At 46.1% G+C, this 284,556-nt stretch overlaps 5 protein-coding genes across 15 annotated transcripts; 2 read left to right on the top strand and 3 right to left on the bottom strand.

The window, feature by feature from the left end:
- Positions 1 to 48,686: 48,686 nt before the first annotated feature.
- LOC102462332 (transmembrane protein 14C-like) lies at positions 48,687 to 60,409 on the bottom strand. Its single transcript, XM_006138755.5, has 5 exons — positions 60,229 to 60,409; positions 58,631 to 58,707; positions 55,501 to 55,602; positions 50,028 to 50,115; positions 48,687 to 49,775 (listed from the first exon to the last, which is right to left on the bottom strand). The coding sequence occupies exons 2-5, from the start codon at positions 58,704 to 58,706 to the stop codon at positions 49,718 to 49,720; spliced, it is 324 nt and encodes a 107-aa protein (XP_006138817.1). The 5' UTR covers position 58,707; positions 60,229 to 60,409; the 3' UTR covers positions 48,687 to 49,717.
- A 1,236-nt stretch (positions 60,410 to 61,645) lies between these two features.
- Positions 61,646 to 81,479, bottom strand: PAK1IP1 (PAK1 interacting protein 1). Of its 3 annotated transcripts, none has more exons than XM_089776378.1 (10): positions 81,392 to 81,479; positions 77,438 to 77,600; positions 76,223 to 76,343; positions 76,061 to 76,135; positions 74,300 to 74,352; positions 72,926 to 73,071; positions 72,338 to 72,435; positions 70,257 to 70,356; positions 68,185 to 68,320; positions 61,646 to 65,752 (listed from the first exon to the last, which is right to left on the bottom strand). In XM_089776378.1, the coding sequence occupies exons 2-10, from the start codon at positions 77,478 to 77,480 to the stop codon at positions 65,592 to 65,594; spliced, it is 933 nt and encodes a 310-aa protein (XP_089632504.1). In that variant the 5' UTR covers positions 77,481 to 77,600; positions 81,392 to 81,479; the 3' UTR covers positions 61,646 to 65,591. The 3 variants fall into 3 exon arrangements, with proteins under 3 accessions (XP_089632504.1, XP_075777340.2, XP_075777341.2); XM_075921225.2 differs by lacking the exon at positions 81,392 to 81,479 and adding an exon at positions 80,692 to 80,849; XM_075921226.2 differs by lacking the exon at positions 81,392 to 81,479 and adding an exon at positions 80,692 to 80,849 and having other exon boundaries at positions 68,194 to 68,320.
- LOC102461292 (tRNA selenocysteine 1-associated protein 1-like) lies at positions 80,897 to 94,013 on the top strand. 7 transcript variants are annotated; one of them, XM_075921229.2, is made up of 11 exons: positions 80,897 to 81,053; positions 82,092 to 82,273; positions 83,956 to 84,023; positions 85,116 to 85,192; positions 85,285 to 85,421; positions 86,107 to 86,238; positions 87,209 to 87,328; positions 90,340 to 90,532; positions 91,461 to 91,499; positions 91,583 to 91,628; positions 92,890 to 94,013. In XM_075921229.2, the coding sequence occupies exons 4-11, from the start codon at positions 85,163 to 85,165 to the stop codon at positions 93,024 to 93,026; spliced, it is 834 nt and encodes a 277-aa protein (XP_075777344.1). In that variant the 5' UTR covers positions 80,897 to 81,053; positions 82,092 to 82,273; positions 83,956 to 84,023; positions 85,116 to 85,162; the 3' UTR covers positions 93,027 to 94,013. The 7 variants fall into 7 exon arrangements, with proteins under 7 accessions (XP_075777344.1, XP_075777342.1, XP_075777347.1 ...); XM_075921227.2 differs by having other exon boundaries at positions 85,282 to 85,421; XM_006138750.5 differs by lacking the exon at positions 80,897 to 81,053 and adding an exon at positions 81,405 to 81,569 and having other exon boundaries at positions 85,282 to 85,421.
- A 7,814-nt stretch (positions 94,014 to 101,827) lies between these two features.
- On the top strand, positions 101,828 to 183,375 carry NUP153 (nucleoporin 153). Of its 3 annotated transcripts, none has more exons than XM_075921223.2 (22): positions 101,828 to 102,149; positions 126,160 to 126,373; positions 128,516 to 128,764; positions 131,966 to 132,105; positions 132,189 to 132,317; positions 133,390 to 133,506; positions 133,636 to 133,680; positions 133,774 to 133,827; positions 136,174 to 136,320; positions 144,083 to 144,135; positions 145,223 to 145,355; positions 147,304 to 147,438; positions 148,676 to 148,768; positions 149,716 to 149,803; positions 154,076 to 154,195; positions 154,607 to 155,230; positions 168,249 to 168,440; positions 168,960 to 169,802; positions 172,619 to 172,987; positions 176,206 to 176,484; positions 179,504 to 179,663; positions 180,615 to 183,375. In XM_075921223.2, the coding sequence occupies exons 1-22, from the start codon at positions 102,054 to 102,056 to the stop codon at positions 180,697 to 180,699; spliced, it is 4,365 nt and encodes a 1,454-aa protein (XP_075777338.2). In that variant the 5' UTR covers positions 101,828 to 102,053; the 3' UTR covers positions 180,700 to 183,375. The 3 variants fall into 3 exon arrangements, with proteins under 3 accessions (XP_075777338.2, XP_089632503.1, XP_075777337.2); XM_089776377.1 differs by having other exon boundaries at positions 126,157 to 126,373; positions 145,247 to 145,355; XM_075921222.2 differs by having other exon boundaries at positions 126,157 to 126,373.
- A 1,702-nt stretch (positions 183,376 to 185,077) lies between these two features.
- On the bottom strand, positions 185,078 to 202,978 carry FAM8A1 (family with sequence similarity 8 member A1). The gene is made up of 5 exons (XM_089776379.1): positions 202,598 to 202,978; positions 196,390 to 196,510; positions 190,837 to 190,960; positions 189,617 to 189,756; positions 185,078 to 189,110 (listed from the first exon to the last, which is right to left on the bottom strand). The coding sequence occupies exons 1-5, from the start codon at positions 202,923 to 202,925 to the stop codon at positions 188,966 to 188,968; spliced, it is 858 nt and encodes a 285-aa protein (XP_089632505.1). The 5' UTR covers positions 202,926 to 202,978; the 3' UTR covers positions 185,078 to 188,965.
- Between the last annotated feature and the right edge of the window lie 81,578 nt (positions 202,979 to 284,556).

Genomic DNA, 284,556 nt, shown 5'->3' with positions numbered 1-284,556 from the left:
GGCTTCAAACAATAGAAACATGATCCATATCCATTTGTTAAATAACCGCAGCAGCATTACCCTAACTTTGAATGTCAAGGTTGTATTGGGTTCTCAGACAGATTCTCGACACTATTTATAGATTGTGTTCCTGAGATGAGTAATTTGGAAATTTTTCTTTGACTTATTGTCCTTGTCTGTGTATAATAATAAAACCAAGAATATAGCTAAAGCACGGGAATAGACTAATCAGGAATTGAGAGTGAACTATTATTTATTAATTATATATTTTATATTTCTTCAGTCCCTAACATAATCTAGGAACTCTGTAAAGATGTGGATAAGGTCTCTGTTCTTAAGAGTTTATAATCTCAACAGGCAACATATAAAGAGTGATGGGTAGGATGAAAGGGGCTGAGCAGTAAAGTTAGTACGCATCCTGCTCCTTACATGATTTTTATAAAAACAATGAGGAGTCCTTTGGCACTATAAAGACTAACAGATTTATTTGGGCATAAGTTTTGTGGATAAAAACCCAATCTGTTAGTCTTCAAGGTGCCACAGGACTCATCATCATTTTTGCAGCTACAGACTAACATGACCAGACTAACATGGCTATCCTTCTGAGACATGATTTTTATAGGGAATTTTCTTGCTTGTGTGTTGTTTATTTTATCAACAAGCTTTCCCTTGTGGTATGTCTCCACTGCAGAGTTACCCTAGTTCTGGTATAAGCAGCCACACCACAAAGCCGTATCTGAGCTACTGTGTCTTCATTGGTACCATCAAGGCTGTTCCCCACTCTGGCATGATAAATGCAGAAGTGGGGGCCCACAAAAGCACCCCAAAACCTGATCTCTACAGGCTTTGGTACTAGTACTTCTCCCCCCCCCCCCAAAATCCTAATACCTGGACTTTGGAGAATAAAAACTGCTGCCACCATCCAAGTAATTGTAAGAAAACCAGGGAAGAGATCACTTGTTTTCCTCAAAGAGCTTGAAAAAGAAAAGAGAAAATACAAGCTGCAGTTTGTGGTAGCTGCCCCCTAGTCAGAGGCATGCAGATACCCACAGACAGATTTTCCAGGACACAGAAATGAGCCAATACTTGTTAATAAAAAAAAGTTTATTATCAAAACCAAAATATAGTTGCAAGCATAGTGGCTAGATGGAAAAGAGCTACCAATTAATCTAGATACTCAGAGGGATTCCCTGGGCTCAGGACTTTAAGTACAAAAGGAAAACACTTTTAAAGGGAAAAGAAAAATATATACTTTGAACAGCTCAGACATCAATTCCACATTCCCAAACCAGAAAAATAATAAAACCTGACGAATTATGTTGACTTTGCCCCACTTACACATATAAGAAGTCCATTCTTGGGAGAGAGACAGACCTTCCTATCTCCCTGTTACATGGAAGAAACCGCTCTGACTCAGTTAAAAATTCCTTTGTCCCAGTTTGAAATCCCTACCTGCATTGTTACTGGCTGACCAAATACTTGGCTAGGTTAACCCCTTAGCCACCAGGCTGCTGGCCAGCCCTCATGGTTATGACAGGTACTGTGTTGGCTCCCCAGTGTGTGTTACTAGGCCTCTTGGGGACAAATCCATGTTTCTTTGTGCTGCAGTAAGTCAACCCACTCTATGAGTCTTCCCCAATGAATCATGGGAGAATTTGTCTGTCCTTCTAGGCACAGGGAGGGAATTGTAGGAAGTCAACTGGATGACTATCCGCAATCAAGTGATATAGCCTGTGACCTAACTGAAGTGGGCAGGTTACTAGCCTAAGTGACAAGGGAACTTTCCATATGGGAATGTACAATCAGAAATCCTTCCTACATCCTAATACGTATTATTCAAAGAGGTCTCTTGAAAGTGTTAGATTTATGGAGCATTCTATATAAAGGTTCTTTAAAGCATGCAGACCTTGCAGATAACTGTTATAGGCACCTGAATAATCAGCTACTGCAAGAGAAATGCAGGGATCTGGTGGTCTTTTGAAGTTAGTCTCCTCCTGGTAGGTAAAAGCTTTCAGTTGACCTTTAAGATGTAAAGTGCCTAAAATACAAGCATTCTGTTAGGCTTCTAACCAAAGAAAGCTCACTGAAATCAAATGAAAGATTTGCGTCAGGCTCAGGCTCTTAATGGTCTGAAGCAATTTCATTTGTGTCTCTCTACAAGTAAAAAACTCTGATCATTTTTAAGTCTATTTAAAAAACAATTATATTACCCTGCAACTGTGATTCTACAACTTTTTAATACACCTCTTGGAATAACAGTGAGCAAGGCTGAATAATATATCACTTCTGTGATATCAGGAAACTGTTTGCTATTTACCAGAATCATTTTCAAATCTCAGAATTTAAAACATGAATTGACTAATTTCCTTTTACAGAAATCTGGATCCTCAAGCATCAAAAAGTGGCAAATTTTCTTTAAGCCAGTTGATTCCTTTGGGATTTTACAATTTGTGATCATCATCACTGGGCTTCTGTAACTCTCAGAGCTACAATTATTTTACACAAAGATAACAGTAATTCATAGATAAGGAAACTTGGTGATTCAGACCTGTCTGCTTCTCCCATTCAAATGGTATTGAGTCACATATAGCCATGATGTGCTGTACTAGAAAGGGTACATGAGCTGAGCTGCTCAAGTTTATAAATATATGAGTTTCCAACGCAATTTGCAGCTTCTCCATCTCAGACTATTGGGAATTCGTTTGCAGGAATCTTACATTTTATTTCAAGGTCTCTTTTACTGCCTTTCCACTGAGACAGATCACAATGTTCTTGTACTTTTTATTAAAGGGAAGAGCTGTGTCAATATTTGTTGTATTAAACGGCCCAGTGTGCAAAAGGGAGTTCTACAGCAAAGTAGTCTGTATAAGCTAGTAGAGGACTCTGACAGGACCTGCTCCTGCCCCCACTAAAATCCATTGGAATTTCCTCCAGAAAACAGAGCCCTTTGGCTCTTATTCCCTGCGCCCATTCAATGTGCATTTGAAGTATACCGATTCCATTCATCTGAGGTAATTTTTTAGAAGATACGCATCTTAAGTGTATAACTCTATAGGGAAGCAGTGGTGATTTTGACATCCCCAGTCATTGACATAACCCTTGTACAGGCCTTGTATGCTGTGCAGCTAGAAGGCGTTCCTTAAAGTACTGAGAGTCCACAAAAAAGGGTTGAATAAAAACACTATTTAACATATAGAATGATGTTTTACACATAGATCTCACAATATTTACAAAGGTGGATAAGCATCATTACTCCCATTTTGCAGATGAGGAAACTGAGGGAGAGAAAGTAAGTGCACAATTTTAAAGAGTCTCTTCATTTTGGGGGCCTCCGTTCTTAAGTGCTTGTCCTCAGCTTGCCACCAGAAGTGAAGTATTCAAAATTAGTAGACATGTAAAAACGTTGGCCTATATGACTTACATGACAGCATGTGGGACCCAACTCAGCAAGGTATTTAAGCAGCTGCCTACCTTTAAGTATGTGAATAGTCCCATTTAGTTACTCCAAATACTCCATGTTGAATCAGGGCCATAGTAAATCAGTAGCATACAAGCCCTGAATTCTGAAATCTAGTTTTGGGCCTAAGCACTAGACTATGTCATGCATGATTTCTGGATGTATCCATGGGAGAGTCCTCTGTATTTGGGACTTTTAATTTATAGGATAGCCACCCAGAACATTGGATGGGCAACTAGATTTTGAAGAAATTGTTCTTGCTGAAGTGCCACGTGAAAAGAGAAGAAAATGGAAAATCAGTTCTGGTTAGATTGGCCAGATGAGGCAGCTATATACCAATAATCAGCATGTTAATATATGACTATCCCAGAGCAATTTTTTGTAATTTGCTTTTAAAGAATTAATCTCTGCATAGCGATGATCCAACAGTGCTATGTATTTCTATAGGACTATGTAGCACTTTAAAGACTAACAAAATGGGTTATTCGGTGATGAGTTTTTGTGGGCCGGACCACTTCCTCAGATCAAATAGTGGAAGAAAATTGGCATGACCATATATACCAAAGGATACAATCAAAAAAAGGAACACATATGATAAGGACAAATCAAATTTCAGAACAGAAGGAGGATGGGGGGGAGGTAAATGTCTGTGAGCTAATGATATTAGAGGTGATAATTGGGGAAGCTATCTTTGTAATGGGTAAGGTATTTAGTGTCTTTGTTAAGACCTAGGTGTAAAGTGTCAAATATAAGCATGAATGAACTGTCATTTAACTCTGCAACTCTATTACCTAACTCTGTCAAGCTTTTGGGGATAATAGTGTGCATGAAAGATAGTACTCAAAATAACAGTACAAGGACAGATCCAGATTCCACATGAGTACAACTCCAAAGAAGTCATCGCGTCTGGATCTGTATTGTTTGGCCTACGTTGTTTATTTGCTAAATTTACTACTCTAAATAATTTATTTGTTAAATTCATTGCTGGATTAAACCCTCTGAAGCAAATGTATTTTCATCAAGGATAAAATCTAGTCCATTATCTCAGTGCTTCACCATTATCTCCAGTAGTAGAACTACTGCTTTTTTAACTGAGGGTGCTTTGTTAGGGTACATCTACACTGCAGCTTTAGCTCGAAATAAGTTACGCAATTTGAGCTACCCAAATTGCATAGTTTATTTCAAGCTCATTTCAAAATAGACCGCTATTCCAACAAGTCCCATAATCCCCATGGAACAAGGTTTACCGGGACGTCGGAATAGCATGCCTGTTATTTTGATTCCATTTTGAAATAACAGGCACGCTGTCAATACATGGAAAATGCTATTTCGAGATACTGGAAGCATCCAGAAATAGCACCACAGTATAGACATACCCTCAGAGTCCAGGCAGAACTGATTCCTTATCACTCAGAAATTAAGTCATGCAAGTAATGGCCTCATTTTCAGGAAGGAAGTGTTTCCTAATGGTTAGAGCAAGAGGATGGATTCTACTTCCAACTCTGCCAATGACTCTCAAGGATCAAGGTGGATAGCATCTCATGAGAAGTGCTGAAAAGTTCAGCCCTTTGCAGCATCAATCTCTTAATGGTCCAGTGTCTTAGGAATTGTGGGTTGCACACCATTTGGTATGTGTAGACCAGTGATACTCAGACTGAGGCTTGGGAGCTGCTAATGGCTCTTTAATGTGTCTCCTGTGGCTCTTTGCAGCACATAATATTAAAATACTGTGTGATTGATTAATGATTAACCAATCTAAATTATTAACCAATCAGGATGCTTTTACCATGTTATTAACCAACTGTCGTTGATAAAATAATGATACCTGGTAAGGGGTGGGCAATAATTTTTGACGAGGGGGGCCATGCCAAGATTTTGGAAAGTGGTCGAGGGCTGCACTCTTCCATGATATTAATGGAGGAGATGTGGGGTCTGGGATAGAGGTTGGGTGCAGAAGGGAGCTTAGGGTTAGAGACTGGGGTGCAGGAGGGAGACTGGAGTCTGGGAGGGAATTGAGATGAAGCAGGCAGTTGTGATCTAGGGCAGGGGACTGGAGTGCAGGGGTTTGGGATGTGACCTAGGGTAGGAGGGAGTTGTGATCTGGGGCAGGAGGCTGTGGTGCCAGATCTGAGAGGGGGTATGTGTGTAAGAGGGGGACAGAGGGTTTGGGTATGTTGAGGGAGGGGTAGAGAGTCGGGGCAGGAAAGGGCTGGGGTGCAGGAGGCAGACTGTGGCCAAGAGACTTACTTGCTAGCTGCCACACTAGCCGGCCGCCTGCAGAGCTTAAAATGTTTCCCAGACTGCCTGCCTGCTTGCCTGGCCATGTGCTTCTTGAATAACTGAGCCCAGGAGATGGGGCGTGATTCTTCTTAGCTGCCTGTTATTTCAAAAAGCAGCTCTCATTGGCTGGTTTCTGCCAGAAACTGGCCAATTGAAATGTGCTGGGGGCAAGGTGGTTCTTAAAACTTTTCCCCGCCCCTCCAGTTTTAAAACAGAAATGGAGCTTTGCAGATCTGTTTCTGCTCATGTGCAAGGCTGCGGGGCAAGCTGGGGTGCCCGCCTGGGGCTCCCCGCTGCCTCCACAAGCCGGATCTGGTGGTTTGAGCAGATCTGGCCCGCAGGCCGTATTTTGCGCAGGGCTGTACTTGGTCATATATTTTACTGTCATACTATTTAAATATTAATGTATAATACTATAGTAAATGAAACAATGAAATCACACTGTTATGACTGTTTTTGGTAATTCTCATCATTAAATTGGTTCCTTAACCACTGAGATCTGAGTATCACTGGTGCTGCTGGTACATACTAAAAATTCACTTGTGCACTTTAACATAGTATTAAACAATACTACATTAAAGCATATTAGGGAACTTCCAGTGCTGACCACCAGCAACTACGGGAGCCAGTTTATGTGCAGCACATTAGTATGATTTAGAAATCACACCCTGTTGTGTGCTTTCCACACCATGTAGACAAGTCCTTATTTTATACATCTTTAAAATCATTGTTATATTAACTACTTACCCCACAAGGTTGACTTGAGGATTGATATAAATCACTTTCAGAGTCTTGATACAAGTGTTAGAGACACATATTAGTCATCATTGATATTATGTAAATGTTGTCAAGCCAGTTTGGTTTATTTTCACATGCTTCTCAATTAATCATATGTATATTTAGACTATTGTACATAATTCCTCCATGAACAATCAGTCCAAAGTCAAAATACAGATAAATCTTTTATTAAAAACGCCCCATCAGCAATTAAAAAAATTAAACACACTGAATTGTTAGAAGATAGCATCATTTAAGAATTAAAGTTTGACTTTGTAAAAAAAGAAGTGGAAGGTGTCTTTAGCAAATCTAGCATAAACACAATTTTTTTTTAATTCAGCCAAAATAAAAAAAAAAAATTTCAGTGTCCATTCTCCTGCAATGCTGTGAACCCCCACCCCCTAACCACATATTAACATTATACTAGAGAAAATGACCCAGAAAGTAAAACAGATTATTTGGACAAGGAAACTAGCCTTTTGTTTATAAAGGGAAATGTAAAAAATAAAAAAGCGCTGATATACTGAGAGTACATTCGATTTTAGTACATTCAATTTTTTTTTTAAATCATTCAGTTCAAAAGCAAAGATTCCGAAACCTTTCAAACCTGATTCCCCATTCAGGAAAAGTAAACTAATTATAAAATCATAGAATACTAGAACTGGAAGGAACCTCAAAAAGTCATTGAGTCCAGTCTCCCACAGAGATAGAATCCTCCAGGGATAGAATCACAACTCTGTTCTCTCCCTCCATTGTGGCCTTACAGGCCAATCCAAAATGAACTGTCACTCAGAGTTGATGGTATAGATTTCATAACATTATACCTCCTCTTCCTTCTTATGGTCTTTGATGAATAGTTTACAACATTGACATTTAAAGTGGTAGTGGAATCTGAGTTTGCACTCGTTCAAATGAACTCGGCAGAGTTATTGCTTCAGGCTCCCCACAACTCAGCCGGAAGACATGGACGTGTAACTAACACTGATGCCATATTTTCAAGCTTTCTTTGCAACCCTAACAGCTAGAGACTTACTTCAACCTCATATATTGGGGATCATTTGCTCCTTGGTAATTCCAGTTAATATTATGCAAGTTATGTGCCTAAATATCTCTGTCAACATAAGAAAACCCTTTTTAATAGGTACTTTTATAAGGGTAAAATTTTCCAGGAGAACTGGTTCAGTAGGCCAGAGAACTATATATAGTCGACCTTTAGATCTTTAATTAATAGGGATCCATTGATATTTATTATTATAGCAATGGATGAGCAACCTTGACTCACAAAAGTAATTCTCATGGAAGTATCTCTCTGACTTCAGTGGGACAGCTCACCTAACAAAGGGATGCCGGACTGGGCCTTTAATCACCACAAATCTAATTGAGCATTATAGTGTTCCAATTATACTCAAGTTTTAAGGGAGGCAAAAAACACACAGGTGTTTAATACAGCATAAGCAGCCAGAATTAGATGAGCAGCAAGTCCCCAGTAATGTGGGAGTGGCTTTTTTTCATGAAAGGTAATAAGGCTTCTGTTTCAGTGCTCAGCATAGCTAATCATACCCACAAAGAAAGTAGGGCAGCATTATTAAGGACAGTGTGGAATCATGAATCTAATACTGTACACAAGAGTTGTGTCTCATGTATTGCATGTGGGATGCTGAAAAACATATGACTGGGCATCCATTGTTCTCATAATGAAGCAGAAGGAAAGAGGAAACTGTGATACAGTAATGCAAGAAATGAGAGCATGGAATAACATATTTACATCAAATGCCCCATTTCTGCACTCTAAATCTCCGACCCACTAACACCAGTGGAAAGCTAGATCACTTATAATCACATTAGTTAAACCACATTAAAAACAGACTAATGCACCCATGCTCACCAATAGTTTTGGCATGATTCGTTCCCATTAAGGCAAAGATTACTGTTTCAGAGGTAGCTGTGTTAGTCTGTTTCAGCAAAAACAACAATCTGGTTGGTCCAATGTACATGGCAGAGGGGCACTGCTGGCACATGATGCATTAATCACATTCATAGATGTTCAGGTGAACAAGCCTTTAATGTTATGGCTGCTGTAGTTAGGTCCTATGAAGGTGTCAGTATGGTAGATGTGTGGACTGAGTTGGCAATGGGGTTTGTTGCAGGGATTGGTTCCTCGGTTAGTGTTTCTGTTGTGCGGTATGTGGTTGCAGGTAAGTATGTGTTTCAGACTATAGGGCTGTCTATAAGCAAGGATCAGAGGGATAGCCGTGTTAGTCTGAATCTGCAAAAGCGGCGAGGAGTCCTGTGGCACCTTATAGATTAACCAAAGTGTTGGAGCATAAGCTTTCGTGGGCAAAGACCCACTTTGTCAGATGCATCTCTTTGCCCATGAAAGCTTATGCTCCAACATTTCGGTTAGTCTATAAGGTGCCACAGGTCTCCTCACCGCTATAAGCAAGGAGTGGTCTACCTCCCAAGGTCTGTGAGAGCAAGAGATCATCGTCTAGGATAGGTAGTAGATGCTTGATGATGTGTTGAAGAGGTTTCAGCTGGGGGCTGTAGGTGATGGCCAGTGGTGTTATGTTGCTTTCTTTATTGGGTCTGTCTTGTAGTAGGTGATTTTTGGGTACCCACCTGGCTCTGTTGATCCGTTTTATCACAGAGGCTGAGCCTTGTTCAGTATATACCCCAGCAAGACCAAAGCATGGACTGGACAGGGCTGGGTGAAGTAATGCAGTGAATTTACATAAACCTTGAACAATGAGTTGTCCACCTTTGTTATTATTTGCTCTAGTTTCACACAGAAAAAAAATAAAATTTGAAAACAGAGTAATTTATAAGCAACATTCTCAAAGTTCTGACATTTGGAACATGATGTTTTGTTTTGACCAATAACCTTGAACATTTTGATCATTTAACATCTTTTAATGCAAAAACCACCTCAACATGAATTCAGAAACTGAAATGGCCTGCAATGAAATTGTGAATATTTGTCATGACAAGTAGTGAAAAAATACTAATTGTCATTTTTGTACCTGCTTAAAGCCTAATTTCAAAATAGCATCATGGTGATACAGATCCTGATGTATAAGTGTGTTAAATGCATTGAATTAGTGTGGACACAGGGAATAAAATTCTTAAATTATCCTTTTAATTTAACACAAACTTGCTTAGAGGTGGTTCCTCCACAAGTCAGATTTACACTATACCTAACCGGTGTCTAATGGGCTTTAGTTGTCACTGATTGCCATCTTTTATTTCCCTTTGTATCCCAAGCAACGCATCATGTAGTGGCATTTGATCTTACTGCATAGCATGCTTTATTTTTTACACAAAGGTACAAAAGCAATTATAAATGGTCTCCAAGTAATTAAGAAGCAATGGCTGGGATTACAGCGTTTAATAACCTACACATACACAGCAGCATCACAGTAGAAAATGCTAGACTGCCTGGTACATCTTGGAAATGGAAAAGTCTGACTCCTTCCTGTTCCTGACAGAAGAGCTAACTGTAAATACTGGGGCAGATTCTGAAGTCAATTATACAGCATAAAATCTGGAATCAGTCCATTGACTTGAATGGAGTTATCCTGGGTTCATGCCAATTTAATGCACAATTTCAAAATCTAGGCAATAAGCACTGAGCGAACTAGTTAAGAAAAATAAGGACCAAAGAGTCACACGGCTCTTTTACTGAATAAAAAACAAATGGAATCATTTATGGATATTCCAGTCTCAATCCTTATCCTCTAAAGCAAGGGTGGGGAACCTCAGGCTGGGGGCTGGATGCGGCCCCCTGAGGCTTAGGACTCCACCCTCCGCATTGGGGAGCCTGCTGCCTCACTGTGGGGCTGGAAGCACATAAAATCCACTAGGCTGGACCCTCCTAGGCTTTGGAGTGCAGGGGGAATGTGCGGAGTGTCTTTCTCCTTTTCAGATGCAGGCTACATCGGTGAGAGCTTTTTTGTTTTTGTTTTTTGTTTGTTGGTTGGTTTGATTTTTTGCTTTTCACTTGTATGTGGACCCAAGCTGATTTTTCTGTGGGTCAGCCTCCCCTGGCCCCAAAAAGGTTTCCCATCCCTCCTCTAAAGTCTAGTCCCAGACCCTACCTGTCTACTTTTCTCCCTATAAATTCCAATAGGCCCCAGCTCTTTTCTTTCCTGCAACTTCCAAAAGGCATTCTACAGAATTTGGAGAGTCTAATAACATGTCTGATAGGCCTTGAGCAGCTGCTGCTGCTGCTGCTGCTGCATTGAAACCTCAGGCTCTCTGGGTATGTCTACACTACCCCGCTAGTTCGAACTAGCAGGGTAATGTATGGATACCGAATGTGCAAATGAAGCCCGGGATTTGAATTTCCCGGGCTTCATTTGCATAAGCCGGCCGGCGCCATTTTTAAATGCCGACTTGTTCGAACCCCGTGCCGCACGCGTGGAACGAGGCATACAGATAGTTCGGAATGGCTTGCTAGTTCGAACTATCTAGCCCGTGCCGCGTGTAGCCGCGCGGCACGGGGTTCGAACAAGCCGGCATTTAAAAATGGCGCCGGCCGGCTTATGCAAATGAAGCCCGGGAAATTCAAATCCCAGGCTTCATTTGCACGTTCGGTATGCATACATTACCCCGCTAGTTCGAACTAGCGGGGTAGTGTAGACATACCCTCTGGGTCTCCCCAGGGCAGAGGTATACAATGCCTTTGTAGATGTCTTACTGAAGATGTCCTTGAAGGTGAGATCTGTTGGAGGTCATGAAAGGGAAACAGCAGGGATAATGAGACAGGGAGAGACTGGAGGGTGATGGGAAGGTGCAATGGAGGAAAAGATGAAGTAATTAGCTTGGTGGGAGAGAGAAAGAAGAAGGGAGACAAATGCTAAGGAAAGAGTACAGTTTGGATAAGCATCCAGGTTTTGGAGGGCTAATCTGAACTGAAAACACTCAAGGAAACAATACACAGAATGGCTCGCTCCATCATCTCTTTCATGAAAGAAATCACAATCCTGAATATGTGCATTTCCTACCTGATATCATGACACACAAGCCATTTAGACATGTACACAAGCAGTAGGATTATATGCAGGATATTCAAAATTCAAATTTGAGATTGGCCTCTTACCCCCCAACCAGCTGGATTTTGGAGAACAAGAAGATCCTCCAGGGATAGCAAATGTACCATTTTAATAGCAGTCCATCAAAGATTTCCTTTTCGCCAAGCACAGCACAAAGGGGAATACTATCTGATCACTGAACAAGCCCTTTGGTCAATTCACCTACATTTTTAAGAGCAAGGGAAGACCCTTGTTTAGATTTTTTTTTACACTAAGACAGAAGGGAAAACACTCACAGACAAGCACAAACGTGCTTAGAAGAGGGAGAGCTGGCTAGTAAAAGGATAACTATCCAGAAGAAACTACGAGGAGTCCTGTAGTACCTTAGGGTATGTCTACACTACCCCGCTAGTTCGAACTAGCGGGGTAATGTAGGCATACCGCACTTGCAAATGAAGCCCGGGATTTGAATTTCCCGGGCTTCATTTGCATAAGCGGAGAGCCGCCATTTTTAAAACCCCACTGGTTCGAACCCCGTGCAGCGCGGCTACACGGGGCTCGAACTAGGTAGTTCGGACTAGGATTCCTATTCCGAACTACCGGTACACCTCGTTCCACTGTATGCCTACATTACCCTCCTAGTTCGAACTAGGAGGGTAGTGTAGACATACCCTTAGAGACTATAGGTTTATTAGCAAAACCCACTTCATCAGATGAATTGGAGTGGAGTTTACTGAAGTATGTAGCTCTATACATTTTTACTGCCGGACGACAGAGTGACATCATCACGTTACTCTGCATCCCGCCGCCCCCTCTGCCCTCGGCCGCTGAAGTATCCTCATTACCTCCTTTATTAGAACACCTTTGATAAGCAGCCAGTTTTTGTCAATCCCTTGCATAGCTTCTTATGAGACATTTCCTTTTGTATCATTTATTCATTATAATCGTTCTGACTGCACCAGGATAAGTAAATTATAATGATTCATAATATGTACCTTCTTTTCAATCGTACCTCAGGTATATAGACCACTGCCCTCTAATGGAGGGAATCAAGTATTAATTCAGTCCTGTCTTTCCCATGGGATTCAAATCTGGGCAATGTTTAGTCCTTTGCATGATACATTCCTGCCAGACTAACTACAGCAAAAATAGAGTGAGTTGTGCAACTGAGAAACCATATGTGGAATATGGACATCAAAACACTTAACTTTCTGTTTCCCCATCAGTAAAAAGGGGCATTGTAGATCTCAAAGCACTTTACAAAGGAGATCAGATTAAAATGTAAACTATATAAAAGGTTGGTCATATTATCATACCAGAAAAATAATATGACCAACCTCTTATATAGCTTACATATGCCTGCAATCATCTGGCAAGTGAACCCTGCTGTTCCAGGTGAATATTTTCAGCCTCAGTGCTGGGCTTATTGACTTGACTGAATGTCAACAGAAACAGAATGAATGTCTATAAAACCATTGAGAGACGAGTACACCTCCAAGTTTTGAACACATTTTTGAAAAGTTTGTAAACCCCAAGATTGCCTAACTTCATATCAGTTCCATACAGCACAGGGACCTACATCTGGGCTTACATCTTTTTTCCCAATTCCCCACAGCAGTGTCCATTCTTCTTAGTCACACTTTTCTGCTGTGTGGGATCTCTCCAGGAGTCTAGCAATAACCACAGGACTACACAAAAATGCAATCTGTGAAGCAGGATTACCAAACTGTTCAATTTTAATCTTTTCAGCTTTTGTACCAATGGATGTTAGAGGCTGAGATGTCTGGATTGTGGTTTAAACTGAGAATTTGAAACTCCATACCTTTAGGAGACGGGGAAAGCTCTGCCATGCCCAGAGGTTAGCCATATATTAATGCAAATGTGACTTTCGAGGGGAAGGAGAGATCTTAAGAAGCTACACAGTCTGTGTAGTCATTAAGTTTTAATCACCATATACTGCTGGGTTATACAAGAAGAAACAGGCACTAGCCAGTCAGGATGGATACTGACCAATCAGTAGGTCTAGGAAAGTACTCATCCCCCCTATCCACAGACAGTGGGTAAGCCCATGGGAGCACTCTTATTGCAGGACTCAAGTGAGGGTGAGGCTGTGTGTAGTATTTCTTTAAAACTGGAGCAAGAACAGAAATGATGATCTGTCCCCTACAAGTCAAATGATTCAGGGAGACCTAGTTCTCTGTTTCCCCATTCCAGCAGCTTTCTTGCCTTTAGAGTATTTTAAACTGAAGGAATTTCTAGTGGTGACTTTCTCCCTCAGATGATCCAATTTTACCAGCTATGAGCATGCCCGAAAGTCCGTTGAAAGACTTGGATCAGACCCCATGTATACCTGTGCTTTGTGTACACCAAGTATAGTGCTGGGAGAAAAATTCCTTCCCATTTGTTTTCTGTTTGGATTCTGAACTGCCCATTTCCTGAAACTTCCATTGAAACCCACAGGCTGTCAGGATCACTGGTTCTGCACAGCCTTCTAGTTAGCACCACACAGATGATGACAATCTCACTTTTCTAATAAGGAACAATATTTGTGGGCTGCTTCCTCGCGCTCTCCTCCATAGGTACTCAGAAGCTAGAGTTCAGTGACAACAGTGAATCAATTTTCTCTACGGCTATGATCCAAGGGCCCTTTGGGGTGGAATAGCAACATTGGCCATGACTGGCTGAGGTGACAGTGACTCAGAATCAGCCCTGAGCTGAGACAAAAGATACAACCAGCATGGGGAATTCTGTTCACAAAAGCACTCCTTTGAATGGTATCAGTCACAGGAAGATGCAGAAACAGGAAAAAGGAGTGAGGAAAAGAGCAAAGCTGTGTTTGTTACCATGGTAAAAGCAGATGAAGACCTGCAGGAGAAACATCAAGAAATGAAGGAATAAATGGGTAACTTAGAAAACAAACCAACCCCACCATCCTTTATTCATAGACCCTATAGAGAGTAGCAGCATGACAAATTAAAAAAGGAAATCTCCAGAGTTCTTTGGGTGAAGGGTATTGCATGTGTTTGCTTTTTGGGGTAAAACTCAAAAGGCTGTGTCTAGACTGGCAAGTTTTTCTTTTCTTTTAATCAGAGCGTGTGTTAATTTTTCGGCATAATATGTTGAAACCTATTGGCTTTAGGAGGGCTGGCATTAGGGCATCACAAACAGGGCAACTGCATGAGGCTCCATGCAATAGGGGCCCTACGCAGTGAGACTCAGGCATCAACTTCAGCTAGGGTTGCCAGATGGTTGAACCAAAAATACCGAATACCCCTCCACCACCGGGAAAAAAATTCTGTTGAAGAAAAAAAAAGGGGGGGGAGACCAAAGTTGTTGAGCAAAAAAAAAATAAATTTTTGTCAATAATGAAACAACATTAAAACAGCATGTCCCCTTTAAGAGTGAGTGCAGGGATAGGAACAGGGGTGAGGTGAGCACTAAGACCCAGGGGGAAGCATTGCTTCCCCTTGGTCTTTTTGCTGGCAGCCATTTTGTGCTGGCAGCCTTGTGGAACCAGGTAAGCATGGGATCTGGGGTTTGGGGGTGTTGGAGGCCAGAAGGGTTCAGGGGGGAGAGGGAGACAGGCCAGGTGCTGAGTGTTTGTAGGGTTGCCAGGTGTCCGGTATTTTCTGAATTTTTTTACTGAACAGGAGGTGAAAATACTGGACTGTCCAGGTGAATACCAGACACCTGGCAACCCTAGCTTCAGGCCCAGGTGGTCAGGTTTGGGCACATGAATATTTGAATCAAATATGCCATGTTTTATGAGTGCATATATTATCCTTTTGCTTTTATACTTCATACCTTATATAACTATCTAGAGTAGCATTAAATCCACTGGATATGCAGAAACATGGCACAAGTGGGCCATACAGTTTTTATAGCATGTTAAGGGGGTCCCAGAAAGAAAAAGATTGCAAACGCCTGCTGCAGTTATTCAGGAGGGGTTAGGATTTACTGCCGAGGTGTCCTCACAGTCAATGATGATAACCAGAAGGCTGCTTGCCTCGGTGCTCAATGATGTGTGACATGTTGACTTGTGCACTTAGTCTCCACAGCAGACCCCAAGAGAGCTCCCAAAGACCACAAACCAGATAAAGATTGAAGGTGCCAGGCCAGGTTTATTGCTAAGCAAAGTACAGTAATAGTTGTTAATAGACTCTACTGAACCACTATGCACATGTACCCCGTAGCAATGGAATGACACAATCAATAGGAATTTTCCATTGCCCCCTTGGTCATCCAAAGACTGTCGCCCCTAGACACCAATTTATATATAGGTACAAACAAGTTACGCATCACTCTTGACATGTCAGTTTGCCACCCTCTGATGCTTCTTAGATACCACCCATCACTCTGTACCTCGTGGTTTGATTAGATCAGCAGTTCTCAAACTTTTTGGGCTCCAGAGCCCTTTACATGCGTAAAAATTTATGCGGAGCCCCAGTGGTCCACTGATTGTATGTGTTGTACCTATTGATGTTTCCAGTTTGTCAACCTCGCGGAGCCCCTGGAGATGTCTTGCAGAGCCCTGGGGCTCCGCAGAGCACAGTTTGGCTGTGTCCAGACTCAGGGGTTTTTTCGGGAAAAGTAGCCTTTTCCCGAAAAAACTTCCCCTGCGTCCAGACTCAAGCCGCGTTCTTTCGAAATTAATTCGAAAGAACGCGGCTTTTCTTTCGATGGCGGTAAACCTCAATTTACGAGGAAGAACACCTTCTTTCGAAAGTTCCTCTTTCGAAAGAAGGCGTTCTTCAATGTAAATAGGGCTTCTTCGAAAGAGAGCATCCAGACTCACTGGATGCTTTCTTTCGAAAAAGCAAGCCGCTTTTTCGAAATTTCTCCGTGCAGTCTAGACGCTCTCTTTCGAAAGAGGCTCTTTCGAAAGATGCTTTTGAAAGAGCCTCTTTCGAAAGAGGCTTGCAGTCTAGACATAGCCTTTGAGAAACACTGGATTAGATCATCTCTATCTATCATGCTGTCATTTTAGACCCTTTCCTGAATGTGGGTCTGTATCTGTGGGGAGTGTGTACCAAGGTCTTTTTTAATGAGCTGCTGGTACCATGTGTTTTCAACTTATGACCAGTACTAATTACTGTTCTACACCTGGGCCTGTTACCAATTAGTGTTTTGCACTCTCAGCCCTGTTCGTACCAAGATCTGTTAGGAGGGGCCTGCCTCTTGCTGACTTCTTTGCCTTGCTTTATGTTAGCCATGTTTTGTGTGTTGTTAGCTAGGCCTCAGGCCTCAAACCAGGCCTGTACTACATGCGCTTTTGTTTTAGGCCTTCATCTTACTACAGCTTCCATAGAACTTCCTCTAAACACCTGAAGAAGGGGAACAGGAAAATGAGCTGGAGTTAACTCCATGTTCACCAGATAGCAGAGATGGCCTTGTAACTGTTTCTCTTTTCATCTTCAATTCAAGTAAGTTGCTCCTTCTCCCTTGACAACCATTGAAGCTCCTGTTAGGATAACAGACCCTTAGGAACCTTGGGCTTCATAGAGCGCAGATGGCTCTTAATAAGCCATGCTGGTTTCTTCCACATTATCGATGAACAACTAGGACAGCATAATCCTTTTGAGGACTGGAGTTGGGTAGTTTCTCTTCAAATGATTTGCAGATCTTTGCAGACCTCATGATTTTCTACTCCAGAAGCCACCAGAACTCTTGCAGCTGTATGCCTGTGTATAGCTAGGTCGTGTGTGTTTGTATATAGTTAATAAACAAAGTTATTGTTTACTTCATGTTCCTGTAGTTTCCTTATATTAGTTATACTTTGTAAAGGACAAAGACAACACTGCCAGTAAAGGTTTTACTAAGAGCTAGGTGAATAAATTCCCAGATATCACATAAACATGGGTTCCAGTAGAGACGAGTGCGACACTTCCTTTAGATGCCCAGGACTGAGTTACCCACCTGCCTCCCATGTGCGGGTGTGTTTCTTGTGGGAGCTGGGTGCCAGCAGTTGGACAGCACCAACCTTTCAAACCCTCACCCCATCCCACTTTGCTTTGTAGGTTAGCAACAGGTGCACCTTGAGCCCTCTTGAGGCGTGTTTCTTCGAAACGTCCAGCCTGTCACTGGATGCTCACAATAATTATCAGGTTTGTTACTCCCTACTGAATATAACATATGCACAGCAGCTTGTGTGAATCAATTGTCAGTATTGGTGTAACAACACAACACTGTAATCTATTTATAGTAAAAACAAATAGAGTATATGTTTATTAACAAAGGTTAAGATTTAAGAGATAGTGAGCAAGAGTAAAAGGAACAACCAGTTACAAATAAAACAGAGCATAACAATTGCCCTAGAGATGAAAACTTAACAGGCTACAATCCATTTCTAAAGCACTCTTATCTCACTTAATCTTTTTCTGTGGAGCTTACTGGTTTACATGCCAGCATCCAGGACATTCACAAATAAGACCCCCATGCATACCCTGCCACACATGTTCTTCAATGATACCAAAATGTCCTGTTGCTTACTTCCCCAAATTCATTGGCTTTGTTCCCTAATCAGACTAATACAGACTTTGTTGTGATTTCCCCTCTTGAATTCAAATCCCCCTGTTGGTTTCCTGTGTAGATGGGTTGGCAGTGTATTGACCTACATTGTTAATTTACAATGAACATAGATAAATCAACAGTCCTTTATCTAGGAACAACTGGTTGGTCAAGCCCGACTGAGACACAGATCCTAAATTATATTTTCAGCACATACCTACAACGTCTTAAATATCACCTGCACGTAGATCACACTATGATTATGAGGATCAGTGTGACATCAGCTTTCATCAGACGTCCCACATGATCCTTCACAGGTAAGAACGGCAAATGCCATGTGCTAGATGTGATGAGTTTCTCAGGCCTGATTGGAGTGGCTGTAACAGAACAGGGAATCCTTTGCCATTTGGCACTAAGGGACTTGTAGGGTCACTGTGAGCAAAAATTTGTCATTAGCACACAGCAATAGCAATACCTTATCCACCATCTCCTACTGCCATGGAGTTAGACAGCACAATTAGTGCTATAAGCACCAACGTTTGCACTTCTAGAAGAATGAGCTGGAGAATAGTTTTTCAGCTAGAAATAAATGAAGTGTAGAAGGAGTTAAAGGTGCAATAACTGTATGAGAAGACCATCAACTGACCTTCTTATACAGTTCTCATAAAAATGATTAGGGGTTTGGAACAGATCCCATCTGAAGAGAGATTAGAAAGACTTGGACTTTTCAGCTTAGAAAAGAGGAGACTAAGAGGGAATATAATAGAGGTCTATAAAATCATGACTTGTGTGGAAAAATGAATAAGGAAAAGTTAATTACTTATTCCCATAATGTAAGAACTAGGAGTCGCCAAATGAAATTAATAGGGAGCAGGTTTAAATCAAACAAAAGGAAGTTTTTCTTCACTCAGTGCACAGTCAACTTCTGGAACTCCTTGCCAGAGGATGTGGTGAAGGCTAGGACTTTAACAGGGTTCAGAAAAGAGCTAGATAAATTCATGGAGGCTAGGTCCATCAATGGCAATTACCCAGGATGGATAGGAATGGTGTCCCTATCCTCTGTTTGTCTGTAAATGAATGACAGGAGAGGGATCACATGAGGATTACCTGTTGTGTTCCCTCACCCCTGGGGCATCTGGCATTGGCCACTGTTGGCAGACAGGACACTGGGTTAGAGGGACCTTTGGTCTGACCCAGTATAACCGTTCTTATGTGAGATAGGTCCACTGCTTGGTAATTCAACACTAGAGCAGTTTGGTTCCGTTAGATATATTTCCACCTGTGACAGGGCGCTTGCCCTGCACTGGCCCTTTAAGGGCAAAACCCCAGCCCGGAGCAGGGGCTGGGAGCCAAGCACCAGCTGAGGCAGTTCTAGTGATGAGGGCCCAGCTGGGAGCTATATAAGGGAGAAGGGTGGGCTGCTAAGGGGAGAGAACAGTTAGAGCCTAGGAAAGCAGGAGGCTCCCTGGAGCTAGGTGAGGCGAGTTCTGGCCGGACATGCTCCCAGGCTTTAGCTCCTAAGGAGGCAAACAGGGGCTCTGTGAAGGAGAGGACCCTGTAGGATGAGCTGAGTGGACAACAACCTCCTTTGGAAGGCGGGGGCTCAGACACTGGTGTGGGCACTGCTGGAGGGCAGTGTCTGGAAGAGAATGACGTGATCCAGGAGAAACGTGGGGAGATACCACATAGAGAAAGGCACCCAGCAAGGCAGAGAAGAGCTAGTTCCTTGGACAGCTGGCTGGTGGTGCTGTTGCGGTGAGCTGACCCCATGACAGCCATTGAATGGGTATGCACACTTCTCCTGCATATTGTCTCCCTGGTCTGCTGGGGGGGTGCAGATAGTGCCCCCCCCCAGCAGACCAGGCTTTTCTTGCCTACCCCTGGGGTAGAGCAGCTGGGGGCTGCCGGGTTGGTCCCGCAGCGCTGCTCCGGATCAACCCGGCAGCACCCCAGCTGCTCTGCCCCAGGCGTCCTGATTCAGCCGCTGATCAGTTTCAGCAGCGGCTGAATCTGGACGCCAGTTCCGACTTACATACAGATTCAACTTAAGAACAAACCTATCTTGTATGTAACCCGGGGACTGCCTGTACAAGGCTCATTGTTTTAAGATCCATCTAAAAACAAGAAAGCAGGGCCAACGCATAGGGGACACATGTCCCAAATGCAGTGGGTGGGAGGGACAAGGGGCCAACCAGCAGACCTAGAGCATCTAAGCAGCCTGGGAGCTAGGGGGGGGAGGACAGGGGGTGAGACTGGCACTCGCAGTAGGGTCCAGCCCCCCACATTCACCCACAGCAGCAGGGAGGTAAATTGGAGCAACAAGGCCCCAGATAGCTCTGGTTGTGTTGCCTGGGGAGTGGCCAGGAGTGCCCCCACACTCACCAGGAGTAGGGTTACCAGACAGGTTTCAAAAAAAATACCGGACACAGGTGATCTCAGAACGGGAGGAGGGAAGACCAGCCGGGAGGGGAGCGGGGCTGGCTGGGAGAGATCTGGGGGGGGAGGGGGAGCTGGTTGGGGGGAGCAGGGATAGCCAAGGGAGATCGGGGGAAGGAACCGGCTGGTTGGGAGGGGGAGGGGGGCTGTCCGGGAGGGGGAGCGGGGCTAGCTGGGGGAGATCAGCCGGGGGGGGGGGGGGAGAAATTGGCCTGCGGGAAGCAGGGCTGGCCAGAGCTGGCAGGAATGAGGTCGGGGGGAGCAGGGCTGGCCGGGGGGGGGGGGGGGGGAGAACCAGCTGGTGTGGAGCGGGGCTGACCCAGGCTCACACAGATCCCAGGGTGCTGCCCGTCCTGTGCACAGTCCCAGCGGGGCACATGGGTGAGTCCAGCCCTGGGGATTCCATCCCACCCTGGTCCTGCCCCCAGCCGCCTCCTCTCTACTGTGTAGCTGCGTACTGCCTGGTTGATAGACACACTCACACAGTGTGAGCATGTCTGCCAGCCAGGCAGTACGCAACTACATACTGATACTCCTGATAATAAAACGTACTGAATTAGAAAATATTGGACATTTATATGTCCAGTATTTTTCTTAATTTGTTTCCCACAGAAAGCTCAAATACCAGACTGTTTGGTTCAAAACTGGACACCTGGCAACCCTAACCAGGAGGAAGTGGATCTATGAGCCAGGGGGAGCAAAGCAAGCTGGGACTACTTTGCTCAGCTTCCCCCACTGCTGCTGGTGAGCATAGAAGGCTGGATTCCTGCTGCTGGCACTGGAGCCCAGGCCCTGCTGTTCCCCTGGGCCATATCAGTTGGGAGAAGAGGTGTGGGTAGAGTAAGGGCAGGGTAGAGGTGGGGTCTTGGTGGAGAGGGGTTGTCCCAGTCCTTCCCTGGACTGGAACTGGTATCCCTCAGGTACCCCCCACCCAAGTCGCCCCTGCAAGGAAGCTACTAAATTTCAGACACTATCTAACTCTTACCATCAGTTGATCTCTCAACACTTTACAAGAGTGAGCAGTATCATTAGTCCCATTTTACAGATAGGGAAACTGAAGCACAGAGACATGAAGTGGCTTTCCCAAGGTCACCCTTGCAGGCCAGGGTTGGAGCCAAGAATAGTTATAATCCATTGCTCACTCTACTAGGAGTCCCTAAGTATTCCTTATGTAGAACTACTAAACCTCCATTTCTTCCACTTTCATCTCTTCCCTCAGCCCCAGAGGTCCGATGTTGTAAACACTATTCTTCACTCCACAGAATGCACAGTACATGATTGCTAGGCTGGTCAGGTTAGCCAACAATGATCAGTTTTGTCTTTCCAAAACATATGTGATTTCTACACAGATCAAAAGCTGACACTTCTGTTAGGGTATGTCTACACTACCCTCCTAGTTCAAACTAGGAGGGTAATGTAGGCATACCACACTTGCAAATGTAGCCCGGGATTTGAATTTCCTGGGCTTCATTTGCATAAAGCGGGGCGCCGCCATTTTTAAAACCCTGCTGGTTCGAACCCCGTGCAGCGCAGCTACACGGGGCACGAACTAGGTAGTTCGAACTAGGCTTCCTAGTTCGAACTACCGTTACTCCTCATTCCACGAGGAGTAACGGTAGTTCAAACTAGGAAGCCTAGTTCGAACTACCTAGTTCGTGCCCTGTGTAGCCGCGCTGCACGGGGTTCGAACCAGCGGGGTTTTAAAAATGGCGGCGCCATGCATATGCAAATGAAGCCCGGGAAATTCAAATCCTGAGCTTCATTTGCAAGTGCGGTATGCCTACATTACCCCGCTAGTTCGAACTAGGAGGGTAGTGTAGACATACCCTTGGTCATTGCCCACGAAGGGAAAATAAGAGTGAAAAATATCCCTCCAATGAATAAGGGCCAATTTGAAGCTGTAACATTATTAGGTCTTTTTTGCTGTGAAACAAAAGCGCAAAAAGATTAAACAGCATTTTGTGGGCATCCTGCTCTTTCAGGGAAAGTCTAACAAGCTTTAGGAGGCTGCCTAAATATAGGAATTGCTGCATTTTTGAGTCAAGGCTATGCAGCAAGGGAAGTTCTGATAAAAGAAAATGTTCAAGAGAGAACAGAGTGGGAAGAGACATTTCAAAAGGCAGCCATTGAAAGCACAGAGGGCCCAATCCTGCAGGGCCTATGCTGACAAATCTTTACAATGGCAATTTGCCTATGTTAGGACTTCAAGATCTGTATTAAAAGCAGAAGGGGGAAGAGGGCATGTTTTCAGGAACATCCTTCATTTGTCCTCTGGATAATTGTCTCTGTCCATGGTGCAGCATTGCCACACACAAAGCCCAGGGATTTCTGATATAACTTACAAGGCTGCAAGGAGAGTTTCAATTATAAGGAGCCGAATGATGTATTTAATAACTATGTTAATGTCCAGTAGTCAAGTGGGTGACCAGAACGGCTACTCTTAGACTGCTGAAAATGTCTTCAGTTCTTTTTTGGTGTTTAGATTAGAGACTTACCTGAGAAACTGGGCTGATGTATTGAGTAAATGCCAATTTTATGTTCTTCTTGGAGTGAGTTGTTTGCTTAAATATCTTATAGATTCTTACATATCTATTAATAACTCTTTAAAGAGAAACAGATACAAACAAGCTGAAGTGGTGACATAAACCAATGGCCCAGATTTGTGCCTTCCTCTGTAAATCAGGCAGTTGGGCCTCTAATTTTTTCATTTGTTACCGCACAATTTCCTCACTGCAGTGCCACCGGCAAAAGTTAAAATGACAATCTCAGCCAAGATTAAAAATGTCCTGGTTTTGTCAGGTTGTATAACGCATTTTGTGTTGGTTACTGTGACGGGGTGAGGCAACTCCATCACTGTAACCAGCCAGAGGATAGCCAAGGGGGCAGGTGCGCCGAGAGCGCAAGCCCCTGGGGAAGCGGAGGGAGAAACACCGGGACTGGACATCCCGCCCGGTGCGGCGCGTGACGTCACATACGTGACGAGAGTTGCCAGGCGGGAAGAAGGTGAGTTGGCGTGGGGAGATGACATCACCCGCTGAGCCCAAGAGGGGGCAGAGTATAAAGCTCTGGGAAGGGGTGCACAAGGGGAGGAAGGTGGAGAGAGACAGGGAGAGGGGGGCCGTTGGAGGCACATTTGGCTGGCTGTCATGGGTGAGGGGAACAGGGAGAGGGGGGCTGTTTGGCTGGCTGTCGTGGGTGAGCCTCAGGCGGCAGAGTTAAATGGTGGCCCAGGGTGGGGTTGCGAAGCCCGCGAGCTGGTGCATTTAGGGGTAAACTCCCGCCAGCTACCGTAGGAACCCGGTTCCCTGCATTAGGGCCCTGGGTCAGAGCCCGGGAGAGTGGGTGGGCCCGGGCTTCCCACTCTGCTGCTGGCAGGTGATCTAGAGGCTGTGAGCGGGGGATTCTAACCCTGCCGCCCCACTTCGGGTTATGTGGCGCATGCATAAGGGGGCTGTGCGGGGTTCCATGAGTTGACACGGGCACATTTTAATAAAGTGACTAGTTAATCCAAATCAAGTGTGTAGACTCATGACAGTTACACTCTTCTGTTCTCAGGGTGTGTCTCCACTGCAGAATTAGCCTGGATAGCAGCACCCAGGTTAGCCTGGGTTGGCTACAAGCCACACTGCGAAGTCCTATCTGAGTTACTCAGCAGGGCTGACTGATGCTGTAGCCCCAGGGCAAGATATAGATTGGGGGGGGGGGCTCCATGCCAGAGGAGGCTGTGAAGGCTAGGACTATAACAGAGTTTAAAGAGAAGCTAGATAAATTCATGGAGGTTAGGTCCACAAAAGGCTATTAGCCAGGGGATAAAATGGTGTCCCTGGCCTCTGTTTGTCAGAGGCTGGAGAGGGATGGCAGGAGACAAATCGCTTGGTCATTGTCTTCAGTCCACCCTCTCTGGGGCACCTGGTGCTGGCCACTGTCGGCAGACAGGCTACTGGGCTAGATGGACCTTTGGCCTGACCCAGTACGGCCATTCTTATGTTATGTTCTTATGCCACAAAAGGGATGTGGCCTCAGATAGGGCTGGTTCTCAGCACTATGCTAGCTAGCCTGAGTATAAGGCAGTTCCATACTTCAGTGAGAGGGCTCAGTGTGTGAATGGGAGAGGAGTAGAGGAAACACCCAAGGAAGAGCCTGGACTGGCTTTGCAGTGAAGACAGGCCCTCAGTGTCATATAAGTGTCTGGGGCAATAAGCACCTGCCCCACTGGTCTCTGCCTTTGGATTTTATCCCATGGTCCTTTTTCCCCCTCCCTCCTGCTTCCTTTTTTTAACCTTTTTACATAGTACCTCCTGGAACAAACATCTGAGAAACACTTTAAAGCTAGAGAGTTTTAAAGGGTTCCGTTTACCATACTGAAAATGAGAGTGACGCCTTCAGGCTGCACAGGAAATGTAAACCGCCCTGGGCAGGAGCTGTACACTTGTGGTTGTTGAGGTCCATTTGCCATTTCATCAGTCAGCGTAAAAAACAAGCAGAGCCAGTCAAGAGGACATGACACACACACAGAGCAAGGGTTGGGCAATTCACTAGCCATTCTCGGTCTCTGCAAAATACCTCCCCACTTCACAAGGTTGCTGGGAGGCTTAACTCACTACTGTTTGTAAAGCACATTGAGAATCCTTGGCTGGAATGCAACTAGAGCAGAGGGAAGTCTGAATATTTTACACAGTGCAGGTATTAAAAAATGGCCATAACAGCTAACAATAATTAGCTTCCTGGTCATTTCCAGACGCAATTAAAAGTGTCCAGGACAGCTTTTGTGGCTGATGTCCTGGGTCTCCAGATACTCCATTTCTCTCTGGGGCAATTCCAGCCACCTCCTCCAGGGCTGTGTAGGATCTCTTGCCCCACCAGATATGCTGGCTCAGTTGCACCAGAAGGAAAAGAATTTGAGGTGTCAGATAAGAGGTGAAGCAAAATACAGGACTATGTAGCACTTTAAAGACTAACAAGATGGTTTATTAGATGATGAGCTTTCGTGGGCCAGACCCTGTTTGCTGCACAGCCTCCTGCATGGGATCTGTGTTCTGCACCTGACTGGGGGACTGGGGGAGGGGGAATGTTTGACATCAGGCCCAGGGAGTCCTGCCCCCCAGCATAGGTCCCCTTGTGCTTACTGTTGTGAAGGGTTTGGGGGAAGGTGAGCTAAAGAAGACTTCATGGCACAGAGAAAAAGATTTCCCCAACCCCACGTATCCTCCCATTATCCAGCCCGGCTTCTGTGGTTAGGCATTGGGCTGAGGATGTGATGTTTAGTGCCCTAAGTACCCAACAGCTGGGATTTATGGGGATGCTCGAGCTTAGAGCTCTGAGAGGTTTCCATGAGGGCTATGAGCTAGGGTATGTCTACACTACCCCGCTAGTTCGAACTAGCGGGGTAATGTATGCATACCGCACTTGCTAATGAAGCCCGGGATTTGAATTTCCCGGGCTTCATTAGCATAAGCGGGGAGCCGCCATTTTTAAATCCCCGCTGCTTCGAACCCCGTGTAGCGCGGCTACACGGGGCTCGAACTAGGTAGTTCGGACTAGGGTCCTATTCCGAACTACCGTTACTCCTCGTGAAACGAGGTGTACCGGTAGTTCGGAATAGGCACCCTAGTCCGAACTACCTAGTTCGAGCCCCGTGTAGCCGCGCTACACGGGGTTCGAAGCAGCGGGGATTTAAAAATGGCGGCTCCCCGCTTATGCTAATGAAGCCCGGGAAATTCAAATCCCGGGCTTCATTAGCAAGTGCGGTATGCATACATTACCCTCCTAGTTCGAACTAGGAGGGTAGTGTAGACATACCCCTAGAGAGTTCAGTGGAGGGCCCTTGACTCAGTAATTGGCTCTTCCATGTTGTCTGACAGAACCAGATTGTGGAACTCTGCAAGGCTGAGTGGAGCAGGTGGGTTTAGAAAAGGTGGGCTGGGCTGGTTAAGCTGGCACAGGGAATCTTTTCAGCGACTCTTTAGCACAATGTGGATTTGAATAGTGTATGCATGTGGGTTTTAAGTATGTGTAAGTGCCCAGAGATTTGCTGACAGGTGCAGCAAGCCAGCTGAGAGAATAAATAAGATTTGTATACAAAATGTGACAGGAATAGGTGCAACAAAGTCACATGTTGACTTTGAAACAAGGGTTTCCATATGATGCATTACACTAGGGTAGTCTGCAGACCACAGAGCAGTCTGGCTTACGGAAAGTTCACTCTTGCTCATGCTTCACAGGAGCATGTGCCTCAACTTCCTGTCTGAAAGCAGCTAGTTACTCACCAGGGCTCCTGTCATTCACTAGCTATGTGAGTAACTTTATACACATGCCTAAGTGGTTGAAGATCAGAGGCCATGTTTTGTGCAAGCAGCCGCTTTGCTGCTTCTTCAGGGCAGAGCAGTGTGGGTCGGGGGCTAGGCATGTAGCTGGCAAATAAAAAGGGGGAGACAGGAGAACTGCAGTGCCCTTTTATTAATTCAGTCTGAATAGTCCTTGGATCAGATCTACCCTTTGTTACCCATGGACAGTTTTGATGGGCCACCAGTCTCTTGGTAGACTAGGGATACAGTTACAGCAATTCATGCAAAAAGCACTGTGCTGAGACATTCATTACATTGTGATGGATCCCTGTTTACATGCTGCAGCCAAAAGAAGAAACACTTACTATTATGAGTCTAGTAGTGCAAGGTGCTGTACAAACATACTAAGGCACAGCCACTATGCTGAAGAGTTTAGAGACTAAACAAAGAGTGGGAGAAAGGAAAGCCTGTTTGCCCCTTTTTACAGAAGAGGCACTGTGGCACAAAAAGGCTGATTTGCCCAAGATCACACAGGAAGTCAGTGAGCTAGAATTGAACCCAGATCTTCTGTCGAGTGTTTTTATATCTCTGGACAGTGCTGGACAAACTGTCTCAGCACAGTTTTGTGATGTATTGAATAAATCTTTATGACACCATTATTATTGGGGGTGGGGAGGAATTGTTAGCTTGTGAACGACCTTATGGGTTAATTTGTAACACTTATAAAATAGTGAAGTTGACTATGGATCAGAGTTCCCATCTCAAGCCTGTTTGACTATAGAGAAAATCTAGAAAACCCAAGCTCATTGGTAACTGTACTATTACTTTTCTTTCCCCTGCTGTCTTGTCCTAAAGCCTATAGGGTATGTCTACACTACAGCGCTAATTCAAACTAAGCTAATTCGAACTAGTGCATCTAAACTTAAAAACTAGTTCGAATTAGCATTTTGCTAATTCAAACTAGCGCGTCCACACTGATTGGACGCAGGGGCACATTTAAGGGCAGCTGAAACGGGTTCTGGCAGGGCATCAGGTCAGTAGTTGCTTTGTGTGGCTGCTGTCTGAGGCTATCTGAGGACACCCCTGGACAGCCGGTTCTCAGCTTTTCCGCTTGCTTGCCAACCTCGCCAAGGGACAGCAAAGCGCTTTTCTCTGCGCCCGTCTGTGTCGGTGCTTCCCTTCGGGGACGCCGCCGCAGGTGGCAACATGGAGCCAGAGCTCGCCCTGCACTTTCTGGTGCAGTTTATGGACTTGCTGCTGCAAGCCTGCCACCAATGGCTGGAGGCTGCCTGGTTCCACCTGGTGCACGTCAGCCCCCTGCCTCTCCGCCTGGCCACCCTGGGGGTCATGGTGCAGCTGCCCTGCCTCATCTGGCGTGCCCTGCCGCATCTGGCGTCTGGACACCAGCAGCAACTCTCTTTATTTTACATAACTGGGGGAAACCTGGGAGGAGGGAGCTGGAAGGGGAGGAAGGGAAAGCTCAGGCTTGGGGGTCCGGCTGGCTCTCCCGTCTCGCAACACTGCGGATGCGGGGGCCTCAGGGGGAATGAGTGTGGAGCGTGGGGCAGGACGGACGGGGGTGCGGAGGAAGCGGGAGAGGGAGCAGGGGCAGCAGAGGGAGCAAGGGTGGGAGGAGGAGCGAGAGCTGGAGCAGGAGGAGGCAGGAACCGGTCCACCAGGGTCTGGAGGTGGCCTCTGAGGGCACGGCCCTACTCCTCCAGCGCATCCACACTCCGCTGGCGCAGCCAAAGGTCCTCCCGGACACAGTGCTCCTGGTTGCGGAGCAGCAGCTCCATGAACCGGAGGTCCCGCCGCTGGTAGTCCTCCTCATTCCTGGCACGCCTGCTGGCCCGGGCACGGGTGGCTGTTGCAGGCAGGGTGGTGCGCCCTGCAGTCCCAGGTGCTGCGGCTGTGGTGAAACGAGCAGTGGTCAGTTCTCCCTGGGGACAAGGTGGGTGAAACCCAGCCCCCCTCTGCAAGGCCAAGGCCCCTGCATGACACCAAGCTGCTGCTCCATGGTGGGCAAGGCCCAGGCACACGGTCCCTGGGCTCCCTCTAGCCCTCCCACCCCCCCGTACACATAAGGGGAGCATGATGGTACTCACAGGTGGAGGCCTCCCCGGCCTCGGACGACACAGGAGATGTGGTGTGTGGGGTTCCTCGGGGGTCCTGGGCAGGCTCCTGGCTCTCGGCGTCCTCCGGCTCCTCCTCCTCGGTGTCCAGGATGGGTCCCTCTGCCCCGGGGTCGATGACCACCCGGGGGGCATGGACGGCGTGAGCTCCCAGGATGCGGTCCAAGGCCTGAAAGTGGGGGCAGGCCTCCGGGTCGGCCCCTGGCAGGCAGGCCCGGGAGTAGGACTGCCACAGGACCTTTATTTTACAGCGGACCTGCTCCTGGGTCCACTGGTGGCATCTGGCGGCCAGGCTGTCAGCCATGCGGCTGTACACGGCCGCATTCCTGTGGCTAGTGCGGAGATCGTGGACATTGGAGGCTTCCCCCCAAACCTCGATGAGGTCCAGGATCTCTGCACTTGACCAAGCGGGCGCCCGCCTCTTGCGGCCCCGGGCAGGCTACTGGGAGCCGCCAGGCTGGTCCCGGGGAGAGGCGGAGGGGTGGGTGGCATCAGGTGGCTGGCTCATCTTGTGCCAGGTGCAGGGTCTGCTGGCTGGGTGCTGGCAGGCTTGCAACTGGCACAAACTGTGTAGCCAGCCCGTGGCCCTTTAAGGGCTCCGGGACCGGGAGAGGGGCAGACAAGTTTCCCTGGTGTTGGCCAGACTGGACACCAGGGCAAGCTGGGAAGGGTTAGCCTCCCACTAGTTCGAATTAAGTGGCTACACAGCCCTTAATTCGAACTAGCTAATTCGAACTAAGCGTTAGTCCTCATAGAATGAGGTTTACCTAGTTCGAATTAAGCGCTCCGCTAGTTCGAATTAAGTTCGAACTAGCGGAGCGCTAGTGTAGCGCCTATCAAAGTTAATTCGAACTAACGTCTGTTAGTTCAAATTAACTTTGTAGTGTAGATATACAGGCTGTCCTCGGGTTACGTACAAGATAGGGACTGTAGGTTTGTTCTTAAGTTGAATCTGTATGTAAGTTGGAACTGGCGTCCAGATTCAGCCGCTGCTGAAACTGATCAGTTTCAACAGCGGCTGAATCTGGATGCCAGTTCTGACTTACATACAGATTCAACTTAAGAACCCCAGGCATCCCCAAGTCAGCTGCTGCTGAAACTGATCAGCAGCTGATTCCAGGAAGCCCGGGGCAGGGGCTTCCTGTAGTCAGCCACTGGTCAGTTTCAGCAGCGGCTGACTTGGGGACGCCTGGGGCAGAGCAGCTGGGGTGCTGCCGGGTTGGTCCAGTAGCGCCCAGAGCGGCGCTACGGGACCAACCGGCAGCGCCCCAGCTGCTGTACCACAGGTGTCCGGAGCAAAGCCATGGAGCACGGGGGCAGCGGGACAGCCCAGACGCGTCGTGGCTGTCCTGCTGCCCTCGGGCTCTGCGGCTTTGCTCTGCTTTGCTCCCCCTCTCCCTGGTCTGCAGACCAGGGGGACGGGGAGCAAAGCCGCGAAGCACGCGGGCAGCGGACAGCCCAGACGCGTCTGGACTGTCCGCTGCCCGCGTGCTCCACCGCTTTGCTTCCTCTCCCTGGTCTGCTGGAGACCAGGGAGACAGGCCCCATTCGTAACTGCGGATCCGACATATGTCGGATCCGCGTAACTCGGGGACTGCCTGTACCCATAGTCTAATGTTATTTTCTGACGATTTCATGTTCTGATTCTGAGGAAAGAAATTAGATTAGGTTTTGTTACCTAAAGCTCATTCATAGGAGGAGGCAGGATGTTGGCATTCCTGTACTTTGTTCTAGGCTTACAGTATACTCTGGATTATCCAGATAGTATAGGGGCATGGATTTTATTCAGGTAATTGGGAGTTTGGCTCATTGAGAGGGCAGGATCCATTCAGCAGTGGGGTGGCTTGGAGATGGTGAGGACTGCAAGGGGAGAACAACTCCCCAAGGGCCTCTTCTCTGCTCTGCCAGGGATCTAGTATCACTGGGTCTATGGCAGCACAGGGAGCACTCTGCAGCCCTGCAGTCACAGCCTTACTCACTCACTCCTACAGGAGCCATGGGGTGGGAGCTTGTCCTCCTCCTCACAGTTCTCACAGGGTCTCTGCTCTATTGTCCGACCCTCTTCATTATCTGAATCTCTTCCTCTGTGCCCCCAGCGTGAGAGACCTTCCCTCTGCAGTATGTAGCTCATGCTGGGGGACAAGAGAAGAGATCTAGATATTCCCCTCTTGGTAGTAATTCAGTCTAGCCTAAGAACAGATTATTTTTATTTATTGACAGAATTTTTTAATTAGGAAAGTGTAAAGAAAATAACTCAGCGTGGGTGTCAGCTTATGCACATGAATAGCTAAGAAATGGACGAAAAGTCAGATTTCCAAACTCATTTCCTCACCTAAAGATGCAGGTAAGTTATGAATCATATGGAGAAAAGTGCCAGAAAGGCACCTAACTCCCACTGAGTTTCCTGGGAGCTTTCAAAATTAATTTTGCGGGTAATTGGTTCATTGTGAGCCATTATCAGACACTCCTTTTGTGGCATCTAATAAAGTGACTCCACATGACTTTGTGGTGTTATGTGCCACTGCACACTTAATAATACTAAGCATTTAATGCAAAACACTCCAGGAAGAAGTTGTATCTGAAAAATGGTCGCCTTACGTTTCTGAGTCATCATTTCACTGAAGGACAGAGTGACACAGCCTATGGGCACACTCACCAAAAATTACAGTGTGTAGATCAGAAGCAAAACCTGTCAGTTTACATCAGGGGTCTCCAACTTTTTTTAAGGACAAGATCATGTTTTGAATTTAAGTGCAATCCAGGATCTACCTCAGACCCAAATACCCTTGCCCTGCTTCCTTCATGCTCCTTCTCTGAGGCCTTATCCCTACTCATTCCATCCTCCCTCCCTTTCACCAGGCAGGGGCAGAGGGTTGAGGCACAGGATCTGGTTTTGGACTAAGAGATTTGGCATGTGAGAGGGGCTCTTAGCTGAGCCTCTGGCAGGGCGTTGGGGTAGGAGGAGGGGGTTCACAGGGTACAGGCTCTATAAGTTTGGATCCAGGGGGCTCAGGGTAGGGCAGGGGCTGGGGTATAGGAGGGAGTTCATGACTGGGGTAGGAGTTCAGGATGTGGGTTCCAGCTAGGCACTGCTTACCTCAGGTACCTCCTGGGTGGTGGTGCAGTGGGGCTAAGGCAGGCTCACCCCTGTCCTGGCCCTGCACCACTCCCAAAAGCAGCCAGCAAACTCCCTGAATCCCAAACCCTGTGCCCGCCAATCCATTCTGTGGAGATAGAACACAGGGTGAGGGGGGCATCCTGACATCAGTGCCCCCTACTCTACCTTCCCTGTTCTGCACAGCAAGCAGGAGGCTTCGGGGGGAGGGGAGGGCAGCTCCAAGGCAAAGGGCAGGAGATGCGCAGCAGTGAGGGAAGGGGCAGCTGAAGTGCAGGCTCTTGATATCCTCTTGGCCAAACCAGTCAGGATCATCTGTCAGAGGCTCCAAGATCTACCAGTAGATCCCGATCTACTGGTTGGTGACTACTGGTTTACATGTATCCCTTGCTTTCCTCTCTGAAAAATGAGGACGGTGATAATATTTAGCACTTGTATGGTACTTCTCATCCATAGATTCCAAAGCCTTTTACAAGGGATGGTAAATAGCATTTTCCCACTTTATAGAGAAACTGAGGCACAGAGATATTGGAAGGGCTGGATCAGTATAAAAGAAGGAATTGAGATAGGAAGGGAATGGACAGGCCCAGACTGAGTACAGATTGGGCCAATGGAGAAGAAATGTCCTTCCTTTGGGCTCTGTAAACATTTCTGGCAAAAGGCTGTGCAGTATTTTTCCTTTCCCAAGGAGCCTTTAGAGGAATCAGCCACAGTCAGGCTGGTCATTGAGGCTACATCTACACTGCAGTGCTATTTTGGGATACCGGAGGTATCCCAAAATAGCTATTCCATGTCTCGTGTGTGTGTCCGTTATTTCAAAATATAACAGGCTCACTGTTCCGATGTCCCAGTAAACCTCATTCTGTGAGGAGTAAGGGATGTTTTGGAATAGCAATTTATTTAGAAATAAATGCTGTGTAGACAGCACCAAATTTCAAAGTAAGCTATCTTGAAATTAACTCGAAATAAGCTAAGCAATTTGCATAGCTCACATTGTGTAGCTTATTTCAAGCAATCGGTGCAGTGTAGACGCACCCAGATAGTTCTTGAATATGAGCCACATTTTACAGAAAGTGGGATGGGCTTTAGAGCTGTCACTGTGGTCCAGAGCCTCTGTGCGGATAGCCCCCGTGCCCTCCCAATTCCTCAGATCCACGTGATTTGCCGGTGAGCCTTGCAGACTGTCAGGGATGCCACCCCACCAATTGAGAGAGAGGCCATGCCCATGGATATTTCACCCTTGGAACCGCCTCCCAGGGCTAGAAGGGAGCAATACAGCTTCCAGCAATTGAGTCTAATTCTCATGCTTACAGAATTTGTGAGGAGCCAGGAAGTGCACTGAAAGGCCCCTGTGTACAATTCTTCCTTGTCAGATTTCAAGCTGGTTCTTTCTCATCAGTGAGATTGCAAGGGCTCCCTCTAGTGTCTAATTCAGCACCTGGCTACTCTGCCTACTTGTTTCCTCCTCCAGGAGCCTGCACTCCTCACAGCGATGGGATTTACAGCAGGCAGACACCTGGAATGCTGTAAAGAAAGGGGGTCTCAAACCATATTGCACCACCTCCCCCTTCTGACAAGAATTACCACATGACCCCAAGAATGGGGACTGAAGCCTGACCCCACACAAACCCTGCCACACTGACTGCAGGGGCCAAAGCCCAAACTCCACTCCACCGAGTGGAGGAGAAGGATGCCAAAGCTGAAGCTCAAGGGCTTTAGACCCAAGCAAAGGGCATGTAACCTTTGGCCCTGGTGGTGGTGAAGCTCATACTTCAGCCACAGGCCTCACCAGCCCTGGCAGCTGCCACTCCCCTCCCTCCCATGGCTATGTGGTACGTAAATACTGTGTAAGCTACTTAAGACTTACACAAATAGTTCCCAAAGTATGGATCCAAGGATTCCCTCTGGACGAGCCCATTGCCTCAGCTCTCACTGAGGGCCCACTATGTGTAGCGTTGCCCCAAATATCACTCAAATCTTTCCTCATCTGGAAATAATGTTCTCCCAAGGGTGAAAGTAACTTACATTTCTTACAAGTACTGTTGTATTGCAACACCTCTCCATGGGGGGGCCTCAGGCCAGAATGCTGAGCATGGGGGGTGCAGGAGTCAGGGTTGAGGGTGTGAGGAGGCTCAGGGCAGTGGGTAGGGAGTGTGTGGACGGGTGCAGGAATCAGTGCAGAAGGCTGGGTTGAGGGTGTGTAGAAGGCACGGGTGGTGCAGGAGTCAGGGTTGAGGGTGTGAGGAGGCTCAGGGCAGTGGGTAGGGTGTGTGTGGATGGGTGCAGGAATCAGTGCAGTAGGCTGGGGGCATGGAGGGAGGGCAGAGGCACCGTTTAGGGAGGGTGGGGAGCACTGCTACCAGCACTGCTGCTTGTTTCCCTTCTGTCAATGTCTGGGAGTGCAAGGCAAGCTCACAGCCTGGGTCACTCACTCCTCTGTCCCTCTCCCAGGACCAGCCAGGAGGGAGAGGGATGTTGTGTGCTTTCCTCTCACTCCCAAACAGTAATGGAAGGGGAACAATAAGCAGCGTCTATAGGAATTGGAGGGATCGTCAGCCCTCCCTGCCCTGCCTGAAGGACACCCAGGGGTTGGGGACTCTGACAGTCCTGGACCGGTGTGGAGCACACTCCTAGCCAGCCCCTTTCAGCTGCCCATTGCTTAGTGCAGCAGCCTGCTGGAGAGCCCAACAATTCTGTCTGGGAGTCCACTACCCACCCTGCCTCTACCTGCAGCAGAACACCCCAACCGGATCTTACCAGAGCAGTGCCCCAGGTAAGACACACTGAAACACACTGTGAAACACACTGCCTGACTTTCACCTCTGCCTAATACCAATTTAAAAATAATATACTGTTACACATTAAAAACAAATCTCCCATTTCTTCTCCCATCTCTTCAGACTGTAAGATTGCTGGTGCAGGGACATCCTGTATTTGCAAAGTACCTAGCACAATGCAACCTCCATTTCTTTTGGGGCCTCCAGACACTATTGGAGTATATTAGTAAGTAAAGTGCTAGCTGAACATTATTGGGGATTGCAGTGCAAGTTTTAGTCATACACACTATTTATAAAGAGCTCAAAATCCATGTATAACTTTTTTCAGCTTGCCAACCCAAAAGGAGAAAAAAATAATTTTCAATTACTAACTAGACTGGACTAAACACCAGACAATAGAGGTTACAATCTTGTCATTGATCCAACCTCTTGGTAATCCTTTGGGCCACAAAGGGCTGGAAAACCCACAGATTTCCCCAGCTGGGAATTCTTCTGACATGGAAGTGGCCATAAGTGACACAGAACAAGTTTAATTAGCTCCTGTGCCACTCAGACTGTGGCCTGTGCCTTAGCTGGCATGGAGTTAACTGAAGTGCTACAGCACTCTGGCTATTCTCAGCTGGCATACTTGTCCCTGCAGAATACACACAACCAATATGCTTTAGAGTCCTGAGGCTGCTGTAACTCATGCTAGGGCCAGGACAGGTTTAGAAACACTTCCAGAGTGAGGGAGCCTCAAGTCACTTCTTTGTGGGCTCCTTTCCTCTTCAACAACCAGATGCAGCTGAAAATAAAGGATGTGGTGAAGAAGAGGATCTGTGGGGGGACTGAAGAGGTTGAAAGCAGGGGGGTGAGACTCAGAGTCCCTGTGTGTTACTGATGTAGCGAGGTGAGGGGAAAGGGAATTTGTTGTTATAGGGACCAACATGGAACAGGGACCAACATGGAACTTGGGACCCCAGCCAGTGACCTGGAGTTCAGAGATCCCAGCAACTGGTGACCAGGACACCCAGCTGGGATGCACAGCTAGCCCTGGCCAGTGAAAGGACACTGGGGTGCGGAGAGAAGACCCTGGTGACCTGACCAGCTGGTTCCAGCCAAGGGGGAACAAAGGACGGATGAGAGCATAGGTGAAGAGAGGAGCCCAGGCAATCCTGGACAAAAGACAAAGACCAAGGGAGGAGCTGCTGGAGAAGGATATTGGAAACTCAGCTGGAAGGAGAGAGCTTCTAGACTAGGCAGAAGGAGCAGGCAGAGCCCAGCTGGAGGCGGGTGTGCTGTGCTGAGAGGCCAGGCCTACAGACCCTGAGAATTCCTATGCTACATTCATATGCTCAGTAAACCCTCCCATTTTCTAGAGAAGGGGGTTGCACTATTCCCTCTGGGATGGTAGGCCCCGGGGGTTCAGAGTGAATGGACTCACTAGGAGGCCAGGTGTGCTGGAGGCTCAGCGAGGTGCAGTCCCAGGAGTCAGAGTCCTAAACACCAAGAGAGAGTGGACACCCGAGAAGGGACTATTGCACTGAAGGCGGTTCCCCTGGCAACCGTATGGGCCAGCTGTGGACATGACCTGTGAGCAGTGTTCCTTCTGCAGCACAGCTTCACAGCCCTGCCCAGTCACTCAGCTCCGTGCAAGAAGCCCTGAGCCTCTGACTGGGCAGGGCTGATTAATCACCTGTGAAGCTGTGCTACCGCACAGTTTAGAGGGAACACTGCCTGTGAAGCTGTGACATAGGCCAGTGACTTAAATTACTCAGATTCATTCTTTTGTAAGAAACACACTGAGGAAACAACTAACAACCCCAAACAACATGAAGTTCTCCAACATGGTGAATGAAGCAAAAATAAATGGCTTAGTTCATATTCCTACCTGGAAATACCCAGATGGGCCAGAAAACTCATTGATGTTCATCTTTTCTCTGGGAATCCAGCACACAAATACTGCCAGTCCCCCAAAATCCACAGACATCTGCTGGGTTGGGGAGGCAAGGTACAGGGTATTTGTGTCTCAGCATAAGTTATGGATCCCAAGCAACCTGGTAGCTGCAAATCTGCAGACTCAGGTGTTAAGAGTACTTGGGCTGGTAGGTGCCAGCATGCTTCCCTCACCAAACACATCCCATATATCCCGCAAGTCTCCTCACTCCTTATCTGAAGCCTCAAAAGCAGCTGATGCAGGGAGGGGGAAATCCACTCCTGGTTCCTAAGGGGCAATCTGGCCTAGCATTATTTTCCATTACAAATGTAACTGGATTATAGAATATTAGCCTACAAAGTGCATGGTGATTAAAATGATCTGCTTCAATCTCTTCTCCAGAGGAAACTAGTGCCTCAATTTTCTCATCTTTAGTAAATTTCATAGCAGCCTCACGAGAAATGAACACAATACATCCTCCTAAGTTCATCCTCAGTGAGGAAATGCCTACATGTAGGAGGTGTCTTAAAGCATCAGCAGGAAGCAAGAGAGTGATTGCATTTCTAGAAATCCACAGTCCCTAAAATTCCCTCTACTCTGTTGATCTATTTAAAGGGACAAAGGCACATTCCTTAGGCCTTGTCTACACTACACCAGGGATCGATGCTTCAGCAATCGATTCAACAGTCATTGATTTATCACGTCTGCTTAGACACAATAAATTAATCTCCGAGCACTCTCCCGTCAATATCGGTACTCCAGCAGGATGAGAAGAATAGCCAGCGTCGATGGGAGAGCAGCCCTCTCTGACCTTACCACACGCAAGACACCGCGGTGAGTATGTTGACTTCAGCTACGCTATTTGCATAGCTGAAGTAGATCGACAGTGGGGGTTAGTGTAGACAAGGCCTAGTCACTAGGTAGGAGGAGATAAAGAAATAGTCTCAGCTGGTGTAAATCAATAGCTCCACTAAGCTCAGTAATGGAACTCAGCCCTATGCCCCTAACTTGGGATTGACCTCAACTAGCTATACTGAGCTACAACTACCTGTGCCTTGCTCCTTCTAGGGTTTTATGTCAAGATGGTTGACTATCTTACTATAAAAACATTCTTTTTTACAATGAAAATATAGCCTACCAGGTCCAGAGTCACGCTCTTAAGCTTGTACTAAACAAACAGCTCATTTAGAAACAGCTCATTTGGGAAAGAAAAAAGTCAGTCATGAGGCAAGGAATGATCCCTATAAAAGTACCATTGTGAAACAGGCCTGCAGGTATCTTTGTCTGAGAGTGAGATCTGAATCCTCAAAGCAGAGTGTGGCAGTACAGGAGATTGGAAATGCAGGGGAGAACACAGATTTCACACTTGCTTTTTATGTCAATTTCTGTGGATTTAATTCTTAATTCCTCCCCACTGTTCAGCTTTTTGTAGAAATGGAGCAGCAAACACAAGATTCTCTCTCTAGACTAGACAGCACCAGAATTTCAGTGTCTATCTCCAGGTCAGAAAGATATTGGAGCTAAAGAACAACAAACAACTCCTGAGGTAAAGGATGACTTATGAAGAGTAAAGCTTTTTCATAATGTCACCATATCTAGTTTTAACTCAAGAAGCAATGAAAACTTTGAAAGAGGTCAATTGAAACAGCCCCACTAAACACTTAATTAATGCAAGTCTGACCTCTCCTGTGCCTCTTTTGAACCTCTCCTCCCTGCACATTCCAGTCTAGATGTGCTAATTTTGGGCTGAGAGAAAGGGAGAAATGAGCATTAATGAGGTCTTGTTTAACAAGGTTGTTTAACTAGCTAACCCTTTCCTTTCCTAGCTTGAGTTCTTGGCATGGGTATTGCGTCCTGGTGTGCGGCTGACTGGCCTTTCCTTTTTGTAATTTGCTCATCTCAGGGTCGGGAGGCAAGGTTAGCACATTTTAAAGCGTTTTTAAAAAATGCTGAGTAGAGAGTGCTAGCTCTGCAGCTGCAGGGGATACACAACATAGTATTTGTGCCTTGAGCTTCAGATCTAGTGCAGATTTATGATTAATGCTCTCACCCTGCAGGAAGCCTAGAGGGTGTATTCTATAAATCAAATACATTGAATAAAATCCCTGGCTCCTGTCTGTATTTTGCTTTAACCCATCTCTCTCTCTCTCTCTTGCAGTCTATTATTAACAGTGTAATATTTAACATTCTAAGCAATACATGAATATTTGCATGTCACTGCCACCTCTACCACAACTACGTGGACTGTTGGAAAGAACTAGTGTTCAGTATTTAGTTCAGCAATGGGCAACCAAAAATAGTGAGTGAGCCACCTGAGCTTCTACCAGTGGTTCATGGACCCCCTGTCTGCCTCCACCCCCATCTCTCATGCACTGGAGAACTCGAAGTGCAGTTCCTATGCCTTCCTCTCCCTCCCACCTCTTTCAAAGCACCACAAATCCCTTGATTCATGCTCCATCCCTGATCCTCCCCCTCCCTCCCAGAGCTTGAATGCCACAGCTGATTGTGTCCTTCCAGCTCTGGGAGAGAGGAGGAGGAGTAGGAAGTGCCAGGCTCCAGTGCTAGGAGGGAGGTGGGCAGACAGGAGGTCCACAGGCCATAGATTACCCACCACTGATTTGATCAGAGACTGTACAAGAGGCCAGGAAAATAGGAGTGGATGGCAGAAGCCACTAACGAAGAAGGAAAGTATGAGCAAAGCAGAAGCTGTGGGGATGTCCTTGCTCTAGTGTGTTCATGTTTGTCAGAGTGCACAAATGCATACATGTGTCGTGCATGTATGTGAACATCATGAAACCACATTGTAATAAAAGTCCCACTTTTATAAGCAGAAAAACAGTAAGTGAGGGACCACACTTGCTGCTGCATCTAGCTAACACTGAACGTAGCAGGAGGTTTGGCAGGGGGCCAGTTTCTGTGCCTCCGTATTCTGCACTGTTCCTGGAGCAGTTTCCCATAGCCTGCTATAAACCATGCCACTGGGAAATGGTCACCTAGGGACCATGTGCTAGATGAGCTTGCCAGAGCACTTTGTGCTCCAGTCACTCCCTCTTCCTGTGTGTCCCAGAAACACACATCAACATCCTTTATGCACTCTGGGCCAGGTACTTGGTGTAGGAGAAGAGTTGTGGAAGCTGACTCCAGGCCTCTCAGGGACTCCCTTCACTGGAAGTATCCCCAGCTGGGGTCTTAGGAGAGGTTCCGCTCCTCTGTGCCACCTGAGAATCTGGACCAATGTGTATCTCCTGTATTGATTTATTTTATGCTACACATGTATGGCAGATGCTTCCACAAGATGTAGTCCCTGCCCTGCCCTGTAAAATGTATACTTTGGGGCCTCAGTCTTGCAAGCTGGACCACATGGGCCAAGCCCTGAAAATCACTGACTTTCAAAGGGCTTCACAGCCATGAACCAGCTTGCAGGATTGGGGCACACACTTCGATGTGAAACAACAAGCAAAAGTGACACGCAGCAAGGCTAAGGTGGGGTGAGAAAAACGGAGGGTTAGAGCAATACAGCAGGATGAATACTCAGGACAGTCACATGCACATCGTAGACCACTCTGTTTCATTACTCCTAGATAGACAGAAGTACAGCTAGAAGTTAATGAGTGTCCTTGACTCATTTATTATGGGCATCCCATTTTCAGGAGAGAGAGGATTGAAGAGAATGATAGAGCTCTGGCAAACCAGCATGGGCAGTGCAGTGAAAAAAGGGCAATGAGTTGCTCTCAGAAGAAACAGATGAGCAAGGTATCAACACTATATAATTGGTGGAGCTAATGGAGCAGAAGTTGATGCAATAGGAGACCTGGCAACAAATCCTCCACCAGTGTCAATTATTCATACACCAGCCATGACAATTTACATCAATTGCTCTCCTGGCAGGTTGGATAAAAGGGAAGGTAGTAAGTGATGTAGGGTTTACAGCAGGGCTCTCAGCCTTTTTGTTTCAAGAGTTTGATTTGTCTTGTGTACCCTCAAGTTTCATCTCACTTAAAAACAACTTGCTTACAAAATCAGACATAAAAATACAAAAGGGTCACAGAACACTGTTACTGACAAATTGCTGGCTTTCTTATCTTTACCATACAGTTATAAAATAAATCAGTTAGCATTTAAACACTGTACTTACATTTCAGTATATGTTATACAGAGCATTAAAAACAAGTCACTGTCTGTATGAAATTGTAGTTTGCACTAACATTGCTAGTGCATCCTGTGTAGCCTGTTATAAAACTAGGTAAATATCTAGAGGAAATTATGTACTCCCCTGGAGGACCTTTGCATACCCTTGGGAGTACATGTACCCTGGTCTAGAAGGCAAGACATCAAGTTTAATTATGCTGGAGAATGGGGACCCACAGGAGATAGGAAACAATGGGGATATCATGATCAGATTGACAAGCCAGAACAATCATTTTAGCAGCAGCTTTGTGGATGGGAGCAAAATTAGTCAGGAAGTTTTATGGTGCTGTTCTTCATTCTTTGGTGCCCAAGCCCTTACTCCCAGTCAGAAAAATATTCTCTTTGTGGAGAAGAGGGCCAAGGAAAGAAACCAATCTCACTCATCTCACTCTTTCCTCTGCAATTGTGTGTATTTACTTCCCCAATACAAACTAATAAAATTTGGGTATGATTATTAATGATTAAGGGGTATTGCAGTAGTACCCAGAGGCCCCAGTCAGGGACCATTGTACTGACTGGCAAATACTAAATGAAACAGCTGTGAATCTCACTAGTGTGATTACTTATAAGCCACTTGTAATCCATCTGCAGTACATGTCACATGGCAGTTTCTTTATACAGGGTGAGGGTGGAGGAGGGGGAGTCAGGAAAGAAAAATTTCACTTCAGAATTTAGAAGCATTTACTTTCTTTCCCCACCCCCTGCTTGCTCTTCATCTAGCTCCTCGCTTCCCAGGGTGTAATTTTCTTCTTGGCTAGATGTGGTGCTGAATATTAATGAAACAATACTTGGCCCAAGCCCAAAGGAATCTGTTCAGATTTACTGGGGAACACGTGAAGGACATTGATAATTTTGGCAAATCCAATAACCTTGCTAACTAAGGGATGCTTTTATGTTACTTGTGGCAGATAGCTGTGTCCTGCCATTTTCTGGTATTATCTGATAAAGCCCCCGCTTAAAGAACAAACATATCCTGCCTCCTCTCCCTGTTTATACACTAAAGAGATAACTAGGCTGTGTTTTTATATGGTTTCAAGAAATAAAACTAGACAACAACATTGCATAGCGGGTAGCCAGTATTTTTAATTCTCTTCTGCTAAGGTACAGCAGAACCTAATTCAGCCTGCCATTGTTTGCACAACTATCACCACATATTAGCAGGGTTAGATGCGTAACTACTATGATTTTGCTCACATGAGAAAAACTAAACTGATTTCCAAATAGAAAAACAGGAGGGAATTTTCTGCATGGCATGTGGACAAGTGTGTCAAGGTTTCTACTTACTTTACGTTAGTAATATAATTATAATTAGCCATCATCTGCAGGGGATTGTTCACTATGCTCAAGGGGGGGAAGCATTTCCCACTGATCAATTTCCTGCCTTTACAAGGGGATGGGAATTCTTTTCTCTTCTCTTATCTTTGATAATAAATATTTTGCTTTCTCCTATTATAAACATAGCTTCAGTTCTAGTGCCCTTTGATATGCCAGCTAATCAAAAAAATACGAGCAGGCCAGATGGAAGGAAAATGCACTGCATATATAGAAGAGGTCTGTGAAACCCAGAAACAAGCATTGCTGTCACTTTCCCAAGCTTTCAACAAACCCTCACATTTCTGAAAGGCAGAACACTACACATGAAAATGTCATTCATATTTGTAGAGAGCCTGTGTCAATTATTCTGCATCTGTGCATTATCTTCCTAATCACAGGAAGCAAGGTGGAGAGGTATATGGACTAGTAGGTTAACACAAGATTATCTTCTGTTCCCTCTTTGGCCATTGTCTTGCAATAGTATAACAATTTTGGTTAGGGGGGAGTTTTTTAGCACTATAGTCATTCATCTCTCTCTATATATAAAAATGTTTTTCCGTGGGATGACAGAGTGATGTCGTATTGTCACTCTGCGTTCCATCTGCTGCCTCCGCCCTCAGCCACACGGCCTCCTCCCTCCCTCCCCCCACCTGCTGCTTGGGGCGGGGGCGGGGGGGGGGGAGAACTGCACGGCCTCCTCCCTTCCCCTGCTCTGGTGCTCGGGGCGGGGGAGCCATGTAGCCTCCTCTCTCCCTGTCCTGTGCACCTCCCGCCCATCTTTTCCAATGAGTGGGATAGAAATGAAGGGGCAGGAGGTGGGGACAGAAGGGGGTCAGGGTGGGAGGTCTGGGTGGGAGGTAGGGTGCAGGAGTGGGTGAGGGTGCAGAGTCTGGCCAGGAGGGAGATTGCAGGAGTGAGCTGGGGGTAGGGTGTCTGGCCTGATGGGAAGGTATAGGAGCAAACTGATGGCAGGCTTTGGTGGCCAGAGAGAGAAGGGGTGGTGAGTGTACCGACCAGAGGTGGGGTTGGTGAGGCATAGCAACTGAGAATGGGGGAGTTTGGCATGTGTAACAACCAGAGAAAGGGTGGTTGGTGAGCTCCTGCACCTCCTCACTGGCCAGATACCCCATCTACCCCCAACCTGCTCCTGTACCCTCCCTCCTGGCCACACACCCTACCCCCAGCCTGCTCTTGCACCCTCCCTTCTGGCCAGATTCTGCCCCCTTCCACTGGCCAGACACCCTACTCCCATCTTGCTCCTGCACCCTACCTCCCAATCAGACTTTGCACCCTCAACCCCTTCTGCATTCTACCAGCCACTCAGATCCTGCACCCCCATTCCTATCCCACTCACTGGTAGCCCTGTCCCACACACTGAACCCCTCATTTTTGTCCCCACCCCAGAGCTTAGGGGGGCCCACAAAATCCACTGAGCCTAGAACCCCAGACAGCCTTGTACCTTAGTACCCCTGGATCTTCTCCCTCCACCATGGGGCTGGAGCTCCAGGGGAGTGAGGGGTTTCAATTGGGGATCACATCAGTAAGGGTTGGGGCTTTTTAGAGAGGCTTTTTTCCCTTCTCACTTGTGTGGCTCCCCAACTGATTTTTTGTAGGTCAGTGGCCCCCAATCTAATTAAGCTTCCCACTCCTTTGTAAAGGCAATGTTGAAACCTTTTTTGTTGGACGTAATATTTTACTTTATTTAAAATGAAGCCTGGCCAACAAGGCCCCCGTCAGGGCCCATCCCCCATATGGCCACAGCATCCTGTTTCTGACCCCCATCCTGGGGCAGGCCCCACGGTCCAACCTCTCTCTGGCCACAGGAAGGGCTGGTGGCGGCCCCCTTCCTGCTGCAGCACAGGTAGGAGAGACCACGATCCAGCTGGTTGGCAAGCATAGCAAGCAGGGGGTGCAGCCCCCTACTAAAATTTAAGGCTAGAAGGGTCTGCTTGGTCATCTATTCTGACCTCTTGTATTCCAGGCCATTACATTCCATCCAGTTATCCCTATTTAAAGCCCAATAACTAGTGTTTGACTGCAGCATAATTTATGTACGTCATAAGTCTAATTCCATCTCCCAGGAAGCATGGCTCATGGTGGAACCACCAGCATGGATATAGCTATACTGGTATAAAGATGCTTTATAATACTTATTCTCCTTCCCATACAGAAGTAGCTATAGAAGTTAAAGTATATATAAAGTTTATAGCAGTAGAAGTGTGCCTACACTTGGGGTGGATGGTTGTACTGCTTTTTGTACTAATTAAGATCATGCAGCTTTTTTGTGTAACGAATCCCTGAGTCTGAGTCTTAAAAATGACCTGCAATAATTGTTTTAAACATTGGCATGCGTGCTCCTGTGCTTCTTATAAAGGGACCTGAAGGGGTGGTTACTGTTGCTTTATCTTTTAGAAATGACATGAATAGAAAGGCTAATTTTTTCCAAAATGTTAATTAGGCACTGGAGTTAAGCAGGGGTTAACAAAACTACATGACCAGCTATTAAAATTCCTTTTCCTTTCTACTGCATAGCTTTTAGTCCCAGGTCTCTTGTGATGTCACAATTGCATTGGTGTGCCACTGATCAGAGAATCTTCCAGGCTAGACTTTCTATTGTAAAAGACGGGGGGAAAAAGCTCCATCCTTCATATATCCTAAAGAAGGCAAAAAAAAAATCATAATCGCACTATTTTTCTTGCTCTGCAGATCACTTTTAACAAAGAACCAGCACCGTACCTTCACTGACTAAACAGTCAAGTCTGACTGCAATGGAAATGACTGACAGTCTCACGCTAGTTCCCACGATTCATCTTGAAGCTTCTGTCATTAAAAGCAACTGGGAAAGTACACTGAGTGGCCTTTTCTACCAAGTGGTCCTTTACCTCCACTACTACTCCCAATTTCCCTGTTTGGGAAGCATGGCTGTCATGGTGCATATGTAAACGAATCCTCACTTCTGGCATACCACTCTCTAGCCAAAGGTCTCCCACAAAGATCTCACCGCAACGACTCTCAGCGAAGGCAGGAGGGAATGCCACAGATATGAGTTCTTCATTCATCTGAAGAAGTGGGTTGTGTCCACAAAGTTCATGATACCATCTTCATTTGTTGTTGTGTTGTAGCACCTTAGAGACTATTAGTTATTTTTTACATTTTTACAGATATGACTCTCAAGCAGCCTCCAGCAGGAGACAAAAGAGAAGATCCACTGACGGAAAATACTATCCATATGCTGATCCCAGACTGGGAACAATCAGGACATCTTTTCTTCATTTTTTTTTTAATTAAAAAATAAATCGTAGGAATGATTTTCACTCATACAGCACTTTGCACGAGAAGGCCTCACAGTGCTTTACAAACATTAATTAAATAAGCCTCCTAGAGGTCCTGTGAAATAAGTAGAATAAGCTTCGCCCATTTATAGATGGGGAATTAAAGATAGAGAGAGACTGCTCTGCTGTGTGACCATGTCCAAGGTCACACAGCAGAGCAGTATCAGAGCTGGGAACAGAGTCCTGAGGTCCTTGCTCTTCCCACCTAAGCTGCATTCATTAAAATGAATGGACATCCCCAAAACCCAGCCACAGTTGTGATTCACAGCATAACTCACTGACAAGTGATCCAGCAATGACCAGATTCCACCAAATACACATTTGTCTTAGTGTGATTCTTCCATTAGATTAATATTCTACCAAATTAAAAATAAAACCTGTATTAACTGGTGGTAGTAGAAAAGTAGAAGCTAAAAGCCCTGCCTCCTGAGATCAGGGCTCAGTTATGCTAGGTACTGTACAAGGCACACAATAAGAGCCAGACACTCCAAATACAAAGCTAGACAAAGTAAAGCTGGAGGAATATTGGGCAGGACTGGAAACCATGTGAGCTTTGTTATGGGAGGAAATATGATTAGCTCCATTTTAGTAGCTGGGAGCAGTTGTGCAGAGAGAGTAAGGGACATACCCAAGATCACACAGGAGCTCCGATTGAGCTGCAAATCCGGGACCAAAATAAGGACATTTGATCTCCTCCTTTGTGAAATCATCTGAAAAGCAGAATGGCGGGTGTTGTCACCTCCTCCTTTTGGGCCTGTTCTTAAATTAGCATTTTATATTTTATTTTTTAGGGGGTGTCATAGGGGCTGGCTCTTTGCTGGGAGTTAGGGACCAGCTTACCTGAGACAATACTCCTGTAAGGGAGCACAAGCCAAGTCAGATCCACCTGGAAGTAATTAAATCCTGAGATGACTTGGTGATGGTTAATTAGCCTGATAAAGGATTGCCAGTGCTCAGTTGAGGTGGTGCCTAGACACAAGCAGCGCATCAGAGAAAGGGACCTGAGGCATGCTCTGCTGCAGGGGTTCTAATCTCAACCCTTTTTTTTCTGAGGCCCAGTCCTTGTGCCATAACTGTTTTTCTCTGCATATAAAAGCAAGAGCTGGAATTAGGGGGTAGCAAGCAGGGCCACTGCCTATGGCTTCACAAAACTAATTTGCTTGGGCTCAGGCTTCACCCCTACTGCAGTAGAGCTCTGGCTTTCTGCCTTGAACCCCAGCAAGTCTACCAGGGGTCCTGCTTGGTGGACCCGTGGTTGAAAACCGCTTTACTGAGGGACAGAGCAGTGGCAGGAAGCCCTGTCAGAGAAACTAGATACTGCCCCACAGAAAAGCAGCATCTGCCTAGCCCCACCTCTGGGGAAGTATGTTAATGGTTAAAGACCCTATTCCAGGGAAAAGACCTGAGGTGAGAGAATCTTGCTGAAGGGATGCATTGGACCCAGATGAGAATAGATAAAGTGAGACTGACTCAGTCTCCCAGTTAAGGTGCTGGAGTGAAGCAGGTTTGCTTCCATCTTCACTGGGCCACCGGGTCTAATGAACAATATCCTTTCTGAAGGGCCTAGCATCTTATGTAAAACATCTGAATTCACTGATGACGCTGGGAGAAACTGAGGAAGGGAGCATCCAATCTGGGAAGGAGAGAGCGATACAAGTAGAAACACCCAGTAATGGGAAACGTTACAGAGCAGACTTTCCACCTCACATAACTGCCTGGCAGGTCTCTAACCATTTTTTCCCCCAATGTTCAACCAGAGAATGTAAATCTAAAGCTGGTAAGCTAGGAAGTTTAGTATCATAAAATGATACTGTTTAATACCTCAGGCCATATCTTCTGAGCAGGGGATTGATCCTCAGTCAGCAACATCAGGATGCTGTCAGCTCACAGCACAATAAATGACGGAACTGGGACACAGCAAATGGCACTTTTAAAGCTTGTAGCAGAATAGCAGCTTGGTAGAGGCTTTACATTAAAAACAGAGTCACGTGCTGTATTCTTAGAGCGAGGGGTAATGCAGAGCAGATCCTTGGTAACAGTATAGAAACCATTTCCCATTTAACAAGTTTCCCTCTCATCTAATTAAGTTTTGTTCCTCCTCAGTAGTTTGCTTTCAGAACTTAGTTCTCTGCTCATACTGTCTCTGCTAACAGTGACATGGGTGTTAATAGGTTAAAGGAGTGGTCTTCTGATTTACTGGAAGTCAGAGAAAAAAAATGAGCTGCTGTACATAGTGATGTTGCTGAGTCATGTCTCACGGATCTCCCTAGATCAGTGTTGGCTCTGTATCTCACTACCTCACATCTGCACTAGGAAATTATTTCAAAGTAAGTTATTTCAAAAGAATAACTCCCACAATAGCTATTTCTAAGTAAGCGTTATTCCTCATGGAAAGCTGGAGTTATTTCGAAATAACAGGCTTGGTAGCGTGGACACTCCACTTGTTACTTTGAAATAATTCCCTTGTGTAAACCAGGGTTATGGTAGCAGTAGTCACTCCTGCCAGAGGCACAATCTCTGGATGATAGATAAAACCTAGGGTTCTGAACATTCATGCTTATTAAAGATCTCCCTTTGCAGCTCCTTCCCCCCCACCCCAGCACTTCCTCTCCCTCCTTCCCCCCACCCTTTTAATCCTACCATTATGGCCAGATTCTAAATTGTTAGATTCTAGGGACCTAAATCCACCTTGGATACAGCATACTTAATTTTCTGCTTAAAATCACCTCATATTGTTATCATGGATCATTAAAGGGGTGCTCAGTTCCACCCAAGTAGCGGGTACACTTTATTGCTGGGTACTTGTAAAACACTTTATAATGACACTTATTCAGTCTGAAATATCCTAAACTTCTATAAATGTTACTCTGTAGGACTGTACTAGATCAACCCTATCTTTCATGATTGTACCAAAATTTAACCCACAGAATGCACAGAAGACAGCTGTGTTAGTGATTATAAAATAAAGCCACACATTTGTCCATAAATGCTCAAACACTGTTAGAAATTAGAGGGTGAGTAAGGATGACCAGAACTTATTTTATATTCAGAATAGAAAATGCAAGCAATTGTGTATTGTAATTTGATGTCCACAATCCAAATACTCTTGAATAAATCTTGCTGAAATTATCTACAATAGAGGTTTCTTCTTGAAATAGTCTTTAATTCAGTGGTAATACAATGTATACACTTAATTATGTCTTCTCTTCTCTTCCCATCTTTCTTTACATGATCAAAGCCTGCATATGGATAATAGTGCACTGAAAAGATTTAAAACAAAAAAACAAAAAAAAACCACCGACCCAAAACCACACACACAAGCCGCAGGAAGTGTACAAACCTACCTGAATCCAGGCTGTTCTGATAAAGGATATAGTTTTGCAATACAAATTCTCACTTTTTATTAATATAAAGTTCAATCTCCTTTAAATGACATTTTGCTCAACATAATTTTGCAGTAAAATATTCAGCTGACTTTAGACACATTATTACAAACTTCAGTTGGGTAAAGCATTCACTGAAAGTTTGCATGCAGAGTGGGGATGTTAAAGTGTTTAGTTAGGTATACATGTAATTTCAGCGGTTACACTTTACACATGGGGAGTACCTCCCCCACCCCATGCTGCTGCCTCGGTCTCTGAGGCAGCAGCAAGGAGGGGAGGTGACTCCTTCCTGTTGTTCCGTACTGTTGCCTGTGATACAGAGGCAGCAGCATGGGGTTGGAGAAGGCCCGTGTGTGTAACCATATACACATTTACACTTTCAGATCCCTAATGCAGAGTAACTATATTATACATATATATATTTGTATTGTATTTGACCAAGTACTCCTGTTGGCCCACAGTGGGAATTTTCTTTATTATGTTTAGTGCCACTTCCCTCTCTCATATTCTCAATTTTTTTGACTGCTCAAAATGGAAGTAATGAAAATGTATTAAGAGAAATTTAAATTAACAGTAACCTAAACTTCCCAGCACAAAAGTAGGGATAAATATTGACTGCCAAAACAAGTGAAATTTTGTATACTTAGTACGCACCCATCCCATCAATTTTCCCCAATGTTTTTTTTTAAAAAAAGACGATTTGATGTAAGAACAGTTATGTACTCTATACATTCAGGTAGCTGCATTTTCAGGCTTCCTGTTGACACATTAAGTCACATGATGGTCACAATTATGAATCATGGGGCTTTTCAATCATCTTCAATCCAAGTCTCCCGACCATTAATAGACTGTGTAAAGGAAAGCATTTATAAGTTCACAGAATTAAAAAAAAAAGTGCAGAGCAAACTTCTAAATACTCTCTTCCCCACTCCCAAAAAACCCACAAGTAGAACACTGAAATTATCTGATTTTAAAAAGATATATGAAATCTTATTTACATTTTTATAATCTTAGAATACAATAAATTTAACCCAAATTGAAATAAATAGGAGTGACTCAAACACATTGAGTAAGATTAGAAACAGCCTGTGGCGTAGTACCTGGCACCAGCAATTAATCCTGCAGGCATGACTTTTCTAGAGTTGTAAAATCTCATTCCCATAACTCCAGCCAGTGTTCCAGATGCAACTAAATGAAAGATCAGATGACCAGTCAGAACTATTTCAGAGTCATGTGAGCAAGAAAGATATGCTAACTCCAACCAAGCAAAAAAAATGAGTGATAAATAATAGCATCAAGCAAAGTATGAAATAGGATTAGTTTCATATACTAAAAGTCAAGAAAACAATTAAAAACAACAACACTGTTCTGTAAGGGGTAATACCTTAAACCCATGTTTACACACTGCACATGCCTAAAGTTCCCTTGGTAAAGAGTGCATCCTTGATCAGATATAAATTATTCCAATCACAATTCAGGAACCGATTCCCTCCACATCTTTGGGCAAATACCTCGGTTTGCCCAATTCATGCACATGTGTGCGTGAGAGAGAATATATTTCCTCACTATTTCTCAGAACTGTTCTGAGGATTAGTTAATTTGTGTTTATAAAAGATTTTGAAGATGATCCATGCTAAATGTGTCTTAAGTATTGTTAACTTATTTCAAGAACCTGCACTATCTTCTATTAGCTGAGCTACAAGTGAGCATTATCCATCTTGATCAACCACTCTTGGCACAAAACTCATAGAGCTGATAAACTGAAGGGCCAAATACTGGAATAAAGCCGGTCCCCGACTTACGAACGAGTTACATACCAAACAGTAGGTCGTAACTCGATCTGTTCATAAGTCATAGTACATTCACTTACGTACAGCCGCGCTGTTCATAAGTGCGGATTTCGTTCGTAACTCAGGTTCCGGCTGTATAGGAGGCTGGTCGTAGATGTGATGCGTTCGTAACTCGGGGACTGGCTGTACTACAAACCTCCAATTACAGGGCTGAGTGATTAGAAAAATGTGCAAAGCTGATTCCTCAGCACAGAAGACATATGGACAAGGAAATCCTTAGCTCCATCATGTAGTAGCCAGCTCACAGCAATAATTGTAAAACATAAAAGTAAGCAGAATAGGAGACATCTGGGACCATTACCTATATGGGAATGGGATTAACAGATCCATCTGTGCACAGATCCACTGCTCAACTCCCCACAAATAATTCTAATGAGCCTATTTACTCAAGTAAGGGTTTCCAGGGTAGATCAATAGTTTGTATACAACTATAGCCTAGGTTATGAGCGGAAATATTTAAATTGGTTGCCTTTCACAAGTATTTTGTTAAAACTACCTTAAAACCTAATGAACTGATCACCATAAATGTAATCAAACAAAAATATTTAGTGTCAATTAATGCACCTTCTCCATTCAAAAATCTGGATATATGAAGAAAAAACGTATGTGCTTTTATATAACAATAGATAAGCACATCTGAGAGTCTCACATTCCAAGTGATCGGGGAGTTATTTTGCCTTCACACTGCTGACATTAAGGTTTTGTGTTATGCCACCTTCATTAAACTTGCAGTATGTATTGCTTTGAGAATCTGTTGGAGATGGGAGTGAAAGCCTTACAGAGCCCAGACGTGCATATCAACAGGGTTAGACAAATAATACAATCTACTCGCCCGAGGCGAGTAGATTGCAACCCAGAAGAGCCGGGTTCGGGCGATCTGCGCATGTGCAGATCGCCGGACAGCGTGGCTGGCGAGCAAGGCTCGCCGTGGTTCGGCAAGCCCTGCATATCAACATTGCTATAAGCAATATGAAGGTGAAAAGGAATACACAATCTTTCTCTGTTATTTCCATAGTTCTAAGGTTTAAGCAGGTGGAAAGCCACAATCTTAACTGCCATTGAATTAATTTTTGTTTGCTAACTTACTGGGATTTTCTATGCAGCTTGGGGAGAAAGGAAGTTGCACCTGCGTGGGAACCAAAGGAATAAACTGCCCTGCTGAAGCAGCAGCTAAGTTGACCATCATGAAGAGTGAGACAGTGTGATGTTCCCCAGTAAACTGGGATCTTGTAACATTTTAATAACTTATAAATTGGAATAAAAAGTAAACAAAGAGTAACCCTCTTAATTTAGCAGAGAAAATGTAACCTCCCTGTTGGAGGGAACCTCTGTGAAGGAACAGTTGCAGCAGCACCGTCTCATCCCTGCCTTACAGCAGTAGAAATGCCTATTGCACTCCCTCCTCCCAGCCAATATAAAGCACATGGCTCAATGTGAGATCCCTGCCCGTGACAACCATCAATTTGGGCAAGACCAAGGATAGCACTGATGACCTCTAGAGCCAAAATAATGCATTTTTACAGCTTGCTCTGTAGAGGTATGCTCTCAAGCTAAGAGTAGTCACCGAGAGACATTCTCTGTGGATCAGACACAGAGGGTTACACTTAACATGGCCTGCTTCCTTTGTGTTATACAAACAAAAGGTACGCCAGGTGGCTGCAATAGGAAACATATATTTTGGTGAGTCACACCCTTTTACAGATTGTAATTTTAAACAAAAATCTCTGACCAAAAGTAGTAGTTCTTTATGTGAACTGCATACAACCATTCACCTCCCAGCAGCAGCAGAGTTTGAACTTCTTGACCTTCAGATACCCTATTAGGCCCTTAATATTTGAGCTACGAGTTTTGCTTTCTGGACCTGTCATTGGAGGAGGACTTGACACACACTTTTAAGTGGGTTACACTGTTGATCAGAACCTGTGGCTCTGGGAAAAGAATGTGGTTTACAGCTGTTAAGGACATGATAACCCAAAACGGTTTTAGTCTCTCTGAAAGACATGTGGTGCAGTGGAGAAGATTAGGGTTGGTTATCTTAGGGTTCTGCACCTGCACTAAACTTGCATAAACTGTTAACTTATTTATTTTTTTAAAAAGGGACGGAGGGAAAGAAGTTTGGCATCAACAGCTCTTTCCTGTCTTTTAGGTAAGGGTTCATGGCTGCAATCAGTAGTAGGAGAGTGAACTGTAGAGGAACTTAAACAGCATACAGAAAGTGACGCAGCATATAGAAAGTGACAGTGTTGAACTCCTAGTCTCCTCTTTCCTAGCCTAAAGGCAGCATTTGTTGGTGGCTTCTCTCTCACCATTTCTGGAAGTGATGACCATTCATATCCCCACGATTTTTTTTCCACACTGAAATTAGGCAGGTTTAGCTTGACATGTTTTTCATTAAAACAAACATGTCATACAATACAGGACTATGTAGCACTTTAAAGACTAACAAGATGGTTTATTAGATGATGAGCTTTTGTGGGCCAGACCCACTTCCTCAGATCAAATAGTGGAAGAAAATAGTCACAACCATATATACCAAAGGATACAATTAAAAAAAATGAACACATATGAAAAGGACAAATCAAATTTCAGAACAGAAGGGGAATGTGTGTGTGGGGGGGAGAAATGTCTGTGAGTTAATGGTATTAGAGGTGATAATTGGGGAAGCTATCTTAGTAATGGGTAAGATAACTAGAGTGTTTGTTGAGACCCACGCGTAAAGTATTGAATTTTAGCATGAATGACAGTTCAGAGGATTCCCTTTCAAGTGCAGATTTAAAAGGTCTTTGAAGTAGGATGCAGGTAATTAAGTCGCTGAGACAATGTCCTTTCTGGTTGAAATGGCAAGAAACTGTTTTTTCTTTGTGATCCTGTCTAATATCTGTTTTGTGGGCATTGATCCTTTGGCGAAGTGTCTGAGACGTTTGTCCAATGTACATAGCAGACGGACACTTTCAGCACATGATAGCATAAATTATTCCTTTTCAACTTATTCATAAATGATCTGGAGAAAGGGGTAAGCAGTGAGGTAGTAAAGTTTGCATATGATACCAAACTGTTTAGGATAGTCAAGACAGAAGCAGACTGTGAGGGACTCCAAGAAGATCTCACCAAACTGAGTGATTGGGCAACAAAATGGCAAATGAAATTTAATGTGGATAAGTGTAAAGTAATGCACATCGGGAAAAATAATCCCAACTATACGTACAGTATGATGGGGGCTAATTTGGCTATGACAAATCAGGAAAGAGATCTTGGAGTTATCGTGGACAGTTCTCTGAAAACTTCCACACAGAGTGCAGCGGCGGTCAAAAAGGCAAATAGGATGCTAGGAATTATTAGGAAAGAGATAGAAAATAAGACCCAGAATATCTTACTGCCCCTGTATAAAACTAGGGTACGCCCACATCTTGAATACTGTGGGCTCCTCACCTCAAAAAAGATATTTTAGCCTTGGAAAGGGTTCAGAAAAGGGCAACTAAAATGATTAGGGGTTTGGAATGGGTCCCATATGAGGAGAGGTTAAAGCGATTGGGACTTTTCAGTTTAGAAAAGAGGAGACTGAGGGGGGATATGATAGAGGTCTATAAAATCATGAGTGGTGTGGAGAGGGCTGATAAAGAAAAGTTATTTATTAGTTCCCATAATAGAAGAACTAGAGGACACCAAATAAAATTAATGGGTAGCAGGTTTAAAACTAATAAAAGAAAGTTCTTCTTCACACAGCGTGTAGTCAACCTGTGGAACTCCTTGCCAGAGGAGGCTGTGAAGGTTAGGACTATAACAGAGTTTAAAGAGAAGATAGATAATTTCATGGAGGTTAGGTCCATAAAAGGCTATTAGCCAGGGGATAAAATGGTGTCCTTGGCCTCTGTTTGTCAGAGGCTGGAGAGGGATGGCAGGAGACAAATCGCTTGATCATTGTCTTCGGTCCACCCTCTTGGGGCACCTGGTGTTGGCCACTGTCGGTAGACAGGATACTGGGCTAGATGGACCTTTGGTCTGACCCAGTATGGCCATTCTTATGCTACCCCCCCCCCCCCCGCATTCACCTTCTGTTCTGAAATTTGATTTGTCCTTTTCATATGTGTTCATTTTTTTAAATTGTATCCTTTGGTATATATGGTTGTGACTATTTTCTTCCACTATTTGATCTGAGGAAGTGGGTCTGGCCCACGAAAGCTCATCATCTAATAAACCATCTTGTTAGTCTTTAAAGTGCTACATAGTCCTGTATTTTGCTTCAGCTACACCAGACTAACACGGCTACATTTCTACCACTATGTCATACAATGGCTCTATAGACCAACACCCATGATGTATGGATACGAATTAGTCTATGAGGATAACAACGTGGCTAAAAGTCGGGACCTGGATTGATTTAAATTTATTGCAAAAAGAGCACAAAGAAAAATGAGAAACTAGCAGGAAAGGATGTGGGAGGCACACCAAAGGGAATGATTTTTAAACTCCTATTATTCTCTCTATCAATTAATTTTTATGAAACCATCATGAAAAATTCAAATAGTGAAAAAACCCCATAAAATATAAACAGAGCACTATTCCCGTGAGAGTTTTACAAAATAAAGGTTTCACTGCCCTATTAAAAATGAACTTTCAAGTACAATATTAACTATTGTGCACAAAACTGCTTCACCATAATATATACCCTTGAAATGTTATTAACCTAAGTTTACTTTACTTAGATATTTTAAAGTAGACTCACTCAGAGAAAGCCACACATTCTTTGGATTCTGAGACAGCTGGTAAGCACCCAGTCCAGCTAAGCTTCCAAAGAGAAGACCAGCAGCTAGAGATGGGACACTACCTTGAATAAATAAAAAATAACGCACTTATTACAAGACCGGACAAGAACTTGGTCCATAAGCCAAGCAAACAAAACAATCATCTTCATTAACTGTTACAGGATCGACTAGAATTTAGATCAAATAGGAGAGGATGTTCATATTTGAATAGGCTGGCTTTTGTTAAGAAAGTCATTATATAGATTAAAACGTATTAAACTAATTGCACGTAACATTGCAGTACTTACTTCTTTCACATGCAAATAAGTCATTGATAAATTAAAAACAATAAAAAAAGAGTCACCAGAATAAAAGCATCAGACATGACCTTTGATGGGTAAAACAACTTTTTTCCATAAAATATTTCCAAAGCTCTTGAAAGGTACGAGCATGAAAATAAAGGAATTAATTAAGTAGGGTGGCACAGATTTCACACAGTAACAGCCTGAGATTAGAAAAAGGAAATTTAAATTAGCAAGGCAAGACAATTAGACAACTTGCCAAGAATGTCTAGGAGGCACCAACAATAAAAGTATTCAAGGTTAAACACACCAAAAGCCCAAACCCAAAGCCACTGGAAACAACAGCCAAAAACAAAACATAACAAAAACACCTTCATTGACTTGAGTGGGCTTTAGATCTGGTCCTTCATGCCAAGGATAACCTTGCACCATTGACAAAAGATGGATGCTATTTTCAGCCCTATACTCAGTGATTTGTAAGTCTGTATATGGAATTGACAAAATATCATCACCTTTAATACATGCTAAAAAGAGCATTCCATGCCTATCGCTAATGGTGACAGCATTGTGTCTGTTCTATTTGCAGGTCACCATTAAAATAATCTGAAGTTGTAAGGCCAGTATGATAAAGGTTTTGACTCCAGGTTTGACAGAATGATTAGCAATAAGAAGCTGATCATTCTTCAGTCATAAATACAGCAACTGGACTATTGGTTCAGATCCCACATTTGGGATAAGACAGGGAAAGGAGGTGCAGGCTACACTCATTTGTGTAAGGAAAAGATACACACCTTAGCAAATGGCTACTCTATCCCATTCAATTCAGCTGTGTAGCAACAGTTTCTCCTCCAAATATGAAGTAACTGGTTTCCGTAGAATGACCTCTGCATACCTGAATTTTGTCTCAATGATCTAGAATTATGAGATTCCCATGCCCACGACTACTCTCATACACTATCTACTTCCCCCTGCCATCCCTTGGCATAACTGGTGGTGGGCAACAGGGGAATGATGCCAGGGTGTCTCCATCATGCATACAGATTGGTTTTGGACCACCCCACTGAATACAATGCAGGCAAGACTGGCTCCATCATTAAGTACCGAAACATAACAAGACCTAAAGTAATTACATACACACTTGGACATTTGAATATATGCTCAGACAGGCACTCAGCCTACAAGTAGTGACATCATTAGGTAAGTCAGCTCTTTTTTGTGTGGATATCAGATGGTCAGTTGACCATTTTCAGGTTTAAGTTAAAAGTAGATGGCTAAAGAATAAAGGGAACATAACTATGTACACAGCCATTTACTCTGTTACTTTTTCTTTATTTTTAATATGGTTCTCCCATACTTTTACTGTTACAGACAGGTCTCAGTTATTAGCAGTCTCTCATTCCCCTGTTAAGTCACCTCACTTGTTTTTACTCCTCCCCTCAAAAAAATCCTCTTTCCTCTCAGACTGGAAGTCAAAAGACTTGACTATGCCACTGAATTACAACCTGAACACATACAAGTCACTTAAATTCTGGGCTTCAGTTTCCACATCTGGAAACAGAGGATAAGAATGCTTACTATTTTGTACACTGCTCTGAGAATTACTGAGCAAAAAGTCAGTGTCAGTTCCAAGTGTTGTTCATTCCCGCCACTGGTCATCTACAGGATGAAGCAAGCTAGTGGAAAGCACATTAAGTTCTCTGAAGCGCCCCTTTATTCACATTTGTGCACAAAACTCTTACTGAATTCAATGACATATGAACTAGCGGTGTGAAAGGTTAACCAGCTAACCGGTAACATCACCTTAAATGGGTAATGCTTACTGGCTCTGGTTAACCACAGAGGCTAGAGCAACTCTTCTTCCCCCCCACCCACCCCCGTGCAGGGGGCTGCTCTAGCCCCATGGGGCCCAATGCATGCAAGGACTGCTCCAGCTGGTGCCCCCCCCCCCCTTTCAGGTTACATGCTGGCAAGAACTTGGCTCCCAAGAAAGCAGCTTCTCTGTGACCAGGCTAACAGCTCCATTCCCAGGGATGAGGCTTCCCTGCCTCAAAGAAGACATAACTCCCCAGGAGCTGAGCCAGCAGGGTCTGGTGGCCCTGTTCCCAGGGAAGCTTCACTTAGGACTCTGCAGTATAAAGCTTATTTAAGTTTTAGATGGCAGAGCCCACAGCATGTGTAACTGCTAGGGTTTTCAGCTGTTACATAGTTACCTTTTTAATCAACTGTTTACATCCCTAATAAAAGCAAGTTCTAGGGTTCCCTTCCCACATGAACTGAGGCCTCCCATGGCAAGAATTTTACAACTGATGAGCCACAGTTCTGTGGGAAGGAGTGCAAATGCAGAAAAGCAGAACTGGAAGCAGCAGATCAAGGAATAACGTTCCAAGTGCCACCATGTTCAGTGCAGCTCTGCCACAAAATATTGCTAAAGAATTCTGACTTGTTTGTGCTATGTCACAGTATTTACAGAAAGGTTACAATGGAAAGCTGAGCTCTCTAAATATTTACAGTTTAAATGTAAACTTCTACATGTATCATTTTTAGAAGTCATAAGGGGACATTTTGCAATGTACAAAATGATGCTAAATGATAAAAAAACAAAATTAAAAGCCACTAACAGTTAACCTTTTTATATATTACCTAAAAATATAAAGTAGGTCACGGATATTCAAGACATCAGCAATAAAGCCTTTGTGAAGCAAGCTTACAACAATTCATAAAGGCCATCAGTAGATGGATGGGTGTTTCCACTCCCCAACATCTGATTCAATTATGCACCAGAGAATTTGAGCATTTATCAATACTATACCTGCTTTTACGTAGCCAATTATTCCACCTGATGCAACCAATGCTGCATAGCCAAAGCCTATCCAGTCCAAACCCATTCTGGGAACATAACAAGGAAATCAGAATTATATTAGTTCTTTTCATTCCTTCCTTCCAGTTTATACATCAACTTTCTACAATTTAAGATTCATTTTAACTTACTTTAATGTTCACACAGATATTAACTTGATAACACTTGAAACAGATGTTCTTATTTATAATGTACAATTTATGTATAATGATTAAAGGTTGGGCAACAGCAAAACAAACTTCCTATACTGCTCTGTTTTTAGGCAAGTTATTGGCATTCATTGAAAAACAAAAGCGGTAAGGAGTCCTGTGACACCTTATAGACTAACCGAAGTGTTGGAGCATAAGTTTTCGTGGGCAAAGACATGCATCTGACGAAGTGGGTCTTTGCCCGTGGAAGCTTATGCTCCAACACTTTGGTTAGTCTATAAGGTGCCACAGGACTCCTTGCCGCTTTTGCAGATTCAGACTAACACAGCTACCCCTCTGATAATTGAAAAAAGAAAACATACATACACCACAACTTAAAACCCTAAGAACATGAAAGCACCCTTATATCAGTGTATCTGGATGCAAAGGTAAAGGCAACCCATAGGAACGGGTGAACTGTTCTGGACTAACTGACAGACTATCAAACACATTAAGTACAGAATATTGAAGTAGATTTTAAATAAGTTTGATGAAAATTGAACTAAATTGAATTAAAGCCCAAAGAGAAGGATTAGATCGCTCCAATGTGTTAGGAAGTTGGTTCAGTGCAGTGTGTATTTCTAATGGTTTCAGACAGCAGCACTGAAGTTGCTCCTCAATAGAAGCCATTGGTAATGTTTCCATGTCAAGCATCCTAAGTAAGTCTATAATAAAAATGTAAGAGGTAACAAAACTCATTGTCCAGCTCTAGCCCAGAACATCCCTGAAACAGCAGAGCTGGGCCATGATGCCAGGTCAGATGTGTATCTGGACTTTCTGCACCTTCAGGGGCATCCAGATCTAGGTTTGGATTCAGCCCAGTATGCACAGAGGGGGCTAGCCCCTATTCTGGAGCCAAGCTTCCCCATAGTCTGGGAAAACTCAGAGATTGGGGGGGCTGATTCGGGCTTGTTTCTGTAAGAAGACCCCTTGCTGCGATCACCTAAGCGGGGTGCAGTGACTACAGGAAAGCATCAGAGGGGTAGCCAAATAACAAATAGTCTGTAACAGGAAAAACTTAAAAAGCAACAAATAGTCTAGTAGCACCTCGGAGAATAACAAAACGTGTAGACGGTATCACGAGCGTTTGTGGGCAAAACCCACTTCTTCAGATGACCGGAGTATTAAAAGCCCAGATCCAAGAATAAATAAGGGGGGAGGGGGAGGAGAAAAAAAAAGGAGAAGCAGTTTGCCAGCCCGACGCTTGCAAGTAGGGAACAGCCCCGCCCTGGCCAGAGGGGAACCCCCCCCCCACCACCTCGAGCCCGGGGTCCCCAACTGCAACCCAGCGCACACTCCTCGCCCTGCGCCCTGGCACCTTCGCCCGCCCCGCAGAACAAACCGGGCGCCCCGCGCACTGACCTGCCCAGGCGCCCAAAGAGCCACCGCGGAGCCGCAGCACCAGGGGGCGGGGCGTCCCGACCTTCCACCCCCGAACCTTGCGGGGGGGGGGAGGAGGGACGAGCCAGCCAATCAGAGCCGCGCCCGGAGTAGCCGGCTAGGGAAAGTGTGGCTGGGCCGCGCACAGCCCGGGGTTTCCCTCCCTTTCTGCCCAGGGGCGCTCTGGTCACTACCCCCGCCCCCAGCAGCCGCGCGCCTCTCCCAGCAAGTCTCCTCCCCGCGTGGGGCGGGCAGGCCACAGGCTCCTCCCCCTCTTCCCCGCGTGCATCAGGCTGGCAGCCGGGCGGGGTGCGCGAGACTTGGGGGGGGGGAGGGGACACTTGAGTTCGGGCTCGTGTTTCCTTAGCAGGAGCCTCCCTCTGCAGGCGCCGCAGCAGCAGCAGCAGCAGCGGCACGTGAGCGGGCGGCTGCCGCCCCTGCTGACACGGGCACGTAGAGACCAGAGGGAAGGGAAGTGGCGCCCGTGACAGCGCGTTTCCCTGCCCCGCCCGCGGTCCCCGTCCAGGATCCCCCTGAGCCCGCGGGGAGGGAAGGGGCAGGCTCGTCCTGTGACCCTTGGGAGCGGCGCACACCCCTGCGGGTCCCGCTGCGAGCGGGGCTAGAGGTGCAAGGAACAGAAGCCAGGACTGTGCAGCCCTCTAAAGACTAACAAGATGGCTTATTAGGGGAAGACTTTGTGAGAGAAATGGTTCAAGGGGAACCTCCTGAATGCTCCTCCCCCCCTCCCCCCACGACGGGGAAGAGACGGAGCACTTTGGGGTGGGTCACTTTTCCGCCTCTTAGCTTGGTCACAAGCAACCCAGCACAATGGGTGCAACCGTGATCAACAGCTCGTGGGCCAGGGTGTCTGGGGCATCTGATCGCTTCTCAGCATGTCTGTTCCTCGGAAGCAAATCTCCTGGATGTGCTCCGTAAGATAAAACGGGGGCTTTCATATAGACTGGTCTTACTGCGATAAGAACGTGCTATCAGCGTACAGCACTGGACATGTTTCAGTTAAGCCTTTAGCTTGAAGACTCCACTTTTTTAACATATATCTTCGGCCTCCACCATGGTTATTTACACTTGCTAAAATATGTGAGCCTGTGGGGAAAAAACAGTTGGCCTGTCACTGCATATCCCTCAAAAATAAGGAAAAAAAAACCTGAGAGATTTTAGTGAAGGGTTTCTGTTTTTAAATGTCACTTCAAGAATGTTATCAGTAACTTTAGAGACTACAGTTTGCCATAGGAGATACATTTCAGACTTAACTAGAACAATTGCCTCTGTACTGTCTGGCTCCTAACTTATAAAATTTTTGTCTAACGTCCAACTTTGGGCCTATAATCAACACATCAGGACTTATAGTTTATTATTCCCAGGGAAATTCTTACAAAAATTCTGTAACAAATTTTAATTTTTTGTTTAATTTATGCAAAATTCTGTATTTTGTCAAAATAACACACTATAATCACACCAGTTTCCATTATTTTTGTTCACTTATTTCAAGACACCTGTTAGCAAGTATGTCTGTAGTAATACAAACAGAAAATTCAGAAAGTGTTTTTTTAAATAGATTCTTTTCTAGGCACATTAATACAAAACTCTTGAGTAATAATTTATTTAAACTACAATACATAACCATATCTCCTGCGAGACACAGAAGCCCTGCTAAGGTTTGGGAGAGGGGCTTGCTGGGAAGGAGCCTTGGTGTGAACTTTCAGGGTTGTTGTGTATGAGTATTGAGAATTTTCTTCTGGGAGATGGTGAGGGAACTTCCCCCATGCAGATCCTGTCTGACCCCCTAGCCTCTCCTATTGAGTCAAGCACATGTGCCCTGTGCTGTAGTGTACAGTGTTGGTTGTTGCCTGTGGGTGAGGGACAGGAAGACTGAATGCTTTCTTGTCTGGGTGCCCAAAAAAAAAGCTGAACACAGGGCTCCACTAACTCTGAACCCACCACTGCTTATGAGATCTTGCCAGATCCCTCTCCCCCCCCCCCAAACACTCCACACTTTCTATTTTCCCATAGCAACTCCCCCCCCCCCCCCATCAGGCCCCAGAGGCGCTGTAAGGCAGACCTAAAGTTTTTTTTCAGTGGAAAGCTGCTGTTTCTAATGCCACAGTGCCCTCTAGTGGGAAAAAGGCAGAGACAACATTCCAGCGGCTTTTTTTCTGCACAAAAAGTTTAAAATATGCATGGCATATTAATTATGTGCATGCAGAGTAGCACATAATTCTCCGAGGAGTAGCTTATATACTCCTCTACAATTAGAGAGGTAAGAACTAGAGATAAACCTAAGCAGAAACCCCAGATCCAAACCTCTCCCACAAATTCTTAAGAAATTCAGATCCAGTCAATAACTTGATTATTGGGCTCATATCTAGTAAACAGTATTATTCTATTACACCTCAGTCCTTATCCAAGTATAATATGTACACATTGCAAATGTTATTTATCGGTATTTTCCCCAGTATGTTTCTTCTGTCTAGCAACTGGCTGAAAGCCAAGTTATAGAACATCCCTTTGGCCCTCCTCAAACACATTCACGACTGTAACAAAAGTAACAGTTTCTTCCACATACTTCTATAGTAAGTATGAAATAGTGTCAAAATGGACATAGATTGTGAAGAAAGTATTTTGCACTAACATTTCCTACCAACACCTTGTATACTGTGAGATAAAAATATATCCCCAAAGTCATACAAATATAAAAACTTGTTGCTTACAAACAACTAAGATTTAAACAAAAACATCTGAACAAGTGCTTAACCAATTTCACTTCAATTAAATGATACTACAGGATTCAAAGACCCTGAGCGAGGTTGAATAAGAATTCAGAGTGCACACCACATTTCAGGTTTCAAAGCACAGAAGTGAGCAGTCCCAAACCAACACTGTACACTACAGCACAGAACCTTTTCACTAATATTAGAATCAGAAATAGACTGTAATCAGCATGTGTGCACTTGCAGCTGAGGCCAGATAATTGGCTGTGAAACATTTGTGGAAGGAGGCTAATGCCATTTTTTTCTTTAGGCCTAGATCCTGCAAAGATTTACATATGAGCAATTCCCCTGAGGTCACTATGTCTACTGATGTGCAGAAACAAAGAGCAAAAGGCTTAGCAGGAGTGGGGTCTTAGCCAAGAAAGTCTTAAATTTTGATCCACATTCTTAAAAATGCATGTGCTTGATTTTTTGGGGCAGAGATTAATCTGCATATTTCCATATACTGCTATGTCTGTGAAAATTCACCCTATGTCCTACACATTTAAAAATTCAAATTATCTACTCATTTACACGTCAGAGGCATCCCACCTCAGCCCATAAACACATTAAATAGCCAAACATATAAGTCTGAAAATACAGTTTAGTTCCAAAAGAACCACACAAAACTCTAAATATCTGCCACAAAAAATGGCCAAGCAATCAGTTAAGTTTGATTGGATATAGCTCACACTGAACCCTCAAATGGATCAGACTTATTTCATATAGGTAAAAGCTCTGTATAAAACCAGAAGTTTCTATACAATTATGTTAATCCTTTAATGTATATTCTGAGTTGCTCAAGTTTAAATAAAGGTGTGACTTTAAACTGACCCTCAGAAACTAAGCTAAATCAATATACATCAAGTTTAAAATGGTAGTGGTTCATCAGGGATACAGCTTTAAGTACAGGTTGGACCTCCTTGGTCTGGCACCATCAAGAGAATTTGTTGGCCATGGGAAGGTCTCCTGCCACTGGCTCCCAGCCCTGCGTTCCAATGGGCTGCTCCAGGGATCCTACTCTGTGCTGCCACCGGGCTTTGACTCCAAACACACTCTCCCAGGGGCTGTCATGGTGCCCCACCCTTGTGCTCAGGGAAACAATTGCAGGAGTCTGGCCCCAACCCCGTGTTACAAGAAGCTTCCAGAGGACTCTGTGCCCACACTGCCATGGGGCTTTGATCTCAGCCCCAAGCTCCAACGGCTGCCACAGGGCTCTGGGGCTGCTGCGGGAATCCGGCGCAGCACCAGTCTGTGCTGCGAGGGGACTCCCCTTCATGATTTCACGTTGCCACAGACTGCTAGAGGCTGTCGCGGGGTTCTGGCCCCGGTCTTGTGCTGCTCCCAGCTGGGCTGCTGACCCTGTTGCCCCAGCCAGCTGACCCTCCTGCCCTTAGGCTCCTGGGCTCTCTGATCCAGGAGTATCCGTGGTCCTGCCAGACAATGGATGTTTTGGAGTATCAACCTGTACATAATAAATACTACCTTTTCTCTGTTTTACACAATAAATCTCAGAGCATAGACTTCATAAACGTTTTAGAGAAGGGAAAAAATTACTATATCTTTTCAATATAGCTAATTAATATTAGATTTCTTTTAACAAAGATTAAAACATACAGAACAACTTAAAGTTGTTCTAGCCTGCTTTTTAACAATACGGGTGTTTCAACAGCTCAAGAGTAAATGCAAATACTGAAGTGTGTTTCAATCAAGTAAATCAATTCCTGGAAAAAGAATAAACAGAGTTGACTTAATGGACACACTGGCCTTTTTAAAATGGAAGACCTGAAATAATAGAAGGCAAAAAATATACAATTTGCTTTTACATCCTCTATTCATTGCTGTTTCAGGGGTTAAACATCAGTTTTCTTTTGTGAATGTACGAAGGATATTTTTGCTAGTTTTATTTTTCTGACATCAGGGAGTATTCATTAAGATTTTAAGGATTATTTTTAGGAAAGTGAGAAAGGCAGGCACATTTTTTAGTTAAAAAAAAAATCCAGCCTAGTATTTTCCCCTGCATTATATAAAAAACAGTCTCTCTCCAAAATTAAGATCTAGATGCAAGTGTCTAAATACCGTGGAAAATCTTTATGAGCTAAAACTCCTATTGCAAACAATTTAACATTGTGAAAATGGTTAATTGCAGACACTTTCACTGTATGCCTTACTGAAATCTATTTTCAAGTTTATGTCTAAAATCAGAAAATTTGAGTAGAACAACACAACTACAGCAGTTTCTGTAGTTTTAAAATGAATTTCAGAACTATTCAAGGATATTTTTATACCATACTTGATATCATTAAAATATTAATTAGGTATATAATGTGTTAACCGCTGACTGGTATATTTCAAGGGAAGATAGTACCATCAGATTTGCCACCTCTAGAAAATTCTGAAGTCATTTATGAATGTACAAAAATTTTCTACTCCTAAAATTAGATCATTTAAGAGATGCATGCCCTGTTGAGAAGGCAAAAAATGGCTTGAGGAGAAGAAAGAGGTGTAAAAAGTGGCTACAGTGATATTGAAATGGACTAATATCAGCTTATTATTTGAGTGGTAAAGAAGATACATTCATTTTAAGCTCTGTAGTTTCTTTTTCTTCTTTTGCTGTGCACCTTCTAATTTTTGTTTCTTGGGCAACCCTGGTTTCTCTCTCTCTGTAGATTTATTGCTATCATCAGTCCAACAAACTTTTTTTTTCCTAGTTATCAATGGCTGTTCATCTTCATTTACTGAAACAAAGCAGAAAGTTATTCATCATGAGTTTTTAAGTTCAATATTTTTTCTCTCTACTGGCATGAAGTAAAAATGTATTTCCCCCCATTTGCTAGATTTTCTAAGGTAGACTCATGCAATTGGATACATGCACCAGTCATATGTACTTTATGCATATATGCTTGACATGAAAATGACCTGCTTGGTACACAAAACTGCATAACTTAATTTTGAAAATCTGACCCAACAAGTTTAAGGAACCATGCACAGCATAGTGAGAGCCTAAAAGATTCTTTATCCTAAAAGCCTGAATATTTTACTTTTATAAATGTAACCACACTAATTCTTAAAGATGTTTCGAGAAGACTGCAGAGAATTAAGGTTTTGGTCACACTAGCTATAACCATCAGGGCACCCCAACACCGGCTGACCAGGGGCCACCTCACACACTTGTCATAATATTCATTTAAAAGGTGTCTTGTAAGGTATCACTGGAAAACCAATAAAAGCCAACATCTCTTTGGCTTAGTTGCAGATGAACCAAATGTGACAGGAGACAAGGATAATAAGCCATCCATTTCTGTCAGAGATTGCAAGAAGATCATTGGCACTAAATCTCTGGAGGCTGCAAAATTAACATTGCATCTGGTCCCTGGTGCAGACAGAATGCTAAGTCCCCAGGTCAGCTTGTCGTCTTTGAAGACACAATACACTTTGGGGAATATAAGGAGCTGTTGTGAGACTCTGGGATAGTCATCACCAGAGACAACAAGGAAGCCAGCACTTTGTTTCTATGAAGGATGGGTTCTCCCATTACAACAGGCTGGAGAATGCTGACAATCTACATATTTTAGAGAATTTGTGTGTCTGAGTCTGTTCGTCCAGGAGTCCATTTGTTCAAGAACTCCTCTTCAATGGTAAGAGCTACAAGTACCAAATTTGGTAGGCAGCTTCCTCTTATCCTAACTTAAAGCAAGCTCAGGGTTTGGTTGTGCCAGAAAAATGGGATGTGCCTGGAATTCGATTGTTTTCCATAACACGGAAAGGGAGGAGTCTGAGATCAGGGACAGTTATGCTCAGCAAAGACCACTGGGGGCAGCAAGTGTGAGGGACAGCTATACTGCAGAGTGACGACAGGGGTGAAGCTCAGCCCAGCATCCCCAAGGAGGAGCTGCCAATGGGGCCAGGCAGCCCAGCCCTATCCCCCTCCCCCCACCCTGGGTGGGGGAGCCATCAAGGCAGTGCCACCCTCGCTGCCACAGGTGGCCTCAGTAAGCCCCCCCACCAATTTCCCAGCTTCCTGGCCTTGAGCCCCACCCATGCCCTCAATCTCCCTCGGCCCCCGCTCTGAGCCCCCATCACACTTCCCAGACTCCTGTACCCCACATCCTGGCCTGACTCCTGCACCCCACACACCCCCAGCCCTGAACCTCCCCATGCCCAAGCTCCTGCCCTGAGTCCTGCACTCCCACACTCACAGCCCACTGCCCTGAAAGACTTGAGCAACATCAGGTAAATCTTCTAGTATGATATAAAAAACTGTTAGGCAAAAGCTACATCTTACTAGAATTACACTGGAAACACTAGACAGCATGTTCTTTGTGTTTGTACCTCTTTTGTAACTCTTTCATTTTTGCTTGATATCACTTAAATCTGTGTTCTTTGTTAGTAAACTTATTCTTTATTTTATTACAAACAACTCAGTGCTGGATAGTATGGTAAAGCGTGATCACCCCAGCTTAGCTGAAAAGCTGATTTGTGTACTAGTTTTTTCAAAGCAGCAAACTTGGTGCTACCCCTGTGAGGGTCCAGGAAGAGGAACTGGAAACTTCAAGGGAGACAGTCTGGGGGAGATTCAGGACTGGAAAGGCTGTTGGATCACCCTGAAAGGAGGAACTGGGCTGGCAGAAGCCAGGATGACCCCATTTTGTTGTTAGTATACTGCTAGCATCAGGGCTCCGAACCAAAACTGCACTACCGAGGCACTACAGAAGTTTCAGAGCAGGCAGTGGCAGAACCCATGAGAGGTCTGGATGAATAGCCAAAGTGTTAGATTGGCATTTTTCAATAATTTAGTCAATAAGTTGGGTCATGTGTATTATAGAACATTTTATATTTTAGTTGGGAAAACATAAGCCTTCAAGTGTAGTTCCACTTGAAAAGGGATACTGCAAAATGTCATTATATGGCTCCTTATTTATTGTGTCTTCAGTAGCTATGGCATTACTGCTCCAGACTGAGACAGCACTAGTCCAAAAAATGTGCACCATCTATCAGTGTGAAGCGCTAAATAATGACTTGCTTTCACATCCATCACCTTTGGGGGCACCGCATTCAGCCACAAAACAAACAATAAAAACTCCCACCTAATCTCATATTTTCTATTTTATCACCATCCTAACAGCACTTAAATAGGAATTATTTTCAACATAAAATAATCTGGTTCGACCTTTGTTACCATTAGAAGAGGTTGAAGCTTTGTCAGGGTTCTCTTTAGTTTCTGAAGGTCTGTCTAGCCATACTGCTAGACATGTAAGCCTGGCTTTGGTATTGACTTCACATAACAAAGATGGGATATCCTGGATCTGAGAAAAATATGGAAATGGATTCATTAAAGGTTATTTCAATATAGTTTAAGTCATTTAACCTGTACATCTACTTCCAAGGCTTTACATCTCCACACCACAAGTTCTGTGGTTTTACAATGCTGTCAGAGACATGGCTGTCTTAAGGGTACATCTTGAGGGGCAAGACAGATGTGTTTTTAATCACATTGGTTCAACTGAGAGAGCGCAGCACAGTTGAAATGGTTAGCTGGCTGGTTGTAGCCTAGATGAGCCTTGGCCTAAGTTCCCTGTAAGCTGTGAAACTGCACAGCTGTTTTCTGAGCTCTGCTCAGAAGTTTAAAGCATGCAGGGAATTCAGCTGACTGGTGGGATGCGGGGTGCTGTCCTGCTGAGCAAGCAGCTAAACAGAGCCTGCTTGAAACTGAGTAGCTCCCAGAGCAGGTAAAAAGCGAGATAAGGGAACAAGGGGGGGGGGGAAGAGGAGGAAGGGACTGAGTAATTAATTAATTGGCTGAGGGGGAACAGGGAAGAGGGGAGTTTGGAGAGTCTCAGCTGCACAAAGAGAAAGAGAGGCAGAAACTCAGCACTCTCAAGTTCCTCAGAAGGGGGAGATAAGGGGCTGACTGCATGGTCTAGGGGAAAAGGGGATGGGTGGGTGCATCAGTGCAGTGAGATGGAGGTGGGGTGGAGTTTGTTTGGAATGTCCCTGACTCACTTGCTGAAGTCCTCTCTGTCTGACTGGGTTGGGGTGGGGAGCAGGCTGCTTGGGGTGGGTGTATGCCAGGACATTTTTATGATTACATTCCAAACAAAGTTTACATAGGTGTTAATAGCTTAAGGTAAGAAAGAAAAATTCTGTTAGTATTTTTTGGAGTGTTGCAGATATCTAAAATTCTGAGCTTAATGATTTTTTTAAAACCTGTTTAATTATTACATGTTATATTGTATTGCCAGATCTTTGCTATGTGGTAGAATTCTGGCTCTTATGGATCAGAACTGCTATTGCTACATTTCAAAGGCAGAAGCACTGCCAATTCCTCCCCACTGTGCCTCTGTCCTTTCTCCCCACAGAGACAGTGCTGAGGGGAATCGGCTTTTAAGATAGCTTTCTGCCCACCCCCGCCTCTCTCTGATAGAGGCAACAAGGAGGGAGGGGGGAAGCGACTAGTCAAGTCACTAGTCCACTATCCGATCAGCATTTGTTTATCAGATATTCAACTAGTCACTTACATCCCTATTACTAAAATAAATGTCATCTAACATCCCTAGAACATACCTCAGCCCATTTGTTTCCTCAACTGGTTACAAGTAACACGGTTCAGTTTAATGTGCACACAGCAGTTTTTCTGCAATCACAACCATGTTTGTGCATCTATATCTACCATACTGCTTAACTGTGTTTGTTATCAGTATGCTCTGGAAAAATCTGGGCAAGCATTCCATAATATCTCATCAAGAAAAAGTGCACCCTGAGGACATAGAGAACAGCTATAGCAGCCCACAAAGTATTGCGCTTTGGGATGTCTGACCACACAGAGAGCTAGGAGGAAGAAGGCGTGCAACACACCCATTACATAAACATATTTAGGATAGCTGCACTTTGTTACTTGGTTTTTCCTGCAGTAAAACCACCATGTGCCAGCTCTGGTCTCTGGCTGAAGCCAAACAAACACTGTTAGCTGCCATGCCATTTAAAAATAGTTTTTTTAAATCACAACCAAAACTTACAAGTTTTTAAAATGATGGTAAGAGGAACTGACAGCCAAAGATCTAAATGCATATATATATAAATTTGCTGATATACATGGTGTGGAGGAAATTCATGATTTCTAGTTTGCAAACAGGTTTATTCAATGATTTAAAAACAATTTGGAAACGCATACTTTTTAAAAACCTAATGTTCACCTGCAAATTAGTTCTCCAGAATTTTTCCATGAGTTATTAATGTACTAACCTTATCAAGTTCAAGACTCCACAATTTAATGTATCCATCACTGGATGCAGTAACAATAACCTGTATTCCTTCTTTTTCAAAACTGTAGATGTCTTTTATTCTAGAACAAAATATAATACCCGATTACTTAATATGTGAGGAAGCTTCAAACAAGAAGGGCAAACAGTAAGAAGTTGTCAGAAATTAAAAGTGAAGAAAGAACATTCTACACAAACTATGGTTGCTTCTAGGGATGTTAATGGTTAACTGGTTGGGGCTGGAGCAGTACCCCACCTGCCACAGGCAAGAGACTGCTCCATCCCCATGGGGCCTACCGCAAATGGAGGGGGAGGGAAAGCTCTTCAGCCCAGTCAGAGCAGTGTCTGTCCACAGTGGACGGGCTGGAGCGGCTCCCACTACTGTGGACAGGGAAACTGCTCCCGCCCAGCTGGATTGCTCCCCGCCCCCTGCTTAACCAGTTAACTAATTAAACAGGATTTTACACCCAGGCTGTGTCTACATTGGCAAGATTTTGCACAAAAGCGGCCGTTTTTATGCAAAAACTTGACGCCTGTCTACACTGGCTGCGAGTTCTTGTGCAAGAACACTGACGTTCTAATGTAAGAAATCAGTGCTTCTTGGACAAGAACTATGACGCTCCAGCTCAGGAATAAGCTCTCTTGCACAAGAGGCCAGTGTAGACAGGCAACGTTAATTTCTTGCGCAAGAAAGCCCGATGGCTAAAATGGCCATCGGAGCTTTCTTGCGCAAGAAAGCATCTACATGCCAGGCACATGCCAGTATAGACGCTCTCTTGTGCAAATACTTTAACGCAAAAACTCTTGCGTTAAAAGTATTTGTGCAAAATCATGCCAGTGTAGACACAGCCCCATAGTTGCTTCGTGTGAATATTTTTGATTTAGGCACATACGATACAGCTCATGTACAGGACTAATCTGTTTCGTATTCTGCCATTTGGACCAATATATGAAAAAAATTTCAATATTTGAAAAAAAGCATGTTGAGGTCTGTGTCAATCCTGATTAAGGAAAACACTTAAGTGCTTAATTTTAAGCACCTGCTGAACACTACAGACATTGATAGCACTTTAACATATGATTAAGTGCTTTGCTGAATTGGCACCTAAATTGGGACAGAATACTAGAGGTTTTTTTAAATGATAAAGGAGTACATACAGGGTTCTTTTCATTGTCCCAGATGGAGTTCAACTGTGCTGTTTTACAAGGGCGTCCATTTGGACACCAGTGCAAGATTGTAACTTGGTTACAGCCTGTTAGTCAGTGATTGTGTGGATTCAACTCAGAGCCTCTTTCACTCTAAATCCCTTAACCCAAGACCAAAACCTGTACCCCAGCCCTCTGCCCCAGCCTGGTGAAAGTGAGTGAGGATGGAGGAGGGAGGGAGGATGGAGTGAGCAGGAGTGGGACTTCGGGGGGGAGGGGGCAAGGAACACAAAGGAGGTGGGGCAAGGATATTTGGGTTTGAAGTAGATCTTGGATTGCACTTAAATTCAAAAAGTGATCTTGTGTTTAAAAAGGTTAGAGACTACTGCCCTACACTGTTATGTTTAGTGTGCTAGTTCAAGTGCCACTGTCACAGGTCTGTGGACCTGAGCTGCAAGGCTCACTCCCACATGGACTGTAAACATACTCCCTGTGTTTTAGAACAGAAGCACATTCTTCCAATGCAATTTGTTCCACCTCTTTTTCCATTGTCTCCATTCTCTTTTGGCAATCCATATTTCAAACATGGAAAAGTTCCCATACCATTATGATGCAGCAATGCCCCATGTTCTCTCTCAAAATTATCCAGTGGTGAGATATTAAAATAAATCTCATACTATGATCACTTTATGTTTCATATAAAAATAGGTGCACACTTACACTCAGTGCAAATGCACACATTTATGTTGAATTTGCAACTCAGTACATCAGAAACAAGGCAGTTTACTTTCTATTTTAAGAATAAAAATAAACTGTAAAAAGCCAATATATACTGAATGCTGCCACTAAACAGGCAACTGAGTGTATTCAGCACTGCTATACATTTAAAAACAATGTAACAGGACAAATATAAAATACCTGTTTTCATGAGCTTTAAATTCACATAGGCACTTTTGTGAGTCACAGTCGTACAGTCTTACAATTTCATCATCTCCAGCAATAGCAAGGACAGAATCCTCAAGAAAAAAAAAATGCAGATGAGGCTAACAGAGTGGTTCCCAACCTTTTCCAACATACGGACCCTTTTCAATCTATTAACATTTTACATACTCCTCCCAAACTATATAGCTGTGCCTGCAGCCGCACATCTCTCAGCTCCCATTGCTTCCCGAGCCACACCCCTCAGTTTTCTCTGGAAGCAGCGCAGGCTGAGAGACTTGCTGGTTGCTAGCATGGAGACTCTCAGCTGAGCGGAGAGCCTCCGTGTCAGCAGCCAGCATGTTCTTTCACCTGTGTCATTTCCCACAGCTCAGGAAGCAGCATGGGCCTGAGGGACTTGCTGGCTGCCAGCACAGAGCCTCTCAGCTCCCAACCTTCCGCAGACCTCCTATAGTACTGTCATGGACCACCAGGGGTCCATGGATCACAGGCTGGGAAACACTGGGCTAAAGTAATTCAAATAATTCAAACAAGTTAACTTTACATCCTCTCCTTTTTTGTACTTACTGTTATAAATCTAACTGAAGAAATTCTCTTCTCAGTTGTGATGGTACCACTGACAGATGCTGTTTCAAGTTTGTAGACATCCACTTTATTAGTTACGACCACCACATACTTCTCTCCACTGGGAGACCATTTAACTATGTGTGCATCTGAACAATTTTGAGTAAAAACAAGAAAGAACATACACTTTGACTTAATAATGATTTAAAAACTCTTCATTTCATTCTTGACATCCTCACTCTGTGATCTTTTAATATGCATTGCAAATGATCCCAATCCTGCAAATGTTTATGCTCTTTCTTAATTTATTTCAGGAGTAGTACTGTTGACTTAAATTATATTTATAATAGTAAATGTAAGCATATGCATTTATGTTTGTGGGACAGGGGATGTATATTACCACCCAAAAGGGAAAATCATATCAAATCTTCATATCTGTTGGAATAAATCCATTAAAAGCCAAAAGATGGTGTTAAGTCCCAACATTTGGGTTTTGTAAAAACAAGCTTTTACAAATCCCTACCAAAAGACAATGTTCCAAAGAACTAAAAATAGAAACTTCCAATAAAGACTTATATTTTAAAACAAGCATTCTTTTGTAGTCATTGCATGCCAAATTCTTATTAGTGCATAAGAATCTAAAAGTGAAATATCTTCAGAAACTGTTTAGTCTATTTTCAATGTCCAAGATTAGATAAATGCAGAAAATAAGCAAGTAAAACAAATAGTACTATTACTGTTAATAGAATAAATAGTAAACTTTTTTTATTTTTTCAGTTTTGATAATCTAAAGTATTTTAATTAAAAGAGATACAAAATTTTACTATAAGATGCTCGTCGCAATTTCTGTACAGGCAGTCCCCGGGTTACATACAAGATAGGGACTGTAGGTTTGTTCTTAAGTTGAATTTGTATGTAAGTCGGAACTGGTACATATTGTAGGGGAAACTCTAGCCAAACATTTCTCCAGAGCTCAGTTTTATTCTCCCACACCTCACTTCCCTCAGTCCTTTATTCTCAAGCTCAGGTGTCTGCTGAGAAAAGCCGCTCCGCGTCTCCCTGGTCTGCTGGGGGGGAAGGGGGGGCGCTAGCTTCGCGTCTCCCTGGTCTGCTGGGGTGAAGCAGCTAGTGCGGGGTTGCCTCACCCAGTTTGTAAGTAGGGATCCGATGTAAGTCGGATCCATGTAACCCGGGGACTGCCTGTACGGATTTCAATCTTTAGTAAAAGGTTTAGCACAGTGAATTAATTAAAAAGTCCAACATTTGCAAGTCAAAGGCTACCCTAATGTACCTTTTAAACAAACATGCACATATGCAAAAACAACTCGTCTAATTTAGGCTAAATAAATATTTTGCAGATTAAACTGATACACTCACTCTGCTTCAGATTTTTGATGAAGGAAGATCGTCCTTCTACAAGATTCCATGTTCTGTAAAATACCCAGCCGTGATTGAATATATATCACTTTTGATAGCACATAGAAATAAGTACCATTTACTGATCATAGGTGCTGAAAATAAACATTTAAAGTAGCTCACAGCATTACACTGTTCTGTAAAACTAGAGGAATTAAATATTTGACATGCGGTTTGTAACCCTGAGTTATCTGATTGCTAAACAAGTGCCAGCACTTATTTTATAAACCACTACTGTATTTACTACCTACTTTACAGCCTGGAAGTAGTTTAACGTTCATTTACGCTTATTTGAAAATTACACATGTATATCACACTTGCACATGTATCCAAATGAAACATTCATGTTGTCCTCAGTCAGAAAGATGACAGCATTTAAAAAAAATGAAAGTCTGATTTTATTATATAATATATGCATAACAGTTTAAATGACGTGTTAGGGGTGCATCTACACAGCAGGGCTTAACTCAAAATAAGCTACACAAATTGAGCTACATCAATTGCGTAGCTTATTTCGAAATTGGGAGCACCTATACAGCACTTATTTCAAAACAGAGCTCTCTTCCTCCAACTTCCCTTGCTCCTTGTACAATGAAGGTTTCAGGAGTTGGAGTAAGACGTCTGCCAGCTTGACAGTATTTTAACATTATTTCAATACAATTGCCTGCTGTATAAATGTGGACTAAGTTATTTTGAAATAAGGTTGCTGTGTAGACATATCTTAGTGTCTACACATCATTAAAGAACAGTGATTAATCTGAAAGGTGGGATACAAGTATAAAACTGTTCTTTAAAAGAAATACTTTAAATACTGTTGCTATTTTTAAAAAAAGTTATAGCCTGCACTCTCGTCTAGAGCAGGCCATCTAATCCTTCTCCCAACACCAATCTCTTAGTTTTGTATTCTTCCTTGAAAGTTTGGGACTTGTCCCATCTGCAACTGACATCAGCCCTGAGTCTAAGAAAAGATGTCAATCTAGCAGTTTAATAAATGTGGGCTTCCTGATGTCTTTATGTTAAAAGGCCAGTTTTGAATGCTACAGAGTCAATAGGATGAATATTAACTCTAATATTTCAGAGGAGCTAACAGGAAATTTCAAAGTGCCAGGAAGAGCTACATTACAGAGACTACAGCAATAGATACACATTATCATAATTATGTCAGCATAGCCCCTAATGTTGATACAGACTAGATTGTTGGAACACGTCTTCCCAAACAATGGTTAGTATATTGAAGAGGGCTGCATCTACGCTGACAATTAGACTGGCATAGATATGTTGGTCAGGGATATGGTTTTGTTTAAAACCGTGGTTGACAGCTACACTGACCTAATATATGTGTAGGCTAAGCCACAGATGTACTCTCTCTAGAGTGAGCCATATCCCAACCATAATCACTCTTCCTCAAAAAAGGAGGTTTATGTGGCTTTTCGACAAAGGGGAGGTTTGCCCAAAAAGCCACGTCTTAACTACTTTCACTTTCAAAAGCTCTGCTTTCGAAAGTGCGATCAGAAGATATGCAAATTCCTGTGGGAATTGGCATATCTTCTTTCGACCATTCCCCGTAGTCTAGATGAGCCCTTATGTAGTTTAACGGACAGCAGTGTCGCAGATGTTTCTCTGATCTTTGCTTTATAATCTATCCCCATTATATAACCCTTGTTTATAATTCAATAACATGAGAACTTAGTAAAGCAAGATTTTCAGCTAGTTTTGACTCACCTTAATGTTTTGTCTGTTCCTACTGATAAAGCTAATTTTCCAGAAGGGTGAATGGAAAGAGATGTCACATACCCCCTAAAAAGTCAATAAAAATGTTAATCACATATTTTCTATGTCACATAGCCAAAAATATCTAAAAAGAAGTAGGTTCAAAAGACTCACTTATGTGCTTTAAGGGATTTCAGACATTCCCATCTCTTTGTGTCCCAAACACAGATTAATCCATCTTCTGCTCCACTCAGTAAGTGTGCATTGCCATAGAACTCTATGCAAGTTACCGTGCCTACAGATAAAGATCACCACTGTTAATCTACATTATGACATCTTGAATAAAAATACCACACAAAAATAGTTTTATATAAAATTTGAAGATACTCACTTAAAGACATGCTAATACTTTAAAACTTAATTGAATAACATCCAATAAAATCACAAGATATGAAGCTATATTTGAAGTGCAAAATGAAAGTCACTTACACATTGTTTTTATTTTGCATCACAGCTGTAACACAGATACTTTTTAACATACTACCTTTCTAGGAATTATAACATTATTTGCAAGAATAATACACGCATAAAACATGCAGCAATACCTTCGTAGCTGTGAAAGAACAGCCTGTCTCTCTAGCATCCAAATATGACAGCCTTTTGTTCTATTAGTTAGATCAGGGCTACACAACTTTGGAAGCCCTAGGGGCCACAATGATACTCACAGCACATGCTAAGGGCTGCAACTTAAGTGCAGTTGTGTATACATGCAAATATATGCAAATATATGCAAATAGCTTTTTCACAATGACGGGCATGAATACAAAAATTAAGGCAAGACCATACAACATGCAGGCCCTATTTAAGTCAGTTCTGCTGATATTAATAAAACACAATATTTACCTGATTTCCACCCATATGACAGCACTTTTAATTAGCAATGACAGTCCAGGAATTTAACTACTAAAATGCATATCAACAGAAGACCATTATATTGACTATTTCTTTTTATTTCGACTCTCACCCGCAGGCTGCATGTTGAGCCACAGGTAAACCCAAATCTCACCACGGGCAGCGTGTTGAGTAGCCCTGAGTTAGATGAAACTGGATTATTTACTATGTATTTCTTCATGAAAATAAATGTACCATATTTAAATCACCAATGCCTCTCTATTGTCCTTGTCTGTAGTAGCATGCACTTGTGAATTCTGTCTGATCCCTCACTCTCTAAAATAAATCACATTTATTTTTGTAAATTTGATAATTGCTTAGTCTACTTCAAGTATATCTCCACTGAGTCACTCTTAAAAATGGTCAGTTCTCTGTAACAGAAACATCTGGGTCAGTAAATCATGTAATTAATATCTCTTAAGAGAAAAGTTCCCATACCATTATGATGCAGCAATGCCCCATGTTCTCTCTTTTTTTTCATGTCATAAATATGGATTGTTTCATCTCTGCTACCAGTAACTACATATCTGTTATTCACAGCTACTGCTGATAATGAGGCAGTGTGGGCATGATGGGTAAAGTCAGGAACCAGTGTCCAGTTCTGAAAGTAAAACATAAAATTAACTTTTTCTGAAACACTCAATGTGATATGTTCTAACGTGTCTATGATTAGATTATCAATCACAGTATCCTAGTATACTTGAAGACTAATTTTTAAAATAGCAAAAATCTGCCCTGTTCATTTTGACAAACAAACAAAAAGGTTGTATTCTGTTACAACTGGGACTCCATAGACGAAGTTTCCTAGTGGTCACTGTGGGTACATCACCAGCAGGGCTAATGTCGAATTGAACTATGCAACTTCAGCTATGTCAATTGCGTAACTTAAGTCGAAATAGCTTAAGTCAGCTTTGGGTGTTGTCTACACAGCAGGAAATTGAAGGAAGAACACTCTTCCTTCGACTTTCCTTACTCCTTGTGAAATAAGGGTTACCAGGAGTCAGAGTAAGAAGTCCTCCAGCTCGACATTATTTTGAAATGAAGGCTTGTAGTGTAGACACACACTATGGCTGTGTCTACACTGGCACCTTTTTCCGGAAATGCTTAAAACGGAACAGTTTTCCGTTATAAGTATTTCTGGAAAAAGAGTGTCTACATTGGCAGGATGCTTTTCCGGAAAAGCCCTTTTTCCGGAAAAGCGTCCGTGGCCAATGTCGCGCTTTTCCGGAAAAAAGCCCCGATCGTCATTTTCACGATCGGGGCTTTTTTGCGGAACAGACTACTGTGCTGTCTACACTGGCCCTTTTCCGGAACAGTTTTCCGGAAAAAGAACTTTTGCCCGAGCGGGAGCAGCATAGTTTTTCCAGAAAAGCAGCTGATTTCTTACACTAAATCGTCACTGCTTTTCTGGAATAAGTGGCCCAGTGTAGAGACAGCCCCCAGTTATTTCAGAATAACGTTAGTTATTTCGAATACTGCTGTATAGACGTACGCTGAATGAATAGAATGAAACATCAGCTTAACCCTCTGGTCTCCAGAGCTCTCCCTGTGAAGGATGATGAGGGTGGATTGGTACTGTGTGGAAAGAGCATGGTAAAGAAAGAGACAATTTGTGGCTCTGAGGGAAATCCAACTCAGTCCTGTCTTTTCTCCTTCAGCACTTCAGCAATGACTTGCCTAAGACGACAAGTAGAAGACTGTAGAAAGGAATATAGGGGCTACTTAATGAATGATAAACTAAATGAGAGTCTAGAGTGTAACACCATTGTAAAAACAAACATCATTCTGGGATGTATCAGAAGAACTGTTGTAAGCAAGACACTAAAAGTAATTCTTCCACTCTATTCCATGCTGATAATGCCTCAACTGTGGTGTCCAGTTCCAGGAGATAAATTTCAGAAAAACATGGACAAATTGGAGAGAGTCCAGAGGAGAATAACAAAAATTATTATAGGTCTAGGAAACATGACCTATGAGGAAAGATTGAAAAAAAAACTAGGTTTGTTTAGTTCGGAGAAAAGAGCAGGGAGAGGAAGGCATAGCAGTTTTCAAGTACACAAAAGGCTGTTACAAGGACGACATGCAAAATTGTTTTGAACCTCTGAGACCAGGACAAGAAGCAATTGGCTTAAATTATAGCAAGGGAGGTCTAGGCAGAAGACAAATGTTTGTTGTTCATAGGAGCTTAAATAAACCCTGCTCCCCAACAGAAGTTTTGCCAAGACAAGTAACAGTGTAAATGACAGGAGTGCTCTCCTGTCAACCACATGAATACGGGGTGGAAGTATTTTGTCAGCAAAAATGCTAACAATCAGCCTTTACACTACTGACTTTTAGCAACATGCCGGTGTCACTAAAAATTATGTTGTATAGACAAAGCCTAAGGAAAAATTACTCATTGTCAGGGTAGTTAAGAACTGGAACAAATTGCCTAGGAAAGCTGTGGAATCTTTGTCAAGGAAGATTTTTAAGTACATGTTAGACACATGTCTGTAGGGAATGGTTAAGTTATTACTTTGGTCTGCTTTGAGTGCAAGGAATTGGACAAGATGGCCTAGTGGGGGCCCTTTCGGTACTACAGTTCTATGATTCTATATTCTTGACATCCCACTCTCCAATCTTACTGTGCAGCTGATGCTTCATAGGTTGGCTGAAGCAGAGGCGGTAAACTGAACTAGTGTGCATTAGCCATTCTGTGAGTATAGTATACTTCAGGGGCCGGCAACCTTCGACACGCAATTCATCAGGGTAATCCACTGGCAGACTATGTGCCATTTGGTGTATGTTGACTGTGCCTGGGCATGGTACCCCACAGCTCCCAGTGCCCACGCTTTGCTGTTCCTGGCCAATAGGTGCTACAGGAGTGCACAGTCAATGTAAAGAAAATGTCTCGTGGTCTGCCAGTGGATTACCATAATCATGCACATGTCAAAGGCTGCCTATGCCCAGCATGTGCCTCTCACCCCACTGTATCTGTGTTTTCTAGTTAGTCTGTGTTTGGAAGTGTTTACAACCTATCTGGTGTTCTATGCTTGGGCAATGCCTTGCACAATGGGGCCCCATTCTTTGTCAGTTCTTAAGTATAAAGGACCCCAGCAAAAGTACTACAAATAATCTTTAAAAGGGTTGCGCTCTGTGCTTCTCTACTGCTGGCTGGGCCAAAGAGAGTAGCTTTACCCACAGCAGCCTGGTAAGTTGGGCTGCAAATCAGGGTGCCGGAATACATTTGTATAGTAAGGGGGGGTGGGGGGACAGGTTGTACCGAACGAGAAACCCGGCATATACAGGAAGGGAAACCATTTCTAGCCGGGGGGGTGCGATAGCTCCCCCCACCTCTAGTCCCAGCTCCTAGGCTGCAGAGGCTCCTGCGTGCAGAGCCCCGCATGTAGCCGGGTCCGGGAAAGCTGCCACGGATCTAGCGACGCGCAGCGAGAGCGAGGCCGGTGCATGGCTCCTGCCGTCCCCGCAGCTCGCTCCGCTCATCGCCCCAGCCCGGGCCGCGAGCGCACAGCGCGCGGAAGGGGGGGGGGGGAGGAGTAAAAACCCGTCGGCGTCGCGCGCGCCGAGCCACCCGCCCCGCTTAAATCCCGCGTGGAGCCGGGCAGCGTCGGGCGCGCGCACCCCTGGGGTAAGTCCCTGGGAGACCCCGGGCGGGAAGGGCCTACGGCAGCTGCTGCCCCGGGAGCCGTTACCTCCCCCGGGCGCACAGCGAACCCGAAAAGAATCTGCTCGTAACAGCCGCCGACGAGCTCCATCCGCCCGGTCCGGCCCCCGCAGGCCACGTGTAGGGTCCTTCCCCCCGCCCGTCGCAGAGGCTGCCTTGGCGCTGCCTGCGCCGGAATTGAAAACGGCCGAGCTCGCGCCCCTCCCTGCGGGTTTCCTCGCCGGAGCGGACTCCCGCGAGGCCCCGAGTCGGGGGGCGGGGACTGTGGGCGGGGCACGACCCGCGGTTGGGGTAACAGGCGTTGGCGGGGGCAGCCTCGGTGTGAAGTCCCGGGCGGGGGCGGAAGTCGGACCCGTTCTGCTCCTTATGGCGACGCCGTGGATGGGAGACGTTAGTGCTGGGACCGGGCCGGGGAGGCGAGGGCCGGGCGGGAAGGAGCGAGCGCGGGCGGGGGAAGGTTTCTGTCGCCCCGCTAGGGTCTGCGCCTCTCGGGCCCCTGCGCCCCCGTCCCGGGCCCTTCCCCGAGCCGCCGCGCCCCTCCCCCAGCGCCGCCCGCTGAGCTCCCCGAACCCTCGCTGGGGGGAACCCGCCCGTGGGGCTGGTCGGGGCCGGGTCATCGCCCGCAGGGGCACGCGGCCGCCTGGCGTGAGCGCGCTTAACCGCCCCCCCCCCCCCCCCCGACCCTTTAAACGCTGCTGCCCGGGGCCTTTGCCACGCAGCGCAATTACCGTCACGTGCCGCCCACAGGCCCTAGCGCGCCCCACCAGCCCGTGCGCGGCTCCTCGCCCACCCCACGCCGAGGGTGTCCCCTCTGCTGTACTGCGTGTAGGACAGACAGCTGCGAGTTCTTACACGTGCTTCTGGATTTCTCCTTCCCTGGCCGCGGCTTTTTTTCCAGGTTATGAGGTCAGAAGAAAAGAATCGGTTAGGGATCTTTATTCAGCATTAACCTCATAATAGCCTTTCCTTGAGCTTACTACTTAAATCCTTATTTCATTCTACTGCTAGAAAAAGCTGGGCCTGGTCTACACTAGGAAAGGTTTTTTTTTGGAAGCAGTTAGGCATACAAATATTTTATACTAGTATAGCTTATATTTTGCTTTCCAACCCAAAATAAGTTTTACTAATTTAAGCAATTAGATACAAATATAATTACATTCATCCTAGGGTATTTTGGTCCCTTTAAGTACAGGAGTATTATTGAAGTGACACAACTTTCTATTGTAGACAAGCCCTTACATGCATGCTTAATGTTAAATGTGAGTAGCCCTATTGAAGTAAAGTGCTTGAAGTTAACTGTGTAAGTCTTTTCCAGGACTGGGGCCTTAATAACTAAATAGTACATAGCTTATGTAGCTAATGTTACTATGAATACGTGTTCTATCCTATTAATTATATACCTGTAACTTTTATTTGTTTGAATTGCAGTGAAAACATCAAATAACAATCAAGCTCAGAGAATAAAGTACTAAAAATATTGTTTCGTGTAGAAGACCATGATAACTGTGACGAAGATATTATTGCATCACTTTATTTTCTGATACAACTTTTTTGCAGTAAATTGCTTTTTTTTATTGTGCTGCAGCTTGCATTAAAGTGTGCACAGAGAGGTAAGTTAAAAAACAAACCATATAAATAGTCAAAAATAAATTACAGTTTTTAAATTGAAAGGTCTATTAGAACTTATGAATTTTTTTCTCCTTTTTTTTACAAAAAAATGGACGTTTGTTCTCTTTAAATTGCAGAAACTTGCTGATGCACATTTTGCTAACTTACACTCATAATTTGTGCAAAATAGCAGTGCTCTTTATCTCTTAGAAAAGAGTTGTGTGCTTTATAAAACTTCCCATATTGTTAAAAATTGGTGAATTTCCAAGTGAAGTGCTGATCCTGAAAAGGTTAAAGCATGTGAATGACTACCCATTTGAATAGTCCCACTGAAGTCAGTGGGGAGTGCTCAGCTGATATGAAGTTAAATATGTATAAGGGCTTGTCTTTCCATTAAAATTAATTTACATTAAGGCAGGTGGTGAGCACAGTAGCTGTTTCTGAATAACTCCAAATGTATACAAGCCGTAAGACTTTGCAGTACTGGAGCTGTAGCGGTTTTCAAACTGACTACTATTGTGATTTACTAAACTCACTATCTATTGATCCCACTTTATGGTAATATATTACAAAATCCGTTATGTGCAATAATAGAAGTTGAAATTTCAGCAATCAAACATTTATTACAATGTACTGAATGTAAAACATTTGCAATAGACTTAACATGTAAAATTTTTTAAAAAGGAGGGAAAGTGCTAGATGCACTGACTTGTTCTTATCCCCAACATTGTTTGACTAGCAAGGTGATTTAAAAGAAAATACATAGTAAATAGCTATTTTCCTTAAAAATTGTGCAGAATAAAAAAGCTGAGGGGAAGAAGCATTGAAATGACTGAATAAAGTTATAGCCATGCCAGCAGCCTTTGGATGCTATTAATGAGCATCTTAAATTCAGAGATGCTAAAGTTAGTCTATTAAGAGAGTTAAATTTACATACCAAGCTGACAGAAGGGGATAGCTGAAAAGATACAGGAGGGGAAAAAACCTCCCCCTGCTTTATCTTATACTGTCTTGCTGCTTTTCCTTTTATAGCAGTGTCTTACATATGTACATTATATCACTCTGCACTCTTCTATTGTTCTGTATCCTATACCACCAACCAGGGCACCATTGAATTTGACCCAAAGAGAAGAACCAAGAAAGCCTCAAAAGCCCATATACTTGTTGGCTTGCAGGGGGGAAACAACCAACAACAGACCCCACCTAGCTATCTTTTTAAGCTTTGGGTGATGGTGCTCACTTTCCTGCTTTTAAACTTTTCCCCCACCAACATAATAGTATGGTGTGGATTATATATGGAAATCCTTGAGCCAGTAGTGGAATAGGAAGTAAAACTCTTAACTGGTTTACATGATAGAGAAGTTGAACAATAATTAGTGGTTTTGGTGAATAGAAAGGTGTGGGCAAGCTATGCCCAGGTCAATCTGTATCATGATATGATGCAGTGATGATTTGATTCACAAGTCATCAATGGTTGCCAGTAGCTATAGCCTGCATAAGTCTATTAAGGTGAGACTTTTGCGATGCAAATTTGAGCTCTGTAATCTTTAAAAATTCCCCAAGCTAAGTGTCATAAATCAGATTTAAGACATGGTGAATAAATGATGACACTGCAGTAGCAATTTTTTTAAATTGTTTTTCATAACTTCTCCCCCCCCCCCCCTTTTTTTTTTTTTAAATAAAGGATTGGAATAAATTGTGAAGCAGTGCAGCATTTCTTGTGAAGAAAACTTCTGAACAGTGGCAAATCAGGTAAGATATCTGGTAAGAACAAGTCCTGGAGGGATACTAACCCATTCCCCAATTCTTGGCAAATGTAAAACTAAAATAGTTTATCTGAGTAGGTGGATTCTAGCCCTGTGCTTCCTTCAGGTAAATTGCTAATTAATGACTTTTCCCCTGCTCTGGAAACCTAACTATATCAACTGAAGCAGGTTGGGAAACCTGACATGAAGCATTGTTTAAAAGTGAGCTCTCTTGGAAGGACTTGCTTGTAATTCTCCTTGAGAGAGAAATATGCAAGTGCCACTAGAAGTAGAACATTAATGTCCGTGTAAGTAAAATGTATTGAGAAATATAAAATGTATTAACTCTTGGAGCCCAAAGGATGAGAATTCTCATTCTTAAGATCCTAAGGTGAGGAATGTGACCTGCATTAACTTTGCTATTGTCTCCCTCCTCCTCTTCTCTGTAGTTGCCCTACTTCCTTCCTTTTTTTTTTTTTTGAGTGAGGCATGCATTGTGCCTGTTTCTTCTTTACACGTTGTCTGGGCATGAGTTCCCCTGGGCTCCAGACTTGAGTCTGTCCCTGGTCTGTTTTTCCCTTACATCCCATCTACCAACCTTCTCTTGGTTCTTGGCCTGAGCGAATGACTGACAACTAACTGCGAGGAGCGGTGTCTCGCAGCAGGAGAAAGGGAAGAGCTCCCAGCAAAAGAGGGGTAGGGCCAGTTGAGACTCATTCTAGGCAAGAGTGATGACCTAGTTGTGCCTTTCGGTTACCTCCCCTGCCCCCCCAAAAAAAATGCTTCTAGAATGCTCTAGCACAGTGTTTCTCAAATTTTTTGATGCCAGTGACTAGATTGCTATTTTCCTAAAGTATAAGGAAGATTTCAATAACCAGCAGTGATCCACAGACTAGTAACTGCAAATCCTGCAAAACACCTAGTCACAGTCCTGTCCTTAAGGTGATGAACATTTAGGATTGGCCAGCATCTAAGGGCTAACTGCTTTATTTTTTTTTTTTTTTAATTCCAAGAGGAAGTTTTCAAGCCTTTAGCCAGCTTGACAAGTCAGGGGAATATGGCTGTTCATGCAATCCTTTGGCTCTGTTATTTTTGCCAGGCGTTTTCCCCAGAGGCTGCTTTCCCTCATGGGAGGCGGAGGGAGAGATGGGACCCCAGGCTTCTTTCAAGGGCAAGGTGAATATGGGGAAATCACCTGTGGTGATGGGGAGTGGGTGGGAGGAATTTAAACGAGACTAAGTACTATAAAACTTTTTTCATCCCAGCAGGATACAATGGGAAAACACAAAAGAGAATCTCTACAAACCTATAGCTGGTGGAGAGGATCACAGAAAAAGCGAAAGAAAAAGAACAAAATGAAAGCAGGAAGAACAGACTATGTTAGTCTCCTTAGTCTTCCTATCAGGTACAAACCCCTTGAAGTAGATGGATTGTTATGGATAGGGATTAGTTCTTTCCATCTAAAATACATAGTGAGCAGTATGAACACTTTGAGATTCTTAAATGGAGGTTCTTATGTAAGTGTCAATCATTGTTTATGCTAATATATTTTGTAAAAGTAATAGTCTTTGTAATGAGGCTTCATTCAGTCATTGTGTTACTAAATCTTTGAGATGTGAGTTACACCAATAGTGCATATTATGGGATTTGAGTTAACTTTTTGTTTAGTATTGAGATCCATAAACTATACATTTATTGCTGATATTTTTATCACTCCTCTACTTTATTCTGAGAGAAAGTAAAGTTCCATTTTTTTTTTCAAAAGATTAATTGATTTGGACAGCTGCACTCTTTTTTTATTTTTTTTCCCCCCAAAGTAGAAATAAAACCTGTTTAGGTAGAGCAGTAGGCTGGGCTCATCTTCGAGCACATTACAGCACAGTAGTTGTATTTCAAGATTTGGACTAATCCTGCAAATGCATACAAGTGCAATGATTGCTACTGTGTGTAGAGCTATAGAAGACCACCGTGTTTGCAGGATGAGTCACTGTTGTTTGCTATATACAGTACCTAATTAACAGCTTTCTCATCAGTCTTAATATTTCAGTTTTCTTGTAGTTTAATTTGTTTCGTTTTAATACTTTCTTTAGGCCAGAGTTCTCAATAGTTGTAGGAGAGTTAACTCCTGAAGTGGATGATTTTCAGCTCTTTGACTATTTCGCGAAAAGGTACCCTTCTTGCATTGACTGCAAAATAGCCACAGACCTACTGGGATATTCCAGGTAATTTTTAACTAATCAAAATGCTGCTAATAAAAGGAGAGTAGACAGTTATTTGTAAACCACTTTGTCAAATCTGTATCGTGTTTCTGTATTTTCTCCAAGACAAAGAATGTAGAACAGAGGTTAGAATCTTAAAAACAACACAGTATTAACAGAAAATTTTGTGCTATTTTAAGTCTTTCTTTGGATTAGACACTTAATAGGTTAAATTCTGACTTCACTGTGTATATATTTTCATGCCTGAGAATTTATCTGGGGAGGCAAAGGATATGTATGTTGAATTCATGGGACTCTTTTTTTTTTTTTTCATGCACAGCAGTGCACCTATGCATAATCAGTTGCTGTACTGAGGGATAAGTATTATCCCCATTTAATCGGGGTGGGAAGGAAGTAGACAAGAAGCCATGTAAATTGAAGTCCAAGAACTTGAACCTGCTTATAATAGCAACAAAAATGACCTGAGAGTTTGTGACTTATACAATGATACCCAATAAATCAATAGCTGAGCTGAGACTACAACTTTTTGTTGTTGGTTCCCTGTACAGCTCACAGTATAATTTTGGGGCACAGAGTACTGAGTGAATTTTTTTAAAAGGCTAAGTATTGTATATTGATAGTGCTTGGTTAACACTGATACTATGGATAGTTCAGTTGCTATGTACTTCATTAATATCAAATCTGTCTAGATACACAGGAAACTTGAAACTTGCTCTGTTACTGACAGCTGGTTGGAGTTAGGTCAAAAAGCACATAATTAATCTAAGTTTGAGCTTTGAAACAGCAGTTAGCATGAGTGTCTAAAAACTAAATTTAAAAAGTAGAAAGCAAATACATAGTGTGAGCCATGGTAGCTACAATGTTAAATAAAGATTTTGTCTGCAGAAGAAAACACTAAATTGATTTAACTCTTACAGTGTTGTTGGTCTGTATACTGGAATTAATACATTCTCTACATTTTGGATTTTTTCAGGGGGTATGGCTTTGTCAGATTTGGTGAACAAGGTGATCAGATGAGAGCACTGCAAGACTGCCAAAATGCACCAGGTCTAGGTGGAAAACGAATCCGACTGAGTATAGGAATTTCTAAAAGGTAATGGATCAGTCATGTATTGATACAGGAATTAAAAGTACTCATTGGACATTGGTAGCTTCAACTTGTCGAAATGTGTTTCTTTCACTGTAATAGTGATATCACATATTTCATAACCAGTGTTCCCTTTAAGCTGTGTGGCAGCACAGCCAGTCAACTCCCTGTACAGAGCCCTTAGCCTTTGACTGGGCAGGGCTGATTAAATAGCTGCAGGGTTGTGCTGTGGTGCAGCATGGAGGGAACACTGTTCATGACCTAATGGATTTAGTTTTACGTTACTTCTACTTGGTGTTTCCTGTCTCTTATAATCATGAGAATACCAAAGTTTGGCTGATATCCTGGGGTAGTAATTTTGAAAAGCAACTAAGAGAGCACATGCTTAGCTTTGCTGCTAAAAGTAGTCCCACTGAAATCAGTGTGGCCAGTCATAATAAGCAAAGTTAAGCACATTGTAAGTCATTTCAAGATCAAGGCCTTAGGGAATAAATAAGATAATTTTTAATGAAAATAGCACAGGCTCTCTTTTAGAGTGATATTGTGAGATGAAGGAGGGTATGTCTACACTAGCCACCCTAGTTCGAACTAGGGTGGCTAATGTAGTCATTCAAACTTGCAAATGAAGCCCGGGATTAAAATATCCTGGGCTTTATTTGCATGTTCCCGGGTGCTGCCATTTTTAAACGCCTGGTAGTTCGGACTCCCTGCCCGTGGCTACACATGGCATGGACTAGGTAGTTCGAACTAAAGCCCCTAATTCGGACTACCGTTAACTCCTCCTGCAATGGGACTACTACTCCTGCAATGAGGAGTAACAGTAGTCCGAATTAGGAGCTTTAGTTCGAACTACCTAGCCCGAGCCACGTGTAGCTGCGGGCAGGCAGTCCAAACTACCGGGCATTTTAAAATGGCGGCGCCCGGGAACGTGCAAATAAAGCCCGGGATATTTTAGTCCCGGGCTTCATTTGCAAGTTCGAATGACTACATTAGCCACCATAATTTGAACTAGGGTGGCTAGTGTAGACCTACCCAGAGCTCTCCTAAGCAGGCTGTCGTACAAAAGCCAAAAACATCCCAAATATGATATATAGAAAATTAACCAAATTCCATCAATGTGTTTTGCTTTCCAAAGATTCATGACTTTGAAACTCTTAACATGCAAGTGGGGGATGTGTACCACTCTTAAAGAGATTCCTTGTTCTGCCTCCTAAATACTCAGTTAATTATGGGTGCTTTTTGAGACAATCCCTATTTTCGCAGATTAGGTTTGGATAGGTTGATATCACATACTCAGTCATCCAGTACATGCATAAAATAGCATGTAACAGAGAAGGAAAGCTCCTGAACATACTTAAATTACTTTCCCTTCTGTTCCTGTTAATCAGTGGGAAATATCCAAAAATTAAGCTCCTTTTTCTCCTAGTTATATCCAGACCTTAAATACAGCCTCCTTCTCTTTAAAGGAGATAAATCTTCGAATTCAATTGGTCACTGACCACAAATGACCTGATAGCTAGATACCACTGTCTTCAAACTGTCAGGCTATGAACAAAATGTCTGTTTTTCCTTTTTGGTGCTCTGTCAGATACTCAAAACGAAACAATAAGGTCATGCCAAAAAAATTCTGTTTAATTTTTTTCTTTTCTTTTTGGTAAGACTGACTCGAATGTTCCGGTGTGTAATAACTGAGAAAAGATAACTTTAGTTTACGTATCCATCCCATTCTTTTGTTACTCTAGTACCGTGGAGTCCAACATGCTATCCACTAGTCATGTGATTATTTGGCTGTTTGTGTGGCTAGTTCACTATAGCTTTAGCCACTATAGTGGCTGCTGCTTTGGAACTCGTTGGACACCACGGCTCTAGTAGCTGTTGTTAGTGTGAGTGCAGTTTTAGGTCCTATAGTGATATATATTTCTAGTGTTATTTTTAAAAAGGCACAGAAGTCAGATTGAATTTAGATTGAAACTTGGTTTTGTTTTACTTTTGGTTTATTTTAGTTTTGCTTTCTTGCCTAAGTTGCAGATCCTACAACAGGCTTTTGTGTGTGTGAGAGATCTATCAAAGTAAATGGAAACTTGAGTACAGGAGTCTGCTTTCACAGGGCCATATAGAACTGAGTATTAAATACAGAAAATCTGATTTGTCTCTGGAATGTGCAGACTACCTGACTTCATAATATAGCGTATGTCTGGATATCAAATTAATGTAAAATAAGGAGTTTTTAATTTTTTCTGAAAAAAATTGTCAAAACTATTACTTTTTTTTCCCCACTCTTCCCATAGTAAACTAGACTCCTTTTCAGAGGCTCAATGTTCTTTTGCTGCTTATTCCTCATTTCTCTGACTTGATAAATTGTTGTGGCAATGATTACCACAAACAGGATTGTAACTTCAGTTGGGAAAAACTTTCAGCTGCTGAATGTCAGACTAGTCTCACCATGCAAAACAAGTGCAGGTGGTGTGTGTGTGGGGGAGGGTCCCAGAGGGAGGGAATTTGAGGTTTATTTCTAGTATGGAAAGGAGGGTCAGTGCTTCTTTAAAATGAGATCTGGGATCTCTTGGTGGTTTTTCTTTTTTTCTCCTGGAACAAAGATTTAATAATTAAAGTAGTTTTATATCGCAGCTGTACTTGATAGCTGTCTGACAAGCACTAGTTAACCAATTTAGCAGAGCATTAGGTTTTAGTTGCAGAAACTGTTTTTAAGCTGACACTAAAACTTACTTTAAAACAAATGGATAGAAGTAGTAATAGTTCAATGGATTTGGATTTTACACAGGATAGTAATTACTATTGGTTTTGGCAGAGGTGAGACTATTTACTTCTGTATAAACACAGATGAAAAGTATTGTGTGGTGATTTCTTCACCCTTTCATTTCTGGCAAATTTTCTGATAAATGTTCACCTTCGTAATTTTGTGTACAAATGCTTTCTGAATTGTTTAATTTTAATATAAAATCAATTTTACATCCAGTCCTTAAATTCTAATTATACATTTTCTAAAATGTTTTTAGAATGAAAGCAGAATTCCAGCGGTATCAGTCTTATAACTATAATGATTATTGTCAAGATTATCAGAACTACTACTCACAGTGGGGTTATGATCCTTATGCTGAATACAACTATAGCTATCACTCCTATGACAACATGCATCCTATTGGAGACTCTGCTGTAGGAAACTCAATGCTGAATCCAGCTGTATTTGAGGTATTGATGTTATCTTCAATGTAACTTCAATAAGTTATTGCCAAAAATCTTAAAATGTGAAGTTAATTTTGCAGTTTATAATACAGAGCTATATGCCATTTTTCCACTTTGGTTTTACCATGGAAGCCATGTTTAAATCCTATAATAATGTGTAAAATTAGGACTAAATGCAGATAAAAAATCCAAACCATAATAAATTTCTGTAGTATTCATCCTCTAAATGTGTATGGTTTGTTTGCATTTTTGCTAAATGTGGCTCTAACAATATTATCTGTATGTAATTCTTTTATCCTAATAAGTCTGTCCATAACGCACATAGTTTAATTTTCTAGTTCTAAACTATAAAATTGTTTTGGTCTTGAATATGTTGGGGCAAAAGACCTATCTGGCTTCAAGATTAAGCTAGATGGGTTTATGAAGGGGATGGTTTGATGAGATAACATGATCTTGGTAACTAATTGACCATTCATTATCAGTGGTAAATAGGCCAATGGAGGGATGATAGGAGTTACTATAGAGAACTTTTCCTGGGTGTCTTGCCCACATGCTCAAGGTTCAGCTGATCGCCATATTTGAGGTCGGGAAGGAATTTTCCTCCAGGGTATGATTGGCAGAGGCCCTGGAGGTTTTTTGCCTCCTCTGTAGCATGGGGCACAGATCACAGCTGGAGGATTGTCTGTATCTTGGGGTCTTTAAACTATTTGAAGACTTCACTATCTGAGAGAGGTGAGAGGATTATTCCAGGAGTGGGTAGGTGAGATTCTGTGGCCTGTATTGTGCAGGGGGTCAGACTAGATGATCATAATGGTCCCTTCTGACCTTAAAGTCTATGAGTCTGTCTGTGTTTGAGAGGAAATGAATTGAAGTTGAAAAACACCATTTTTACTGCTTTTTAAGACTTTTTTTTTTTCTTTTCCTTTTAATGAAGATGCATGACTACATTGAAAATCCTTTTTATCAGAAAATGGTATGTGAAAATTACTGAAGAACCTGGAAGTAATTTTTATTACACTTCTATAACACTAACAAACATATTCTTGTTTGTTTCAGGAGACCTCAACTGTGGTTGAAATTAATGACGAACTAATAACTGAAGGTAATACTAGTGCTCTCATATATCCAGATTGTTTGGTTCTAACAATGCCTGGCTTTACAAAATTTCTACATAAAGTTGCTGACAAAGTAGTACTGGTTCATGAATAGGGTTGCCAGGTGTCCGGTTTTGAACTGGACAGTCCAGTTTTTGAGCTTTTTGTTCGGGAAACAAATTGAGAAAATATATAAATGTCTGGTATTTACATCACAAGCTACATTACATCTTATTTAGAAATGTCAAGTGTGTCGGATACTCTTGTTGAAACCGTCTGGCAACTCTGTTCATGAAGAATATCTATACAAATGTTTCATTTGCATTTCCAAATAAGGAATGCTAAATACTATCAGAGCTCAGCAAGTTCATAATATAATTTACGTTGTATGTAAAATGAGGAGTTTTTGGCCTTGGAATTCTTTAAAACAGCTTTTTTCCTAACTTGCTCTTTTATGGAGATGTCTCGTTCCACAGTGCTAATTTTCATCCATGTGCTATTGTCCATCTCATAATATTTTTCTCTAGCTCTTTACAGTCTTGACTCTTCTACTGAGATTTTTAAAGCAGTTTTCATAAATCTTTGACATCTTGTTTAATACCAATACTGCCTAACCGATTCATATGCTAAAAAGCAAAAGAAACATCTGCTGTATTTTGCACATAACTCCTCCCCTTCATCCCAAACAAAGTGGGATTCCCTACCATTCATCTAACCAGAATGGCACAGTAGGTAATGCCAGAGGGCTCTTTCCTTGCTTGAACTGCTGTTTATCATGATTGTCAGAACCTGACAGGTTCCAAAGTATTACTTGGATGTCTAAACTCCTTCAGCAACTTTTCATCCTCATGTGTGAGACATAGCTGTGTACTTGATACCTGGATATTAGAAAAGCATTTCCTTGCATTCATTTTCCCTCCTTTTTAAATGTAGAGTGGTAATATTTCCAAGATTTGCAGTGATAGATATCTAATGTAGGTAAGACCTTCAAGTCTATGCAAGTTTGCATTAATAGAAAGTCCATTTGAAACATTTGTATAGATTTTTTTCATGAACCAGTACTACTGTCAGCAGTTCTATGCAAGTTTGTTTCCAATGGGGAGTATGGGGTAGGGTTTTTTGACTGTTGTTGAGGTGAAAAGTTTGGGATAATGAGTAACAGTAACCACATATCACTTGTGAAGCTCTTGCTTTTAATATTTGTGTGTCCCTATGTAGACCTCTTGTACTGGGTCCAATTTTATTTATTCATTGGGTTTATTTTTGCAGATCCACAGCTCCATCTGGATATTGATGAAATGAACAGACAATTTATGGAGAGAAGTGAAGAACTCTATGACTCCCTCATGAATTGTCATTGGCAGCCTCTGGATACGGTCACCTCTGAAATCCCTACTGCTTTCTAAAAGTGTCTTACATAAGTATATAGCATGACCGTTAAGACCAAGGTGCTAACATTACATTACCCTAGACCATAAGTTTTTAAGCACAAGGATGGGTTGTTGTTTTGCTAAGCTTTTGACAGCTTTTGTAATTTTTGTTCATCACGCTACTCATGAAGCATCTTGAAATCATGTAAATATTCTAGAAATGTAAAGAGTTGAATAGAATCTCAAGGTAGACTTGCTTGTGTAAATAAAATCTTGTTTCTGCAAACTTGTCAGTTGGGAATTTCACTTTCATATGTAGTTTATACAGTTTCTCTTTTGGATTTGCAGAATTCAAATGTTCTCCTTATTTCCATAACTTTCTAACTTTTTCTTTGGAACTGGTACTATACTATAGAAGGATATAGCTGGTGTGAACACTAGATCTAGTCCTAAAGAAAGATCTGAAAGTAAAATATGTTCACAGCTATATTTGTAAGATGATGTTGGCTCAATTAGCTATTAACCATCAGTCTTTGGGACTCCCATGATGGAGCACTCCTATAGCTCTTCAGCTTCCTGACACTGAAGGATTGCACTTGGGCAACCACTTGCTCCATTGGTGGTTTTTGTTTTTAATAACTAATTTAAGTTTAAAATTAAACTGATTTATCTTATGCAATGATATGCAGCTCTGGCAGTTAGCATCTGGCAATTCTGCCCACCTATTTAATATACTGTTTGTTGGTAGTCTACATCTCTTTCCACAGTGTTCAAAGATTTGTGGAAACCTTGCCAATATCCTTGTAATCTGACATCTATATTGGACTCTGTACATAGTAAACCATGTTGTGTCCTTATAATCCTAGTATGAAAATGCATTATTCTGTGCTTTTCTGTCCTCGCTGCATTTCTCTGTTAGCATGCAACTAAGTTACACTAAGTCAAATTTCAGTTAGGATTCCTTACACTTAAACTCTGTGCCAAGAGAGTGTACATTACCTATTAAAAGTTATAGAGAAACACCCTCTGGACTTAAATGTACTAATTCTCCCCGGCCCCTGTGTTTGGGGGAAGAACTGGAACTGAAGACTAAAGTTCTTAAGGAGCCACATGAACAGAAACTACTGTCACTACTATTTCTTGTCAATATTAAGGCTATGGAAGATACTATGGAGTCTTTTAACCAACAAAAGTAATCAGGACCTCATTTTTCACATCCTGATTCTAGCACCATCAATATCTTTGTTTTGTGCTAATGGGAAGGTCATTCTTGCTTGATGATGGTCTCTATTACAATTCACAGTGTGAGATTCATTAATCATGTACCATTACACATTTTTAATAGCTGTTAAATACAATGTGTGTTGAATCAGTGATTTTTTTTTTTTAATGGTGCCAATATCCAGTCATTGAAAGCTAATCCCTTGTACTAGAGCCAAAGGTGAAATTAGTTCTCAAGATCAGGGATCTTAAAACTTAATTCTATGACTTGATTTGCATCCAACTGAAGTGCTGAATCATAGCTTTCTGATAATTTGTAACAAAATAAACAAAAGAAAATGTGGGAGGGGATGCCTAAATGGCAAGCAGTGGGCCAGTCATTTAATCATGGAAAGGGTTCATATTGCTTCCCTTCCTTTCAGGGGCTGATGGGCGGGAGTTTGCAGATTTAACTTAGGGTAAGTCTACACTGCAACACTATTTTGAAATAACTAGTGCTATTCCAAAATAACTTAGTCCATGTCTATACAGCAGGCAGTTATTTCAATATAGTGTCAAAATACTGTCAAGCTGGAGGACTTCTTACTCCAACTCCTGTAACCCTCATTGTAGGAGGAATAAGGGGAGTCAGAGGAAGAGTGCTCTGTTTTGAAATAAGTGCTGTGTAGACACTCGCTATTTTGAAATAAGATATGTAATTGACACAGCTCAATTTGCGTAGCTTATTTCGAGTCAAGTCCTGTTGTGTAGGTGCACCCTTAATGTGCTGTTTCTATACAGATCAATAGTAGCAGGTAATAAAAACAGACTGCCAGGGGATTTGCAACAGTAACGTAATGGGTACATGCAGTCCCCAGCGCTTTGTATCCATCTTTTCCCACAGCTACTCAGCCTGCCCCTTGCCACCATTGTCTTTCTGGGTACTGACCAGCAATTTCTATTCCTTTCTCCTTATCCCTTGCTGCTGTGATGCTTTCCCAACCCTGCCACTGCTAGCCAGATAGGAGGCATCTTCCTGCCATGATCAATCAGACCTGCAGGAGCCTCCCTTACTCTCCTGCTGTTAAGCTGTGAGTGGAGCAGAACCGATAATGCAAAGGGCTTCCTGTATGGCCGGGGCTGTGATGGCACATACAACCACTCTCTGAGTTGCGAACGGTCGAGTTATGACCGTTCGTACTTACGACCAAAGCTTCCATGGAGAGGTCATAAAGGTGGTCCCTGAGTTACGAACATGACCCGCGCTTACAAACAGCACGGTCACATGTAACTCAATGGGGTCTGAGTTACGAACAGATGGAGTTATGGCCAAGTGTTTGGTCTGTAACTCGGAGACTGTAGTGCCATTATCAGATGCCTTCCTGCTACTGCAAGCTCTTCACACCACCTGCTGTGAGCTCTCCCAGTCAACCCGTAATATGAAATTATTAGCTTTGCATCCAAACCCACAATCTGGGAACCCCTCAAATAGGGGACTGAAGGAGAAATTGGCAGCCAGAAGGGATAGTGGATGGACTGCATGGGGGTGGGAGGGAGAGTTATTGGATCTGTGTGGGAAGGAGAAGGAAATGTGATGGGCTCAGGGGAGCTAAGGGAATGTTGCAGGGGTTGGGGAGTGATGTATTTGTATGTATAGTCCCCTTGAAGCTTGATGGAGAAAGTTTGATAAGGATTTCAAGACCTTTGCAGCCTCTGTTTCTGACAACTGAATTCATTTTATTAGTATAGTTTGCTTGTGGTGTTGAGCTGTAGAACATGTGGCTTGAATTTTTGTACAGTAGCAGCAGCTACCCCTATATCTCTGAAATAAAGGCTACTAGGGTCCTACTTCTATGAAGTTTGTAAGTCCCAGCTATGGTAGCTATGTGTCATTGCTAAACCTTGGTAGTCCATGCCCTGCAGTCCTCTGGGTCCCCTTCCACCCTGCATGATTTTCATTTGGGGCCAACAACCTCAATGTGAGTCCTGTAGTCTAGGAACTTCCAGATTGTGGGCCATGGCTCTAAGGTGGGCTGAGACACAATCCTGGGCCATTTGCTGGTGCAACTGCATTTTCCAATCAAGCTAGGAGTGTAGATTGTGGGGTCATGTAGGGGCATTACCCCTTCAAACTGCATCTTTCCACTCTTCTCCCAACTCTGGCCCATCTGGGCACATAGGCAGGGCAAGTGGATGGTGCTATCTTAGCCTTCACTGGGAAAGCAGATGGGGAAGCTCTTAAGGGCTGGAGTCATCAGGGGGGCTGAAAATTGAAGATGAGACCAGGTTGAGCCTCACTAACATATGTCCCCAGCTGGAAAAATCTGCAAGGAGAAGGCAGCACATCATCTCATTAAGAAGACTCCTGACCTGTAAGTTATTTTACATTTTTACTTACAACCTTTTATTCTTTTTTTAATAGAGAGTAGGGATGGGTCTTTACTTGCATAGTATAGAAACTTCAATTTTTACACTAAAAATTGAAAACATTTGTTCGAAGTGGGACAGCTAGTTGTTTCAAAAGCAACAAACACCACAAATGTGCTTTTTAACAATTTTGTTTAAATTGTTGTCTTGATTATTTTCAGTTTTATGCAAAATTGTTTTCCCTGTTAAATTAACTTCACACTCACATTTTTAAGTGTAGTTTTATTATAACCGTTGAGTTTCAAAAGTTAAACATTTTGTTGTGCAGATTGCTAGAAATTTCTATCATTAAAATTGTTTACATCAAAACAAAGGAAACATGCACATTGTTTTATTTACTGTGAAATTTCTATGTATGTATAAAGAAATTTCCTCAAGATGTGTAAATAGTGGAATGCAGTGCCTATTGCAGCTGCACAGGAGGGCTTCAGGGAAAAAAGTTTGGGATTCCCTAAGGTAGTCAACCTGACCTATGGTTTGAAGAATATTTTGCCCTTCTGAGGCATGAGTAAGCCAGCTGGAAGACTTAGATTTACTACAATACTCCGGCCTTTGATACCTAGGATACCTCCACATTTCATCACAGCCAGAGAAGGGAACATCTTGGCCCCACAGGGACCACTGGTTCTATTATTCCCACTCCCTCATTGCAGGCCCTGCTAGAACTGGGGAAGAAGTCAGTCCTGCTTCTTCCCTGGATTAGGAGGCCTTGATTCTGGGGGCGGGGGGGAAGGGGGCTTAGTTGATTTGCTGTTTACTTGGGCCTTATCTTTACTTACCAAGAGGTTGACTGCAGATATTGATCGCCTGGGAGTCAATTTAGGGCAGGGGTGGGGAACCTTGGGTCCTTCTGATGATCCATTTCATTAGGGTTAATTGCTGGCAGCCTGCAAGGTGGTTAGTTTACTGAGTGTCTGCAGGCATAGAGCCCTGCAGCAATCAGTTGATGTGATTCAATGTTCCTGGCCAATGGGAGGTGTGGGAAGTGGTGGCCTGGCTTGCAGGTGTAGTAAGGACATGCTAAATCGACCACTGATCATGCTCCTGTTGACTCCAATACTCCACTGGGTCATGAGAAGTAAGGGAAGTTGAGAGAGTTTTTCCTGTTGACTCTCCTCAGTGGGGATGCTGTGGTAAGTCAAATTAAAGTACGTTGACTCCAGCAATGCTGTTCACAGAGATGGAATTGCATACTTTAGTTTGACTTTGCCCACTAGTGTAGACCTGGCCTTAGGCTCTACAGGTTTTGCCCTGGGGCAGTGGCTACTGCTGCTCTTCCTTTTCAATTTGGTGAGTTACTAACTGGCTGGAAAACTGGCTGGAAAACTGTCCTGCACTACTTGTGTTGGAAAGAGGAGCTGGGGTTGCTGTGGGGGAGTTCCCAGATGGCAGGAGGATGAGACTAGGGCTATTTTGGATTGGGACTTCTGAAGAATGTGCCTCTTTCCCCTCCCTCCATCTTGCCCCCCATGTTTAGCACTTAGCATCAGGGCAGGGAAGTGCCACTTCAAGGGCCTATGTATCTATTGTCCAGGAGCCCCTTGAAGCTACTTAGGGTCTCCTGCCCTGGAGCTGAGTGCACTGTGGGAAAGGAGAACATTGGGACTAGGTAGTGGACAGAACCAGGTGGAGGGAGAAGAAAGGCAGTGAATAGTTTCTTTGAAGGTGTGGCTTCTGCCCATGGCACCATGAGCTTCATGAAAGTACTGTCCATTGGGCCATTTGCCCCTTTCTCCCATTGTTTTGCAGAAGGCTCCTGTGATATGAAGGAGTGGCCCTAATCACCCTTTGTTTTCTTCTGATCCTTCCAGTAAGAGCAGTGCTAGGCATGCTAAGCACTGTATAAACACATTTGTCAGACAATCTTTGCCCCCCAAAATTATTTAATTTTATGATTATTAACTTATACTAGCAGTCGCTAAGGTCTTGGGTCAGCAAAAGTGCTATAACATAGTGGGCTACGTCTAGACTGGCATGATTTTCTGCAAATGCTTTTAACGGAAAAGTTTTCCATTAAAAGCATTTGCGGAAAAGAGCGTCTAGATTGGCATGGACCCTTTTCCGCAAAAGCACTTTTTGCGGAAAAGCGTTCATGCCACTCTAGATGCGTTTTTGCGCAAAAAAGCCCCAATCGCTATTTTCACGATGGGGGTTTTTTGTGCAAAACAAATTTGAGCTGTCTACATTGGCCCTTTTGCGCAAAAGGACTTTTGCCCGAACAGGAGCAGCATAGTATTTCCGCAAGAAGCACTGATTTCTTACATGAGATGGTCAGTGTTCTTGCGGAAATTCAAGTGGCCAGTGTAGACAGCTGGCAAGCCAATGTTGTTTCTCCAACAATCTATGCAGCTATCCCTCAAAAATACTGAGTCTACATAGTGGATGCAAGATTTTGTCTCCTGCAGATTGCTGCTCCCTACTGTTGAGTTTTCATTCCTGGGTTGAAACAGTCCCAGTTCTCTTGTAGGTTTGTAAGCAACTATGCAAAGAATTTAACTAGTAGCTTCTGTCACTTTCCCTTTAGGTTCTTGGATTTGGCTTTACCCTGTAGCCTGCATGCTGAGACTGGCCTGATCATGGTCAAACTGTAATTTACTCATACAAAAAAGCAAAATGCTTTTGCAACCTCCCTCCCCAAGATGGAGGAAGGAAAAATAGGATCTCTGGATCTAGATGTGGAGCACATACACCTGTCAGTGTGTCCCACCATCCTAGCTGGGGAAAGCACAGATGATCAGTTTCTCCTTGGAGACTAGTGTAGAAATGTTAGAAAGTTTTTCTCCTTGTTCAGAAGTCTGTTTGTGCAAATAGTAAATGAGCCCCTATAAGTGTTTGTGTGTGAGTGGATTTTGGAAGTGTAAAGACTTGGGGGTAGGGTGGAGCTGGGTGGATGGGGGTTGAAGACAGAGATTGTGAATAATTTAGAAAGAAGAAAGGGCAATTGGGAAAGAGGAACTGATGCAGGGTAGGAGAAGGGAGAGGACACTGCTCTGCAAAAGGGATGGGGAGGTGCATAAGTCTCTGAATGTTGATATCCAAGTTAGAAAATGTTGATGTAGAGAGTTTTTATTTCAACTTGATTTTATACCTGTGCACAACATACTTAAGCTGTGATGAGAACTCCTGTAGGGTTTCCACTCTTTCTGTGGAACCTGCTAACAGACAAGGAACAACTCTTTTCCACTGTCCCACACAGCTCTCTCTTGCTTTGCTTCTTGTCCCATTATCTTCACATCATTCCCAGCTTGTTCTAGCCTAACCTTTATTATAGGCAATGCCAGTAAATTATTTTAGTAACATTCTTTCTGTCTGGATTTTTCCATGTCTTCCACACCTGATTTAATTTTTTTTCCTATTGCTCTCTTGATTTTCTTTCAGCAGTTTGGAAGGGCTGCTTTTTATTGACTCCTGCCGTGTGTCCATTGTTTCTCTGATGTCTGAAGGCTGTGACCATGAAGGACTTTGCCCATTTTGTTTTAATAGGGCATCTCATGGTCTTTCAGCCTCATCTAAACAGTGTTCTGAGCCAAAGCTGAGGATAGCCTAGTTGGAATTCTGGCTCTCTTGTACCTCCTGAGATGAGCCTTAGGGATAATTTGGGGCTTAGTTTTGGGATCCAACTACATTATTCACCACTTCAATTATCTTTGTCAATGTTGTAGAGAATCCCTCCCAAAGTTAATTCAGTTTTAGGGCTCCTACCAAGACTGTGGAATCTATTAGGTCCTCCCAAAAATGTTTTCCCATATGAACTGTTTGTTAAAGTTTTTTAATTTTCAAATGCTTTCAGATTTTCCCAAGGAAATGTGGGCATTTTCAGTTTGGGGCTGTGGAATATCTCTATAGTTCAAGTGATACAAATTTCTTTGTTCCTTCCCAGAAACTCTGCAGAAGATGTTTCCCGGGGTCTTCAGTTTATCATAATATGAAGTGAATTGGGATATATTTTGTACTTTCATTGACTGCTATTTTATAGGCTGTCAAAAGAATATATGCTTGGTTATGGCCAATTTGATACTTTTCTAAAAAGATAGTTTGCTTAATCCTTTTTGGCCTATTCCACCTTCTCCCATAAGATGTGAGTCTTATGAATCCCAGAATTTCATAAAACTGTTGTAATACTTTTGATTCTAAATTTCCCCCTTCATCTGTTTGCTGATTACCTGGAACTACAAATCTGGTGAAGAATTTGGTCACTAAAACCTCCATAGCTAGCCCAGCCTTTTTGTTTGTTACTTATTTAGATTCAGGCTACTGTGTAAAGTATAGCAATCCATCTCCCATATTGGAGAGAGAAACAAATGAAATTAATGACTGTCAGAAATGATTGATTCTTTCACAAGTCAATGAAGGCAATTTGTAGGGCAATATCTTCTCTATAAAGCTAGCTGGAATGATATTTTTATATTTTACACCCTATTTCACATATTTGTAAGTATAATGGACCAGAGCAATCGTGGATATAAATCAGAATCACTTCATTGGCTTGTTTTAAGCACCTCTTTGACACTTTTTGGTTTGTTTTTATTACAATTTATATAACTTGCGTGACTACATTTTTACTACACCTTACAGGTCTGGCTTCACCTAGAAATAGTGCTGACTCTTGTGTGTCACTTGTAAAGGACTTATTTCCGTTAGTACATCATGTGCCTTTCCGTGGTCCTTGCTCTGCCCGGCACCACCCATAACTCCGCCCCTCCCTTTGCACTGTGGCGGGTTTTATAACACCAACCAGAATCTAGCCCCCAAATAATTGGTTTATGAGCCAAGGCTGTTAGGGTCTAGTAGCAGACGTGACTCCTTTACCACGTGTTCGGAAGCCTACCACAGAGAGGTCGGGCGCTCAATAAATCATGACCGAGCCTTGAAAATCGCAAGATCTAAAGGACGATACGGGGGGGCTGTCCTGCTTATTTGCCTTCAGGATTTTCTCTGCAACCTGTGAGGGGTTTTTGCTCAATGCCCGCTGCGATCAGCTTCAGGAAAACCACGCAGAGCCTGAGCCGGGCTCGGTCTCCAACTACCTCCTCCTCCCTGCCCCGCGCCAGCCTCTGCGCTCCCCGAAACTACACTTCCCATGTGCGTTCGAGGCAGGGAACGCTCCTGGGGAAAGTCGCGTCAGGATGACGCATCCCGAAGTGCGCGAGTTAGTGACGCGACGCGCCCGGGCGGGCGCTGTGTGGTTGGTCGGACGGGGAGGGGGGAGGGGTGCACGGACTCGGCCGCGGCGCGGGCGGGACGGAGCCGGCAGCAGCGAGCGCGTGAGGCCCCGGAGCCCGCGAGACAGGCCTCGCGGCGCGCGGCGGGGGCATCGCCATAGAGACAGTGACAGCACAGAGAGGAAGAGGGCGCGGGCGGCGCGGCCGGGCCGCGGGGGGAAAGAGGAGCGAGCGGGGGCCGGGCCCGCTCTGCGCCGGGGGGCCGGATCCCAGCATGGCCTCGGGCGGGGGCGGCGGCGGCGGCGGGGGGAAGATCCGGACCCGGCGGTACCACCTGGGCGCCTCGAAGCCCTACCCGAGAAACAAGCAGGTGAGAGGATGGGCCGGGCCGCGCCGCTCTGCCAGGCCCAGGCGGGGGCTTTGACTCACAGCGGCCCGCGGGGTCTGGGAGCCGCCGGGCGGAGTGAAGCATCCCCGGGCTCTGCAGGCCCCACGTGGTGTGGGGCTGGGAGTGGGCAGCGGTGGGGCGAGTGGCGGATCGGGCCGGCGCGGGGCGCTGCGTGGCGGGAGGGCGCTGGGGGCGTGTGAGGAGCCGCGGCTCGGGGTGGAGGGATGAGTGAGGCTGGGGGGTTCCTGCGAGGCGGGATGTGCGTGTGTGTGGGAGGGGGCTTTTCGCCGGGGCTGGGGGTGTGTGTCCATGTGCGGGGGTTTCCTCTCGGGCAGCGGGGAGGAGTTTGAGGGATTTCCCTTGGGAGCGCGCGCGGGGTGTGTGCGTGTGTGGATGTTTTAGGGATTTCCTGCCTTTTTTTTTTTTGGTGAAGCTGGGAGGGGTCACGGGAGGGAAGAGGAAACGTGTTTAGCAGTTGGTGCCATGTGTGAATTCACCCCGTCTCAATTTGCCTCAGACAGTTTTGTCGGTGTGAGTGGGGGCGAAATAAAAGCACTGGAAGGAAAAATCTGGAGTTCGTTTCCTGTCACACAGAGGAGCGGGTGTAGGCTGCAGACTTTCCCAAGATGTAAACTTTTTGATGCCCACCCTGTAATACTTCTTAGCCTTTGGGGTGATATAGCTACGCTCTTTTTCTATACTACCCAATTTACTACAACTTACTGGTTGCTTTCTGGCTCAGATTGCCAAAAGGTATTTATACATCAGCAGAAATAATTTGGGTTTACTGTGGGATAAACTTTATACACAATCAGGACAAACTACTAGATGACATTAGCTTAAATAGGTATTTAGTTATAATGCAGTGAATTTTGATATTTGAATGTCTTCAAAATCAAACTAGCCAATTCTTTCATCTACAAATTTCAAAATATCTTACAAGCCACTTTGTAGGGGCAGTATGTGGTTATTTGTCCTTCTTACAAGCCACTTTGTAGGGGTAGTGTGTGGTTATTTGTCCTTGTGATCATTTCAGTAGGCTACAAGTTCATAAGCTTCAACCCCTCACTATAAATTTTTCTAGTACTGCCGTTCCATATATCTCTGTTGTTAGCACATTGTGGGTGGTGGTAATATTAAAAACTGTTTTAATTGGTTTTCCAAGTCTTGCTGAAATGGTGGCTAAAGAACACAACTTGTTTATATATTACAGCACTTTGTATTAGTGGGAATTTTTCGGCAAACAAAAATCCAGAAACTAGGTGGGATTGGTTGAGGACAGGCAAAATAGGTCTTTCATTATTATTGTGTTTGCTCCTAGGTGTTTTAAGGTACTTGTATATTTATCTATTGTACAGATCTTATCTGTGTAGATATATATGTATTTATACATGAATGCAAAAACTAGGTTAATACATTATTTAACAAGTAATCTGAAAAGCTAGGAAATTCAGTTATGTTCTGTTTTCATATACAGTGAAGAGCTATATTACATAAATTTCATAAGCTGCTATTTCTTAAAATAATAGAAAGGAATTATTATTTTAAAAAAATTAAGTATACATGTACAATTGCATAACACTGTTATGCACCTGTCCCTGAAGCTCTAGGACAGGGGTTCTCAACCTTTTCGTTTCTGAGGCCTCCCCCCAAATATGCTGTATAAACTCTACAGCCTACCTATGTCACAACAATTGTGTGGGTTCTATTTCATATAAAAGCTAGGGCTGTTATTTGGGGGGTAGCAACCAGGGCAGTTGCCCAGAGCCTCATGTGATGGGGCCTGCGAAGCTAAGCTGTTCAAGTTTCATGTTAATGTTTGGGTGGTGGGGCTTGGGTGGTTGGGTTTTAGCTTTTTGTCCCTGGACCCAGTGAGTTTAATGATTGCCCTGCTTGGCGGAGCCCTTCAAACCTGCTTCTGTCCCTTCAAGGAGCTTTGGACCTCTGGTTGAGGACTACTGCTTTAGTAATTTAATGACATCTAAACAGGAAAATGAATTTCTTCATGTCTAAGTATCGTATTGAATAGGGATGTTCAATGGTTAAGTGATAAGAATGAGGCTTAATGGTATGCTTATTAGTTAACCAGCCTTTGCCAATTAATTTCAGCGATAGCCGCGTCAGACTGGAACATCCTTGGCCCTGGAGGGGGCTGGTAGGCAAGGTGGTGGGATTCCACCGTCATAGTGGGACCTCACAGTGGGGTCAGGAGTTGGGACTGAGGATAAAACCATTAACCGGTTAAGTGTTATCTTGTAATCTGTTAACTGTTTTAACTTCCTTAGTATTGAAGCATTTATGTAAAAGCTAGCAAGTACTGAAATAGCAAGTGATGTATATGCTAATCACAGCTAATTGTCTAATTTCCTCGGTGCTTGATTTCACACCTATTTTTGTCCTCACAGTTGGTGACAAGTAGGGATATAATGTTAAAAGGCGGATAACTGGGTTATTGCTAAAAACCTCAGTGGTTAAACGCACCCACAGTGGCAGTCAGCTCCCCAGGAGCCAGTGTACTCCAGTAGCTGGCTTTTAAACTGGTTTCTGGCTGCTGTCCTGCCGCTTCTGGTGCTCACTGGCTCCTGTCTGCTACCCTGTACTGCTGCCTTTGATACAGAGGCAGCAGTATGGGGCGACAGCCGGCCCCTCAGGTGTAGAACGGGTGCCTGAGTGTAACTGAATGTTAACCAGTAAGCTCAGGCTTATCAGTAAGTTGTTTACATGGTTACATGTTTACATCCTTAGTGACCACAAAAAGTTGTATTAGTGGAGATCTGCTACTTGGACATAACTTTGTTAGTGTTTTCAGTTATTAAACATGCTTAGTAAACTTTATCAATATGTAGGTTCCACATCTTGCAGATGCATAGTTATAGAACTTGTGGTGCCATGAGAAGTCTTGTTTGCCTGAGTGGGACTACTTGGGAAACATTACTTTTGTGTGTGTTTTTTGGATCAGATCTTAATGAAAGAAAATAAACTAGTCATTTTTCAGACTCTGTAGTAGCTGCATGTTGTCATCATTAATTGTGTCATTCTTAATTTTATGCTGGGTTTTTTTTAAGCTTAAGAATAATAATGTTTGCGTATTTTGTATGTCACTACATATTTTAGTTCAGTAGTAGGTTGGTGAAAGAAATTGAACACTAACAGGTTTTAAAGTTTGCCTTCTTTCAAGAATTGGGCTGTAGTTCATTTCAGCTCATGTTTTATGTTTAGAACCATTCATACATAAGTGGCAACCCTGCTATCAAGAACATACCTAATCATGATTCTTGTTAGTAGGTATTAACACTTTTTCCGCTGTCAACATAAAAAATGACTCCTCCTTTACAGCACCTAGCTACACTGAGAATTTTAGCAATTGTCTTGTATTTAGTCTAGCAGTTGTTCTAGTAATACTGGAAATGTTACTGTAGAATAGGTACAGACATTTTTACCAATTTTCATCTCTCAACTAGGGATGTAAAAATGTAGTTTAAAATGTAACCGTGTGACCACTGAAAATCATAGCAGTTACACATGTTGCAGGCTCTGCAGTATAAACCTTAAATAAGCTTTATATCACAGAGCCTGCAGCAAAGCCTCCACCGGCCCCACTTCCAGGCAGTCAGTGGGTAACTTGCTGCAGGAGTGGGGAAGGACAGCCAGGTACCTTTGAACAGAGGTTGCTCTCAATTCTCAACTTGCTTTACATATAACTTAACTTAGTTTTGTGAAACAATTAATAACATGGTTCATTAGTGTATATCAAGCAGGGAACTCATATTAGCATGCAGTTTCAGCACAAATTTAGATAAGATTGAAGATTCATAAGTTGTTATTGGAATATATTTCATGTCTGTCTCAAGGCTTATATTCTTTTATTCCCAGTGGAAGAATAAAGTTTGTAGTGCAGAAAAGTCCTTTCTGAAGGGGAGCAGTAATGTTTACATCCTGTTGATGTATCTTATTCTATTAATTGTATCCATCAATTTAAAGCATGAGAGACTCTGACGAGGAGTATTTCTAAATTGTTTTGTCTATATTGCTGTTTCTGAAAGTGGTCAGTGGACCACTGCTGACCTGCAGAAAGTTGACAGATCACATGGTTCAAGCTCTTCTGTTTTTTTCAGCTGCTCCATCACATGAAAAACATCTAAAAATTGATTTACTTTTTCATAATATTTCTGATATTGTATTTAATGCATAAATATTGTGAAAGGGTGGTATTCTGCACAGTCCTGACACAGGTGAAAAAACGGTCTTCAGTATAATCTTTCTGTTAATAAAACATCTGCTAAGAAAGATGGAAAATTCCTTGGCCTGTACAATACAACATTTTATAAAATACTAGAAGATTTACCTGATGTTGCTGGGGTCCTTAATTTTTGTTTTTTGGAAAATAAAATGAAGATTTACATACTTCATTTAAATCATTGCTCTGGGATGGGACAGAAGATGAGGGGTTCAGTAAGCAGGCTGCTCTGGAAGAGAGGACTACCCCTGCCCTCTCACCACAGCAGTATCTGGTCAGGTGAGACGTGCCTCTCCATGACTGCTGCAGCTCCAGTAGGCACAGCCGGGGGAGGGGTACATATCCTCCAGCTAGGACAGGTCCAGGTTTGTCTGATCCATGCATTCCCCAGCCAGAGTGAGGAATGTTGCAAATTGTGCACTTTCCCTTTGCTGTATGACAAAAAGGAAACAGCCAGCAATGTTCCTGTATGAATCGGAGAAGGGGGCTTCAGCCCCACCTCCACCCCCCACAAAGGGTGCCTAAGAGGTAGGCAGCTTGGGGTTAGGACAGTCCTGAATTGGGCAGGGGGCAACCAGCTCCTTTCACCTGCCTGGTGGTTCTGTTTCTTTTCTGTATACAGTAAAACTCCAGTGGTCTGGCACTCCTGATAGTCCGGCACCATCTGGAACCTGGAAGAGCTCTGGGCAGCTGGACAATTGGAGCTGCTCTGCCCCCGGGCTTCCCCGAGTCAGCCACTGGTCAGTTTCAGCAGTGGGGATGCCTGGGGCAAAGCATTTGGGGTGCTGCCAGGTTGGTCCTGTAGCGACGCCCCTCGGCCCCAGGTGTCCCCGATTCAGCTGCTGGTCAGTTTCAGCAGCGGCTGACTTGGGGAAGTTGAGGCAGAGCAGCTGGGGTGCTGCCGGGTTGGTCCCACAGTGTCGAGGGGCGCATCCACCCCAAACCCCTCATAGCTCCCCCTCCCCCCCGATAGTCCGGCATATCTGATAATCCAGCACCCCCTGGGTCCTAAAGGTGCCGGATTATCGGAAGTTTACTGTAGTTCTTATGAGAAGCAATCCCATTCCAGGCACAGCCCATGTTTCTGGCACAATCAAACCCTTACCTTGCTTTAAAATTATGACAAAAGGAAGCTGACTACCAAATTTGGTGGCCCTAGCTTTTACCATTTAAGAGGGGTTCTTGGATAAACAGACTCTCTCAAATATATAGTAGCTAAACTTGGTAAATCGTGGCTTACATTTTTAAAAATGTTAGCTAATGTGTGTTAAAATCCTAATGTAGACAAGGCAGTTCTAGTTTTAACACAGGTTAATTGCAAACCCTAGACTCTGAAGTAGTGAATTATTTGCTGTCAATCTGGACAGGATTTGAACAAGTGACCTGGCAGTGAAAGACTCAGTATCTCATTATCACCCAGATCAGTGAATCTTTAAGGTCATTTGAAATAGCAGTTGAAGTCTGCTTAGGTTGTATGTGTGTTGAAATTAAAAGTCGTAAAAGATGTTAGTTTCTCCCTCCACCTTTAAATAAAAATGTCAATATTTTTTTCTTGCAGCTTGAAAAGAAAATAGGTTGTTTTGTTAGTTTGCCAGTATATTGATAGGTTGGTAGCAGAGTTACAGAAAACTGTAGACTATTTCCAAACTATTTGGATAAAACACAATTTGAACTTTTCCTCTCATATGATTTTTGGGTCCTTGGAGAGACACATTAATTTCATGTGCGTCTCAAAGTATATGCAAGCTGTTGGTTTCTTTAGTTAATCTCTCTTCAGTTTCGCTTATGCAAATTCTTCATTGCAGGGTCTGGTGTTAACATGAAGATTCTTTATATAAAGTGAAGAATGTATACACTAACACAGTGTTTCTCAACCTTTTTTTTAATAAAGTGTCCCTTTAAAAAATATAAAAGTACCCCCAGAGCCAGGCACCCTAGCCCCTCCTCCACCCACTCTAACCCAATGCACCCACCCTTCCCCCAGAGCCAGGCATCCCCAGCCCCCACTCTACCCAGTGCATTCACCCAGAGCCAGGCACCGGACGTATGGTAACTCTACCTTTGAAGTGCCCGTACCTGCCTTCCGGCTTTGCCTTGGCAGCTTGACTGCAGGGAGTAAGTTGCCTGCCAGCGCCGTGCTCACCGCATGGGGCTGTATGCTCCCAGCCCGGCACCCGGGGGCAACAGCACCCTTCCCCCTCATCTCGCTATGCCACTGGTGCAGTGGGGTCCTTTGAAGCAAAGCTTATTGTGCCTCTTCACTGCCTTTTAGCTCCTCTTTGCAGCGCCACGGGAAAGGGGTGATGGGCATGCGTTGTACTGAGCTGCTGGGGGTAATGTGCATCTCCAGGTTTAGTGACGCTCTCCGCTGGAGCACCCCAGGGAGGCTGCCGGAGAGGAAACGAACTAGGAGAGGCAGCCATGGAAGTGATTTCCTCCCCCTCCCCCCCGGCCTAACCCCACTTTCCAACTTGGAACTGCCCTGGGTTTCACTGGAGCCGCTGCTGCAGCCACATGCTTTTCCTGCCAGGCGCTGGGGCGCATGCACAGTGGCAGTTAATGTCTGGGCACATAGCTCTGAACATTCAGTTTGATAGGCACATGCCGTCACTCCCTCCCCAATCCCCTTTGCAGGGCAAAATCCTGGACATTTTTTGCCAAATTTCACTTGTGTTGAGGTACCCCCCAGACTTCTCTCACGTAGCCCTAAGGATACGCGTATCACTCGTTGAGAAACACTGTACTAACATATTCCATTTATGGTTTTTTTTTAACTGAATTCATCACTGTGGTGTTAAAGACTGTTCTACATGAAAGTTACATTGTCTTAAAAATATTAAATTGAGAATCAAGTGCACTTCTCTAATATAGCGACACTTACACTGATATAACCCTCACTTTAAATTATGGTCTCTCAATTTGGAAAGCAAGGGACATATATTTAAACTTGTATGTATATTAATGAATTATAGTGTATTAATTAGATCAGTTTTAATGGACTTAAACTGGATTACTCTTAACATAGGCAAGTCTTTTGTTGCCCTCCAGTAGTGTATTAAGTGACACAACTAGCATCTGTATTGAAAATGTAGGAAATAAAGGAGCAGTGTCCTAAATCCTCAGTGTATGATGTTACTTATGGCTTCCAGTGTGCTCACCTCATGTTAATTAAAATAAGCAAGCTGCTAATGAAATCTTAAACTTACAAATATAAATACCCATTTTACTACTTGTGTGTATTATCATTAATGACATTAGTCCACATTTGAAATATATTTTTGATTTTTTTCACTGTGTAATCTTAACAACATTGCCTTAGTACATAAGATTGTTGGGGGAGGGCGAGTTAGACAAAATACTTGTGACTGCTCATGTTTGCATTTAAATAGTTTGAATTTGGATTTGATGTTCACACCTCATTGAAGTGAACAGAACAGGAGAGCTGTCATTACCACCTTTGCTGCTGTTAGGCCGCATACATCTTCCATATAGGTGAAGAGCATGTTGGGGCACTTTCATCTTTGCCAGCAAAAAAGAAAATCAAGGCTGGTCTGTATTACACAGGTTACACCTACATGTGCAAATCCCAAGAATAGATTCACTTAAACCATTTTCAATCATATATCTGTTTAATGTAAATCAATTTAAGCTGAACTGATATAAAAAAAGTTTAAAATGGTTCATGTTTCTGTATTAGGGATTTACTCTCGTGTAACTAGATCAATTTTAAATCAACCAGTGCAATTTTTATAATGTAGAACAGTCCTTTATATTTTTAACAGTAGGTCAGAATGTGCAAAACACTCCAGGTTGAATCAGAAATGGTAGACAGCCATGATGAAACAGCAGAATCTTCCATTTTTACAACCAGAGATTTTTCTTGTATGCTTTCGTGGGACCTTAAAATCTCCCTTAAGCAAATTGTCCAAGTGACAGTCCTTGTGTATATCAAACTGGTCTGAGAATACATAGCAGGATTAGACAAAACATAGGTTTTAAAATTCTTGAACACTGACTAAAGTAATTAGAATGTCCACTGTTGTTATCCAAAAATGAATTTTGGGTCCCAACTCTTCTGTTGTAGACAAAGCTGCTATATGATGCTTAAAAGTTGACAGGGGGTTATTGAACCACACTAAAAATTGTAAATGGCTACTGAAGATAAATCATAATAAAGATGATTTTTCAATTACTTACCTTACTAAAATATTTCCCATTTTGCCACTCAAACTTAACAAGGTGCTGCTTCTAAATAAGGGCTCCATACATGCAAAGTTTCAAGCTTAAGTCTAGTCTACACTAGGATTTTACATGGGAATAGCTATATCTTGCTAGAATGAAAATATCATACCCTGCCTGAGAGATGTAGCTATGCTGACCTAATCCCTCAGTATAGACAGTGCTAGGTTGATGGACAAATTCTTCTTGTGCTAATGGAAGAATCCTTCCCGTTGGTGAAAATAGTGTCTATCATGAAGTGCTACAGAGATTCTGTCTTCACTAATATGGAGGACTCCTGATTGAACTAGAGGAAATGAATACATAATAGGATTGGCAAATTCAGTTTTTTTACTCTCAATAGCCCCATCATGTATCAGTTCAGTCTGGATTGGGAAGGGAGGAAAAGACTTCAGTCGAGCACTGATTCTTGAAGAGTATCTGTCCTGTACAAATTATGTTAAATCATATACCTAGACTAAATAAACAAAAACAAACCAACTGATGACACCACTTGTAAGCAATGAATAATTTTCACACTATAGACCATGCTATAATGTTGAAGGTAGGGATGTGAATGACTAGTCACTCTCCCTCCGCTCCTCTCCCCGCCGCTGTCTCTATCCGAAAGAGGGAGCAAGGGGGGCAGGAGGGGGTCCTTCAAAGTGGCAGAGCCACATGGAGCCTGGGATCAGCTGGAGACTCCCCCATTGTCCCCGGGTTCTATGGAGTGCTTTTATGTTTGAAGTGTAGCAACAGTGCTAGGGCTGTTGCTACACTTCAAAGGCAGAAGTGCCCTATCAACTAATTGAATAGTCTGCAAAATGCATCGACTACTCGATTAGTCAGTTACTCAAAATTTAACATCCCTAGTTGAAGGCACTTATGAAGTTCTGGGCAGTTAGATGACAGAGTCAGTGTTTAAAATGGTGAGTTTATATTAATGCTTTCAACTGGTATTGCTGCAACGGTAATGAAAGAATAAAAATTGTAAGTGTTGGGTGGGCATAGTGGTCTTTTATTAGATTCATGTATACATAAGAGTGCTAGGACCCACTCTCTGACAATATTGTTGATATGAATTCTGAATAGAGCATAGAAAAAAAACTAAATATTTGGGATCTGCCCACAAAATTAATCACGTTCAGACATGATTGTGGTTAATCCATATTACAGCAACTTTTTTCCTTTCTTCCATACATAGATAATATGTTATCGAAGTTTTAATCCTGGTTGATATTCTTACACACATGCTTAATTGTGTCAGAGAATACCGTATATACTCAAGTATAAGCCGAGTTTTTCAGCACAGTTTTGTGCTGAAAAATGCCCCCTCGGCTTATACTCGAGTCAGCATCTCGAGAACTGAGGCGGGCAAAGCCTCAGAGGCGCGGGACCCCCCCGCGGCTGCAGCTTCAGTCCGGGAGCCTGTGGTCTGCTGGGGACGGTCCCCAGCAGACCACAGGCACCCAGATTGAAGTGGCAGCAGCGGCGGTTCCCCGCGCCTCTGAGGCTTTGCCAGAGCACAGGCTCCCGGACTGAAGCCGCAGCCGCGGGGGGGTCCCGCGCCTCTGAGGCTTTGCCAGAGCAAAGCCTCAGAGGCGCGGGGAACCGCCGCTGCTGCCGCTTCAATCTGGGTGCCTGTGGTCTGCTGGGGACCGTCCCCAGCAGACCACAGGCTCCCGGACTGAAGCCGCAGCCGCGGGGGGTCCCGCGCCTCTGAGGCTTTGCTCTGGCAAAGCTTCAGAAGCGCGGGAACCCGCCCGGTGCCCCTGGTCTGCTGGAGACGGTCTCCAGCAGACCAGGGGCACCGGAGCAGCTTTCGCCCCGACTTCCGGGGCTAGACCCAGTATCTATCTTCATTTTTTACATTTACCAGTAGCTGCCTCATTTCCTACCCTAGGCTTATACTCGAGTCAATACTTTTTCCCAGTTTTTTGGGTTAAAATTAGGTGCCTCGGCTTATATTCGGGTCGACTTATACTCGAGTATATACGGTATTACAAAAGTGCATTTCCTATCCGTCCAGTCACAAAAAATCCAGGAAATTGCCAGTTATGGTACACTAACATCGAGAGCGGGTTCAGTTCATGAAATTTATTGCTGTAGTCCATGGGTTTCCAAATTGGGGACCGTGCCCCCTGAGGGGGCATGAAGAAATTCCGGGGATGGGGGGGTGCGAGGCAACCCAGCTTCTCTCCCTCTCCCCCATCAAGTTTTGCTGCACCAATCAGGTCCTTTTCCTTTTTTTTTTTTTTTTTTTTCCCCCCCTCTCAACAAGTTTGGCTGCTATTTTTTGGGAGGAGGGATGTGGGAGCGTGAGGGTTTTTGAAAAATCAAAAAGGGGGCGTGATGCCAAAAAGTTTGGGAACCACTGCTCTATTCTCACCACTTCCAAACCTTCAAAGACTCTATTTAACAAAGAAATTTCTGCTGTTGCCAACTGATATTGGCACAATTGGGCGTCCCTAATAGACAAGGTTCTAGTGGCTTGGATTAGCTTTACAACTACATTAATTAAGCTGCTAGAGCCTTGTATGTGCTTGTGCTTCCACTGTTGCCAGCGTGTTCAACTGACCCTGTAACAACATTAATATGAAATTCATTTGTAAACAAAGCTATAGATTATTCACTTCTACAACAAGCTTTCACTTCCCATATAAAACTACCCAGGAAACACACATCCTTTTTCTCCAAATCACAAAGAAGTGCAAAGGTTTAATTATGATTAGGGATGTAAATTTCTATTTAATCAGTTAACCAGTTATGTTTAATCAAATGTTTAACCAAAAAACTCTTAAAATACTGGTTGTCCTGTAGCACCTTGGAGACTAACCCCCCAAAAATATGTATATATAGTATCATGAGCTTTCATGGGTACACAGTCCACTTCTTCAGATGTGGGGCTGGAGGACCCGCTGCAGGCGGGGGCAGCTGTGGCCAGGCTGGAGGGCATGCTGCCAGGCTGGAGCAGCCCTCTGCCCATGGTGAGTGGGGGGCTGCTCCAGCCCCTGCTGGTTAATCGTAACTGGTATGCATCACCTGGTCAGTGTGTTGCTTCCCAGCTAACCATTCACATCTCTAATTATGACTCAGCAAAGTATATGAAGATGAGCATATGTTACTTCACTGTAAAAGTATATGAGTGTTATAAACGTTCAAGGTCCTAATTGAGGTTTGCACGTGAAACTTGTGAAGTATGCTGTGAAGACCAGAACTTTAACAGGGTTCAAAAAGAACTAGATAAATTATGGAGGTTAGGTCCATCAATACTTATTAGTCAGAATGGCTAGGAGCAGTGTCCCAAGCCTCTGTTTGTGAGAGGCTGGAAATGGATGCTAGGAGAGGGATCACTTGGTGAGTACTTGTTTCTTTTTATTCCTTCTGGTATTGACCATTGTCCACAGACAGGATACTGGGCTAGGTGGAACTTTGTTCTGACCCAATATGGCCGTTCTTATGTTCTTTTGTGTGTATGGGGAAAACAAGTATTTTTAGGGAGGCAGTAGCAGCAAGTGATGGATTAGGAGGTTTTGGATTTGAGAGTGAAGAGTTTGTGAAGGTAGCAGAGAGGTTTGGCCTTAAGGAGCAGAGAATAATAGGGGTAGTAAATAAGGAATGCTGTGATAGAGCATGAGAAGAAGGCAGGCTTTGGTTAGTGTGTCCTTGTCTTCTCCATCTAACAGATACTCTTGTTGGATGCCTGTATCACTGTGCAATGAAGAATTTGTGCTGAAATAATGTTCCCAGCAGACTTTATTTTTTCATGCAGAATTGAACAGCTGGAGCCCTAGCTACCCAGGCCAGATGGCAGGAGCTCCAGCGACCCATTCTCCAGTATACCTGGACTTCTGGTTATTCATTCTGGTTCCAATCCCAGTTAGATGAGATAATCAGGGTTCCACTGTACTTTTATATAATGTATTTTAATATAATGACTTTGTTTAAATTAAACATTTCATTTCCCTGAAACAAAAGATAACTATCAACAAAGATGTGTCCAGCTCAGTATTAATATGCCTAGCAAGAAGCATTTCCTGAACCTTGTTTTTGTGTCTATTGTTACAGACATACTTGCTGACAGGTATCTTTAAATAAATTACCAAATAATTGAAACTGACATGATAATATTTGTTTTTTGACAAGTAAAATTTGCAGAATTTTAAAATAATGTTCAGAATGTTTAATTTTTTGATGCAGAATATCTCCAGGAATAAACGTATGTGCAAGGGTCTCAATTCAGCATGACTTTTCTCCTCAGCAAACTGTCAGATCTGGCATGTGGAGAAAGCAATAATGTTCTTGTGCTTCCCTGGTTTCTTGATTTCCTGTTCTTGCACCTGCCCTATCATGGTTTCTTCCTCCTTCTGCACCAGAACCCCACTACTCCTCACTACTCTACAAACCTTGCTCCCCTGTAGGTTGACACAGTCTCACTGCAATTTTTTTCCATCCCTTGGCAGCCCTGATAGCTACAGTGGCTCAGAGCAGGTCTACATGATATGATGCTAAAAGTATTGGTTTGTTATGTATGCCAGTTACTTCTCACTTTTTTGAGTGCTGATCCTTTTGGGTATTTACTACAAATCTACAGTGGGCCTATGACCTAAAACTCTTCATTAGATGTGTCTGTTGGTCTGCACCTTGCACCTCATCATGCTCTCAGATGAGGACAGAAGTGCCAGTTTAGACTGACTCTTTCCCCCCCCCCAGAACCTCCTGTGTCCATTTGTCTCCTCTTCATTCTCCTACATAGAGTCTGTAAATATTATAAACAACATTTTAGCTGGGATAGTTTAGTTTAGTTTTAGTACTCATTCTTGGAGGATTGGTCCCCCTCCATTACCTTCTCTTTGTCTTATTTACCTATTTTAACCCTTTTCTGGCCTGCCTCTGGGGTCTGTTTTACTGGTAAGTGACCTGCACGACACCTGCCTGTATTGCTTGTGTTCACATCTTCTTGAGATGGGGCATCTTTGCTTTTTCTTTCCATGTATCAAGTAGTCTCATGAACTCAGACTCTGAAAACATTTAATGTAGCTTTCCATGAGACCCTGCTTGTATCTTGGGTCCTCCTGCTTCCCTTCAGCCTTTTTGGAGTCACTGGGTAGTATCCCACTGGCATCTGGTACCAGCAGTTCAAAGTACTTCACACAAATCTTTGAAAAACTGTCTCACCTTCTACCACCTGAGACTTTGCACTTCAGAACAGGTGTACTCGCAGTTGTTGTCAGTCAGGTGGGGTCCTCCCGATGAGTTCCTGACAGGTCTCTGGCTCCATCAATGATGATAACCAGAAGGCTGCTTGTATGTGTGCTCAATGATGTGTGCTGTGTTGATTTACACGTTAACACAGCAGACTTCAAGAGAGCCCCCAAAGACCACAAACCAAATAAGGATGGAAGGTGCTGGGCCAGATTTATTGTTAAGAGAAGTACAGTAATAGTTATCAGTAGACATTACTGAACCACTACGTGTATGTAATCCATTACAATGGAATGACTCAATCAGTGGGTGGTCCCACTGCCCCCAGGTCAAAGACTCGCCCCCCCCCCCCCCAAGACACCACTTTATATAGAGATACAAACAAGTTACATGTGACACCTGATGTGCCAGATTGTCCCCCTCTGACGTTGTCAGGTTACCACCCTCTGTTGCTACTTAGATACCACCCATCTCCCTTACCTTGTGGTTTGGTTAGATCATCTCTATCCATCATGCTGTTATTTTAGACCCTTTCCTGAACCTGGGTCTGTATCTGTGGAGAGTGTGGGTACCAAGGTCTTTTTTTAATGAACAGGTGTTGCCAGGTGCTTTCAAGCTATGACCAGTACCAATTACTGTTCTACACCTGGGCCTGTTACCAGTTAGTGTTTTACATTCTCAGCTCTGTTCATGACAAGTTCTGTGAGCAGGGACCTGCCTTTTGCTCACAGCTTGGCCTTGCTTTATATTAGCCAAGTGTTGTCTGTTGTTAGCTAGGCCTCAGGCCTGTACTACATGGGCTTTTGTTTTAGGCCTTCATCTTACTACAACAGCTTGTACTAAAGAAGACTGTTTAGATTAGGGATGTAAGCGACTAGTTGAGCAACTAGGCTTATTAGGTAGTCAAGTCAACTAGTTGACTATCCGCCTCTCTCCCCACCCCTTGCTGCCTTTGTATCAGAGGCAGCAAGGGGGGGAGAAGCAGGAGCTGGTGCTGGAGAGAGCTGACTTAAAGGCTGGTTCCCCCCAGCACTGCCTCCGCGGAGCTGCCTGCCTCCCCCCTCTTCCCCCCAAGCTGCTGCCTGTTCATCATTTGAAAATGAGCTGGTATTGACTATCCTTCCAGATCCCCCACAAAGAACCATCATCCCAGACTGCTTCCAGATGCACTCCCTCTCCCTCATGTCCTTGACAGCCAGCATTTGGTGCCTTGGGATTAATGGTGCATCTTGTGGGGTCCACTTCAATACCCCTAGGCTACGTCTACACTGGCCCCTTTTCCGGAAGGGGCATGTAAATTTCACCAGTCGTCGTAGGGAAATCCGCGGGGGATTTAAATATCCCCCGCGGCATTTAAATAAAAATGTCCGCCGCTTTTTTCCGGCTTTTAAAAAAGCCGGAAAAGAGCGTCTACACTGGCCCCGATCCTCCGGAAAAAGCGCCCTTTTCTGGAGGCTCTTATTCCTACTTTGAAGTAGGAATAAGACCCTCCGGAAAAGGGCACTTTTTCCGGAGGATCGGGGGCCAGTGTAGGCGCTCTTTTCCGGCTTTTTTAAAAGCCGGAAAAAAGCGGCGGACATTTTTATTTAAATGCCGCGGGGGATATTTAAATCCCCCGTGGATTTCCCTACGACGACTGGTGAAATTTACATGCTCCTTCCGGAAAAGGGGCCAGTGTAGACGTAGCCCTACTCTCCAATCCTTATCTCTTTAGAGGCACCTGAATATGAGGACCTTGTGTTCTGCACGCAGCACTGGTTACCACCAGATGAAGAATCATAGTCAACAAGGGAGAAAACAATGGAAGATCATCTGATCCAAAAGTGAAACTTTGTCTTCTCCACATGAAGCACCATCAGCAGCACCTCCCTTTATTCCCAGATTATATCAGGATCCCTTCTAGAAAATCACAGATGCTCTCCAAATTCCACTAGGAGTTCCAGGATCCAGCCTGCATATGGTTGCATATCTACTAGGCTACATCTCTGTTTTAAATGTCAGTCGAGATTGATGAGGCCATCATGGAATCTACCAGAGTTACCTTGCACACTTCTGCAACCTGTGTCCCAAAGAGGGCTGACAAATAACTATGGTCTCCTTACAGGTGTGGAATTTGTGTTTTCCCACCCTACCTCCAATTCTTGGGTGGTCCAAGCAGTTACAAAAAGAAGCCATCTACCTCAGCCCAAATCCACTTAACCAAATACAGATACCAAAGTACTAGACCTCTTTGGAAGAAAGCTGTTTTTGTCAGGTTAGCATTCTGAATAGCGAACTACCAACTTCAATGTCTAAATATGAGTTAGTGAATTTTAGCAAGCTCCCTCAGTAAAACATATCTTAGTTCCAGGTCCTCCTGGAGGAGGGAAGGCTAGTGTCAATATCTTGTTGCCAGATGTCCCTTTTTGTATTGTCACAATCCATAATCATGAGATGGGTGTCATGACTGCTGACCTTGGGCTTCCACAGGGCTATCCAAACCACGCTTGAGGATGTTCCATTTGAAGGTTGTAATCTCATTAGGAAAAAACTAGCAATTCACCCTCTCTTCTCTGGGTACTTATTCTTTGGGACTTATTCATGAGAGGGACATTCTGTCTGGGAGGGATGGCCTTTTATATGATGACCTTGCATAAGAGCTGGAGTCCACTGGAAGAGTAAAACTGTTGACCAATAGCTGGACATTTATATATGTGGTGACAAAAATTTTTATAAGAGGTGGACTTTGGAAAGGAACTCCCAGCGGAAGTGATAATTTACAGATCTCACCACTTTTAGAATTATGAATCCTATTACTTTGATTTAGCTCTCCCTTGCTGTTGCCTTACCTGTGGAGAAAGAGAATGATAGCTCTTCCATTGAACTCATAAGTAAGCATTTCAAAAGCTAATTGAGCTACTTTTTCTACAGTTTGGAAAGGAAGGGAGAGGAGAGGTCTGTCACTCCTATCTTTAAATATTATTTAAGTGTTCAGATACTATAGCGAAGGACCTAAATAAGCACATAACCAATCTGAGATGGTTTGGAAAATGTATTCTGGATGATTTTATGTTCGGTGCATATCCAAGTATTTGTCAGGAGTGTTATACTCTACTTTGCCATCTTGCCTCTTACTACTTTGCTTGTATTTTAAATAAAAGCTCCAGTTTTGGTCTGAAATAGTTTTTCTTTTTGTGAGGAGAACTAATGCCATTGGTTTTGAGCTGGCTATCCATTAGTACTGTTCTAAATTTCATTTTGTTCAGTTGTTTATGTTCTGTTAGTAGTATAAATCTAATACTCTGGCTGCCAACAAAAGATAGTGTTAGATAAATTGCTGGTCTGTCTTAGTGTTGCCAGGGATTCCTCTAAATTTTTCCTTGCATTTTGGTGTAGTGCCCATAACAGTGGTTAAGATGCATATGAGTATTAAATTATATCGTTTGTCCTTTTCAGTATTGTAATTGATGACTGTCTTAAGATGTTACATTTAGCATGTGCTTTGATAGTAATTTGTGGTGCCTGCCATTGATTAGCATGGAAGATTTCATGCAGCCTATTGGGTCACATTTTCCTGTCTTATTTGGTTTTATGAAATGTTTACACTATAATACGATAGGCTGTAAACATAGAATATATTTACCTAGACAAAAACACTCAATATTGGGGAGCTGGGCAGAACAGGATTTTACCAGCTGGTAACTTGAATTCTTCAGAAATGTGAATAACTGGGTCTCACTTCTCTTGTATACACTGGATTGCTGGTAATGATGGGCTAGGTCTGTGCTTTGCAGATATGCAAGCAGTGCTAAAATGTAGAACATTGTAGTATCTTCTCTGCAATGTTTGGTTCTAGTAAACATCTAGATATTTTTAGTGTTTCCAGATCTCAGTTTAAAAAATGGAAAAAAAAACCCAAACAAACCCCAAGCTGATATCTAGAGATGCAATCCTTCATTCAGAATTTTAGAAACAAAATTTTGTAAGTATTCCAATTTCCCTACATGAAGCAAACATTCCAAAGTATTATGTAATTGGTGACATGCCAGTAACATGTTGTTCAGGGCATAGTACTGATATTAAATCAGAAACATACCAGTGTTTCATTTAAAAAAAAATTGCTGTTCTGTCATAATTTATTCTTGGGGGAATTCTACACCAAAAATGTAAAAATCCTTCAAATAATATTTTAATGTTCTGAATATTTTTGTCAAAATAACACAATATAACCATGTCAGTTTCAGTTACTTTGATAATTTATTTCATATTACCTGTCAGGAAATTGTGTCTTTGTACATATTAAATAGGCATAAAAATTATTCTTTTAAAGCATATATTTAAATCAGCCAAAACTAGTTGTTACCACCCCTTGTAGATAGTACTAGTTTTTTCTTAAATAGTGTTAGGAATGTGAAAGTGTAAACATGTACACGGTTATATATGCACCCCACCTGCTGCTGCCTCTACCAGAGACAGCAGCACGATGTGGGCAGATGGGAACTGGTATACAGAGGGAGCCAGCTCCCCTTCTTTCCTCCCCATCCTGCTGTCTCTTATACAGAAGGGGCCCTGCATGTAATTGTGAAGGTTAGCCAATAGGGGGCGGGGCCGCAGGCAGGAGCCAGCTGGAGCAGCCTGCTGCAGGTGGGGCAGCCCCTATTTAAGCAGTTTACCAAGTAAACATAACGTTTAACCTGTTAACTGATTAAACAGGATTTTACATACATATCCTGATCAAGGGGATATATTTTCTTAAAGTCAAATTACAAAAATAAATTTAAAAAAACAAGCAAACAAATGACAGTTGACAGGACAGTCAGGTTAAGGGGTTTATCACATTAGTGTGGATAAGTATAAAGTAATGCACATTGGAAAAAATAACCCCAACTATACATACAGTATGATGGGGGGCTAATTTGGTTACGACAAATCAGGAAAGAGATCTTGGAGTTATTGTGGATAGTTCTCTGAAAGTATCCACACAGTGTGCAGCGGTGGTCAAAAAGGCAAATAGGATGTTAGGAATTATTAAGAAAGGGATAGAAAATAAGACAGAATATCTTAGTTCCCCTGTATAAAAGTATGGTATGCCCACATCTTGAATACTGTGTACAGATATGGTCTCCTCACCTCAAAAAAGATATTTTGGCCTTGGAAAGGGTTCAGAAAAGGGCAACTAAAATGATTAGGGGTTTGGAATGGGTCCCATATGAAGAGAGGCTAAAGCAACAGGGGGTACGTCTACACTACAGCGCTAGTTCGAACTAACTTAGTTCGAATTAGTTAATTCGAACTAAGCTAGTTCGAACTAACGCATCTAGAACTAAAAACTAGTTCGAACTAGCGTTTTGCTAGTTCGAACTAGCAAGTCCACATTGAGTGGACTCTGAACAGGGCTTAAGGATGGCCGGAAGCAGTGCCGGCAGGGCATAAAAGGAGGACTTAGAGCATGGAGATGCTGTCTCAGGCTAGCCGAGGGCTGCGCTTAAAGGGTCCCGACCCCCACCCCGGACACACAGTTCTAAGGGGTGCCCCGCTTGCAAAGAAGTTCTGGCTTGGAGTGCCCTGAGTGCTCACACTGGGCACATCACACCACTCGGCCATCAGCCCGGCTGCACTTGCCGCAGGCTGCCATCTGGGGAGAGGGAGTAATTGGGGGGCTGCAGGAGAGCTTCCACCCCCAGAAGCCCGCAGAGCCAGCCCAGTCCTCCCCATCGGGGGCTCGTACCCCATTCCTCCCTCACCTCCTTCCACTTACCCTTCCCTAGCCCCCCTTCTTATTGATGTACAAAATAAAGATAACGTTTCTTCCAACATTGACTCTGTCTTTATTGAACAAAACTGGGGGAGACTGGGAAAAGGAGGTGGGAGAGGGGAAGAGAAAGGCTGGGAGAGGGGAGGGCAACTAACATGATCAGGGGTTGGGAACAGGTCCCAGATGAAGAAAGGCTACAGAGACTGGGACTGTTCAGCTTAGAAAAGAGGAGACGGAGGGGGGACAGGATAGAGGTCTCTAAAAGCAGGGGTTGGGTGGAGAGGGTGCATTCAGAAAAGTTCTTCCTGAGTTCCCATAAAGAAGGACTAGAGGACACCAAAGGAAAGGAATGGGTAGCAGGCTTGAAACTAGTAAGAGAAAGTTGTTCTTCTTGACAAAGCAAATAGTTAACCTGTGGAACTCCTTGCTGCAGGAGGCTGTGAAGGTTACAACTAGAACAGAGTTTAAAGGGAAGTGAGATAAAGTGATGGAGGTTGGGTCCATGGAGTCCTATTAGCCAGAGGGTATGAGTGGTGTCCCTGCCCAAAGTTTGTGGAAGGCTGGAGAGGGATGGCACGAGACAAATGGCTTGGTCACTGTCTTCGGTCCATCCCCTCCAGGGTTCCTAGGGTTGGCCGCTGTCGGCAGACAGGCTACTGGGCTAGATGGACCTTTGGTCTGACCCAGGACGGCCATTGTAAGCTCAGGGCTCAGTGTCGGGGGTCTCAGTGGACCCCCTTGATTTTCATGCACACCTGCTCCTGGGTGGCCAGGCTGGCAGCTCTCCTGCCCTAGACGGCCACTTTCCTGTGCCTAGTGCGGAGATCGTGGACGAGGTCCACGATGTCCGCACTAGCCCAGGAAGGTGCCCGCCTCTTGCGGTCCAGGGCAAGCTCCCGGGAGCCGCCAGCCTGGTCCCGGCAAGAGGGGGTGGGCTGGGGGGCATCGGGTGGGTGGCTCTGTGCCGTGCCAGGTGCAGGGTCTGCTAGCTGGGTGCTGGCAGGCTTGCACCTGGCACGGGCACCGTAGCCAGCCCGTGCCCCTTTAAGGGGTCCGGGGCCGGGAGGGGGGCATAGAGTTTCCCTGGTGTTGGCCAGAGTGGCCACCAGGGAAACCTGGGGAGGGCTAGCCTCCCACTAGTTCGAACTAAAGGGCTACACAGCCCTTAGTTCGAACTAGCTAGTTCGAACTAGGCGTTAGTCCTCGTAAAATGAGGTTTTCCTAGTTCGAACTAAGCGCTCCGCTAGTTCGATTCAAATTCGAACTAGCGGAGCGCTAGTGTAGCACCTAACGTCCGTTAGTTCGAACTAACTTTGTAGTGTAGACATACCCTGGGACTTTTCAGTTTAGAAAAGAGGAGACTGAGGGGGAATATGATGGAGGTCTATAAAATCATGAGTGGTTTGGAGAGGGTGAATAAAGAAAAGTTATTTATTAGTTCCCATAATAGAAGAACTAGAGGACACCAAATGAAATTAATGGGTAGCAGGTTTAAAACCAATAAAAGAAAGTTCTTCTACACACAGCGCATAGTCAACCTGTGGAACTCCTTGCCAGAGGAGGCTAGGACTATAACAGAGTTTAAAGAGAAGCTAGATAATTTCATGGAGGTTAGGTCCACAAAAGGCTATTAGCCAAGGGAATAGAAATGGTGTCCCTGGCCTCTGTTTGTCAGAGGCTGGAGATGGATGGCACAAGACAAATCGTTTGATCATTGTCTTCGGTCCACTCCCTCTGGAGCATCTGGTGCTGGCCACTGTCGGCAGACAGGCTATTGGGCTAGATGGACCTTTGGTCTGACCCAGTACGGCCATTCTTATGTTCTTATGTTTGCACTGTTGATATGTGTCTAGGGTTCCAGCTCCTGGATAGGAAACTTTACTGTGAAACAAAAGTTGTGTTTTTAGCTCATGTGGTTGTGAAAGAAAAATTTAAAGTTGTTAACTCTGAAATCTGCTGTTCTGGGAGGATCCTTGTTTGCTAGTCCATTTGACTTGACTTAAAAGTAATCTGAAATGGCTTTTCTTTCTCAGACAAGTAGTTTGAATCTTCAGTTTACTCTTTTAACAACAACATCCCTAATGGCCTGCCACAAGTCTCATTGATTTTTGCTGAATTGACAGTTGTGAATTTTTTCGAGTCCTCTGAATTTCCATTTTCAAAGTACTGTTTGAGTGAAATAGTCTCAGTGAACTGCATAACTACATTATAATTTAGTCTGTTTCTTTGTGTGATTTGGATACAGTCAACTATCCTTTGTAGGGAAGCTGAGGTTTAGGGTTTGTTCAATATAAGATGCCATGTGCTGTCTTATCAGTAAGTATTGATTATGTATTGTATACATTTGTGTGTCCATTGTGATCTTTATGAGTCTATTTGTAAACAAGATTCTGTATTTAAGTAAGGAAAGCTGGAATGATACTTTTTTTTTAAATCAATCAGCTGTGAAACTTTTTCTGCAGAAAAAAGCTATCCAGGAAAGTTATGCAAGCTCTTTTCTGTTTATTTGAACTTCCATCACAAGTGTTTATATGAACTGCTTTGAAAGACTTTTCTTAGAAATTCTCTGATTTCAGTCTGTGAATAATTTTTATTATAGAAAGTTGAGTACAGCAAGGTTTTTGTTCTGCCTATTGGGAGAAATTTTTTTTATAATTGTCTTAAAGCCAAGACCCAAGTAAGGTTCTTAAGTATGAGCATAATTTTAAATGTCTGAGTCATCCCATTGAATTTAAATAAGACTGATGAGGTACTTAGTTAAGTGTATGCTTAAATAGTCCTATTTAAAATCAGTGGAATTATTCAGGTGCTAAGAGTTAGCATATACTTACGTATTTTGCTAAATCAGGACCTTGAGAGTCAGGAGGTCAAAGAGCAGGACTAGTGAATAGAATTGGCCAGGTGTTGAAATTGGACTTTTTATACAGGGTCTGAACACTTTGAAGGTGTTTGTAGCATTTGATACCATGGTCTGTAAATCTGGTTAGTTCATCTTTTTTTCTCATATTTCAGAATGTGTTGAATTCAGTAGGGCATTTCTCTTTCTAATTGTAGTGGATTTGAAAACTGCTGATTGATAGTGCAAATGGATAATTATTGTTTAGTGATTACTAAATGGTGTCTAAATAATGACTTGAAGTGGAAGGAACAGTCAGACACAAGTGAAGAATGGACAAATGTAGTGAAATGATAGTCTTCTAGAGTAAAATATAAACCTTGCCATTAATTAAATAGGAAACACAAAAGCATTTGCATATTTTAAAAAGTGCAGAATATTAGTCTTTGGGGGCTTTTAAAGATTAAATGTGCCATTGAGTGAAATTTACCTAAAGCAGAAGAGCAGAACACTAATTGTTTTGATAATCCAACGTAGATATATTCTTGATGCTATAGGCGCTATTGAAATGAAGCCAAGTTTCCTCCAGGTACTTTTCAACATCGGTTTAGTTCAGGAGCACAATGTCTTCAGCTCTCAAAAATTAATCATAAATTGATGACGCTTTTTCAGTAACAATAATATTAGAATGATAAATCAGCATTGATTATTCACTCACATTTATAGGTGATCACGGAATACATATATTTGTTCAAGGCATAGTATTTTATAGATTTTGATACAATGTCATTTTTTAAAATAGCATGAGCAAGAAATCTTGAGGCTTATGGTTGTTGGAAGTAATTGCATGTCATATAGATACAGGCAACCCCTGCACTTATGACCTAATTAGTTCCTGGAGAACCGTCATAAGTCAAGCTGTCGTAAGTCGAACCTTTATTTCCCGTAGGCGCAATCTTATAAATGGTGGTTCCATTCCTAGAAACCCATTTCTTACCCAAAAAATACCAAAATTGACTATGGAAATGGAAGAAAACTAAACTAAATAGTTCAAATAATGCACAAAAATAACTAAAAAATAAAGACCAATGTGGCGGAGACATGCGTAGTTCAAGCAGCAGCTGCAGACTGGCAAGTCTGACTGACCGTGTGCGTTTCCTGTTTTGGGATGATGCGTGGCGTCTGCGTTGTACATTGTTGTAAATGCGAGCTGCGGATGTAAATTGGGGGATTTTTAGGAGCTATCTTGCATGAAAAAAAGGTTGTAAATGCGGGAGTCATAAGTCGGGCGGTTGTAAAATGGGGGTTGCCTGTATTGACCAAAGGCTTCTTTGCACATGTAGCTGTTGCTGATTAATTCCACATATGGAATTAATCAAAAGCAACTCCATGTATAGACAAGCCCTAAGAGAAGGGGTAGCAAGAAGGTGTTACTACACTGAGGAAAGAATGTAGCTTAGTGTCTTGGCATCTGAAATTTAATCAGAGTTTTGAGAATTAAGTAAGAGAATAACATCAAGGGGACTGAAAAGTCTGATACTGGGAAATAAATTGTTCAATTAGTAGTCTTTATATTTGTCATTGAGAAATATAATTATTTAAGTGTTTGAAATTCTTGTCTTTTTGTATTTATTTTCTCAGCAGCTCTCTCCTGACATTTGTCTTTAGCATGTGTGTGATGTGTATGTAAAAATATATTTTTGAGTTCATGCTTGGGGTTAATTAAATATAAGCACTTTTTTTTTTTTTTTTTTTAAAGCAGGGAATCATTAGCCGAGTTACAGAATCAGTGAAGAATATTGTACCAGGCTGGTTACAGAGGTACTTCAATAAAAGCGAAGATGAATGTGTAGATGCAAGTGAACCTACAAACCAGCAGGAAACTCCAGTAAACTATCATCATGGTTATGCAGATGACGATACCCCAATGTTTGATGGGAGAGTCACTCCTGAGTCAACAAGAATTAATTTAGAAGGTATGTGTGAAATGCAGTCAAAACTGTAGCCAGTTAGTTGAATAATCTTTATAGATTTATATTATTGCATCTGACGAAGTGGGTCTTTGCCCACGAAAGCTTATGCTCCAATAAAGCTGTTAGTCTATAAGGTGCCGCAGGACTTCTCGTTCTTGCAGATTCAGACTAACACGGCTACCCCTCTGATTATTGAATTAATTATAACTTAAAGGAAAATAAGAGAAAAAGTGATTTACAAAATCTGAGACAAAAGCAACTTTTTTCAATTTTAAGTGCAGACATGGCATTTGTAACATTGTCTTCCTGAGTTCTCTGAGGATTGTCCTATAGGAAAGGAGCCTGTCTCACATAATCCATTAAATACTTGTCAAATAGCCATGATTTTTATTCACAAGTAAGATGGATTGCTTTTATAAACAGAAGACCTTTAGATGAAAAGCTCTTATCTCATTACCATAGAAACATTCATTATGTTTCATAGTTCCTAAAACAAGACACTGGTGAGCAGACCTAGAATGAGTGGAAGGTAGTCTCCTCGGAGTCCTGCCCTTTTTAATCCAGACTCGTTTGATCAGTAATACAGGTGGTAAATTCAGGTTAGTTCTTAATTATCTTAAAATTAAGATACCTATAAACAAGACAAGGTTGACATGACATGACAGTAGTTCTTCCGGTTTGCAGTCCAGTCCTATCCAGATACTCCCATTTGAGAGCATGTATTACAAATGTTTGCCATGGAGGTGATCACCAAAACTGCTAGCCTAGGTAAGGAGATCATTCATGTACATTCATCATGTACATTCTCAGATTGGCAAAAGTTAGTTGCCTCTGCTAGCAACTCCATATGAAGAAGACTTTAATGGCAAATGAGAAAATTTGCAGCACCATCAGTCCTTCACTAGAGAGCAAGTTTTCGTAAAGGAACAGGGGATGTCTTCAGGAGTTAGGTACGCGCATTATATTGGGTGGAAAAGTACTTACAGAACTTTTCAACAAGGACTACCACACTGCTGACTTACTCAAACAACTCAAAGGATTAGGAATTATGCTGCTGTCCAGAACCTTCAGCCATTTGTGGGATCATTAGGGGATGCCACTAATAAATCTTAATTACTTGAACTGCAAAAAACTCCATATATCAGCTTTCAGGAACTGTTCACCTGAAGCACAGATGAGCTTTCCCAAACTGGACCTTCATCCTGGTACATATATAATTTCTCTCCAAGATGTTGTCATAAAAATCTGCTGGAAAGTGTGTCGACTGTTTAGTGACCATGATTCACCATGATTCGTGATGCTGAGCTAATCCGTATATTCTGATATCAATAGCATCTTCTTTCCTAGAACTTCTGAGAGAGGCCTCAGGTTCCTTTTAGAACATTCCATAAAATACACTGTAATAGTCATCTCATTCATAAAGAACTATAAGACCTAATCCACCTATAGCCTTTCAGAACTTCACAGACCTTCTGATTTGTTTGAGAAGTTGCTCATCTGGTTGCTAGAGTAGCATCAGTGTCACACAAACAAAGAGGTTTGTATCCTCTATATGTTAAATCCAAGAAATAACTGATGGCAAGGATACAACATTTTTTATCTGTAAGGAGAGCCTGTGTGATAAAATTTAGCGAATATACCAAAAAAAGAACTTTTAGTGCATATAATCAAGTGACTGTTAATACTTTGTTTAGTGGTGCAATGGGTTAAATATTTGTATGTAAATGTTGCTGCTGTCATCAGACAGTTAAGTGAAACCCTGTATGGGTGAGGAAGAAGTTAAATTTGGCTTATCTCTATTTTTGTTCTTGGCAGTAGAAAGACTGTTGATGGAAAACAGCTCTCAACTTCTGTGTGCTTATACATAGAGCCCTGCAATTTCTGTGGGTATCTGCATTCATGAATTTACAGTTCATTTTTTGTGGATATAGATGTGGATACAGATTTTTTAAATCTAGAACCCTACAAATTTGCATATATCTGCTCTATAGCTGGGGTGTTCACAACCGTGAATGTCAGTGCAGATATCTGTGGCTCATTTTTGTGGATACAGACATGGATACAAATTTTATATCCATGCAGGACTCTACTTGTACACTTCACCTTACCTAATAGAATACTAATTGTGTTTAAATTCCTCTTTAGAACCTTCCACGAGTAGATCTGCATTAAATTTCTCAGATGTGTTAACAAGACCCTCTCTTCATCGGAGTCATTTGAATTGCACTATGTTGGATTCCCCGTCACCACATTGTCAGCCCTCTACATCTTCTGCATTTGCAATTGGCAGTTCTGGACTCTCCCTTGTAAAAGAAATCAAAGATTCTACCTCTCAGCATGATGATGATAACATCTCAACTACTAGTGGTTTCTCTTCTAGAGCATCTGATAAAGGTAACTTTCATTCTGTCATGGTCTTATCTACCCTATATGATATTTCATAGAATAAATAAATTGAATTTGTTTAATATGCAGTGTCACCCTAGTAAATACAAAATTTGTTAGTGCCAGTTATTTAGATGTATATCTTGTATTTAAGAATTTAAATTTGGTTTTAGTATCTGATATATTACATCACATAGTAATTAGGGATGTAAAAGAGTAGTCGAGTTGACTACTCGCATTATCTCTCCTCCCCATCCCCCCCCCCCCCCCGTTTGCTGCCTCTGTATCAAAAGTAGCTGGTGGGGAACAGGAGCTGGTGCTGGGTGAGTGAGGAGAGCTGGCTTAAAGCTGGTTCCCCCCAGCATTGTCTCTGCGGTGCAGGGCAAGGGAGGTAGAGGTGCACAGCTGCAGCAGTCAGGGACCTGGCGCGAGTGGGAACTGCTTCTGTCCCTGCTTGTGCTGTGTCTCAAGTTGCACCTCTGCCTTTTAAATGTCTAGTGGCTCTTACTACATTTAAAAGGCAGAGCCACAGCGGTGATAGCTCTCAGAGATGGTTTGAGCTGGGACTGCTTAGTGCTGATTAGCTGATTAATAGCAATTTAATACTCTAAGTAATTTTTGATGAGCCTTTCACCTAGCTTATAATTTAGGTGATGTAATAGTGACCGACAGCTCTTTCTACTTCTGAAATAAGGTGGTCGTCTCAATCCATTCCTCTTAAATAGATGTTTACATCAAAATAACCAATGTAATTCAGTATGGAATGGGAATGGAAATCCTTATAGTGGGTTGAGGGTGTTCTGCAGGTCCAGGCTGAAGCATATGTTCAGGGTTGTGTGGGGGAGGCTTGTGCACTGCTTGTGCTTTATTTTTTTTGGAAGGAAGACTTCAGTTTTTAATGCTAACAAGTCTGTCACGTTTCGTGAACACTGCAATCACTAAGAAACAGCATTAACTCAATGTTTTTAAGTAAAAAATTTAATTTTGGACACTTGTAGACTGAGGTCCTTTATCTTCAGAATAAGCATTGGGTAGCACAGGCAGCTATATTGCAGGTTTCCACATACTATCCTCTAACATTGCTCAATCCCTTTCTGGTGGAGCTGTTTTTAAGGGTGTATATCAGCGTTTCCCAAACTATGGGGCACGGCCCGGGACTGGGCTGCGGGGAAAAAAAAAAACCAGGTCTCAGCATGGCTGCTGGGAGGGGAGTGGAACGGGGCGGGCTGGGAGGAGGTGTTGGGGGGGGGGGGCAACCGGCTGTTGGGAAGCAGGGTTGGGGGCAGCGGGGCTGTCCGGCGGAGATTGGGGCGGGCGGCGGAAGCAGGGCTGGCCGGGGGGGAGGGCAAGGGGGCTGGCCGGGGAGATCGGGAGGAGGAGGACGGGAGAACCAGCCACCGGAAGCAGGGCTACACGGGGCAGTGGGGCTGACCAGGGGAGATCGGGAGGAGAAGTGAGGGAGGGGGAGTGAATCGGCCAGCGGGAAGCGGGACTGACCTGGGCACATAAGTGAATCCGGCGCCAGGGATTCCATTTTCCCTCCCTCTCCCCCCCAATACCCTCCCTCAAGTAGTTGTGAACTGCCTGGCTGGTAGACACACTCACGTAGCATGAGCACATCTACCAGCCAGGCAGTTCGCAGCTACGGACTGATACACCTAATAATAATAAAACTTAACTAATTAGAAAATACCGAACACTTTATATGTCTGGTATTTTCTCAATTTGTTTCCCCGACAGAACCCTCAAATACCTGACTGTCCAGTACAAAACTGGACACCTGGCAACCCTATCCCCCCTTGCACCCTCCCTCCTCGCCAGATACCCTAACCCCAATCTGCTCCTACCTCCTGGAATGCCCATGCAGCGCTGGGTCCCCCAAGCCCTGGCCCAGGCTGGTCGGAGAATGCAGCCAAGTGAAACACTGACAATTTATTCATTTTTAATTCTTTTTTTATATGCGTGTTTATTTTTGGGCTGTAAAAAACAGTACTGAAAAAAAATGGGTTCCAAATAAAGTAAAAAGTTTGGAAAACCCTGGTCTAGCCAGCTTTCTGTCCATCTTACAGTCCATTTATCCAATCCATATTCCCTTAACTTTCTCGCAAGTATATTGTGGGTGACCGTATCAAAAGCTTTGCTAAAGCTGGCACCGAGGGCTTTGGGAGGACCAGAAACAACTTATTTGAATATTCGTCATTTGCTTAATGAATATGCAAATGATTGTTATCTGTCCTCCAAAAGCTCATGAATGGATTTACTGGTCCCTGTGTCAAAAAGTTTGGGAACCCCTGGTGTGGATTGTTGCTTCCATGCTATTGCATCTTGGCCTATTTGAATTTCCCAGTAAGAATGCTGGTGCTTTTTTTTTTTATGGAATGCTTGATAGTAACATTATCTCTCTTCAGATTGATAACTAAACAGTTACCAGACTTATGAGTGAGTCATTTCTGACCTGGACTAGTCTTGAACCATTGATGCGTGAAGGACTTGGTATCTGATTATCAATCCCCATGTTTTATAATTTCCTTCTGTCGTCTTCAGAAAGAAAAAATACCACTTGATAGTAAATCCATCAGTATTGTTCAGTTCTATTTAGTTCTGTGAATTCCTATAACAAGGGCTCATTTTGTATGCACTTTTATGAACAGGGATTGGGTTCAGGGATGATAGTGTACCTACTTTCTGATGCAGATTATATTGCCATTATACGCTGTTTGTCTGTCTGTCGACAGTGCTTTTTTTGTGACGGTATGGCCTGGTATGGTGTACTGTCATGTATTTTCCCAGTTCACAGTAAATGAATGGGATTTTTCCTTGCGCGTACCGGCACCTGTTTTCCTAGCACCGCTTGTCTCCTGACGGAAGCCTGATCGGGATGCAAAGCGTTTTTTTCCTGGCTCCTAGCATGGAGTTTTGGCTCTTAAAGAGGCTGCGACTGCATTTTGGCCTTTCTTTCTTTCTTTCTTTGCTCAACAACTTTTCCGGAGTGGTGTGGTGTGGTTTGTTGAAAGAAAGAGAGAAAAAAAGTTACAAAAAAAGCACTGTATATAGATATGTATGTGCCATGAAGGGTAGAATAGTGCAGGTTTAAAAATATTGGATTTTATTATGTTTCCTGGATGCTGTTTTGTTTTCCAATTTTCTGCATTTGTTAATTAACTTAAAGTTTATATGATGACTTATGTACACAATGTGTCCTTTTGTCAGATATAGCAGTTTCAAAAAACACATCAGTACCACCTCTCTGGTCCACAGAGGCTGAACGATCTCATTCTCTCTCTCAACATTCTGCTACCAGCTCTAAAAAACCTGCATTCAACTTATCTGCTTTTGGAGCTCTATCCCCTGTGAGTACTGCACAATATAAGTTGTAATCACATTGGTTTTGTGTCCGTTTTCCTAACTGTCATCTTTATATGTCTCACTGCAGTCACTTGGTAATGCTTCTGTCCTTAAGACAAGCCAGCTTGGGGATTCTCCATTTTACCCTGGAAAAACCACTTACGGTGGTGCAGCTGCAGCAGCAAGGCAGTCTAAAATACGAATTACTCCTTATCAGGTAAGAGAAACAGTGCTAATATGGGCAGGGGAGAGTAACTGAAACGTAAAATAAGAATTTATCTTGAAAATATGCAGATATGATAGCAATTTTTTTATATAATACTTCAGTAGTGGAGCATATAGTATTCTGGAGATGTCACTGACATTTAGCAATGGGAAGAAACTGTCACTTATAGAAGTTTTTAACCTAGAAAGCTTTCAGTTTTAAAGGTAAATTTCATGAGCTAACTAACTTGTGGGACTGTTGCTGATTAATAGTTGCTTATCAAACTGACATCTCAGTTTAAAACTATTGTTGAGCAACCACTGCTTGTCCAGTACATATTCACACTCTTGCACAGTTTTTATACACTTGAACCTCTTTAATTTGGCAACCCTGGGAAACAGGGTCTGCTGGATTAAAGTGTTGCCGGGTGGGCAGGGTTGGGGGGCAAGGGAGGTGTGAGAGGAATGGGAGTAGGGTGTTTACCTGGTACTCCACATCCCCCACCGATTCCAGGCACCACACCTTGCTTCTATGGAAGAGACAGGGTGGAGCCTCTGGCAAAGGGAGTTGTAAATAGAAAGGTTTCTCAAAGAAATTGAAAGGCAGTATAGTAGCAAACTATAAACTCAAAACAATTTAAAAGATAAACTAAAAAGTGGAATTCCTGATTATGGTGTACATAAACTTACATGACAGTGTAGTGAGTCATCTTAATTAGACTTCTTGCTTAATCAAAGTATCTTCTTCAGAAGTGACTTGTAATAGTCTCTTAAATTCTCTTTCCTGCCCTTCAAAGAAGATAGTAAGCCCATTATTTTCTTCTTTGTGAACTTTTTACATTTTATTTAAATAATAGGAATTGAAGTAATTTAAGACATCATTTAGTCCCATATTTCTCGCACACTGGGGGACAGGTCAACTCTTCTGTGAAGCCAGGAGGCTCCCATTTTCTTCAGTAGGTTCTCATTGAGCTCCTAGGGCTTTATTTCCCACATCTTTTCTAAAATATTGGGATCCAACACTTGTTGTCCTGAAACAAATATATTAATGTTGAAGTCTAACATTTATCATGTTAACTTTTCAGACACCTGTCAGAAGACAGATGAAAGCAAAGCAAGCAAATGTGCAATCCTATGGAGTGACAAGTTCCACAGCACGGCGCATCTTGCAATCTCTGGAGAAGATGTCAAGTCCTTTAGCAGTAAATGGCTCTTTTTACTCTGTTGTGTTGCAGTGCCAAGAGCATATAACACATTCTAAACTTACCTATACCATATTGGGTGAAAACATTCTTAATAGAGTTTAACTTACTTTAATATTTATCCAACAGGATGCTAAAAGGATTCCATCTTCTGTTGTTTCTCCATTGTCTTCTGTAAGTTGGCCTCTAAAACTGCCTTCTCTTCTATTGCATAGCAACTTCATTGGAGATCTTTTTTCCACTGACGTGTGACTTTTTTCCTCACAGCCTGTGGACAGGAGCATGCTGGATATTACTCGCTTCCATTCAAAGAGAAGACAGGTAAGGATTCACTGATACCCAGGCAGTTTATCAATTTAATTAAAATATTCATTAGTTTGAGTACTCTGAAGTTTCTGCAGATCTATAGTGGATACAAGCAATAGGATATTAACTCACATAACATTAGTATTATGGTTTGTTTGAGTTATTAATGATTGAAAATGTTTTATTGACCTCACTGTAGCTAAGAGGGCTTTAAAGGTTATCTACTCCACTTCTGGGGTAGGTCATCTTCGTATTGGTCTTGAAATCTATTACCCAGAGGAACAAGGCTGGAACTCTAGAGAGAGCTTTGCTTCTTCCAACTACTTGTCAGCAAGCAAGGTGTGAGCTGAGTTACATAGTTTTAGGAAGATCTTGTGCTGGAAGAGTGACCAGAAATAAGGGAGGAGGGAGTTGCTAAATGTCCTTGCCAGACTTACGTTTAAATCAATGACATACATTTACCACCTGTACGTCTTAATGCTTCTGTCTTGGAAAACTGGTGGTGTGTCAAGAAGAGAAGGAATTTTGTAAATTCTGGTGACTTCTATAATTTTAACCAATGTTCTTATATCTAAGAGTAAATTTAAACTGTTTTTAAAGAAGCTTTACTTAGTAATAGTATATTTAAATCCTGATTACTATCACGTTGTTAACAAGTGAAAAATGTGAATAGATTATTTTCAGGTTCTTGGGTACTTCTAATATTGCATAAATTTGAGATCTAAGACCACTATAGAAATAAAAAAATATTGTTTTCCTTCTATAGCATCCACCACATGAAGTTTTACACAGAAAGTGTAAAGGGTATCTCTTAAATTCTATACTGACCTTTTGACTAGAAATATTATTACACTTAGCATTTGCTTTATAAGGTAGCACTTGAACACAAAGAATTGCATGCAATTTCTTCAACATGTGCCATGTAAACAGACTGAAGAAAACTGCAGTTTAGCATTGTCAGTTAACTTTATAGAGCCACACCTGTGTTGAAACATTAAAAAAGAAGTAGCAATTATGCAACAGGGAGCCTGGAGATGTCAAACTAATGGAATGTTCCACACAGCTGTCACCCAATAAAAAGAGAGGAATTGTCTATTCATAGAGCAATATTTGGCAAGAAAAAGGGAAGCCCTTGATTGTAGTAATTGCTGATCAAGACAAGGATTGTTGAGTGTGTTTGTTTTGTTTTGTGCTTTGCTGCCAAAATAAGTGGATGGTTGATAAAACACTTGTGCACTTAGTAAAAACTGTTTCAGTTGATAACAGTGGTGCAGTACATTCTTATTTTAAAAACCCACACAGGCCGGTATAGCGCTCTCAGTACTTCGTGTCTGTATTCCAGTATCAGAAAAATTTCCATTTCCTTTTTCTTACAATGGTTTGGTAATGCATGTTAAAAAGGTACACTGGAAAATTCTTCCATTGAGAGTAGACTAGCTTGATGTTTTTTAACTTAGTTTATGAAACATTTCAGAAGGAATCAAGAAGTATTATTGTAATCAACTTCTAGAAAGATCTTTTCATGAAATAATCATTGAAATTATGCTGTAGGAGTAAATTTTGGCTCTATCCTGCATTGCAGGGATATTATTTGAAAATAATATTGTAGATTATGGTGTCTACTAGTGTTTGACAAAACTAGATTATTGCCAGTGAAACAGATTATGAAATTCAAATTGATTTTCACTATTTACATATTCAAACATTTCTTTGTTAGGTTGGTGAAAATCAATTGTCAGTTTAATTTTTAGGTAGGTAATGTAAGCAGTATTTAAGTTGCAAATATAGTACAAATATAGCTGCAAATGGGGTATTTGTTTTAAAAGAACTCTTATCATTGGAATAATAAAAGATTATTTTTGTGCTAGCTTTTTTGGTGGTTCTATAGAAGCTTGGTTTATGCAAAATGAAGTGCCTGCTTGGTTTCAAGGCTTAGTTACCTAATGCTGTGGTGTGTGGTTGGGTGTGGTGGGTTTTTTTTTTTTTTTTTTTTTAAATAAATGATGAGACTTGTTGGAATAATCAAACCCAGAGGGTTGGCTGATTAGTCATTAACACTTTGAGAAATTTATTTCCTGTGTCTGTAAAATAGGATAATATTCTGATTTCAGTGAATTCATGTCCTAAAGTAGTATTAAAATTACCTGAGGAGTCCTGGTTTTAGAGAATGTTGGATTCCTTGTTTGATTTTCTTTCTAATTTCCCCTCCACGTTAAATACTTTTATAGTAAAGGAAGGCACATCTCACTGAGTGCAATGATTACATTGAGGTAGTTAGATATTTAAAAACCTGAGTAAAATTAAATATAAATGAGCCAGAGCCTCCCAAAATAACTATATTTATTGCTCCTTCTTTTAAAGGTGGAATCCCAGTACCCTCCTGTCCAGAAACTAGTGACACCGAAGACAATTTCTCCGTCAATGAGCCGGTCACAGTATTTTAAACCATCTCTGACTCCAGCTGCTGAGTCAGGCAAGATTAGACAGAGAATAGATGTAAAGCACAAAGTGAGTGCACTTTCCCTTAACCTTGTAATTGCTATGCATAGTTGATAAAGGTTTTATAGAACATTCAGGGTATTGCTTACATTGGTAGGAATCCTTATGCAAGGAATATTTGAAGTTGTGTGGATTTTTATTGTATTCATGGACCAGCATGTGATTGATTGGACATCCTCTGTTTAATGATGTACTGCTGGCTTGGACTATATTTGTATTGGAAGGATAGCACAAGTGCAGTACATTTTGAGATCTAGTTGCAATGTTCTCTGATTTTCTTACGAGAAACATCTGCTGAAATAAAGAAGATTATGTAACACTGGCATGAGTAGGGGGAACCAACCTTTGCATATTTTTGCACAGCAAAATTGTTGCACAACAAAATGGCATAGGCTTGGAGGAAAGGGAATTCCAATCATGTTTCTTTAGAAAGCATAGTTATTAAAACTCACAACAAGGGTTGATATTTCCAGTAAATCTTCCTTGGGCTCTTCTGAATAAAGCCTGAATGGACTTATGGCACCACACCAACGTTTTATTTTCAAGCCACCAACATTTGTAATACAATCTCTTTTATGGTGGAGTTGGCTGTAGTTCAGTAATTACGGCTAAGTTCCATTTTGTTATTAAAAGCAGGGATTTAAGCTGGTTGTTGCTTAAAAAAATTACAGCATATTCTCCCCCAACTTACAGGATTTGCTCTTACAACTGACTGAATTGTCTGAATTTACAAGTAAATCTGTTAATTAGTCTGAGTAAATTATCTTCAAGGATTAATTAACTATCTGTCAGTCTTTTTGTTTTCCTGAGTGATCTTAATAAAAGAATGACACACACTTCAGACTTCTATGTGCTGTACTTAAAATTAATTGAAAGATTTCTTCATATATGGTAGGAATCCTGGTGGAAGGAATATTTGAATTTGTGTGGATTTTTATTGTATTCATGGACCGGTATGTGATTGATTGGTCATCCTCCATGTAACTTAATGTAACCCTAATTTGAAGGTTCTAATGAAGCTAAATTAATGATGTATTTAATTGTCATAAGCAGGGCTCGATGATTGCGGTGAAAACCACTCGCCAGTCCCGCACTGCGCATGTATGAGACCTGCACTGCTTATGCGCGAAACGCCGGTGAACAGGGCGAACGGCTGAAATCTACTTACCATGAGCAAGTAGATCAGCAGATTTGTCGAGCCCTGGTCATAAGTAGGGATGTTAGATATAGAGTAATTGAATAGTCATGTAACTGCAAGAATTCTTATCAGTTACGAAACTATTCACTAGTCCCTCGGGCTGGGGCTGGCAGCCAGTGTGCTCTGGCCCCATTCCCAGGGAGCCAGCCCCTGTATCCCATGCTGCTGCGGGAGCAGTCTGCAAGGGGAGCTAGTTTAAAAGCCAGCTCCCTGCACAGACCATGTGCCTGCCACCCTGTGCTGCTGCCTTTGATACAGAGGCAGCAACGTGGGGTGTCAACAGCCCCTGTCCGTGGTGGTCTGAGCTCCCCACAGACTGAGGCTGCTGGGGGGCGAGGAGGGGAAGCGGGGTTGAGGATGGGGAGGCTGCCGCAAAGCAGCCTCTGTCCATGGTGGCCCAGGCTAGCCGTAGACAGAAACTGGTCCTTGGCAGCAGCCCCTGTCTGTGGGGGGGTCCTAGCTCCCCACGAACAGAAGCTGGAATAGTCTCTGCCCTCAGGAACCTGGGACCACCCACGGACAGGGGCTGCTGCCTGACCAGCATCTGTCTGAGGCGGGCCCAGGCTCACTGTGGACAGAGGCTGCTCTATGGGAGGCAGAGCAACCTCTGTCCACGGAGAACTTGGACTCTTCCTCCCCATCCCCCCGAAGACAGGGTCTGCCAGCAGTGGGACCAGCCTCTGCCAGCGGTGGGACCAGCCTCTGCCAGCGGTGGGACCAGGCTTGTCACAGATAGTCTGTTTGGTGGAGCATCCTCTGTCTGTGGGGAGCTTGGACCCCCCCGGAGCTGCTTAATGAGAGAGGCAAGTAGTGTGTGTGGGGGTGGGGCAGGCTGCCCTGTGGAGCTGGTGCTGGGGAGAACCAGTTTTTAAGCCAGCTCCCCCCAGCACCGAATCCTGCTCCCCCCTCCCGTTGCCTCTGATACAGGGGGAGGAGGAAATGTGTGTAGTTGACAAGATTAACCAATAAGCCTATGCTTATCGGTTAATCATATAGTTGACTACACATTGATATCCCTAGTTATAAGTATAGTTATGTCAGCTGCTCAAGTTTGTGACTGAGAGAACTTGGTCATTGCCTCTCTTTTCTAGTTTGTTTGAAATAATTCTGTTAGCTGTAATGTTTCAGTGGCATGAGAAGACTGCAGTTGTGTGAAGAGCTGCTGTTGGTAGATGACATAGCCCTTAACTTTTAGAGTCTCTGCTTTTAGAGGTTCCATGCTATAACTTGGGCGTTAAGGATTGAAGTGCTGCCCCAGCAGTGGTCCCTGAATTCACCACTGTGCACCCCGCCAACACTGCTGGGGGAGCTGAGCCTGAAACATATATAGCGAGCTGTTAACATGCAGAGACATTGGGGGGTATGTCAGCATTGCAGTAAAAAAACCACATCACCAAGCCACAGTGCCCAGGTCAATTAATTCAGGCTTGTGGGGTTCAGCCTGCAGGGCTGAACATAGTGGTGTAGACGTTTAGACTCAGGCTGGATCCTGGGCTCTGAAATCCTGCAAGGGAGAAGGTCTCAGAGCCCAGGTTTCAGCCTGAGTACAAACAGCTACACTGCTATTTTAACCCTGCAAACCTGAATTAGTTGACCTAAGCTCTGAGATAGGGTCTTCTATTGCAGTGTAGACATACCGGGGAACTCACCTGGCTTCCTTCTCTAGAGCACCAGACTTTAGCGCAGGGGAGGGGAACGTAAGGCTCAGGGGCCAGATGCTGCCCCCGGCTTACCTGGATTTAGCCCCTGAGTCTAGGGGTCCCCCCCAGCATTGGGGAGCCTTCATTGGTGCTCCAGCTCCCTCACCACCCCCTGTGGGCTGGAGCGCGTACAGTCTACTAGCCTGGGCCCCCAAGGCTCTGATGTACTAGGGGAATGTGGAGAATGTATTTCTCCTTAGTCATGGACTGCCTCATTGATGGGTGGAAGTTTTTGCCTTTCCCTTGTTTGTGGCCCCTGACTAATTATTTTTTCTGTGGGTCATCGGCCTCTGACCCAAAAAAGGTTCCCTACCCTTGCTATAGTGTATTCCTCTAACCAAATTAGTCATTTACAAATTAAGGGCCAGCATCGCTGCTACACTTTGACTAACTTGAATTACCAAAGTAGTGCAAGTTAGTCAATCAGCTGTAAACCCAACTTAGTTGGCCGCTATAGTGAGGATGCTGCATGCTGTGCCATTGAATCTGCCGTTTTTCTTCTAACTTTTAAGATTGATACTTCATATCTTTTATATAATTTGAAATATTTGGTAGCAGCATTCTCTTTGGGGTTTATTATTTAGTACTTCTGTGTAAACTTTTTTGCAACTTAAAAAAACAAAGACATTCCAAGACAAATAATTATGATGGAATTAAAGTTGAGACATATGTATCAGTAACTTCAGGATAAAAATTATTACAAAGAGGTAGTCAGTATCCCCCCAACCAAACATTACAAAACCAGGAAATTCAGAATTAAGGTTACACTTTAAAAGAAATCCAAATGTATTAAGGTATGGGAACATGCCAAATAGGGAACCCAAACAATCTTAATCTGTCCTGCAGTGATAGGGGAAAGTAGAATCTGAGGGTTTTCAATTTTACAATATTGTACTTAAACTGACATTTTGAGCTATTTCAGGGATAACATAAACATTTTATCAAGACTTTCATTAGACTCAAAAGTTGTCAGAATAAAATGTTCAGTGAATTTTGAACTCCAAATAGGAAATGTCTGCTAGCAAAAAACATCACAGCTTCCTGTGAGGAGGTGCCTCAGTTCAGCATTTTTGTGTTTAACGTTATCTGCAAAAGGTAGAGCTACTATATGCGGAGGCTTAATTTTGGATTTTTTTAATGTCTGTCTGTGTAGCCTTACTATTAATATTAACATGGAGTTTTGTATGGATTATTATGTGTATTTTAGTGGCTAGTTGAGATTTCCTATTATATTAGAGGGGTCCAAGACAGCTGTATTTCATAGTCCTTTGTATGTCTGTTCTAACAGGATTTTCCCCACATTCTAAACTCTTTGTTTTTGAATGTGAAGCTCTATGCAGAGGATACACTCAGTATGGCACATGTTAAATGTATTATTTGATGCAGATATATAAAAGTTGGCTAATAGATCTCACAACTTATAACTGAGAAATTATCATCAAATGGGTTTTTGTCTAGTGGGGTATCTCAGGAGTTGTTCTTGGACCAGTGCTATTTAATATCTTCAGTGATCTGGAAGAAAATATAAGATAATTGCTGGGTACTTTCACTTTCAAAAATTGGTGGAGTAATAAAAAAGACGGTCAGTTCTATAGAGCTTTCTGTATTGTCTTGGAAATGGCACTCATTTGAACAACTTGTATTTTTAATATTGTCAAAGCTAAGATCATATATTTAGGAAGAAAGTGTGTGTCTCACTAAGCGGTGGGTAATTGGCTAATCGTGTAGTCGATATATAATTTGTATCGACCACACGACTAGTCAGTAAGGGGAAGGTGCTCTGTCCTGGCTCGCACTGGATCCAGGAGATACCCACTCTGTGGCTCTGCAGTTTAAATGTAGTTGAAGCCGGACATGCAGGGCTCCCCTCCTGCCCCCGGGCGCACAACCCTTTCTCACCTGGAGGCAGCAAGCCAAGTGGAGAGAAGTAACCTGTGCTGAGCCTGTGGATGGGGCTGCCAGGAGGTGGGGATGGGGTCGGACAGAGCCCATAGGTGTGGAGTGGTGGTAGTGGTGGGCTGCCTGGGGATGGGAATGGGGCTGGGGGTGGGTTGCGTAGGAGTCAGTCCAGAGCAGGCTGGAGGTGGCTGGATAGTACCAGATTAAAAAGGAAGCTTTAGAGGCTGCAGCTCAGGGCCCTGGGTTAATGCAGATCTTTTTATGGGGTCCACTTAGACTAGGAACCTGGACAGCAGTCACTTAAAGCCCCTGTGATCTGGTCCTGCTTGGCAGGGTGGAGATGTGACTCCACACGTTACCATTCCCTCTCTCCCCACTTGCCTCACCTGTGGGCAGGCCTACCGACAGGAGAGGCAAAGGGGGCCACTGCCCCAGAGCCCTGAGTCCTTTAAATTGCTTCTGGAGTACCGCACAGCGTGCTCCAAGCAGCTCTAAAAGCTGGAGTGGAGGGATATGGCACGCTCCATCTGGAGCTGAGGGCTGGCTGGCAACCTTGGCCCCACCCCTTCCGGGAACACAAAAGCTGTCCTCTTTCCCCCATCCTGTCTAGGAGTCTGGTGTGGTTCTCTGCTCCTCTGCCCATAGGCTCAGCCTCTGCAGCTCCCATTGGCTGGGAGTTAGGGATAATGGGAGCTGTTGGAGGTGGTGCCTGTGGGTGAGCACAGAGCCACCTACCTCCTCTCCTTCCTCCCCAGGCCAGCACAACCAAAGAGGAACTGTCCCAGGTATGTGCCCCTTCCTCCATCCCTCTACCCCAACCCTGATTTCTCTCCCACATCCTATATCCCTCCCATCTCCCACACTCCCATCCCTACCACCTGACCTGAGCCCTCTTCCACACCCTAAACTCCCATGCCCCAACCTGGAGCCCTCTCCAGTATCCCAAATGCTTCCTCCGCAGTGCCACTCCAATGCCCATACCCCCAAAAGAGCTCTCACCCACTCCTCCATGCAACCTCCTGCCTCAACCCACCCCACAGCCTCCTCCTGCATTCTGAAACACTCACTTTTGGCCCCACCCTGGAGTCAAGAATACTCCCAAAAGTCTTATTGCTCTGGGTGCTCCTTCTAATCTAGCCCTGCGGCTAGGGCAGGGGTGGGCAAAGGAGCCTCCGTAGACCAGATCTAGCCCACCAAGCTGGTGAATCCAGCCCGTTGCTGTCCTGCCCCTCCACTGCCCCCAGGCCAATCAAGATCTGGGGATGTGGGAAGTACAAGTCTCCTACCCCCGCCAGGGGCGCACGGCATCAGAGAGAACCGTTGGCTATTTTAAAACAACCGGAGGCTCTCTCTAGCTGCTGCGTGGCCAATGGTGGGGAAGGGGGAAGCGGCAAGAGACTTCGTGCACTCCCCTGCCCTATGGCCTGATTGGCCTAGGGGCAGGGAGAGTGCACGAACTCTCCTCCTGCTGCAGCACTTAGAGGGAACCACCAGCTGTAATGCTCTCTAGGCACCAGGAGCAGGGGGCAAAGATTTCACCAACTTCCCCACCCCCAGGCCTATCAGAGTCTGTGGGTGGGGGAGTATGAAAAGACTCCTGGCCCTGCTCCTTGTGTGTGGGGCCACACCAGAAATTTGTGAAGTGGCTCCCTTTTAAAAATTGTCCACCCCCTCCACCACCCAGAATCTCCCCTTGCCTTCCTCTTCAGAATCTCCACCTACCTCCTTGTCTTCTAATTAAATCTGCCTTTCCTCAAGCACCAACCAGCACTTAATGTTAAATAAAAAGTTATTTTGTATCAATTTTATTTTGTTTCTGTCTTGTTTCCATTATTATTTTCTACTATTTTTTCATTGCAAGTACACAGTATTTCAGCTACGTTCGGGGTTAAATAGGCTTTTATGGGCCAGCCTGGGAGCCTAACCACAATTTATAACATTATTTTGATGGGAAACCGATGCATTCTGAGTTCCAAACAACTGACTTACAAACTTTTGGAACCCATTCCGTTCATAAGTTGGGAACTTCCTGTAAACAAAAGCATGACCAAGTCCAGTCTCTTGAAAATGAAACTAGAAGTAAAGCATACATTTCAAATGGGGTAATTAACTGTTGGAACAAATTGCTAAGGTATATGGCGGATTTTTCCATCGCTTGAAGTCATAATACAAGACTGAATGTCTTTCTGAAGATATGCTTTTATATTAGTTGTGTTATGAAGTGAGTCAGAGTGAGTAGTCATTTCTGGTCTTAATGTCTATGAATTCATACGTTGTTGCAAAGTTTCATCCTGATAGAAGATTGATATGAGTCTGATGTCAATAGGTGTTTGTTTCTATGAGTAATGGGATTGTTAAAATAGAAATAATAAAGTGATGTAAAATATAATAAGCAATAGATATATTACTTGCTTTCAATAGATATTACTTCAGTGGGATTGCATGAGATATAAATCAGACCAGATTTTGGTTCAATACATTTATAATACATTGTTTAGAATCCAGTGTTTAAAATTAGTGCGTAATGTGTCTCGTATGCAGGCTAAAAAAAATTAATCTCCCATCATTTTAATCAGTAATACAGGCAGTCCCCGACTTATGAACAGGTTACATTCCGAACACCTGGTCCTAAGTCGGAAATACCCTTAAACATGCTGCCCGCGCTGTTCGAAAAACTTGATGTACATGGTTCTCAACTCGAAAAATATTATAATAGGGCTAATGGGAGGTTGGTTGTAAGTAAGTACGGATGGTCATAAGTCAGTGTGTTCGTAAGTTGGAGAGTGTGTAGTGATAAACTGATTAAATTCTTTGGAGCTGGAAAGCTTAAATTGAGTTTGTAATATTGACTTAACTCTGAAGTCTCACTACATACAGCAGGATTATCTAGTTAGATTAATTTATAAAAGAAGCAGAAGAAATGCTATAACTATATGCTTGAAAATAATAGCAATTTATTTTCCTTTATTTGTAGGGAGTGAAGGAGAAGAATTTGACTGCAGAGAAGCAAGTAGAATCACCTGAAAAGTATGTCAAACCAAGATTTAATCTAAATTATTTGAGAGGAGAGACTATGCTTCCTTTGCTGGAATCTCTGGTTACTTTATGTAAAGGTAGTAAGGAATAATTCTTGATTGCACAACAGAATGTGAATTTGAAATTCATTTTAGTTAAACATTATTTCTTAGAAATGGAATATGAAATGTCTCATGTTGTTGTCTATTATAGATCCGTGTACACTTAGTAGAAAAGAGGGAAATGATGATAAATTTAATAACAATAGTAATCTGATTATATTAAAAAAAGATACAATAAGATAATTCACAGATAACTGTTTATCAGCCAATGTATCTTTCTACCATCTAATGAAGATAGGAAATAACATACTTTACTAACTAACTTAATTTTTCTATCGTCTTTTCTGCTGGCCTAGACATTACACCTTGTGGAGTTGGGGCTAGGGATGTTAAATTACGGTTACTGAGCTAATCATATAGTTCATGGGTTCCCAAACTGGGGTGTGTGAAGAAATTCCAGGGAGGGTGCGAGGCGACCGAGCCTCTCCCGCCCAATCAAGTTTGCTGCCCTGTTCAGTTCCTTTATTCCTTTTTGCTGCTATTTTGGGAGAGGGGGGGAGGAGGCGTGGCATGAGGGTTTTTCAAAAAGGGGGGCATGATGCCAAAAAGTTTGGGAACCACTGATATGGTCAATACAATTTGTACGGGCTGTATGATTAGTCGATAGGACTGCTATGCAGAGCCACAGCAGGGTAGCTCTGGGAGTCACCTGTGCTGTAGCAAGAGGCGGCAGGAGTAAGGGACAAGTTGAGGTACTACTCGACTATCTGGTAAGCTTATGCTTATCGGATAGTGGACTAGTCGCTTACATCCCTAGTTGGGACTGTTTCTGATTTTTGGTTGTAGGTGTTTCTATGTAGCACCATTCTAATTACTTGGGAGGCTTGTTTGACCAACGCTACAGAACTTGGACAAGAACTTTGCTTTTACCAGACTGTTGATAGGAACGTTTCTGTTCCAGCCCAGAGAGAGGACGTAAGAGCTTAAAACAATTAGGTAATAAGAGTGTTTGCTAATATACTGTTTTTCTGTGTCAGCAATTTTACCTATCCCAAATTTAGTACTCCTGCATCCAATGGATTATATTCTGCAGTGGGAGGTGGCGGTGGCGGCAAGATGAGAAGGGAAAAAGGCGTACACTATGTATCTCAGCAAGGACAAGAGAAACAGGTAAGAAAAAATACTTTAGCTACATTACTCTATCAGAATTTTTCAAAGCATGGATGCAATGAAACTGAAATAATGTGGTTCCTAAGAGAGTACACACAAAATAATAGTTATAAACAAGGCATGTTGTGCATAGCTAAACACAATGGGGTCTCAGTTATGATGGAAGCTCCTGGGTGCTATGATAATGCAAATCATAATAGTTATTTCTGTTGGATATGTAGGCCCAAGTTATCTTGATTTTGAATGCCTTTTTTTTTTTTTTTTTTTTTTTTTTTTGATGCTCCTCTTGAGAAACCTGGCCCTGATTTTTCAGAAGTGCCGAGTCACTTCCATCTCCAGTTGAAGTCATTGAGAGCTAGAGCTGCTCATCACTTCTGAAAATCAGGCCATAGATTTCTGAAGTAGGGCAACCAAAATGAGAGGCTGTATTTTGAAGCTCTTGGGCATATTATTATAGGGGTTCTTCCAGTTGTATTGTAGGGTTTCTCGCTAACAGCTACATAAGTCTATAGAAGAAACACTGAGTAAATGTCTTAGGATAATTATGTACATTTTATTTTTAAGGGATTGAAATAAGTGACAATAAGCCAATAAGTATTAAATTCATAATTCTATCTTTTAAATAATATAAAAGTACAGAACAAATAAAAAAATTGAAGTGGAATAAAGCTGAACATAACACAATATGTGCATGCAAAAATATTATAAATATTAGAAATCTGTGACATTGGCTAATGTTACCCACGTGCACACATCAGCCGCTCCCTCCTTATTTTTCATTAAAAAAACAATTTAATAAAAAGTATAAATGGCAGTATATGTCCACAGAATTATTTCTGTTTGGTGTCTAGCATAGGTACACATCTCAGCATAGAGTAAGTTATACACTTCCTGTTTGTCTTAAGTATAGAGATATAAATTCTTAGACCAATCTTTTGACTGAACTGATGTAGGGAAGAGAAAACAGCTAGATATTTGAGATCTTGGAGGGTAATTCTGTAGCACAAATACAAGCACTTACTATAAAGATTTGATGGGCCTGATTCATTAAATATGTTGAAATGAACCAATATAGAAGCTGGGAAACCAGATTCCTTTAGGTATAAACACAGAGGAAAAAATTAAGCTTTAATGTATTGCCACTTCATTATTTCTGCACAAATCCAAATGCCATGAATGACTTTTCATTAAACTAATTAATTAAATCTTTCTAACCCCAAGTCTAATTTCAGCAGCTAAATACTTTAAAAGAAATGTCTTTATGCATCAGTGGCGTCTGTTAGTTCTGTGATTCATTTTAAACTATGCGACATACCATGAAGTCAGACACAATATGACACTGGTTTGACCACTGATTTGATCCAATATGACAACTTCTGTGTTCTTAAAATAGGACATATGCGCTTTCTTGTGTCTGGAGTGTATAAAGGTGTGAAAGCTGTAGGGTTTTTTGAAAGAACAAAACTTGCTTATTTTTTTTACCTTAAAAAATATCAGAAACTTCAACACTGAACTTCCTTACTTTTGCTAGAGGATTTCTTGCATGTCTCAGCATGCATTTAAATCCCCCATTTTAATTAGAGTAGGGAAATCAACTTGCAAAACAATATTTTTTTTCTAGAATTTTAGTTATTAAAGTTAAATGATTAACAACAAAAACAAACGTGAAATAAAGAGGAACAACTCAGTCTATCATTCGGTATTGTTGTTATGATGCACATCCTATGGGCAGTAGCTGAATTACTACATCTTATACACATGATCACCCATGGAAAGAGCTTGTCAAAGGTTAAAAATGTTCTAATAAACTAGGATGGAGGATGATATATTTTTATAATGTTATGTTATATTAGGCTTTGTTGCTTTTAATTTTGTTTAGATATTAGCAGGGGGGAAATGAGGTTTCAATACAGAATAAAAAAATAACTAAAAAATTATGCACTTTTAGGAGATGGAAGCACCAGTATTACCCAAAATATCCTTACCAATCAATACATCACTGCCTAACTTCAGCTTTGGTTCCCTTGCCAGTACTACTGTGTCATCGTCAGCAATCACTGATGCACAACCAGTGATTAACAAGGTACAGGTTGTATGTGCTTAATACTTTAGGACTAGAATTGGTTTGTCTTGTTTGTTTGCTGTGTTGTATGTTGGATATGTTTTTAGTGTATCAAAGGGTTGACTAAATAGTATTAGCTTATGTCCAGCTGAGTAAATGAGGGCCATTATATTCTGATGTGTAATGAAATTAAAGAAAGATTTTGATTTGGTTTCACAAAATTGTCAATTAATTATTGGATAAATGAATTACCGGACAGTGTCGTATGGCTTCTGAAAGTGCTCTGGAAACCTTGTTATGATTACAGTGTGCAAGATTTATCCATCATTGGCATTGGAAGAATCAGTAGGAAGGAAATGCCATCATAATGATTGCAGGATGGACCTTTCAGGTCTGGCATCCTCGGGACCTGACAGGTCCTCAATGAAAGATTTTGCTGGACCAGGGAAGGTCAATTCCAGCCCCTCTGCTGACAGATTCTGGGCTCTCTTTGGGTCCATCAGCAGACCCAGGTGGTCTTACCTCTGGACTCCTCACATCCACGTGGCTCCTCTGCAGGGCTCCCCTCCTCTGGGTGGGCTGCACTGCCAGCTCTGGTCCTGACTGCCGGGCAATCTCTGTGACCTCCCCGGACAGGCTGCATTGCTGGGTCCTGCCCTGGCCATCCTGTAGGCTCCCCGCCTGCAACCGGGCTCTGCTGTTGGCTCCCTTGCCCCCAGGCTGGCGCCGCTGCCAGCTCCTCTTCCAGCCAGGGTTCTCTGGTCCATCACCATCCATGGGTCCTGCTGAACCACAGATGGTGCAACCTGTAACATATCTAACTGCAATAAAAATAAACATGAAGAATGTCTAGATGCATTTTAATATTTGTGTGCAGTTTTTTTAAAAGAATTGAATATCTATTTATTATGAAGGAGCAAGTTGACAGCTCCCTAGTTAATGCTAAGTTGAGTTTAAGGTTGTTTAGGTGCCTTGGCTGCATTTTTATACTTTTAACACATTTGAATATATTTTCAGTATAATCTGAACTCTGAATTTTCTGGGTTTTGGAATAATTAAAAGGTAACTCTCTAATATAGATATTTGATATCTCTGAACCTTAATTGCACTTCATCATAGTTCTTATCTGGAAATTATAAATGTCAAAATTAGCTTTCCCAATTTCAGTGCAGAACTTCTTATATTTTTATAACTTTAAATAGTTTTTACTTCTAGCATGTTTTCTTTTTAGATAGTCTTAATTTTCTTTTAAATGTAGGTGCAACCAGCAAGTAATGCTAGCAGTCCTGTGTTCAGATTTTCATCTCCAATTGTAAAGTCTACTGAGGCAGAAGTGCTACCTCCATTGTCTGTAAGTCACGGGTGGGCAATAATTTTTGATGGGGAGGGGGGCACTCCAAGCTTTTGGAAGGCCGCATTATTCCAGGATATTCATGGAGGAATTCTGGGGTCTAGAATGGATGTTGGGTGCAGAAGGGAGCTTGGGGGAAGGGACTGGGGTGCAGAAGGGAGAGTGGAGTCTGGGAGGGAGTTGGGGGAAGGAGGCAGTTGTGACCTAGGTCAGGGGACTGGGAATCAGGATTTTGTGATGCGACCTAGGGTAGGAGGGGTTTGTGATCTGGGACAGGAGATTGGGTGCAGGAGGGGGCAGAGGGTTTGGGTGTGTGGAAGGGGGAGTGCAGAGGGTTGGAGAAGGGAAAGGCTGGGGTGCCAGAAGCAAACTCTGGCTGGGAGGTGCTTCTGAGACAGGCTGCTCACTGCTCCACATGGCTCCTCTCTGAGCATGAGAGGGAGGGAGAGGGGGAAGGGAGAAGGCTTCCTACACTGCCCCTGCTCCCAGCAAAAATTCTCAGCTCCTATTGGCTGGAAAATGAGAGATTGGCCAGTGGGAGCTAAGAAATTTTTCTGGGGGGTGGGAACAGCATGAGAAGTCTACCTCCTCCCTACCCAGCTGTCTGGACTGGAGAACAGCTGGCTTTTTAAAGTGTGAGCTGTTATCTACCTAAAGGTTATGACAAGGTGGCCTCAGGCCGGATCCAGCCCACTGGCCTCTTGCCCACCCCTGCTGTAAGTAATGCCTAGGGAAACTCAGCTGTACCTGAAGCTTTTGCTGTGGGTTTACCAAAACATTTCAGAGGAATAAGTGGAGTCAGTGGCAGAAAAGGAACAGTCTCTTTCATATTCAGTTGAATGCCAAATAAATTGCACATCAGAGAATTGAGGTCTAAATTTGCATTAGTTTGTTAGATTGGATTAAGGTTTCTTCCTTTTGTCATTGAAGATTTTTTTTTTTATCAGATTGGGTTTACATTTAGTGTTCCTGTTGTGAAATCAACAGAAGCTTCTGGATCCAGTGATACTCCAATGCCACTTCTGATTAGCACAGGTAACTAAATATTCAGCACTTCAGACCTGAAATGTTTTTTTTATCTAACACTAGATCTGGCTGGCAAGCATATCCCAACTGAACTGTCTTCCCTAAGAACATGCTTGGTGGTAGGATATCCTTTTCCATTGGATATTGGAACTAGTATGTCACTAGGAGGAGTTTCTTTAGAACAAACACCCCAATCCCTCACCCTTCCATCTTTCCTCCTAGAAGCTGCTATTTTATCCTTTTGTGTTTCAATCACAATTCCTAAGTAATGATCACTAACATCCATGAGTTTATCATGAGGCTTGAAATTTTATTTCTGAGACTTGTTCTTCCTGAAAGCAATAACAGTTCCCCCCACCCCACAACCATAAATACTTCTCTGCTGCAAAGGATGTTTTTTACTTAAATACCCAGGATTTCTTCTGGAATAGTTTGTTATGTGAAAAAGCATGGAGATGCTTTAGTGGCAGTTATTTAAACCAGCCCGGGCAACTATGCTAGGGAGTGGGCCACATGAATGGCCTTCCTTCTTTTCAGCGGGCCACAAAATTGTTGTAACCACGACGGTCTCCCAGAATAGGACAGTTTTGCACTTGCATACCTAGAATTTGCCAAGTGTGCTGATTGAACCATAGCAATCCTTTCATTGGATGCAGAAGGGAGCACACGGCTCTTACTGTGCCATCAGCATGTGCCTCACTTCATGTTCCCTTGCTTTATGTGCATGTCACTTTAATACTAATAGGAAAAAAACCTACATGGATGGAAACCTGTGGAATCTGGCAATACTGCACTTGGGCTGTAGTAAATAAAATGTCTTCTGGGCCACATGCAGAACGCTGATGGGCTGCGTGAGCACTCGAGCCACAGGTTATTCCCTCTGATTTAAAACTTGAATTTTTAATTTGTGCATAAGTTATGAAAACACTGTAAATTTAAACCACAATACTGTTGGAATACTTTAAACACTATTGTTACCAGCATCACCTAAAATTACTGTCATGAAAGGTTAGAGAGAAAATATTCAGTTTTCCTTGTTAGTGTGTGTCTTTTGATATTTTTTAAAGATAGGAAAATCTGATTTTTAAAATACAAAAATTGTCAGAGAGATTTGGGAGCCCTGAAAGTTTATTTCATGTTTTTTGACTGCTTCAGATGGTTGTTTGTTTTAAAGTGATACCTTAGTGTGTACGGTGTAGATTTGATGTATTTCAAAACATTTCCTGTGCTCTAGTTATTTTCACATGAAAGTCCTGTTGACTTATTTCTTTCCCTTCTGAATCTTAATAGCCATATTCAGTCAAAACTTGGGTAACTTCCCACATTTTTTGAAAATTTTCTTAAATGTCATTTATTAAAACTGCATGTTTGTGCCACTACAATTCAGATAGGTTTTCATCATTAAAATGGTGAACCAATCTTGGGGTATTTATAATTTAGCTATAGAAATTTTCTTACCAGAACTTTGGCATACATTTTGGAGGACTTGAAAGTAGCTCTTTTCTCTCCTTTTTCCTAATTCCCACTCTTAACTGCAAGCTCTAATAGTTTGTTTTCAGTAATAGCAGGGAAGAACAAAAAATATCTTCCTGGGAAAATTGCAAAAGTGTTAATACAGGGTGAAACTTTCTTAACTTGAACTCTCTGGTATGGCAACTGGACCATGGATGTTCCAGGACCAGAATGTCCCACTGAAGGGTAGCACCTGGGAACCCCATGCGTGGTAGTGGGGCTTCCCAGCAGGGCTGCAGGAGCCTGGCGCACAGCTGTGAGACAACCTGAAAACGCAGCAGAAGCCAGGCTCTGCAGCAGGAACCTGGTGCTCAGAGGCAGCAGGGCTGCACCGTGTGGCACTCAGAACCTGGTGTGCGAAGGCAAGTGGGACTGCCAGGTGCTGGAGCAGGAGCCTGGTGCGCCCACAGGCAGCAAGGCTGCCTGGCTCGACAGTGGGAGCTCAGCGAGTAGAGGCAGCGTGGCTTTCTGGTAGGGTAGTGGAGGCTAACAGGGCAGCTGGGCCAGCGAGAGGTGGGAGCCAGCGGGGAAAGCAGCAGTTGTCCCAGGGCTGGTGGCCAGGGGGCCAGAAATGGCCTCCTGTGGTCCAGCAAAATCCCTCATCCGCAACTAGGGATTTCCAACCTGTATGATAGAATGCTAGTAAAATGAAAAGCAGAATTTCCATTCTTCAGGAAATTCTGATATTTCTACATTTTCTTTTTAGCCTTAAGTTAAACAAAAAGTTAAAATATTTAAAAAAAATTGTGGAATAAAGGTCTGAAAAATTGATGCAGTAGTGATAAAACGTTTTTATATATCAGCATTTTTATCCCAGCAAAATACTTTGTTATTCCCAAATTGAAACCTTTTGTTTCTGTTCAGTTCAATCTGAAGTTGCACCTTCTGGTGCTGCATTGTCCCATTAGATTTGTAGTTTGGATGCCTTGTGCCTTTTCACCTTTCTGGATTGAACTCTCCAGCCTGTCTATGTCTCCCATGATAGGGATGTTAAATTGCGGTTAGTAAGCTAGTTAAGTACAGGACTATGTAGCACTTTAAAGACTAACAAGATGGTTTATTAGATGATGAGCTTTCGTGGGCCAGACCCACTTCCTCAGATCAAATTATGGAAGAAAATAGTCACAACCATATATACCAAAGGATACAATTAAAAAAAATGAACACATATGAAAAGGACAAATCACATTTCAGAACAGAAGGGGAATGCGGGGGGGGGGGGGGGGGAGGAGGAAGGTAAATACCTGTGAGTTAATGGTATTAGAGGTTGGGAAGGGTAGATGTCTGTTAGTTAATGGTATTAACTGCAATCACCTCTAATACCATTAACTAACAGACATCTACCCTTCCCCACCTCCAATACATTAACTTACAGGCATTTACCTTCCTTCCCTCCCCCGCATCTCCCTTCTGTTCTGAAATGTGATTTGTCCTTTTCATATGTGTTCATTTTTTTTAATTGTATCCTTTGGTATATATGGTTGTGACTATTTTCTTCCATAATTTGATCTGAGGAAGTGGGTCTGGCCCACGAAAGCTCATCATCTAATAAACCATCTTGATAGTCTTTAAAGTGCTACATAGTCCTGTATTTTGTTTCAGCTACACCAGACTAACACGGCTACATTTCTATCGCTAATTAAGTAGTTAGTGTAATTTCCATTGACTATTCGATTAGTTGATAAGGGGGCAGCATGAGTTAGGACTGAGCAGTCCCTGACTCATGCTGGCTCCAGGACCTCTGTGGCTCTGCTTTTTAAATGTAGTAAGAGCTGCCAACTGAGTTCTGGCTCGTGCCTGGTCCCAGATGCTGTGCCTCTGCTTTTTAAATGTTGTAAGAGGTGCAGTGTCTGGGACCCAGCGTGAGCCAAGTCTCAGCTGTCCCAGCTTGGTCCCCTGCTGCATCTCTGCCTCCCTTGCCCTCCATGGAGACGGTGTTGTGGGGAGCCGGCTGATACAGAGGCAGCAAGGGGGGAGAGGAGTGATTAGTTGAGTAGTGACACGACTGTCTGATAAGCCTGGGCTTGTTGAGTAGTGACTCGACAACTCAACTAATCTCTTACATCCCTACCCATGATATATGAATAGTCATGTGACTCCCATGATGCAGCACAGTTACAGGAGAGACTGTTTTATCAGCATTGGAAAAGCAGCCTAACACATAGGAAAGAATGGAGACATGATAAATCCAATCTATAACTTTCATTGGGCAAGATGGCAGGGTAGGAAGATTCAGTTCAATCTTTAACTGGCTTTATAAACCAAATATTTTGGTTCATTTCAGCAAACTGAAATATTTTGATTTTGGCATGATCTGATCCGAAGTGAAATATTTTCCTGTTGGGGAGGATAAAAAAATAAAACAAAACGGTAAAATCAGATTTTTCTATGAAAATGTTCCATTGTACAGAAACTGCATTTTCTATGTTTCAAAAGCTTTTTTTTTTTTTTTTTTTTTTTTTTTAATGGAAAATTCCCAGTGGGTCCTGTATCCAACCTTTCTTTGTACAAATCTGCAGTAATTTTATTATTTTTGTCAACGAAGTTGAAAGTGGGAGGCTCTGTAAATGTTTCTTGAAATTAGAAAGTAACCATGTAACTATTCCTATAAAGTTGATTGGATTACAGTAGTTCTTGGAATTATACATAAGTGTCTGTCTTATGTGAACATAAAATTTTAAAAATCAAATATTGGAAATTACAAAGACTTTTTTGAAGAGAGTTTTTGAGCATGTTTCTCCATGAAAGTAGTAAACTTTCTGTTTAAAGGTACCCCTGCTGTAAATAGCACCAGCAATAAGAAGAAAGAACAGGAAGAGTACGATGGCGCCTTCAAGCCTGCAAAAGTCTTGAAAGAAGGGAGTGTACTGGATATTCTAAAGAGCCCTGGTGAGATAATGGATTCCATTTAAAAAGAACTTACAGTAAAGCATGGATTAGTGTGCAGTGTTGCAGTTCTAGAGAAACTTTAATTATATCATTAATCTAAGGTTAAGTTTTACTGACAAACTGAAATCAAGTTTCTGTTTAATGTTGAAATACTAAATGGTAGCCCATTGTGGTCCCGGACTGCAACATTAACTATGGGGGGGGGGACACCCAACGGGGGTGAATGGTGTTAGAGTAGCTTTACAGTAGCTTTTTACCATTTCTGTTGTGTGTGTTTTTATGATACTGGAGGCTTCCTACATCCCTTGCACCACCTTGCACTTACCCTGTTGTGTGGGAAGATGAATGAGGGCTAAAAAAGAGTTTCTCAAAGAAGCTAATGTACCTGATTTCATATTTATATTCTTCTAGAGTTTACTTCTCTGAAGACACACACCCCTGCAGCTACACAGCCTGTTTCAACAAACACAGAAGTTTATACACGGCCTGCAATAAGTAATTTTTCTGCAGGTTCGTTGGGATTTAGAGAGACCTCTAAACAGTCTTCATCATATTGGCACTGTGACACATGTCTCTTACAAAACAAGCCCACAGACAACAGATGCGTAACCTGTCAAGCTGCTAAAGTGCCGACATCAGATCCTGCTAAACAGACTGGAACGTTGACTCTAAGCAGCACTGTTAAATCAGCTGCTCCAGCAACAGGAACACAGAGCTTTGGAGACAAATTTAAAACAGCAGTAGGGACATGGGATTGTGATACATGTCTAGTCCAGAATAAACCTGAAGCCACAAAATGTGTGGCCTGTGAAACACCAAAGCCTGGAACAGGAGTAAAGCCTGCTCTGACATTGCCAGTGGTCACAGAAAATACAGTAACAGTGACTTCCTCTCCTAGCTGCACTGAAACGACAGTCACTTTGGGGTTTGGAGACAAATTCAAAAAGCCGAAGGGTTCTTGGGACTGTACAGTGTGCCTTGTATCAAATAAGGCAGAAGACAGTAAATGTGTAGCATGTCAATGTGAGAGACCAGGTAAGATTTATTTTAACACTCAGCTCTTGCAAATGTACTTAAATCTTATTTTAAAAGCTCTTGTCTTTAAAAAGCATTAATTTTATTCACAGTTTAAAGTACAGAACTCTGAATACTGTGGTTTTAAAATTAAGGATTAGGATTAATGTATGCATTATAATAGTCTGCCTCTAATCACTTGTGTGATTAAATATCTGATTCTGTTTTCTGGTTACCATTTCCTGAGCCACTGCTTTGAAACCAGCATCTGCTTCTCCTCACTGCGTGCAGTTAGGTAGTTCTTCCCCAAAGGTTTACCCTTCCGGAAGCAATAGCCCATCCTTCAGCACAAATTGGTGACTTAGACTCCTTGTGCGAGACAAAGCTAAAATTCTTTCCTTTGTTGATTACACATTATCCAAAGGTTTTTGTAGTATTGCATTGTAGAGGGGAGAAAGAAACCACATTGTGTTGAACTGTGGTTCCACGGTATCTCCAGAACCTATTTAGAGATGTACCAATGTGTGCTCATCAGAGAATGAAGGTAGGGATGGTCTTCTAGTATATATCCTGGCAGATAGTGTCCACATTCCTTTTAGGCTTAGGTAGCTGTCAGCCCATCAGTAGAATGTCTTTTGACTTTTAGAGGGCAAGGAGAGCAATCAGCTGTATATTCTTCTTTAATTTAAGCATATAACTATTTTGCAATGATGGAGAAACAAAAATTTGTGGTATAAGATGACATATCACTTGAAAAAGACCTAGGTACATTGGTCCTATCATTGGCTCTGTGAGTCACCTATGTGATGTGGTTGTGAAAAGGCTGATGCAGTCTAAGGATGCATCAGGTGAGGGAAAATAGATGGGGAAATGTTATTACCTTTGTATAATGCACTTTTGAAAGTGCATTTGGAATATTGTGTGCAATTCATGTAAATGAATATGCAATTCAATAAAAAACAATGAATTCAGACTGGAACAAAAGCAAAGCAGGCTACTAGCATGATCAGGGAGTGGAGAACCTAAGTTACAAGAGGCGACTTAAGGGGTTTGTCTAGCTTAAAGGAACAAAACTTGAGGACAGATCTGATTACTCTCCATAAATACATCAACAGGATAAAACATCAAGGAAGGGGAGGGAGTTATTTAAGGGTCAATGTTGGTGCAAGTTCATATAGATATAAACTGACAATCAAGTTTGGGTTTCAAATTAGACAAGTTTCTAACCATTGGAGGAAGCAAGACTGTTAAAGAACTTCAGAGAGGACTATTGAGTGCATAAAACCCAACTGTCCTTGATGAATTTATGGAGGGAATAGTATGATGAGGTTTCCTAAAAGGAATATGTCCCATATGCTATTAGCAGATATCTCCAGTAGTCAGAGGTAAGACACTAGATAGGTAGGACCAGTGTTCCCTCTAAGATTTTCCATCCGTGGGCGGGTTGAATTTTCTTTTGGGCAGATTGAAATATCTTATGTGCAACACCAATATTGAGGTAGTGTGTAGATGTGCACTCACTAGTAGGGATGTAAGCGAGTAATCAACTAACTGATAAGCCTAGACTTATCAATTAATCTAATTGACTACTCACTTCCCTCCCGCCTTTCTGCCTCTGTATCTCCCTGCGGACAGCAGTTGCTGCAGCCAAAACAGTCTCTGTCCCTGGTGGCCCAGGCTGGCCACGGACAGAGGTTACTCCAGCTGAGCAGGCAGCCTGTCTCAGTTCTGGCTTGCACCAGGTCTGAGACTTATCCCTGCTGACGGTCTGCAGTTTAAATGTACTAAGAGCTGGCCGGGCCAGCAGCCCGGCTCTTACTACATTTAAAATGCAGTGCTGCAGCAGGGGTAGGTCCCGGACCCAGTGAGAGCCAGGCTGCCTTCCCTTATTGGCTAATCGAGTAGTCAATAGAATTTTTGACTACTTCATTAGCCAGTTGACTGCATCTTAACATCCCTACCCACCAATACAAACAAAAAAGTAGATATAAATATATATTTTAAATATTCCATAGGTATGGAAGAAAATATATTAAAAGTAAGTGATAATTAACAAGGAGCAATGCTTATGATTATTTAATATGAAATCAAATAAAAAGAAAATTAACACTACCGTTGGCTGAAGAAGTGGGTTTTGCCCACGAAAGCTCATGATACTATTCATATATTTTTGTTAGTCGAAGGTGCTACCAGGACCATTTTTTTTTTTATTTTTTTAATTACGGGCTAACACGGCTATTCCTCTGAGACCTTGGATACATGTATCATCATCCTTTCTAACAGACAGATGCATGTTTCAAAGATCTTGCAAATAAGGTTTATTCTTACAAAATAGCTAGCATCACACCTAGTATTTGCTACCTCTGACTCATAAGAGCCAGAACTCTACCACATAGCAAAGATCTGGCCTTTATTCAGTACAATTTACCATATATTAATTAGTAACACAGGATTTTAAAAAAATCATGAAGATCAGATTTTTAGATATCTGCAACACAAAAAAATTATGTGAAAAAGATATTTTTCTTTCTTACCTTAAGCCATTAACATTTAACACTATGTAAACTTTGTTTGGAATGTAATCATGCGAATGTCCTCCTAGGCACACCCCGTCCTCCCCCATGCAGCCTGCTTCCCCTCAGGTCCTTTCCAAGTGAACTTTTGTGGTGCTAAAAGAAGTCGTCCCCCCCCCCCCCCCCCCCCCCCCCCGCTCCCTTAACTGCCTAAGATAACATCTACAGAACAAATTTACCAGAGGCTCCAGCTTGCACTGTTCCCAAGGAAACACAGCTTCACAATCATCTTACTTCTTTATCCCAAGTCTTGCATTTCATCTCTCACAATGTCTCCTCACAACATGGGGTTCTTTCCGTTCCTGCCAAATTCTTACCAAATGTTTTGATTCAACCAGAAAACTACCCTGGCACTACCCTGTCCCATTTGCGGCTTCTGCAGATGTAGACTGCAGGAAACAAGACAGCCACAGCCAGGGATGGAAGCTTTCCAAGCAAGGAACTCAGAGAGTTAAAATAGGGAAAGGGGAGAGCTAAAGTGATCAGAGAGATGTCTGAAACTGCAACTGTTTCAGTGATAGGGCAGGGAGAAGTTTGGTCTTGCTCTGACTGGAGGAAATACTGACCTGATTCTAGTGATGAAAGCATGGGGAAGGGAGAGAGATGCTGTCTTGTTACCACTGAGCAGGGGGAGGAGTACAAATTGACGAGAGCTGGAGGAAAATAGGAGACAGAAAAGTAAGTCAACTCTCGTTGAATGGGCAGCAGGGAAGTGGACATGGGGAAACGTGATCCCTGCCCAGCCAATTTCCCAGAGGAAGGCTAAGGGGGAAGAGGAGAGGCTGCTGCCCTATTGGTCACTCACAGGGCAGGGGGAGGATTTGGGAGTGAAGTAGAGAAGTTGACCCAATCTGGCAGTGCCTGTAATTTTCCCAGCGTTTCCCACTTGGCTCTTGGCAGGCAATGGAGCATCAATCCCTACTCCCCTTCAGCCAGCAACTTCACTACAATCTGGGTCACATGTTCCTCTAAGTACTTCCTGCCTCCCTGATTGGAGAACTCACCCCTCAGTGAGACCTGGAGCAGGGGGGCGAGGAGGGAGGACTGGAGTAGAGCCTAGAGCTGGTATAGCACAGGCAGCAGTAGTTGCTGCTGCTGCTGCTGCTGCTGCTGCTCCACAGCCAGAGTGAGAGCCCTGCCCCCTTTCCTCAGGCAATCAGCTGAGCTCCCTGCCTGCTCTGAACTCCTGTGCAAGGCTCAGAAAAGGTCTGCATGCCCATGCAGGTGCACAGCTTACAGCAGTGGTCCCCAACGTGGTACCCATGGCGCCCAACAGGCCATTTATGTGCGCCTGCCGAACAATCTGGGCTGGCCCCACCCCCGGGCACGTGGCACATGCGCAGTGCTGGCCCCGGGCGCGAGACACATGGGCGGCCTCTGCCCCAGAGTTGCAGCACATGCCGGTGCCAGTCCGGGCGTGCGGTACATGTTCTGGCCCCGCCCACGGTGTGTGGCACATGTGCTGGCCCCGCCCCCCCCAAGCACATGGTGCATGCACGGCCCTGCCCCTGGACATGCGGCCCGTGAGTGGCCCTGCCCCCAGGCGCCCAGCAGCCCCAAAAGGTTGGGGACCACTGGCTTACAGGAAACGTTGGGTAGGACCCACAGTTAATACTAGGGATTTATTCCAGTCAGCGTCTGGTGCATGTTGCTCACATGCTAAGGGTCTGATTGCAATATTTGGAGTCAGGGAGGAACTTTTCCCCAGGACAAATTGACAGCGACCCTGCATATTTTCTGCAGTGTGGAGCATAGGTCACTTGCTGATCTGAAAGAGTAAATGGTGGATTCTCTGTAACCTGAAAATCTTTAAATCATATTTTGAGGACTTCTTTAAAAATAGCCAATACCTATTATGTGAGTGGGCAGATGTGGCATTCCTACAGAGGGTGCCCCAATTTAGAAGTGTTCCTTGTTTTATGCTGGGGTGGGGAACCTTTTTTGGATTGGGGGCTACACACAAGTGAGAATCTCAAAAAAAAAAAAAAAAAAAAAAAACCACACCAAACCCTCTCCGATGTAGCCCCTGACTGATTTTTCTGTGGCTTGGCTTGGCCCCTGACCCATATAAGGTTCTTCTTCGAGTGGTTGCTCATGTCCATTTGAATTAGGTATGTGCATCGCGTTCACCTCATCTTCCAGAGCGTTTTCCGTAGAGGTACCCGTAGCGCCAGCAAGGCACCCCCTGGAGTGGCGCCATCATGGCGGGGCATAAGTACCCCTGCTGGCACTCCCCCACCTCCGTTCCTTCTTACCGCCCGTGATGGTCGTTGGAGCGTGTCTCTCTGTTAGAGCAGTTAATGGTTCCCGTTTCTCTTAGTGTTGTAAATAGTTCAATTAGTTAGATAGTTAGTGTCTCTTTGTTTTTCTCTTCTCCCCCTTCGGGGGTGAGGAATGCCAGGGCCACAAGGCTTTAACGCGTGCGCTGTCTGCTCGAAGTTTATGCCCAAAGGAGACCCTCACGATAGTTGTCTGAAGTGTCTGGGTGAGGGCCATCTTACAGACGCCTGTAAGATCTGTAAGTTGTTTAAGCCACGCACTAAGAAGGGGAGAGACTCTGGTTTAAAACTTCTCCTCATGGAGGCGGCTTTACAGCCGGCACTGTGCATAGTGCACCGGCATCCACGCGCGATGCTCCATCTCGAGAGCAGGCCTTGGTATCAAGGGCTTGGCATCGTTCTCACTTCCCGGCACCGAAGAGATCAAGAGCGTCCCATGATAGGTCTCCGAGCTGGAAGTCCAAGTCGGGCCTACACCGTGGTGCCGAGTCTCCAGGATGCATGTCTACCACGGTGTGGCATAAGTGAGCGGGACGCCCATCTAGTCCAGGCTCACTACCTCCCCTCCGTCGTCGGTTGAGGCCACCTACGCTGGAGCCGTGTTGGCACCGGCTTCGCCTCCGCACCGGCATGACCGGACGGCACCGGTCACTTATGCAGTGGGACCGTCCCCTGTGAGACCAGTACCACTTGCTTCCACATCGGTGCTGACCTCGACACAGCCTGCCAGGCTTCACTCCGTGCTCGACTGGGCTCTGCCTCCCTCGGTGCTGGGACCTCTTCCAGACCCCGTCTTGGCTGCACCGGTACGTATCACCCAGGCCTTGTGGCACCGTGTACGGCACCGTCATTGGCACCAGCGCTGAGCAGCTTTCCCGGGGTGCCGCTACAGGCTTCGGCACCGGGCCCTTCAGCATCAGCCTCTTCGGCAGCGATGCGTGTTTCGGCACTGTTACAGGCACCGGCATTGATCCCGTGGACCATGCCAGTGCTGCCATCGCCGGTAACGTTGGTCTCTTTGAGGTTCGTCTCGCAGCCAATACCGACTTCGACAGCACAGCCCTGCACCGTGTCGACACCACCCCCGGCACCGGGACCTGTTCTCCCGGTGCTGCAACGGCTCCACCCCCGGCACGGGGGCCTGTTCTCCTGGTGCTGCAACTGGTTCCACCCCCAGCACCGGGACCTCTTCTCCTGGTGCCGTAACAGGCACCGCAACTGGCCCCGGGACCTGTCTTCCCAGGGCCGGCACGTCCTCATCACACGTACATGGGCAAACCCAAGTCTGTGGCCAGGTTTGCCCCCCCTTGGAGGCAGGGCATTCGTCATCTGTGCCTCCCTGGCCTGAGTCTAACTACTCGTCGGATTCTGATGCAGCCTCGTTCAGGTTGGAGTCCTCGGGGGCTTCCTTGAGTCATAGATCCTGCTCCCGGCACCGACGTGATCATTTGCGTGTGCAGCAGACTTGGCTGCCGCAACCGCAATGGCCCTTCTGGACGCCATGGGCTTACCACCAGTGGCAGGGGCCTGTGCCCTCCTCTGTGGTGTCTCGGGGCACCGAGCGCAACCGTCGGCGTCGCTGTCATGACCTCCTCCTTCCCCCCAAAAGGTCAGTTACCACAGATGCCACTGCTGAGCCACAAGCCTCGGTGCCAGAACCGCTTCCGTAAACGGTGCCGCTTGCCCAGCCAGCTCCTCAACCAGGACCTGCGCTGGATCCAGTACCAATCCAGGAGTCATCGTCATCTTCGCCTTCAGATGAAGCTTTGGCAGATCCTGCACTGGCGTTGCCTTCTATGGATGCTCGAGCACATCAGGATCTGCTTAGGCATCTGGCCTCCAATGTAGGTGTCCCAGTGGTGCCAGTAGTGAAGGACACGGACCCCATGATTGACATCCTCTTGGACAATGCCCTTGCCCGCTTGGCTTTGCCACTTAATAAAACCGTGGCCAAGATTACTAATGCCCTGTGGCAGACCCCAGCGTCCCTGACCCCTACCTTAAATGGAGTCGAGAGGCGCTATTACGTTCCCCAGTCGAGGTACGAACATTTGTACTCCCAACCTGTTCCAGGGTCTTTGGTCGTTCAGGCTGTGGCTCAAACGGAGAATCTTCCCCAGCGGGGCTGTCCCCAAAGGTTAGGGAGCCCAAACGCCTTGACCAGATGGGCTGTAAGGTGTATGCCACTGGTGGGGTGCAACTCCACATTGCTAACCAGCAAGAGATGCTGAGTCGTTATGCTTATAATACATGGCAGGCGGTGGATAAATTTAAGGATAAGCTCCCTGCCAAGGCCTGTCAGGAGTTTGCGGCCATAACTTCAGAGGGCAGAACCATCGCCCGCACGGCCCTTCAGGCCTCCCTGGACGCTGTTGACACTGCAGCCTGCACCATGGCGTCGGGTGTAGTTATGCACGGTGGTGCCTGGCTGCAGGTGTCTGGAATACCTCCGGACGTCCAAACTATGATCCAGGACCTGCCTTTTGATGGCAAAGCGTTGTTTTCAGAGCACACGGACTCCAGGCTCCATACACTTAAGGACACGAGGTCTACTCTCCAGTCCTTGGGGATTCACACACCGGCCCTGCAGCGTCGTCAGCTGCCCTACTGACAGCAGGGAAGAATGCAGTCTCAGGTCCCCCGTGGGGATTACTAGAGACGCCGTCCTCGTGCTCCCAGTGGGGGTGCAGGGGCGGCTGCGGGTCCCTTGTCCGCAAGGGGTTGTCGACGTTGCCTGAGAGGGAACAACCCCTGTGGGGTTGGTCAAGGCTCCGCCCAGCAGCCCAAGCACTGGTTTTGACGGGCTGCTGGAGAGTCGCGCACCAGCCTTCCACCCTGACCCCCCGTTTGGGGCCAGGTTATCCTGGTTTGCCCACGCCTGGGCAGAAATCACCACTGACACCTGGGTTCTAAAAATTATCAGAAATGGCTATACCATCCTCTTCCTGGGCTCGCCCCCTTCCAACCTGCCCGCCCACCCCGTCCCTTTTCAAGGACACCTCTCTCGAAGGCATCCTCCGTTAGGAGGTGCTAACACTCCTCCAAAAGGGAGCCGTGGAGAGGGTCCCCTCACATCTGAAGGACAGAGGGTTTTACTCCCAGTATTTCGTTGTCCCAAAACCCAAGGGCGAGGTTTGTCCTATCTTAGATCTCAGGGACCTCAACAAGACGGTGGTGAAATCCAAGTTCAGAATGGTAATCCTGGCCTCTGTTATCCCGGTTTTACAGTTAGGAGACTGGTACTCAACTCTCGATCTCAAGGACTTGATGGTTTCTCCGTTTTATTGTTTCCCGATGTCACTTCCAATTTACACTGCTTCCATTTGGCCTGTCAACAGCACCCAGGGTCTTTACAAAACATGGCAGTCATAGCAGTGTTCCTCTGCAAAAAAGGGGTACACGTCTTTCCGTACCTAGACGACTGGCTGATTCGTGGTCGTTCCTACGGTCAAGTGGAGGCCCAGGTTTCCCTCCCAAGGGCCCTCTTCATAAGGCTGGGACTCATGCTAAACGAGGAAAAGTCATCGTTGACTCCCTCCCAGCACCTCGAATTCGTAGGTGGCCTCCTGGACACCAGGGTGTCGAAAGCACTCCTCCCCAGAACCAGGTTTCTGTCTATAGTGGAGCTGGTCTCCGAGTTAAGCCAGTTCCCCATCATGACCATCCGGGTCTGCTCGAGGCTGCTGGGACACATGGCGGCGTGTACGTATGTGGTATGTCATGCTCGAATGAGGCTCAGGCCTCTGCAAGCCTGGTTGGCAAGGGCATTCAACCAGTCCAGGGGTCTCTGGGACACGGTTCTTACAGTGCCTCCGGAGGTGATAGCCTCCTTATAATGGTGGACCCAGGAGGCGGTAGTGTGCAGCGGGATTCCGTTCACTGTACCTCCCCCCTCTCTTACACTGGTCACAGATGCTTCCAACTTGGGTTGGGGAGCACACCTGGGGTGTCACAGAACCCAGGGTTTATGGTCCCCTGCATAGTGGGCTCTGCACATAAATGTCTGGGAGCTCAGGGCAGTCAGGAGAGCCTGTGAGACCTTCCTGTCGAAGCTCTCACACTGCTTTGTCCTGGTCCGCCTGGACAACACGGCAGCTGTGTTTTACCTCAACAGGCAGGGGGGAGCCCGGTCGCCTCCCCTCTGCCACGAGGCCCTGTGCCTCTGGGACCTGTGCGTACAGCACAACATAGTTTTGCAGGCAGAGTACCTGCTGGGGTGCAAAAACTTGCTGGTCGATGCTCTGAGCAGATCCTTCGGAGCCCACGAATGGTCTCGTAAGGATTCGGCCCTTCGTCAGGTCTTCCACAGGTGGGGTTGTCCCCTAGTAGACCTGTTTACCTTGGCACGCAACAGAGTTACTGCTTTCTGTTGGGGCTGAGGGAACACTCCAGGGGGGATGCCATGGCCGGCGGGCATCCTCTGTGTTTTCCCTCCGTTTCCCCTAATTCCCAGGATTCTGACCAGGGTCAAGACCTTCAGGTCCACGGTCATCCTGATAGCCCCTCGGTGGCCCAGTCAGTTCTGGTTCCCTGTCTTGGTGGATATGCTTAGCGAGGAGCCTATAATGCTCCCGCCAGTTTGGGATCTCCTGACCCAACCCTGGGATGGGGGAACCATGGTTCACCCGAATCTCAGCTCTCTCCACCTGACAGCCTAGTTTATCCGTGGCTAATCCAATCGGAAAAGGAATGTTCCCAGGAGGTACAGATGGTGCTCCTAAGTAGTAGGAAACCGTCTACCAGGCGGTGGTACGCAGCCAAGTGGTGGTGGTTCTCGTCTTGGGCGTCCAGAAGGGGAGTGCACCCGTCCTATGCACCTGTCCCGTCCATTCTGGACTACCTCTTTGAACTTAGGTCCAATGGCCTCTCCCACCTCCTCTATCAAAGTCCATGTGGCATCTCTCTCCACCTTCCATGTTGGTTCGGCTGGAGTCTCTCTGTTTTCTGACCCTGTGGTCAAAAGGTTCCTTAAGGGTTTGTATAAGTTGTATCCCTCGGTTAGACCCCCTCTCCCCGCTTGGGACTTTAACCTTGTGTTGTCTAGACTTGTGTTGCCCCCCCTTTGAGCCGCTGGCTTTCTGAAGCACCTCTCTGTGAAGAGTGCGTTCATTGTGGCCATTACGTTGGCTCGCAGGGTCTCCGAGCTGAGGGCGTTAACTGTAAACCCGCCCTACCTAGTGTTCTCTGACAATAATGTGAGGCTCCGCCCTCATCCGGCCTTTCTCTCCAAGGTGGTGTCACTGTTCCATTTGTCCCAAGAAATTTACCTCCCGGTTTTCTTTCCAAAGCCCCATGCCTCCCCTAAGGAGCAAGTGCTCCATTCCCTGGATGCTAGACATGAGTTAGCCTTTTATATTGATAGAACTAAACCCTTTCGTAAATCCACACAATTTTGACAGAATGAAAGGTTCTCCCCATATTGACCCAGAGGTTGTCCAACTGGGTTGCAGGCTGTATCTGGGAGTGTTATGTGTTGGCCGAGAAGGTCCCGCCCCGGGTTACGGCACATTCCACCAGGGCGCAGGTATCCTCTGTAGCTTTTGGGGTGCAGGTTCCAATCACTGAAATCTGCAGGACGGCCACGTGGTCGTCGTGCCATACCTTTACGGCGCACTACGCACTGGCACAGCAGGGTAGGGAGGACGCAGGGTTGGGCTCTGCGGTCTTCAGCTTTGTATTGTAAATATGTTTGTTTTATCTGTATCACATTGCACTTTCTACAGTTTTCTGTGTTCGCTTAGTTGAATACATTTGTTTGGATTGTTCAGCTTTCGTGGACTTCTCTTTCTGAGTGCTCTGACCCCTCCTCCTTGAAGTGGGGTTGGCTTGGTAGTCACCTAATTCGAATGGACATGAGCAACCACTCGAAGAAGAAAAGAACGGTTACTTACCTGTAACTGTTGTTCTTCGAGATGTGTTGCTCATGTCCATTTGATTCCCCCCCCATCTCCCCTTCGTTGGAGTGTCTGGCGAGAAGGAACTGAGGTGGGGGAGCGCCAGCAGGGGTACTTATGGCGCCACTCCAGGGGGCGCCTTGCCGGCGCTACGGGTACCGCTAGGGAAAACGCTCTGGAAGACGCAGTGCACACGTTGCGCATACCTAATTCGAATGGACATGAGCAACACATCTCGAAGAACAACAGTTACAGGTAAGTAACCGTTCTTTTCCCCACCCTTGGCATAAAACTAGGAACATCTCTAAATTGGAGCACCCTTTTTAGGAATGCTGTCTACAAAAGGAGCTGTTAGCCTGCCCATCCTTCTCACCTGAGTAGTGGTCACAGAAAGGCTACTCAGAGAGCTAGAAAAAGTGAATCACACTAAGGGTTTGGAAGTAGGGGTAGGTCTGTAAATCACTGCATTCTAGGTTGGTGGGAAATGATGGAAAACCCTTCCTAAAGGACCCAGATGGACTTCAACGATGAGTTGTTCTAGTAATGTGTCATGTGCTATAGCCTTTTTAAAGCTTTCCTGAAAAATTCTGACAACATACATATATACTAGGGAGCGGTGCCCCCTGCTTGCTATGCTTGCCAACTCCCCTCTCTGAGGGTGGGCAGCCCCATCTCTACCCCTGGCCACCAGGGAGGGCCAGGCCAAAGCATGGCAACCCTGGCCTGCCCTGGCTCTCTCACCCCAGCCATCGCCCTCCCCCGAGGCCAGACCGGGCCCAACTCCTGCCCATTCTACCCCTCCTCTCTCCCCTCCCTCCTCCCGCGCCCCCCTTCCCACACACACACTGCAGTCTGGAGCAGCTCTGAGCCCGCAGAGATGGGGGTTGGTGAGCTTAGCGAGCAGGGAGCACCGCCCTCTAGTAACATATATAAAAGTTTCAGAGGTCGTTGCTTTTGTAGGCTTTCCTTGTTATTTCAGGGCCTTCATCATGTGAGCTGGGTCCTCAGAGGTGGCTTTTCAGGCACTGGGCTATTGCTGAGAAGCATTTTGAAAATAAAAGATTTTTGTGTGATTTTTTTTTTTCCATGATTCAGAGGACTGCATGACCTCTACTCCATCTAGGATGAGAATTAGAGGGGGGAGAGAAGGCAAAGAATATCTGATCTTTCTACAAATTAAATTGTGGGATGAGAGTGAATTTCTTCCCCATCTTCTATATTTGAAGTCAAAGGAGGGTGAATTTAAGGAGAAGAGTAGAAGGTAGGCAGGCAGTTCTTCAGTCTGTCGGCTTCAAATACCCAGTTGAACAGGATACATTTGCTGGGATGAAATTGGTGTTCAGGGACCCTTTATATCTCATTTGGATTTGCACGTCAATCTGAGTACTTGTTAAAGGAGCCAAACTGCCTGCTATGGGAGCAGCATCAACTGATGCTGTTGTGGAATGAAGAGGGGTCTACGTTGCAGGGTAGGCAGAAGGAGCTAGCCACAAATGAACATAACTTTGCTGCAGATAATGTGGTGCCTTTCATGTTTCTTCATAGAAGCCTTTGCTTCTGAAGATAGTTGGTTTGGGTGATTTGAGCACATAGAATTGGGAGTCTGGAGCCCATGAGTTTTAGTTCTGTCTTTATCAGACTAGGGGCATATGGTTATAGACATATCTCTTCTTCCTGCCTTGTCAGCCTTTCCTCTTCTTCTCCAGCCTTTGGGGGGGGGGGGGGGGACAGTAGCTTTAGCAACCTGCAAAGAAGGAGGAGGAGAAGGGGAAGAGCCACGGCTGCTGTAGGAGAGTTTAGTCCTTTGTTCACACCATCAATTTGTGGAGGAGGGGGAGAAGGAAAGAGAACCGGTTGAAATTTGCTGATGAGTCTGCCTGGGAAATAACTCCGTACCTTATTTCATTTGACAAATTTAAGCTGAATAAGGGCTAACATTAATTCCACCTGACAACTTAAATTTCTCTTGCAATTTCTGTTGGATACAATTTATTTTATTTTCTATCTTAAATAGCTGAGGTATGTTGTTGTAACCTATGTTAGCTGTTTAAACCTAGTGTTGGCTGCATGTTAGTGTGCTTCAGATGATCCCTTTATATAGTCTGTATATTAACTTTGCAAAAATGTTTTGAGATTCTTCAGACATTAAATGAGGTTTAAGATAATCTGATTCCTCCTCTTGCAGTTTGTCAGTTTATACATTACATCTTGAAAATGTAGCTGAAATTTAAGAGCCTCATAAAATGATATTTATTTAATAATTTAAACACACTTGTAATACTTTATTTCTAAGGGAATTCAATGCCTGTGACTAGTAGCAGCACATCTTTCTCTGCTCCTTCTGGAGGATTTCTGGGATTAGACAAATTCAAGAAACCTGAGGGAAGCTGGGACTGTGAAACATGCTTGGTACAAAATAAAGCAGAGGCCACAAAGTGCATAGCTTGTGAGACTGCAAAACCAGGCACCAAACCAGAGCTCAAAGGTAATGTTTCATGAAGGAAGTAGTAGTTGCACTCTTTCAGTTGTTTTCTATCTTCTGTAGTGGAAGATTTGTGTGAATTGCCACAGTTTCTCTGATTTACGTACGTGTGTGTGTGTTTATATATAAAAAAATAACTTTCACAAATGACTTTTTAGGATTCATTGTGTGTGTACATGTGGGGAAAAATTACCTCTTGTTAGGAGAAATATATTCTTGTTCTTAAAATAGTCTATATCACCAAGTCTGGTAGTTTGAAGTATATACAAAAAGTTTCTGTTTACAGTGTATTGTCAGAATTGTTATTTGATTCTATTAGGAGATACAACACCTCTCATTTGAGGGGGTCTGTATGATAAAGGAACTGAGAATGTACAAACAGAAGGCATTTCTAGTTTAAAAAAAATGTCTGATATACTTGGCTCAGGAGAGGATCAGGAGCAGAACAGCAGTGTTGTTGCAGATCAGAATTTAAGTGCATGTTTCTGTATTATAAATGTTGTCTGTTATTCCTTTCTACAGGTTTTGGTACTGCTGCTGTGTCCTCAGATGCCGCTGCACCGTCATTTAAATTTGGTATTCAGTCGTCATCCTCTGAGTCACCTCAGACGTTAGGAAGCACAGAAAGTTTTAAATTTGGAGAACAGGGGGGTTTCAAGTTCGGTATTACATCAGAGTCAGGATCTGTAACAAACACCATGACTGGGGGCTTTAATTTTGCTAAAACTTCAGGGGATTTTAAATTTGGAGTCATCTCTTCAGATTCTAAATCAGAGGAGAGTAAAAAAGACAGTAAGAGTAACAGTTTTAACTTTGGACTTCCCTCGGGTACAAGCAATACATCTACTTCAACATTTCAGTTTGGAACCTCCAATCAGCAGGAAAAGAAAGAGGAACCCGTTTTAGGGGGTTTCAGTTTTGGTACAAGTTCTATTGCCTCCATAGCTACACCAGAGAATAAAACAGGAGTGAGTGGATTCAGTTTTGGAACCGTGGAGGTAAAGGAAGTTGCATCAAGTCCTTTTTTATTTAAAAAATCAGAGGAGAAAAAAGATGAAACTCCTTCAGTAAAGGGAGGCTTCACTTTTGGCAGCACGGAGGGCGCGTCTGCATCACAGTTTGTTTTGGGAAGGACAGAGGAGAAACAGGACTCTGTTACCTCTGCTACTTCATTAGTGTTCAGGAAGACTGTTGACAATGAGGAGCCAAAGGCACAAACCATCTTTGCATTTGGGAAGTCTGAGCAGACCAAAGAAGAGAGCACAGCAAAACCCACATTCACTTTCAGCTTAGCAAAACCAGAAGAGAAGGAAACTGAGCAAACAAAGCCAGCTTTTACATTTGGGGCACAAACCAATACTACAGGTAAAAGAATCTCTTGCCTTGAACTTTGTCTGGTCACATCCATGAAATAGCAAAATTAAGTCACTGTCAAGAAAATAAGCATATCTGAGTGATTTGTTAATGTGTTAGATCTTTAGAAAAACTTTTATTTACTCCTTGAAAATGAATTTACAATTTTGGCTCTTGGAGGATAACAGAATTGTTACCCAATTTCTCTGTAGACTTCAGTGGAGTTGAACATGACACAGGTTGAAAACACTGACAAAATATTTACTGCACATAAGAACCATTTTCTACCAGGTCTTGCCTAAATGCAAAAGTTGTACCTCTTTTTGCTTTCCATACCAGCATAGTTAAAGCAGCAGTACAATGTGTACAGTTATCCCAGTATAAAAGTGCCTCATACTTGTACATCTTATTCCAATATGAGCAGGAGAGAACATGCTATACTGCTATAACTGTGCCCACATGAAAAGTTATACCAGTATACCTATCAGTTCAAAAACAAGTCACAGCTGTAACTGAAATATTGGTACAAAAGTCTGGTACTAGTATAATGTCCTGCATTAGCTAGGGATGTAAGAGACTAGCTGTCTGACTGATAAGCTAACGCTTATCAGATAGTCGACTAGTGATTCAAGTAGTCGCTTCCCTCCCCTTGTGGCCTCCATCAGAGGGAGCAGGAGCTGGTCTCGGCAGCACCCTCTCGGCAGGGGAGATAGAGGCACAGTGGAAACCGTGAGCGGGGACTGAAGCAGTATCCGCTTGTACCGCTTCTGTTGCAGTTCTGCTTTTGAAATGTTCAAGAGTCCCAGTGGGGCTTTTGTACATTCCGAAAGCAGAAGCCCTGCAGGGAGCACCTTCCCTGTGGGGCTTTATTTTGAAATGTACAAGAGCCCTGCTGAGGCTCTTGTACATTTCAAAAGAAAGCCCTGCGCTCCCTGAGGGGCTTCCGCTTTTGGGCTGCAGTTCAAAGGCGGAGGCTCCCTTATACTCTAATTGATTAGTCAATGGAAATCCCATCGACTATTTGATTAATAAACTAATCTAAATTTAACATCCCTAGCATTAGCCCATATGTTGGTAATATTGCCACCGCTGCAGGTGAAAATGAGCTTTTTAGTGAGGTGTTCTAGCTATTAAGATCCAGTTTTGGCCAAAGAACTGTCAAGTTTTAAAACCATTTTTTTTTCTCTAGGGCTACATCTACACTGGCATGATTTTGCGCAAGAACTCTTTGGCAGAAGAGTTCTTGTGCAAAAACTTTTCCAGAAGAAAGCGTCTACACTGGCATGTGCACTGGCATGTGCTTTTGCGCAAGAGCATCCATGCCAGTGTAGACGCTCTCTTGCGCAAGAAAGTTCCGATGGCCATTTTAACCATAGGGCTTTCTTGTGCAAGAAATTCATGTTACCTGTCTACACTGGCCTCTTGCGCAAGAACAGTTGCGCAAGAGGGCTTATTCCTGAGCGGGAGCATCATAGTTCTGGCGCAAGAAGCACTGATTTCACACGTTAGAATGTCAGTGTTCTTGCACAAGAACTCGTGGCCAGTGTAGACAGGCAGCAGGTTTTGGCGCAAAAGCACCTGCTTTTGCGTAAGATCGCACCAATGTAGACATGGCTAAGAGGATTAGCAGAGTTTTCTCAGTAATTATGAATAAAGATCTCCATTCCCAAAGACAGGGAAACAAAATATTTGAAGACATGGGACTGAGGAGGGTTAGTCTTATTTGCTTTGGCAGCAAATGTTGAAGATACTTAAATATGCATATGCAGTTTGATCAGACAATTTTAAATTATTTTCCAGATAGCACAGGTGTTAACTACTTAACTTTATCCCCTATTAGGGATAAATCAGTCACCCGACTTTTAAAAAGTACAGCCCTACACAGGGAAATTACTCACTGTACAGGTTATATCTTCCTTAACCGGGTCTCTGTGGTCCAGCTGGACCACAAATATTCCTGGACTACAGAATCCAAGCATAAAGAGGTGAGGCCATAGGGCAGGAAGGGGAGAAGGAGGGGCGTGACTTGGGAAGGAACCCTGTGTTGAGGGAAGGGGACACAGCAGGGAGTTCTGGCCCTGAGGGTGAGCGGTAATGTGGGGCCAGCAACAGCTGTGGAGCTTTGGTCCTAGCAGCTGCATAGCCTAAACTGCCCCAGAAGCTACAGAGCCCTGGCAGCCACAAAGCTCCAGCCTGGGGAGCCATGGCTGGGCAGGCAGTAACAGGGCTCGGCTGGAGTCCTAGTTGGGCCATGTTGGGAGGGACCTCTCCTTGTTTGGCAAATCCCCTTGTTCGGGACCTCTCCTTGTTCGGCAAATCCCCTTGTCCCTGGATAAGGGAGGTCCAACTGTAGTTGAGTTTTGCCTGAATCAGGGATACAGGATCAGGCCCTTAGTTTTGTAGTGGGCTGGAGAAGAAATAATGGTAAATCAGTCTGTTCCCTTCTCCCCCTGAAGTAGGATACATTTAGCTTAGCTATGAAACTATTCTGCTGTCTCTTGGAATAATTTACCACTAAGCACTTCCATCATTGGTGGCAAAAAAAAAAAAAAAAAGTATTGTGTGTATGTAATGCTAGTTCATATTTCCTTTAGAGCCTTTCCTCTGTCTTGTAGTCTTCTCCCACCCTCTGCCCCACAAATTGTTTTTTCTGGGAAAAAGACCAGTTTATGCATTTCACCTTGGTTTTACAAGATAAAAGCTGTGACACTTAGGTGTCATCCAGTGATGATGTTGGCATGCACGGCTTGAAACAACACATGTACTATGCCTCCAGAGCCTCCTTTGCCATTTTTAAAGTAGTTTATAATTGCTCTCCTTCTTTGCAGATCAAGGGGCAACAAAGCCAGCTTTCAGTTTCTTGAACCCTGGTTCCTCTTGCACAGCCATACCAAGCACTTCAGCGAACAGCAGTAGTGTGTTTGGCAGCTCCTCCTCTGCATCAAATCCTCCACCAGTTGCCACTTCCTTTTTGTTTGGACAAGCCAACAACACTGTGAGCAGTTCTGGGTTTGGCAATGCCTCCGAATCCAATGGCTCTCAGTCATTTGGGTTCTCTCAAGAAAGCAAACCAGTCACCACATCGTCCAGCACAAATGCAGCTGTTGCTTCATTTCTCTTTGGTTCAGGATCTACCAGTAGCAATAATGCAACCTCTGGTTTCAGCTTTGGGGCCACAACCACATCAAGTTCTACAGGTATATTTACAACTTTATACAAAGAAGGAGTTACTCAGTCGTTAGTGGTGCTACCATGTTATGAAAAAAGTGCCCGTCTCTTCGTACTTTTTATCAGTAAATCTCAAAGACTTTGTCTCAGAAATTTTTAGGAAAAGTCATAAGGCATTCCTATTGGAAAAGGGCAAAAGCATTAGAAATACAGTTTAAGAGCAAGTGTCACAAGCATTATTTTGTATGTCACATAACCTCCCCATTTGCTTTCCAGTTCATATAACTAGAGTTCTGCTTCTGCTAGGGAAACAGGAGATAATTTGATTGTAGTTATGGAATATTGCTGTACCAGAACCAGTTTTTGAAAATTCAGCCTAATTTCCCACTTTTTTAAAAACTTGGAAGTGATGAAATTAAAAAAAAAAGTCTTAGAAAAGTTAAAGCTCTCCTCCTGAAGGTTTGCTGGTCTGGGTCCATTTGTTGCCACACGATTGTTGTGATTAAGGATGTAAGTGACTAGTCGAGTAGTCAACTATCTGATAAGCCTAGGCTTATCGGGTAGTTGAGTGGACTACTCACTCTCCCCCTCCTCCCGCTACCTCCCTAACAGAGGCAGCAAGATGGGGAGCAGGAGCCGATGCTGGAGGGAGCCAGTTTAAAAGCTGGTTCCCCCAGCAGTGTGTTGCTGGTGTGGTGAGGAGGGGCAGGGAAGGTTGCTGCAAGCAGAGGCTGCTCCACATTCCGCAGAACAACCCCTGTCCGTGGGGAGATCCCAGGACCCCCCGTGGACAGAGGCTGCTGGGACTGGTGCAAGCTGGGACGGAGCAAGCCTGGCTCAGTCCCAGTTTGCACAGGGTCCAGGACATACCCCCACTACAGTTCTGCAATTTAAATGTAGTAAGAGCCACCTGGCTCTTACTACATTTAAAATGCAGAGGCACAGCAGTCTGGGACTTGTCCCTCAGCTCACGCCTGCTCAGTTCTGACTCATGCCAGGTCTGGGAACTACCCATGCTGTGACTCTGCAGTTTAAATGTAGTGGGAGCTGGGCAGCCTGCGCACCCAGCTCCTTGTACATTTAAACTGCTGAGTTGCAGTAGGGGTAGCTCCTGGACTAGGTGCAAGCCAGGATAGAGTCCCTCTCTGATACAAATTGTATTGACTACACGATTAGCCAATTACCCACTTCTTAACATCCTTAGTTGTGATCATAGTGCTGTTGTTGAGCCCTTGGTCCTCTATTTACTGCTTGAAAGCACTCATGTTTCTCAGTGAAAATGGTTCATTTATTACCTTCCCACTCATCCTTCTGCATGTGAAAATTCTCAAATGTCATTAATATTTTTAAGCACAAAATTCTTTAGTTCTTTCCCTGAATGCAGCCTTCTTCTTTGGTACAGTGTTTAAGCACATCATCGGTGTTTGCTCCTGCTACTGTGACTGGTTCATTTAAGATCAGATTTGTTTCTTCCCAGTTATTGGGTAAAGAACTGTGATCCTGTTAATCTCTCACTAATTCAAATAAATTAAAAATCAGAGTCTAAAATCCTAAAATGTGTGATCTAATGGGGCAAGAGTTTAACTTGAACTCGAGATACTACGCAGTGCTCAAACAACCCAGTAATTTGAGTGAAATTGATTTTGTTACTCAGTTAAGAAACAGAATTTAAATGTGTTTGTCTCCAACCCTCATTACTCTTCTGGGAGTTAAGTTTAGGAACTCTTTTTGCCAGAAGTAGTGGTTCAGACCTTGAATTGCTATACAAAGAATTACACATTTTTAAGAACAAGTATTCTAACTCTGAATTACAGCTTCTTTGCCAGCAAATCTGCTTGTCACTTTGAATAAATCATACTGAATCTGAGACAAAAATGTTAAGAGGAATTTTCTATTCTAATTCAGAAATCCAAATTTGTGCAGTTTAAATAAATCTCTTGTTTTCCTGCTGAAAGAAAGCCAGTGTGTTGGGGCATTCTAAGCTATAGTGCAGTAGCTCATGCTCTTTTTTTTCTGTTGTATATTTGCTGCCTGAAAGGCCTTTAGATAAAGTCATTGAACTGATGACACTTTCTACATAGTGGATGTGTTCCCTGTGCATTCAGTTACTACTGTATGTGTTTCTCTACTGCATTTTATTTCTGCTAGCCCAAAAGAGCTAAGACAGCTAGGGGAATGAGCTAGTCTTCTGTTTTCTCCGATGCTGACTCATTAGTATAATTGTTTTAATAACTACTAATCTTAGGCACAATTTGAAAAAAGTGAGAGTTGAACAATTGTTATTAAAGATCTGTTTTGGCCTACAGGACTTGTATTATTAGCTGTGATTGTAAAAAGGAAGAAACTCCGCTTAACTCAAATGTCAGGTTGAGTCTGTGGCAGGGCTGGGGAAACTCAGGCCCGTGGGCCACATTGCCTGGATCTGGCCCCCAAGGCTCATGGCTCCCCCTAGCATTGGGGAGCCCATGCTGGCACTCCAGCCCCCCTGCTGCCCCACCACAGGGCTGGAGCACATAAAATCTACTATCCTGGCCCCCCCGTAGGCCCTGGTGTGCAAGGAGAATGTGGGGAGTGTCTTTCTCCTTCTCAGTCAGGGGCTTCTCACTTGTGTGTGGCCCCCGACTGATTTTTTTTTGTGGGTCAGTGGCCCCTGGTGTATGGGTTCATAGTTGTTTTTTTAAGACGTGAAATATGAGCATGACACCTCACCACTTCTGGACAGGCCCACACTTTAAATGTAGAACTCTGCACTCAGTTGACTTGATGTGACAGAAACAACTCTTAACTTACTGCATGGATAAAATGTCACCATTAGTGCGTACCTGCTATTAGATTAGATAATTGTAGTGTTTGTATTGAACATTTTACTTTATGCAGTGACCATTTCATATTTAGGATGTAATGTAACTTATAGGTTTTTAGGCTAGGAGTAAAATTATTTAAAAAAAACCTGACAGTAACCCTTCAGGCAGAGTAAATATGCTGTTTTCTGCTTTATTTTTGTAACCGTACCAACTGCACTTTTATCATGGTTGAACTGATATTTTCTGTTTTATATACACTCCAGTTGTATGGCTTATTTCAGCCACTTCAGATACCTTTTAAACTTAGATGCAGCATTTGGTGGCTAATTCTAAAGATGAGGTTTCATAAACAAAGCCGCCTTGCTTCTCTAGAACAGTTATGCCCTTGTGAAAAAAATAAATCTGATACTTAAGTTTCCATTCTGCTTCCTTGATTTTTCTAGGTTCTTCCTCTTCATTTGTGTTTGGCTCTGGGACTTCAGCACCTGTTGCTGGTCCAGCATTTGGTGCCAGCCAGACACCAACATTTGGTCAAAGTCAAGGTACCAGCCAGCCAAATGCTCCAACTTTTGGATCATTATCATCAACTTCATTATTTTCAGCTGGCTCTCAGCCTGCACCTCCAGCCTTCGGGTCTGTGTCAAGCAGTAGTCAGCCTCCTGTGTTTGGACAGCAAGCTAGCCAACAGCCTGGGTTTGGCTCTGGTACAACACCTAATTCCGGTGAGTTCGAGCCCTACATATCTTCATGTTTATTTTGGTCCCAAGATACAGATTTTGTAAAAATAGTTCTGTTTAAATGTTCAGCAAGTAATAAGGCTACAACAGTGCATATTAAACATTTTATTATAACTGGGGGCTGTGTCTACATTGGCCAGATTTTGCGCAAAAACAAGTGCTTTTAGGCAAAATCTTGCCAGCTATCTAAACTGGCCCGAGTTCTTGCGCAAGAATACTGACAATCTAATGTATGATCGTCAGTGTTCTTGCACACGAACTCTGATGCTCCCGCTCAGGAAATAGCCCTCTTGCGCAAGAGGCCAGTGTAGATAAGGACAGGAATCTTTTGCGGAAGAAAGCCCCGATGGCGAAAATGGCCACCGGAGCTTTCTTGCGCAAGACAGCATCTACACTGGCATGGGATGCTCTTGCGCAAAAGCACACATGCCCATGTAGATGCTCTCTTGCACAAATACTTTAATGCAAGAACTCTTGCGTTAAAAGTATTTGCGCAAGTATTTGCACAAGAGAATGCCAGTCTAGATGCAGCGGAGGTGTATACAGTAATTCTATAGAAATTATAAATATTATCTGGGAAAATAACACAGGTCAATGATTGGTCAGTCCTCCCTTGATCCAATGGCGTTTCAGATATCAGTGTCATTCTGAACAAGTTATTTAATGTTTATATTGATAGTGTTTAACTGCCAACCAAATGACGACTCCATTGCGTTAGATGTTACGTTATACAAACACATTTAATATTGTTGAGCCTCTATTGAGAATTTATAAATTTGTTAGCACAATATAAAATACTTGAATATCAGCTCCGCCACACTTAACTGTAAAATAAGACTTTATTTACAGCTAAGCTTGTAGCTATAATATAACTGCTGTAACAGAAAATAGGTAAACAATAGTTTAAAAGGCCACTCTCAAGTTTAAATATATTTACAAGAAAATCCCTATTTCCTTACCTATATTAATAATGCCCTTAAATTTTATGACTCAATCTTCAATTTTTGTATTTTTATTTTTTGCATTTCACTCAACTTTGACAACTGTATTTTCACTGTCCAGTTTCTTTTTTTAGTAGATTTCACTGATCCTGTAACACAAGGCTGGGTTGTGAACACTGCAAAGGAATGTTCAAATTCTATTAAACTGTTCAGGTTGAAATAGTCAGGCTGTAGTTCTGCAGTGAGATCTAAAACCAAGTCTACACTAGACCCAGCAGCTCAGCTTAAGATACACAACTCCAGCTACGTAGAGCGTACCTTACCTTAAGCTGAGCTTGGCGGTGTCTCCACAATGGGAAGCCAATAGGAGCAAACACTCCCCTCGACTTCCCTTATTCCTTGCAAAAGGAGTACCACCAGGCACCTGGCACCCTCTGAGTTTTAGTGATTCTTAACTACACTTGCTAAATCAAACTCCAGAAGATTGATCATAGCAGCAGTGATCTTCCTTTTAGTGTAGACGAGGCCTAACTGAGTGTGGCTCCCAAGTCAAGTCTGAGGTTTAAGTCTAGAGTTGAATGATTAACTTGAAATCTAAACTACTTTTAGCTATTTTTAAAAACTGCCTACTTTTGTTTCAGGTAGTACACCTGTCCTTAGCCTGCCTCATATTTTTAATGGTTTTACAGTCTCATTCATTATTTTTATATAACTTTTACTCTAAAAATCTAATACAATTAAAATGAACATTTTTAATTTATCCTCAGGCATCTAAACAAGTAGCAGAATTTTTAGAAGCTCTTCTGTACATTTAAGAGACTGACTTTAGGAACTCACTTTAAAAAAAAAAAAAAAAGGTTTGACTTAAGTTCAAGAAAAACTTTAATTGCACCCAAATTTGGGCTTAAGCTGTGGGAATGTACTTTTAAATTGAAATCAGAATAATTGTGATGCTAATATTGAAAAAAATAAGTCACAAAAGAACTTGGTTAATAAACGCAAGATTCCTTACCTTTCTTAGGGTTTTTTTTTAGTTTCTTTCTGAAACTGTCTCCTCCCACTGAAAGTATATATGAATATAAGAAACTCCTCTATTTGATCCATTTTGTTTATTTGACAGTAAAAAAAATACTTGAATACAATTTCTTGGTTTAGAAAACGTGTATACAGTATGTATTGATTTATGAAAGACCAAATATATGCAGTGGTTTATAATTTATCAGTCCATTCAGTGGGAAGTGTCACATATGATACTAAATGTATTTTAAGTACAGCTCCTCAATTTCCTTTTGAAAGGCTTCCTAAAATCTACAGAGCATTCAAAATATGCTCTATGCCAGAGATGGGGAACCTTTTTGGTTCAGGGACCACTGACCCATAAAAAAATTAGTTGGGGGCTGCACAAAAGTGAGAAGCAAAAAAACAAGCCCCTCACTACTTGGCTCCTTACTGAGAAAATTTCCCACATTCCCCTCCCACACCAGAGCCTAAGGGGGGGGGGGGGGATCCAGCCTAGTAGATTTTGTGCTTTAGCCCTGTTTTGGGGCAGCGGAAGAGCTTAAGCATCAATGCTAGGGGTGCCCTGAGCCTCAGGGACAGGATCCAGGCAAGCCAGGGGCCACATCCGGTCCCCAGGCCTGAAGTTTCCTACCCCTGCTATATGCCCTGCTTTTATAATTGATTCTGACTCATAAAGCTACAGTTTGAAATGCACAAATATCCAGAATAAAGAGAAATTGGCTGTTACTTACCTTAAATGACTTAATATTATTAACTTGCTGCACATATTAAAAGCTGTTGTATTCACAGGGTCATTCAGTCATCATGCTATATGTGAATCAGCAACGCAGTAGCTGTTGGCTTACTATCCCAGTCCTGCACAAAGTTGCTCCACTAAATATTTTTAGTGTAGCTTTTAAGTTGATTACAGCAATAGCCACTTTAGTATCACTGCTCTAGGGAAGCTTGTGGTCTTGTTGGGACACTTAATGTATGTGGTAGAATGGAAGAAATGTGATTATTTTGCATTCGAGTAGTTAAACATAGACTTCTGTCTTTTGTAGGTGGTGTATTCCAGTTTGGAAGTAGTTCTAATTTTAACTTCACAAGTAATAGCCCAGGAGTATTTACTTTTGGTGGGAATTCTGGCGCACCAGCCCCACCAACCCAGCCTTCTGGCTCTTCAGGATTTTCATTCAATCAGCCTCCAACATTTACAGTGGGGTAAGAATATTTTTAAGTGACTAAAAGGGGGATAAAGATACTAATTCATGGGAATGTTAGTGATGAGTTTTATTTGGGAGTTTGAAGATGCACAATCTTCATTTACGTGATTACTTCAGGTGTTCACAGTATAAATCCTGACAAGATAATTCAGTCTGTTAAAAGCGACTAGTAGTTTTGGGTGCCCCATTTGACACCTTCATGCTAAAAGGTGACTTTTAGAGTCCTGCAAATCTGTGGATCACTTTTGCAGATACCGTGCAGGGCTCTACTGATTTTGAGATGGTGAGCATCCACTCATTTGTCTCTAGTTGGGCATAAAATCACTTTGCACATGAAAATTACAACTTCTTTGGTGTTTGTAGACCTTGCATCTACAGTAAAACCTGTGTTATCTGGCACACTCGGGAATTAGGACGTTCCGGTTATCTAAAAATTCTGGTTCTATGAACGTCCCATCAACCTAGGAAAAACCAATGGACAATAATAGTAAAACTCAAGTTTTTAATATTGGTAGTTTTGTAGTGTGAGGCAGTTGGTCTCACATTTCTATTTTGAGTTAAAGAAGATTGGTGGTACTTAAATAAAAAATTAAGCCAATCATGGTAAACCAAGCCAGGCCTGTGCGCCTGAAGATAACAGTATTATGGCTGGGGGCAATGCTAGTTAACAAAGTTAATACAGTACTGAATAATAAAGGTTTCACTGTACTTTAAAGCCAGCTGCTTCTTCCACCACCTTCTGTGTGCTTTATACTGTAATATAGCAAATGTAGCTACTTATTTTGTGTCTGGAATCCTTCTCTTGCTATACATTTTTATGAAGTTTGGGCCTTCTTAATTATCAGAATATGTATTATTGCAGATGGTTATTTTAAACTATTCTAGAAAAATCCAGAGATTGGTAATGGAAGCATGAAAGATTTGACTACTTCTAAATTCTTTTTGACAGGTCTAATGGGAAAAATATATTCTCTGCTTCTGGATCTTCAGTTTCTGGACGGAAGATAAAAACTGCGGTTAGACGTAGAAAATAATTGCCAGTGGTTGTTAAACAGCAACTTTCACAATAGCTGGTTGCCCTGCAATTATTGGATTGTACCTCATACTGGGTTTAGCTGAAGTCAGATCTGCCTAAAGAAATTCATAACTCTCCCCATTTAGTTTTTTTGGTAATAGGTAGAGTTGGCGACAGGAAGATTCTCAAGCAAAACAATTTTAGAATCCAGCAATTTCTTTATTCAGACTTGGCATGGTCTGGCTATAAGACATAAATATAGCCCACACAGCAAATAGCTTTGTATAATACCTCTTCATCTGCACCACTATGTGCACTCATTTGCGTTTACTGACGCCTCAAAATTGTAATTATCAGTGAAGGGATTCTGTATAGAGTAGAGAATGTTGGTAATGAATGATTTCTATGCTGAGTTTGTGCTGGTGTATGTGTGAAGTGAGTGAGTTGGGTGTATTGTGCACTAAAATTTTCTGATAGAGGAAGACTGATTAAAGGATGGTCCCTGCTAAGGACTTGTTAGATCTGTAGTTCTCCATTTAATATGCTATTTCTTTATTTTCATTCTTATGGCTCTTTATCACTTGTCTCGCCTTTTTCTTATTTTATTATGAAAAAGTGTAAATATAATTTTGTTTCTCTTTTTTGGCATAACAAATCTGTGAACTTGAAATTTTAATTTTGTGTGTTATGGCAATTTTTGTTTAGTATGGTCTCAGATTTTATTATGTAAATCCCATTATTCAAAGTTGCCTAAATCCATTTGGAAAATCTTTAAATAAAATTGGGAATTCTTAAAGTGAGTTTATTGGCTTTTCTGATCCATTTTTGTTTGGACCAAAAACCAGTATTGTACAAAGTACTAAGTATATATTTTTATATTTACAGAAATGGACTGTGGTGACTTTGGATAATAAGGAAAAGTTTAATATTAAAGCCATGTTTATTACAGTATAATTAACATGTTAAACCATGGGATAAATGCCATCAATAAAAATTATGAAATATTGTTTGTAGTAGTTTTAACTCACAATGAAACCTATTTGTAAGATTTAGCATTGTGTCCATCAGAAAAGAAGTCATACCTCTCTGCAGCATTTCTACTTTTTAACAAAAATACTTACTAAGATCAATATAAATATGCTCTGTAATTGAATGGATCCTCTAAACCAGGGGATGTCCAAACTCCTCAACCCATGGGGGCTGTAACAGGCTACTTAGAGGATCTGAGGACTGCACCTAACTTGCATCTACATTTACATACATTTAAAAATCAAAATAAATGCACATAACCATGATATTTGCTTGTACTTTTATTTTAGTTTATTTAAATTGCTGCTGCTTAGATTAAGTGCTATAAACTGAAAGTCAAGGCATTCAGAGAACTATAGCATACTAGAGTGAGATCTAGCACATCTCAAACTGCAAAACAAGCATTTGCCACTGACTGGTTACAAAGTGCAGGGTCCTTGTCATTGTTTCCATTTGTTAAATGTTTTTCTAGTATTCTTCCATGTAAACAATTGTAGTTGTCATGAGGCTCCTAAGTAATTGCAAACAGGAGATTCTAGTGAAGATGTTAAAGCCTCTGACTATAGAATGATTTTAGAGAAAAACTCTAAAATCCTTATTAGCAGGTCATAGCTTCTGGTGGTTTCCCCTATATCAAAATTTCTTAGGCATCTGTAAGACAAGTTGATCTCAGAGCTCACTGGGATAAAATGATCAGCATAAACAAGGACCACTGTAGTTATACTTAGCTGCTTAAACCTCTCTTCATTGCCAAAAATAAGTGGTTGTTTAAGTCTCTAGTCTCACCTAGCTCCACTGCACTGTACTTAATCCCCTTTGAAAACAAATTACCTACATCAAGGGTTCAGCTGTCTTCAGAGAAGTTAATAGTTCAAATGTGCAATGTAAACTACCTTGCATTAGCTAAACTCAAGCGATTGCAGCCACACTATAAATACTAATGACAAAGTGATTAGATTAACAGCAAGTAGCTATGTTTTTCCTATTTTATTAAACCTAAGTCTATATTGGAAGACTTGGGTGGAAAAGCTGTATCAGCATATCACATTGGCACAACATTCCTACTGTGGACTGTATTTGCCAGCAAAAGTGCATTTTGGATGGTATAAACTGTCAGCTGCTGCTGTGCGTGCTTTACCTCCCTTCCATGAAAGAGGATACTAGTAAAAGTGCTATTTTACTGGTGTAAACGCATGTGTGGTGTGTGTGTTTGAACTGGCCTAACCTGATCTTGAGTTTATGCCGCTAAAGGGCTAACTTGCTCAGGTTTCAAAGCAGTTAATTCAAACTAGAGATGCGTATGAGCAGGAATTAAAACACCACAAGTTACATGTAGAGTTAACACTGCAGTAAAGATAAACCCTCAATGAAAACTAGCGTAAAACAAAAGAATTACCTTGCTGTGGGTAAAAAATATGGTCTCCATATTAGAAGGAAGGAAATTGTAGCAGCTCCAGCATGCATGCCTATAGTGTTTATGAAGCCTTTTAAATAAACACCCTTTTTATCCTAGCCAAGTCAAACTTACAGTAGAGATCTACTGGTGCTCTACAGCAGGGGTGAGGAACCTTTTTTTGGGTTGGGGCTACTGATGCAGCACATGAAAACTAGGGATGTTAAATATTGGTTAATAGAACAGTCAAGTTACCTCATGAATTCCTACCCATTACTCAACTGTTCTGTAGTCCCTGGGGATGGGGCTAGCAGCCAATGGGCTCCTGTTCTACTCCTGAGGAGTTTCCTACCCTGCTGCAGTTCTGCATTTAAAGCCTATTAGGAGCTGGGCTGGCAGGCAGCCTGACTAGCTCAGTTCCAGCTCATACCAGGTTCTGGAGCACCAACCCCTCCTAGAGAGGGGCTGCCGCCTCTGTATTAGAAGCAACAGTGCTAGGTGCCAGGCAGGAACTGGTCCATGAGGGGAACCAGTTAAAAAAAAAAAAGCTCCCCTTGCAGACTGGCTGCTTGTTGCCCTGTGCTGCTGTCTCTGATACAGAGGCAGCAGCACAGGTTGGCAGGAGCCCCTTTCCAGGAGGGGTCTGAGCCTGAATTGAGCTGGGATCCTTGCCCACCCAGCTCCTAATACACTTTAAATTCAGAGATGCGGTGGGGGTAGGCCCCGGGGCCAGTGTGATCCAGGACTGAGGTAGGCTGCTGGCCAGCCTGCTAAAATTTACTGACAAGGGTTTTGGGGTGAGGGAGAGAAATGGGTGTAGTTGGCTTACAGCTTGTTTAATCAACACTATTACATCCCTAGGGAAAACACCACCCTTTGCCATCAGGGGCTCCCCAGTGCTGGGTGGGGAACCCCAAGTCTCAGGGGCCAGATCTAGGCAAGCTGGGGGCAGCATCCAACCCCTGGGCCTTAGGTTCCCCATCCCTGCTCTACAGGGAAAAATCAGCTAAGGGCAACTTAACTGGAAGGTGATAGTAGCTGCTAAGTTTCTTGTAAGCTGTGTGGCTGTACAGCTATTAATTTAGCACCATGCAGACCATCAGAGGGGAACCTATGGTAGCTGGGGCAGGGCAGGGGCACCCAACTCTGGCCTAATCCTGCTCCAGCCAGGGTGGCGCTAGGCCCCACCCCAATCCCCCCACAGATGGAGTGGTGAGGCCCCAGAGCCCTTGCATCCCTCACCCCATCCCAGCCTGGGTTGTCAACTTTCCCGGACTGGAGGGAATTGACACCATTTGTGGCCATGGCATCCAGTCCAAGCTGGCAACCCTAGTTCCAGTCCTGAGCACATCATCCTCTCCCCTATTCCAGAAACCTGCCTCCTGCACCCCAACTCGCTGCCCCAGGCCTGAGCCCCCTCCCACACTCAACATGAAATTTGGTTATGTGCATCAAAATGAAGGTGAAGGGCCACACATCAGCCCCATATTGATGTACATAACATTCATTCTGCTCAGAGGTGGGAAATAGTAGCAGGAACACTGCCTTCCAGAGCAGCAACTCTTCCCATTGCTGTCATTCTTTGTGACCATTACCCTTGTTATAAAGCACAACATGCTCCTATCAGGTCATTTCTTCAGAAAGAAATTTTCAACCGCCCACCTTTGATTAGCCTCCTGTTCACAGAACTCAGAATTCATCCAGGCTGGGCATATTGCTCCTCAACAGTACAATTCTCCAGAAGTGGAAATACACTTCAGTCCAGGACTAGTTTGCCCTTTCACTTCTGAATCTTTTGTACCTAACACTTTAGCTGAAGTAGGAATCCAAAATGGTATGTGTATTTTGTGCAGGGAAGCCAAACTTGTATGTTAACAAACTGCAGTTATGGCCACATGCTGATAATTCCAAGAAATTAATTTCAAAATTCAAATGTTTGTGATAACGTCCCTCTTCAAATAAAAGGACACTTAAGGGCTTAGATTTTTTTTATTGAGGAACTGAACGGTACAAATTGTCTTTGTACAACTGAACACCCTGACCAATTCCAAACAAAGTGGCAACTACAAGCCCATTTGAGTGTTGAGAAATTGACTGAAGCCAGAGGCAGTGACATTTGAATTAAAGAACTTTGTAAAAAAAAAAAAAAAAAACCCCTTCTGTTTAAATACATACAAGAGAAAGTAAACAGTTAACGGCAACTATTCACCATAAATAATCTGGATACGTGACTGACATCTTGAGCATATAAAAGCAGAACCTTGACACAAGATGTCAAGTTTGTTTTTTCCTTATTCTACAACCTGTTTTGTAGTTTTCCTCTGGTACAGCCTCTCTCCTTTGCATTTTCTGTTGCACCAGACCATCTACAGGCAACTAATCAGTGCAAGGTCACATGCAGCCTTCTGTGATACACAGAATGAATTCCTTTATATGGAGGAAACTAGATTCCTGTTCAGAAAGCTATGAGCCTTTCAGAAATCTTTGATTTAGATGTTAGTTAAATGGGAAGTTCTAGTCTGCATAGTTGGTGACATATTTTATCTTAACTATGATATTTACTGTTAATTGTATTAAAACTGTACAAATATGAATTTTATATTTTGGGGAGGAAAGCACATGCAAAGTAACACCTTAAAGAGCTGACTTCAATGCTAATAATTTTTTTCCTAAAAAATTCAGCCTCTCCATTTGTTTGCAACAGACTGTAGTGTAAGACAAAACCCACCAATTTTTTTCATCTTGGCTGTTTAGATTAATTTTTTTGAACATTAATCAGTGTTTCTACTGTGTCAATCTGGGGAGAGGTGCTCTTTTAATACAGATAAAGCATATGTAATTTGTCAGAGGTCTAGGTTTGGAATCTGAGTCTCAGCTGACAAGAGTTATGGCATTGATCAAACCTAAGATACAGAGTCAGGAGGCTGCCCATCTAGTCAAATAGCTACCTAAAAGCTGAAAAGCAGTGGCCTAATCAGTTTGTCCTTTATCTAGCAGTATTTTCCTATTCTGTTACTGTATTTAAACCTGTCATTCTCCCAAATCTGTTTAGCTATAGAAGTATGACGAACTCAGCTGTAGTATCATGAGCTTTTGTGGGCAAAACCCACTTCTTCAGATGAGCTGGAAGCTTCTAGCTCGTCTGAAGAAGTGGGTTGTTCTCATGAAAGCTCATATGTTTGTTAGTCTCTAAGGTGCCACAGGAATACTCACTCATTTTTAAAGTTACAGACTAATATGGCTACCCTTTTGAGATTTTTTTAACTCAGCTATTTCTGTTTGTGGTGTAAGTTTCTTCCTGATTTCTGTTGCCTAGCCTATTCACATTAGCATCCAAATGGCTCTGCTTACAGCACATGCAGAACAGGAAGTGCCTCTCGAAGACACCACACATAGTGTTGGCAAAACCTGTTGCCCCACTACACAGAGAAACTAGCAAGGAAAGTAGAATACTGTTGTGTTTGTTGTACTTTGGCTGAGCTCAGTGTTCATCCACTTCATTAACTCTAGGAATACGTTATCAGTTGGGGGTTCAGATTTTAAGTAGCAGCTCTGCAGTTTAAGAAGCAGAGAGGTAGCTTCTAAGTTAGGATCTCAAACTTCATTGTACCATGATCTCTCCAACAACAAAAATTACTTTGACACACCCCCTCCCCAATGGGGGAGGAGAAGGGGAAGTGGCACTACAGACTGAGTCCTATGGCCCAGAGCTGAAGCCCTTAGGTTTTGGCCCCTGAGCCCAGCAAGTCTAAGCCAGCCCAGTCAAACCCAGTCAAAGGGGGTCCTGATTCACAGTCAAAACTGCTGTAATCTGATCTGCAGTGAGTAGGTAATACTTTAAAATTACAGTAAATTTTACAAGAACCTGAGAGATCACTTTTGAAAGGAAAAAATATAGAGTTATGCACAGGGCTCGACAAATTATACAATCTACTTGCCTGTGGCAAGTAGATTGTAACCCGGAAGAGCCGGGTTCCGGCGATCTGCACATACGCAGATTACTGGACAGTGCGGCTGGCGATCGGGGCTCGCCGCAGTTCGGCAAGCCCTGGTTATGCAAATGAAAATGTCTAAAGCAGACATTCAATCTTTTGCAAGTACTAACCAAAAAGATTAAGCACCACTGTAGTGAAAATTAGTTCAAAACACACCTTCCCTCCATCTCCAGGAACACTTCAATATTTAGTCCTAATGATACATTAAAATGCTATATCATTATGAAAGTTGACAATGGCACTGACCTTCCTAAATTATTTCACTATCTGTAGAAATTAGGGATATTAAAAGACTTTTTTCAGTAAATGTGTAACCACATTTTTCAGTGGTTACACGTTTACATTGGGGGGGGGGGAGGGAGGAGGATAGCTCCACAGGAGCTCATGTGTGTGTGGAAAGATGGCTTTTCAGCCAGCTCCCTGTGCCTACCAACTGGCACCTAACTCCATGCTGCTACCTCTGTATCAGCTGCTTAAAAAGCCAGCTCCCTGTGAGCACTGGCTTCCCCAACCCCCTGCACTGCTGCCTCTGATACAGGGGTGTGGGTGCGGTTTGCGTGTAATTGTGAAGGTTAACCATACACTATCACGTGCCTAGTTTATATTGCACATATTATAATACCCTCCCACAGTATCTCTCTGCACAAACTAGGTGACAGTCAAGAGTAACTGCTGCACCTACTTGTCAATATTTAATCCTATGCCAACTATTTACAGTGTTGTAGCAGTCCACCAACTCCTTTAAAAACAACTTGATTAAATGTATCAGGTAATGAAAATTGACATTGTTTTTCCAGAACTCTTTCCTAGAAAATATTACATAAAGAATAAACATAAGTTATCAAAGCTATGTACTCATGCAAAAGTATTAGGCTTCTTTATTCATCTATAGCTATCCAAGTTATTCTGCGTATAGAAATGATTAGGCAGAATTTTAAAATATAATGTGAAAACCAATTGTTGAATTTATCTATGAAGTTACAACCATAATTTGTGTTCTGGTTGGTATTTTCTACATGCTGCATAAACACTCCATCTGTTTACACAGTCTATGTGCAACAACTTGAGAAAAGTAAAACTTTTCCTTCCCCAACAAATGGAAGCTACAATTTTCACCTTTTGTTTACCAAGATCTATACTGTTAATTGTATGGCTCTGAAGTTATTTACTCAAACCTAATTCACAAATACCACAGTAATTTATTCTTCCCACAAAGAAGTAGTAATCTAAATTTACCTCTTCATTGGGATAGTCATAAATAGTAAGTGACTGAATACTTAACACAATCATGCATAAAACCTGCCACAATACATGTTTAGATAACACATTTAAAAAGTAGTAAAGGAATACAATGCTTAGAGTGAAGAAATTCACTAAGACCTTTAGGGATTGATACCCAACCCCACAAAATGTATTGGCTAAAAGGAAACACATTATTAGCTAGATTTTTGCAATCTCCTCTGAGAGGATGTTTGTGTAATCTGTTTTGTAAACCCCAACACAGACCACAACTACACTCTCCATGTTATTTTTCCCATAAAATAATTAAGATGTAGAACTTGATGGCAGTATTTCCAGGCATCTCCTTTATGGAGACTGAGAAAAATGGACCTTTAAGGATAAATATAACTTGTTTCCTTCCTATCAATCCAATGTTAATATTTCCATACTGAATAGGTACTATTTCTTTCAAACTACTTTGGCGTTTATGAAAAATCAATACTTTCAAGATAATCACTGGTACTATATACTGAAATGGCTCATTTTGTTTAACATCTGAATCCGTCTGCAGCTAATTTGGGCAACCAATACTGATGGTCTTTCTTTTTTTACATGTTCAGAAAAGTGTGGTAATCTGGGCACTGGTATCATCTGACTCCATTTCTTCTTACCACAATAGTTCCTGCTACAATGTCATAGGCTGTTCTGTTATGCTGAAAAAATAGCAGTGTAATGAATGCAGGAAAAAAGGAAGCAATAGAAAAATTCTTGATCAAAGCTCGTATTGTAGACCTAGAATGAGAAGGAAACAAGTTTAATTTTCAGTCCCTGCCCACAGAAGTTTTGCCACTCATCCAGTACCTCAAATTTATGCAGCACAAAGTGAATAGCGTGGCTTTAGAAATCAAGTAATTTCCACATGAAAAGCTAAAATATACCTTTGTTTAAGTGACTAGATAGCCAGTATTTGATTCCTGGCTCGCTGCAACAAGTCTAGATTCTGTCTGGTAATCAGTACCAAAGACTCAGACTTTAAAGCCAAAAAGGACTATCATGATCTTCTAATCTACTCTAACTTCTGCAGACTTCATAACCTTGCCCACCCATCCTGCAACAGACCCATATCTCAGAAGGAATAGATCCCCTCATTACCAAGTATGTACTGTTAGATTTCTCATTGAATATTATTGTTTTAATAAGAAAAATTTACAAAATGCTTGCAAAGTAATCTTATTTCAAATTATGTAATTGCAGTAATATTAATTTGTTAAAGATGCAATAAAATAAAGAATACTTACGTTGTTATACTAACATTGGAAGACGGTATCACTAACACACGATTTGGTGCAATAAGTATAGAAGTATCACATGTCACAACTCTAAGTCCAAGCAGAAACTTCCCTGGGGTTGCCCCACCAGCTCCCCAAATACAGATAATCTGCAGAGAAATCAACTATTTATTTCTTGCAACCTATCACTGTTGGTTGCTCAAAATGTAAACAGCTTAATTAAGTGAAATTTATAAATAAAAGCAATCCAAATGGCACAGAGGTATAGAGGTCTTAATCTTAATAGACTGAATATTTAATTTACATTTATTCTCATGCACTTAGTTTTTAAAAAAACTAAAGGTTTAAAGTTAATTTAGCTTGGGTAATAATTATCTGTGTTTAGTACATTGTGTAAAGAGTAAGGTAAATGTAACCAGTCCTTGAAAGTAATTGATTCAAATGCTAAAAAGAATGTAACATTGAACGAGACAGGTTTTGGGAGGAAGCTATTCTTGAAATATGATTAAGAGAACCCTCTAATTAGCAAAACCTTAGTTCTAACAGACAAAGAAGGGTTGTGTTATGATGAATGTATAGTAACCTCCAAAATGCCAATATTATTTTAGAATATGAGCCTGTGTAAAGAGATAAAAGACCAACTGCAGCTAGCTTTGATATCCAGAAAAATCACAGGAAAAGGCCCACACTGGCCTATCTGGTCTTAGCCAAGGTTGAGGGGAAGACCAAGAAAATTGAGGGAAGACCAAGACTGCTCAAAGGTTGAGGGAAGACCAAGACTGCTCAAAATTGGTTCTTAGTATAAGTAAGCAATTGACAATGAAATCACTTGTTATATTGTATAAATAACCCATGTTTGCTAAAAGTAGTTGTCATTCCCATCTGATTACACTGGTGCCACTCAGGATGAGAGGGGTGTTTATAGGATGGGCTTTTGAGAGTGTACTGAACACTTACGTTTGCTACTGTATCGATGTATTGACTGCTTTATTGTTATTTAGATTTGTAGAGCAATTGTATAATTGGATCTTTGAATTTAATTGAATGTATGGTTAAATACATTTCTGGTAATATCCTACAATAATTCCAGCAACTTCATGTGTCAGACTCCAGTTGGTATATTAGAGTAAGGTTCTTCACCAGTTAATCAGTTTTTAAATATTTCTGGAACATCATTTGACCTGGATAACCAGTTGATAAGTTAGAATTTAATACTTATGACTAGTTACCTCATAGAAGCAGACTAACAATCTGTAGATAAGAGCCACTATCATCATTTTCTGCAAGTCTTCCATGGATGTCTCTTCATCTATTTCTTCTATTATATAATGCATAGCAAATTTAGAAATGTCCCTGTACAAAAGAAGACTTTACTTTAACAAATGAGCCATTCCACCAACCTACTGCATTTGACTATTATGGTATCTGCGGCCATCACTTCAGTTACTCCTTTGGAATCCAGGCATGGTCTACACTGAAAGATTATACTGGCATAGCTATGTCCATCAGAGATGTGAAAGAAACCACTCCCCTCACAGATGTATCTACGCCAGCATAATCCCTGGTACAGAAGCAACTTGTTGACTCAATCTTATAGCTCAAGTCTACACTGCAGTGAGGGCAGGGGACTGGACTCAACCTCTCGAGGTCCCTTCCAGTTCTAATGTTCTATGATTCTACGTCGACTTCACTTAAGTGGACATATAGCCACTCCAGTTATTAGATCACTTGTGTGCACACACTAGCCTCTGTGTCAGTAGTGTGTGTTTTTACCAGGAGTGCGTGTATGGACTGTACTGTCAGTGTTGGCCATTGTGTGGAGGCTCCTGGGGGCCAGTAACAGTCCATACAAGCAACGCAGGGTCTACACTGACTCAGCGTTATCTAATTACATTGACCACAACTTGTGTCGCTATGATACTGAAGTGGCAGAGAAACACATTGTGGGAGCCAAATTTAAGTGAAAGCATTTCCACAGCAGATCAACCTAAGGCTGCATACAACTGAGCTATGCAGTATAAACCAGGCCACAGATTTGAAGGCCAAAAGAGACCATCATGATCACCTGATCTAACCTCCTGCAAATTGTAGGCCACAGACGCTCACCCCAACCATTCCTGTACTAGACCTATAACTGCTGAGTTACTGAAATTCTCAAATCATGATTTAAAGACCTCAAGTTAGACAATCCACCATTTACTCATGTAAACCAGCAAGTGACCCATGCCCGATACTGCAGAAGGTAAACTCCCTCCCCGCACCCCCGAGTCTCTGCTAATTTGACCCAACGGAAAATTCCTTCCCAATCCCAAATATGGTGGTCAACTGGACCCCAAGCATGCCAGCAATACACAAACATTCAGACACCTGGGTAAAAAGGCACTGTAGTAACTCTCAGCACTCCACTACTAGAGTTTCATCACTGGCCATTATGGATATTTGCTACTAGCAGTTGCAGCATGGCTACATGCCACTGAACAGTCTCATCATACCACCCTCTCCATAAAATTAAGCACAGTCTTGATACCAGTTAGGTTTTATGTCCTAATTGCTTTCCTTGAGCAGCTATTCCAGAAGTTTACTCCTCTGATTGTTAGAAATCTTTGTCTAATATCAAGCCTAAACCTGTTAATTGCAGTTTATGTACATTTGTTCTTACATCCACATCGGAGCTTAACTTAAATAACTCTCCTTTTCCTCCCTGGTATTTATCCCTCTAATGTATTTAAGGCACACAATCACATCTCCCCTCAGTCATTTAATTAGGCTCAACAAGCCAAGCTCTTTTAGCCTCTCTTGCATAAGATAGGTTTTCCCTTCCTTTGATCATCCTAGCAGCCCTTCGCTGCACCTGTTCCAGTTTGAATTAATCTCTTAAATTTGGGAGACCAGAATTGCACAGTATTCCAGATGAGGTCTCCCCAATAGCTTATATAATGATATCAACACTTTACTAGCTCTACAGGAAAAACCTTGCCTGATGCCTCCTAGCATTACATTAGCCTTTTTCATAACTGCCTCACACTAGCAGCTTATAATCATCAGTTTCCTCCAGTCCCCAGCTTATAGCAAAAAAAATTGTTACTAACTGCTCTGCTAAATTTCACCCCACTTCTATTACCCCAGTTTTGAAGATCATCCGGATCTTATTGCATGATATTGCCAATATAAAGGTGGACTAGAATACCTCTCATCTTCATGTCATCTGCAAATTTTATGAGAACATTCCCACTTTTTGTACTATGGACATGAATACAAATGTTAAATAAAATTGGTTTCAATACCCACCCTTAAGGAATTTCACTAATAACCTCACTCCAGCCTGACAGATCACCATTCGTTATGACCCACAAGTTCCTTATCTATCTTTCAAGTCTTCTCCAATTTAGTATTTTCCCACTTAGAAATGTATACAATGTCTTACTGAAATCCAGGTAGATCAGATCTATTGCATTTCCTGCATCTAAAAAAAAATCAATTTTCTCAGAGACAGATCAGGCACAATCTACCTTTTATAAAACCATAGTGTATTTTATCTCAGCTATCTTTTAACCTCTACATTCCTAACTACTTTATCTTTCAAAAGCTCCCCAAGACCCTGCATATAATCAAGGTCAAATTAACCATGGTTTCTTAGATCATGATTCAATCTTAAAAAATAGGTACAGGTTGAATCTCTCTCTTCTGGGACATTCTGGTCTGATAATATCTTTGGTCTGGCATGACCAAGGATATTGCTAGACCAGACAGCCCATGGACCAGAAAGCTGGGTCAAGGGGGTTGGTTGCAGCCTTCCCAGAGCAATGCAACTGTGGCATCCCCAGCAACCCAGGGGCAGCTGTAGCTGGGGCTGGCCACTGGAGCCAGGTAGCAGGGAGGGGAGCCATGCCAGGTCTGCTGACAAACCCAGGAGAGCCCAGAAACAGTCAGCAGCATGACGGAATTGACCTCCCCAGATCCAGCAAATTCCCTCATTCAGGACTGGTCAGGCACTGAGGGTGCCATACCAGGGAATTCCATCCTGTACTATATTAGCAATTCTGGATTAATTAAAAATCCTTGCTATTGGGCTTGCAATTTCACGTGTCAGTTCCTTTAATATCCTTGGATAGAAATTCTCCAGGTCTCGTGATTTGGTCTCATTAAGGTGACTTTCTACTTCTATATCCTCTTTTCCACCAAAAACTATGGAAATGTATTTGCTTAAAGATTGGGCTATGCCTAGATTAGCCCTACTTGCCACCCCATCCTCAGTGATCAGTTGTCTTAGCTTTATTTTCTTTATATGGCTTCAGAACCTTTTATTACTGATTTCCTTTTTAAGTTCCAGCTCTTTCTGGCTTCTGGCAATCCATTTTTCCTCTACACTTTCTCCTCAAGAAGTTGATTTTCATGATGATATATCTCTCTTCCATTGCTCACAGGTTTTCTGCTTTCTCTTAATATGTTTGAGATGATTGCTCATTCAGCTTGGTCTGCAAGTTTGATTTAAATTCCAAACCTCTTCCACATTCAGATCCTCAAGTTCTTCACTTAAGTCCACTTCCAATACTAATGCCTATATGTTTTAAAGTTAGTCCTTTTGAAATCAAGAATCTTAGATGCACACTTATTTGTATTTATGCTTCCATTTAATTTAAAATAAATTAGCTCATGATCACTTGAACCAAGGTTTTCCCCTACGACTAACTTTTCTACGAGGCCTCACTATTTGCCAATATCAAATTTTAAATGGCATCACCTCTTGTTGGAATGGTGACTTCATGGTGAAGAACTCCGTCATATACAGGAAAACCTAAGTCCTATCATTATTAGGAGCACTTACCCTCCAATCCATATCTTGGAAATTACAGTCTTCTATACAGTAGTTACTCACTTAACACATGACTGCTTAACACGTTTTCGCGAAAGCATGATTTTTTTGGGGAAGGGGGAACATTTTTCGAACAACATGACCAGTCTCCACAACAACACAATTTCCCCTAGGGCCAGCCGGTGGCCAGCAGCTGCACAAGGCTTTCCCTGCAAAGCAGAAGAGGTTCTCCACTCGCTGAGCTGTTCCCCGGCGACCCCCTCTGGCCAGATGCCTCACTCCCTCTCCTTCACCCCCCGCTTGCAGCTGGGTTTTCCCAGCTGGCGGTCACTGGCAGCTGCGCGGGGCTTACCCTGCTTCCAGAGGTTCTCCGCTCACCACATCATTCCCCAGCAACTCCCTCTGGCTGGATGCCTCGCTCCATCTCCTCTGCCCCCGCTTGCAGCTGGGTTTCCCCAGCTCGCGGGGCTTCGTCTGCCTCCTTACAAAGTGGCAGAGGTTTGCTGCTTGCCGCACAGTTCCCCGGTGACCCTTCTGGCCAGACGCAAGGTCACCAGGGAACTGAGCAGTGAGCGGAGAAGCTCCGCCGTTTGTAAGGAGGCAGACAAAGCCCATGCAGCTGCCGGTGACCAGTGAGCTGGGGAAACCCAGCCACCAGCTGCAAGCAAAGGAGAGGGAGCGAGGCTTTGTCCAGCCAGAGGGGGTCGCCAGGGAATGGCATGGAGAACCTCCGGAGGCAGGGTAAGCCCCATACAGCTGCCGGGCAAGCGGGGGGGTGGGGGTGGAGGAGGGGGAGCTGATCCCAAGTTCCATTGCTGCACAGAGCCCAGGATCAACTGGGAAGTCCCTAGCTGACCCTTGGTTCTGGGGAAGTGCCATGTGGAACCTGGGGTTAGCTGAGGAGTCCTCACTCTGAGTCCCCCTGCTGACCCCAGGCTCCATGGCTTTGTAATGCATGTACAGGGGCTGCTGGACCCAGTGGCTCTTACTACATTTAAAATGCAGAGCTGCAGCGGACCTGAAGCGGGCATGAGCTGAGACTGCTCAGTCCCATCTCGCGCAGACTCAAGGAGCTACCCCTGTTGCGGCTCTGCAGAGCACCTTCCCTTATCAACTAATTGCATAGGGCATGCAAATTACATCAACTACATGATTAGCCAAATATCCACTCCTTAACATCCTTAGTAATAACCAATGGAACAACTTTATCACAGGCCACAGTGGATTCTTCTCCAACACTGACAGCTAGGCTTTTATGTTTTTTCAAATTATTCTAACAGTAATTAATTCAGGAGGTCATACTAGATGATCCCAGTGGTCTCTTCTGACTTTATAATCTATGAATGTCCTCATTCAACAGGTTCTCAAGTAGCATTTAAAATTACATTTTATACAAGGAGTAATGAAATCAGACAAGGTTGACAGGCTCCACATCCAACTTATCTTACCCCCTTCCCACACTAAAGAATTGCAAATAGGTGTTTTGTTAAGTAAATGGTACTTAGGCTTTTTCTTTAAAATAAATAAAAAATACACACCAAAGACTGCTAAATTTGCATAAAACAAATGATGGAGGAAAATATTCAAATATTACAGCTTTCAAAGTGTGAGATTTTTTTAAAACCCCTGATAGTGTATTTTAAAAGTACAAGCTAGTTTAAAATGTTTCCTCACCTGTTTATACTCAGATTTCCTTTTTAAACAAATTGAGTGCCAACTATTGAGCTTAGTTAATCAAAACACATTTCTAGGCATGTACAAATAACTTTTAATAATACACATACACCTTAAGGATCTATTTTAAAATATAAAATAAGTTTAGAAAGAGCTTATGGTCAATTAAGATATCATCATGTGCTTCTCCTTTGTGCAAGCCTAGCTGCTCCAAAATTCACTATTTATAAAAAACTCTTTTCAATCAGAAGAGTGAAAAGCTTTATATAATAATGCCTTAAATGGTTTAACTTACTTTATTCCACTGAGATGCATAATACTTAAGACAATGGTTGCCTTTATAAAGAAAAGAATAAAGAAATCCACCATCTCTGCTATAAACCTGTGCGCCAAGGATGGGATAATGTACTCCCGACCTGTAACAAAAACAGATAATTACCCAAAATTTTACTCTGCTAAAGCAATTTATAAATTAAATCTGCACATTCTGTCCAGTCAAACTAATGTACAAGAGGCAATATTAAAAAGGCATGTCTGCAAGGAACATTTTAAAATCCTTACTGTGACCCAGGGAAATCTATATCCTTTTTATTAAATTATTTCCTTGTTATGGGGCTGCACCCCTTGCTCGCTACACTTGCCAATGCCCCTCTATCTGCTGCAGCCAGATCATGGCCTCTCCTCCAACCCATGCTGTAGCAGGAGGAGGGCCGCCACTAGCCCTTTCTGCAGCCAGATGGGGCCTGGACTGCAGGGCCTGCCCCAGGAGCAGGGACAAGACTGCGGGGCCAGATGGGAGCTGGGCCCCAACTGGGGGCTTGTTGGCCAGGCTTCATTTTTAAATGAGGTAAAATATTATGTCCAACAAAAAAGGTTTCAACAATGTCTTTATTCATGGCAGGGGTGAGGAACCTCTTTTGGGTCAGGGGCCACTGACCCACAGAAAAATCAGTTGGGGACCACACAAGTGAAAAGGGGAAAAAAAAGTCCTTCCAAAAACCCCAACCGAAACTTCTCACTACTCTGGTGTTCCAGCCCCGAGGGAGAGGGAGGAGAGGATTAAGGTTCAAGGCCTCAGGCCAGATTAACTCTTCTGCAGTTCCAGGGTTAGTGGATTTTGTAGGCCCCTCAGGCTCTGGGGTGAGGCCAAAAATGAGGGGTTCAGTGTGTGGGGCAGGGCTGCCAGCAAGTGGGATAGGGATAGGAATGCAGGATCTGGCCAGGGTGCAAGGTCTGGGTGGGAGGTAGGGGGCAGCAGTCTGGGGGCAGAGTGTCTGATGCGGGGCAGGAGCGGGCTGGGAGCAGGGTGTCTTGCTGAAGGAAGGAAACAGGAGTGAGTTGGGGGCAGGATGGGGGGGGATGAGTGAGGGGCTGGGAGTGCAGGGGCTGGGCACAAGGGAGCACTTGTCTTTGGGCCCCACACTGGTCCCAGGCTCAGCCTCCCACTGCTCTCATTAGGCGGAAACTGGCCAATGGGAGCGCAGGGAAAGGCTCCAGACAACATGCTCACATGCTGCTGTTCCCCCAACCCAGGAGGGGGAGTGCAAGGCTCTCTCTCTCTCTCTCTCCCTCCCCCTCCCCCCCCAAGCAAGAAGCGAGCACTAGTGCTTTACCACATGGGGGAGGAGGGATGGCAAGGGGCTGCAGCCAGTGTTCTCTCTAAGCGACACAGCAGGTGATTAATCAGCCCTATGCAAGGAGACAGGAGCCTTTGATTGAGTAAGGTTGATTAATCACCTGTGAAGCTGTGCTGCTGTACAGCTTAGAAGGATCACTGGTTGCAGCACCAGGCAGAGGTCAGTGCTGCTGGGTGCCTCCTCCCCTGTCTTGCAGAAGTGACACTCGCTGCTGTAACCCCACGTGTGTCTGGGCGGGTAGGAGGCAGTCTAGTCTGGAGGCTGGACTTGGGTCTCAGCGGAACAGCTTGGCAGTGGGCTGAGCACATGGTCGCTCAGGGCACGGCAGAGAATGGGCAGTGGGTGCTCAGGGATGCAGGGCACCTCTTCTCGTGCCTGGTGCTTCTCTTGAGCCTCCTGGTCTAGCAGCTCATGAGCACCAAGAACAACAGTGGCACAAGCAAGCAGCCCTGAAACAAGTCATGCAGTCCCTGAACAATGTCCGGGGCAGAGAGCCTGTGGGATGAGAAAGTGACATGATGATGTCACTGTCATCCCACAGGAAGCTATTTTCATACATAGAGAGAGAAAAAATGTATTTTAATCCAGTGGGAACTGGAGGACAAGAAATTAACTAAACAAATACCTGTCCTAAACTAAGTAACATATCTAGCTCTTCTTCATCCCATCCCTTCCCAGCTCTGTTTGAGTGTCTGTGACACCTTTGAGAGTCTGTGACACCTAAGTAACAAGATATGGTCTTACACTTGAACTTATTTTCTGTACGAACTTGATATAAAATGTTTTCCTGAAATTCAATTTATTTTAATCTGGAATTAAAACTACCTCCTTTCCTCCACATAATCATTCTTCCGTAGAGTAAGACTTCAGAAAGAGTTGAGCACCAGCTAGGGATGTTAGATAGCGGGTAACAGAATAGTCACCTAATGGCATGAATTTTTAGCAGCTAGACAACTATTCTATACAGGCAGTCCCCAGGTTACGTACAAGATAGGGACTGTAGGTTTGTTCTTAAGTTGAATCTGTATGTAAGTCGGAACTGGCGTCCAGATTCAGCCGCTGCTGAAACTGACCGCCAGTTCCGACTTGAATCAACTTAAGAACCCCAAGCATCCCCAAGTCAGCTGCTGCTGAAACTGATCAGCAGCTGATTCCAGGAAGCCCGGGGCAGAGCAACTCTGCCTGGGGCTTCCTGTAGTCAGCGCTGGTCAGTTTCAGCAGAAGCTGACTTGGGGACGCCTCGGGCAGAGCAGCTGGGGTGCTGCTGGGTTGCTCCAGTAGCGCCGCTCCTCGGCACTACTGGACCAACCCAGCAGCACCCCATCTGCTCTGCCCCAGGCATCCTGATTCAGCCGCTGCTGAAACTGACCAGCAGCGGCTGAATCAGGACGCCTGGGGCAGAGCAGCTGGGGTGCTGCCGGGTTGGTCCAGTAGCGCCCAGAGCAGCGCCGCGGGACCAACCGGCAGCGCCCCAACTGCTCTGCCCCAGGCATCCGGAGAAAAGCCTAGTCTGCTGGGGGGGGGGGGGGTACTAGCTGCGCCCCCCCCCCCCACCCGACCAAGAAGACGCGGGCGGCGGACCGAGACGCACCGCGGTCCCGCCGCCTGGGTCCTCCACGGCTTTGCTCCCCGTCTCCCTGGTCTGCTGGAGACCAGCAGACCAGGGAGACGGGGAGCAAAGCCTCTGAGGACGCCAGCAGCGGGACGGCCGCGGGGTGTCTGGGCTGTCCCGCTGCCGGCTTCCCTAGAGGCTTTGCAAAGCCGCGGGGGGGCTCGGGCAGCGAGGCAGCTCAGGCGCGCCTGGGCTGCTCCGCTGCCCGAGCCCCTCCACGGCTTTGCTCCGTGTCTTCCTGGTCTGCAGACCAGGGAGATGCGGAGAAAGCCCCGGAGTACACGGGCGGCAGGACCGCGAGGTCCCACAGTCCGTGTCCTCTGGGGCGAGCCCTGTTCGTAACTGCGGATCCGACATAAGTCGGATCCGCGTAAGTCGGGGACTGCCTGTAGTCTCTGGAGACTGGGCTGGCACCCTGTGTGCTCCAGCTCCACTTTCAGGAAGCAGCAGCATGGAGTGCCAGGCAGGAGCCAGTTTAAAAACTAGCTTCCCTTGTGGACTAGCTGCCTGTTGCCCAGCGGGGGGTGGCAACAATCTGTGTCCCCAGAGAAGTCTGAGCTCATTGCAGAGAAAATGCGCGGAAAGGGGGAAGAAATGGATCAGGGAGAGCAGCACTGGTGCTCGGGGCAACCGGCTTCTAAGCCAGCTCCCCCCGGTATTAGTTCCTGCTTCCCCCCCTTGCTACCTCTGATACAGAAGCAGTAAAGAGGGTGAATGCAAGTAGACAACTAGATTAACCGATAAGCCTACTTGTTGACATCCCTAACACCAGCCCTGTGAAAATCTGGCAGAGTCCTTTTAGATCAGGGGTAGGAAACCTTTTTTGGGTTGAGGGCCATTGACCCACAGAAAAATTAGTCAGTGGCCACACACAAAAACTCTTCACTGCTGTGGTGCCCGATTGAGAAGGAGAAAGACACTACCCACATTGTCCTTGCACACCAGAGCCTAGGGGGGCCCAGTTTAATAGATTGTGTGTGCTCTAGCCCCATGGTAGAGCAGCCGGAGGGCTGGAGTGCCAGCACAGGTTCCCCAATGCAGGGAGGGTCCTGAGACTCGGGGGCCAGACCCAGACAAGCAAGGGGCCACATCTGGTCCCCTGCCCTAAGGTTCTCCACCAGTTTTAAATATCTGAAGTCAGGTTACAGAAAATCAACATGTCCCTAAATACATAGCCACTCTTGGTCCCCAAACATTTTTTTTAAAAGAACACAAGCAAAGACCAAGAAGTTGTCCATTTTTTTAACTTCAGGAGAAGCACGAAAGTATTCCTATTCACTGACCAAAACATAACAAGTTATATTACTATGAGAACACAGGAAAATGAAAATGGCTACTCTGATTTAATTAGTCCTGCAGAGAGAAAAACCATTTAAAAATGCACAAAAAAACCCATCATCATAACCTCTCCTACAAAATAAGGCCTCTTCACAAGGTATCCCCAGAAACTGCACAAATACCACTATGAATAAAAGCCTCAACAAGTTGATTCAAAGCTCTCAGCCTCTGTGTTCTTATTTTTAATAGGCAGATACCGAAAGAGTAATGATTGGGTAAAAAGGGCACTTTAACATTTTGCTTCTTTGCATCTTCCTGTTACATCTGCTTACTTCAAAAATTCACTCATTAGTGCTAAAGAATAGATAAACATACCCATTCCTAGTCTTGCATTATTACAGTTGTCAGATAAATTCTAATCACACAATTTTTAACAAAAGATCATGCAAGATTGAGGCATGCAGATGGTCCTCTTGATCATAGGTTGAGCATGCACTGCCAGAAGGCAGAAATCAAATGAACTTTCAAATGAGCATGTTTAATATGAAAGTTCATGACAAGAACACATCTGATGTTATTCTTCTGACTACAGCCACACTAATATATTAAATGCACCAACACCTGGGTAAAATGAAAGGTAAATGTTAAGACTGTGAAAGCCAGGACTTAAATATGACAGGCATTTAAAAATGTTTTAGAATTCCTAAATCTATTAAAATAAATGCTACTACTAATATACTACTGAACACATTCTGTGGGAATAACTGACTATGCTGCATTAACAACAATTCTTGTATTGTTTCCATTAAATTCTGACTCTGGTCACAACTATGACCAGTATTCAAAATTCACTGTCTGGGGGCTAACAGAGGACTAAGGAGGGATGTAAATGATTAGTCAACTAATGACTCAACTAGTTGCTTCCCCTCCCCTTGTTGCCTCTCAGACAGGCAGCAATAGGAGTAGAAGCCAGTGCTGGGGTGAGCCAGCTTAAAAGCTGGTTCTCCCTAATACTGTCTCCATGGGGCATGGGGAGCATGGGTGTAGTGGGGAACTGCCAGTACTTCTGCCTTTGAAATGTAGCAAGGCAAGGGCTCTTGCTACATTTCAAAAGCAGAAGCACCATGGCAACAGGGGGCAAATGGGGGCTCACGCAGTCCCCCACTGGCCCAGTGCTCCCTTCTTTTGAATGTACAGGAGCCACATAACAAAAGCAAAGTGTACGTGGGGGGAGGGGCAGCGGGGAACTCAAGCAGTCCCTCGCTGGCCCTTGTATTTCAAAGGCAAAGCACTCCCAGAGAGCAAGGGGCCAGCAGAGGATTCAAGCATAGGGCCAGCAGAGGACTGCTTGCTCCTTTTCAAAGGCACAGGCGCCCTTAACTAACTGAATAGTCAATGCAAATTGAATCAACTATTCGATTAGTTGATGAATTTAATTTAAAATCCTTAGTACTAAAAACATGTCATTCCACACTTAGTCCCCTGGCCTAAAAGAGTAGCATACTGATTTCTGAAAACTAGGAGAAAATTTGATTTTATTTAGGACGTGGGTGAACACCATTTCTTTCATTCGGCAGCTAAAGGGGCTCTTGCACACCCAAGCTCAGAAGCAACAAACAACCCGAATAATATTTGGGCTTCCAAAAAGGATTTTTGAGAAAGCCTCTATCTCTAAAGCGCCTCATTTCATGGTGCCATGCAGAATACACGAAGAAGGTGACGCCCGGGGTTTAAAAGTTTGCTCACACACCAGAGTCCTCCCTCCTCCTTCAACCACTGCCCTGCACTTCGCACATAGACCTCTACCCCGGGGCAGCCCGTCCAGCCCTCACCCGCCCCTCCCCAGGCAACGCGGCAGAACCTCCTGGCAGACCAGCCCGGGACCCGGCAGCGCGGCAGAGCACAGCGGGGACACGGACCCTCCCCGCCGCCCGGAGAGCGAGCGCAGGGACCCCCCCCCCCCGGCCCCGCCTCACCTGCCGGCCGCCCGCTCTCCCGCGCGGCGCTGCTGGCGGCGGGGCCCGGCCGGGGCGCGGGGGGCAGGCGGGCGGCTCCCGGCCAGGCGGGCGGCGCGAGGGGCCATGGCGGGCCGGGGGCGGCGAGCAGGGCGCAGGGCCCGGGGCAGGCGGGCGGCGCGGGGCGGGCAGCGGCGGCGGCGGCCAGGAGCGCAGGGAGGCCGCAGTGCCAGCTCCAGTAGCCGCAGTACGAGTCCCACAGCCACTGGTGCACGCGCCGCGCGTACTCCCCCGCGCTCAGCGCCTGGCTCTCGGGACCCTGGCCCCCGCCCGCCGCGACCTGCGCCATGCCCCCGAGCCGCTCCTCCGCCTGCCGTCTGACGCACTTCGCCCTCCCCTCACTGCGCAGGCGCGACAGACGCCCCACCCGCCGAAAAGGGCGGGGCGAGGTAATTGGAAGCACGTGTTTCCCTCCCCCCGCACTTCGCGGCGAGATGGTATCGCCCAGAGCTGAGCGTATAAAAAGGCCCGCTCCGGGGCGTGTCCTTTCACTCGTGGCCGCGCGGGCGGCCTGTCGAGGTGCGGGAGGGGCACGAGGCGTCTCGCTGGCCCGGGAGCAGGTTTGTCCCTCGGTCTCGCCCTGTCCGTGCGGCGCGGGCTCTGGCAGCGGCGGGGCCTTTCCAGAAACGGCTTCGTGCCTCCTGCTCGCGGGCGGGCTCAGCGCGTCTCTGCCGCCGGCCGGGTCTGGCCGCGAGCCCGGAGCTCCGGCCCCGGGAACCGAGGCGCTCGGGGCGGGGGGCGCTGCCGGGAGCGGGCTGGGCTCCGGGGAGGACTTTGAGCTGGGTCGTCTTGCGAAGCCAGGAGCTTCCAGTCAAAGGCTGCCAGAGAGGAGCTTGAGGGCCTCGCCCAGAGGAGAGCTCGCCTGGGAAATCTCCACCGGCTGGTGAGTGGGGCTTTTAAGGGGCCGTGCTACCAGCTGGCTGGCCTAAGGATCCACTTGCTTCGCTGCTGCCGGTGGTTGGGAATGTTTGCCGAGGGTAACCTGGGAGTGCTTTCTTGCAGGTGTCCTCCAGGGCTCACTGGACTGGAGGCGAGGGTTTAGCCGGGCCTCCTTGGAGCTGGCAGCCCGAGGCAACCGAGTACGCAGCCAACCGTGGAACTTGGCTCGGGGCAGAGCCAATTGGAGCTCGGTAAGTGTGGCTTTTGGGGGGGTCTCTTCTGTGAGCTAGTTGGGCGAAGTGTCCAAATGTCTGTCCACATCTCTCACTGGTGCTGGTTGCTGGGAGCCTTTGCTAGGGTGCCTTGGGAGTGCTTCTTTGCAGGCGGTCCAACAGGAGTCATTGGATTGGAAGCAAAGTTCTGAGAGGAGCTTGGGTAAGTGCCTTTTTCAGTGGCCATGCTCCCAGCTGGTTGGGCTAATATCTAACTATCTGTCCATCTTGTTCACTGGTATTGATTGCAGGGAGTGTTGGAAGAAGGAAAAGTGAGGGTGTTCTGTTGCAGCTGAAGCTGCAGAGGTCATTGGACTGGAGTTGAGGCTTTGAGCCGGGTGTCGTTCTTGCGTCTGGCACCCTTACCCGAAAGGACAACAGAGCAAATAGGCAGCTTGCCTGCGAAAGGTCCAAGATGAGCTTGGTAAGTGTGGGTTTTCGGGGGCCACTACTGTGAGCTGGTCGGGCTCAGAAGGTGTTGGAGTGTCTGGTCACATCCTCCACTGGTGCTGGTTGCCGGGAACCTTTGATAGGGTGCCTTGGGAGTGTTTTCTTGCAGGTGGTCCTACAGGGCTCGTTGGATTGGAGCTGGCAGCCAGAGGGAAGGGTGTAAGAAGCCAAGAGAGGCATCCATCCGCCTGGGAAAGGTTCAGTAGGAGCTCGGTAAGTGGCTTTTGGGCAGCTGTGCTGTGGGCTGGGTGAGCTAAGTATCCAAGTTTCGGTCTATATGCTTCACTGGTGCTGGTGGTCGGGAGTGTTTCGTTGCAGGTTGTTGTCTAGGGGGATAGATTGGAGGCAGGCTTTGAGCCGGGCGTACTCCTTGCATCTGGCACCCTGACACGAAAGGCAGCTAAAGGACATTGGAGTGAAGAACCAACAGGGGAGTTTGCTGGAAATGTCTGAGAGGATCTGGGGTAAGCGTGCCTTTGGGGGGCCTGTACTGTGAGCTGGTTGGGCTAAGTACTGCATCTCCTTGTCTGTACATGTTGCTTACTGCTGTGTTCTAGGTTGTCACACTGGGTCCTTGGGCTGAACTTCGGTTTCGGCTGGGCATCCTTTTGGAAGCTAGCAGCTGCAGGCCACAGGGGGAGCTGGTCTGGGAAAGGCCCGAGAGGAGCTTGGTACGTATTAGTTGGGCTGTGAGATGGTTGGGCTACCTATCCAGGTGTGTTGGCACATGCTTCACTGGTGCTGGTTGCACTTGAATAGGGTGATCTGGGAGTGCTTTGTTGCAGGTCATCCTGCAGGGATTCCGGCAGTCCCACAGGGGTTCATTGGATTCGTGGCAAGGCTTATAGCCCGGCCACCCTTAGACGAAAGGCAGCTTAAGGACGACTGCCTGAATAGTCAACAGCAGCCTTGGTGTCGGCAAGGTCCAATAGGAGCTCGGTAAGTGTGGCTTTTGGGGGCGTACATATAAAATGTTTGTGCGCATCCATGACTGGCGCTGGTGGCTGGGAGCGTTTGGAGAGGGTGAATTGGACGTGCTTTGTTGCAGGTGCTCCTACAAGGGCTCGTTGGATTGGCCGCAAGACTTTGAGCGGTACGAGTCGAGCCGGGTTTCGTTCTTCAGTCTGGCACCTTACACCAACGGCTGCCAGAGAGCGGTTTCCTAACAAATGTCCAAGAGGAGCTTGGTAAGTGTTGGGGGTAGGGAGGAGTGGAAAGGGTTGGGCTACATACCTAAGGGTCTGTTCACATGCTTTGCTCTGCTGGGACTGTTTGAATAGGGTAAATTGTGAGGGCTCTGTTGCAGGTGGTCTTACAGGGGTTCCTTGCGTTGGCGGCAAGCCTTGGAGATGAGCCTCAGTTCAGGAGCTGGGAGCCACGGGCAACAGCAAGCAGACGGAGGCAAGGTTGCCTGGGAAATGTCCGCTAGCTCGGTAAGTGTGGTTTTGTGGGATGGTGTTGTGAGCTGGTTGGGCTAAGTGTTGGAGTGTCCGTACACGTGCTTCACTGGTGCTGGTTTGTGGGAGTCTTTGGAAGGGTGAGTTGCAAGTGCTTTGTTCCAGGTCATCTTGCCTGGGTCATTGGATTGGTGGCAGGCTTTTGAGCCGGGTGTCCTTTTTGGAGCTGGCACAGAAAAGGTCCAGTAGGATGTCAGGTAAGTGTGGCTTTTGCGGGGAGGGGAGCTGTGCTGTGAGTTGGGCTAAATAGCCGAGTGTCCCCATCTGTCACTGGTTCTGGTTGCTGAGTTTGACTAGGGTGCAGCGAGTGCTTTTTTCACAGGTCGTCCAACAGGGGACTTTGGAGTTGGAGGCAAAGATTTGAAGCAGACGTTCTTCCACGAAGGGCAGCTAAAGGACATTGGCGTGAATAGCCAACAGAGGAGCTTGGTAAGTGTGGCTTTCGGGGGGCCTCTATTGTGAGCTGGTTGAGCTAAGAAGGTATTCGAGTGTCGGTTCACATCCTTCACTGGTGCTGGTTGCTGGTAGTCTTTGAATAGGGTGTATTGGGAGTGCTTTTTTGCAGGATGTCCAACAGGAGTCATTAAATTAGCGGCAAGTCTTGGAGCCGGGCATTCTTCTCGTGTGTCTTGGCCAGAGGTAAGTAGCCAATAGGTGAGGTTGCCTAGAAAAGGACCAAGAGGAGGTGGTGTAAGCGTGTTGGACTACATATCCAAGTGCCCGTTGTCCGCCTTGTTCACTGGTATTGGTTGCACGGGTAGTTTGAAGAGGGTAAATGTGGAGTGCTTTGTTGCAGGTGAGGTCATTGGATCGGAGGCAAGCATTGAGCTGAGCCTTCTTGGAGCTGGCAGCCAGATGGAACGGAATAAGAAGCCAACAGGCATCTGCCTGGGAAAGGTCCAATAGGAGCTCGGTAAGCGTGGCTTTTGGGGGTGTGCACGTGCATCGCTGGTGCTGGTGGCTGGGAGTGTTTGGAGAGGGTGAATCGGGCGTGCTTTGTTGCAGGTGGCCCTACGAGGGCCTGTTGGATTGGCCGCAAAACTTTGAGGGGCACGACTTGAGCCAGGTCTCGTTCTTCAATCTGGCACCTTCCCGACAAATGTCCAAGAGGAGCTTGGTAAGTGTTGGTTTTGAAGGGCACGGGGGGGGGGGGGGGGGCGGGCGGATGTGGAAAGTGTTGGGCTACATATCTAAGTGTCTGTTCCCATGCTTTGCTGTGCTGGTTTCTGGGACGGTTTGAACAGGGTCAATTGGGAGTGCTTGGTTGCAGGTGCCCTTACAGGGGTTCATTGGATTGGATTGGTGGCAAGACTTCAAGTTGGGTCTGTTTGTTGGAGCCAAAAGCCTCACCTCAAAGGCTGCCAGAAATGGACGTAATTGAATAGCCATCAGGCGAGCTTGCCTGGAAAATATCCAATAGCGAGGTAAGTGTGGCTTTGTGGGGCTCTCCCTGTGAGCTGGTTGGGTTACGTATTGGTGTGTCTGTACACATGCTTCACTGGTGCTGGTTTCTGGGCATCTGTGGGGAGGGTGAATTGCGAGTGCTTTGCTCCAGGTCATCCTGCCGGGATTCTTAGGTTGGCGGCATGGCTCTGAGCCGGGCATCCTTCTTCAATCGGTTGGCGAAAAATAACTGAGCAAGCATCCAACTGGGGAGTTTTTCTGTCCAGTCTGAGAGGAGGTGGGGTAAGTGTGGCTTTTGGGGGGCTCTTTGTTGTTGCAGGTGGCCCTTCAGGGGCTGTCATTGGATTGGCGGGAGGACTTTGAGCTGGGTCGTCTTGTGAAGCCAGAAGCTTGCAATCAGAGGCTGCCAGAGAGGAACTTGAGTGCCTAGCCAAGAAGAGAGCTTGCCTGGGAAATCTCCAGCAGCTAGGTGAGTGTGGCTTTTAAGGGGTTGTGCTACCAGCTGGTTGGCTTAAGTATCCGCTTGCTTCACTGCTGTCGGTTGTTGGGAATGTTTGACTAGGGGAAACTGGGAGTGCTTTCTTGCAGGTGGTCCTCCAGGGCTCATTGGACTGGAGGCGAGGTTTAGCCGGGCCTCCTTGGAGCTGGCAGCTAGAGGCAACCGAGTATGCAGCCAACTGTGGAACTTGCCTTGGGGAAGCACCAATTGGAGCTGGGTAAGTGTGGCTTTTGGGGGGGTCTCTTCTGTGAGCTAGTTGGGCGAAGTGTCCAAGTGTCTGTCCATATCTCTCACTGGTGCTGGTTGCTGAGTCTTTGGTAGGATGTATTGGCAGTGCTTTGTTGCAGGTGGTCCAAGAGGAGCGATTGGATGGGAAAGGAGGCTTGGAGCTGGCAGGCAGAGGGAACGGAGTAAGATGCCAACCGCGGAGCTTGTCTGGAAAGGTGTGAGGATCTGGGGGGAATGTGGTGGTTGGTGGGCCTGTACTATGAGCTGGTTGGGCTCAGTATCTGTCTGTAAGCAAGCCTCGCTGCTTGGTTCTAGGTCGCCGTACGGGATCGTTGGATCGGAGGCAAGGTTTTAGCCGGGTGCCTGTTGTGGAGCAGAGCCAGGAGGGACAGTGAGCAGCCAAGAGGGCAGTAGGAGCGCGGTCAGTATGGCTTTTGGGGTGCTGTGGTGTAAGCTGCTTGGGCTAAGTATCCAAGTAAATGTTGGGTCCGGCACCCGTAGTCGAAAGTCAGCAGAAGAATTGCCTGCATAGCCAACAGAGGAGTTGGACTGGGAAAGGTCCAATAGGAGCGTGCACGGCACTGCAAGAGCCACGCTTCCCTATGTGCTGGCTGTGGTAAGTATCAGTTTCTGTCCACATCTCTCACTGGTGCTGGTTGCTGGGAGTCTTTCACAGGGTGCATTGGGAGTGCTCTTTTGCAGGTCTCCGATCTGGAGTCATTGGAACGGAGGCAGGTTTGGAGCCAGCAGCCTTGGAACGCAGGCCGCCGGCGGGAACGGGGTGAGCAGCGAACAGGGCAGCAGCCAAGAAAGGGAGTCTGCCTGGGAAAGGTGGGCGCGGAGCCTGAGTAGGCGTGGCTTTGGGCATGGGGCACTTTGCTAACAAGATCAGGAGGGCCATAGTGGGTGAGAGCCAAGGTTCCTCTAGCTTCTCCTGCACGACCGTGAGGTGCAACAGCTAAGATCCAGAGAGCCTGACCTTGCCTGGCCAACAGGGCAAGTCTGCCTGCCTTGATCAGGATTGGTGAGCATGACGCTATGTGCTTAGCATGTGTATTCTGCTTGTTTGGGACTTGTCAGGAAATGGGTACTGAGACGTTTCTGTTCACACCAGAAGCGCTAGAAGTAAGTTTTACAGTACAAAGGCACATAATCTGAGTGAGGAGTCTACAAAGCAATCATGTGCCTTTGTACTATAAAACTTACTTCTAGCGCTTCTGGTGTGAATAAATGTTGGAGTACTTCTGCTGAGACTTTGTTTTCTTTAACATATCCGTCAACAATTAAACGGTCTGAACATACTGTACGAAGGATCCCTAAAACTCTCTCAGGGCAGCTGGTGTTCTCACTGTGGTAGCTGTCAGCCTGCCTGCATGCATAATAAAGTTTTCCTTCTAGATTTCTCTCCTGCCTCACTGCTTTGACCTCCAGCATCGGACCCTTCTGGGGACTCTGTACCCCATGGGAGCGAGATTTCCCTAACAATTTGGTGCCAGGAGTGGGATGGCTAGGAACTCCAGTTGGGAAGGCTGACGACGGGGAACGGGAACGGACTACAGCGCGCATCTGAAGGGTAAGGGATCCATTTAAAATCCCCCCGTCCGCCTCCCTGTTCTCGTCGCCAGCTGGACCGGCTGGAGGTAAGAGTCCTCTTTTGCTCCAAAACATTTTCAGAGGCTTGAGGGAGATTTAAAACGAAAACGCTGGGTGTAGCCAAAGAGGGGTTGGATTTTGTTGCTGACCGATTGGTGGCGAGTCCAAGCGCATGGTTTTGAGTGAGTGAAGTCCGGAACGGGACCGCAGCCGCACCGGTACTGTCAGTGTCACTGAACAGCTGCCGAAAGCAAGGGCGGTTCCGCCGGCACAAGGAATGAGTGAAGCTGACTGTGTGTGGACTTGCACGCTATGCTTGGAGAGGGTAGTACTGTTGGGCTCCTGTGCTGTCCTTAGACAGGACAGTGCTAGCCTGGGTGGGATTGCTCTCTCTCTCTCGTATGTCTCCGACTGAGGGGAAAAGTTTCTCATAGCCTGGGACTCCCTTGTCTCAGATGATCAGAATTTACAGTCAGCCAGGGAAATTGCCGGCAGCTTTGAAACGAAGACTTAAGAAATTAATAAGCATTTGGAATGGCAATACTCAGGGGAATTACCAGAAAAAATGGCCACTAGAGGGTAGCTTTGACTTAGAAAAGCTTGCTTATCTTAGTTTTCCTCGAGGAAAAACATCCTAACCAGATGGACTATTGGTGCCTCTGGGAGGATGCCCCCCCCCCCCCAAAATAGAATGAGAGCATTATGGCTGGCCAAAAAGATTATATTGAAAAGCTGCCTTCTTTTCTATTCTGGTGCATCAGAATTCCCAATTTCTCTTTGCCTTTTCCCTTCAGGGTCGTCAGTTAACCTGGACACGTTTTCCCCAAGGTTATTGTGAAAGCCTACTCTGTTTTCTAAGTTTTTAAAAGCTGACGTTAATGCCATCCCTCTTCCCTGCAGCTCTGTGTTGGTTCAGTATGTTGATAATGTGTTAATTGCTAGAAAAACTGAGTGGGTGTAAAACTGGTACCTTGCCTGTGTTAAAATGTCTTGCTGGAAAGGGTCACAAGCTTATCCCTTTAACTTTGCCTTTTAGCTTCCGGACAGTCTGCAACAACAAGATTTCCTTACTTCTTCTGGCTCCGCTTTCTCTCATGGTCCCCTTATCTCCCAACTTCTTGATGCCCTTCAGCTCCCCACATCCCTCTATTACCCATTGCCTAGCCCACACAGGTGCTACCGATCCTGTTTCTCTGGGTAATGGGAGTGCTGATGAAATGGCCAGGCACGCAGCAGCACATGGACCTCCGGCTCCCTTTCAAATTCTGGTCTCTCTTTCTCTCCCTGTTTCTTTGCAGGACCTGCTAGAACTACAGCAAGCTGCTCAACCTTCAGGGAGAAACCTTTGGGAGAAAGCAGGCTGCTCCTTATCCCCAGCTGGGATAATGGTTGGGCCTGATGGCTGCCCAGTTGCCCCAAGATCTCTCATGGCAGCTTGCTCAGGTGTCTCATCAGATGACACCTGAGCAAAAGGGGGGTGGCCTCACAGATCCTAAAACAATGGTACACCCCAAGCGTGCACCTAGAAGCTGCAAGGGTATCTAATTCATGTGTGATTTGTAAGCAGTTTAATGTTGCAGGAGTAGACCCACAGGCTAGCGGCCACACGGAAAGAAGAAACCTAGACATAAAACACCTGAGGACGAGGTTCGGCGGACGGAGGTGGCACTCTCAAACCAGACTGTTACCAAACAGGCCACCACCAGGAGCTTCAAGGTACATCCTGAGAGGTAGGAATGCCAGCAAAGCCCTATAGGTGAGCCTGGCGCCCTGTAGCTCTCACAAAGGGGAATCCTTTCCAGTATTGAGTGAAATGAGATACTACAAAATCTTGAAGCGTGCCTGCAGAGGCAAGCCAAACAATACTAACTGATTAAGCTTAGTTAGCTAGCACCTAGTAAAGCAGTCTCTAACTACTATATTATCCTTTCTACTTTAGAGATTTAAGATACTATTATCGGATGAGGATTGTTTTCCTCCTTTTAGTAGTCAGTATTCTACAGGAGAGCGGGAGTGGGTAGATGCCCAGAATAACACTGTACCCAGGAGTACACAGTCATGGGGGGAGAACAGGCAGATTGGGTGTAAAAATCTGATTGCCTCAGGGATTCCCCAACTCAAGCATTACATCCATCGGGGACTATGTTTCCATTGTGTTGGGAAAGCAAAATTGAAGATACTTGACTAGCCTCGCCCCTCTTTTAATCCTGTTAATTTTGACTTTCTTTTGACTGTGTAAATCAAGGGCACTCGCATTGTCTGGGTTAATTTAGCAGAGCAGCTTTGCTAAGTAAACAGAGGGGTCTGACAAATCTGTGAGTCCTGTCTGACTTTGACAATTTGGAGGTTCTACCGAGATGGCCGCGGTCTTCGCTGAGGCTGACCATCTTGCAGGATGGCGGTGGTAGCCGTCACCTGGGCATTTGGCCCGAGCGGTCCTCTGCCAGAATGGAAAGGTGCACACCACAGCGAAGTCTACGCCATCGAACCTGTTGGTTCCCGCTCTGTTCTGGTAGGGATCCCGGGATCTAACATCAGGACTCTGGTGAGGTAATTATTTCTGTTTTGTCCGGACTGAGGACTGTCTTGTCTCTGTGTCTATCCGTCTTCCCTGTGGTGTGAGTGAGTCTGGGAGCCGTCCCTGTCCGGGGACTGGCTGACCAAGGGGCTCCTGTCCCCGCGGTCTGTGTGACTGGAATCTGCACAATCGCAGCCGCACCGCACCTCGGATAAAATCCTTGGAGCGAACGCAAGGGCGATTGAGGCAGTAGCCTGTGGGCTGCTTTTGTGTTGCACTGGGCACCGCTCTGACGAACCCGAATTTCCTCCTTGCGTGATTGGTGTATGAAGCCCTCCTGTATGGGTAACTAGAGGTCCAAGCAGGGCAGTTCCCTAAAGGGACCCTGGCTCAGTTTGTCTATTTTAGAAAGGGTCCGGACCCCTGTAAATATCTGGGGAAATGATCTAGATTGACTGTGGGGGAATCCCAAAATTCAGTGGCCACTGTTAGGATCTTGGAACAAAGACCAAGTGGACGTCTTAAAAGACAAACTTGGCCTTGCCAAAATTCAATTGGCTAGAGGAGAGGTAGATTGCTTCATGCAGTGGTGGGACGAGACAAATCTTAGATGGACTGAATCGAAGCTGGCCTCCTCCCTTAAAAATTCTAATGATAAGGAAAAAGCTTTCTTGGAAAGCTCCTCTCCCACCACCAGACCGAGCGCTTCCCTTTACCCCATCCTCCAAGAAGACTGAGAGCAATAGAAGCAAAAGGCTGGAAGAAGAGCAGAGGGAAACAAGGAAGAGCTGGTGGAAGAACTACTCGGGTCCGAGACCAGAGCTGCCAGGATTCTCCTGCACGACCGTGACGTGCGGCAGCTAAGATCCAGAGAGGCTGATCTTGCCTGGGCAACGGGGGAAGTCTGCCTGCCTTGATCAGGATTGGTGAGCCATGAGGCTGTGTGCTTAGCATGTGTATTCTGCTTGTTTGGGACTTGTCCATAAATGGGGGGCTCTTTGGGTGGCTAAAGATGCTGCAAAACCCGCAGGAAGTTAGGTCCTGAGCCCTAGGAATTGGGTAAGGCTGGGTGTGGAAATGAACAGGGCTGCACCTTGAGCCCTAGGAAGTGGGTAAAGGGGTGTGTCCCTCCAGTGTGGAAGGGGCTAGAGAAATGTGTGCGGGTAACACTTGGGACGCCAGATGGCCCAGAGGGGAATCAAGGGATGGTTGTGCTGTCCTCCGTCTGCAGGCTGTGACAGAGGGAGGCTAGGGACACCTGCTGGCTAATAGCCGTTGAGGGGCCTAACCTAACCACGACTGTATCCAGTTTGTTTTTGGCAGCCCGTGAAGGTCCCGGTCTGGCAAGGAGGAGCTGGGCAGGTGGACTGCGCGCCGCGTGAAGGAAAAACTTGCTTTTTGTGGTGATCCTGCTCCCTCTTAATTCCCTTTGGTGACCCCTGGTTCTTGTAGGCGCTTGCTCCCGCCACACCTTTTCCTCCTTCACTTTTTCCTCCCAGTCCTGATTGTCGAGACCTCTGTCCTATTCTCCCTTAAGGGTCTCCTCTCTCCTTGTAAGCTGAAATGTCCCCGTCGTCTTAACCTCTCTCAGTAGGGGACCCGTTCCAAGCCCCTCCTGGCTTTTGTTGCCCTTTCCTGAAGCTTTTTCCAATACTGCTGTGTCTTTTTGGCGAGGAGGCGACCACCTCTGGCCGCGTATGCGTGACAGAGAATATCTTCTGACCTCTACCTCTTGGTTAAAGGATTCCTGACGTTCTGCGTGCTTTTTGGGGTGCATGTTTTGAGAGAACTGTCCACGGTGACTCCCAAGAGCTCTCCCTTGAGTGGTCCCAGCTGCATTAGTCACCATGGTTTTGTAGCTCTAGTGGGGATTGTTTTTTCCAATGTGCAGGACTTGACATTTATCAAGAGCAACTTTCCTTTGGCGTTGTGAGATCTCTTTGCGGCTCTTCCCAGTCTGCTTTGTTCTTAAGTCTCTTGAGCAGCATGGTGGAATCGCCTGTGAATGTGGCCACCTCGCTGCTCCCCCCCCTTCCTCCAGATTCATCCATAGGTGAAAGGGGACTGCCCCGTGGGCAGCGCTAGTTGCCCCTGTCCATGCTGACAGCTGCCCATTTATTCCTGTCTTTTAACCAGCTCTCAATCCAGGAGAGGACCTTGCCTCTTCTGCCGTGAGAACTTCCTTGACTTGAGAGCCTTTGGTGCGAGGGACCTTGTCAAAGGCTTTGTGGAAATGGGAGTCCACTATCCACTGGCTCCCCCTCAAAGAAGTCAAGTGAGGCGTGCCTTGCCTTTCCAGAAAGCCTGTTGACTCTTCTCCCCCCCCCACCCCCACCCCCTTCCCGCCCCCAGCAAATGGTGTTCATCTCCGTGTCTGACGATTTTCTTCTGGAGTCGAGTACTGACGGCTGACTTAGCATCGGTCATTGGCAGGATAGCCTCTAGAGGCCTTCTGAAAATATTGGCGTCCCATTAGCTATCTTCCAGTCTCTAGGTCCAGCGGCTGATTGGATGGGGTAGGTTAGAAAGGCCAGTGAAGAGTTGTGCGGTTTCACGTGGGAGTCCTTTCAGAAGTCTTGGGGGAATGGCATGTGGTCCCGGTGACTTGTGACGGTTAAGCTTCTCAGATTGTTCCAAAGCCGCCTCTAGTGACAGCTCAGTGTGGGATAATTGCTGGGATTTGCCCCCTAAAAAGAATGGCTCGGGTTTGGGCATCCCCAGCATCTGATCAGCTGTTTGTCAGCTCAGCGCGGCAGCCATGTAAATGTAAATGAAGCGGCGATTATTCAAATCGCGGCTTCATTTCCCTTTGCCTATCTGTCTAATCTGCATGCCTCTGTCGATGGAGGCGTGTAGTCTAGACACAGCCTTGGAGTGCTCCTTTAGCATTTGGTTGGTCAAGTGGCCCCACTGGTGGGTTTAGCAGCCTTCCTGCTTCTGCTGGACTTCAAAGAAGCTTTGGCTCTTCCTTTTGGAGTGTTGGGCTAGCTGTTCTCCTTTTGGCTTTCCTCCTGCTGCTGCTGCTTCTCTTTTGACGCTGAATTGGACAGGTTGTGCTCCTTTCTGTTTTCCTCACGAGGACTTCACCTGCGCTTTGTAAAGGATGCCTTTTTCTCTCTCGCTGCTGCTGCTTTTCTTTGGTGGTGAAGGCACGGTGGCCCTTTTTTTGGTTCTCGTCCTGTGTTTTCAGTTGCGAGGTATCCCCCAGTTTGGGCCTCTCCTCTTCTGGTGTCTTTGAAAAGTTTCCCTGCAGCTTGCAGGGATTTTACTTTGGTGACTAGCTTTTTCTATTTGTGTTTAAGCCGGCCTCCTCCTTGTCATTTTGGTGTAGTTCCCCCTTCCTGAACTGGAATGCCGCAGTGTTTGGGCTGCTGAGGTGGTGTTTTTCCCACCACGGGGATGTAATAAAATTGACCATGCTGGTGGTCACCACTTGGCAGAGGTCCAGATGCTGTGCTCCGCTTGGGCAGTTCTTGACTTAGTGCTCTTTGCCTTGTGGGGTCCAGGAGCGGTCGCTCCAAGAAGCAGTCCTTGAAGGTAGGAAGAAATGTTCTCTGTGCATCCTGTCCTGAGGTGACGTGTACCTAGCCAAGATGGGGATAGTTGAAATCCCCCCGACCCCCGCCCCCTCTCTTGTGGAGGCTTTTATTTTGATAGCCTCGCTAATCTCCTGGTCAGGTGGTGGATAATAGATCCCTCCGGCTAGCTGCTGCAGCACGGTGGTCTTGGAGCATGGGATTACTCCCCATAGAGCTTCTGTGGAACGTTTTGGTTCCTTGAAGATTTTTGACCTCATTTGATTCTGCATTTTCTTTCTGGTATCGTGCCGCTCCCCCACCGCCACGACCCGTTGTGTCCTTCCGAAACGTACCCTGTGCGCCGTGGCATTCCACCAAGTTTCCGTGGTGCCTATTGGCTCTCTCGCCGCCTCGACCAGGAGGCGCGCTCTACCGCGGCCATCTTAGTCTTACGTAGACTTGTAGCGTTGGTGTGCAAGCCCTTGACAAATGTCACTGTCTGCCGCTTCCAGCTGCGTTGGCCCCTTCTTTCATTTGGTTATTTCTCCTCTGCTCTGAGCCGTGCTTGACCATCCTCTCTTCCTTCCTAGAACATAGACTCTGTATGACTAGAGCCTCCCATTGTAAGAGGTGTCTGTGTGCGAGCCACGTGCTCGTCCTCGGCTTTCCGCTGGCCCTTAGTTGAAAAACAGGCCGAGACCTGTTGAATGTGAAGTGCCAGCAGCCTGGTTGCCTTTTGGTTTAGGTGGAGCCCATCCTTCCTGTATCGGCTCCGCCTTTCCCCAAAGTCTCCCCAGTTGCTAATAAATCCGAAGCCCTCCTCTCTACACCACGGTCTCCTCCCCGCCTTGAGTCTCTGAAACGGTGCCTGCCTGCCTGCCTGCTTGCCCACGCTTGTGGAACCGGAAGCAATTGCGAGAGCTTGCCTGCCTGGAGAAGGTCCGAGAGGAGCTCGGGTAAGTGTGGCTTTTGGGAGGGTGGGGAGAAGGGTGCGGGGTGAGTCTCCCTGTGTGCGTGAGTGGGGAGGAGGCAGTTTGAAAAGTGTGAATTGGGAGTGCTTTGTTCCAGGTGGGTCTTGAGGGGCTCGGCGGCAAGGTCTTGAGCCAGCAGCCTTGGAACGCCGGCCGCCAGAGGGAACGGGGTGAGCAGCGAACAGGGCGGCAGCCACGAATGGGAGTTGGCCTGGGAAAGGTGGGCGAGGAGCTCGGGTCGGCGTGGCTTTGGGCAGGGGCGCTTTGCTAAGAAGATCAGGAGGGCCATAGTGGGTCAGAGCCAAGGTCCCTCTAGCCCGGCATCCTGTCTCGCGTAACGATCTGGTTTTTCTGTAGCCATGTTGGAAGAAGGCCTGTGGTAGGCCTGAAGCAAAGCTTTCCTCCGCAGCCAGACTGAAGAGCTGCAGCCATTAGCTGTAAGGCCTAGAGTCCCATTCCATCTAAATGGTATTAAAATAGTGTCACAGCCGGTGGAGAAGGGGATTTTGTCCTAATAGCTGTCGCACTGTCACCGGATAAAGATACGGATCTCCAGATGGGTCAAGAGAACGGAAGTAACCCCATTCTGTCGGGCAAGAAACTGCTTCTCAGTAGCTGAGGCGGTGGAATCCGCACTCTCTGGTTAAGTAGCCTCACTTTTCTGTTTGTCTGTATGATCTCTGTGTGGCTTGTAACTGTTTCAGTCTGCTGTGTCTGGTTAAGTTTGTTGCTGGGTGTAAATCAATGAAATGGGGGTGGGGTATGAGTGGTTAGTTAACTCTCCTAAACTAATTGGTGAGGGTATAGCTAAGCAGCAGTCAGGTTTCATTCTAGAAAAGGGTCCCCCCCAAAGTAATAGAAGCAAAAGGCTGGAAGAAGAGCAGAGGGGAAACAAGGAAGAACTACTCGGCTCCGAGACCAGAGCTGCCAGGATTCTCCTGCACGACCGTGACGTGCGGCAGCTAAGATCCAGAGAGCCTGATCTTGCCTGGGCAACGGGGGAAGTCTGCCTGCCTTGATCAGGATTGGTGAGCATGATGCTGTGTGCTTAGTGTGAAAGTAGAAAGAATTATACTGTAAGAGAGAGATGAATTATGCTGTAATAATTGAATAAGTTGAGGGAATACTGTTTGTCTCTGAACAGGAAGAAGAAAAGTATGTGAATGTTGTTTGTAGGTATGCAGAGTGCTAGCCAGAGTTAATAGGAAAAGGAACATTAGGTGTTGGGGAGAAAGCAATTGAGAGATGGACAGGAGATTGCTGTGTGCTTGATGTGGAAATGAAGATACTTGACTAGCCTCGCCCCTCTTTTAATCCTGTTAATTTTGACTTTCTTTTGACTGTATAAATCAAGGGGTTTGAACCTTGTAGGGCACTCGCATTGTCTGGGTTAATTTAGCAGAGCAGCTTTGCTAAGTAAACAGAGGGGTCTGACAAATCTGTGAGTCCTGTCTGACTTTGACAATTTGGAGGATCTACCGAGATGGCCGCGGTCTTCGCTGAGGCTGAGCATCTTGCAGGATGGCGGTGGTAGCCGTCACCTGGGCATTTGGCCCGAGTGGTCCTCTGCCAGAATGGAAAGGTGCACACCACAGCGAAGTCTACGCCATCGAACCTGTTGGTTCCCGCTCTGTTCTGGTAGGGATCCCGGGATCTAACATCAGGACTCTGGTCAGGTAATTATTTCTGTTTTGTCCGGACTGAGGACTGTCTTGTCTCTGTGTCTATCCGTCTTCCCTGTGGTGTGAGTGAGTCTGGGAGCCGTCCCTGTCCGGGGACTGGCTGACCAAGGGGCTCCTGTCCCCGCGGTCTGTGTGACTGGAATCTGCACAATCGCAGCCGCACCGCACCTCGGATAAAATCCTTGGAGCGAACGCAAGGGCGATTGAGGCAGTAGCCTGTGGGCTGCTTTTGTGTTGCACTGGGCACCGCTCTGACGAACCCGAATTTCCTCCTTGCGTGATTGGTGTATGAAGCCCTCCTGTATGGGTAACTAGAGGTCCAAGCAGGGCAGTTCCCTAAAGGGACCCCGGCTCAGTTTGTCTATTTTAGAAAGGGTCCGGACCCCTGTAAATATCTGGGGAAATGATCTAGATTGACTGTGGGGGAATCCCAAAATTCAGTGGCCACTGTTAGGATCTTGGAACAAAGACCAAGTGGAGGTCTTAAAAGACAAACTTGGCCTTGCCAAAATTCAATTGGCTAGAGGAGAGGTAGATTGCTTCATGCAGTGGTGGGACGAGACAAATCTTAGATGGACTGAATCGAAGCTGGCCTCCTCCCTTAAAAATTCTAATGATAAGGAAAAAGCTTTCTTGGAAAGCTCCTCTCCCACCACCAGACCGAGCGCTTCCCTTTACCCCATCCTCCAAGAAGACTGAGAGCAATAGAAGCAAAAGGCTGGAAGAAGAGCAGAGGGAAACAAGGAAGAGCTGGTGGAAGAACTACTCGGCTCCGAGACCAGAGCTGCCAGGATTCTCCTGCACGACCGTGACGTGCGGCAGCTAAGATCCAGAGAGCCTGATCTTGCCTGGGCAACGGGGGAAGTCTGCCTGCCTTGATCAGGATTGGTGAGCCATGAGGCTGTGTGCTTAGCACATGTATTCTGTTTGTTTGGGACTTGTCCATAAATGGGGGGCTCTTTGGGTGGCTAAAGATGCTGCAAAACCCGCAGGAAGTTAGGTCCTGAGCCCTAGGAATTGGGTAAGGCTGGGTGTGGAAATGAACAGGGCTGCACCTTGAGCCCTAGGAAGTGGGTAAGGGGGTGTGTCCCTCCAGTGTGGAAGGGGCTAGAGAAATGTGTGCGGGTAACACTTGGGACGCCAGATGGCCCAGAGGGGAATCAAGGGATGGTTGTGCTGTCCTCCGTCTGCAGGCTGTGACAGAGGGAGGCTAGGGACACCTGCTGGCTAATAGCCGTTGAGGGGCCTAACCTAACCACGACTGTATCCAGTTTGTTTTTGGCAGCCCGTGAAGGTCCCGGTCTGGCGAGGAGGAGCTGGGCAGGTGGACTGCGCGCCGCGTGAAGGAAAAACTTGCTTTTTGTGGTGATCCTGCTCCCTCTTAATTCCCTTTGGTGACCCCTGGTTCTTGTAGGCGCTTGCTCCCGCCACACCTTTTCCTCCTTCACTTTTTCCTCCCAGTCCTGATTGTCGAGACCTCTGTCCTATTCTCCCTTAAGGGTCTCCTCTCTCCTTGTAAGCTGAAATGTCCCCGTCGTCTTAACCTCTCTCAGTAGGGGACCCGTTCCAAGCCCCTCCTGGCTTTTGTTGCCCTTTCCTGAAGCTTTTTCCAATACCGCTGTGTCTTTTTGGCGAGGAGGCGACCACGTCTGGCCGCGTATGCGTGACAGAGAATATCTTCTGACCTCTACCTCTTGGTTAAAGGATTCCTGACGTTCTGCGTGCTTTTTGGGGTGCATGTTTTGAGAGAACTGTCCACGGTGACTCCCAAGAGCTCTCCCTTGAGTGGTCCCAGCTGCATTAGTCACCATGGTTTTGTAGCTCTAGTGGGGATTGTTTTTTCCAATGTGCAGGACTTGACATTTATCAAGAGCAACTTTCCTTTGGCGTTGTGAGATCTCTTTGCGGCTCTTCCCAGTCTGCTTTGTTCTTAAGTCTCTTGAGCAGCATGGTGGAATCGCCTGTGAATGTGGCCACCTCGCTGCTCCCCCCCCTTCCTCCAGATTCATCCATAGGTGAAAGGGGACTGCCCCGTGGGCAGCGCTAGTTGCGCCTGTCCATGCTGACAGCTGCCCATTTATTCCTGTCTTTTAACCAGCTCTCAATCCAGGAGAGGACCTTGCCTCTTCTGCCGTGAGAACTTCCTTGACTTGAGAGCCTTTGGTGCGAGGGACCTTGTCAAAGGCTTTGTGGAAATGGGAGTCCACTCTATCCACTGGCTCCCCCTCAAAGAAGTCAAGTGAGGCGTGCCTTGCCTTTCCAGAAAGCCTGTTGACTCTTCTCCGGCCCCCAGCAAATGGTGTTCATCTCCGTGTCTGACGATTTTCTTCTGGAGTCGAGTTTCGAGTAATTTGCCCGGTACTGACGGCTGACTTAGCATCGGTCATTGGCAGGATAGCCTCTAGAGGCCTTCTGAAAATATTGGCGTCCCATTAGCTATCTTCCAGTCTCTAGGTCCAGCGGCTGATTGGATGGGGTAGGTTAGAAAGGCCAGTGAAGAGTTGTGCGGTTTCACGTGGGAGTCCTTTCAGAAGTCTTGGGGGAATGGCATGTGGTCCCGGTGACTTGTGACGGTTAAGCTTCTCAGATTGTTCCAAAGCCGCCTCTAGTGACAGCTCAGTGTGGGATAATTGCTGGGATTTGCCCCCTAAAAAGAATGGCTCGGGTTTGGGCATCCCCAGCATCTGATCAGCTGTTTGTCAGCTCAGCGCGGCAGCCATGTAAATTTAAATGAAGCGGCGATTATTCAAATCGCGGCTTCATTTCCCTTTGCCTATCTGTCTAATCTGCATGCCTCCGTCGATGGAGGCGTGTAGTCTAGACACAGCCTTGGAGTGCTCCTTTAGCATTTGGTTGGTCAAGTGGCCCCACTGGTGGGTTTAGCAGCCTTCCTGCTTCTGCTGGACTTCAAAGAAGCTTTGGCTCTTCCTTTTGGAGTGTTGGGCTAGCTGTTCTCCTTTTGGCTTTCCTCCTGCTGCTGCTGCTGCTTCTCTTTTGACGCTGAATTGGACAGGTTGTGCTCCTTTCTGTTTTCCTCACGAGGACTTCACCTGCGCTTTGTAAAGGATGCCTTTTTCTCTCTCGCTGCTGCTGCTTTTCTTTGGTGGTGAAGGCACGGTGGCCCTTTTTTTGGTTCTCGTCCTGTGTTTTCAGTTGCGAGGTATCCCCCAGTTTGGGCCTCTCCTCTTCTGGTGTCTTTGAAAAGTTTCCCTGCAGCTTGCAGGGATTTTACTTTGGTGACTAGCTTTTTCTATTTGTGTTTAAGCCGGCCTCCTCCTTGTCATTTTGGTGTAGTTCCCCCTTCCTGAACTGGAATGCCGCAGGGTTTGGGCTGCTGAGGTGGTGTTTTTCCCACCACGGGGATGTAATAAAATTGACCATGCTGGTGGTCACCACTTGGCAGAGGTCCAGATGCTGTGCTCCGCTTGGGCAGTTCTTGACTTAGTGCTCTTTGCCTTGTGGGGTCCAGGAGCGGTCGCTCCAAGAAGCAGTCCTTGAAGGTAGGAAGAAATGTTCTCTGTGCATCCTGTCCTGAGGTGACGTGTACCTAGCCAAGATGGGGATAGTTGAAATCCCCCCGACCCCCGCCCCCTCTCTTGTGGAGGCTTTTATTTTGATAGCCTCGCTAATCTCCTGGTCAGGTGGTGGATAATAGATCCCTCCGGCTAGCTGCTGCAGCACGGTGGTCTTGGAGCATGGGATTACTCCCCATAGAGCTTCTGTGGAACGTTTTGGTTCCTTGAAGATTTTTGACCTCATTTGATTCTGCATTTTCTTTCTGGTATCGTGCCGCTCCCCCACCGCCACGGCCCGTTGTGTCCTTCCGAAACGTACCCTGTGCGCCGTGGCATTCCACCAAGTTTCCGTGGTGCCTATTGGCTCTCTCGCCGCCTCGACCAGGAGGCGCGCTCTACCGCGGCCATCTTAGTCTTACGTAGACTTGTAGCGTTGGTGTGCAAGCCCTTGACAAATGTCACTGTCTGCCGCTTCCAGCTGCGTTGGCCCCTTCTTTCATTTGGTTATTTCTCCTCTGCTCTGAGCCGTGCTTGACCATCCTCTCTTCCTTCCTAGAACATAGACTCTGTATGACTAGAGCCTCCCATTGTAAGAGGTGTCTGTGTGCGAGCCACGTGCTCGTCCTCGGCTTTCCGCTGGCCCTTAGTTGAAAAACAGGCCGAGACCTGTTGAATGTGAAGTGCCAGCAGCCTGGTTGCCTTTTGGTTTAGGTGGAGCCCATCCTTCCTGTATCGGCTCCGCCTTTCCCCAAAGTCTCCCCAGTTGCTAATAAATCCGAAGCCCTCCTCTCTACACCACGGTCTCCTCCCCGCCTTGAGTCTCTGAAACGGTGCCTGCCTGCCTGCCTGCCTGCTTGCCCACGCTTGTGGAACCGGAAGCAATTGCGAGAGCTTGCCTGCCTGGAGAAGGTCCGAGAGGAGCTCGGGTAAGTGTGGCTTTTGGGAGGGTGGGGAGAAGGGTGCGGGGTGAGTCTCCCTGTGTGCGTGAGTGGGGAGGAGGCAGTTTGAAAAGTGTGAATTGGGAGTGCTTTGTTCCAGGTGGGTCTTGAGGGGCTCGGCGGCAAGGTCTTGAGCCAGCAGCCTTGGAACGCCGGCCGCCAGAGGGAACGGGGTGAGCAGCGAACAGGGCGGCAGCCACGAATGGGAGTTGGCCTGGGAAAGGTGGGCGAGGAGCTCGGGTCGGCGTGGCTTTGGGCAGGGGCGCTTTGCTAAGAAGATCAGGAGGGCCATAGTGGGTCAGAGCCAAGGTCCCTCTAGCCCGGCATCCTGTCTCGCGTAACGATCTGGTTTTTCTGTAGCCATGTTGGAAGAAGGCCTGTGGTAGGCCTGAAGCAAAGCTTTCCTCCGCAGCCAGACTGAAGAGCTGCAGCCATTAGCTGTAAGGCCTAGAGTCCCATTCCATCTAAATGGTATTAAAATAGTGTCACAGCCGGTGGAGAAGGGGATTTTGTCCTAATAGCTGTCGCACTGTCACCGGATAAAGATACGGATCTCCAGATGGGTCAAGAGAACGGAAGTAACCCCATTCTGTCGGGCAAGAAACTGCTTCTCAGTAGCTGAGGCGGTGGAATCCGCACTCTCTGGTTAAGTAGCCTCACTTTTCTGTTTGTCTGTATGATCTCTGTGTGGCTTGTAACTGTTTCAGTCTGCTGTGTCTGGTTAAGTTTGTTGCTGGGTGTAAATCAATGAAATGGGGGTGGGGTATGAGTGGTTAGTTAACTCTCCTAAACTAATTGGTGAGGGTATAGCTAAGCAGCAGTCAGGTTTCATTCTAGAAAAGGGTCCCCCCCAAAGTAATAGAAGCAAAAGGCTGGAAGAAGAGCAGAGGGGAAACAAGGAAGAACTACTCGGCTCCGAGACCAGAGCTGCCAGGATTCTCCTGCACGACCGTGACGTGCGGCAGCTAAGATCCAGAGAGCCTGATCTTGCCTGGGCAACGGGGGAAGTCTGCCTGCCTTGATCAGGATTGGTGAGCATGATGCTGTGTGCTTAGTGTGAAAGTAGAAAGAATTATACTGTAAGAGAGATGAATTATGCTGTAATAATTGAATAAGTTGAGGGAATACTGTTTGTCTCTGAACAGGAAGAAGAAAAGTATGTGAATGTTGTTTGTAGGTATGCAGAGTGCTAGCCAGAGTTAATAGGAAAAGGAACATTAGGTGTTGGGGAGAAAGCAATTGAGAGATGGACAGGAGATTGCTGTGTGCTTGATGTGGAAATGAAGATACTTGACTAGCCTCGCCCCTCTTTTAATCCTGTTAATTTTGACTTTCTTTTGACTGTATAAATCAAGGGGTTTGAACCTTGTAGGGCACTCGCATTGTCTGGGTTAATTTAGCAGAGCAGCTTTGCTAAGTAAACAGAGGGGTCTGACAAATCTGTGAGTCCTGTCTGACTTTGACAATTTGGAGGATCTACCGAGATGGCCGCGGTCTTCGCTGAGGCTGAGCATCTTGCAGGATGGCGGTGGTAGCCGTCACCTGGGCATTTGGCCCGAGTGGTCCTCTGCCAGAATGGAAAGGTGCACACCACAGCGAAGTCTACGCCATCGAACCTGTTGGTTCCCGCTCTGTTCTGGTAGGGATCCCGGGATCTAACATCAGGACTCTGGTCAGGTAATTATTTCTGTTTTGTCCGGACTGAGGACTGTCTTGTCTCTGTGTCTATCCGTCTTCCCTGTGGTGTGAGTGAGTCTGGGAGCCGTCCCTGTCCGGGGACTGGCTGACCAAGGGGCTCCTGTCCCCGCGGTCTGTGTGACTGGAATCTGCACAATCGCAGCCGCACCGCACCTCGGATAAAATCCTTGGAGCGAACGCAAGGGCGATTGAGGCAGTAGCCTGTGGGCTGCTTTTGTGTTGCACTGGGCACCGCTCTGACGAACCCGAATTTCCTCCTTGCGTGATTGGTGTATGAAGCCCTCCTGTATGGGTAACTAGAGGTCCAAGCAGGGCAGTTCCCTAAAGGGACCCCGGCTCAGTTTGTCTATTTTAGAAAGGGTCCGGACCCCTGTAAATATCTGGGGAAATGATCTAGATTGACTGTGGGGGAATCCCAAAATTCAGTGGCCACTGTTAGGATCTTGGAACAAAGACCAAGTGGAGGTCTTAAAAGACAAACTTGGCCTTGCCAAAATTCAATTGGCTAGAGGAGAGGTAGATTGCTTCATGCAGTGGTGGGACGAGACAAATCTTAGATGGACTGAATCGAAGCTGGCCTCCTCCCTTAAAAATTCTAATGATAAGGAAAAAGCTTTCTTGGAAAGCTCCTCTCCCACCACCAGACCGAGCGCTTCCCTTTACCCCATCCTCCAAGAAGACTGAGAGCAATAGAAGCAAAAGGCTGGAAGAAGAGCAGAGGGAAACAAGGAAGAGCTGGTGGAAGAACTACTCGGCTCCGAGACCAGAGCTGCCAGGATTCTCCTGCAGGACCGTGACGTGCGGCAGCTAAGATCCAGAGAGCCTGATCTTGCCTGGGCAACGGGGGAAGTCTGCCTGCCTTGATCAGGATTGGTGAGCCATGAGGCTGTGTGCTTAGCACATGTATTCTGCTTGTTTGGGACTTGTCCATAAATGGGGGGCTCTTTGGGTGGCTAAAGATGCTGCAAAACCCGCAGGAAGTTAGGTCCTGAGCCCTAGGAATTGGGTAAGGCTGGGTGTGGAAATGAACAGGGCTGCACCTTGAGCCCTAGGAAGTGGGTAAGGGGGTGTGTCCCTCCAGTGTGGAAGGGGCTAGAGAAATGTGTGCGGGTAACACTTGGGACGCCAGATGGCCCAGAGGGGAATCAAGGGATGGTTGTGCTGTCCTCCGTCTGCAGGCTGTGACAGAGGGAGGCTAGGGACACCTGCTGGCTAATAGCCGTTGAGGGGCCTAACCTAACCACGACTGTATCCAGTTTGTTTTTGGCAGCCCGTGAAGGTCCCGGTCTGGCGAGGAGGAGCTGGGCAGGTGGACTGCGCGCCGCGTGAAGGAAAAACTTGCTTTTTGTGGTGATCCTGCTCCCTCTTAATTCCCTTTGGTGACCCCTGGTTCTTGAGTGGCGGGAGCAAGCCCCTACCTTTTCCTCGGTCCTTTTCCCTCCCAGTCCTGATTGTCGAGACCTCTGTCCTATTCTCCCTTAAGGGTCTCCTCTCTCCTTGTAAGCTGAAATGTCCCCGTCGTCTTAACCTCTCTCAGTAGGGGACCCGTTCCAAGCCCCTCCTGGCTTTTGTTGCCCTTTCCTGAAGCTTTTTCCAATACCGCTGTGTCTTTTTGGCGAGGAGGCGACCACGTCTGGTTAGGTCCAGCGGCTGATTGGATGGGGTAGGTTAGAAAGGCCAGTGAAGAGTTGCGCGGTTTCACGTGGGAGTCCTTTCAGAAGTCTTGGGGGAATGGCATGTGGTCCCGGTGACTTGTGACTGTTAAGCTTCTCAGATTGTTCCAAAGCCGCCTCTAGTGACAGCTCAGTCTGGGATAATTGCTGGGATTTGCCCCCTAAAAAGAATGGCTCGGGTTTGGGCATCCCCAGCTGCGAAGAAGACGGGAGCAAAGAACTGGTGTCGTTTCTCCGCAAGGACCTTAGCGTCTTGGGGTACGTCTAATCTGCATGCCTCCGTTGACGGAGGCATGTAGATTTGTGTATGCGAAAAAGGGAAATGAAGCCGCGATTATTTTAAATTTCCATGGCTGCCGCGCTGAGCCGACAAACAGCTGATCAGCTGTTTGTCAGCTCAGCGCGGCAGCCACGTAAATTTAACTGAAGCGGCGATAATTCAAATCGCGGCTTCATTTCCCTTTGCCTATCTGTCTAATCTGCATGCCTCCGTCGATGGAGGCATGTAGTCTAGACATAGCCTTGGAGTGCTCCTTTAGCATTTGGATGGTCAAGTGGCCCCACTGGTGGTTTAGCAGCCTTCCTGCTTCTGCTGGACTTCAAAAAAGCTTTGGCTCTTCCTTTTGGAGTGTTGGGCTAGCTGTTCTCCTTTTGGCTTTCCTGCTGCTGCTGCTGCTTCTCTTTTTACACTGAATTGGACAGGTTGTGCTCCTTTCTGTTTTCCTCACGAGGACTTCACCTGCGCTTTGTAAAGGATGCCTTTTTCTCTCTCGCTGCTGCTTTCCTTTGGTGGTGAAGGCACGGTGGCCCTGTTTTTGGTTCTCGTCCTGTGTTTTCAGTTGCGAGGTATACCCCAGTTTGGGCCTCTCCTCTTCTGGTGTCTTTGAAAAGTTTCCCTGCAGCTTGCAGGGATTTTACTTTGGTGACTAGCTTTTTCTATTTGTGTTTAAGCCGACCTCCTCCTTGTCATTTTGGTGTAGTTCCCCCTTCCTGAACTGGAATGCCGCAGTGTTTGGGCTGCTGAGGTGGTGTTTTTCCCACCACGGGGATGTAATAAAATTGACCATGCTGGTGGTCACCACTTGGCAGAGGTCTAGATGCTGTGCTCCGCTTGGGCGGTTCTTGACTTAGTGCTCTTTGCCTTGTGGGGTCCAGGAGCGGTCGCTCCAAGAAGCAGTCCTTGAAGGTAGGAAGAAATGTTCTCTGTGCATCCTGTCCTGAGGTGACGTGTACCTAGCCAAGATGGGGATAGTTGAAATCCCCCTGACCCCCGCCCCCTCTCTTATGGAGGCTTTTATTTTGATAGCCTCGCTAATCTCCTGGTCAGGTGGTGGATAATAGATCCCTACGACTAGCTGCTGAAGCACGGTGGTCTTGGAGCATGGGATTACTCCCCATAGAGCTTCGGTGGAACGTTTTGCTTCCTTGAAGATTTTTGACCTCATTTGATTCTGCATTTTCATTCTGGTATCCCCCACCGCCACGACCCGTTGTGTCCTTCCGAAACGTACCCTGTGCGCCGTGGCATTCCACCAAGTTTCCGTGATGCCTATTGGCTCGCTCGCCGCCTCGACCAGGAGGCGCGCTCTACCGCGGCCATCTTAGTCTTCTGTAGACTTGTAGCGTTGGCGTGCAAGCCCTTGAAAAATGTCACTGTCTGCCGCTTCCAGCTGCGTTGGCCCCTTCTTTCATTTGGTTATTTCTCCTCTGCTCTGAGCCGCGCTTGACCCATCCTCTCTTCCTTCCTAGAACATAGACTCTGTATGACTAGACCCTGCCATTGTAAGAGGTGTCCGTGTGCGAGCCACGTGCTCGTCCTCGGCTTTCCGCTGGCCCTTAGTTGACAAACGGGCCGAGACCTGTTGAATGTGAAGTGCCAGCAGCCTGGTTGCCTTTTGGTTTAGGTGGAGCCCATCCTTCCTGTATCGGCTCCGCCTTTCCCCAAAGTTTCCCCAGTTGCTAATAAATCCGAAGCCCTCCTCTCTACACCATGGTCTCCTCCCCGCCTTGAGTCTCTGAAACGGTGCCTGCCTGCCTGCTTGCCCGTGCTTGTGGAACCGGTAGCAATTGCGAGAGCTTGCCTGCCTGGAGAAGGTCCGAGAGGAGCTCGGGTAAGTGTGGCTTTTGGGAGGGTGGGGAGAGGAGTGCGGGGTGAGTCTCCCTGTGTGCGTGAGTGGGGAGGAGGCAGTTTGAAAAGTGTGAATTGGGAGTGCTTTGTTCCAGGTGGGTCTTGAGGGGCTCGGCGGCAAGGTCTTGAGCCAGCAGCCTTGGAACGCCGGCCGCCAGAGGGAACGGGGTGAGCAGCGATCAGGGCGGCAGCCAAGAATGGGAGTTGGCCTGGGAAAGGTGGGCGAGGAGCTCGGGTAGGCGTGGCTTTGGGCAGGGGCGCTTTGCTAAGAAGATCAGGAGGGCCATAGTGGGTCAGAGCCAAGGTCCCTCTAGCCCGGTATCCTGTCTCGCGTAACGATCTGGTTTTTCTGTAGCCATGTTGGAAGAAGGCCTGTGGTAGGCCTGAAGCAAAGCTTTCCTCCGCAGCCAGACTGAAGAGCTGCAGCCATTAGCTGTAAGGCCTAGAGTCCCATTCCATCTAAATGGTATTAAAATAGTGTCACAGCCGGTGGAGAAGGGGATTTTGTCCTAATAGCTGTCGCACTGTCACCGGATAAAGATACGGATGTCCAGATGGGTCAAGAGAACCGAAGTAACCCCATTCTGTCGGGCAAGAAACTGCTTCTCAGTAGCTGAGGCGGTGGAATCCGCACTCTCTGGTTAAGTAGCCTCACTTTTCTGTTTGTCTGTATGATCTCTGTGTGGCTTGTAACTGTTTCAGTCTGCTGTGTCTGGTTAAGTTTGTTGCTGGGTGTAAATCAATGAAATGGGGGGGGCGGTGGGGTATGAGTGGTTAGTTAACTCTCCTAAACTAATTGGTGAGGGTATAGCTAAGCAGCAGTCAGGTTTCATTCTAGAAAGGGGTCCCCCCCAAAGGAATAGAAGCAAAAGGCTGGAAGAAGAGCAGAGGGGAAACAAGGAAGAACTACTCGGCTCCGAGACCAGAGCTGCCGGGATTCTCCTGCACGACCGTGACGTGCGGCAGCTAAGATCCAGAGAGCCTGATCTTGCCTGGCCAACGGGGCAAGTCTGCCTGCCTTGATCAGCATTGGTGAGCATGATGCTGTGTGCTTAGTGTGAAAGTAGAAAGAATTATACTGTAAGAGAGAGATGAATTATGCTGTAATAATTGAATAAGTTGAGGGAATACTGTTTGTCTCTGAACAGGAAGAAGAAAAGTATGTGAATGTTGTTTGTAGGTGTGCGGATTCCAGAGTGCTAGCCAGAGTTAATAGGAAAAGGAACATTAGGAGTTGGGGAGAAAGCAATTGAGAGATGGACAGGAGATTGCTGTGTGCTTGATGTGGAAATGAAGATACTTGACTAGCCTCGCCCCTCTTTTAATCCTGTTAATTTTGACTTTCTTTTGACTGTATAAATCAAGGGGTTTGAACCTTGTAGGGCACTCGCATTGTCTGGGTTAATTTAGCAGAGCAGCTTCGCTAAGTAAACAGAGCGGTCTGACAAATCTGAGAGTCCTGTCTGACTTTGACAATTTGGAGGTTCTACCGAGATGGCCGCGGTCTTCGCTGAGGCTGAGCATCTTGCAGGATGGCGGTGGTAGCCGTCACCTGGGCATTTGGCCCGAGCGGTCCTCTGCCAGAATGGAAAGGCGCACACCACAGCGAAGTCTACGCCATCGAACCTGTTGGTTCCCGCTCTGTTCTGGTAGGGATCCCGGGATCTAACATCAGGACTCTGGTGAGGTAATTATTTCTGTTTTGTCCGGACTGAGGACTGTCTTGTGTCTGTGTCTATCCGTCTTCCCTGTGGTGTGAGTGAGTCTGGGAGCCGTCCCTGTCCGGGGACTGGCTGACCAAGGGGCTCCTGTCCCCGCGGTCTGTGGGACTGGAATCTGCACAATCGCAGCCGCACCGCACCTTGGATAAAATCCTTGGAGTGAACGCAAGGGCGATTGAGGCAGTAGCCTGTGGGCTGCTTTTGTGTTGCACTGGGCACCGCTCTGACGAACCCGAATTTCCTCCTTGCGTGATTGGTGTATGAAGCCCTCCTGTATGGGTAACTAGAGGTCCAAGCAGGGCAGTTCCCTAAAGGGACCCCGGCTCAGTTTGTCTATTTTAGAAAGGGTCCGGACCCCTGTAAACATCTGGGAAAATGATCTAGATTGACTGTGGGGGAATCCCAAAATTCAGTGGCCACTGTTAGGATCTTGGAACAAAGACCAAGTGGACGTCTTAAAAGACAAACTTGGCCTTCCCAAAATTCAATTGGCTAGAGGAGAGGTAGATTGCTTCATGCAGTGGTGGGACGAGACAAATCTTAGATGGACTGAATCGAAGCTGGCCTCCCTTAAAAATTCTAATGATAAGGAAAAAGCTTTCTTGGAAAGCTCCTCTCCCACCACCAGACCGAGCGCTTCCCTTTACCCCATCCTCCAAGAAGACTGAGAGAAATAGAAGCAAAAGGCTGGAAGAAGAGCAGAGGGAAACAAGGAAGAGCTGGTGGAAGAACTACTCGGCTCCGAGACCAGAGCTGCCAGGATTCTCCTGCACGACCGTGACGTGCGGCAGCTAAGATCCAGAGAGGCTGATCTTGCCTGGGCAACGGGGGAAGTCTGTCTGCCTTGATCAGGATTGGTGAGCCATGAGGCTGTGTGCTTAGCATGTGTATTCTGCTTGTTTGGGACTTGTCCATAAATGGGGGGCTCTTTGGGTGGCTAAAGATGCTGCAAAACCCGCAGGAAGTTAGGTCCTGAGCCCTAGGAATTGGGTAAGGCTGGGTGTGGAAATGAACAGGGCTGCACCTTGAGCCCTAGGAAGTGGGTAAAGGGGTGTGTCCCTCCAGTGTGGAAGGGGCTAGAGAAATGTGTGCGGGTAACACTGAGGGTGGGGTATGAGTGGTTAGTTAACCATTCCCAGAGGGGAATCAAGGGATGGTTGTGCTGTCCTCCATCTGCAGGCTGTGACTGAGAAAGGGAGGCTAGGGACACCTGCTGGCTAATAGCTGTTGAGGGGCCTAACCTAACCACGACTGTATCCAGTTTGTGTTTGGCAGCCCGTGAAGGTCCCGGTCTGGCGAGGAGGAGCTGGGCAGGTGGACTGCGCGCCGCGTGAAGGAAAAACTTGCTTTTTGTGGTGATCCTGCTCCCTCTTAATTCCCTTTGGTGACCCCTGGTTCTTGTGTGGCGGGAGCAAGCGCCTTCCTTTTCCTCCTTCACTTTTTCCTCCCAGTCCTGACTGTTGAGACCTCTGTCCTATTCTCCCTTAGTGGTCTCATAGACGTTAAGGTCAGAAGGGACCATTATGATCATCTAGTCTGACCCCCTGCACAGTGCAGGTCACAGAATCTCACCCGCCCCTCCTAGAATAATCCTCTCACCTATATCTCAGATATTGAAGTCTTCAAATACTTTGAAGACCCCAAGATGCAGATAATCCTCCAGCTGTGATGTGTACCCCATGCTACAGAGGAAGGCAAAAAACCTCCAGGGCCTCTGCCAATCTACCCTGGAGGAAAATTCCTTCCCAACCCCAAATATGGCGAGCAGCTAAACCCTGAGCATGTGGGCAAGACTCATCAGCCAGACACCCAGAAAGTTCTCTCTAGTAACTCCTATCATCCCTCCAATTTCCCACTGATAACATGATCTTGGTAACTAATTTACCATTCATTATCTCATCAAACCATCCCCTTCATAAACCCATCTAGTTTAATCTTGAAACCCGATTGATCTTTTGCCCCCACTACTTCCCTTGAAAGGCCGTTCCAGAACCTCACTCCTCTAATGGTTAGAAACCTTTGTCTAATCTCAAGTCTAAACTTCCTGCTAGCCAGCTTATATCCATTTATTCCTGTCTCCACATTGGTATTAAGCTTAAATCCTCTCCCTCCCTGGTATTTATCCCTCTAATATATTTAAAGAGTGCAATCACCGTCCCCCCTCAGCCTTCTTTTGGTTAAGGTAAAGAAGCCGAGCTCCTTGAGTCTCCTTTCATAAGACAGGTTTTCCATTCCTCGGATCATCCTAGTGGCCCTTCTTTGTACCTGTTCCAGTTTGAATTCATCCTTCTTAAACACGGGAGACCAGAACTGCACACAGTATTCCAAATGGGGTCTCACCAATGCCGTGTATAATGGCACTAACAGCTCCTTCCACTTTTGGTGCCAAGGTCAGCGATAAAAAGATTAAATAAAATTGGTCCCAAAACTGATCTCTGAGGAACTCCGCTAGTAACCCTTTTCCAACCTGACAGTTCACCTTTCAATATGACCCGCTGTAGTCTCCCTTTTAACCAGTTGCTTATCCACCTGTATCAAATGCCTTACTAAAATCTAGGTAGACTAGATCCACTGCATTTCCTTTATCTTAAAAAATCTGTTACTTTCTCAAAGAAGATCAGGTTGGTTTGGCACGATCTACCTTTTGTAATTACTTTCTCCTTCAAAATTTTTTCCAGGATCTTACATACTACAGATGTCAAACTAACAGGCCTATAGTTACCCGGGTCACTTTTTTCCTTTTCTTAAAAATAGGAACTATATTAGCCATTGTCCAGTCAAATGGTACAACCCCCGAGTTTAGAGATTTATTCATTTTTGCTAATGGACTTGCAAGTTCATGTGCCAGTTCCTTTAATATTCTTGGATGAAGATTATCTGGGCCCCCCCGATTTACTCCCATTTAGCTGTTCAAGTTTGGCTTTTACCTTGGATATGGTAATATCTACCTCCATATCTTTAGTCCCATTTGTTATGTTACCATTATCCCTAAGCTCTTCATTAGCCTCATTAAAGACTGAAGCAAAGTATTTGTTTAAATATTGGGCCATTCCTAGATTATCCTTAGTAACTAGCGGTCCTACTTCTTCTTCTTTTTTGTTTTTTCCTATTTATATGGCTATAAAGCCTTTTACTATTGGTTTTAATTCCCTTTGCAAGGTCCAACTCTACCTGACTTTTAGCCTTTCTCACTTTGTCCGTACAGGCTCTAACCTCAATAAGGTAGATTTCTTTACTGATCCCTCCCATTTTCCACTCCTTATATGCTTTCTGCTTTCTTAATCACCTCTCTGAGATGCTTGCTCATCCAGCTTGGTCTAACACACCTGCCTATAATTTTTTTTTCCCTTTTCTTGGGATACAGGCTTCTGACAGCTTCTGCAACTTTAACTTAAAATAATTCCAGGCCTCCTCCACTTCAAAATCCATAGTTTCTTTAGTCCAATCAACTTGCCTAACTAATTTCCTTAATGTATTAGTTAGCCCTTTTGAAATCAAAAACCCTAGTCTCAGATTTATTTTGGTTTATCCTTCCAGTTAATTTGAACTGAATTAGTTCATGATCACTCGAGCCGAGGTTGTCCCCTACAACCATTTCATCTGAGGTCCTCGCTACTCACCAAAACCAAATCTAAAATAGCACCCCCCCTTGTTGGTTCAGCAACTACTTGATGAAGGAATTCATCAGCTATCACATCTAGGAAAATCTGAGCCCTATTATTATTACTAGCACTTGTTCTCCAGTCTATATCTGGAAAGTTGAAATCTCCCATGATTACACAATTTCCAAGAGTATTTACTTCATTAAAGACGTCTCTAGCCATATCCAAATTGGATCCTGGTGGTCTATAACACATCCCAAGCACTATCCCAGGGGAGGATCTGATAATTTTCTTTCCCAATGTGATTTTTGCCCAAGCAGACTGTCTTCTCCATTCCATCACTTTTTATTTCTTTACAATTTACCTCCTCTTTGATATACAATGCGACTCCGCCACCTTTACCCTTATTTCTGTCTTTCCTAAACAGCACATACCCTTCAATACCTGTACTCCAGTCATGGCTAGTATTCCACAATGTTTGTTTGTTCCTATAATATCTGGTCTCACTTCCTGGACCAATAGCTCTAGTTCCTCCTTTTTGTTACCTAGGCTCCTTGCATGGGTGTACAAACATCTTAATTTTTGCTGTTTGGCCTCATTCACATCCTTTACCCAATTTGGCACAGACATTATACCTCCAATATGACCTATTAGACTCGTATTCACCCTATCCTGTCAGCTGACGGTCAGGGCAGTTTGTGTGTGTGTATGTTTCTGAGAAAAGGTTTAACGTCTGTCTTTACTGCTAGGACTGGGGTTTCGTTGCAGAGGGTGGCCAGCAGGCCAACAGACGCCCCGTTATATAGGAAGAGCTTATTACACTTTAGATTTTAGCTGCTAGAACACAGGGGTTCCTTTGCAGCGGGCAGCCTAGGAAAGGCTGAAAAGGTGCCCTAACGGATCTTGTCACCTGGGAGTGACACAGATCCCAACACCTAAGCTCTCTTTATGTCTGTCTTTTTATGACCGGCTGAAGTTCTTTTAAATTGTGCTTGGTTCTATTACAGCAACTGAAGGAGTCAGGTTAAAGCTTAAACAGTTACAGGTTTATTAAAAGACTTATAAAAGAATATGGTTACAATGGCTATTGTTCTATTTCTTAACTGTTAACAAATATATAGATATATATAGGTTTTAACAATGATTACAGGAAAAAGGTAAAGATAGAAAATAGAAATAATGGTACTAAGTGACAGCTTAATCTTTAAAGAGCTCTAACACTGTGTGTGTGTGTGTGTGTGTGTGTGTGTGTATATATATATATATACACACACTTAAACAAAGGATTACATCTAGGTACAATTTTTACTCCTTTCTGTGCCTCTTGACTCTAGCGTGCCAGGCCAGGGCCAGTCTCTCAATTCTTAGGAAAGACGAATACGAGGTGGGCATCCTCTCTAGAACTTCGGGGGATCAAACACTTAACTGGACCAGCAGATAGATGGTAGATTGACACTTAGAGAAAATGTGCTGCTGGACTTATCTATATACTCCTGGGGGCCTGTATCTTCTTTCTTATCGAAGAGGCTAAATTCTACTGGTCTGTTTTGTGGCGCTAGTTCTTACAAGCAAGTTTCAAGTTTATTTACACTTGCAAGGGAACTAAATTGTGAATACTAGACATTTTTTACTAGGCGAGAGATTCCTCTCCCCCCCGCGGACAGATGTGTGTTGGTATCAATATGGGTTTGAGTCAGGGGCACTCCTTGGCAGCCTCTTGGTCAGCAATTGGCCTATCTCTGTTTACAGCCATTCACGGTCACAGCAGCCTGGGCTTTCTGCTCTGTGTGCTCTGTATGCTCCAGGCAAGCAAAAATGGATGTTACAAGGGGGGTTCCTGTCTGGCTACATACCCTTCCTCATGTTCATTCTCCTACCCCCAGCTATATCCTTTCTTACTTCGTTTTCCTCCCTCTCAGTGTTAAAATCCAGCATAGAGATTACCTGGACATCTCCCAACTGTCTCCCCCAAATTCCTAGTTTAAAGCTCTCTTAATCAGTTGAGCCAGCCTCCATCCTAGAAGTCTATTTCCCTCCCTACTTAGGTGAAGTCCATCCCTAGAGAACAGTCCTCTGTCCATAAATGCCTCCCAGTGACCATACATCCCAAAGCCCTCCTTATAGCACCACTGCCTAAGCCATCTATTGATCATCATAATCCTGTCACATCTTAGTTGCCCTGCTCTAGGAACAGGCAGAATCCCACGAAAGGTCACCTGAGCCTCAATTTCCTTGAGTGTCCTCCTCAGCCTAGCATAGTCTCCCTTAATTCGTTCCGGCGAGAATCTAGCCGTCTCATTTGTTCCTACGTGAAGGATGATCAATGGATTCCTTCCTGCTCCCTTCATAATCCTCTTCAACCTCAGTTCCGCATCTCGTATCTTAGCACCTGACAGACAGCCCACCCTTCTATTCTCTGGATCATCTCTGGTTACAGGCCTATCTCTTCTTCTCAATAAGGAGTCCCCAATCACATAGACCAGAGAATTGCACTGTCACTAGGAAAAGGCAGGTCTATCTCTAGCTTCCTCTGGCTGCAAGTCCTTGCCATTCCTATTTTCCCTTGTAATCCTCTTGAACCCATCCTGTATCCTCCTAATGCTCATTATTGGTGTTGTCTCCATTAAGTCTTCCCCTTTATCTATGGGACTAGCCACTCTTCTCTTATTCCTTACCCTTCCATCTTCATTATCTACCTGCTGTCCCCCTTCTTTGTTCTCCAGCTCCACATACCTGTTCTTGAGCTCTACTTTTCCTTCACTGACCCATCTGTTCCTCTGCCTGGTTCTGAGTCGCATGCTTCCACGGTCCATTTTCTTTGCCCAGCAGCCCCCCTCTGAGGCCCTTGATCCTGCTTCCATCTGCATGTCTAAGCTTTCCCCTTCAGCCACGTCATGCCTTTGCCCAATCATCTGCTCAAACCCCCTTCTAAACTCGACCAGAGTTTCCACCTGCATCTCCAGTCCTCGGATCTTTTCTTCCATCAGCTCTATCAGGCGGCACTTCATGCAAACAAAACTCCTTTCAGGTACCCCCTCCAGAATCATGTACATACCGTGGCTACCCCATCCAATCCTCCTCCTCGTGTTGTCTACTACTTGGGCCATGGCCACTACTGCCTCTGTGTTTTATCTACTTTCTCACCAAAATCTTCTCCTCCAACAGAACTCCCACTCAAAATCCCCGTTTACAGCTCTGTTTGCTTGGCTCCTGTGCCGCTGCAGCTATCTATCAGTCTCCTCTCTCCTTGTAAGCTGAAATGTCCCCGTCGTCTTAACCTCTCTCGGTAGGGGACCCGTTCCAAGCCTCTCCTGGCTTTTGTTGCCCTTTCCTGAACCTTTTTCCAATGCCGCTGTGTCTCTTTGGCGAGGAGGCGACCACATCTGGCCGCGTATGCGTGGCAGAGAATATCTTCTGGTCTCTACCCCTTGGTTAAAGGATTCCTGACGTTCTGCGTGCTTTTGGGGGTGCATGTTTTGAGAGAACTGTCCACGGTGGCTCCCAAGATCTCTCCCTTGAGTGGTCCCAGCTGCATTAGTCACCATGGTTTTGTAGCTCTAGTGGGGATTCTTTTTTCCGATGTGCAGGACTTGACATTTATCAAGAGCAACTTTCCTTTGGCGTTGTGAGTTCCGAGTAATTTGCCCGGTACTGACGGCTGACTTAGCGTCGGTCATTGGCAGGGTGGCCTCTAGAGGCCTTCTGAAAATATTGGCGTCCCATTAGCTATCTTCCAGTCTCTAGGTCCAGCGGCTGATTGGATGGGGTAGGTTAGAAAGGCCAGTGAAGAGTTGCGCGGTTTCACGTGGGAGTCCTTTCAGAAGTCTTGGGGGAATGGCATGTGGTCCCGGTGACTTGTGACCGTTAAGCTTCTCAGATTGTTCCAAAGCCGCCTCTAGTGACAGCTCAGTCTGGGATAATTGCTGGGATTTGCCCCCTAAAAAGAATGGCTCGGGTTTGGGCATCCCCAGCTGCGAAGAAGACGGGAGCAAAGAACTGGTGTCGTTTCTCCGCAAGGACCTTAGCGTCTTGGGGTACGTCTAATCTGCATGCCTCCGTCGATGGAGGCATGTAGATTTGTGTATTAGAAAAAGGGAAATGAAGCCGCGATTATTTTAAATTTACGTGGCTGCCGCGCTGAGCTGACAAACAGCTGATCAGCTGTTTGTCAGCTCAGCGCGGCAGCCATGTAAATTTAAATGAAGCGGCGATTATTCAGATTGCGGCTTCATTTCCCTTTGCCTATCTGTCTAATCTGCATGCCTCCGTCGATGGAGGCGTGTAGTCTAGTCACAGCCTTGGAGTGCTCCTTTAGCATTTGGATGGTCAAGTGGCCCCACTGGTGGGTTTAGCAGCCTTCCTGCTTCTGCTGGACTTCAAAAAAGCTTTGGCTCTTCCTTTTGGAGTGTTGGGCTAGCTGTTCTCCTTTTGGCTTTCCTCCTGCTGCTGCTTCTCTTTTTACACTGAATTGGACAGGTTGTGCTCCTTTCTGTTTTCCTCACGAGGACTTCACCTGCGCTTTGTAAAGGATGCCTTTTTCTCTCTCGCTGCTGCTTTTCCTTGGTGGTGAAGGCACGGTGGCCCTTTTTTTGGTTCTCGTCCTGTGTTTTCAGTTGCGAGGTATCCCCCAGTTTGGGCCTCTCCTCTTCTGGTGTCTTTGAAAAGTTTCCCTGCAGCTTGCAGGGATTTTACTTTGGTGACTAGCTTTTTCTATTTGTGTTTAAGCCGGCCTCCTCCTTGTCATTTTGGTGTAGTTCTCCCTTCCTGAACTGGAATGCCGCAGTGTTTGGGCTGCTGAGGTGGTGTGTTTCCCACCACGGGGATGTAATAAAATTGACCATGCTGGTGGTCACCACTTGGCAGAGGTCCAGATGCTGTGCTCCGCTTGGGCAGTTCTTGACTTAGTGCTCTTTGCCTTGTGGGGTCCAGGAGCGGTCGCTCCAAGAAGCAGTCCTTGAAGGTAGGAAGAAATGTTCTGTGTGCATCCTGTCCTGAGGTGATGTGTACCTAGCCAAGATGGGGATAGTTGAAATCCCCCTGCCCCCTCTCTTATGGAGGCTTTTATTTTGATAGCCTCGCTGATCTCCTGGTCATGTGGTGGGTAATAGATCCCTACGGCGAGCTGCTGCAGCACGGTGGTCTTGGCGCATGGGATTACTCCCCATAGAGCTTCTGTGGAACGTTTTGGTTCCTTGAAGATTTTTGACCTCATTTGATTCTGCATTTTCTTTCTGGTATTGTGCCGCTCCCCCACCGCCCCGACCCGTTGTGTCCTTCCGACACGTACCCTGTGCGCCGTGGCATTCCACCAAGTTTCCGTGGTGCCTATTGGCTCGCTCGCCGCCTCGACCAGGAGGCGCGCTCTACCGCGGCCATCTTAGTCTTCTGTAGACTTGTAGCGTTGGCGTGCAAGCCCTTGAAAAATGTCACTGTCTGCCGCTTCCAGCTGCGTTGGCCCCTTCTTTCATTTGGTTATTTCTCCTCTGCTCTGAGCCGTGCTTGACCATCCTCTCTTCCTTCCTAGAACATAGACTCTGTATGACTAGAGCCTCCCATTGTAAGAGGTGTCTGTGTGCGAGCCACGTGCTCGTTCTCGGCTTTCCGCTGGCCCTTAGTTGAAAAACAGGCCGAGACCTGTTGAATGTGAAGTGCCAGCAGCCTGGTTGCCTTTTGGTTTAGGTGGAGCCCATCCTTCCTGTATCGGCTCCGCCTTTCCCCAAAGTTTCCCCAGTTGCTAATAAATCTGAAGCCCTCCTCTACACCACGGTCTCCTCCCCGCCTTGAGTCTCTGAAACGGTGCCTGCCTGCCTGCTTGCCCGCGCTTGTGGAACCGGAAGCAATTGCGAGAGCTTGCCTGCCTGGAGAAGGTCCGAGAGGAGCTCGGGTAAGTGTGGCTTTTGGGAGGGTGGGGAGACGGGTGCGGGGTGAGTCTCCCTGTGTGCGTGAGTGGGGAGGAGGCAGTTTGAAAAGTGTGAATTGGGAGTGCTTTGTTCCAGGTGTGTCTTGAGGGGCTCGGCGGCAAGGTCTTGAGCCAGCAGCCTTGGAACGCCGGCCGCCAGAGGGAACGGGGTGAGCAGCGAACAGAGCGGCAGCCAAGAATGGGAGTTGGCCTGGGAAAGGTGGGCGAGGAGCTCGGGTAGGCGTGGCTTTGGGCAGGGGCGCTTTGCTAAGAAGATCAGGAGGGCCATAGTGGGTCAGAGCCAAGGTCCCTCTAGCCCGGTATCCTGTCTCGCGTAACGATCTGGTTTTTCTGTAGCCATGTTGGAAGAAGGCCTGTGGTAGGCCTGAAGCAAAGCTTTCCTCCGCAGCCAGACTGAAGAGCTGCAGCCATTAGCTGTAAGGCCTAGAGTCCCATTCCCTCTAAATGGTATTAAAATAGTGTCACAGCCGGTGGAGAAGGGGATTTTGTCCTAATAGCTGTCGCACTGTCACCGGATAAAGATACGGATCTCCAGATGGGTCAAGAGAACCGAAGTAACCCCATTCTGTCGGGCAAGAGGACTAGAGGGGTTACCGAAAAAGCATGTATGTTCTTCCACTTTCTTTAGCGGAAGAGCGAACGCATCCCTGGAGGCGGAGGAGTTTTGCTGGGCTACCTCTGCAGTCCCAGAAAAACTCCTGCAGTCTAGCTGTACCTTCACTGGGTTGAGACAGGATGTGTGGACTCGGGGGGGGGAAGCGGTGAGATGCAAGCTCTGGGGGGGGGGGGGGAGGGGATTTGGATGCAGGAGGAGGGGATGCTGGCTCAGGGAGGGGACTCCAGGCTGGGAAGCATTGTGGTCAGGTTGGAGGATTGGGGTGCTGAGCAAGCCATGTGCTTGTGGATGTGAGGGTGCAGGAGTTTGGGTTGGGGGATGGGAAGGGCTCAGGACACAGATTTGTGGGGTGTGGATGGTGTAGGAGTGTTGTGGCAAAAGACTGGGGATGCGGGGGTGCAGGAGTTTGGTGATGTGAGAGGCTCAGGATGGGGTTCCAGCGTATGATAGGCTCAAATCTAGGGCCTGGGGGGGGTGTGTGCAGGAGTGTTACAATGCTGTGGACAGATGGGGGACTTGTGGCCAGGCTTCATTTTTAAATAAAATATGTCAAAGACAAAAAGCGTCAACATTGGTTTTTATTTGAGAACCGGTTTTGATTCAGGGGTCACTGAAAAGTCAGTGGGGGTCACAAGTGAGATGTCAAAAAACCCTCTTCCTATAAAGCCTCACTAATGTGGCCCCAACTGTGCTGGTGGGAGCAGGGGCCATGGTACTGGAGCAGAGGACAGGGTCAGTGGAGGCAAGGGACAGGGTGCCAGTGGGAATGGGGGGGCAGGGAAATCCTCAGAACATGCCTCGCCCCCACTCCCCGGAGGAGGGAAGCTCCAGCAAGAGCCTTCTCCCCTGCAAAGGAGGAAACTCCCAGGCTCTGTCTATACTGGCAAGCTTTTCCGCAAAAGCAACTATCTCATGTAAGAAATCAGTGCTTCTTGCGGAAGTACTACGCTGCTCCCGTTCGGGCAAAAGGGCCGGTATAGACAGCTCAGATTTGTTTTGCGCGAAAAAGCCCTGATCATGAACATGGCAATATCCGTGCCCCAGATGGCCCCGGGCTTATACCCAGGTGGGGGGTCCTAGCACCCAATCCCACCTTCCCCGAATAAGTTTTGTCCGGTTCTAGGAAACCAGCCACAGATCCCGGGTCAATTTACCCTCTGGACTTTACCCACAAATCACGCTGGGCCAATCCTTTAGAATCTATATCTAAAGGTTTATTATTACAGGAAAGAAAAGCATGAGAGTAAGGTTATTAAAGTACAGTACGTTACATGCACCGAATCTCCCAGTTCTCGATGCAGGCTCTAGCAAAGATGTTACAGCTGCTGGTTTAAAAGTTCTTATTGCACATCCTACGATCAGGATGGGTTCACAGGTCTCCCGGGCTCTTCAATCCCTGCACTGCTGCCTCTGGGATGAAGTGCTGAGCTGAGAACAAAATGGCATTGACCAGATGGCCTCTTTTATCCCCTTCCTGGCCTTTTCTTGTATGCAGCAAGTCACCTGGTCAGAGGCCAATCTCTATGTTCCCTGCTGGCTGCCCTCAGGTGACAAATCCCATTCTTTGGGTGTGTCCATAGCCTATTGAGAGTCATTGTTCCACAGGGCTTTGCTACTCAGCCTGTCCATAGCCATGCTTAACCACATTCACAGAAATATTCAGCTTCCACACAGATTAGATTCCTACCTACACACATAGACATTATACACTCACATGGCTCCCCCCATACCAATTTCTGGGGCCAACACCCCCACCTAGGGGTGCAGCAGCGATCTGGCCGCTTCCCTCCAATTCAGCAACGTGACAGGACCCCCTTTCAGTGCCACAGAAAACAAGGGCTGAGAGCGGTAGCCATGTTAGTCTGTAACTAAATAAACTTCAACCACAATGGTCCTGTGGCACCCTAGAGACTCTGAAATATATAAACACTAGCATGAGCTTGCCTGGGTACAACCCTCTTCTTCGGCTGACCACTATGTACCCAGAAACCAAGCTGATGATTACCATAGTCCAGGGGTGGGCAAAAGCCTCGCAGAGGGGCCCCATCTAGCTAGCCCATGAGGCAGTTGCAGGCCCCAGCCCCTAGCGCAGGGATGGGCGATCTAAGGCAGGTGAGCCAATTTTCAGCAGCCTGGGGGAAAGAAGCTCAGCCCTCTCCCCTGTGCAGCAGCTGGAGAGGGCTCCTTCCTCCCTGCAGCAGGTTAGGCTGCGGTGGGAGGAAACAGGGCTGGGGGCTGATGCTCCTCAGCAGGCACCAGAGGTGTCAGTGCTGGATGGGACCTGCACCTGACTGTGTGGCTGCTGGGGCAACAGGCCCTCTCTCCAAGTTGGCTGGTACAGCGTGGTTGCAGCTGTTGCTGCAAGGAGGAACCAAGTCAGGTAAGGCCTCCCCCTTATGCACAGATCCCTCCCCCCAATCCTTTCTCTCCCCCCTGAGGCCCAGCACCCCCAGCTTGCTCTGACACCCTCCTTTGTTCCTGCACCCCCTTCTCATGGCCAGGCACTGCACCCACCATTGTTCCTCCTCCCAGCCTTTTGCACCCCACCTCCCTCCCAGATCCTACACTCCAGCCCTGTCCTACTTGCTTGCAGCCCTGTCTTATGCACTGTGCCCCTCGCTCATGTCCCTACCGCAAAGCCTAAGGGGGGGGTCCATAAAAATCCACTAACTCTGGAACCCTAGAAAAGTCTGGTCTATGGGTAGCCCTGAACATCAGTTCTCCCTCCTCCCCTCTTAAGGCTGGGGCACCAGAGGGCTGAGGTGTCTCAGTCAGGATCACATCAGTGAGCGCTGGGGTTTTTGGAGTAGTTTTGTGCTTCTCGCTTGTGTGGCCCCCGACTGATTTTTCTGTGGCTCAGTGACCGCTGGCCCAAAAAGAGTTCCCTATCCTTGCCCTAAATAAAGGAAACATTGAAATCTTTTGTGTTGGACACCATATTTTACTTATTTAAAATGAAGTTTGATTAAACTAAACAAGAGGAAGTTAAAATGCTTCATGTGTTTCATGATTTGAATTGAACCCTTCTGTCTAGCTGCAGTTCTGGTGCTCAGCACCCTGCCTGCTCAAAGCTTCGGAAGATGGCAGCCTGCTTTGTGCCGATGTTACTCGCCCTGATTCACACTTCAATGCAAGACCAGCCGTGCTAGACGGCACTGAAATCTTATACAACTTTCACGAAGCCTGAATCATCCAAGGCCCTTTGATTTTAGCAAAGAGCTTTCCTGTGTATTTGCATGTTCATGAGATGTGGCGTTCCTATGGGTTAGGTATGGGCTCTTCAGCTTTGGTGAACAGCTCTAGCGCTACCAATCAAAATCTCCTCTTTATTGGGGAAAAAGATTACCACCGTTTCCTCAATAAAGGTCCCCTTTTCTCTCCCTGTCTGCCTCTTTCCCACAAAAGGCAATGATGTGATACTACTGTTCAGAAGAAGACACAAATCTAGTAGCGAGGGCGCTCGCTTGCTTAATGTTCACTCCCAAGTTGTTGGGTCTTTTCTTCTTCTTTTCTAATTGGACGTGTAGCTGAATCCCCAATATCCTCCAAACTGATGGCTTCCACAATTCTGTTTAGGTGGTCGGGTGGGGCGCATGACACCTGTGTATTTGGAAACTCCAACATCTTCCAGAAGCTGGACGCTGGCACGTTCTTCCCCCGGTGTGACTTTGGGGTTGGGAATAGGCAGATGCCGCTGTGCATCATGGGGGACGGGGCCTACCCTCTCCCCATACGCGGGCTATCTGGACCCCATTCAATGTCCAAATCCAGGTGGAGCGCACCTTCGGGTGCCTCCACGATGTTGTGGAGAGGAAGGGGGAGGGAGGCGGATACTGGCTGCAAAGGGAGGGTCTTGGAGTAGCTGTGGACATTGGCCGGACCCATGAGTTGAGGGTGCCCATCCAGGAGGCCCAGAGGGAGAGTTTCTCTTAAGGATCCCAGTAACTTTCCCCAGGGCCTCCCTGCTAGGGGCCTGGGCCTTGCTCCACTATCCCTTCCCCCCAGGCTCAATAAACCCACCTGTTTTGAGTTGAAAGAACCAAACACTGTATTTTTCTTTGAATGAAATAAACTGAGGGAGGGAGGGCTGAGAACCTGTTACTGTTAAGTTGTTCTATTTGTTCCAAAACCACCTCTAATGACACTTCAATCCGGGACACTTCCTCAGATTCATCACTCACAAAGGACGGTGCAGGTTTGGGAATCTCCCGAACGTCCTCAGGCCTGAAGACTGAAGCAAAGAAATCATTTAGTCTCTCCGCAATGGCTTTATCGTCCTCCATAGCTCCTTTTGTATCTCGATTGGCCGGGAGCCCCACTGGTTTTTTTAGCAGGCGTCCTGCTTCTAATGTACTTTTGCTTTTACTTTTTAAATTTTTGGCTAGCTGTTCCTCTCTCTTTTTTGACTTATTACATTTTTACAGTCAAGTTGGCAGTGTTCATGTTCCTTTCTATTTACCTCACTAGGATTGGACTTCCACTTTTTAAAAGATGCCTTTTTATCTCTCACTGCTTCTTTTATGTGGTTGTTAAGCCACCATGTCTCTTCTTTAGGTCTCTTACCCCAAATTTAAAAAAAATAGGATGCATTTATGTTGGGCCTCCATTCTGGTGTCTTTGAAAAGTTTCCATGCAGCTTGCAGGGATTTTACTCTAGTCACTGTACCTTTTAATTTCTGATGAACCTAACCTCCTCCTTTTTGTGTAATTCCCTTTTTTTGAAATTAAATGCGAGTGTGTTGGACTGCTGAGGTGCTCTTCCCACCACAGGAACGTTAAATGTTATTTTATTATGGTCACTGTAAGGCTGTGTCTACACTGCACCAATCTTCCGGAAAAGGGATGCAGAAGAGACAAGTCAGAATTGCAAAGGCAGCGGGGATTTAAATTTTCCCCGCTCCATTTGCATGAACATGGCTGCTGCTTTTTTCTGGCTCGGCTTGTGGCTTTGCCGGGAAAAAAGCGCCAGTCTGGACGGGGATCTTTTGGAAAATAAAGCCTTTACCGAAAGGTCCCTTATTCCTGGTTTTAAGCAGCAAAAGTCAAAATTAAAAACTCAGGCAGGAAATCCGAACACGGAAGACAAATAGAGGCATTTTTCCCCCTCCACTCGGAGGATATGCACAAGTTTGGCAATTTGGATGGGTTATCTATTCCAATTTGGTTATAGGTTCCATTACCCTTGGGATGTATCAATTTGGCTTTTTTCAGTCAGAGATGAGAAAGGCACACCAGCAGGGTGGGAATATTTTCTATGCTTCAGCCCCGTGGTGAGGTGTTGGGGGTGAGGGGCTTTGGTACCAGCACGGGCTCCCCAATGCTGTGGGAGGGGGAAACCCTGAGCATTGGGGGCTGGATCTAGGCAAGTGAGGGGCTGCATCTGGACCCTGGCCCTGAGGTTACCCACCCTGCCTAAGTGCTTCCCCAAATGTCCAGATGAACTTTTCGGGGGCCCAGGGGTATTAATAGATTTTGTGGTACCCTAGGCTCTGGGGTGTGGCAAAAAATAAGGGGTTCAGTGTGCTGTAGGTTGCCATTGGGGAGCAGGCTGGAGTGGGGTGTGGGGTCTAGACTGGCATGATTTTGCGGAAATACTTTTAACGGAAAAGCTTTTCCGCAAAAGAGCATCTAGATTGGCAAGGATGCTTTTGCGCAAAAGCATCCGGGGCCTGTCTAGATGCGATTTTGCACAAGAAAGCCCCGATCGCCATTTTAGCCATCGGGGCTTTTTTGCGCAAAACAATTCTTCCCTGTCTACACTGGCCCTCTTGAGCAAGCATTCTTGCGCAAGAGGGCTTTTTCCCTAGCGGGAGCGTGAAAGTATTTGCGCAAGAAGCACTGATTTTGAATATTACAAAGTCAGTGCTATTGCGCAAATTCAAGCGGCCAGGGTAGACAGCTGGCAAGTTGTTACACCCAAGGAGTAACATAAGAACGGCCGTACTGGGTCAGACCAAAGGTCCATCTAGCCCAGTATCCTGTCTACCGCCAGTGGCCAGCACCAGGTGCCCCAGAGAGGGTGGACCGAAGACAGCGATCAAGAGATTTGTCTCCTGCCATCCCTCTCCAGCCTCTGACAAACAGAGGCCAAGGACACCATTTTATCCCCTGGCTAATAGCCTTTTATGGACCTAACCTCCATGAATTTCTCCAGCTTCTCTTTAAACTCTGTTATAGTCCTAGCCTTCACAGCCTCCTCTGGCACAGTCCATTCAGTCATCATAGAGGCATACAATAAAGTCCTTAAAGCCTGACGCCAGCCCAGTGAAAGCAAGCCTCGTGCCCTCGGAGTAGTGATTCTCAGTCTAGATGCAGCTCTTTCTTTATTATGTGGCTGCATCCACGCTACCCTGAGGAAGTCGTACGGGTTGCAAGCAGCCCACGGCCGCTGGGTTAAGAACCACTGCCTTAGGGTGCATCTACCCGGCAGCGTTATTTCGGAATAAATTCAAAATAACGGACGGCTTCTTCTGACTTCTGTAAACCTCGTTCCACGAAGAAGAGCGCCTATTCCAAAATAGCTATTTCGGAATAGCAGTAGTGTAGATGCTCCACCGCTGCTATTTCGAAATAGCTGCACCCCAGGGCCATTCACAGTAATTACTCCCCAGTGCCACCTGGAGCTCTCAATCGAGGTAGCGCGTCCACCTTAGGGAAGCCGGCCTCGGTCTCATTTTGAGGCTTCCCTGTAGCGTAGACGTGCTATTTCGAAATAAACTATTTGAGTATTTCTGCCCGAATAGCTATTTTGAAAGAAGCATTCGGTGCAGATGTAGCCCTAGTGCGGTTCACTGTCCCGTGTAGTGATACTTAGACCGCTTACAGGGAACGAGAAGAAGGGATGAGCGCTGCAGCCTAAGCTGAGCAGCAGCTGGCTCTATAGCTCAACCTGGAGCAGCTCCTGCCATAAGCTCTAATGGTCCCAAGTGCCAAACTCTCCGCGGGCAGTTCTGAGTGGTGGTTTGTCTGGACACTTAGGAAGCGTCTACGGTAACAGAAGGTGTTTTTCTGTCAGTGTAATGGAATCACTCTTTAAGAGGCGGTGCTTGGGCAACAGAAGAATTCTTCTACTGACCTAACTTTGACCACAGCAGGTGTTAGATTGATCCAATACGTGGCAGAGGACATAAAATGTTTCACAGCCCTTAGCAGTGTAGCTATTTTGATCTAAGACTTAGGTGTAGACTAGCCTTAAAGCTCACCTACTGCAAAATAAATGTCCACAGAGAGATTTACATCCACATTTTAGAAATGTGCAAATCCAAACCATCTGGTATTGGTGTGTAGCCGGTTGGAGAGATGAGCCCACAACACATGCTCCCACAAACTGCCCATTTTTCGTGGCTTTTTTTGACAGAACTTTTGAATCCAGAAGAGTATTTCAAAACCAGTTACATTAACGAGGAGCTGAAACAAAAAACAGGATGGTGTAGCACGCTGAAGACTAACAAGATGGTTTAATAGGATGAGCTTTCGTGGGCCAGACCCACTTCCTCAGATTAAACCATCTTGTCAGTCTTTAAAGTGCTACACAGTCCTGTGTTTTGTTTCAGCTGCACCAGACTAACGCAGCTACGGCTACACTACAAAGTTAATTCTAACTAACAGCCGTTAGTTCGAATTAACTTTAATAGGCGCTACACATACAAACCGCTAGTTCGAACTTAATTCGAACTAGCGGAGCGCTTAATTCGAACTAGGTAAACCTCATTCTACGAGGACTAACGCCTAGTTGGAAATAAGTAGTTCGAATTAAGGGCTGTGTAGCCACTTAATTTGAACTGGTGGGAGGCTAGCCCTCCCCAGCTTTCCCTGGTGGCCACTCTGGGCACCAGCAGGGAAACTCTTCTGCCTTACTCCTGGCCCCGGAGCCCTTAAAGGGGCACGGTCTGGCTACGTTGCCCGTGCCAGGTACAAACCTGCCAGCAGACCCTGCACCTGGCACGGCACGGCACGAGCCAGCCACCCGCTGCCACCCAGCCCTCCGCCTCTTCCCGGGACCAGGCTGGCGGCTCCCAGGAGCCTGCCCAGGGCCGCAAGAGGTGGGCGCCCGCCTGGTCTAGTGTGGCGATCGTGGACCTCATCCAGGTTTGGGGGGAGGCCTCCAACGTCCACAACCTCCACACTAGGCACAGGAAAGTGGCCGTCTAGGGCACGATAGCTGCCAGCCTGGCCACCAAAGGCCACATGCAAAGCCAGGTACAGATTTGCATGAAAATCAAGGTGGTCCAGTGAGACCCCTGAGCTTAGATCATAAGAATGGCCGTACTGGGTCAGACCAAAGGTCCATCTAGCCCAGGAGCCTGTCTGCCGACAGTGGCCAACGCTAGATACCCTGGAGAGGATGGACCGAAGACAATGACCAAACCATTTGTCTCGTGCCATCCCTCTCCAGCCTTCCACAAACAGAGGCCAGGGACACCATTTCTACCCCCTGGCTAATACCACTCCATGGACCCAACCTCCATGACTTTATCTAACTTCTCTTTAAACTCTGTTCTAGTTCTAGCCTTCACAGCCTCCTGTGGCAAGGAGTTCCACAGGTTGACTATTTGCTTTGTGAAGAACTTTCTTTTATTAGTTTGAAGCCTGCTACCCATTCATTTCATTTGGTGTCCTCTAGTCCTTATATTATGGGAACTAATGAAGAACTTTGCTTTATGCACCCTCTCCACACCGCTTATGATTTTATAGACCTCTATCATATCCCCGCCTCTCCCCCCCCCCCGCCCAGTCTCCTCTTTTCTAAGCTGAAAAGTCCCAGTCTCTTTAGCCTCTCTTCATATGGGACCTGTTCCAAACCCCTGGTCATTTTAGTTGCCCTTTTTGGAACCCTTTCCAAGGTCAAAACATATTTTCTGGGGTGAAATCACATCTGTACACAGTACTGAAGATACGATGTACCATAGTTTGATACTTCCCCTCCTGCTTCTTCCCCTGGCTTCCCCCTTCCAGCTCCCTCCTCCCAGGTTTCCCCCTCCCCTCTCCCACCTCGTTTTCCCAGTCTCCCCAGAGGCTAATCCCCCCCTCCAGTTTTGTTAAATAAAGAGAGTTTCTATTTTTGAACACACGTGTCCTTTATTTTGTACATCAGGAAGGGGTAAGTGGAAGGAGGTGAGGGAGGACTGGGGTACGAGCCCCCGATAGTGAGGACGGGGGTGGCTCTGCAGGCTCCTCAGGGTGGAACCTCTCCTGCAGCCCCCCCCCGATTGATCCCCCCGGATGGCAGCCTGCGGCAAGTGCAGCCGGGCTGATGGCCGAGTGCTGTGATGTGCCAAGTGTGGGCACTCAGGGCACTCCAAGTCAGGACTGCTTTGCTGTCCCTCATCAAGGTAGACAAGCAAGCGGGGAACCCTGAGATCTGTCTGTCCGGGGGTGGGGGTCGGGTCCCTTTAAGCACAGTCCTCGGCTAGCCCCCCCCCCGCACGGCGGAGCAGCAATGCCGAGTTCCCTCGTTGCAGGGGCGAGGGGGATGTGCGTGGGGCAGGCGAGGGGCCGTCAGCAGCTGGAGCGGGGGCTTCCCGCCAGGCAGCGCTGCCCGGCTCTCTGGGTACCAGATCTCAGCGCAGCTCTTGGCTTGGACTTTCTCTCCGCTCCGTTCTGTGCAGGGATGGAGCGATGCGCATGAAGCCGGGGGAGCTTGGGGGGGGCTCGGTGCGTCTCCCCCCGGCCGCCCGCAGGCTCTGGCTGCAGCAGGCGCTGGGAGCGGAGCAGCGGGAAGGGGGCTCACTAGCCCGCGCGGCTGGGTATTACTGGGTGCTCCGCCCGCGAGAACGCGGCGCTGGGAGCGGCCAGGGGAAGGGAGCCAGCGCCAGGGGGGCAGAGAGACTCGCCAGCAGCCGCCCTGCTCCTGCCCTCAGCGCTTCGGCGCGGTAGCCACGAAACAGCAGCAGCAGGGCAGGGGCGGGCGCGGCCCGGACTCGTGCGAGGACCAGAGGGCGCAGCGGGGAGGGGGCGCAAGGTCCGAGCCAAGCGCGGGCCGGGGGCGGGAGGGCGAATCAGCGACTCAGCGGCAGCGGAGAAACCAAAGCGGGGCCACGTCGTGAAGCCCCGTGTCCGCCCCTTCGCCCCCGTTTGCACCTGTAGCCCGGCCCGGGGAAGGGGGCGGCAGCAACGCCCCGTGGCGCGGGCAGAGGCTGCAGCGGGGCTGCCGAGCGCGCTCGGGGCGTCTCGCGGGGCGTGTCCCGGCCCCCGCTCTCCCCAGCCGGGGCTGCACCGGCCTCCTGCAGCCGCTTCGCTCCCCGGGCCACTGTCACCCCCCCGCGTGCAGCGCCCGGGACACGCGCTCGGCAGCAACTCGCCCTGAGCCGCGCGAGGAGACCCCCGGGCCCTCCCCAGTCCCCCGTCCGGCTTCGGCCGCGGCTCCCTCACCGCGCAGGCGCGAGACACGCCCCACCCGCCGAAAAGGGCGGGGCGAGGTAATTGGAAGCACGTGTTTCCCTCCCGCGAGGTAATTGGAAGCACGTGTTTCCCTCCCCCCCGCACTTCGCGGCGAGATGGTATCGCCCAGCGCTGAGCGTATAAAAAGGCCCGCTCCGGGGCGTGTCCTTTCACTCATGGCCGCGCGGGCGGCCTGGCGAGGTGCGGGAGGGGGACGAGGCGTCTCGCTGGCCCGGGAGCAGGTTTGTCCCTCGGTCTCGCCCTGTCCGTGCGGCGCGGGCTCTGGCAGCGGCGGGGCTTTTCCAGAAACGGCTTCGTGCCTCCTGCTCGCGGGCGGGCTCAGCGCGTCTCTGCCGCCGGCCGGGTCTGGCCGCGTGAGCCCGGAGCTCCGGCCCCGGGAACCGAGGCGCTCGGGGCGGGGGCGCTGCCGGGAGCGGGCTGGGCTCCGGGGAGGACTTTGAGCTGGGTCGTCTTGCGAAGCCAGAAGCTTCCAATCAAAGGCTGCCAGACAGGAGCTTGAGGGCCTCGCCCAGAGGAGAGCTCGCCTGGGAAATCTCCACCGGCTGGTGAGTGGGGCTTTTAAGGGGCCCTGCTACCAGCTGGCTGGCCTAAGGATCCACTTGCTTCGCTGCTGCCGGTGGTTGGGAATGTTTGCCGAGGGTAACCTGGGAGTGCTTTCTTGCAGGTGTCCTCCAGGGCTCACTGGACTGGAGGCGAGGGTTTAGCCGGGCCTCCTTGGAGCTGGCAGCCCGAGGCAACCGAGTACGCAGCCAACCGTGGAACTTGGCTCGGGGCAGCGCCAATTGGAGCTCGGTAAGTGGGGCTTTTGGGGGGGGTCTCTTCTGTGAGCTAGTTGGGCGAAGTGTCCAAATGTCTGTCCACATCTCTCACTGGTGCTGGTTGCTGGGAGCCTTTGATAGGGTGCCTTGGGAGTGCTTCTTTGCAGGCGGTCCAACAGGAGTCATTGGATTGGAAGCAAAGTTCTGAGAAGAGCTTGGGTAAGTGCCTTTTTCAGTGGCCATGCTCCCAGGTGGTTGGGCTAATATCTAACTATCTGTCCACCTTGTTCACTGGTATTGATTGCAGGGAGTGTTGGAAGAAGGAAAAGTGAGGGTGTTCTGTTGCAGTTCAAGCTGCAGAGGTCATTGGACTGGAGTTGAGGCTTTGAGCCGGGTGTCCGCCTTGCGTCTGGCACCCTTACCCGAAAGGACAACAGAGCAAATAGCCAGCTTGCCTGCGAAAGGTCCAAGATGAGCTTGGTAAGTGTGGGTTTTCGGGGGCCACTACTGTGAGCTGGTTGGGCTCAGAAGGTGTTGGAGTGTCTGGTCACATCCTCCACTGGTGCTGGTTGCCGGGAACCTTTGATAGGGTGCCTTGGGAGTGTTTTCTTGCAGGTGGTCCTACAGGGCTCGTTGGATTGGAGCTGGCAGCCAGAGGGAAGGGTGTAAGAAGCCAAGAGAGGCATCCATCCGCCTGGGAAAGGTTCAGTAGGAGCTCGGTAAGTGGCTTTTGGGCAGCTGTGCTGTGGGCTGGTTGAGCTAAGTATCCAAGTTTCGGTCTATATGCTTCACTGGTGCTGGTGGTCGGGAGTGTTTCGTTGCAGGTTGTTGTCTAGGGGGATAGATTGGAGGCAGGCTTTGAGCCGGGCGTACTCCTTGCATCTGGCACCCTTACATGAAAGGCAGCTAAAGGACATTGGAGTGAAGAACCAACAGGGGAGTTTGCTGGAAATGTCTGAGAGGATCTGGGGTAAGCGTGCCTTTGGGGGGCCTGTACTGTGAGCTGGTTGGGCTAAGTACTGCATCTCCTTGTCTGTACATGTTTCTTACTGCTCTGTTCTAGGTTGTCACACTGGGTCCTTGGGCTGAACTTTGGTTTCAGCTGGGCATCCTTTTGGAAGCTAGCAGCTGCAGGCCACAGGGGGAGCTGGTCTGGGAAAGGCCCAAGAGGAGCTTGGTACGTATTAGTTGGGCTGTGAGATGGTTGGGCTACCTATCCAGGTGTGTTGGCGCATGCTTCACTGGTGCTGGTTGCACTTGAATAGGGTGATCTGGGAGTGCTTTGTTGCAGGTCATCCTGCAGGGATTCCGGCAGTCCCACAGGGGTTCATTGGATTCGTGGCAAGGCTTATAGCCCGGCCACCCTTAGACGAAAGGCAGCTTAAGGACGACTGCCTGAATAGTCAACAGCAGCCTTGGTGTCGGCAAGGTCCAATAGGAGCTCGGTAAGTGTGGCTTTTGGGGGCGTACATATAAAATGTTTGTGCGCATCCATGACTGGCGCTGGTGGCTGGGAGCGTTTGCAGAGGGTGAATTGGACGTGCTCTGTTGCAGGTGCTCCTACAAGGGCTCGTTGGATTGGCCGCAAGACTTTGAGCGGTACGAGTCGAGCCGGGTTTCGTTCTTCAGTCTGGCACCTTACACCAACGGCTGCCAGAGGGCGGTTTCCTGACAAATGTCCAAGAGGCGCTTGGTAAGTGTTGGGGGTAGGGAGGAGTGGAAAGGGCTGGGCTACATACCTAAGGGTCTGTTCACATGCTTTGCTCTGCTGGGACTGTTTGAATAGGGTAAATTGTGAGTGCTCTGTTGCAGGTGGTCTTACAGTGGTTCTTTGCATTGGGAGCAAGCCTTGGAGATGAGCCTCAGTTCAGGAGCTGGGAGCCACGGGCAACAGCAAGCAGATGGAGGCAAGCTTGCCTGGGAAATGTCCGCTAGCTCGGTAAGTGTGGTTTTGTGGGATGGTGTTGTGAGCTGGTTGGGCTAAGTGTTGGAGTGTCCGTACACGTGCTTCACTGGTGCTGGTTTGTGGGAGTCTTTGGAAGGGTGAGTTGCAAGTGCTTTGTTCCAGGTCATCTTGCCTGGGTCATTGGATTGGTGGCAGGCTTTTGAGCCGGGTGTCCTTTTTGGAGCTGGCACAGAAAAAGTCCAGTAGGATGTCAGGTAAGTGTGGCTTTTGTGGGGAGGGGAGCTGTGCTGTGAGTTGGGCTAAATAGCCGAGTGTCCCCATCTGTCACTGGTTCTGGTTGCTGAGTGTTCGACTAGGGTGCAGCGAGTGCTTTTTTCACAGGTTGTCCAACAGCAGGGGACTTTGGATTTGGAGGCAAGGATTTGAACCAGACGTTCTTCCACGAAGGGCAGCAAAAGGACATTGGCGTGAATAGCCAACAGAGGAGCTTGGTAAGTGTGGCTTTTGGGGGGCCTCTATTGTGAGCTGGTTGAGCTAAGAAGGTATTTGAGTGTCTGTTCACATCTTTCACTGGTGCTGGTTGCTGGTAGTCTTTGAATAGGGTGTATTGGGAGTGCTTTTTTGCAGGATGTCCAACAGGAGTCATTAAATTAGCGGCGAGTCTTGGAGCCGGGCATCCTTCTCGTGTCTATTGGCCAGAGGTAAGTAGCCAACAGGTGAGGTTGCCTAGAAAAGGACCATGAGGTGGTGGTGTAAGCGTGTTGGACTACATATCCAAGTGCCCGTTGTCCGCCTTGTTCACTGGTATTGGTTGCACGGGTAGTTGGAAGAGGGTAAATGTGGAGTGCTTTGTTGCAGGTGAGGTCATTGGATCGGAGGCAAGCATTGAGCTGAGCCTTCTTGGAGCTGGCAGCCAGATGGAATGGAATAAGAAGCCAACAGGCATCTGCCTGGGAAAGGTCCAATAGGAGCTCGGTAAGCGTGGCTTTTGGGGGTGTGCACGTGCATCGCTGGTGCTGGTGGCTGGGAGTGTTTGGAGAGGGTGAATCGGGCGTGCTTTGTTGCAGGTGGCCCTACGAGGGCCTGTTGGATTGGCCGCAAAACTTTGAGGGGCACGACTTGAGCCAGGTCTCGTTCTTCAATCTGGCACCTTCCCGACAAATGTCCAAGAGGAGCTTGGTAAGTGTTGGTTTTGAAGGGCACGGGGGGGGGGGGGGGGGATGATGTTGAAAGTGTTGGGCTACATATCTAAGTGTCTGTTCCCATGCTTTGCTGTGCTGGTTTCTGGGACGGTTTGAACAGGGTCAATTGGGAGTGCTTGGTTGCAGGTGCCCTTACAGGGGTTCATTGGATTGGATTGGTGGCAAGACTTCAAGTTGGGTCTGTTTGTTGGAGCCAAAAGCCTCACCTGAAAGGCTGCCAGAAATGGACGTAATTGAATAGCCATCAGGCGAGCTTGCCTGGAAAATATCCAATAGCGAGGTAAGTGTGGCTTTGTGGGGCTCTCCCTGTGAGCTGGTTGGGTTACGTATTGGTGTGTCTGTACACATGCTTCACTGGTGCTGGTTTCTGGGCATCTGTGGGGAGGGTGAATTGCGAGTGCTTTGTTCCAGGTCATCCTGCCGGGATTCTTAGGTTGGCGGCATGGCTCTGAGCCGGGCATCCTTCTTGAATCGGTTGGCGAAAAATAACTGAGCAAGCATCCAACCGGGGAGTTTTTCTGTCCAGTCTGAGAGGAGGTGGGGTAAGTGTAGCTTTTGGGGGGCTCTTTGTTGTTGCAGGTGGCCCTTCAGGGGCTGTCATTGGATTGGCGGGAGGACTTTGAGCTGGGTCGTCTTGTGAAGCCAGAAGCTTGCAATCAGAGGCTGCCAGAGAGGAACTTGAGTGCCTAGCCAAGAAGAGAGCTTGCCTGGGAAATCTCCAGCAGCTAGGTGAGTGTGGCTTTTAAGGGGTTGTGCTACCAGCTGGTTGGCTTAAGTATCCGCTTGCTTCACTGCTGTCGGTTGTTGGGAATGTTTGACTAGGGGAAACTGGGAGTGCTTTCTTGCAGGTGGTCCTCCAGGGCTCATTGGACTGGAGGCGAGGTTTAGCCGGGCCTCCTTGGAGCTGGCAGCTAGAGGCAACCGAGTATGCAGCCAACTGTGGAACTTGCCTTGGGGAAGCACCAATTGGAGCTCGGTAAGTGTGGCTTTTGGGGGGGGTCTCTTCTGTGAGCTAGTTGGGCGAAGTGTCCAAGTGTCTGTCCACATCTCTCACTGGTGCTGGTTGCTGAGTCTTTGGTAGGATGTATTGGCAATGCTTTGTTGCAGGTGGTCCAAGAGGAGCGATTGGATGGGAGAGGAGGCTTGGAGCTGGCAGGCAGAGGGAACGGAGTAAGATGCCAACCGCGGAGCTTGTCTGGAAAGGTGTGAGGATCTGGGGGGAATGTGGTGGTTGGTGGGCCTGTACTATGTCCTGGTTGGGCTAAGTATCTGTCTGTAAGCAAGCCTCGCTGCTTTGTTCTAGGTCGCCGTACGGGATCGTTGGATCGGAGGCAAGGTTTTAGCCGGGTGCCTGTTCTGGAGCAGAGCCAGGAGGGACAGTGAGCAGCCAAGAGGGCAGTAGGAGCGCGGTCAGTATGGCTTTTGGGGTGCTGTGGTGTAAGCTGCTTGGGCTAAGTATCCAAGTAAACGTTGGTTCCGGGACCCGTAGTCGAAAGTCAGCAGCAGAATTGCCTGCATAGCCAACAGAGGAGTTGGACTGGGAAAGGTCCAATAGGAGCGTGCACGGCACTGCAAGAGCCACGCTTCCCTATGTGCTGGCTGTGGTAAGTATCAGTTTCTGTCCACATCTCTCACTGGTGCTGGTTGCTGGGAGTCTTTCACAGGGTGCATTGGGAGTGCTCTTTTGCAGGTCTCCGATCTGGAGTCATTGGAAGGGAGGCAGGTTTGGAGCCAGCAGCCTTGGAACGCAGACCGCCGGCGGGAACGGGGTGAGCAGCAAACAGGGCAGCAGCCAAGAAAGGGAGTCTGCCTGGGAAAGGTGGGCGGGGAGCCTCAGTAGGCGTGGCTTTGGGCGGGGGGCACTTTGCTAAGAAGATCAGGAGGGCCATAGTGGGTGAGAGCCAAGGTTCCTCTAGCCCGGTATCCTGTCTCGCGTAACGATCTGGTTTTTCTGTAGCCATGTTGGAAGGCCTGAAGCAAAGCTTTCCTCCGCAGCCAGACTGAAGTGCAGCAGCCGTTAGCTGTAAGGCCTAGAGTCCCATTCCATCTAAATGGTATTAATGTAGTGTCACAGCCAGATGAGAAGGGGATTTTGTGCTAATAGCTGTCCTGCTGTCACCAGATAAAGATACGGATCTCCAGATGGGTCAAGAGAACCGAAGTAACCCCATTCTGTCCAGCAAGAAACTGCTTCTCAGTAACTGAGGTGGTGGAATCCGCAGTCTCTGGTTAAGTAGCCTCACTTTTCTGTTTGTCTGGCTTGTAACTGTTTGTCTGCTGTCTGGTTCAGTTTGTTGCTGGGTGTAAACCAATGAAGGGGGTGGGGTATGAGTGGTTAGGTAATTTTTTTGTTAGGATTGGTTAGTAAACTCTCCTAAACTAATGGGTGACGGTATAGCTAAGCAGGAGTCAGGCTTCATTCTAGAAAGGGGGGTCCCCAAAGTAATAGAAGCAGAAGGCTGGAAGAAGAGCAGAGGGAAACAAGGAAGAGCTGGTGGAAGAACTACTGGGCTCCAGGACCAGAGCTGCCAGGCTTCTCCTGCACGACCGTGAGGTGCAACAGCTAAGATCCAGAGAGCCTGACCTTGCCTGGCCAACAGGGCAAGTCTGCCTGCCTTGATCAGGATTGGTGAGCATGACGCTATGTGCTTAGCATGTGTATTCTGCTTGTTTGGGACTTGTCAGGAAATGGGTACTGAGACGTTTCTGTTCACACCAGAAGCGCTAGAAGTAAGTTTTACAGTACAAAGGCACGTAATCTGAGTGAGGAGTCTACAAAGCAATCATGTGCCTTTGTACTATAAAACTTACTTCTAGCGCTTCTGGTGTGAACAAATGTCGGTGTACTTCTGCTGAGACTGTTTTCTTTAACATATCCGTCAACAATTAAACTGTCTGAACATACTGTACGAAGGATCCCTAAAACTCTCTCAGGGCGGCTGGTGTTCTCACTGTGGTAGCTGTCAGCCTGCCTGCATGCATAATCAAGTTTTCCTTCTAGATTTCTCTCCTGCCTCACTGCTTTGACCTCCAGCCTCGGACCCTTCTGGGGACTCTGTACCCCAGGGGAGCGAGATTTCCCTAACAATTTGGTGCCAGGAGTGGGATGGCTAGGAACTCCAGTTGGGAAGGCTGACGCCGGGGAACGGGAACGGACTACAGCGCGCATCTGAAGGGTAAGGGATCCATTTAAAATCCCCCCGTCCGCCTCCCTGTTCTCGTCGCCAGCTGGACCGGCTGGCGGTAAGAGTCCTCTTTTGCTCCAAAACATTTTCAGAGGCTTGAGGGAGATTTAAAACGAAAACGCTGGGTGTAGCCAAAGAGGGGTTGGATTTTGTTGCTGACCGATTGGTGGCGAGTCCAAGCACATGGTTTTGAGTGAGTGAAGTCCGGAACGGGACCGCAGCCGCACCGGTACTGTCAGTGTCACTGAACAGCTGCCGAAAGCAAGGGCGGTTCCGCCGGCACAAGGAATGAGTGAAGCTGACTGTGTGTGTGGACTTGCACGCTATGCTTGGAGAGGGTAGTACTGTTGGGCTCCTGTGCTGTCCTTAGACAGGACAGTGCTAGCCTGGGTGGGATTGCGCTCTCTCGTATGTCTCCGACTGAGGGGAAAAGTTTCTCATAGCCTGGGACTCCCTTGTCTCAGATGATCAGAATTTACAGTCAGCTAGGGAAATTGCCGGCAGCTTTGAAACGAAGACTTAAGAAATTAATAAGCATTTGGAATGGCAATACTCAGGGGAATTCCCAGAAAAAATGGCCACTAGAGGGTAGCTTTGACTTAGAAAAGCTTTTCTATCTTAGAGTTTTCCTCGAGGAAAAACATCCTAACCAGATGGACTATTGGTGCCTCTGGGAGGATGCCCCCCCCCCCCCCCCAAAATAGAATGAGAGCATTATGGCTAGCCAAAAAGGTTCTATTGAAAAGCTGCCTTCTTTTCTATTCCGGTGCATCAGAATTCCCAATTTCTCTTTGCCTTTTCCCTTCAGGGTCGTCAGTTAACCTGGACACATTTTCCCCAAGGTTATTGTGAAAGCCTACTCTGTTTTCTAAGTTTGTAAAAGCTGACGTTAATGCCATCCCTCTTCCCTGCAGCTCTGTGTTGGTTCAGTATGTTGATGATGTGTTAATTGCTAGAAAAACTGAGAGGGTGTAAAACTGGTACCTTGCCTGTATTAAAATGTCTTGCTGGAAAGGGTCACAAGCTTATCCCTTTAACTTTGCCTTTTAGCTTCTGGACAGTCTGCAACAACAAGATTTCCTTACTTCTTCTGGCTCCGCTTTCTCTCATGGTCCCCTTATCTCCCAACTTCTTGATGCCATTCAGCTCCCCACATCCCTCTATTACCCATTGCCTAGCCCACACAGGTGCTACCGATCCTGTTTCTCTGGGTAATGGGAGTGCTGATGAAATGGCCAGGCACGCAGCAGCACATGGACCTCCGACTCCCTTTCAGATTCTGGTCTCTCTTTCTCTCCCTGTTTCTTTGCAGGACCCGCTAGAACTACAGCAAGCTGCTCAACCTTCAGGGAGAAACCTTTGGGAGAAAGCAGGCTGCTCCTTATCCCCAGCTGGGATAATGGTTGGGCCTGATGGCTGCCCAGTTGCCCCAAGATCTCTCATGGCAGCTTGCTCAGGTGTCTCATCAGATGACACCTGAGCAAGAGGGGGGTGGCCTCCTAAAACAATGGTACACCCCAAGCGTGCACCTAGAAGCTGCAAGGGTATCTAATTCATGTGTGATTTGTAAGCAGTTTAATGTTGCGGGAGTAGACCCACAGGCTAGCGGCCACACGGAAAGAAGAAACCTAGACATAAAACGCCTGAGGACGAGGTTCGGCGGACCGAGGTGGCACTCTCAAACCAGACTGTTACCAAACAGGCCACCACCAGGAGCTTCAAGGTACATCCTGAGAGGTAGGAATGCCAGCAAAGCCCTATAGGTGAGCCTGGCGCCCTGTAGCTCTCACAAAGGGGAATCCTTTCCAGTATTGAGTGAAATGAGACACTACAAAATCTTGAAGCGTGCCTGCAGAGGCAAGCCAAACAATACTAACTGATTAAGCTTAGTTAGCTAGCACCTAGTAAAGCAGTCTCTAACTACTATATTATCCTTTCTACTTTAGAGATTTAAGATACTATTATCGGATGAGGATTGTTTTCCTCCTTTTAGTAGTCAGTATTCTACAGGAGAGCGGGAGTGGGTAGATGCCCAGAATAACACTGTACCCAGGAGTACACAGTCATGGGGGGAGAACAGGCAGATTTGGTGTAAAAATCTGATTGCCTCAGGGATTCCCCAACTCAAGCATTACATCCATCGGGGACTATGTTTCCATTGTGTTGGGAAAGCAAAATTGAAGATACTTGACTAGCCTCGCCCCTCTTTTAATCCTGTTAATTTTGACTTTCTTTTGACTGTATAAATCAAGGGGTTTGAACCTTGTAGGGCACTCGCATTGTCTGGGTTAATTTAGCAGAGCAGCTTCGCTAAGTAAACAGAGCGGTCTGACAAATCTGAGAGTCCTGTCTGACTTTGACAATTTGGAGGTTCTACCGAGATGGCCGCGGTCTTCGCTGAGGCTGACCGTCTTGCAGGATGGCGGTGGTAGCCGTCACCTGGGCATTTGGCCCGAGCGGTCCTCTGCCAGAATGGAAAGGCGCACACCACAGCGAAGTCTACGCCATCGAACCTGTTGGTTCCCGCTCTGTTCTGGTAGGGATCCCGGGATCTAACATCAGGACTCTGGTGAGGTAATTATTTCTGTTTTGTCCGGACTGAGGACTGTCTTGTGTCTGTGTCTATCCGTCTTCCCTGTGGTGTGAGTGAGTCTGGGAGCCGTCCCTGTCCGGGGACTGGCTGACCAAGGGGCTCCTGTCCCCGCGGTCTGTGGGACTGGAATCTGCACAATCGCAGCCGCACCGCACCTCGGATAAAATCCTTGGAGTGAACGCAAGGGCGATTGAGGCAGTAGCCTGTGGGCTGCTTTTGTGTTGCACTGGGCACCGCTCTGACGAACCCGAATTTCCTCCTTGCGTGATTGGTGTATGAAGCCCTCCTGTATGGGTAACTAGAGGTCCAAGCAGGGCAGTTCCCTAAAGGGACCCCGGCTCAGTTTGTCTATTTTAGAAAGGGTCCGGACCCCTGTAAATATCTGGGGAAATGATCTAGATTGACTGTGGGGGAATCCCAAAATTCAGTGGCCACTGTTAGGATCTTGGAACAAAGACCAAGTGGACGTCTTAAAAGACAAACTTGGCCTTCCCAAAATTCAATTGGCTAGAGGAGAGGTAGATTGCTTCATGCAGTGGTGGGATGAGACAAATCTTAGATGGACTGAATCGAAGCTGGCCTCCTCCCTTAAAAATTCTAATGATAAGTAAAAAGCTTTCTTGGAAAGCTCCTCTCCCACCACCAGACCGAGCGCTTCCCTTTAGCCCATCCTCCAAGAAGACTGAGAGCAATAGAAGCAAAAGGCTGGAAGAAGAGCAGAGGGAAACAAGGAAGAGCTGGTGGAAGAACTACTCGGCTCCGAGACCAGAGCTGCCAGGATTCTCCTGCAGGACCGTGACGTGCGGCAGCTAAGATCCAGAGAGGCTGATCTTGCCTGGGCAACGGGGGAAGTCTGCCTGCCTTGATCAGGATTGGTGAGCCATGAGGCTGTGTGCTTAGCACGTGTATTCTGCTTGTTTGGGACTTGTCCATAAATGGGGGGCTCTTTGGGTGGCTAAAGATGCTGCAAAACCCGCAGGAAGTTAGGTCCTGAGCCCTAGGAATTGGGTCAGGCTGGGTGTGGAAATGAACAGGGCTGCACCTTGAGCCCTAGGAAGTGGGTAAGGGGGTGTGTCCCTCCAGTGTGGAAGGGGCTAGAGAAATGTGTGCGGGTAACACTTGGGACGCCAGATGGCCCAGAGGGGAATCAAGGGATGGTTGTGCTGTCCTCAGTCTGCAGGCTGTGACAGAGGGAGGCTAGGGACACCTGCTGGCTAATAGCCGTTGAGGGGCCTAACCTAACCACGACTGTATCCAGTTTGTTTTTGGCAGCCCGTGAAGGTCCCGGTCTGGCGAGGAGGAGCTGGGCAGGTGGACTGCGCGCCGCGTGAAGGAAAAACTTGCTTTTTGTGGTGATCCTGCTCCCTCTTAATTCCCTTTGGTGACCCCTGGTTCTTGTAGGCGCTTGCTCCCGCCACACCTTTTCCTCCTTCACTTTTTCCTCCCAGTCCTGATTGTGGAGACCTCTGTCCTATTCTCCCTTAAGGGTCTCCTCTCTCCTTGTAAGCTGAAATGTCCCCGTCGTCTTAACCTCTCTCGGTAGGGGACCCGTTCCAAGCCCCTCCTGGCTTTTGTTGCCCTTTCCTGAAGCTTTTTCCAATACCGCTGTGTCTTTTTGGCGAGGAGGCGACCACGTCTGGCCGCGTATGCGTGACAGAGAATATCTTCTGACCTCTACCTCTTGGTTAAAGGATTCCTGACGTTCTGCGTGCTTTTTGGGGTGCATGTTTTGAGAGAACTGTCCACGGTGACTCCCAAGAGCTCTCCCTTGAGTGGTCCCAGCTGCATTAGTCACCATGGTTTTGTAGCTCTAGTGGGGATTGTTTTTTCCAATGTGCAGGACTTGACATTTATCAAGAGCAACTTTCCTTTGGCGTTGTGAGATCTCTTTGCGGCTCTTCCCAGTCTGCTTTGTTCTTAAGTCTCTTGAGCAGCATGGTGGAATCGCCTGTGAATGTGGCCACCTCGCTGCTCCCCCCCCTTCCTCCAGATTCATCCATAGGTGAAAGGGGACTGCCCCGTGGGCAGCGCTAGTTGCCCCTGTCCATGCTGACAGCTGCCCATTTATTCCTGTCTTTTAACCAGCTCTCAATCCAGGAGAGGACCTTGCCTCTTCTGCCATGAGAACTTCGTTGACTTGAGAGCCTTTGGTGCGAGGGACCTTGTCAAAGGCTTTGTGGAAATGGGAGTCCACTCTATCCACTGGCTCCCCCTCAAAGAAGTCAAGTGAGGCGTGCCTTGCCTTTCCAGAAAGCCTGTCGACTCTTCTCCCCCCCCACCCCCTTCCCGCCCCCAGCAAATGGTGTTCATCTCTGTGTCTGACGATTTTCTTCTGGAGTCGAGTTTCGAGTAATTTGCCCGGTACTGACGGCTGACTTAGCATCGGTCATTGGCAGGATGGCCTCTAGAGGCCTTCTGAAAATATTGGCGTCCCATTAGCTATCTTCCAGTCTCTAGGTCCAGCGGCTGATTGGATGGGGTAGGTTAGAAAGGCCAGTGAAGAGTTGTGCGGTTTCACGTGGGAGTCCTTTCAGAAGTCTTGGGGGAATGGCATGTGGTCCCGGTGACTTGTGACGGTTAAGCTTCTCAGATTGTTCCAAAGCCGCCTCTAGTGACAGCTCGGTGTGGGATAATTGCTGGGATTTGCCCCCTAAAAAGAATGGCTCGGGTTTGGGCATCCCCAGCATCTGATCAGCTGTTTGTCAGCTCAGCGCGGCAGCCATGTAAATTTAAATGAAGCGGCGATTATTCAAATCGCGGCTTCATTTCCCTTTGCCTATCTGTCTAATCTGCATGCCTCCGTCGATGGAGGCGTGTAGTCTAGACACAGCCTTGGAGTGCTCCTTTAGCATTTGGTTGGTCAAGTGGCCCCACTGGTGGGTTTAGCAGCCTTCCTGCTTCTGCTGGACTTCAAAGAAGCTTTGGCTCTTCCTTTTGGAGTGTTGGGCTAGCTGTTCTCCTTTTGGCTTTCCTCCTGCTGCTGCTGCTTCTCTTTTGACGCTGAATTGGACAGGTTGTGCTCCTTTCTGTTTTCCTCACGAGGACTTCACCTGCGCTTTGTAAAGGATGCCTTTTTCTCTCTCGCTGCTGCTTTTCTTTGGTGGTGAAGGCACGGTGGCCCTTTTTTTGGTTCTCGTCCTGTGTTTTCAGTTGCGAGGTATCCCCCAGTTTGGGCCTCTCCTCTTCTGGTGTCTTTGAAAAGTTTCCCTGCAGCTTGCAGGGATTTTACTTTGGTGACTAGCTTTTTCTATTTGTGTTTAAGCCGGCCTCCTACTTGTCATTTTGGTGTAGTTCCCCCTTCCTGAACTGGAATGCCGCAGTGTTTGGGCTGCTGAGGTGGTGTTTTTCCCACCCCGGGGATGTAATAAAATTGACCATGCTGGTGGTCACCACTTGGCAGAGGTCCAGATGCTGTGCTCCGCTTGGGCAGTTCTTGACTTAGTGCTCTTTGCCTTGTGGGGTCCAGGAGCGGTCGCTCCAAGAAGCAGTCCTTGAAGGTAGGAAGAAATGTTCTCTGTGCATCCTGTCCTGAGGTGACGTGTACCTAGCCAAGATGGGGATAGTTGAAATCCCCCCGACCCCTGCCCCCTCTCTTGTGGAGGCTTTTATTTTGATAGCCTCGCTAATCTCCTGGTCAGGTGGTGGATAATAGATCCCTCCGGCTAGCTGCTGCAGCACGGTGGTCTTGGAGCATGGGATTACTCCCCATAGAGCTTCTGTGGAACGTTTTGGTTCCTTGAAGATTTTTGACCTCATTTGATTCTGCATTTTCTTTCTGGTATCGTGCCGCTCCCCCACCGCCACGACCCGTTGTGTCCTTCCGAAACGTACCCTGTGCGCCGTGGCATTCCACCAAGTTTCCGTGGTGCCTATTGGCTCGCTCGCCGCCTCGACCAGGAGGCGCGCTCTACCGCGGCCATCTTAGTCTTCTGTAGACTTGTAGCGTTGGCGTGCAAGCCCTTGAAAAATGTCACTGTCTGCCGCTTCCAGCTGCGTTGGCCCCTTCTTTCATTTGGTTATTTCTCCTCTGCTCTGAGCCGTGCTTGACCATCCTCTCTTCCTTCCTAGAACATAGACTCTGTATGACTAGAGCCTCCCATTGTAAGAGGTGTCTGTGTGCGAGCCACGTGCTCGTCCTCGGCTTTCCGCTGGCCCTTAGTTGAAAAACAGGCCGAGACCTGTTGAATGTGAAGTGCCAGCAGCCTGGTTGCCTTTTGGTTTAGGTGGAGCCCATCCTTCCTGTATCGGCTCCGCCTTTCCCCAAAGTTTCCCCCAGTTGCTAATAAATCCGAAGCCCTCCTCTCTACACCACGGTCTCCTCCCCGCCTTGAGTCTCTGAAACGGTGCCTGCCTGCCTGCCTGCTTGCCCGCGCTTGTGGAACCGGAAGCAATTGCGAGAGCTTGCCTGCCTGGAGAAGGTCCGAGAGGAGCTCGGGTAAGTGTGGCTTTTGGGAGGGTGGGGAGAGGGGTGCGGGGTGAGTCTCCCTGTGTGCGTGAGTGGGGAGGAGGCAGTTTGAAAAGTGTGAATTGGGAGTGCTTTGTTCCAGGTGGGTCTTGGGGGGCTCGGCGGCAAGGTCTTGAGCCAGCAGCCTTGGAACGCCGGCCGCCAGAGGGAACGGGGTGAGCAGCGAACTGGGCGGCAGCCACGAATGGGAGTTGGCCTGGGAAAGGTGGGCGAGGAGCTCGGGTCGGCGTGGCTTTGGGCAGGGGCGCTTTGCTAAGAAGATCAGGAGGGCCATAGTGGGTCAGAGCCAAGGTCCCTCTAGCCCGGTATCCTGTCTCGCATAAGGATCTGGTTTTTCTGTAGCCATGTTGGAAGAAGGCCTGTGGTAGGCCTGAAGCAAAGCTTTCCTCCGCAGCCAGACTGAAGAGCTGCAGCCATTAGCTGTAAGGCCTAGAGTCCCATTCCATCTAAATGGTATTAAAATAGTGTCACAGCCGGTGGAGAAGGGGATTTTGTCCTAATAGCTGTCGCACTGTCACCGGATAAAGATACGGATCTCCAGATGGGTCAAGAGAACCGAAGTAACCCCATTCTGTCGGGCAAGAAACTGCTTCTCAGTAGCTGAGGCGGTGGAATCCGCACTCTCTGGTTAAGTAGCCTCACTTTTCTGTTTGTCTGTATGATCTCTGTGTGGCTTGTAACTGTTTCAGTCTGCTGTGTCTGGTTAAGTTTGTTGCTGGGTGTAAATCAATGAAATGGGGGGGGGCGGTGGGGTATGAGTGGTTAGTTAACTCTCCTAAACTAATTGGTGAGGGTATAGCTAAGCAGCAGTCAGGTTTCATTCTAGAAAGGGGTCCCCCCCCAAAGGAATAGAAGCAAAAGGCTGGAAGAAGAGCAGAGGGGAAACAAGGAAGAACTACTCGGCTCCGAGACCAGAGCTGCCAGGATTCTCCTGCACGACCGTGACGTGCGGCAGCTAAGATCCAGAGAGCCTGATCTTGCCTGGGCAACGGGGGAAGTCTGCCTGCCTTGATCAGGATTGGTGAGCATGATGCTGTGTGCTTAGTGTGAAAGTAGAAAGAATTATACTGTAAGAGAGAGATGAATTATGCTGTAATAATTGAATAAGTTGAGGGAATACTGTTTGTCTCTGAACAGGAAGAAGAAAAGTATGTGAATGTTGTTTGTAGGTGTGCGGATTCCAGAGTGCTAGCCAGAGTTAATAGGAAAAGGAACATTAGGAGTTGGGGAGAAAGCAATTGAGAGATGGACAGGAGATTGCTGTGTGCTTGATGTGGAAATGAAGATACTTGACTAGCCTCGCCCCTCTTTTAATCCTGTTAATTTTGACTTTCTTTTGACTGTATAAATCAAGGGGTTTGAACCTTGTAGGGCACTCGCATTGTCTGGGTTAATTTAGCAGAGCAGCTTTGCTAAGTAAACAGAGCGGTCTGACAAATCTGTGAGTCCTGTCTGACTTTGACAATTTGGAGGTTCTACCGAGATGGCCGCGGTCTTCGCTGAGGCTGAGCATCTTGCAGGATGGCGGTGGTAGCCGTCACCTGGGCATTTGGCCCGAGCGGTCCTCTGCCAGAATGGAAAGGCGCACACCACAGCGAAGTCTACGCCATCGAACCTGTTGGTTCCCGCTCTGTTCTGGTAGGGATCCCGGGATCTAACATCAGGACTCTGGTGAGGTAATTATTTCTGTTTTGTCTGGACTGAGGACTGTCTTGTGTCTGTGTCTATCCGTCTTCCCTGTGGTGTGAGTGAGTCTGGGAGCCGTCCCTGTCCGGGGACTGGCTGACCAAGGGGCTCCTGTCCCCGCGGTCTGTGGGACTGGAATCTGCACAATCGCAGCCGCACCGCACCTTGGATAAAATCCTTGGAGCGAACGCAAGGGCGATTGAGGCAGTAGCCTGTGGGCTGCTTTTGTGTTGCACTGGGCACCGCTCTGACGAACCCGAATTTCCTCCTTGCGTGATTGGTGTATGAAGCCCTCCTGTATGGGTAACTAGAGGTCCAAGCAGGGCAGGTCCCTAAAGGGACCCCGGCTCAGTTTGTCTATTTTAGAAAGGGTCCGGACCCCTGTAAACATCTGGGAAAATGATCTAGATTGACTGGGGGGGAATCCCAAAATTCAGTGGCCACTGTTAGGATCTTGGAACAAAGACCAAGTGGACGTCTTAAAAGACAAACTTGGCCTTCCCAAAATTCAATTGGCTAGAGGAGAGGTAGATTGCTTCATGCAGTGGTGGGACGAGACAAATCTTAGATGGACTGAATCGAAGCTGGCCTCCCTTAAAAATTCTAATAAGTAAAAAGCTTTATTGGAAAGCTCCTCTCCCACCACCAGACCGAGCGCTTCCCTTTACCCCATCCTCCAAGAAGACTGAGAGCAATAGAAGCAAAAGGCTGGAAGAAGAGCAGAGGGAAACAAGGAAGAGCTGGTGGAAGAACTACTCGGCTCCGAGACCAGAGCTGCCAGGATTCTCCTGCACGACCGTGACGTGCGGCAGCTAAGATCCAGAGAGGCTGATCTTGCCTGGGCAACGGGGGAAGTCTGTCTGCCTTGATCAGGATTGGTGAGCCATGAGGCTGTGTGCTTAGCATGTGTATTCTGCTTGTTTGGGACTTGTCCATAAATGGGGGGCTCTTTGGGTGGCTAAAGATGCTGCAAAACCCGCAGGAAGTTAGGTCCTGAGCCCTAGGAATTGGGTAAGGCTGGGTGTGGAAATGAACAGGGCTGCACCTTGAGCCCTAGGAAGTGGGTAAAGGGGTGTGTCCCTCCAGTGTGGAAGGGGCTAGAGAAATGTGTGCGGGTAACACTGAGGGTGGGGTATGAGTGGTTAGTTAACCATTCCCAGAGGGGAATCAAGGGATGGTTGTGCTGTCCTCCATCTGCAGGCTGTGACTGAGAAAGGGAGGCTAGGGACACCTGCTGGCTAATAGCCGTTGAGGGGCCTAACCTAACCACGACTGTATCCAGTTTGTGTTTGGCAGCCCGTGAAGGTCCCGGTCTGGCGAGGAGGAGCTGGGCAGGTGGACTGCGCGCCGCGTGAAGGAAAAACTTGCTTTTTGTGGTGATCCTGCTCCCTCTTAATTCCCTTTGGTGACCCCTGGTTCTTGTGTGGTGGTGACCCCTAGACCTTAGGTGATGGGAGCAAGCACCTACCTTTTCCTCCTTCACTTTTTCCACCCCGTCCTGATTGATGGAAGAAAATGGGCAGTATTTGACCTCCAGTTAAAGGAAGACAACTTGGGTATCCTCAGGACAGATAGATGTCAGTAACTGTTTCCAGGCTCTCTGCAGGTTCCACTGTGGGGAATGGTTTGACAGTTACCTTCTGCTCAATGGGGTCTCCCCATGACCCTTTCCCTCAGAAGTAAGGGATTAGTAGTGTGGAGATGAGGCTTCTGGGATCGCCGCTCCCAAGAGGAGAAGACAGGTGGTGGTGGTCAGGATCTCACTCCTAAGAGGCACGAAGTCCTCAGCCTGCTGTCCTCACAGGTTATCTAGAAGTGTGATGTGTACCTGGAGCTAGAATTCAGGATATGACTGAGTCTTCTGAAACTGATGAAACCTGTGGATCGCTCCCCCTTCCTACTTCTCCATGTAGGAATTAAGGGGGCAGCTAAGACTGACCTTTAGTGGTTCCTGGCAGATGATGTGGTGCTAGTAAGAAGGATCAAGGAGTTTGAGGTGCAAGTGGTGGTCTCTTTCCTCCTCCTGAGCAAGGAAAAGGTCCAGGCAGGAGTTGCTGAATTTTGGACATACCTGTGTGCTTGCACAGGTGTTGTTGGAGAGAGGGCTTTGGTGTTTTGACTGTGGGATGCTGTTCCAGGCGCAAGGGTTGGCTAGGAAGAGAATGGGATCTACCTAATGGAGAGAGGGAAGAGTATATTTGCAGGCAGGTTTGCAAACCTAATAAGGAGGTCTTTAAGCTAGGCTCGTTGGGAGACGATGACCTAAGCCCTGAGGTGAGTGGGACAGTGGGAAGAAACAAGGAGGAAAGTGCAGTGGAGGAAGACCCCTGCTGGAGAATGTAGGGCAATCTGTACACCAACGCAAGAAGCCTGGGGAACAATCAGGAAGAATGATGAGTCCTGTCAGTGAAACAACTATGATTTGATTGGAACAACAGAGCCTTGGTGGGATGACTGGAGTACTGTCATGGAAGGGCATAAACTGTTTAGGAAGGACAGGTGTGGGAGGGAAGGTGAAGGAGTTGCAGTGTATGCAAGAGCTGTATGAGTGCTTGAGTTCCAGTCTCTAGAGGGAGAAGTGCCTGTTGAATCTTTGGGTTAAGCTTAGAGGCAGGAGCCCCAGAGATGGTGATGTGGTGGGTTTCTACTGCAAACCAGCAGATCAGGTGGATGAAGTAGACAAGTCTGTCTTCAGACAACTAAGAAGCTTGGGGATCACAGGCCCTGGTTGGTTCTGACAAGGGACTCGAGTTGCTTAACATCGGTTGGCAGACCAATAGAGCAGTATACGCAGACAGTCCTGGAAGAAGGTTGGGGATAACTTCCTGGTACAGGTGCTGAAGGACCCAAGCAGGGGCCGTGCACAGCTTGATCTGCTGCTCACAGAGGGAGGCATTAGTAGGGGAAGCGGATGTAGGTGGCAACCTGGGAAGCAGTGATCACGAGGTGGTTGCTGTCAGGATTCTGACCAAAGGAAGAAAGAAGAGCAGCAAGATACACTCCCTGGACTTGAGAGAAGCAGACTTTGACTCCCTCCGAGAAATGAAGCTTGCAAGACGTGGAAGCTTGGACAGACGACCATAGGAGTGTAAATGTTCGGGTGTTGAATGTCGTGGCCCAGCCATGTGGGGTCTTTGTTCAGACCTTGACTCAAGGTGTCAGATTTGAAGATGAAGGCCATTTCTGCAGCTGCTTTCCAGCTGTCTTTCAAAATTCCAATAGTAGAGTGACTCTTAGATCCATTTGTGAGTGCCCGGGCCAATTAGGTGTTCCCCAAGGGGTTTCTGTGGGTTACTGTGTGGATGGTCTGATTTGTCTCCATTAATCCTGTGTCATAAAGATTGTCCAGCTTGGCCAATGTACATGGCAGAGGGCGTTGCTGGCCCATCTCCCATCAGTGGGTGGACAGTTGTATAAATCTCTGGGCTGGTGGCTTATGTCCTCTTGAGTGAATGAGACAGATGGTTGGGCTGCTCTGTTAAGCCGGTATGAAATGTTGGTGATGTGGTTCCTGTAACTTGAAAGTGTTTACATCCCGACGCTGCTCTTCATCCCACCGTGTGGTTCCACTGCCATCAGTGGTGGCACGGGGATGTAAGAGCGAGTGAATCTTTTGTACAAACCCCGCTACTGCCTTGAAATTGCATTTGAATTCAGAATCGAGCTTAAGCTGGTAGAACCGCTGTCCTGAGGGGACAGGGCCGACGTTACTATTTGAGCTTCCCGTAAAGGTACCTCTAAATTTGATTGACAGCGCTGATGAATGGGTCGTGGCGACAAGCACCTTGTCGGGCCGGTCAAGCTGCCGTGATTAAAATGTGCTCCCGCGCTGCTCCTACGTTGCTGAGCAGAGGTAGCTGGATACATTTGAATTTTCTCTTGTTTTTGCCATTGCCTTTCAGCTTCTTTGTGACCTCTGGATACTTTCAACTTGCTTTGTTTTCAAACTACCTATAAACTAGGTTTGCAGTTGGATTTTTCTAAAGGGAAATCAGAGGCCGTAACGTTAACACGAGGGAATGGGGAGTAGCAAAACTGTGCCACTTCTGTCTGTATCCTCGTTGCTTGTAAGGCACCGGTCGCTCTTTTCCCTTGGCTGATTCCTAGCTGCTACTGAATGCTACAGCCCCGTCTTGAGTGTGAAGCGATGGCTTTCCTCGGAAGGTCCACCTTCAACCGGGCTGGCGGCGCGTCATCGTAGGAAAAACCCCGTTCTTCATTGCCGACTCAGCTGCTTCTCCAGTGCCGCTGAACACCCTATCTCGATTAGACAACCAAACCAAACCAAACCTCACAGTGGTGAAAGGTATTGATTTTAAAGTCCGTCTAGTTAGTTGGTTGCAAACCCCTAATGCAGCTGGATTGAAACATTGAAATCCTGTTGTAACTGAGTGGGACAGGCACTTCAGCTCCAACCTTTTTACTTCCAAGATCACTTTTTAAATGACAGAAGAAGCCAAGATCTACCGCCCTACCCCTTCCTTGAAGCCCCACCCTGCCCTCTCTATTCTCCTCCTCTCCATCACTTGCTATCCCCAACCCTTACACTGCTGCTTTTTTTCCCCCAATTCTTCTGTAGGAAGAGGTTTTTCCAACGTTTGGCCTGTTGAAAGTAGACCAGTGTCAGAAAAACCCCTTCTGTTGGAAGCCCCCTTATTCCTCGTAGAAAGAGGACTATAGGGGTTACCGAAAAAGCATGTATGTTCTTCCACTTTCTTTAGCGGAAGAGCGAACGCATCCCTGGAAGCGGAGGAGTTTTTCTGGGCTACCTCTGCAGTCCCGGAAAAACTCCTGCAGTCTAGCTGTACCCTCCCTGGGTTGAGACAGGATGTGTGGACTCAGGAGTGGGAAGGGGTGAGATGCAAGCTCTGCGGGAGGGGGGGATGCTGGCTCAGGGAGGGGACTCCAGGCTGGGAAGCATTGTGGTCAGGTTGGAGGATTGGGGTGCTGAGCAAGCCCCATGCTTGTGGATGTGAGGGTGCAGGAGTTTGGGTTGGGGGATGGGAAGGGCTCAGGACACAGATTTGTGGGGTGTGGATGGGGTAGGAGTGTTGTGGCAAAAGACTGGGGATGCGAGGGTGCAGGAGTTTGGTGGTGTGAGGGGCTCAGTATGGGGTTCCAGCGTATGATAGGCTCAAATCTAGGGCGTGGGGTGTGTGTGTGCAGGAGTGTTAGAATGCTGTGGACAGATGGGGGATTTGTGGCCAGGCTTCATTTTTAAATAAAATATGTCAAAGACAAAAAGCGTCAACATTGGTTTTTATTTGAGAACCGGTTTTGATTCAGGGGTCACTGAAAAGTCAGTGGGGGTCACAAGTGAGATGCCAAAAAAACCCTCTTCCTATAAAGCCTCACTAATGTGGCCCCAACTGTGCTGGTGGGAGCAGGGGCCATGGTACTGGAGCAGAGGACAGGGTCAGTGGAGGCAAGGGACAGGGTGCCAGTGGGAATGGGGGGCAGGGAAATCCTCAGAACATGCCTTGCCCCCCACTCCCCGGAGGAGGGAAGCTCCAGCAAGAGCCTTCTCCCCTGCAAAGGAGGAAACTCCCAGGCTCTGTCTATACTGGCAAGCTTTTCTGCAAAAGCAACTTTCTATCTCATGTAAGAAATCAGTGCTTCTTGCGGAAGTACTACGCTGCTCCCGTTCGGGCAAAAGGGCCGGTATAGACAGCTCAGATTTGTTTTGCGCGAAAAAGCCCTGATGGTGAAAATGGCAATTGGGGCTTCTTTGCACAAAAGCCCGTCTAGATTGGCACGGATGCTTTTCAGCAAAAAGTGCTTTTGTGGAAAAGCATCCGTGCCAATCTAGACGCTCTATTCCGAAAATGCTTTTAATGGAAACCTTCCATTAAAAGCACTAGCAGAAAATCATGCCAGTCTGGACGTAGCCTTGGTGTGTGCTCTCCCTCCCCTCTCCCCCCCAGAGAGAAGGGGAGCTCTGGTGCATGCTTTCCCCTGGGACTCCTACCCCTCCCTGGTTTGCCCTTGCCCTCCCTCTCTTCCCCCCACCCGCAGAAACCCCAGCATGTGCCTTCCTCCAGGACTGCTACCTCCTCCTCTAAAGAAACAATTACCCTGGAACTGGGTTATAAACCTTGGGCCTCCCAGCTTGTGCTTCAAATTGTAAACGGACTCTGTTTTTGGAGCCGCTTGCGAGTGTGTGTAATGGGGTAGGGAGAACCCAAACCCTCCTGGGCCCCAAATAGTTAACAGGAGAGAAGTCAGAAGTAAAAAGCCTTCAAATGATGTTTGACAAGTAATCCTAATCTGAGAAAACATTACAACCTAATTTACAACCACAGGGCATACAATGGGTTTGTAGAAATGAAAGCTGAAGTGATACTCTACATTTGCATACTAGAAAAATGTGTGATTAAAATCCTGGTTTTCCATTCCACTGGCACAATGTAGTGCTGAAAATGGTGCTTTTTTGTGTTAGAACCCCTCAGGATGATTCAGACAGAGCTCCAAGATTGAAAGACTTCCCAAGCTAGGGCTACATCTTCTCGCAAACAAACATTAATTTTCTAACAAGTAAAACAAACATCTTAACGGTTTTATGCTTATTTTTCAGCAGTTGAGATGTTCAGGAATGCACTGAAACGTGATTGTAACAAAGTATATCAGGCAATATTCTGGCTTGTTGTGTCCAGCACAGTAGCCAATACCAGGAATGAAGAATTTTTGTAAAATTCCCTAATGTTCACATGCTATTATGTAGAATCGAAACTTTAACGGAAGGCAAACTGTGTCAAAATGTTAACATCAGAAGGCCTAAGAAAACAGCGTGCTACATGTGTCCTTGTTGCTAGTTTACAGAGCTGCTATTGGAAGGCCTACTCCAGCAGTAGGTTGCACTGCTAATTCTAGTTCTTTATATTGCTGACTTTGGTCTGAGATCGCAGCCCGGGCTACTGTATGGCATTAGGAGGTTAACCCACAATCTCTGCAGGTTCAGTGACTAATTTGGATCCATCCCATGCTGTCCTGAACCGATCAGGAACAGGAAATTTTTTCTGGGAAAGGGTAAGCCCTACCAGGGTTTGACAACCAGCTGCTGTGGTACAAACACTGATGTCAATCATGCAGCATTAATAGTACGCCAATGGCTTTCTAAGTCAGACAGGCCTGGGTTACAAAGCGACCTTCTTCATTACCCACAGGCCCCCCTTTCAGTGCCACAGAAAACAAGGGCTGAGCGCGGTAGCCATGTTAGTCTGTAACTAAATAAACTTCAACCACACTGGTCCTGTTGGCACCTTAGAGACTCTCAAATATATAAACACTAGCATGAGCTTGCCTGGGTACAACCCTCTTCTTGGGCTGACCACTATGTACCCAGAAACCAAGCTGATGATTACCATAGTCCAGGGGTGGGCAAAAGCCTCGCAGAGGGGCCCCATCTAGCTAGCGCAAGCCCTGTGGCCAGCCCGTGAGGCAGTTGCAGGCCCCAGCCCCTAGCACAGGGATGGGCAATCTAAGGCAGGTGAGCCAATTTTCAGCAGCCTGGGGGAAAGAAGCTCTCCCCTCTCCCCTGTGCAGCAGCTGGAGAGGGCTCCTTCCTCCCTGCAGCAGGTTAGGCTGCGGTGGGAGGAAGCAGGGCTGGGGGCTGATGCTCCTCAGCAGGCACCAGAGGTGTCAGTGCTGGACGGGACCTGCACCTGCCTGTGTGGCTGCTGGGGCAACAGGCCCTCTCTCCACGTTGGCTGGTACAGCGTGGTTGCAGCTGTTGCTGCAAGGAGGAACCAAGTCAGGTAAGGCCTCCCCCTTATGCACAGATCCCTCCCTCCCAATCCTTTCTCTCCCCCCTGAGGCCCAGCACCCCCTTCTCCTGGCCAGGCACTGCACCCACCCTTGTTCCTCCTCCCAGCCTTTTGCACCCCACCTCCCTCCCAGAGCCTACACTCCAGCCCTGTCCTACTTGCTTGCAGCCCTGTCTTATGCACTGTGCCCCTCGCTGATGTCCCTACTGCAAAGCCTAAGGGGGTGGGGGGGTCCATAAAAATCCACTAATTCTGGAACCCTAGAAAAGTCTGGTCTATGGTCGGGTGGGGCGCATGACACCTGTGTATTTGGAAACTCCAACATCTTCCAGAAGCTGGACGCTGGCACGTTCTTCCCCCGGTGTGACTTTGGGGTTGGGAATAGGCAGATGCCACTGTGCATCATGGGGGACGGGGCCTACCCTCTCCCCATACGCGGGCTAACTGGACCCCATTCAATGTCCAAATCCAGGTGGAGCGCACCTTCGGGTGCCTCCACGATGTTGTGGAGAGGAAGGGGGAGGGAGGCGGATACTGGCTGCAAAGGGAGGGTCTTGGAGTAGCTGTGGACATCGGCCGGACCCATGAGTTGAGGGTGCCCATCCAGGAGGCCCAGAGGGAGAGTTTCTCTTAAGGATCCCAGTAACTTTCCCCAGGGCCTCCCTGCTAGGGGCCTGGGCCTTGCTCCACTATCCCTTCCCCCCTTCCCTGCAGGCTCAATAAACCCACCTGTTTTGAGTTGAAGGAACCAAACACTGTATTTTTCTTTGAATGAAATAAACTGAGGGAGGGAGGGAGGGAGGGCTGAGAACCTGTTACTGTTAAGTTGTTCTATTTGTTCCAAAACCACCTCTAGTGACACTTCAATCCGGGACACTTCCTCAGATTCATCACTCACAAAGGACGGTGCAGGTTTGGGAATCTCCCGAACGTCCTCAGGCCTGAAGACTGAAGCAAAGAAATCATTTAGTCTCTCCGCAATGGCTTTATCGTCCTCGATAGCTCCTTTTGTATCTCGATGGGCCGGGAGCCCCACTGGTTTTTTTAGCAGGCGTCCTGCTTCTAATGTACTTTTACTTTTTAAATTTTTGGCTAGCTGTTCCTCTCTCTTTTTTGCCTTTTCTTATTACATTTTTACAGTCAAGTTGGCAGTGTTCATGTTCCTTTCTATTTATCTCACTAGGATTGGACTTCCACTTTTTAAAAGATGCCTTTTTATCTTTCACTGCTTCTTTTATGTGGTTGTTAAGCCACCATGTCTCTTCTTTAGGTCTCTTACCCCAAATTTTAAAAAAATAGGATGCATTTATGTTGGGCCTCCATTCTGGTGTCTTTGAAAAGTTTCCATGCAGCTTGCAGGGATTTTACTCTAGTCACTGTACCTTTTAATTTCTGATGAACTAACCTCCTCCTTTTTGTGTAATTCCCTTTTTTTGAAATTAAATGCGAGTGTGTTGGACTGCTGAGGTGCTCTTCCCACCACAGGAACGTTAAATGTTATTTTATTATGGTCACTGTAAGGCTGTGTCTACACTGCACCAATCTTCCGGAAAAGGGATGCAGAAGAGACAAGTCAGAATTGCAAAGGCAGCGGGGATTTAAATTTTCCCCGCTCCATTTGCATGAACATGGCTGCTGCTTTTTTCTGGCTCGGCTTGTGGCTTTGCCGGGAAAAAAGCGCCAGTCTGGACGGGGATCTTTTGGAAAATAAAGCCTTTACCGAAAGGTCCCTTATTCCTGGTTTTAAGCAGCAAAAGTCAAAATTAAAAACTCAGGCAGGAAATCCGAACACGGAAGACAAATAGAGGCATTTTCCCCCCTCCACTCGTAGGATATGCACAAGTTTGGCAATTTGGATGGGTTATCTATTCCAATTTGGTTATAGGTTCCATTACCCTTGGGATGTATCAATTTGGCTTTTTTCAGTCAGAGATGAGAGGCACACCCACACCAGCAGGGTGGGAATATTTTCTATGCTTCAGCCCCGTGGTGAGGTGTTGGGGGTGAGGGGCTTTGGTACCAGCACGGGCTCCCCAATGCTGTGGGAGGGGGAAACCCTGAGCATTGGGGGCTGGATCTAGGCAAGTGAGGGGCTGCATCTGGACCCTGGCCCTGAGGTTACCCACCCTGCCTAAGTGCTTCCCCAAATGTCCAGATGAACTTTTCGGGGGCCCAGGGGTATTAATAGATTTTGTGGTACCCTAGGCTCTGGGGTGTGGCAAAAAATAAGGGGTTCAGTGTGCTGTAGGTTGCCATTGGGGAGCAGGCTGGAGTGGGGTGTGGGGTCTAGACTGGCATGATTTTGCGGAAATACTTTTAACGGAAAAGCTTTTCCGCAAAAGAGCATCTAGATTGGCAAGGATGCTTTTGCGCAAAAGCATCCGGGGCCTGTCTAGATGCGATTTTGCACAAGAAAGCCCCGATCGCCATTTTAGCCATCGGGGCTTTTTTGCGCAAAACAATTCTTCCCTGTCTACACTGGCCCTCTTGAGCAAGCATTCTTGCGCAAGAGGGCTTTTTCCCTAGCGGGAGCGTGAAAGTATTTGGGCAAGAAGCACTGATTTTGAACATTACAAAGTCAGTGCTATTGCGCAAATTCAAGCGGCCAGGGTAGACAGCTGGCAAGTTGTTACACCCAAGGAGTAACATAAGAACGGCCGTACTGGGTCAGACCAAAGGTCCATCTAGCCCAGTATCCTGTCTACCGCCAGTGGCCAGCACCAGGTGCCCCGGAGAGGGTGGACCGAAGACAGCGATCAAGCGATTTGTCTCCTGCCATCCCTCTCCAGCCTCTGACAGACAGAGGCCAAGGACACCATTTTATCCCCTGGCTAATAGCCTTTTATGGACCTAACCTCCATGAATTTCTCCAGCTTCTCTTTAAACTCTATTATAGTCCTAGCCTTCACAGCCTCCTCTGGCACAGTCCATTCAGTCATCATAGAGGCATACAATAAAGTCGTTAAAGCCTGACGCCAGTCCAGTGAAAGCAAGCCTCGTGCCCTCGGAGTAGTGATTCTCAGTCTAGATGCAGCTCTTTCTTTATTATGTGGCTGCATCCACGCTACCCTGAGGAAGTCGTACGGGTTGCAATCAGCCCACGGCCGCTGGGTTAAGAACCACTGCCTTAGGGTGCATCTACCCGGCAGCGTTATTTCGGAATAAATTCAAAATAACGGACGGCTTCTTCTGACTTCTGTAAACCTCGTTCCACGAAGAAGAGCGCCTATTCCAAAATAGCTATTTCGGAATAGCAGTAGTGTAGATGCTCCACCGCTGCTATTTCGAAATAGCTGCACCCCAGGGCCATTCACAGTAATTACTCCCCAGTGCCACCTGGAGCTCTCAATCGAGGTAGCGCGTCCACCTTAGGGAAGCCGGCCTCGGACTCATTTTGAGGCTTCCCTGTAGCGTAGACGTGCTATTTCGAAATAAACTATTTGAGTATTTCTGCCCGAATAGCTATTTTGAAAGAAGCATTCGGTGCAGATGTAGCCCTAGTGCGGTTCACTGTCCCGTGTAGTGATACTTAGACCGCTTACAGGGAACGAGAAGAAGGGATGAGCGCTGCAGCCTAAGCTGAGCAGCAGCTGGCTCTATAGCTCAACCTGGAGCAGCTCCTGCCATAAGCTCTAATGGTCCCAGGTGCCAAACTCTCCGCGGGCAGTTCTGAGTGGTGGTTTGTCTGGACACTTAGGAAGCGTCTACGGTAACAGAAGGTGTTTTTCTGTCAGTGTAATGGAATCACTCTTTAAGAGGCGGTGCTTGGTCAACAGAAGAATTCTTCTACTGACCTAACTTTGACCACAGCAGGTGTTAGATTGATCCAATACGTGGCAGAGGACATAAAATGTTTCACAGCCCTTAGCAGTGTAGCTATTTTGATCTAAGACTTAGGTGTAGACTAGCCTTAAAGCTCACCTACTGCAAAATAAATGTCCACAGAGAGATTTACATCCACATTTCTAAAATGTGGAAATCCAAACCATCTGGTATCGGTGTGTAGCCGGTCGGAGAGATGAGCCCACAACACATGCTCCCACAAACTGCCCATTTTTCATGACTTTTTTTGACAGAACTTTTGAATCCAGAAGAGTATTTCAAAACCAGTTACATTAACGAGGAGCTGAAACAAAAAACAGGATGGTGTAGCACGCTGAAGACTAACAAGATGGTTTAATAGGATGAGCTTTCGTGGGCCAGACCCACTTCCTCAGATTAAACCATCTTGTCAGTCTTTAAAGTGCTACACAGTCCTGTGTTTTGTTTCAGCTGCACCAGACTAACGCAGCTACGGCTACACTACAAAGTTAATTCTAACTAACAGCCGTTAGTTCAAATTAACTTTAATAGGCGCTACACATACAAACCGCTAGTTCGAACTTAATTCGAACTAGCGGAGCGCTTAATTCGAACTAGGTAAACCTCATTCTACGAGGACTAACGCCTAGTTGGAAATAAGTAGTTCGAATTAAGGGCTGTGTAGCCACTTAATTCGAACTGGTGGGAGGCTAGCCCTCCCCAGCTTTCCCTGGTGGCCACTCTGGGCACCAGCAGGGAAACTCTTCTGCCTTACTCCTGGCCCCGGAGCCCTTAAAGGGGCACGGTCTGGCTACGTTGCCCGTGCCAGGTACAAACCTGCCAGCAGACCCTGCACCTGGCACGGCACGGCACGAGCCAGCCACCCGCTGCCACCCAGCCCTCCGCCTCTTCCCGGGACCAGGCTGGCGGCTCCCAGGAGCCTGCCCAGGGCCGCAAGAGGTGGGCGCCCGCCTGGTCTAGTGTGGCGATCGTGGACCTCATCCAGGTTTGGGGGGAGGCCTCCAACGTCCACAACCTCCACACTAGGCACAGGAAAGTGGCCGTCTAGGCCACGATAGCTGCCAGCCTGGCCACCAAAGGCCACATGCAAAGCCAGGTACAGGTTTGCATGAAAATCAAGGTGGTCCAGTGAGACCCCTGACCCTGAGCTTAGAACATAAGAATGGCCGTACTGGGTCAGACCAAAGGTCCATCTAGCCCAGGAGCCTGTCTGCCGACAGTGTTCAACGCTAGATACCCTGGAGAGGATGGACCGAAAACAATGACCAACCCATTTGTCTCGTGCCATCCCTCTCCAGCCTTCCACAAACAGAGGCCAGGGACACCATTTCTACCCCCTGGCTAATACCACTCCATGGACCCAACCTCCATGGCTTTATCTAACTTCTCTTTAAACTCTGTTCTAGTTCTAGCCTTCACAGCCTCCTGTGGCAAGGAGTTCCACAGGTTGACTATTTGCTTTGTGAAGAACTTTCTTTTATTAGTTTGAAGCCTGCTACCCATTCATTTCATTTGGTGTCCTCTAGTCCTTATATTATGGGAACTAATGAAGAACTTTGCTTTATGCACCCTCTCCACACCGCTTATGATTTTATAGACCTCTATCATATCCCCGCCTCTCCCCTCCCCCCCCCCCCCGCCCAGTCTCCTCTTTTCTAAGCTGAAAAGTCCCAGTCTCTTTAGCCTCTCTTCATATGGGACCTGTTCCAAACCCCTGGTCATTTTAGTTGCCCTTTTTGGAACCCTTTCCAAACATATTTTCTGGGGTGAGATCACATCTGTACACAGTACTGAAGATATCGTGTACATTAGTTTGATACTTCCCCTCCTGCTTCTTCCCCTGGCTTCCCCCTTCCAGCTCCCTCCTCCCAGGTTTCCCCCTCCCCTCTCCCACCTCGTTTTCCCAGTCTCCCCAGAGGCTAATCCCCCCCTCCAGTTTTGTTAAATAAAGAGAGTTTCTATTTTTGAACACACGTGTCCTTTATTTTGTACATCAGGAAGGGGTAAGTGGAAGGAGGTGAGGGAGGACTGGGGTACGAGCCCCCGATAGTGAGGACGGGGGTGGCTCTGCAGGCTCCTCAGGGTGGAACCTCTCCTGCAGCCCCCCGATTGACCCTCCCGGATGGCAGCCTGCGGCAAGTGCAGCCGGGCTGATGGCCGAGTGCTGTGATGTGCCAAGTGTGGGCACTCAGGGCACTCCAAGTCAGGACTGCTTTGCTGTCCCTCATCAAGGTAGACAAGCAAGCGGGGAACCCTGAGAACTGTCTGTCCGGGGTGGGGGTCGGGTCCCTTTAAGCACGGTCCTCGGCTAGCCTGAGACAGCAGCTCCACTCTCTAAGTCCTAACCTGATGCCCTGCCGGCACTGCTTCCGGCCAGCCTTAACTTCGGTTCAGGGTCCACTCAATGTGGACATGCTAGTTTGAATTAGTTTTTAGGTCTAGATGCACTAGTTCGAATTAAGTTAGTTCGAGTTAGTGGCGTAGTGTAGACATACCCTTAACGAGGAGGGGGCTCTTCCCTATTCATTCGGCAGTCAGAGGCTTCCCGTCATTTGCTGGAGACTGTAAAAGATTCTGCCCTTCACGTGGGTGGCTGAGGGGAGTCTTTCTGCCCTTACTTGCCTGTCTGTGGGCCAGGCAGCATCCAGTAAGTGGTCTGAGCTCAGACATCTTGTTTTACCTCCCCCCGGCCCAGAGACCCTATACGTAGCAGTTACCTGCAGAGTTTCAAAGTCATTAATTGCCGTCTCAGCCGGCGGTGGGAAGTGCTGCGTGGAACCCGGGGTCAGCTGCGGACTCCCCAGCCGATCCCGGGTTCCGGGGAAAGGCCGTGGGGAGCCAGGGATCAGCTGGGCAACAAGAGCAAGGGGAGCGAACGTGGGTTGTGCTCCCCTTCTGGCTCAGATTTTTTTTTTTCCATCTCCTTCCCTAGTGGAAAGTAAAAGGGAGGTCCCGCCGACGACAGGGTGGAGGGGAGTATTCTGAATCATTCCTCCCGGCCAGAGAAATAGTCTGTCTCCGTATCACGTTTGTTCTCTTGTCGTTGTGTTTTTAGCGGCGATTTTATGACGGAAAGTGGAAAAAGCAAAATGCCCATTTGTAACCCCCACTGAGTGCATTTGAATCTAGGCCCTGAGAAGCTTAGGACAGGAGCATCTACAACTTGAGCTACAGAGCCAACCAGGGCTCAGGCTAGGCCAGGGACGGGCAAAAGCCTCTCCGGCCCGCAAGGCCTTGCAGGCCCCGCTAAGGCAGGGGTGCTGGTTTTCAGGAGCACGGGGGAGGAAGCTCAGCCCTGCTCCGCCCAGCCCTGCCTCTCCTGCGCAGCAGCTGGAGAGCGCTCTCTCCTCCTTGCAGCAGCTTAGACTGTGGTGGGAGGGAGCAGCGCTGGGGCTGGAGCTCCTCAGCAGTTTGGGGCTGCGTACCTGTGGCAGCAGCGCCTCCGGCCTCCGCAGCCAGCCCCGAACCGTGTGGCCGCAGCAGGGGACCTCTGGCCTCTAGGGCGGGCCCCGGATCACGTGGCCGCGGCACTGGCGCCTCTGGGGCCGGCCCCGAACTGGGTGGCCATGGCAGCTCCAGCCTCCAGGGCCGGTCCCTGGACTGCCAGGGCAGCAGGACTTCCCTCTGGGGCGACTGGGACAGAGGGCACCAAGTCAGGTTAGGTCCCCCACCCATGCACTGACCCCCTCCAGGATCCAGCACCCCCGGTTTGCTCAGATACCCTTCCTTGTTCCTGCACCCTCTCTCCTGGCCAACCTCCCTTGTTCCTGCTCCCTCCATCTGGCCAGACTCCCTACTCCCAGCCTGCTTCTGCACCCCACTTCCCCCCCAGATACTGCGCCCCTTCCCTATCCTACCTGCTTGGAGCCCTGTCTCGGGCACTGTCCCCCTCAGTTTTGTTCCTACCCCAGAGCCAAAGGGGGTCCATAAAATCCACTAACTGCGGGACCCCAGAGAAGTAAATCTCATCTATGGGAAGCCTTGAACCTCAGACCTCCTCTTCCCTTCCCCCCAATCCTTGAGGCTGCAGCACCAGAGGAGTGAAGTGTCGCAGTCGGGGCCACCTCTGTGAGCAGTGGGGTCCCCAACTCATTTTTCTGTGGGTCAGTGACCTCTGACACAAGAAGGGTTCCCCGCCCTTGCCCTAAATAAAGGAAACATTGAAATCTTTTGTGTTGGACGTAATATTTTACTTTGCTGAAAAGGAAGTTTGATAAACTAACAGGAGAAAGTTAAAATGCTTCATCTATTTCATGATTTCCATTAAACCGTACCCAGCGTGCCCTGTCCCCGCTTCTTCCCCCGGCACACGGATCCGTGAATAAGCGAAATCTAAGAACCCCTCTTCTGAGAGGTTGCCGGCCCCTGCACTGAAAGGGAAGAGCTGCACCTTTCATTTATGTATTAGTGAAGCTGCTGGAAGAAGGACTGTTATTGACTTTAAAAAGTATCACCGGCCCCCTCCTCTGCTCCTGGTTCTTTTCCATCGGCCAGAAGTCAGGGGGCAGGGATTCCAGGCCAAGCAAAGTTCCCAGCAGGATAGGTCTGAACCCCGCCCCTTCCGTGCTGGCCCGCAGCCTCTTCTGAAATTTGTAACGTGGCCCCCTCCCAAAATTCGTGCCCACCCCTGGCTCAGACCACTGACCGGGAGAGAGAAGAATGACCGAGCTCTACCCCTAAGTGCCACTGCAAGCGGCAGTGAACCGCACCCACTAAGGACACTTCCCCTAGCTGAGCAAGGGCATCCTGAGTATGAGAGACCCCAGAGGAGCCCCCACTTGAAACTGGACAGATTTGAAGCAGGGACCCCGGCGCTTAGAGCAGGCGCCTCTAGCACTCGGGCTAAAGCCAGCTGGGCTCACGTTAGCCTGTAGAGCTCACCTGTTCTCATCTCGGGCCCTAAGGGTCTGAGTCACCCCGTGGGCCAGGGAACCACGCGAGGCGTGTGGGATACACGAGGACCCAGGAGCGGGCTCGGGGGGGCGGAGATTCAGGGTCCGGGTGGGACAGAGGGGACTGGAGCACGGTGAAGGGGGCAGTCTGGGCAGGAAGGGGGGCGCCAGAGGGGGCTGGAGGTGGAGGTGCAGGGCCTGGGAGGGGACGAGTCTGGGGGTCTGGCCAGGGCGGGGCGGGGGCGAATGACCCGCGACGCCTCTCGGAGGTGCGGAAATGGCGCAATATTAGGGCTGGAAACGCCGGCTCCATTGTAAGCGAGTAACTGGGCAAAACCCTCCCGGTTACACAATGACACGCTCCGCAGATCGCTCCGCTTCGTCCCGCAGAGCCCGCGGCGCGTCCGGCTCCCCGGGAGCAGGGTCGGGAGCTGGGAGGCTGGTGCGCGCTGCGAGCCCCTGAAAAGCGCAACCGGCTCCAAGCGCGGGACCCGCCCGCACCCCGGGCGCTCTGCGGGCTCTGCGGTCCGAGCTTTACGCTGCACAACCCGCAGCCCGGGACCCGCCCACTGAGCCCAAAGCCCCGCCCCGCACCGCCCCGCAAGACGCACCGGGGCTCCGGCCAGGCGGGGCCGAGGGGCGACAAGGCTCGGAGCCCCCCCCCCCCCGCACGGCGGAGCAGCAAGGCCGAGTCCCCTCGTTGCAGGGGCGAGGGGGATGTGGGCGGGGCAGGCGAGGGGCCGGTAGCAGCTGGAGCGGGGGCTTCCCGCCAGGCAGCGCTGCCCGGCTCTCTGGTCCCAGCTCTCAGCGCAGCTCTTGGCTTGGACTTTCTCTCCGCTCCGTTCTGTGCAGGGATGGAGCGATGCGCAGGAAGCCGGGGAGCTGGGGGGGGGGGGGCTCGGTGCGTCTCCCCCCGGCCGCCCGCAGGCTCTGGCTGCAGCAGGCGCTGGGAGCGGAGCAGCGGGAAGGGGGCTCACTAGCCCGCGCGGCTGGGTATTACTGGGTGCTCCGCCCGCGAGAACGCGGCGCTGGGAGCGGCCAGGGGAAGGGAGCCAGCGCCAGGGGGGCAGAGAGACTCGCCAGCAGCCGCCCTGCTCCTGCCCTCGGCGCTTCGGCGCGGTAGCCACGAAACAGCAGCAGCAGGGCAGGGGCGGGCGCGGCCCGGACTCGTGCGAGGACCAGAGGGCGCAGCGGGGAGGGGGCGCAAGGTCCGAGCCCAGCGCGGGCCGGGGGCGGGAGGGCGAATCAGCGACTCAGCGGCAGCGGAGAAGCCAAAGCGGGGCCCTGCCGTGAAGCCCCGTGTCCGCCCCTTCGCCCCCGTTTGCACCTGTAGCCCGGCCCGGGGAAGGGGGCGGCAGCAACGCCCCGTGGCGCGGGCAGAGGCTGCAGCGGGGCTGCCGAGCGCGCTCGGGGCGTCTCGCGGGGCGTGTCCCGGCCCCCGCTCTCCCCAGCCGGGGCTGCACCGGCCTCCTGCAGCCGCTTCGCTCCCCGGGCCACTGTCACCGCCCCGCGTGCAGCGCCCGGGACACGCGCTCGGCAGCAACTCGCCCTGAGCCGCGCGAGGAGACCCCCGGGCCCTCCCCAGTCCCCCGCCCGGCTTCGGCCGCGGCTCCCTCACCGCGCAGGCGCGAGACACGCCCCACCCGCCGAAAAGGGCGGGGCGAGGTAATTGGAAGCACGTGTTTCCCTCCCCCCCCCCCCGCACTTCGCGGCCAGATGGTATCGCCCAGCGCTGAGCGTATAAAAAGGCCCGCTCCGGGGCGTGTCCTTTCACTCGTGGCCGCGCGGGCGGCCTGTCGAGGTGCGGGAGGGGGACGAGGCGTCTCGCTGGCCCGGGAGCAGGTTTGTCCCTCGGTCTCGCCCTGTCCGTGCGGCGCGGGCTCTGGCAGCGGCGGGGCCTTTCCAGAAACGGCTTCGTGCCTCCTGCTCGCGGGCGGGCTCAGCGCGTCTCTGCCGCCGGCCGGG

This window comes from Pelodiscus sinensis, chromosome 2, assembly GCF_052426305.1.
Source record: "Pelodiscus sinensis isolate ZL-2025 chromosome 2, ASM5242630v1, whole genome shotgun sequence".
Lineage (NCBI taxonomy): Eukaryota > Metazoa > Chordata > Testudines > Trionychidae > Pelodiscus > Pelodiscus sinensis.
The sequence above is the reverse complement of the archived record's forward strand: the minus strand, read 5'-3'. Positions and strand labels throughout refer to the sequence as shown.

Excerpts from the sequence above, each read along its gene's own strand:
- FAM8A1 (XM_089776379.1), bottom strand. The coding sequence starts at position 202,925 with ATGGCGCAGGTCGCGGCGGGCGGGGGCCAGGGTCCCGAGAGCCAGGCG. Across the intron at positions 196,511-202,597 it reads GGAGAGCGGGCGGCCGGCAG|GTCGGGAGTACATTATCCCA; the intron begins GTGAGGCGGGGC and ends TTTTTGTTACAG. Across the intron at positions 189,757-190,836 it reads TGTTAGTCTGCTTCTATGAG|ATTATCTGTATTTGGGGAGC; the intron begins GTAACTAGTCAT and ends ATTTCTCTGCAG.
- LOC102461292 (XM_075921227.2), top strand. The coding sequence starts at position 85,163 with ATGGGACCCCAGGCTTCTTTCAAGGGCAAG. Across the intron at positions 87,329-90,339 it reads AGTATAGGAATTTCTAAAAG|AATGAAAGCAGAATTCCAGC; the intron begins GTAATGGATCAG and ends AAATGTTTTTAG. Across the intron at positions 90,533-91,460 it reads TGAATCCAGCTGTATTTGAG|ATGCATGACTACATTGAAAA; the intron begins GTATTGATGTTA and ends CTTTTAATGAAG.
- PAK1IP1 (XM_075921225.2), bottom strand. The coding sequence starts at position 80,754 with ATGGAGCTCGTCGGCGGCTGTTACGAGCAGATTCTTTTCGGGTTCGCT. Across the intron at positions 76,136-76,222 it reads AAATCCCTTAAAGCACATAA|GGGGTATGTGACATCTCTTT; the intron begins GTGAGTCTTTTG and ends TTGACTTTTTAG. Across the intron at positions 73,072-74,299 it reads CATCAAAAATCTGAAGCAGA|ATGCACACATAGTTAAATGG; the intron begins GTGAGTGTATCA and ends AAAATTGTTCAG.
- LOC102462332 (XM_006138755.5), bottom strand. The coding sequence starts at position 58,706 with ATGGGTTTGGACTGGATAGGCTTTGGCTATGCAGCATTGGTTGCATCA. Across the intron at positions 55,603-58,630 it reads AATTGGCTACGTAAAAGCAG|GTAGTGTCCCATCTCTAGCT; the intron begins GTATAGTATTGA and ends TATTTATTCAAG. Across the intron at positions 49,776-50,027 it reads GGATTAATTGCTGGTGCCAG|TCTATTAATGGTCGGGAGAC; the intron begins GTACTACGCCAC and ends TCCTTTACACAG.
- NUP153 (XM_075921222.2), top strand. The coding sequence starts at position 102,054 with ATGGCCTCGGGCGGGGGCGGCGGCGGCGGCGGGGGGAAGATCCGGACC. Across the intron at positions 133,681-133,773 it reads TTGTTTCTCCATTGTCTTCT|CCTGTGGACAGGAGCATGCT; the intron begins GTAAGTTGGCCT and ends TTTTCCTCACAG. Across the intron at positions 155,231-168,248 it reads ATGTCAATGTGAGAGACCAG|GGAATTCAATGCCTGTGACT; the intron begins GTAAGATTTATT and ends TTTATTTCTAAG.